Source organism: Bos mutus, chromosome 25, assembly GCF_027580195.1.
Source record: "Bos mutus isolate GX-2022 chromosome 25, NWIPB_WYAK_1.1, whole genome shotgun sequence".
Lineage (NCBI taxonomy): Eukaryota > Metazoa > Chordata > Mammalia > Artiodactyla > Bovidae > Bos > Bos mutus.
Window position 1 is genome coordinate 41376649 of NC_091641.1, and position 262874 is coordinate 41639522.

General features: G+C 61.4%; 23 protein-coding genes, 1 long non-coding RNA gene and 1 other non-coding gene across 67 annotated transcripts; 8 read left to right on the forward strand and 17 right to left on the reverse strand.

The window, feature by feature from the left end:
* Positions 1-10986: 10986 nt before the first annotated feature.
* Positions 10987-17556, forward strand: CIAO3 (cytosolic iron-sulfur assembly component 3). Its single transcript, XM_005886831.2, has 11 exons — positions 10987-11124; positions 11966-12061; positions 13445-13588; positions 14074-14206; positions 14684-14818; positions 15057-15175; positions 15259-15388; positions 15497-15569; positions 16031-16168; positions 16529-16686; positions 16768-17556. The coding sequence occupies exons 1-11, from the start codon at positions 11059-11061 to the stop codon at positions 17004-17006; spliced, it is 1431 nt and encodes a 476-aa protein (XP_005886893.1). The 5' UTR covers positions 10987-11058; the 3' UTR covers positions 17007-17556.
* Positions 17557-17571: 15 nt separating this feature from the next.
* Positions 17572-20628, reverse strand: HAGHL (hydroxyacylglutathione hydrolase like). Of its 4 annotated transcripts, none has more exons than XM_070363074.1 (9): positions 20489-20628; positions 19891-20074; positions 19477-19541; positions 19271-19388; positions 19092-19200; positions 18911-19014; positions 18612-18710; positions 18240-18316; positions 17572-17964 (listed from the first exon to the last, which is right to left on the reverse strand). In XM_070363074.1, exons 2-9 carry the CDS (start codon positions 19993-19995, stop codon positions 17796-17798), a joined length of 846 nt encoding a protein of 281 aa, XP_070219175.1. In that variant the 5' UTR covers positions 19996-20074; positions 20489-20628; the 3' UTR covers positions 17572-17795. The 4 variants fall into 4 exon arrangements, with proteins under 4 accessions (XP_070219175.1, XP_070219173.1, XP_070219174.1 ...); XM_070363072.1 differs by having other exon boundaries at positions 18240-18319; XM_070363073.1 differs by having other exon boundaries at positions 18612-18713.
* Positions 20629-20919: 291 nt separating this feature from the next.
* On the forward strand, positions 20920-25056 carry CCDC78 (coiled-coil domain containing 78). Of its 6 annotated transcripts, none has more exons than XM_070363065.1 (14): positions 20920-21297; positions 21500-21619; positions 21698-21784; positions 21962-22114; positions 22218-22301; positions 22399-22466; positions 22585-22663; positions 22749-22874; positions 23101-23288; positions 23419-23560; positions 23682-23725; positions 24333-24399; positions 24473-24573; positions 24666-25043. In XM_070363065.1, the coding sequence occupies exons 1-14, from the start codon at positions 21250-21252 to the stop codon at positions 24775-24777; spliced, it is 1419 nt and encodes a 472-aa protein (XP_070219166.1). In that variant the 5' UTR covers positions 20920-21249; the 3' UTR covers positions 24778-25043. The 6 variants fall into 6 exon arrangements, with proteins under 6 accessions (XP_070219166.1, XP_070219165.1, XP_070219168.1 ...); XM_070363064.1 differs by having other exon boundaries at positions 21962-22138; positions 24666-24947; XM_070363067.1 differs by having other exon boundaries at positions 21962-22138; positions 24477-24573; positions 24666-24947.
* Positions 25057-25071: 15 nt separating this feature from the next.
* Positions 25072-26789, reverse strand: ANTKMT (adenine nucleotide translocase lysine methyltransferase). Of its 2 annotated transcripts, XM_070363075.1 has the most exons (5): positions 26248-26773; positions 25932-26036; positions 25699-25839; positions 25455-25505; positions 25072-25327 (listed from the first exon to the last, which is right to left on the reverse strand). In XM_070363075.1, exons 1-5 carry the CDS (start codon positions 26407-26409, stop codon positions 25106-25108), a joined length of 681 nt encoding a protein of 226 aa, XP_070219176.1. In that variant the 5' UTR covers positions 26410-26773; the 3' UTR covers positions 25072-25105. The 2 variants fall into 2 exon arrangements, with proteins under 2 accessions (XP_070219176.1, XP_070219177.1); XM_070363076.1 differs by lacking the exon at positions 25455-25505 and having other exon boundaries at positions 26248-26789.
* A 2160-nt stretch (positions 26790-28949) lies between these two features.
* Positions 28950-31772, reverse strand: METRN (meteorin, glial cell differentiation regulator). Its single transcript, XM_070363070.1, has 4 exons — positions 31565-31772; positions 30879-31279; positions 30074-30133; positions 28950-29986 (listed from the first exon to the last, which is right to left on the reverse strand). Exons 1-4 carry the CDS (start codon positions 31660-31662, stop codon positions 29670-29672), a joined length of 876 nt encoding a protein of 291 aa, XP_070219171.1. The 5' UTR covers positions 31663-31772; the 3' UTR covers positions 28950-29669.
* A 7514-nt stretch (positions 31773-39286) lies between these two features.
* Positions 39287-50981, forward strand: FBXL16 (F-box and leucine rich repeat protein 16). The gene is made up of 6 exons (XM_070362987.1): positions 39287-39579; positions 45952-46607; positions 47525-48033; positions 48412-48496; positions 48786-48849; positions 49049-50981. The coding sequence occupies exons 2-6, from the start codon at positions 45966-45968 to the stop codon at positions 49195-49197; spliced, it is 1449 nt and encodes a 482-aa protein (XP_070219088.1). The 5' UTR covers positions 39287-39579; positions 45952-45965; the 3' UTR covers positions 49198-50981.
* A 1063-nt stretch (positions 50982-52044) lies between these two features.
* WDR24 (WD repeat domain 24) lies at positions 52045-57364 on the forward strand. Its single transcript, XM_070362985.1, is given in 9 exon segments — positions 52045-53191; positions 54354-54531; positions 54674-54864; positions 54867-55345; positions 55862-55980; positions 56059-56180; positions 56277-56381; positions 56466-56806; positions 56948-57364. Coding segments are annotated over 9 exon segments (2370 nt in total). The 5' UTR covers positions 52045-52710; the 3' UTR covers positions 57302-57364.
* An 89-nt stretch (positions 57365-57453) lies between these two features.
* JMJD8 (jumonji domain containing 8) lies at positions 57454-60301 on the forward strand. Of its 3 annotated transcripts, none has more exons than XM_070362990.1 (10): positions 57454-57682; positions 57769-57867; positions 58032-58080; positions 58158-58254; positions 58344-58412; positions 58490-58609; positions 58697-58764; positions 58848-58982; positions 59074-59149; positions 59227-60301. In XM_070362990.1, the coding sequence occupies exons 1-10, from the start codon at positions 57591-57593 to the stop codon at positions 59295-59297; spliced, it is 876 nt and encodes a 291-aa protein (XP_070219091.1). In that variant the 5' UTR covers positions 57454-57590; the 3' UTR covers positions 59298-60301. The 3 variants fall into 3 exon arrangements, with proteins under 3 accessions (XP_070219091.1, XP_070219092.1, XP_070219093.1); XM_070362991.1 differs by having other exon boundaries at positions 57769-57855; XM_070362992.1 differs by lacking the exon at positions 58490-58609.
* Positions 59201-61568, reverse strand: STUB1 (STIP1 homology and U-box containing protein 1). Its single transcript, XM_005886834.2, has 7 exons — positions 61284-61568; positions 60594-60792; positions 60342-60507; positions 60067-60154; positions 59861-59917; positions 59657-59773; positions 59201-59579 (listed from the first exon to the last, which is right to left on the reverse strand). The coding sequence occupies exons 1-7, from the start codon at positions 61440-61442 to the stop codon at positions 59454-59456; spliced, it is 912 nt and encodes a 303-aa protein (XP_005886896.2). The 5' UTR covers positions 61443-61568; the 3' UTR covers positions 59201-59453.
* A 93-nt stretch (positions 61569-61661) lies between these two features.
* On the forward strand, positions 61662-63064 carry LOC106701490 (uncharacterized). The gene is made up of 5 exons (XM_070362993.1): positions 61662-61895; positions 61968-62061; positions 62193-62352; positions 62525-62677; positions 62778-63064. Exons 1-5 carry the CDS (start codon positions 61768-61770, stop codon positions 62939-62941), a joined length of 699 nt encoding a protein of 232 aa, XP_070219094.1. The 5' UTR covers positions 61662-61767; the 3' UTR covers positions 62942-63064.
* Positions 63065-63474: 410 nt separating this feature from the next.
* On the reverse strand, positions 63475-66086 carry RHBDL1 (rhomboid like 1). 2 transcript variants are annotated; one of them, XM_070362988.1, is made up of 8 exons: positions 65752-66084; positions 65144-65305; positions 64696-64920; positions 64467-64615; positions 64229-64341; positions 64057-64157; positions 63915-63975; positions 63475-63844 (listed from the first exon to the last, which is right to left on the reverse strand). In XM_070362988.1, the coding sequence occupies exons 1-8, from the start codon at positions 66034-66036 to the stop codon at positions 63573-63575; spliced, it is 1368 nt and encodes a 455-aa protein (XP_070219089.1). In that variant the 5' UTR covers positions 66037-66084; the 3' UTR covers positions 63475-63572. The 2 variants fall into 2 exon arrangements, with proteins under 2 accessions (XP_070219089.1, XP_070219090.1); XM_070362989.1 differs by lacking the exon at positions 64057-64157 and having other exon boundaries at positions 63560-63844; positions 65752-66086.
* Positions 66087-67268: 1182 nt separating this feature from the next.
* Positions 67269-72553, reverse strand: RHOT2 (ras homolog family member T2). 3 transcript variants are annotated; one of them, XM_070362978.1, is made up of 19 exons: positions 72403-72553; positions 72241-72299; positions 72069-72150; positions 71943-71986; positions 71096-71149; positions 70611-70663; positions 70427-70535; positions 70242-70343; positions 70072-70170; positions 69838-69946; positions 69626-69746; positions 69353-69437; positions 69137-69279; positions 68953-69053; positions 68738-68868; positions 68575-68649; positions 68345-68467; positions 68055-68254; positions 67269-67823 (listed from the first exon to the last, which is right to left on the reverse strand). In XM_070362978.1, exons 1-19 carry the CDS (start codon positions 72437-72439, stop codon positions 67697-67699), a joined length of 1854 nt encoding a protein of 617 aa, XP_070219079.1. In that variant the 5' UTR covers positions 72440-72553; the 3' UTR covers positions 67269-67696. The 3 variants fall into 3 exon arrangements, with proteins under 3 accessions (XP_070219079.1, XP_070219081.1, XP_070219080.1); XM_070362980.1 differs by having other exon boundaries at positions 67270-67823; positions 68055-68257; XM_070362979.1 differs by having other exon boundaries at positions 67272-67823; positions 68055-68257; positions 71096-71198; positions 72403-72499.
* A 153-nt stretch (positions 72554-72706) lies between these two features.
* On the reverse strand, positions 72707-87756 carry WDR90 (WD repeat domain 90). Of its 11 annotated transcripts, XM_070362971.1 has the most exons (43): positions 86979-87756; positions 86693-86784; positions 86392-86568; positions 86198-86306; positions 85838-85999; positions 85464-85578; positions 85321-85388; positions 84875-84978; positions 84575-84793; positions 84362-84424; positions 84057-84125; positions 83326-83436; positions 83113-83258; positions 82987-83044; positions 82478-82596; positions 82254-82397; positions 82037-82167; positions 81851-81967; positions 81329-81564; positions 81013-81152; positions 80777-80907; positions 80305-80435; positions 79871-80032; positions 79552-79680; positions 79313-79467; positions 79180-79220; positions 78877-79005; positions 78586-78753; positions 78193-78290; positions 77571-77673; positions 77270-77391; positions 77003-77162; positions 76719-76909; positions 76471-76639; positions 76230-76341; positions 75914-76085; positions 74582-74704; positions 74228-74402; positions 73984-74114; positions 73735-73878; positions 73549-73668; positions 73354-73438; positions 72707-73094 (listed from the first exon to the last, which is right to left on the reverse strand). In XM_070362971.1, exons 1-43 carry the CDS (start codon positions 87277-87279, stop codon positions 72937-72939), a joined length of 5790 nt encoding a protein of 1929 aa, XP_070219072.1. In that variant the 5' UTR covers positions 87280-87756; the 3' UTR covers positions 72707-72936. The 11 variants fall into 11 exon arrangements, with proteins under 11 accessions (XP_070219072.1, XP_070219071.1, XP_070219073.1 ...); XM_070362970.1 differs by having other exon boundaries at positions 73549-73878; positions 86198-86264; XM_070362972.1 differs by having other exon boundaries at positions 73549-73878; positions 79313-79386.
* Positions 87757-87892: 136 nt separating this feature from the next.
* On the reverse strand, positions 87893-99526 carry MCRIP2 (MAPK regulated corepressor interacting protein 2). Of its 3 annotated transcripts, none has more exons than XM_070362983.1 (6): positions 99386-99526; positions 92609-92723; positions 89824-89979; positions 88827-88954; positions 88494-88595; positions 87893-88278 (listed from the first exon to the last, which is right to left on the reverse strand). In XM_070362983.1, the coding sequence occupies exons 3-6, from the start codon at positions 89976-89978 to the stop codon at positions 88208-88210; spliced, it is 456 nt and encodes a 151-aa protein (XP_070219084.1). In that variant the 5' UTR covers position 89979; positions 92609-92723; positions 99386-99526; the 3' UTR covers positions 87893-88207. The 3 variants fall into 3 exon arrangements, with proteins under 3 accessions (XP_070219084.1, XP_070219082.1, XP_070219083.1); XM_070362981.1 differs by lacking the exon at positions 99386-99526 and adding an exon at positions 92832-92989; XM_070362982.1 differs by lacking the exons at positions 89824-89979; positions 99386-99526 and adding an exon at positions 92832-92989.
* A 141-nt stretch (positions 99527-99667) lies between these two features.
* On the forward strand, positions 99668-99738 carry TRNAG-CCC (transfer RNA glycine (anticodon CCC)). Its single transcript has one exon. It is a non-coding gene; the product is annotated as a tRNA-Gly (tRNA).
* Positions 99739-100154: 416 nt separating this feature from the next.
* METTL26 (methyltransferase like 26) lies at positions 100155-101838 on the forward strand. Of its 5 annotated transcripts, none has more exons than XM_014483559.2 (6): positions 100157-100437; positions 100523-100760; positions 100937-100996; positions 101326-101393; positions 101483-101561; positions 101641-101838. In XM_014483559.2, the coding sequence occupies exons 1-6, from the start codon at positions 100241-100243 to the stop codon at positions 101686-101688; spliced, it is 690 nt and encodes a 229-aa protein (XP_014339045.1). In that variant the 5' UTR covers positions 100157-100240; the 3' UTR covers positions 101689-101838. The 5 variants fall into 5 exon arrangements, with proteins under 5 accessions (XP_014339101.1, XP_014339130.1, XP_014339045.1 ...); XM_005886836.2 differs by having other exon boundaries at positions 100159-100437; positions 100598-100760; XM_070363119.1 differs by having other exon boundaries at positions 100248-100437; positions 100537-100760.
* Positions 101839-102067: 229 nt separating this feature from the next.
* WFIKKN1 (WAP, follistatin/kazal, immunoglobulin, kunitz and netrin domain containing 1) lies at positions 102068-105975 on the reverse strand. The gene is made up of 2 exons (XM_070362831.1): positions 104621-105975; positions 102068-103737 (listed from the first exon to the last, which is right to left on the reverse strand). Exons 1-2 carry the CDS (start codon positions 104789-104791, stop codon positions 102256-102258), a joined length of 1653 nt encoding a protein of 550 aa, XP_070218932.1. The 5' UTR covers positions 104792-105975; the 3' UTR covers positions 102068-102255.
* A 151-nt stretch (positions 105976-106126) lies between these two features.
* RAB40C (RAB40C, member RAS oncogene family) lies at positions 106127-128192 on the reverse strand. Of its 2 annotated transcripts, none has more exons than XM_005886837.3 (7): positions 128054-128192; positions 127106-127324; positions 115012-115072; positions 114505-114565; positions 108824-108901; positions 108300-108522; positions 106127-107840 (listed from the first exon to the last, which is right to left on the reverse strand). In XM_005886837.3, the coding sequence occupies exons 2-7, from the start codon at positions 127245-127247 to the stop codon at positions 107560-107562; spliced, it is 846 nt and encodes a 281-aa protein (XP_005886899.1). In that variant the 5' UTR covers positions 127248-127324; positions 128054-128192; the 3' UTR covers positions 106127-107559. The 2 variants fall into 2 exon arrangements, with proteins under 2 accessions (XP_005886899.1, XP_070218931.1); XM_070362830.1 differs by lacking the exon at positions 128054-128192 and adding an exon at positions 127908-128016.
* Positions 128193-133590: 5398 nt separating this feature from the next.
* PIGQ (phosphatidylinositol glycan anchor biosynthesis class Q) lies at positions 133591-146800 on the reverse strand. 6 transcript variants are annotated; one of them, XM_070362824.1, is made up of 13 exons: positions 145649-145780; positions 145006-145165; positions 144579-144660; positions 142083-142781; positions 140466-140597; positions 140265-140385; positions 138772-138898; positions 138419-138572; positions 138177-138288; positions 137531-137611; positions 136936-137050; positions 135593-135654; positions 133591-134895 (listed from the first exon to the last, which is right to left on the reverse strand). In XM_070362824.1, the coding sequence occupies exons 3-13, from the start codon at positions 144617-144619 to the stop codon at positions 134743-134745; spliced, it is 1797 nt and encodes a 598-aa protein (XP_070218925.1). In that variant the 5' UTR covers positions 144620-144660; positions 145006-145165; positions 145649-145780; the 3' UTR covers positions 133591-134742. The 6 variants fall into 6 exon arrangements, with proteins under 6 accessions (XP_070218925.1, XP_070218929.1, XP_070218926.1 ...); XM_070362828.1 differs by lacking the exon at positions 144579-144660; XM_070362825.1 differs by lacking the exons at positions 144579-144660; positions 145006-145165; positions 145649-145780 and adding an exon at positions 146763-146800.
* Positions 142702-148374, reverse strand: NHLRC4 (NHL repeat containing 4). Its single transcript, XM_070362599.1, has 4 exons — positions 148341-148374; positions 147232-148204; positions 146763-146811; positions 142702-142781 (listed from the first exon to the last, which is right to left on the reverse strand). The coding sequence occupies exons 1-2, from the start codon at positions 148372-148374 to the stop codon at positions 147264-147266; spliced, it is 975 nt and encodes a 324-aa protein (XP_070218700.1). The 3' UTR covers positions 142702-142781; positions 146763-146811; positions 147232-147263.
* A 1866-nt stretch (positions 148375-150240) lies between these two features.
* On the reverse strand, positions 150241-152228 carry PRR35 (proline rich 35). The gene is made up of 2 exons (XM_070362600.1): positions 151126-152228; positions 150241-150862 (listed from the first exon to the last, which is right to left on the reverse strand). The coding sequence occupies exons 1-2, from the start codon at positions 152226-152228 to the stop codon at positions 150241-150243; spliced, it is 1725 nt and encodes a 574-aa protein (XP_070218701.1).
* A 7927-nt stretch (positions 152229-160155) lies between these two features.
* CAPN15 (calpain 15) lies at positions 160156-177870 on the reverse strand. 4 transcript variants are annotated; one of them, XM_070363022.1, is made up of 13 exons: positions 176676-176960; positions 168952-171553; positions 165685-167113; positions 164795-165003; positions 164534-164717; positions 164237-164460; positions 163439-163564; positions 163211-163363; positions 162769-162930; positions 162454-162680; positions 162125-162291; positions 161859-162037; positions 160156-161788 (listed from the first exon to the last, which is right to left on the reverse strand). In XM_070363022.1, the coding sequence occupies exons 3-13, from the start codon at positions 167089-167091 to the stop codon at positions 161611-161613; spliced, it is 3216 nt and encodes a 1071-aa protein (XP_070219123.1). In that variant the 5' UTR covers positions 167092-167113; positions 168952-171553; positions 176676-176960; the 3' UTR covers positions 160156-161610. The 4 variants fall into 4 exon arrangements, with proteins under 4 accessions (XP_070219123.1, XP_070219124.1, XP_070219122.1 ...); XM_070363023.1 differs by lacking the exons at positions 168952-171553; positions 176676-176960 and adding an exon at positions 177764-177870; XM_070363021.1 differs by lacking the exon at positions 168952-171553 and having other exon boundaries at positions 176676-176959.
* A 2634-nt stretch (positions 177871-180504) lies between these two features.
* Positions 180505-240702, reverse strand: RAB11FIP3 (RAB11 family interacting protein 3). Its single transcript, XM_014482787.2, has 14 exons — positions 239750-240702; positions 212475-212568; positions 207406-207497; positions 200433-200590; positions 197588-197737; positions 191445-191480; positions 188386-188479; positions 187494-187597; positions 184832-184972; positions 182821-182902; positions 182255-182392; positions 182024-182179; positions 181813-181953; positions 180505-181720 (listed from the first exon to the last, which is right to left on the reverse strand). The coding sequence occupies exons 1-14, from the start codon at positions 240338-240340 to the stop codon at positions 181607-181609; spliced, it is 2091 nt and encodes a 696-aa protein (XP_014338273.2). The 5' UTR covers positions 240341-240702; the 3' UTR covers positions 180505-181606.
* LOC138985631 (uncharacterized) lies at positions 229960-239727 on the reverse strand. 2 transcript variants are annotated; one of them, XR_011462683.1, is made up of 3 exons: positions 239170-239727; positions 232207-232346; positions 229960-231512 (listed from the first exon to the last, which is right to left on the reverse strand). It is a non-coding gene; the product is annotated as an uncharacterized lncRNA (long non-coding RNA). The 2 variants fall into 2 exon arrangements; XR_011462682.1 differs by having other exon boundaries at positions 233069-239727.
* Positions 240703-249623: 8921 nt separating the features above from the next.
* On the reverse strand, positions 249624-262074 carry LOC102267072 (2,4-dienoyl-CoA reductase 2). 3 transcript variants are annotated; one of them, XM_070363026.1, is made up of 14 exons: positions 261853-261978; positions 261448-261661; positions 260224-260357; positions 259871-259972; positions 259662-259774; positions 257341-257460; positions 256142-256210; positions 255759-255810; positions 255056-255191; positions 252522-252646; positions 252360-252453; positions 252104-252208; positions 251443-251657; positions 249624-250571 (listed from the first exon to the last, which is right to left on the reverse strand). In XM_070363026.1, exons 3-13 carry the CDS (start codon positions 260236-260238, stop codon positions 251443-251445), a joined length of 1146 nt encoding a protein of 381 aa, XP_070219127.1. In that variant the 5' UTR covers positions 260239-260357; positions 261448-261661; positions 261853-261978; the 3' UTR covers positions 249624-250571. The 3 variants fall into 3 exon arrangements, with proteins under 3 accessions (XP_070219127.1, XP_070219126.1, XP_070219128.1); XM_070363025.1 differs by lacking the exon at positions 261448-261661 and having other exon boundaries at positions 261853-262074; XM_070363027.1 differs by lacking the exons at positions 249624-250571; positions 251443-251657; positions 252104-252208; ... (5 more) ...; positions 257341-257460; positions 261448-261661 and adding an exon at positions 258789-259208 and having other exon boundaries at positions 261853-262053.
* Positions 262075-262874: the final 800 nt, after the last annotated feature.

Sequence of the window (262874 nt, forward strand, 5' to 3'; positions counted from 1 at the left end):
AGGAACAAATGAAAATAGTCCTTAAAGAACCAAGTAGGAAATTTTGGATATGAAAAATACAAAATCTGGAATTTAAAAATTCACTAGATGGACTTGACAGGGTTAATCGCTTCCACTGGAGGGTTAGGTGGGGCCCCCGCAACTGCACAGTTCCATGAATTTGTAGATGTGAGGAGGTTCCTCTGTGCCTAACTGCAAGAACTGCAGTTTGAGCCCAAAAGACCCAACAGCTGCAGAGCAGGTGGGAACTGACAGTTCACATCCTACATTACTTTGATTGCACAGGAGGTGTGTGCGACTCGTTACTTTTCTTGTTAACATGAAGGCCATGCTTTGCACGTAAGTTCTATTTTCCCTCCTAACTTTAGGTTGCCTTCGTTAAGAGACACAATCAGGCCCAAAGCAAAAGCTAAATTCCAAAGCCATTCAGTGATAGATGATTCAGGTTAAAGGAATCACGCTGAATTGTACGCTTTACATGAGTGGGTTAGATGGTGTGAGAATTCTTTCTCAGGAAAGCTATTTTTAAAAAGACAGGCCAAGGGGCTGAACTGGCTTCCCTGGGGCTCAGTGGCAAAGAACTCACCTGCCAATGCAGGAGACACGGGTTTGATCCCTGGGTTGGGAAGATCCCCTGGAGGTGGAAATGGCAATCCACTCCAGTATTCTTGCCTGGGAAATCCCATGGACACAGAAGCCTGGAGGGCTTCAGTTGATGCCGTTGCAAAGAGGCAGACACAACTGAGCAACTGAACAACAGTCAACAGACAGTCAACAAAAGAAGACTCGGGAATGGCCAACGGGCACCTGAAAAGATGCCTGACTCACTGGGGAGGTGCAGATCACACCCCCGGCCACAAGACACACACCCGCCCACCAGAACCAGGACCCTTAAAGGGACCAAGAAGGACAAGTGTGTTGCAGGCGTGGGGCCGTGGGACTCACCCCCGCTGGTGGGGGCACAGGGTGGTGCTGGCATTTCTGCCAGGCGTCTTTTGTTCGCTTGGCCATGCTGTACAGCTTGTGAGGTTTCCTGACCAGGAACTGGACCTGAGTGCCCAGCAGTGGAAACACAGCGTCCTGACCACTGGACCGCCGGGGAATTCCCTTGACTAAACTGTCTATTTAAGCCATCTCCCACCGTAAGCAATGGGATGGAAGATCAGTGTATTGGCTATCACCGGACACGGGAAGGTGAGCTGACGGCCCTGCATGCTGTTCTGGTCCGTGTGCACAGAGCCGTCACCCCACTGGGTGGTGGTCCGGGCTGTCTTGATCCACCCTCACAGCCAGGTGACGGCAGGTCCCCCGAGGGCTGTGTGTAGGGTTCGGTCGCCACCTCCCAAGGGAGATGGCAGGGAGGCGGCGCACTCGGGTCTCTCCTCCTCTCCGCAGGACGACTTCAGGAATACACTCAGCGTGTTCACCCCCACCCCAGGGCACCACAGTGGGCCAGGACCTTGCACGTGGGAGCTGGGTCCTCCTCACCGGGGGGCCGCTCCACACAGGCCGCCCCAGCTGTAGCTGGAAGCACGTCGCGGCCCAGAAGCCCGGGATCCAGCCGCCGTCGCTGTTTTCCACCCTCTTTCCACTTCTTAGTTTCTTAAGAAGTTGGATATGCTCCTAACCACAGAACATAGCCATTCCACACCTAGGTAATCACTCCGAAGAAATATGCCTGGATGTGCACACAAAGCCTCGTACGTGATTATTCGTAGCAACTCTGTTTACAATAGCTCCAGTCAGGGGGAAAAACAAATTTCCATCAATAGAGCAACAGGGAAATGAAATACGATATTATTCCTATGATAACATACTAGTCAGAAATAACAAGGAACAAACTACCAATACATGAAGAAAAAGGATGAATTTCAGCATCATTATGCTGAGTATGGAGAAGGCAATGGCAACCCACTCCAGTACTGTTGCCTGGAAAATCCATGGACAGAAGAGCCTGGTGAGCTGCAGTCCATGGGGTCGTGAAGAGTAGGACACGACTGAGCGACTTCACTTTCACTTTTCACTTTCATGCATTGGAGAAGGAAATGGCAACCCACTCCAGTGTTCTTGCCTGGAGAACCCCAGGGACGGGGGAGCCTGGTGGGCTGCCGTCTACGGGGTCACACAGAGTCGCGACTTAGCAGCAGCAGCATGCTGAGTATATACCGCATGGTTCCGTTTCTACAAAAATGTTAAATTGCAAACTAATCTATCATGACAAAAGCACAGCGGTCATTGCCAGGGGCCAGGCAGCTTCACTAAAATTCAGGACTCCTGTTCGTGGGAGGGGCGGTGACGGATCTTCTGGGGCTGGTGGGAACATCCTGTCTTGACTGGAACGCAGTTTCCCGGGTGTGTAACCACCAAAGCTGTTTGGACTGTGCCCTTATTGGATGCCTTTATGGTGTGTAAGTTACACAATATGATTGATTTAAAAGTCAGTAGCATAATATTTTAAATGGATAACCAACAAGGACCTATTGTATAGCACAGGGAACTCTGCTCGGAGCTATGTGGCAGCCTGGATGGGAGGAGGTTTGGGGGAGAACATGTGTATGTATGACTGAGTCCCTTCTCTGTTCACCTGAAACTATCATAACATTGTGAATCCCCTGTACCCTAGTACAAAATAGAAAAATCAAAAAAAGAAAAAGAAATTAAAGAGGCAAATCAGGGGAAAAAAGATCAAGAGCATAACAGCTGCTGACAAGAATGGGGAGGAACTGTCACATCGGGGTTGCAGGTGGGGATGTCAAGACGAGCCGCAGCTGCGGAGGACACTCTGGCAGGTCGTCAGGACTTGAGCCTGGGGCCACCGCGTGACCCTGCAACTGAGATACACCCCAGGCCAGCAGTCTTCAACCTTTGTGGCCCTGGGGCCAGTTTCCTGGAAGAGACTTTTTCCATGGACTGCTGCTGCTGCTAAGTCGCTTCAGTTGTGTCTGACTCTGTGCGACCCCATAGACGGCAGCCCACCAGGCTCCCTCGTCCCTGGGATTCTCCAGGCAAGAAGACTGGAGTGGGTTGCCATTTCCTTCTCCAGTTCATGAAAGTGAAAAGTGAAAGTGAAGTCGCTCAGTCGTGTCTGACTCATAGCGACCCCACGAACTGCAGCCTACCAGGCTCCTCCATCCATGGGATTTTCCAGGCAAGACTACTGGAGTGGGTTGCCATTGCCTTCTCCGACAGGGGACGCAAAGTCTCTGGAAATCAACCTTAGTAGGTACACAGGACACCTAGCTTTATATGGAAGAACCCAGCCTGATAAAGGGCCCCTGACATTAGCCTATAAATTCAATTCAACCCTAGTGAAAATGCTAGGAGGACCTTTTTTTCAGGAACTCAACAAACTCATTCAAAAAAATAAAGAGAATAAATATCCATGGTGATATGAAAAGAAGAGGCAAGCTCCCAGATATTAAGACAAAGTCAGAGTGATTAAGATAGGAACAAAGGCTCAGATTAGAGACTTCAGGCAAAACACACCTGTGGCTGGGCTTCACGCCCGGAAGGCGGTTGGTTCCTCAAAGCAGTGGAGGTGCAGGTCCGGGGGACCGGTGGTTCAGGAAACAGGACGCCCTGGATGAAGAGAAGGGAAGCAAGACCCCTAGTTTACATCACATGCAAGCTGGATACTGAACACGGTCAAGACCTGTGTGTGGTGGAGGGAACTATATAGACAGAAAAAAGCAGTGATTGAGGGAGATGCCCAGATCCCCCAGCAGGACTTTCACTGTGTGGCGTGGGCAACCCGACTTCATCAGAGCCGAGGACCCCTCTCTACTCAGGAGACGAGCCAGCAGCTAACGGCCGCTGTCAGATGGAGAGAAGACACGTCCAACACCCAAAGCGCCTTGGCTCAGGAAGGAGACCACGCGGAGGACCGCACACCAAGAAAAGCTGGAAACCAACAGAAACAGTGGCCAGGACACAAGCACGAATTCTCACAGGGAGGCCCAGCGGCTGGTGGCTTGCGAAGCCAGAGCCGACCTTCGCGGGAACCGTAGAAAGTCGAATTCAAACAGGAGGTTTACAGAATTAGAAAGGTGGACAATAACAAGTGCTGAGACAGAACCAGCGATTGGTATTTTTTTTCTGTAATAAGCAAAAGTAAGTGACGCTCATTGAAGAAATGTAGAGAAGCGTGGAGAGGAGGCGCGGCTCTGCCCCTTGCTGAGCTTCCCTGGCTCATAGCCGGCTTCGCGCTCAGCCCCCCTCAGGTGAGGCCCCCACTTGTCCTGTCAGCTGGTGCTCCCAGGCAGTCCTTGGCTTTTCCACTCTCTTTGGACAAACAAAGCAACTTTAGGGCTGTTTATTCTGCCCATTAATTTTTTTTTCTTTTCACACAGCTATATTCATTCTTGTCAGGGCACCCCGACACATAATCTGGATAAACAGTCACTCCTGGCTTTGCTGGTTCCCCCCAGCACCCATTTAGCTCTGATCCAATAATCCCCACGAGGCCCAGGGCAGCCGGCCAGCTCCCCAGGTAGGACCCACGTCCTCAGAGGGCAGGAGCCATGCCCCAAGCTCAGGAGGCTGGCTCCTGCTCTGGCTTCTCAGTTTGTCCCCCAGTGTGGGCAAAACAGGGAAGAGGCCTGGAGGCTGTTGCTGGCCTGGAGCCGGGGGCCAACCCATCAGTGGGCCTCTGTTCCTGGTCACCTCCTCCAGGAAACCTTCCTCACCCCACTTCAGCCACCTCCGCTGGCCGTGTGCCTGAGTACGCTGGCCTGGCCTTCTTCCCAGGTGCGCTGGTGCCATGAGTGGCTCTTCTGGGCTGGGGGGTACGGGACAGCCACTCGCCCAGCTTATCTTATGCCCAGATGCCCAATGCTGTCCGGCCACCTCCTGCTGGGCCTCTGCCACCGCCTGGACCCAGCCCACCAGGGCAGTGCCGCCAGGATGTCCGGCTCTGTGGTCAGGCTCGCCTGCAGCTGCATATGGCGCCGTCTGGTCCAGATCCTGGGGACCTTCCTGCGATGACTTCAGCAGATAGAGGCACAGGCAGGCATGGGCAGCCTGGTGCTAGGGGTTGGCGGGAGGGGGGACAGTGGCAGGAGGCTGGGTATCACCCCGTCCACATGCCCTGACCCCAGAGTGAGGGGCTGCTGCAGGGTCTCCAGCTGCTCCAGCACCAGGGCCCACAGCATCTGCCGAAACTTCCTGCCCTGCAAGGTGTCTGGGGGTGACGGCAGGTGAGCAGGGCCACCTTAACTCTCTGACCCCCAACCCCACCACAGTCTGGGGTCCTGGGGTGGCCACTTGGGGCAGCGGATGGGTAGGGTTTGGGAGCAGCCCTGGCTAGAGTCAGAGGTCAGGCTCGGACCCCGAAGGGCCCGTCCCAGGGTCAGGCTCGGGGGCCTTCTCCCCGCAGGTGTCTCAACCCCAGTGTGGGCAGAGAGGGTGTGCACCTTGACATGCACTCGCATCTGTACCCAAGTCTGTGCAAACTCCCAGCTGTGGAGGGAAAGGACCTGAGAAACCACCTGTCTCCAGCTCAGCACCTGCTCGGAAGGAACCTGAGGCTGGGGTTGGGGGGGAGTGGGCAGGGCGAGGAATGGGAGAGGCGGGGGGAAGGCAACTTGAGCAGGCAGGCAGGGGGCCCGGTGTCAGGGTGGGGCCAGGTGTCACGGTGGAGTCCAGGTTCAGGGTGGGATAAGGCCAGGCTGATGGGCAGTGCCCACCCTGGCCTGGGGCCTGGGCACACTTGTGCTGGCCCGGCTGGCCGCCAGCCCCAGGGCCTCAGGCGCCATCATCACCCGGAAGCTGGATGAGGACCAGGCCTTGGACCAGCTATTCCTGGAACTCTGCGGGTGGGCCTTGGGACTGGCCCCTGGCCTTGGCACAGCTGGTGTCCTGGGCACCCAGGGGTGGCATGCCCAGCCCCTCCCACTCTGCCCTCGGCTGGGGCTCGTCCCACACAAAGCAGGCAGGGGGGTTGACAGATGGAAGTCAGGAGAGTCAGACTGGAAGGAGGGGTCAGACCGGCAGGAGGGGCACAGGGATGATGCCCCTGAGGCTCACCTGGTGCTCTGGCCGCCAGCACACCAGAGGGGGACATGCTCATGAACCTTGACCCCAGGCAGTCTGGGTGGGCAGCCCAACTCCTCTCTGACCGTCATGTTCTTGGGGCCAGGCTGGTGGAGCAGCTACAAACCCCCCATGCCCCTGCCCGGAGTCCTGCTGTGAGGGCCAAGGGGAGGGGAGCAAGGGGGGGACGAGGAGGGTGCCGGGGGCTGGGGCCCAGCGACGGGGACGAGGCGGCCACCGGCCCCACAACACTTGCAGGGGCTGCCTCTCCAGAAACCAAGCCCCAAGACCTGCAGCTCTGCAGGCTGTGGGCACCTCAGGGAGTGCGGCCTGGGTGGGGACCCCCGCCCCACCCAGAAGCCTCGTGGCCCTGCTGCCAGGTACACGCCACCTTGAAGGCTCCAGGTGCCCCCTGACAACCTGTGGGCTGAATACAAAGTGTGGCTGCAGAGGCAGCAAAGGGTGGGCTGGCCTTGACACTCTGACAAGGCGGCCGGTGCGACAGCGCCACCAACCAGCTGCAAACCCGCCGTCAGGGCAGGCCGAAACACGCTTTAGTGGATGGCCTGCAGAGTTAGACCCCCTCAAGCCAGCTGTGTGACTGGCGCTCACCCTCGGAGACACAGACCAGGTGCCCGGCCGCCATCCTCGCAGGCCCGAAGCCCCGAGGCTCCACTATGGAGGTGGGCCCTGTGCCCAGCACCCCGCAGCCGGTGGGGGGCTACCCCCTCAGCCTCCCCGCCCGCGCTGCTTGGCCCACTGTCCGGAGAAGCGGCCTTCTGGGCTAGGGCGGGGCCAGCCTCCCACGCGTGGACCGTGTGCGGGCCCTCCCAAGGCCTGGAGTGTCACCGCCGCACAGCGAGGGCCTCTCTGGGACCGACTCTTTCTGCTGCTTCCTGCAGCCCCCCGGCCCCTGGCAGCAGCGAGGGGGACCCTGAAGGGCCGCTGGGCTCTCCCGGAGCCCTCTCCTCTCCAGCCCTGGCCCTGGCTACAGAGCGGGTCACACAGGCCCCTCATTAGGCGCTAATTGCCGCGGGCGCCAGGCCCCCCAGGGCCGTTGCTGGGATCACACCTGTTGACAAGCCGGGGCGGCCCCAGCGGGAAGGCTCACAGTGTTGATGATGCCGCTAATGATGTGTTCTTGGCCCACAGTGATTCCCTTCCATTAATAAAGCCCTGTGCAGCCCGGGGCTGCAGGTCTCACCTCGCAGAGCCTGGAGGGCTCGGGTGGGGATGCCTCAAGCCACGTTTCCTGCAAAGGTCAACTCCTCTCTGGGGTTCTAGACCGAGAAGCACAGGAACCTGCCCCACGTGGGCCCCCCACACCCGGCGCTCAGAACCTGGAGCCGCTCAGAGGGCAGCGGGGGGGTCTGCACGGACTGGCCCGGAGGCCGCGCCTCCATGCCCACCAAGTCAGGGCTGGGGGAGCACCTGGGACCAACAGAGACCAAGCTGACCTGCCCAGAGCCCCCAAGGGTAAAGACTCTCACCTCGTAAGGAGACCCTAGCTGGGCGCCCGTACTAACAAACAGCACAGTCCCCGGTTTATGAAAAGAAGAGGAGGGCTTGGAAGGCAAGAGCCCCATGGCTGGGTACGAGGCTGGCCTGGCTCCGGGACAGTTGCCTGGGGCAGGCCCCTGGGACATGAGGCCCTGCAGCTACGTGGGCAAGGCCTGCGGCCCCGTGGTCTCCCCATTCCTCTCACTTGGTGGCTTCCAGCCCCAAGCTTAATATGGAGCACCTTTCGGCAGGTGGCCCTGCCAAGCTGGGGCAGCAGCAGGAAACCCCTGCCCCTGGCCCAAGTCACCCTCCCCAGTCCAACCCCCACGAGGGCATCTGGGTGGGTCCTGTGGACCACAGAGACCTTGACCATGTGGGCTGCACCCTCGAGGCATATCCCTGCTCCTACACCCCAGCCATGTGGAACCCACCCCACTTCTGTCCAGCTTCCTGGGGGGCATTGACCCACAACACCATAACAGAAAGAACACGTTTCAAAATCACATGTTTAGAAACATTTTTAATTTATTTTGGGAAAGACAAACTACCTTTTACTTGTCCCCACCGGGGTCATTGTATTCCCACTGCACACAGACTGTCTGCCTGGCAAAGACAGCTGCTGGCCCAGCCCAGGGCTGGTGGTCCTTGGCACCAAGGCCCGTGTCCCCTCTGCCTGCCTGTGTGCCCTCTGCCTGCCTGTCCCCTGCCTGTCTGCTGGCCCCTAGAGGAGGGGGCTACAGCCAGGTGAGCCACACCCCATCACATGGCCCTCTGCTGAACCCCCTGATTCCCATGAAAACGTGGACATGTGGCCTGCGGTGGACTGAATGGTGCTTTCCAGCAGAACCCGTGGATGGGGCCTTATTTGGAAAAAGAGCCTTTGTAGACATAATTAAGTCAAGGCTCTGGAGAGAAGCTCATCCTGGATTAGGGTCCTGAACCTAGGGATCCTCACAGGATCAGAGAAGGGGGGAGACACAGGAGCCATGTGACAACGGGGACAGAGGCTGGAGTGACGTAGCCCATGCCCAGGGAGGCATGGACGTCCAGAGGCTGGAGGGTGGGACGGATCCCCCTGGAGCCATTAGCGGGGCCCAGGCCTGCCAGCACATTGATTTCAGACTTCAGGCCCCCAGACCACGAGAGAAAACTCTTCTGTGGTTTTAAGCCTCCCAGCTGTGGTTTTGTCCCCGCAGCCGCACGGTTCCCACTCCTCACAGGGTGAAACTGAGTCCACGGGCAGGAGGGCTCAGTAGATCCACATGCCTTGGGAGAAACCCCACCCGCTCCTGTCCAACCACCAGACGCTCGATGATCAGGTTTGGACAAAGCAGGTCCTGTGGGCATGGCCAGAGCAGAGGACGAGCTCTGCACCAGCTCGGGTTCAGGGACAGGGGTGCCCACACACAGCCAGAGCGTCAGAGAACGTGCTCAGGCCTACCAACCCGGCCTCAAGAGCCTCAGCCCCTCCCTGTGTCCTCATCTGGCCCTCACGGTCCCCCACGTGTGTAAACACTGGCATTGCACATGGGAAGCGCAAGGTGAACGCTCGATAATGATGATGATGAAATAATTTGCAAAATGTGAGGGCACACGCACTGGAGGCGAGGTGTATTGCTGGCACAAGAGCCTAGGGGCTCTAGGGACATGGCTGTGAGTTAATAAAATACCCCGAGGGGCTGAAAAGTCCCCGCTCTTGGCTCTACTCAGAGCAGGCAGGAGGAAGACCTGCCCTCATCGTGTGTATGTGTGTGTCAGAGAGAGAGGTCAGAAACCCCTGTTCAGCTTTTTTCCCCAGAAGCTGGCTCTGGCACTCCCCCAGGCCCTCCTACAGGGGTAGACCAGGGTGTGCTTACTGCCTGGGCCTCTGGGGGCCTCTTGGGGTAGCCAGCTTGAGGGGCAGCCTGCCCCTGCCATTTTTAAAAATAGCTTTAAAGAGATATAAATACACTTACCACGCAATATGCAATTCACCCATTTGGAGTGTGTGATTCAATGGTTTTTAACATAATACATTAGTAATTTTAAAATTGTGTTAAAACATACATAACAGGTCTTCCCTGGTAGCTCAGCGGTAAAGAATCCACTTGCCAATGTGTGAGACGTGGGTTTGATCCCTGGGTTGGGAAGATTCCCTGGAGTAAAAAATGGCAACCCACTCCAATAATCTTGGCTGGAAAATTCCACAGACAGAGGGGCCTGTCTGTGGGCTACAGTGGGGCTACAGGTGGGCTACAGTCCGTGGGGTCTCAAAGAATCAGATACGACTGAGCACACACACAATAATGAGACTGTCAAGATTTCAGGAGCTGTACCCCAGACCTTAGTCAGATGTTGCCAGGACATGGAGGGGATGCCGGGGCGGAAGCCCACCTTACAGCTCCTTGGGAAAACCCCTCTTGATGCTGAGAAGGAACTCCCATCCTGGGAGCCAAGAGGAGCAGCTGCAGGGGCTGGAGAAGGTCACGCCAGCTTGTGGGCTGCTGCGCCCTGGACTCCACACTTAATCCACAGGCAGGTGAAGAGTCAGCAGGTAGCGCCCACGTCAGGACAAGACACCTAGAGCGGAGGACGGGATGGGCTCCCAAAACGTGAGATCATGCCCAGGGGATAGTCTGGGGCTGACCCTGCCAGGGTACCTTCAGGGCTGGGCCCAAGTGGGGCCCTAGGATGCACCAGATTCGACCACTGGAGTTTTCTGGAAAGCCCCCATAAGAAGTGGTCATTAAATGTATATGACGGAGACGTCCCTGGTGGTCCAGTGGTTGAGAATCCACTTTCCCATGCAGCGGACATAGCTTCTATCCCTGGTCGGGGACTAACATGCCACACGCCACGGGGCAGCCAAGCCCAAGCCGCAGCTGCCGCCCCTGTGCTCCAGAGCCAGGACTCTGCAAGAAGGGATGCCCCTAGCGCCGAGCGCCGGAATGGAGACCCAGCGCAGCCAAAATGAAAATAATAATAATAATAAAGACTTTAAAAAAATATATAGGACCACTCAAGAATTGAGTCCAGCCAGCAGCGTTCTATCCGCGTTCCACAGAGAAAAGGGCTTTTCTCAGGCTGGTCTCCGGAATAACCGGGGGCGGGCTTGCCAACGCAGGGGACGCGGGTTCGATCCTCGGGTGGGGAAGATCCCCTGGGGGAGGAACTGGCAACCCACGCCAGTGTTCTTGCCTGGGAAACTCCATGGACAGAGCCCCCATGGGGTTGCAAAGGCGTCGGACACGACCACGTAATTGAGCACACACCCTCCCAGAGCTGCGGGGCCCTGCACCGGCCGGGGCTGAGACTGGGGGAGGCGAGCCCGGAGCCCCGAAAGAGGCGCGGCTCCTTCCCCGCGGCCCTCGCTGGCGCGGGGTGCAGAGGACCGGCCCGCCAGCAGGGGGCGCGCGCCCCCGGGAGCCCGGCCGCGGGGCCAGCCGCGCATGCGCACGCGGCGCTTTCCGGCAGTGTGGCGGAACTGCCTCGCTGTTTCGCGGCGTTTGGCGACGCCGTCCGGGCCGGGGCCGGCGGTAGTGTGGCGCCATGGCGTCGCCCTTCAGCGGGGCCCTGCAGCTGACGGACTTGGACGACTTCATCGCGCCGTCTCAGGTGGGCGGGCCGGGCGGCTGCTTCGCGCAAGGAGTCCTCTCCGCCGCGGTCTCCCCCGAGAGAGGGGCTCGGGATCGGGGGGCCTGTTGGGTCGCACAGCCCCGCGGTTTCCGGGTCCCCTTCCCAGGCGGCCACGACAACCAGCTCGGGGCCGGGAGGCCCCGCCGAACTTCCCTGGCCGGCTCCTCGCCCCGCCGCGAGGGCAAGGGGGGGCGTTCCGCTGCGGTCAGCGCTGTGGTCGGCGTAGGTGTCGACCTCCCGGGGGAGGAGACAGAGCGTGTCCCCAAGGGGACAGGCCAGCCGCACGTGAGGGCCGGCCTCCTCCCCTGCTGCCCCGCTTATCGGTTGCCGGCAGCCGCGCGGGACCAGGGCTCGGCAGAGGCGTGTCGGGGGGAGCGCGAGAGGCCGGACGGACCTCCTGCCAAGGCTTTCCGAGGCTGCTCGCTGGGAACGCGACGGCCCGCGAGCTTCCTCTTAGGCAGAGAGGAATTGGGGAGAAAGGAACCATCTTCCAGGAACTGGGCGAGGCAGAGCTTTTCTGCCGACCCTCGGCCTCCAATGAAACACTGGCCCTCCGTGCGGTGCCCCACCCGCCATTTACTGGCGGTGTCCGCGGACAGTTAGGTTGGCCACAGCGCCCGCACCTGCATCAGGTCAGCGACCTTATGCGCTCGACAGGCAGGGCAGTGTCTGAACGCGCGCGAGTAGGGTAAGCAGCCACAGTGCCAAGACTGCTTCTGCGGCAGGAAGGCCGGAATCAGGGCAGAGTTTTCGTTCCAGTCGGTGTTGGGGCCCCTCCGCCGCTGTGCGCTCAGGCGCTCTTCGGGTCTTTTACGGGTAGGACTGCATCAAGCCCATGAAGGTGGATAGGAGGCCTGGAAGCGGCGTGGCCAAGATCCACATCGAAGATGACGGGAGTTACTTCCAAGTCAGTCAGGTAAGTTCCAGCCCAGCTGCTCTGTCCAGTGACAGGTGCAGTGACCATGGCACCTTCCACGTGTCACCAGCCCTTTCTCAGGTGTGCACTGCAGAGGGCTCTTTGCAGAGGTGGCAGTTCCGGCATCCCTCTCTCTCAAGTTCTAATTGTGTAACATTTTTTAGTCCAGACCACTTGTTCTTAGTGAAACCTACTTCCTGTGTAATTGAGCAATGCCAAGACCCTGGTCCCACGGCGTTAAAGTTGACACCCCGACTGTCTGCCATTTGGGTCCGCGAGAACACCCATGCTGTCCCGAGGACTACAGGCACCACTGGGCGCACTGGCCCAGGGGTCCCCCCCAGCAGGCGAGGAGCCACAGGATGGCTCGCGGTGGGGCCAGACAGCAGGAGCCAGCGATTCCGGGGAAGGAGTCCATGTTTACTCAGCCCTGGAGGGTGACCTGGCAGCCCAGCTGGGGTCCCGCCCGAGCCCAGCAAGCATGGGAGGCGGGGTCCTTCATGGGGCCGGGGGCCCTGCTCCAGGGCAGCAGGGGTTGACCTGGAGGGAAGGCCAAAGCACATCAGTCCCTGTTGGCCTCGAGGCTGGCCGGGCCGGGAAAGCACCCTGAACTCAGACTGCCACTGTAGTGCAACGTGGGCCTCGTGAGTGGGCTGGGAGGGGGTCCCGGCTAGTCAGCCCCCAGTCACAGTTTGGGCCCCTGAAGCTTTCCCGGCCCTGACTCAGACCACTCCCGTGTGTGCAGAGGAAGCGAGGGCTCTGCTGGGCCCGTTTGCGGCTCAGAGCTGCCCAGCCGTCGGCCTGGAGGCCAGTGTGAACGCCCAGTCCTCGACTGTCTGGCTGAGTCTGGCGTCCTAACTGCCCCTTGCCTGCCTCGCCCACTCTTCTCTGTGCAGGTGTTGGGGGATACAGGCTCCCACCACCTCCTCCCTGTCCCTCTGTCCTTTCTCCTTTCATCTTCGCCCTTGCCTTTCTCTTCCTTCTCCTTTCAGAGCCTGGCCTTGAGCATTTTCCTGTCCCCACAGCACTTTCCTGTCCCCATAGGCACAGTCTGGGGACCAGTGATGAGTTGGCTGCTTCTTTGCACATTTAATGTTCATGTCCCTCCCCTAGTGGGCAGCAAGGCTCTTTAATACAATACGCCAGCCACGTTTGTACCCAAGTTAGCATGGTGCCTCTAGGAAAGTTTAGAACATATATATGTATTTCTGTACTAAATATTTACTTTCTAAAAACTTACGGCACATAAAGCCAGCCAACTACCACGCTGCTTGTCAGCGCTGTGAGCCAGAGAATGAAGCTCTCCCATGGGTCACGTCATCCTGAGCGCGCTGTGTCCTCGTGTGGAAGGGCCCTTGGGGTACTGGGTTCTCGTGCTTCCAGGATGGAGGGATGAAGAAGCTGGAGAAGGCCAAGATCTCGCTGGACGACTGCCTGGCGTGCAGTGGCTGTGTCACCTCAGCGGAGACTGTGCTTATCACTCAGCAGAGCCACGAGGAGCTGCGGAAGGTTCTAGGTGCCAATAAGGTGAGCAGTGGGCCGTCTTTACTAGTGTCGTTAAGGCAGCTCATCTGGTGCTACTTGTCCTGTGTCTCCTGGGGACTCCTGGCATTGAAGTGTTAACCCTAAACTTCGAGTTCTGTGTGTTTGCAATATTGACACGCCCTGATGTGGTCAGCGGAGAAGGCAATGGCAACCCACTTCAGTACTCTTGCCTGGAAAATCCCATGGACGGAGGGGCCTGGTGGGCTGCAGTCCATGGGGTTGCTAGGAGTCGGGTCGGACACGACTGAGCGACTTCACTTTCACTTTTCACTTTCATGCGTTGGAGGAGGAAATGGCAACCCACTCCAGTGTTCTTGCCTGGAGAATCCCAGGGACGGGGGAGCCTGGTGGGCTGCCGTCTATGGGGTCGCACAGAGTTGGACACGAATGAAGCGCCTTAGCAGCAGCAGCAGATGTGGTCAGGCTGTAAACCCCACAGAGCGAGCCGTGGGTCCCATGCTTTGCAGACGGCAGCACCTGATCAGCAGAAGCTGGTTGTCATCTCGGTCTCGCCCCAGTCCAGAGCGTCACTGGCTGTGAGGTTTCAGCTGAATCCTACGGACACCGCCAGGAAATTAACAGCATTCTTTAAAAAAATAGGTAGGTGCTGCAGCTCGGCGAGCTCCCGCATGGGCACGGGACTGAGGTGACACCTGGCTGTTACTGGACTTAAGTGCATCAGAAGCTCTGTTGGAGGTCAACTCAGCTTGAGCTTCTATTGTGATGATTGAGAGCAGGGCCTTTTAATAAAAAAAAAACCCTGAATTTTGATGTTGCACATCCCCGAGCCTGGAGTTCACCTATTCTTTACTTCGTTTTTAAATTATTACCACCAAGGCATGGTTCTCAGGCCTGAATTCGGCCCCTGGTCGGCCCCTGCACGCCGGGGGCAGGGCTGGGAGGGCATAGGGGGCCCAGTGCAGGCGGCTGTGCTGGCGTGTGTGGGGTGCGGCCTGGCACCTGCAGGCCAGACCTCAGAGGCAGGGCGCCGGGCGTCCACCACCGACGCGTCCCGTGACACCCGCCCACCCCGGGCGCAGCCGTCCTTCCAGGGGTGAGGTGGGTGCTCCCTCACAGGCGCACACTACGTGTTCGACACCGCCTTCTCAAGGAACTTCAGCCTCCTCGAGAGCCAGTGGGAGTTTGTGCGGCGGTTCCGAGGACAGGCCGACCCCGAGCAGGCCCTGCCCGTGCTGACTTCTGCCTGCCCAGGTGTGCGCCCGCGGCCGGTAGCTGGACGTGGTGAGGAGGGTGGGGGCTCTTCGGCAGGAGCCACCTGAGGGTTACCTGGAGCCACTTCAGTTCCTGAGGGGTGATCATGGGGACACCAGAGACACGTGTTGGCAAGAGCAGAGCAGAGGGCTCTTTGGTGGGACCCTAACCCCTTGCATGAGTCAACCACCCCCGGAAGTCACCTCACTGCCCTGCTCACACCCCGCATCGGCCTCAGGCTGGATCTGCTACGCGGAGAAGACCCACGGGAGCACCCTCCTCCCCCACATCAGCACGGCACGGTCCCCGCAGCAGGTCATGGGCTCCCTGGTCAAGGACTTCTTCGCCCAGCAGCAGGTAACGGGGACCCAGAGTGAGCCCCCCTGCGGTGCCCCCCATCAGCCCTGCACCGCCGCCTCACTGCCACACCCTGCACACAGCATCTGACCCCCGACAAGGTCTACCACGCGACAGTAATGCCCTGCTATGACAAAAAGCTGGAAGCCTCCAGACCCGACTTCTTCAGCCAGGAGCACCAGACACGCGACGTGGACTGTGTCATCACCACAGGTGCGGGCCCGGGCCAGCCAGCGCTGTGACTGGGAGCCGTGCGTCTGTAATGGTCTCTGTCGCTCCTGAGACTCAGCTGAAGCGTGTCTGTGCTGTGGTCTCCTGCAGGCGAAGTCTTCAAGCTGCTGGAAGAAGAAGGGGTCTCGCTGTCAGAGCTGGAGCCGGCTCCTCTGGACAGTCTGTACGTCATCACCGGCCCTGTTGGAGGAGCTGTAAGCTCACCCAGCACTGGGTGCTCTCCACCCGGGGGGTCTCGCAGGTCTGGGCAGGCGGCAGGAGGGGCCGTGGCCCTCAACGCAGGCACTGGCCTCCTCCCTTTTCTCTGGCCTGGCCTCCCTCGGCCCCTCGTGTGTCTCGGTGTCCAAGATGCTTGAGATCCCGAGGCAGCCTGTGGACAACTGGCTGATGGTCGTCAGAGCTGACCCTGACTTCACACAGGTCTGAGCTCCCCCAGGACAGGTGGTACGACGGAGGGGACAGTCCTTTGCCACACAAGCCTCTGCCCAACACACCCTCAAGGCCTTGGGCTCTGACTCATCTTGCGCTTAGAAAGCAAACACTCTCAAACCTGAGACAGAGGTTGCTGCAAGGCCTCGGTGGGCAGCAGCCCCAACACCACCTGAGGCCTGGCCTCTTCCCCAGGTGCAGCAGTGCCTCTGCCCAGGAGCCCACCAGCCATCAGGGCGGGGGCTCAGGGGGCTACCTGGAGCACGTGTTCCGGCATGCAGCCCAGGAGCTCTTCGGGATCCATGTCACTGAGGTCACCTACAGACCCCTGAGGTCAGTGGGGAGGGCCGGAGCCGGGCCCTGCACTCTGGCTCAGGTGATGGGACGAGCACTCCCGAGCCCTGGGTCTCCTCACGGTAGAGCTCAGTGTCCCTACCCACAGCACTGGGCTGCACGAGGGCGGGACGGAGCTCCTGGCACACACTGTGTCCTGATGTGAGCCCCCACTCCAGGGAGGGTGGGCTGGGGCTCGTCTGACCTTGGGAAGGCGGGGTTCCCATTCTACAGACCAGGAACCTGAGGCTGGGACTGCCTGCCCCACTGGTGGGAAGGAGCTTCTTCCCCTCCCCCCTCACCGCCCCCACCGGGAGTGAGCCTGGTATGCTGTGTGGACAGCCAGGTCTGTGCCCTCAGGAACAAGGACCTCCAGGAGGTGATTCTGGAGAGGGAGGGCCAAGTCCTGCTGCACTTTGCCGCAGCTTACGGCTTCCGCAACATCCAGAACCTGGTGCAGAAGCTCAAGCGCGGGCGCTGCCCCTACCACTACGTGGAGGTCATGGCCTGCCCGGCAGGTAGCTATGGGCAGGGGGCCCCCGGGACCCTGTGCGCCGGCCGGCATTCTCTGTGACCACGCCTGCCCCCCTCTGCCACAGGGTGCCTCAATGGCGGGGGACAGCTCAAGGCCCCTGACATGCCCGGCAAGGAGCTCCTGCAGCAGGTCGAGAGGCTATATGGCCTGGTCAGGACAGAAGCACCGGAGGACGCACCCGGGGTCCAGGAGCTGTATGAGCGCTGGCTGCAGGGTGCAGGCTCGGAGCGGGCTGGCCGCCTGCTGCACACCAGCTACCACGCTGTGGAGAAGGCTGGCTCTGGACTCAGTATCAGGTGGTAGAGGCCTCACGGGTCCAGCCAGTCCACTGCCACCAACACCAGGACTCCTGAGAAGGTGGGGGGTCTCCAGCAGGGCAGCTGCCCGAGACCCCGAGGGGCGCCCCCAAATGCTGCAGGGACACTGGGACCCTCGGAGCAATGGGACTCAGGATCGCTCTCACCTGGGCTCCCCCTGGGTGTGCGGGAGGGGGTCTCAGCTCGTCCCGTGGGAGGGCTCCTCACCCTCCATCTCTAGAGTCCCCCCAAACTGCTGTGGGGTGGTGGTGACAGGCTGGACCTGCCCGGCTGGTGAGGTCACAGCAGAGCCTGGGGAACCTACCACACTGGGCAGCCGAGGACACTGGCTGGACACAGGCAGCCAGCCCATGACCCCACCTGGGGTGGGGTGCCCCTCCACCGACACCAGGTGTCTGATGGAGCTGTGATGCCTGGGGCCGGAGAACCTGCCTCCCGGGGGCTGAGTCCTGTGTCCACAGCTGGACCCCTACTGGCTGGGGCTGGGGCGGGGCACGTCCCTGAGCTCATCTCTAGTAAAAACAGCTTCTTTTCAAGAGTGTCTGTCTGCGTCGAGAAAAAGGCCTTTCAAAGCTTTATTTGAAGTTCAGGAGCCCTGCACACCCCACTGCACTGTGTGCAAACACCCCTGTCTCACTGTGGCCCGGAGTGGGGCCGGGTGTCCAACCCCAGAAGTGCCAGAGCACCCACCCTCCGGGGCCGGGCAGGACTGAGGATGGCCAGGCCCTCCTATGGGTCGAGGGAGGATGGCCGTGTGGCCTGGCCCATGTAGAGCTCACTTCTGCCGGGGTGTGCTCAGGAGCCCCCACTGCAGCGCAAGGAGAGCCCGGGCCTGTGGCTGCAGCGGCTCAGCCGCCCTCTCGAAGCTCGCTCGCTCCCTGCAGAGCACATCTAGGACGTCGGATGGGGCCACCTTCCCTGTGAACTTGCGCACAGACTCCTCTCTGTGGGGAGAGGGGGCACTGTGGGGTTCAAGGGGACCCACGGGGTGAACCAGACGTGGTGGTAGAGACAGCCCAGGGACCGGCCCCCTGCCACCTGATGTCCAAATAAGTGCAGGGGAGACCCAGAGCACAAGTCAGCCCCGTGCCAGCCTGCTGTGCAGCGAGGTGCCTGGGGAGGACACAGGTCCCCAAGACGCACTGGCTCAGGCCCTGCCCCATGCTCCCCAGCCCCCCTCACCCATACGCGAGGGCCCAGCATGCTGGCTGGTACTCACGCCACCCTCAGGAAGGGGTTGTAAAGGAGTTCTTCGCCCAGGGTTGCCGGCACCGTGGGCACATCGTCCTCATCCCTCTGCTGGAACAAGCACAGACCCCAGTCACCGCCTTGTCTGGCAGCCCCAGGCAGCTTGGCTCCGTCACCTGCAGCCTGGGGGTTTGAGCCTAGGCCCTGAAGGTGGGCACTCGAGGGCCAGTCTGCAGGTGGCCCAGAGCCTAGGATAGGTGAATGCCCCAGCCAAGCCAGGCCTGGTCTCCCAGACCAGTAGTCATGGCTGACACCCCACCCATACACACACACTCAGTGCTGTCCTGGCCCCAGCCCGCCCCACCCTCCAACCTTGCCACCGAGAGTGGAGGAGTGGCCACACCTTGGCCCACGACAGCTTGGCCTTCACATGGTCGTTGTAAGGCTCCACTTTCTGTGCAAACTCGAGGTTGCCCAGTGTGTGCTCGTGACCACAGAACACCTTCTGGAGAGACGAGGTGCTTGGGTGCACAGCACTGCCATGGGCAGAGATGCTCCCCACCCCCTCGCCGGTCCACTTCTTGCCACAGCTGGCAAGAAGGCAGTCATCCTGAACCCTGGCATAGGCAGGTGCAGTGCGTGCTGCTTATATGGGAAGCCGGGCCCCCACAGCCATGAGAGGGCAAGGGGCAGACTGCTCACTGTCTCAGGGGGCAGGGTGCCCAGGGTCTCCACCAAGCTCTGGTACATCTGCTGAACTGTGCCCTCCAGGCGTGAGCCGCAGCCGGCCACGGACAGTGCATCCCCTGGGGAGTTGGGTGGGTCAGAGAGAGTGGAATGGGGCACGGGGAGGTGGGGCAGGTGGGTACAGGGCAGCCAGTACCCGAGAACACGGCGGGAGGGTCCGGACATTCCTCTTCCCACAGGAAGTAGCTCATGTGGCCCAAGGTGTGGCCGGGCGTCAGGAGGCAGCGCACGTGGATGGCCCCAAACTGTGGCAGAGGAGCAGGTGAGGAGGTTGGGCCCAGGCTCTCTCCCCGTCCCTCCCAGGCGAGCGCTCACCCGCAGCTCCTCGCCATGTGCCAGCCTGCGCGTCAGCGCACAGATGCGCTCGTCCGCACCCAACACCACCAGACCAGGCAGCAGCCTCGCCAGTTCCGCGTTGCCACGAGCGTGGTCCCTGAGGATGGGTGAGAGCGGAATCACGTGGGCTTGGGGCTGGGTTGGAGTGAACCCGCCTGCCTCAGCCCTGCCCCTACAGCACTCACCAGTGGTGATGGGTTGTCAGCACAGTGGTCAGTGATACCCTCTCCCGGCCCACGATCTCCAGCAGCTGAAAGGGATGGGAGTTAGGGACATGCAGACGGCCCAGGTGGCTGCCTGCATTGGGGCACCAGGCCTGGGTGCACAGTGTCCCAGGCATGGGATGGTGCTAGGGGCAGTGGAGACCCAGCAGACAATTAGTGAGCACCCACTGTGTACAAAACAGGCACCAGGTGAAAAAGTCCAGAGATGGCTCTAACCTCAGAGGAGACCCAAATCAAGAAACCCTAAACTCCAAATAACCAGAGACCAGAAAATAGGGGAGGGTCTGCCCCCAGCAGTGTTGTCCAGAGCCTCTAGAGGGGCCTAAGGTGCCTGGGCCCACAGCAGTGCCCCCGCTGCCTCAAACCTGCCCTCACCCTTTTGGGCACGGCCACGTCCACGGCCACAGCTTCCCGCGTGCGCTCCTCGATGACCAGGTACATGTAGTTGTCCTCAAGCACAGGGATGACTTTGACCTTCATGGCCGCAGAGCTCAGCCGCACCGCACCTCCTGAGCCCCTTCCTCAGCGTGGGGCTGCCCTCTCCAGACCCTAGGCAGGGCTGTGCACGGGAGGGGTCAGTTCCACACACACGCCAGAAAGGAGCCCCGCTGCTGCTCCCGGACTGTCCCGAGGCCCGTCTGGAAGGCCAAGCTCCAGGCTCCAGATGACCTGCAGCTGCGAGGACCAGTCCCTCGCCGAGACGCCTCCCGCCGCAGGCTCCGCCCCCACGCCAGAAGCCCCGCCTATACAACCACGCCCTCTTCCGGTCCCGCCCCCAGTAGGACCGCTGCCCGAGTAGGCCCCGCCTGCTTCCCAGGCCCCGCCCCCCACGCCCTCCCGGCGCAGCGCAACCCCGGGCCCGCCCCTCTCCGGACCCTGCCCCTCTGCGGATCCGGCCCTCAGCGCGGCTCCTCAGGCCCCAGCCCCAGACACCCTCCCGGCCCGGCCACCCACTTCCCGAAGGTCCTCTCACCTCTGTGGGTTGCGCCAGCCGGTCGCGCGGACTCCCTGAAGGACAGCCGGACAGAGGCGGACCTCGGGCGCCAATCCCGGGGCCTGGACGGAGCGCGCCACTCTCGCCGCCGCCGCCAACGGCCCGGGCCCGAGGGGCCCGCCCGCGGGGCCGGCCCGGAGCCTGCGCGCCGCGGGACCCGAGCCCGGCGCAGGGAGCACGCGTGCGCGGAGGGAGCGCGCGCACTCGTCCGGCCTTTCGCGCCCGGAGCTCTGGCGCCTACTCCGCGAAGCCCTCCTGGCACCGCGCTGAGCCAGTCTTCCCGAGTCCCCCGGCCCCGGGTTGGGACGTCTTCGGTCGGGCTGGGAGTGTAGGGAGGCTCCCGTTTGTTCGCCTGCTCGTCCCGGCGCTCAGCCTGGGGGCCTAATGAGTGTGGAACACACATGATAAGGCAAAGCGCGCTGCCTGAGGATAACAGTGACAGGGGCGGCCGCTCGGCTCCCTGTGCGCTGTCCCACACCTCCCCAGCCTGGGCCTTCTGCGCACTCCTGATTCCATTCTCGCCCCTGAGACATGCTGGGGTGACCGTCTGAATTTCCCAGATAATGAAAAGGAAGCCGGAAAGGTGTCACCAACCACTGTTCTGCTTGCCCTCGTGGGCGGGGCACCGAGAGTCTCCTGGGAGCGACAGAGGCCTTGGCAACACAAGCCACGGTGTTGCAGTAACAGGCCGGTAGTCGAGGCGACACCGGGCTCGGGGCAGCCTGCAGTCCCTTCTGTGTATGGAGCACGTGGCAGCCCCAGTGCCCCCTCCTCGGGCCACTGAGAATGTGAGTCCTCCCAGGACGCTGCTGCTTTTGGGGGTGTCCCCTGTTCCCTCACAGGCCAGGAGGGGTGTATGTACTCAGGAACTGGGCCTGATCCTGGCCACTGGAGAGCCTGCCCCAGCTCTGCCAGGCTGGGTGTGCGAGGGTGGAGGCCACAGCCCGGGCTTGAGACGAACCTTGGGGTTGAGTGGTGGTGCCTCCCTAGGTTCTGCCACGGGCCGAGGCCTGGCTGCCAGGAGTCCCTGGGGGTGCCCCAGCCTGGGCCACCAACCTTGGGACAGAGCTTCCCTCAGACCTAGAGCTGAGTGAGGAGCAGCGGCTGCAGGTGGGTGTGGGGCTTCTGGGTGCTGGCAGGAGGGAGGGCATCCCCAGGGCCTCACAGACTCACCCTGACCAACCCCAGGTCTGCAAGGAGCTGGTTGACCTGCAGATCAAAAACCAGCGCCTGCAGGAGCAGCACGATGCTGAAATCTTTGAGCTGAAGAGTGAGGTGGGCACTGATGTGTGCCCAGGTGTGGCATCCCAAGGGCATGTGGGGGGGTGCAGGTATGCCCCGAGTGACTATGTACACTTGCACAGTGTCTGTACACACTCACACACCCCACCTGTCCTGTGTGTGCCGCGTCCCTGTGGATGCCCAGATGGACAATGACCTGGTCTCACGCAGGTCCTGTGGCTGGAGAGCCGCATGCTGGAGCTGGAGCTGCAGGGAGTGCAGGCGGCCCCAGCAGAGGCTGATCCAAGGCACCACCCGGCCCCGGCACAGGAGCTCGGGCACAAGCCCGGGGGGCAGGGACACTCCTACCGTCACAGACTCCAGGTCACCGGGAGTGCACAGCGGGAGGTGGGGGCAGGGGCTGCCTGGGTGGAAACTAAGCGGGTCCAGGGAGGAACAGTGAGGCCTAAACAGCTGTTCTGTGCAGGCACAGTCCGCAGACTTCCTGACCCCAGAGAACAAGCAACAGGAGCTGGGGGATGGCACAGGTGTGCAGCCACCCAGCCTGAAGGTCTGTCAGGGTTTCTCCCAGCCTGGGGTGGAGGTGGGGCGGAACAGGGGACCTGGGGCTTGGGCTTTCATCCAGCCAGCCATCCTGTGCTCCACAGCTGCCAGCAGAGGCAAAGCGGGTGCAGGAGCAGCACGGGGCTCAGCAGAAGGCCCTGGAGACGTGTGTGTGAGTGGTTGCCTCCCTCATCTGGGACTGGAGGGCCCAGCGAGCGAGGGGGCTGTTCTCAAGGGGAAGAGGGGGTTATCCTTCCTGGGCCCGGCTGAGCCTCACACTTTGTCCACAGGGCAGCCCTGGGCCGGCAGCTGCAGGGAGCCTGGGAGGAGGCCAGGACAGCTGGGCAGCGACTGGCTGCACAAGCCGTGGTGAGGCCCAGCCCTACCTGCTTTGCAATCTGGCTCTGCAAAGTCCAGCTGTGGGACACAGACTCAGGGCCTCCTCCACCCCCAGGTGTTGTCTTCCTGCCGGGGCCAGCTCCACCAGGCTGAGGCAGAGAACGCCCAGCTGCAGCTGCAACTCAAGAAGCTGAACGAAGCGTATGCCATCCGACTGCAGCACTGCGCCCAAACCGTGGCCGTGAGCACCGAGGGGTGGCCTCGTACTGGGTGGGAGGCCTCTGGGTCCTGGGGAGCCTGAGCCTGGCCTGACCGCGATCAACCACCTCTGAGACTCCTGACCTTGTTAGAGAGACTTCAGGCCTACCCAGCACACTATCCTCAGACCAGCTCTAGGGCGGGAGTTAAGAGGGAGATTGGATCCGACCAAGCCCCGCCCTTCCCGGTCCTGGCCCCGCCTCCTCCAGGGATACGCAGATGGCGCAGGCCCGAAGCCCACAGCCGCAGCCCTTCGGACATTCCTGGAGACCACTCTGGAGGACATTAGGGCAGCTCATCACAGCCGTGAGCAGCAGCTAGCCCGGGCTGCCCGCTTCTACCGCAAGTGCCTGGCAGATCTGAGCCGGAGGCATGAGGAGCTGCTGACCGCCCACAGGTGGGCCCCTCCCTGAGACTGGCACCTGGGGGTGGATGGCCCCTCCCTGAGGCGGGCATCGGGGGGCAGACGGCCCTGTGAGACCCGGTGTGGGGCTTAGTGTGCAGCAAATGCTGGTGAACCCTTTCAGAGCCCAGGGGACCCCCAGGGCTGCCTTTGGTGCGGCTCCCTCGGATGTGGCGCTGCTGCCCCTGAGCACAGTCACCGAATCCAGCCACCAGACGGAGGACCAGGCCAGGCTGGAGAAGGAGCTCCAGAAGCTCAAGGCCCAGGTGACCCCTCCCTGCTGCCCCCTAACCCACCCCAGGACCCCTTCCAGGCTCAGCCAAGCCCAAACCCCCAGGCCTTGGAGCAGACTGCCCTGTTTAGCAACCCCTGCTCTTGTTCCCACAGAAGGGATCCAGTGAAGTCTCCCAGGGGGGCACAGTAGAGCCACAGTGAGTACCTAGTGTGGGTGCTGGGGGGACCCATTTATTCTGGAAGCTAACTACAGGGGCAGTGTTCTGGTTGCTGCAGCAAATAAAGTGATCTAGCTGTGACTTCCAGTCTCGGCCTGCTTAGGAGACACTATCTCAGAAAACCAAGCGCCTGGAGTGAGGAGGGGTCCTGACAGGAGAGGGGCTAACCTTGAATGGGAGGGTCAGGGAGACGCCCCAAGGAATGGACATCTCACCTGAGACTCAGGACCCCAGCTGTAGACCACTGGGGGTGTGGACAGAAGAGGGCCCGACCCAGGACAAGGCAGGAGCAGCTGCCTGGTTACTTTCACAGCCTTTGTGCTTTCATGTTCCCAACATGAAGCCTCCTTACTGACACTGCAGTCACTGTCCAAGCTGGCCCGGTGGCTCAGCTTTCTGAGTGGCCAGTGGGGCCCCCACCCCCACCCCTGCCATACAGAGCTGGCGCCAAGACTCAGGCAGGGCCATCCCAAACTTGCTGCCAGGAGGAACCTCAAGGACCGCAGGGCCCTGACTTGAGCAGGGTTGTTGATCAGCACTTGGGTCAATGCCAGCTCTCATGCCCACCTCTCTGCCTCCCCTCAAGGGGCCTGGAAGCTGCGTCCTGGGCCCAGATCCGCCAGAATCTACAGGAGTTCGCCCGTGGCACCCAGGTAGTGAGCAGAGCCTGGCCCGAGGCCCCTCCTCACAATGAGCCTAGCTCATGGCTTGTGTCCCCCACGCCAGGCAGAGCTGGAGCGGGAGCGGGCACAGCTGCTGGTCCGCGCCACGATGGCAGAGGAGCAGCTTTCTGAGCTACAGGAGTATGTGGACCAGCACCTGGGAAGGTGGGCCTGGGATTCGGGGACCTCGGTTCCAGGCACTGGCAGCAGGGCTTGTCCACAACTAGGCAGGTGACTAACCTGGTTTCTCTGAGCAGGTACAAGCAGGAGATCCTGAGGCTGAGAAAGCTGGTGGGTACAGGGGACCCCTGGAAAGTGGGGGCCATACCTTCAGACAAGCCCCAGCACCCAAGGACCTGCAACCACTAACTGGTCAACAGGCAAACCTGGAGGAGAGCTCTTCATAGTCAGCCAGCATGGCGCTCTCCCCACAGCACCCCCTAGATGACTTCACCCAGCCCTCCAGCCAACAAGAAGCAGGGTGGGGTCTTCCCTTGTGGTCCAGTGGCTAAGTCTCCACACTCCCAATGCAGGGCACCCTGGTTCAATGCCTGATCAAGGAACTAGATCCCACATGCCACAACTAAGAGTTCTCAAAACATCCCACTGCTGCAACTAAGACCCAGCATAACCAAATAAATATTAAAAAAAAAAAAGAGAGAATCAGGGTGGAGCCCAGAGTCTTTAATGCCTGCAGTCAGCCATTCTGAGAATTGGGGGTTCCAAGTACGGAGGCAGAACTGGGCCCTGGCACAGCCTGCCCAGCGGGCCCACCTCTGTGGATGTCATAGGCCCAGACTCGGTCCAGGCCCTCACCTACCACAGCCACAGGCTGCCAGGTGGGGAGGGGGAAGCGCCCAGACACCACGCGGGCTCCTGCAGGCAACTCTGCCTGCAGCTTGTCCTCCAGCAATGGGAGCTGTGGGAGAGAGGGGAGGGTGGCGTGGGCCAGGGGGACATGGCTCCCCCTAGCAGCTCCTCCAGGTCCAGTGCCTACACTGGGGATGGCCTGGGCGTCCCATGAAGTCAGCAAACCCCAGACCTACCACACTAGGAGCCAGGAACACAGACACATTATGGCAGTCCCTCAGGCTCACCTGCAGGAAGAGGAAGTCACCCCAGCTGGGAAAGAGGTTTGGTGGGCATGGAGTCACCACAGCTTCCAAGGCCCAGCCCCAGCCTGCCAGGTGGTAAGAGGAACCCGGCGCTGTCAGCAGAGCGGCCATGCCAGAACTGGAAGCATGGAGATCAGGCGTGGGGTCTGAGGGGATCCAGGGCTCCCTAGGTTACCTTCCAGAGGTCCTCACGGTGGTAGCGGACACTGCCAGCACAGCCTGCCCTCCAGGCACGCAGCCGCGCCAGTCCCACCAGCCAGGGGTTCAGCTCGTAGCCCACAGCGGGGCGGAGGCCGCACCTGTGGGCAGCCAGCACCTGTGGGCCCAGAGAGTCAGGACCAAGAGACGCGGAGGCGCGCTCACAGAAAAGGTTATAGCAAAGATGTCCCCAACACACACAGTCCTTACAATCCTGCCGTCCCCAGAGCCCAGGTCCACTGTCTTCCCAGGACGGCCTCGCAGCAACGACAACACGTGCTCCACCTGCCTGGCACTCGCGCCGACATACGGCACCTGGACGCGGAAGACGGGGCTGTGAGGGTGGGGCCCGCCTCCCAGGCCTCCTCTCTGGGCGAGGGCTGTCAGGTCCCACTTGAAGCGAGCTCCACCCCACAGCCCCGCCGGCCCGGCGCAGCAGCACCCTCCGCCTCACACCTGCGCTCAGCGACCCGCCCCAGCCCAGCCCACCCGGCCGGCGCTGGCCCGCCGCACCCCGGCCCCGCACCTGCAGGCGCAGCGGCACGCGGCGGAAGCCGGGCTGCAGCAGCAGCGCCCACACGGCGTAGACGGCCAGGCCCGAGCCCGCCGCCACCTGCAGCAGCTCCAACGGGCCCGGCCGCCGCTCGCGCAGCTCCGTCAGCGCCTCGGCCGGGTCGTCCTGCTCCATGGCTGCGGGGCACTGGCTTAGGGGCGTCCCGCCGCAGGGACCCTCCCCGGCTCAGGCCCAAGATCCGGGTCGCCGACGCCGGAAGGGGCGGGGCGATGGCTGCTCCAAGACGCCGGAAGCGGTCGGTCCGTTCGCGTCCCGTTTCCCCCGGGTCCCGGGCCCGTGTCGCGGGTTCCGGGGCGACCCTCAGGGGTTCTGGCCACACAGCACGCCGCGCGTAGCGCGCGTCCCTCAGTCGCGGACTGTTGCCGCAGACTCCAGTGCCGCGCGTCCCAGAGCGGGGGCCGCCCGCGGGAGGCAGTGCCGGGCCCCGGGGACTGGCGGCGGAGGCCCGTGCGGCCTGGGAAGGGCTCGCGCGGCTGAGGCGGCGACCAGCACACCCCGATCGCCCGCCGAGCCCAGGAGCAGTCTCGGGGGGCCCGGGCCCTCCCACGGCTGAAGGCAAAGAGCCCGGGTGCGCGGGAAACGCCGGGTTCTGCAGGGGCGGGGCGGGGGGTTGGTCTCGGCTGAGGGCCCGGCGAGGGGGTTGACAAGGAGAATTCAGCAGAACGGAGAAGACAGATGGCTGTCTCAGCGCGACGGGAGGGGAGGCGAATACGAGGGGCTGGACCCTCTGGCAACTGGCCCAGCCATGGGGGTGGGAGGAAGAGCCCCAGGAACTGGGGAGACCACCTCCCTTCTCCAGGAAGCATCACACACACAAAGAAAGATGGAGTTCCCAGAAGTGCCCTGGCAGAACTTGGGAACGGGAGAGGGAACTGGCAGGACAGAGCCAGGACCCCCTCCTGAGGCCAGAAGGCCTTGAGTGGTAGAAACTTGTCTGCACACAGGCTCCTCCTCCATCCATGGCCCGTCAGTAGGCCCAGCGGGGACGGACGCTGCTTCAGGCAACGTGGACCTGCCGGATACCACTGTCCGCAGCGCCCCCCCTCCCAAGTGCAGACTGCTTCACACTGGGGCCCCGCTGCCACCAGCGTGGAAGACAGGTATCCTTGTGCCCTGCTCCCGAGACCTGAGTACTGAAGAGGAGGAGGGCTGCTCCCACCTCCAACCAAGAATCTCCTGCCTCCTTCCTGGCTCCCACTGCCCCTCCCCAGAAAGGGAGGACGTGCACTGGGCTTACACAGCATCCCATTCTTGCCTCTTTAGTTCCTCAAATTATTCCTGGTGCCTGGCACAGCACCTGACACCTAGAAGAAACTCAATAAAAGCTGGTCAAGTGAATGACAGCGCCTACCCAGACTCCCCCATGAGCACATTCACAAGTCCTTCACTTTCACACCTGCATCTGCCCCTCACCTTTGGGCACCGGTGCACACCTCTGTAAGTACACGCACCCAGCGGTGCCCCAAAGGCATCTGCTCCCATAGCCCCAGCCCACATGCTCACCCACACCTTTCCCTTTGGCCACTTCCTGGAGAGCAGGCATGAAGCTCCTGGCCCAAGCATTTCTGGTGCCTCCCAGAGCACCCTGGGGCTCCTTTGGTCCTGTTGCCACACCCACTCCTGCTCTTTCTGCTCCTCCTGAACTGGTTGCAAAGCTAACACTTAATCTGGAGGAGGATGTGTGCATCAGAGGTGCTTCATCAGAGGCACTTCCTGGGGCAGGTGGGTAGAGGCCAGTGTCCAGCCGAGGGCCCACCCCAAGGCAGCTGCCCTACATTTTTATGACAGATGGTCCCAGAGACAATCCACAGTGACCACTGGGTGTGGCCGTAGGCCTCTCTCCAAAGAAGAGGAGAGCTGGCCAGAGCATCATGCCAAGAGCCAAGGGTAAGGCACCCCTCAGGTCCCGAGGGGAAGCTCTCCTTGGCCAGGGCCTTTGCAGACAGAGAGGAGGAGGGGGCAGGAGAGCATACTCCACTCCTTCTTCTCTGGTTTTTACTGAGATACTCCCTGTTGGTGGGGGAGGGAAACAAGTATACAAGGGTCTGGTCGAGGAGCGAGGTCCATGGGAGATCCAAATGTGGGGTCATCAGCATGTTGGTGGTATTAAAGGCAGGAGGCTGGCCTCGCTCGGGATGTACTCGGAGGGGAGGTCTGGGGCCTGAGCCCCGAGCAATCTGGGGTTGCCAGTCTGAGTCTGGGGGAGCAAGAGGCTCCGCAAGGAGCCTTAAGAACAGCAGAGGTGGGAGGAACCCAGGGGCGCTTGCCCTCCAGGGTGGCTGTACTCCCCCTCACAGTTCTCAGCAGTCCCCGCAGCCACGGCCCGTCTGAGTGAAGAAGTATGTCCCCCCAGCACTGTAGCCTTAGACAGTCTGTCCCATGGGAACTCCAGAGCAGCCACTGGGCGTGGCCACACGAGGCACCTACACCAGCTGAGTCTGGCAGCAGGCGCCCCGAGGAACCTTGCTCCCTTCCTGCCGGCAGGATGGCAGGGCTGCTTCTCCAGTGAGGACTGTAAGGAAAGTTGTTTCTGGGGCTCAGCCCAGGAATCTCCCCTGATATGAGCTATGGGACTGGGTCAGCAGAGCCAGCTCGTTCCAGCTTCCGAAGTCCCCCATGCACAGCCTCCCACCCCCTTCTCTTCCCCCCACCCCCTGCCTGGCACTGGGGCCTTTCAGCCTCAGGGCCTTCAGCATGGTCCAGAGCGTGTGGTCCAAGGCAACGACAATTAGGCCACTGGGGAGAGGTGGTGGAAACGGTCCTTAAGAGACCCCATTGTGTACCCCCCACCCACTGGAAATGGGCAACAAATAGGACCCCTGCAGGAGAGACCCCACAGCTGTGGGGGGAACACATCGGAGGGGCCTGGGGACAGAAGCCCATTCTTCCCCATGGGTGGGGTGGGGCCAGGGTGACCGCTGGGCTTGCGGCACACCACTTGGGGAAGTCGGCAGGTTGCCAAACCGCAGCCCTTTCCCTCAGGGTGGGAAGTGGGGTTGCCTGCCTGCCCACCTGAAACCTTGGGGGTTATGGCCCCTTTTCATTCCCACTCTGGTGGTAGAAGCACCTGGCATTGGGGCAGCAGACCAAGGGTCACATGAGAGGGGGTTCCTGCGTGCACCCCCAGCAGCAGCCCCTCGCCCGGGCATGGGCTGTGTGGCCGCGGTCTTGGGCTCTCTGAAGCGGGAGCTGTGTGTCCCGAGGCTGTGGGAGGACAGAATGGAGTGAGGCGGCCGGGGCTGGGGACCATATGCACACTGGCTCATCCATTCAGCGCTCTTATTGGTCATCGCTGTTACCTCAAAAGCAGGTGACGCTGTAATGCCGTCTGCAGGCCACCCCCCACCCTCCCCAGCACCCTGCTCCCAGGCCTGTCAGTCCAGCACCACCTCGCAGGGGTGCAGGTGGTCAGCGTGGGCAGCCGCATAGGCACGGCTGAATTCCTGGAGGCGGGGAGCGCAGCCCAGCCAGGCCTCACCAAAGCGGTTCCAGCCCATGAAGAGGAAGGTGCCAGGGCCGGGGCGCACGCCACAGTGCAGTGGGGTGCGAATGGAGGCCTGCCCCTGGCCCCCAGGGTCCCCCACCCGGAAAACCGGCAGCGTCTGGCGGAGGACACGGGCAGCTGCCACGGTGATGACAGACTCCTGTAGCTCTGCGTCGTGGGCAACTCCGAGGATGGTTCCGTAGATCACTGTGGGGACACGTGTTGGCCAGTGACCTCAGGGGAAGACAGGCCCCTGGCTCCTCCCCACCACCCGCCCTGCAGCGGGGCACTCACCAAAGTCACTGGTGCACACGGCCAGGAGGAGCTCGGCATCACTGCAGGGTCTGCAGGCAGCTGACATGCAGGGCAGGTCAGGAGTGGAGCCCTGAGCCCTCCCCCAGCTGGACACTCCTGTGTCCAGGGCAAGGGCAAGCTCCCAGACCCCCCTCAGGGCCTGATGGCACCTGTGGTCTCAGATAACTTGTGTGCACACTCTGAAGACACCCTGCACTTGTAACACTAAAGGTTTGTGCGTGTGTGATGCACACACAGCCATGGGCCAGCACGCAGGCACAGGGCCCACAGGCCTGGAGCTGCAGGGCCAGGTGCCCGCCCGTCTCCCATGCAGTACCAGCAGGCAGTAACTCCCTGTCTCCCAGAGCTGCTTCCTGGGACCCAAAGACACCAGCCCAGCCCATGGGGCAGGAGGTTATGATGGGTTCGGGGGTCAGGGGACAGAGCAGACACCCCCGCCATCCCCCGTGGGGTCAGGCTCCGACCTCCAGGAGAGCAAAGAGCTGGGCCTGGTGCCCTGCGGGGAGGCGGGGCTGCGTCTCCATGGTGACAGGCTCACAGTGGACTTCTGTTATACTGGGCTAGGGGAGGGGAGGGAGGTCACCGCCGGGCCAGGGAGCCCTGGACAGCTATGGCCGTCATCCCCTCCCCCAGCCCTTCAGGACCGGGTGGCCCTGCCTGGTCTCACCTTCCAGGATTCTGCCCCCCGCCCCTCCCCACCTGCCCTGCCTGTGACAGGCCGCCTCCGTTTCTCCCCCGGTGCGATGGGGAGGACAGTCAGGTCTCCACCCAGACCCGCACTCACCATCCGCTCCAAGGCTGCGGGCCTGCGGGGGCAGCTCCGGACGCCCGTCCTCCCGCAGCTGGAAGCGGAAGGAGGCCAAGCGGCGGCTGAGGTCGGGATGTGGGGTGGCCTGCAGGAAGAGGGCCCGGCGCTCGCGAGGACCCCAGCGCGCGCACCGGGCCCCGGCCGGGCCCTGGCCCTCGGCCAGCAGCAACTCTAGCCCGCCGCCCGTCCGCTCCACGAAGACTTGGGCGCCTGCGAAGGGCCGCGTCGGCCGCAGGCAGACGATGCCCGGCTGCGCGCTGGGCTCAGAGCCGCCAAGGGTGAGGCGCAGCGCCCCGGCCGGGTACAGCCACTCGATCTTGCCGTCCGCACAGGCCAGGGCGAGCTGTCCCACGCTGCCGGGCTCCTGGGTCAGGCCGCTGTGGACGGACAGGCGGCTCTGAGACGGGCGGCCGGCGTCCCCACCCGGTCAGCCCGTTCCCCCTGCACCCCGTCCCCGCAAGCACCAAGAGCCGCGTCCACTTGGTGGAGAACGAAATTGAGGCCCGGGGTTCAGAGTCTGGGAGACGAAGGTGGCAAAGGCAAGGGTTCGGCGCCGGGACGGAGCGCCCGAAAGGGCGGGCGACACATCTCCCAGCCCCCGCCTAAGAGGCTCACACAGCTCCGAGGGGTTGGCCCGTGGGGGCTTCCAGTGGGGCTCGTACCTGCCCCTCCAGCTGCAGCGGTCCTCCGAGTAGCCGGCGCGAGCGGCCGCGGCCAAGAGGCAGAAGCAAAGTGCGCAGAGCAGCGCAGGGGTCGGCATGGCGCGGGGGACGCGCGGGGGCGCGGCGGGAGCAGCCGGGGCCTTGGCCCCGGCCCCCGCACAGCCCCGACCGCCCGCGCCGCCGGCCACGCACCGGGTCGGAGCCGGGAGCGGCTTAGGCAGTGGGCGGGCCGGACAGCCAATCGCGCCGCGGGCCCCGAACTTTCCACCAATTGCAGCGGCGCTCTCGGGGTGGGCGGTTCGCCAGGGGCCCGGGAGGCGCCGGGGAGGGGGCTCCGCGGACTGGGAGTTCTGCGTCACCTCCTCAAGGTCCCCCTACTCCCCGCCCGCCTTCAGCCTCGCCCTGCACGCCGTCCTGCTCGGCCCCTGTCCTCCAGGCCTTCGGCGGCAGTGATGCCCACTGGAACATCTGGGGTAGGGGGGCTTCATCTGGGGGGCTCTCTCTAAGAGTGGTTCCTGGGCCTGCGTCCCCCATCTCTCACCAGCCTGGCCCTGGTGACTCCCCACATGCCAGGTGGGTAACCCCAGGATGCGGGCTCAGGCTCGGTGAAGCAGCAGGAGCAAGAACAGCCCTAGCCCCCGGAGTCAGGCCCTGGTAGGTCGGGCCAAGCTAGAGCCGGGCCCACTCTTTTAGAGGAAACTCGCAGCCAGTGTCACTGTGGAGGCCAGGGCAGGAGGAGAGGCGGCGTGGTGATCAGCTGGGGATTGCAGAGACGGCCAGACAAAAGGGAGGGACAGACAACCACGCCTGACGGTGTGGACCCAGCAGACAGGCCCCAAAGAGCCTGGTGAAAAGCCGGGGTCGGATTACAGAGCCCTTAGGCCCAAACCCAGGACTGCAGCCTCAGTACTGGACCGCTTGGGGTCCCTGAGAGCTTTGGCTGACAAAGACCCTCTGCCGTCTCTGGGTGTAAGGTCCCCCCGGCCCAGCCTCCTGCTGCCCTGGGCCAGAAGTCCACCCTGACAGATGAGGCAGACGGCGCCAATGGGAAGGCGGCATTGGAGCTGCTGCCAGACCGAGCAGACCACCGCCTCCTCTCAGGCCCCACAGCCCTTCCAGGTCAATGAAAAGCCAGGCACACACAGGGCTCAAGGGCTCAGTTGCCCCTGGCTCTAGGCAAGGCGGGTGGGAAAGTGAAAGTGTTAGCTCATGTCCGACTCTTTGTGACCCCATGGACTGTAGCCCACAAGGCTCCTCTGTCCATGGGATTCTCCAGGCAAGAATACTGGAATGGATTGCCACACCCTCCTCCAGGGAAGCTTCTCGACCCAGGGATGGAACCCAAGTCTCTTATGTCTCCTGAACTGGCAGGTGGTGGGTTCTTTACCACTAGCACCACCTGGGAAGCCTCTCAGTCACAAAATATGAGTCTACTCACATGAAGTACCTAAAACAGTCAAATTCATAGTGGAAAAGTAGAATGGAGGTTGCTTGGGGCAAGGCAATGGGGGATTGGTGCTTAATGGGGACAGGGTGTTCATCTGGGAGGAACAGAGTGTTCTGGGGGTGATGGTGGTGACAGCGGTTTGACACACACACTCGACACCCCAGTGCACTTGGAAATGGTGAAGATGCTAAGCTTTATATGTATTTTACCCAACTACGAATTTAGAAAGGGGAGCACAGGGCAAAAAAGATTTTCATGACCCAGATAACCATGATGGTGTGATCACTGACCTAGAGCCAGACATCCTGGAATGTGAAGTCAAGTGGGCATTAAGAAGCATCACTACGAACAAAGCTAGTGGAAGTGATGGAATTCCAGTTGAGCTATTTCAAATCCTAAAAGATGATGCTGTGAAAGTGCTGCAGTCAATATCCCAGCAAGTTTGGAAGACTCAGCAGTGGCCACAGGACTGGAAAAGGTCAGTTTTCATTCCAGTCCCAAAGAAGGGCAATGCCAAAGAATGCTCAAACTACCACACAACTGCACTCGTCTCACACGCTAGTAAAGTAATGCTCAAAATTCTCCAAGCCAGGCTTCAGCAATACGTAACTATGAACTTCCAGATGTTCAGACTGGATTTAGAAAAGGCAGAAGAACCAGAGATCAAATTGCCAGCATTCATTGAGTATGTCAAAGCCTTTGACTGTGTGGATCACAACAAACTGGAAAATTCTTAAAGAGATGGGAACACCAGACAATCTTACTTGCCTCCTGAGAAATCTGTATGCAGGTCAAGAAACAACAGAACTGGACATGGAACAACAGACTGGTTCCAAATTGGGAAAGGAGCATGTCAAGGCTGTATATTGTCACCCTGCTTATTTAACTTATATGCAGAGTACATCATGGGAAATGCCAGGCTGGATGAAGCACAAGCTGGAATCAAGATTGCTGGGAGAAATATCAATAACCTCAGATACACAGATGATACCACCCTTATGGCAGAAACTGAAGAAGAAATAAAGAGTCTCTTGGTGAAAGTGAAAGAGGAGAGTGAAAAAGTTGGCTTAAAGCTCAACATTCAAAAAACTAAGATCATGGCATCCGGTCCCATCACTTCATGGCAAATAGATGGGGAAACAATGGAAACAGTGACAGACTTTATTTTATTTTCTTGGGCTTCAAAATCACTGTAGATGGTGACTGCAGCCATGAAATTAAATGACGCTTGCTCCTTGGAAAAAAAGCTCCTTGGAATTAAAAAGCGGACATATTACTTTGCCATCAAAGGTCCGTCTAGTCAAGGCTATGGTTTTTCCAGTAGTCATGCATGGATGTGAGAGTTGGACTATAAAGAAAGCTGAGCGCAGAAGAATTGATGCTTTTGAACTGTAGTGTTGAAGACTCTTGAGAGTCCCTTGGACTGCAAGTGGATCCAACCAGTCCATCCTAAAGGAGATCAGTGCTGAATATTCACTGGAAGGGCTGATGCTGAAGCTGAAACTCCAATACTTTGGCCATCTGATGCGAAAAGCTGACTCCTTGGAAAAGACCCTGATGTTGGGAAAGATTGAGGGCAGGAGGAGAAGGGGACGACAGAGGATGAGATGGTTGGATGGCATCACCAAGTCGATGGACATGAGTTTGAATAAACTCTGGGAGTTGGTGATGGACAGGGAAGCCTGGTGTGCTGCAGTCCATGGGGTCGCAGAGAGTCGGACAGGACTGAGCGACTGAACTGAGCTGAGCAGAGGGTGTGCCACTGAGCACATAGAAGGCAAAGAAGTCTCCAGTGGGAGGAAGGGAGCAGGAATCCCGGTCGGTTGCCTTTGCTGAGACCTAGGTCCAGTTCTGGAGGGACTCCCAGGGCCCTGGACCGCCCTTGCCCAGGCTGGCGAAGCTGACAGCGGGCTTCAGGCGCCCTCCGGTGTCAGTGTGGGGAGTTGCTTCAGACCCTCCTTCCGCTGGCTGGGGGCCCTGGCTCCCCACCCTCCCCGTCGGCCCCCTCCCACCCCCTGAGAATGGGACAGTGTCCCTGGGTTCCTGGGAGGGGTTCCTAAAGAGTGAGCTGGTCTGGCAAGGCCCGGCCCTGAGGTGGCCCCCGGTAGCAGGCTTCCCCTTCCTTCTGCCTAGCTGGGTCTCCAAGGGCTGGGTGGTGGCGCTGTCACCTGTGCAAGAAGGCCCCGCAGGCTGCCTTTGCTCACAGCTCCTGGCCCTGCAGCCTGTGAGGGGTGCTTCTCTGAAGCGCCCAGTGCGGTTAGCCATCAGAGGTCTGCTGCCCACATCAAGAAGCCCAGAAGGCTGTGGGTGCAGAAGAAGACGTGCTCGGTAAATACCCAGAGAGTGAGTGTGTGGACGGACGAATGACACCCCAAATCTCAGGTAACTCCCCCAACGCTGTGTTCCATTGGAGGCTTTTGCATGTCCCCCTAGCTCCAGACCCTGCAGTGCCCTGACCCTCCAAAATGGGCCTTTCTCCACTTCCCACTCAAAGCCCAGGTCCTGGCTGGGGACGAGCAGATGGTGGAACCAGGAGCAGTCTCAGGTGGGCCATGCCCTCTGGCAAGGGGCAGCCACGCAGGGTGCAGGGCACAGGTGAGGAGCACACAAGATCGGGGTGGGGCTGGGCCGTCCAGGGCCTATGGGAGCCACACCAAGCCTACGCAGAGTCAGTGGGCATGGACGGATAGGAACAATGCCCCAGGTCTGGTTGGTGCCCAGGGCAAACCAGGAACAGGAAGCTGGCCAGTGGGAGGCAGGAACTGGCTTCAAGGGGTCGGCTAGCCAAGCTCCTGAGGAAATGGTGGGAAATCCCAGAGGGGTCAAGTTCCCCCAGCTGCCGAGACGTCTCATTTGGGCTCCCATTTCAGCAAAATTGAGAGGGAGAGACGTGGGCTGAGCAGAGGCCAGCTGAGCCTGTGGGCACCCAGACCCCCGCAGCCAGGACCCCCTGAAGGTGTGCTCCAGCTGACCTGGGGCAGGGCGCCGTCACCCTTGGAGGGGCTGGGGGCTGGAGACACCAAGATGGTTCCCACAACCGAGAGCCACGTGGTGCCAGGAAGCTGCCACCCAGTGGCACACTCCAGGGGTGCCCACCATCAACACTGGCCTGGAAGGCTCCTGGCCAGCCTGACCTAGGGAGACCCAGGGTGCTGGAGGGACCAGCCCTCCCAGAGACCCCATCAGGGAGACAGTCACATCTATCAGCTCTCGCGGGAAGCCTGAACAACCTCTGGTTCCCCTTCACCTGCACAGCGCCCCACCCCGTTCCCAGGTGGACTCTGGCCTGGCCCACCTATGAGCCTGTACCTTAGGAAACATGGCAATTTTCCTCCCTTGACGAGAAGTCCACTGACTCCCTCCCGCCGCCTCACATACACCTTGCATCTTCTCCAGGAGCCAAAAATGCAGCTGCAGATTGATTTGCAGCTGAGCTAAAAATAACCGCCAGGCTCCAGCCAGGGCCCGGGAAAATATCCCATTGCTAGGAGACAACGTTACTGGGAAACCGCCATTGCTAGGCAACAGGGTTGCTTGGTGACAGCTGGGCCCTGAGTCATACTCAGCCCTGGCCACTCCACCCCCCGCACCCCCTCCCCTGCTTTGGTGAGTCGGGCCTGGGTCCCAGGAGGAGGGAAGACAGGGAGCAAAAGCTGGAGGCAGCAGAGGCCTGCACCCACCGCCCGCCGCCTCCCACAGCTGCCAGGGCCGCCCCACGCTGCGAGGTTCTCACTTCCCTGGGCTCCCATTGGGCTTCAGAGTGCTGAGGACCGCCAAACACATCTGTGGCCTCCCCACGCCACGTGGTCCCCCCCGCAGGCCCTCTCAGGGGGGCCCCTGCCTCTGGGTGGGGATCAGGGGCAGTGGGGGCACAGTGTCCATCCTCCCTGCGGGTCCAGGGCAGCCTGACCTCTGGGGAGCATGGGGCTGTCCTGACCTGCACTACATGAGGATCTCCAGGGCGACCCCTTGGGCCCCAGACTCACTTTCCAAGAGGGGACCTGCTTGTCTGAGGCCCCACCCCTGGAGGGCGGACCTGAGCCCAGGTTTGTGATCCCTGAGCACACACCTCACCCCAAGGAAAGGCCGTTCCTTCCCCATGAGGAGGTCGGGCCTGCAGAGCTGTGAGGTAAGCAGCTCCGCTCCCCGATGTGACTGCGGCTCCCTCTCAGAGCACAGTGCCTTTCGTCCTCACCCCCTCATGCTCCAGAACTGGAGACCCCCAGCTGCCTGGGCTAGGGAGACTCCTCTGTGCCCAGGCAACCAGATGAGGGGAGCTCCAGGTAAGGGGTGCCCCAAGTGAGTGCAGGGGTGTTTTAGGTGATGTGGTGATCAGGTGAGGGGTGTCCCAGATGAGGGGAGCTCCAGGGGAGGGGTGCCCCAGGGGAGGGGTGCTCCAGGTGAGAGGCACTCTGGGTGAGGGAAGCTCCAGGGGAGGGGAGCCCTAGGTGATGGGAGCTCCAGGGGAGGGGAGCTCCAGGGGAGGGGTGCTGCAAGTGAGGGGAGCCCCAGGTGAGGGATGCTCCAGGTGAGAGGCACTCTGGGTGAGGGAAGCTCCAGGGGAGGGGAGCCCCAGGTGAGGGGAGCTCCCGGGAGGGGAACCCCAGGTGAGGGGTGCTCCAGGTGAGGGGAGCCCCAGGTGAGGGGAGCTCCAGGGGAGGGGAGCTCCAAGGGGAGGGGAGCCCCAGGTGAGGGGAGCCCCAAGTGAGGGGAGCTCCAGGGGAGGGGTGCTCCAAGTGAGGGGAGCCCCAGGTGAGGGGAGTCCCAGGTGTTGGCACAGCCTGCTTTTTGCCTGGGCCCTGGCACCTGCTGAGGGGCAAGAGCCCCGCAAAGTGCAAAGTGAAGCCCTGCCTCCCAGTCAGGGCAGTGTGCACACCCCACTGCCCTCTGCCCACCAGGGCTGAGCCTACGTGGAGGTGACAGGCCGGGTCAGACAGCACTCCCCAGTCACCTCAGGTCTCACGCACCCCCACCCACCCCGCCAGGCCTCCTCCTTTGGTCAGGGTCAGCAGGACGGGGGCACAAGTCCCCACCACACACAGAGGTGTCCTCACCCCGCCAGCACCCACACAGCTGCCTGAGTGGCACCTCCCAGGCCAGCGCGGAGGGCCAGCCTGCCCCCTTCCACTGCCCCACCTCACACCAGTCCCCCTGGGTCTGCTTCCTATCAAAATGTTGCTGACAACAGCCGGTTTCATTTCTATTAAGGCTCTCAGGGGGCTGCCTCTCCGCCCTGAGGCTCTTTCCCTGGTGCAAAGACCCGGCTTTGCTCTCCCCACACCTGGTCCCTCTGCTGTCTCCCAGGAGGTCCCGAGGTGGGCAGTATGAGCCTCAGTCCTCCACCCTGAGCCTGCTGGGAGGCCTGGCATCCCCAGGGGCCCAGACAGAGCCTTCCGCATCCTCCCGCCCCGCCCCGCCCCGTCCCACCCTCTCTCCAGGCCTATTCCAGAGGGAACGTGCCTCAGGACCTTTGCACACCCCTTCCTGAACAACTTCCTTTGCCCTCTCTCCCTTGGGGGACTCAGTTTAGTGTCCTGTCCGCAGGAGCCCCACCACCACCACCACCCTCGGAGGACTCCATCACGTGTCCCTCTTGAACCTCCATCGCGCTCGTCTCTCTCCAAAATGATCTACTGGTCACTTGTTTCTCTGCTCTGCGGGTGCGCAACTGTGTCCCCCGCTGAGGGAGGTTCCGGGGCCTGGTACCCACAGGTGCGCGGAGGATGTGATGGCCGGGCGGTGAAGGGTGCCCGGCCGTCCGCTCCGCAGGAGGGGCCGGAAGGGGGAGGGTCGGACCGCTGGCGCCCAAGGGCTCGATCCTCTGGGCCCCGCTGGATTCGGGGTCCCCGCCACTCCTCCGAGGCAGGGCTCGCTCTAGCCTGGCTCTCCGTTCGCGGGCCTGGACCTTCCTTCGCCTCCCTCCTGCCCTCGCCGGCCCTCCTCTCCGCTCCCCGCCCCGCGCGCGCCGGGTTTGTTATTGTGCGGGCGCCCGTGGCAAGGGGGAGCGGGGGCGCGTGCCGGCCCGGCGCGTGGCCGTGGGCGCCGCGGCGGGAGCGCGCTGTGCGCGCGGGAGGGCGCGGCGGGGCGGGGCGGGGCTCGGCATCCTCGGCACCCCCGCCCTGGCTCGCCAGCCCGGATTGGCTACCGGCTCCGGGAGCGCGCGAGGGAGCGGCGCGTAAGGCCGGGCTGGGGGCGCGCGCGGCGCCGCCGGCGGCCGCGGAGGAGCGCGGGGAGGAGGGCGGAGGAGGAGCGCCGGGAGGAGGGCGAGGGGAGGGAGGAGGCGCCCGCCCGACTCCCTGCAAAGCGGCCTTATTTATCTGGGCACAGCCATAGCCTCCCCGGTGGGAGGCTCGGGGCGGCCGATCCTCTCCCACCGGGGAGCTCCTCTCGGGGGTGGGCAGCGGAGGGGCCCGGCCAGGCCGGACGCGGGGCGCGGGGCGCGGCCGGGCCCTGCCTGCCAGGCCAGCACCTCGGTCGCCTCCCTGCCTCGCCGGTGCCCATGCCGGGCTCCCCATGACGGGAGGACGCCCGGTGGACAGCGTGGCATGAGCCAGGAGCCCGGGCCGAGGTAAGGTGTGTGTGCCGGGCTAGGCTACAAGGCGGGGAGGGGGCAGGCCACAACACTGGGGAGGGGGCAGGCCACAGCACCGCCGAGGCCACAATGAGCAGGAGGCTGGGAAGGGTCTTGGGACAGCGCCGCCGCTGCCCCCCCGAGGGCTTAGGTAACCGCAGCCCCTTCCCTGGCGGCTGCAGCTGGGCCTCCAGCCTGCCAGACCTTCCCCCAGCCCTTCACCCCAGTGGCTGCCTGGTTGAGGCCCGATCCCCATGGCAACTGGACCAAGGCTGTGGGTCGGTGCCACCGTGCTGTCCCCCCGTGGACTCCGAATTACAGGCCCCCAGCTGGGCTGCCTGGGCGAGCTCCTGGACCCCCCACAGCACTCAGGACTCCTCACCCCAGCACCATGAGCCCCTACGCCTGGAGACAGGTGTTAGATACAGTTACACTCCAGGAGGAGCTTGTGAACGCGAGGCCCAGTCGCTGACCTGCCCCTGGACACCTGAGCCCGGCCCTGCATGGAGCTTCTACAGTGGGAGGTCGAGGGGAAGGGAGGGCGCTGGCCACGTGTGCTCTGGAGGAGGGGCCGGGCGCTGGCCAAGGCTGGAGGGCCCCAGAAGCAGAGCTGGGCACCCCGAGACTTGCTGGGGGAGGGTCTGTCCTTCTGGGGGTTTGAGTGGGTCGAGGAGTCCCCCACCCATGACCCAAGAAGGAGAGAAGGCCTGGCTGTTGGAACCTCCAGGAGCCTGCAGCCTGGCGGCCGCTCCTCCACCCCTCCCAGCCTCTGCACGGGAGGCTTTCCCTCCATGGACAAGGCCCATGGACCAGGGTCAACCCAGGCCCCCCTGGCGCCAGGCAGAGCCTGGGCCCCTTTCTTCCCACAGATGCCTTCGAAGGATGCTGGACGGAAGTCTTGGGGCAGGAGGCCTGGGCGGGTTGGGAGCCTGAGAGGTTTGGGGTCCCCCAGGGCAGCCCACTGGCTCCACAGGAGGTGGCCCTGGGGCTGGCCGAGGCTATCTGGGGAGGAGGGGGATTCAAGGCCCAGTCCCAAACACAGGCAGAGTGGGGAGGCTGTGCAGGCCCCAGGGCACCCCAGGACTCACCTAGCCGGATGCCTGCTGCCTCTGTGGCCTGGCTCCCCCTCACCTGGGGCCCAAGGGGCCTCTGCCTCCCCTTGCTGTGGGCCAGGCCTATGGGCATCTCTGACGCTCCGGGGGTTCATGGGGCCGATGCCACCCTCCAGCTCACACCCACTTTCGGGGCACTCGCACAAGTCCTGTCGCCCACTAGTAAGAAGGGAACAAGTAGCTGGAGGTTGGAGCACCTGGACACTCAGGCCAGCTGGGCCCAGCCTCAAGAAGGGCTGCACTGCGGGGACCAGGGAGACATCTCGCCTGGAGGCTGGGGAAGGGGTTCCTGGGCTGGCGCTGTGAGCTGTCTGCAGCCCCCATCTCATCACACGTGGGAGCTGCTGCTGTGTCTGAGGGCTGGCTGGAGGGACGAGCGGAGGTGGCAGCGAAGCGGGTGGCCCGGAACCTCCCCTCCCAGTGGCCCGGGGGAGCCTCAGTCAGACCCACTGCAGAGGGTAGGCTTGGCCTCCCCTGGGCAGTGTCTGAGGCACTGGATGCACCAGGCCCTGGAGGGCATGGACCCTTCAGAGCAGAGAGGCCTGGAGCCTGGCACATACTCCCAGAGGCACCCGGTCCCACGTGGCTGAGCTGCCCTGAGCTTGGCCACAGGACATGCTCTGCTGGAGCGCCAACTCGGCTCTCTCTTGAGGCCCACGTGCTGCCTTTCCAGAGCCCTGGGTGCCCGGGTGGGGCAGCCCTCACCCCCAAGCATCTCTGAGCTGGGGGCGGGAGGGGAGCGCTGCTGCTAGGACGTGTGCAACGTGGTAGGGATGTACATGTGCCTGAGTCACAGAGCTTGTCACGGAATTTGTCAGCCCGCGCCGTGTCCCCAACCCCAAGCTACCCTGGTCGTCACCCCAGTCCCTGGGCCACCGCTGCAGGTTGACTTGATGTGAGCTACCCATGCCCTGTCTAGCTCGATGGCCCTCAGCCGGCAGGGGAACTGGTCAGTGCAGGTTCTGTTGTATTAGACGGGCTATCAGGGGTGAGTGAACCTCTGAGCTGAGGACCATGATGGGTGGGTATAAGCAGTCCCAAAGATGAGTGTCTCAGTGGTTGACACGCAGCTTGCAGCTTCTGGAAGGAGAGCAGGGGCGTGACAGGGGGCACACTGGGAGAGACTCCCGGCCCAGGGCTCCAAGCTGGGAGAGCATAGGGACTGAACCAGAACAGAGCAGAGAAAGGAGGCAGCAGCAGCGGGCGGGGTGGGGTTGGGGGTGGGGGCGCAGGGTTGCACTCTGGACAGCCATGCCTGGCCTGAGTCTTAGGAGTAGGACAGCTGGAGGACTTGGGGTCAAATCCTAGCTTTGTGCAACTTCTGAAAATGCACTCTGAACCTTGCTGTCCTGGCTTGTGTGTGATGGGCTGAGATCAGCAGTGCAGTGGGAGGACGTGGCGCTCGGAAGCTTCCCTCCCTTCTAATGCTTCCTGTCCCCTTCCCCCTGGTCCGGCCAGACCATGGGGAACAGGCAGCCAGCACCCTCAACCCTGCAGCCCTCAAGGGGGGGACTTGGCCAAAAAGGAGACACAAGCCGTCCCCTTCCCGAGGTCTGAGTAAAGGTACAGCCCGCCCCAAGCCCCAGGGTCTTGGGAGCCTTCTCAGAGACCCTGGCATCACTCTTTCCCTCCCTCATGGACACCGGCCTCTGTCACAACCTGGACTGAAGAGCTGAGCCACAGTTGAGCCCTTCCGTCAACTGCCCTCCATCCCACCTCTGGGGAAGCTGCACCCCTTTCTACGTGACCCTGATCATTGGGCTGGCATTCTTCATTCACTCAGCCACCCAGCCAGCATGCTGTCTGTCCTCAGGAGAGACAGACAGGTAGACAGTGATGACAGTCCATGTCATGGCGGACATCTGGAGATGCTTTCAGGCCAGGGGTCCCACGGGGAGAGGCAGGGCGGTGCTCACACCAAAGGATAGAACAGGAGGAGCTTGCGGGGTTAAGGATCCTGGAGGCTTCCTGAGCAAGCAGGGGACCAGCATGTGCCTGGGCAGAGGGGGAGAAGAGTACAGGACAGCAGGTCTCACTGAACTGTGGGGTCAGTCTGGAAAGGGGTTGGAAGTGAGGCTCTTAGGTGGACTTGCTGGGTCTCAGCGCCCAGTGACTTCATCTATAGAAGAGGCAGCTCCTCAGGAAACCCCAGCATGGCCATCTCCAGACCTGGAAGCCACCAAGGTCTGGAGTCCTTGCAGGACTCACAGTGCTCCCCAGGTGCCCTCTGGCCCCCACGGTTCCCGTGAGTCTTCTGGGGAAGCAGAGGCCTGGTTTGCTCTCCTTGATTCACCTCTGGCTCAGGCTGGTGAAGACAAGAAGCTAAACTAGTGACTACCTTACTCCTCCTGTGGTGAACCAGGAGCCTGGAGCCCCTGCAGCCATCATAGGAGAAGCCCTCCCCCAGAATCCCACTCCTCATGGAGACACAGCACACCAGGGGATGAGGCTGAGAATAGTGCAAGCCTGACTGTCTTATTTTAAAAGACTCTTTCCCTGCGCCTTAGCTGCTGGTGTTGCTCCCTAAAGGGGAGTAGTCCCCAGGGGACTGGCTGCCCCGCCCTGTCCTGACAGGAAGACCAGGCGGGTCCTCCTGGACACACTAGGTGCAGTGGGGGCAGGTGCCAAGAAGGCAGAGATTGCAACCTGTCTTCTGGGTCAGAGGGTCAGAACCAGGCTGAGGGGCCCTTGTCCCAGCCCCCCAGGGGCCTCTTGCCTCACCGGCAGGAAGACCCATTTCTGATTTGAGCATTGTCCCAAAGCCCTGACCCCTGAGCTAAGGTGTGGCTGTTTCCAGTTTCGAACTGAAGATCTAGGGCTCAGACTAAGTCAACGAGGCTGGAGGGTGAGGAGCAGCTGGAGCGCAAGACCATGGACACGGTCGGGGAGCAGCAGGCCTGCTCTGTGGGAAGGAGGCTCAAACCCAGAACGTAGCGGGTGGGGAGGCTAACCGACAGGTGGACCAGGGGCTGTGGAAAGAGGGGCGGCCAGGTCTCGGACACTCCCTGCAAGCTGCTGTAAGCTCTTTTCCGTGGATGGGCTCCACCCAGAGGTCTGGGGGGTGGGGATGGGATTGTGGGTGTATGCAAATGTGAGCTGCTGTGGGGGACGGAAGGGAGCCCCGCGGATGCCCGGGGCATACACGTGATCCCCCCGACTCAGGCTCCACGTGCGCACCCATGGCTGGGAGAATTTTCAACCTAAATCGGCACTGCTCTTGAGTTATTTCTCCCTTGGTGCCGCCTCCGCCGCCTCCTCCTCCGGATCTTAGCTGGGCGGGCGTCTTCTCCCCCCTCCCCCCGCAAGCCTCCCGGGCCCCTCCCAGCCGAGCTGAGTTTGCCGGGCCGTACCCTCCCCGCCGCGCGCTGCCGCTGTCCGTGGTGGCGCGGCCCGGCCCGGCCCCGGAGCCCGCACGAGGCGGCTGCGGGGGCGCTGTCCATGGTGCTGCCGCCGCCGGGCGCGCCCTGCTCTGGGACACAGAAGGTATTCAGACAGGGGCTGCCCCTCTAACCAGCATAGCTCGCACGAGGGAATTGCCAGGATGCTCTCCCCTCTGGCCCCAGGATGGGGGGGGGGCACTTGTAGGCTTCATACTGTCCCTTCATGCGGCGCTGTTGTCCCAGGATGGCCCCTCCTATGTACTGGCATTAAGGGGTCTGGCCACCCCTGCCACTGTGGGCAACTGTAACTCCTGGGAGCCTCAGGTTCCTGGTCTGAAAACGGTGCTCACAGCAGTGCTTTCCCCTGTGCCCCCCAGCCGGGCAGTTGTGAGGCTGACATACACTATTACCCCAGTGGGCACTCGGCACGTGCTGTTAGGGATGTCGTGTATCAGCCCAGGTGAGGAATGCAACTACCTGGTCATGGCCTGCAGTGAACGGGCAGCCAAGGTGTGGGGGTCTCCTCTTCGGGCGTGGACTGGCAGCCTGAAGGTTCATGACTATCAGGGCATGAAGGCCTTTGGACTCAAAGCTGAGCTGGCAGCCACGAGGGCCACGTGTCCCAGTTAGACCCTTGGGCCCAGCCCAGGATGCATCCTCCCCAGATGTGGAATGCCGGCAAGTGTTGTCCTGTTCAGGGCTTGGGAACCAGTGGAGGTGTGATGCTGGGAAGGGCAGGGCAGGGAAGGACCACTGGCTCCCCTCCCCCTCGGGCCAGCAAGCTCACTCTGAGCCATGCCCTTGGTCCTCTCCTCATGCTGTTCCATGGGGCATATTGTCACCCCCAGGCTTTGAAGTGAGGAAAGTGAGGCTTGGAGCAGGGAAATGGCTCCCCAAGGCCACACAGCGATTTGGGATGAGCCACTGGGTACCCACCTCCAAGCTGAGTGTCAGAGGTGGGGACGGGCAGGAAATCTGGAATGAGAGGCAGATGGTAGCCCTGTGAGGGACCCACTGCCTCTTCTCTCTGGGGTCATCTGCATCCAGTGCCCTCTGCCACCCATTCACAGCCTTGGAGGCCTGAGCAGGGGAATGGGGGATGGTCTCAGTCCCACCCTGTGGGAAGATCCCTACACATAGCCTTTTTCAGCCAGTTCTGTGTCTGTGTCTTGGCTCCACCACTTACTGTGACCTCAGGCAAGCAATTCATGCTGCCTCAAGCTATGGTTTCCTCTTCTGTACAATGGGTACAATCATCAAAGCATTGTCCTCCATTGGTTGAGTGGGAGATTAAGGAAACAATATGTGTGCAGGGCTCATTGTGCTGGCATCACCATGAGCACCCTGGGAAGACACTTGCCCTTTCTCTGGGTATGTTCTGAGCCACAGAACCTCCTGCAGCCACAGAGATTCTCAGTGCATGCGCCTCAGATGGAGCACTTAAACCACTCCAGAGAGCTACACAGGTGTGACATAGAGGAGTGGCCAGAGAATGCCCCAAACCCTCAGTTCCCCAGCCTTGCCTGGCAGAGAGAGGCCTGGCAGGTGCCGATGGTGGGCAGCAGAGGTGAAGGGGACGGTCACCAGCGAGTGTTCCTCCACCTCTGTTCTGTCCATAGAACCCGGGGGTCAAAAAGCTCTGTGGTGGGTGGAGGTTGAGCTCAGTGCATACAGTAGGTGCTCAGGAGTGTTGTAGTCGTGACCAGCCCTGCCTTCCTGCACCTGCTCAGTCAGGGAGTCAGGGCTTACACTCAGACCCTTTCTGTTGGGCGTTTCTGGGAATGGCCTGGGAGGGGATGCCGGGGCGAGGGGGGGGTAGGGCGGAGCCTAGTCCTCCCGCGCAGGACTCACTGCCGTCTCCTGGACCCTGTCTGCAGCCCGAGCGAGGAAGATGTCGAGCCCGGGTGTCAACGGCGACCCCAAGCCTCCATGCTTGCCTCGCAATGGCCTGGTGAAACTGCCGGGCCAGCCCAATGGCCTGGGTGCAGCCAGCATCACCAAGGGCACGCCAGCTGCCAAGAACCGCCCTTGCCAGCCACCCCCGCCCACCCTCCCACCACCCAGCCTGGCTGGCCCGCCGCCCCGGGCTGCTCTGGCCGGGGGCCTGTGCCCCCAGGCAGGGCTCCCCCTTGGTGGACCAGCCTTAGCCCCAGTGTCTGGGCCCCCAGCAGAGCGACCGCCCCTGGCCACAGATGAGAAGATCCTCAATGGCCTCTTCTGGTACTTCTCGGCCTGCGAGAAGTGTGTGCTGGCGCAGGTGTGCAAGGCCTGGAGGCGTGTGCTCTACCAGCCCAAGTTCTGGGCGGGCCTCACGCCTGTGCTGCACGCCAAGGAGCTCTACACAGTGCTGCCTGGAGGGGAGAAGGAGTTCGTGAACCTGCAGGGCTTCGCAGCACGTGGCTTTGAGGGTTTCTGCCTGGTGGGCGTCTCTGACTTGGACATCTGTGAGTTCATCGACAACTACGCGCTCTCCAAGAAGGGTGTCAAGGCCATGAGCCTCAAGCGCTCCACCATCACTGATGCCGGCCTGGAGGTGCGCACTGCCATGGGCCCAGAGGAGCAAGGGCTGGGGGCTGGGCCAGGCAGTAGCCACTCAGCACATGTGTGTTGTGGGGGGTGGGGCGGTGAGGAAGAAGCTTTCACACACAAGCGGCAAAGTGGCTGAGGGTGGGGCTGGTGCCCTGAGGAGTGTGGCTGTGGGGTGGGGGGAACAGGGCTGGCTACTTAGTTTGGGGGATCTAGTTCAAAATGAAAATTTGGGTCCTTTGCTCAAAGATAACTAAGGATTTCAAGACAGTAACAGCAAAGCAGGGGCTTCCCAGGTGGCGCTAGTGCTAAAGAACCCACCTGCCAATGGAGGAGACAGCTTCAGTCCCTGGGTTGGGAAGATCCCCTGGAGGAGGATATGGCAACCCATTCTAGTATTCCTGCCTGGAGAATCCCATGGACAGAGGTTGCAGAGTTGGACACAACTCAACTGACTTAGCACTCATGCATGCAACAGCAAAGCAGACAAATGTGAGACCCTGCATGCCGAGGATGCTGGAGGAGGTGGGAGAAGCAGGGGCAAAGGTCAGAGGAGCAGCTGTGGAGGTGGCCCCTTCCCCAGGAAGGGGACTCTAATCATCACATCATTAACACCAAGGGCTCTGAGCACCTGCTCGGGCCTGGCCCCGGACTCCCAGATCCCCTGTGCCCTGCCTCCTCCCTTAGAATGTTGTTTACATGTAATGAACACACTGTAAAGTGCACTTGGCAGAGTCCAGCTTGATGGATGTTGACACCGTCTGCACCCTCAAGAACACAGCTTCCTGCCCCTCAGCGGGCTCCTTCCACCCTGTCTGCTATCAGCCACCATGCCCATGGGGAGGCTCATGCTTGGGAAACCACGGTAGGCTTGAGCCCCATGGAGGCCTCCTGACCCCCCCCCGACCCTGCACCTGTCCACAGGTGATGCTGGAGCAGATGCAGGGCGTGGTGCGCCTGGAGCTGTCAGGTTGCAACGACTTCACCGAGGCTGGGCTGTGGTCCAGCCTGAGCGCGCGGATCACCTCGCTGAGCGTGAGCGACTGCATCAACGTGGCCGACGACGCGATCGCGGCCATCTCACAGCTGCTGCCAAACCTAGCCGAGCTGAGCTTGCAGGCCTACCACGTGACGGACACAGCCCTGGCCTACTTCACAGCGCGCCAGGGCCACAGCACGCACACACTGCGCCTGCTCTCCTGCTGGGAGATCACCAACCACGGCGTGGTCAACGTGGTGCATAGCCTGCCCAACCTCACCGCGCTCAGCCTCTCTGGCTGCTCCAAGGTCACGGACGACGGCGTGGAGCTTGTGGCCGAGAACCTGCGGAAGCTCCGCAGCCTCGACCTCTCCTGGTGCCCGCGCATCACTGACATGGCGCTCGAGTATGTGGCCTGCGACCTGCATCGCCTGGAGGAGCTCGTGCTGGACAGGTGTGCACGGCCCCACCCCTAGGCCACGGAGGGCAGGGCCAGGCAAGGCTGCTGGACCTCTAAGAAGGGAGCCTAGTGGACAAACCTGTAGTTAGAGGGGGGCTGCAGCGAGGGGGGCGGGGCCCTCAGAGGCTAGCCTAGTGTGGACTATAACACGGGGGCGGGGCTGAGCAGTGCCCGCCACCCCCCACCGCCCCCCCCCCCAGGGAATATGACCTAGCGGCCACTTGGGGGCGGAGCCTGGGTGGCGCGCGGCACGGTGGGGCAGGAAGGTAGCTCAGCTCCGGGCGTCTGGGGCGGAAAAGGAGGAAGGGGCCAGAGCTGAGGGGCGGGGACAGGTGTTTTGAAGGTGGGCAACCCCTTCTGTTGCGACCACAGGTGTGTACGCATCACGGACACTGGCCTCAGCTATTTGTCCACCATGTCGTCCCTCCGCAGCCTCTACCTGCGATGGTGCTGCCAGGTATCAGCCCTCCATGCCTCCAGAGACTAGGGAGTAGCGGGGGAGGTGGGGGGCGCGGGGAAAGCCCCCACCCAGATATGCCGCTGACCTGTAAGGAAGCCCACTCAGATCCTGTAAGGAAGTCTGGGATCCCTTCACACCCAAGCGGCGCGCATGGAGTCCCCAGGGCCCTCAGCGACTCCGTGGGGACCTGAGAACCTACCCCCTTCCCCCTACGGCCTGACGCTAGGAGTGGGGCTCCCTCGAGGCGGGAACGGAAATAGCTAACTCGCCCCGCTCTCCCGCCCAGGTGCAGGACTTCGGGCTGAAGCACCTCCTGGCCATGAGGAGTCTGCGTCTCTTGTCTCTGGCAGGTGAGCCCCTGTGCCGCCCTCCTGGGCAGTGGCCACTCATCCCCACCTAGGCCGACTCCGCCAGCAGTGCCGGGACCCTCGTGCAGACCCACGCCTGGTGTTGACTTACGGCGGCCCAGGTCCCACCCGGCCAGAGGCGGAGTCTCGCCTGGTCCGGGCCCCGCCCTGGTCACGCCCACTAAGCCCCGCCCCTCCGCAGGCTGTCCGCTGCTGACCGCCACCGGGCTGTCGGGCCTGGTGCAGCTGCAGGACCTGGAGGAGCTGGAGCTGACCAACTGCCCCGGAGCCACCCCCGAGCTCTTCAAGTACTTCTCGCAGCACCTGCCCCGCTGCCTCGTCGTCGAGTAGTCGGGGCCTCCCGGCCCTCGGCCCCTCGCTCTCCTCCCCGCCCCGCCCCGAGCAAGGAGGGCGGCGGGCGGGCCAGCCCCGCGCACGCACGCACGCACGCTCGGGGAATTTGTGCATGCCCCTCGCGCCCGCAACTGCACGCCCGCCCTTCGCCACGCCACAGTCGCCTCCATCGTTCGCCCGCCCGCCGGAGGCGGAGCGCTGGGGCTCGGTCCTGGGGGCGCTTTGAGCTCGCCAGACGGCCGCCCCTACCGCCTTCTCCGCCACACCCCGCTCTGTCTCCCCACCCCGGGCAGGGCCCAGGGGGATTGAGGGGAGCTGGGTCCCCTAGGACACAGGGGCCCGGAAGAGCCCCCAGGGCTTCCCGCATCTTCCACTGCACCGCGCCTGGAGCCCTCCGAGGGGTGCGAGGGGAAACAGGCCGCCGCCAAAGCCATGGCCCGCCCAGGAGCCCAAGTCCCGCCCGCCCTTCCCCAGCTCATGCCAGCCTGACCCTCAGCGACCTCCCCTCTTCCTTGCCGCTGTGTGAGAGAGGCCCGGCTCGCCCCACCCCACCCACAGACCTAAGGTCCTCGGACCCTGGCCAGGCTAGGGCAGAACTGGATTAGGAGAGGGGCCACCGGGCTGACAGTGACCTTGGCATAATCAACATTAGCCCAGCTGGCCCCAGTCCACCTCAACTCAGGGGTGGCATAGCTACCTTGGGAGGCTTGCAGCTGGAGCGACCATTAGGGCCTGCAGGCCTTGGGAGCAGTCCTGAGTGGACCCTGCCCTGCAACCCCTGTAGCCAGCTGGGCCCAGGCCCCTCAGCGCAACGCTTCATCCTGGGCAGGTCTCCACCAGGTGGAAGCTGGGAAAGGGGGCCCTAGCCAGTGACCAATCTTCCAGTGACCAGCTCCCCCTCAACACCCAAAGGGAGGGCTCCTTTCTAGCCACAGCCTCCCTCTCCCCAGCTTCCCAGACTTCTACCTGCCCACATGGGCGCACCGTGTTCTGTCTAGTCCCAACACACCTGGAAGTCCTGGGGTGCTGGCCCATCTTGGCGATTGCTGAGGAGGGGGCTGGGACCCCTTTCCATCCCAACCTTGAGCACCCACACCCTATCTTGGGACACTCCCCCTGCCCCCAATCTGGTTGGAAGAGAGTAGCCAGTTTCCAGAGAGCCAGAGAGTGACAGAGAGAGAGAGAGAAAGAGAAAGAGCGAGTGAGAGATGCTGTTGAAGACAGACAGTTCAACAGCCCAAAGATTTCCCTGCCCCTGGAGTGCTGGCCAGAGGCTCCAGGGCTGAGATGGTCAGGAGCCAGTTTCTTCAGCCCCTCCTCCCCACAGCTCCCAGTGGGGAGGGGCAGCTGTCCATTTGTCCAAAGTATTAATGCAACTGAAGCTGTGATATTTCCAACGACTGTAGGAGGAAAAATTAGGGGGACAGAGGAAAACAAAACCAACCAACCCCTAAAATCATTTTCTTATTGTACATAACGACCTCATTCTCCTGTATATGCGGAAGATATAACCTTATATTTGGTAAGTGTTTCTTGTGCTATTTTATCACGTGACCTGTTTATAAAAATATATATTAAAAAAGTTGTAAAAACACATGTCTGAATTGTTTTTAGGTCATCACACCATGGTGGGGAAGGTGTTATCTGTCCTGAGTGGCCCAAGTCTGAATTTTTGTGCACCCCTCATCAGGTTTATTGGTTCTTTTAATAAACATGCAGAGACTGGTAACACTGTGCCAGGCTGGAAACCCAGCAGTGACCACCACAGAAGGCCCCTAACCTCTTACTGTGTCAGCGGGGAGAGACACTAAAATCATTACATATAACAGTCCTTCCAAAATATCTAGGATATAGCCCATTCTTCCAAGGGCAAAAATGAGGGCTGCTAGGGGTATCCTTGGAGAAGGAAATGGCAACCCACTCCAGTGTTCTCTCCTGGAGAATCCCAGGGACGGGGGAGCCTGGTGGGCTGCCGTCTATGGGGTCGCACAGAGTCGGACACGACTGAAGCGACTTAGAAGCAGAAGCAGCAGCAGCAGCAGCAGGGGTATCCTAGACGATCACACAGAGCAGCAAGCACCGGCCAGGGCGCATAGCCAGCAAAGAAAGGGCGGCTCAGAGAGGGTCACTGATTGAACCGTTTGTGTGAACAGGTCCAGTCAGGCACCAGAGCTCTTGGAGACAGACGGATGCGAGTTCATACTCGTGTGAAACAGATGTAATCAGTATACCAGGTTGTGACGAGCGCCGTGAAGGCCACTTAGATGGGGTGGCCGGGGAAGGCCTCTAAAAACGTGCCATTTAAGCTGAACTCTGAGGGATGAGGAGAATTGTTCTGGGGAGGACAACGAGCGAGCACGCGCGATGACCGTGAGGCAGGTAAGGGCGCAGCCGGCTGGGAGCCGCCGTGGCGGGAGCTGCGCGGAGGGGACGGGGCCGGGAGCTCGGGATTTGCCTCCCAGCGCGGTGAGGACGTGTGGGGAGGCCCGCAGGCCGAAGAGTCCCTGGCTGTGTGGAGCTCAGATGAGGCGGGAGGAGGGACCCCTGGAGAGCCGCTAGGAAGCTGTTCCCGAGTACCGAAGAGGGCGAAAAAGAAGGCGGAGACGGAGGAGGGGTGTGGGGCTAGCCTGGGAATGCCTGGGCTTGCTGATGGACCGTGGGGCAGAGATGAGCACTAGCGTTAAAATAACACGAGTAAAAGAGGAAGAGGAAGAATACCGGAGGCGGAACCGGCGGAGCCTCTACCCCACCTCTGCTCTCCCCTCCGCCTCCAAGGCGCGCTCCCGTCCCGGAACGTTTGTGGTGTGGGCACCCGCTTCCAGCGCGGGGCTGGAAAGAAAAGGACCACGTTCGGCGGGGGGCGGGACGGAAACGGGCTGCTTCCGGCGCGGCCGTTCCTCCCCTGCCCGGCAGTTTCGGGAAATGGCTCCTGTGCCCGCGGAAGGAGAGACTTCTCCGTTCCTCCGGTTCTGTTCCCGCTGTCTCCGCTCCCGCCGCAACCTCTGCGCCGCCAGGCTCTCCTGAGCGGTCGCGCCAGCCATCCCTCTGGCTCCGTAAACAGCTCGGTCCTGGAAGCCCCTCTGACCCTCGCGCCTCTGTAGTCTGTGTTTTCTGGGCGTCTCTGGTCTTCCTGCCCCCTTTCCAGAGGCCGACTGTGCACGGTGGGAGCCATCTGGTTTCCCTGGCGGGACTGACTGCCCGAAGGTCCAGTGACCATCCTGATTTGGCAGTTAGGGGGTTGGAGAATTGGCCTGGCCTGGGGCTGACCAGGTAAGGTCTCCCCCAGAAGTCAGACATGGGGCTGGCTAGCCTCAGGGCAGCCATGGCGCCCTCCGTCTGCCCGGTGAGGGTGATGGAACTTGCCTATCAGACCGACTAACGGTGGACTCCACTGGACTAAGCAGTTTTGGAGGAACCACCCAGGGTGAAGGGTCTGAGTGGCCACGCCCCTGCCGCCAGGCTGACCAGGCCTGCCCACTTCACTGATCTGTCCTCGCCACTCGTGCAGCCATGGAGAAGATGTCCCGCGTGACCACGGCCCTCGGTGGAAGCGTGCTGACTGGCCGCACCATGCACTGCCATCTGGATGCTCCAGCCAACGCCATCAGCGTGTGCCGTGACGCGGCCCAAGTGGTCGTAGCAGGCCGCAGCATCTTCAAGATCTATGCCATTGAGGAGGAGCAGTTTGTGGAGAAGCTGAACCTGCGCGTGGGCCGCAAGCCCTCCCTCAACCTGAGCTGTGCAGACGTTGTCTGGCACCAGATGGACGAGAACCTGCTGGCCACGGCTGCCACCAACGGCGTGGTGGTCACCTGGAACCTGGGCCGGCCGTCCCGCAACAAGCAGGACCAGCTGTTCACGGAGCACAAGCGTACAGTGAACAAAGTGTGCTTCCACCCCACTGAGGCCCACGTGCTGCTCAGCGGCTCCCAGGATGGCTTCATGAAGTGCTTTGACCTGCGCAGGAAGGACTCTGTCAGCACCTTCTCGGGTGAGGCCCTGGGAGGCAGGTCAGGCAGGTGTGCATCTCTGCAGGTGGCCGACCTGTCTAGGCAGGTTAAGAAGCACTGTTTGTCAGAGGCCCTCAGGTGTGCTCCCAGAGGGCTTCCTGGAGGAGGAGCCAGCTGAGCTGGCACTGGAGGAGGGGGTGGAGGTCAGCAGGGAAGGGGCAGGGGTGGGCCTGGTGGAAGTGTGAGGGGTATGTGGAGTGTGGGCACAGCGTTGATGCACTTGCGGGGCCAGCAGGAGTCGAGGGTAGTGTGGGATCAGGGAGAGGGCAAATGGGTGGCTGCCCTGGCAGCTGAGCCTTCTCTCGCCATGCCTCAGAGCTCCAGGCCACCTCATTGCATGAAGTCTGCTTCCAGGGTCCTCAGCCCAGGGAAGCAGTGGGGAGTGGGGCATTGCCTGGTTCCTCCCCCCTCAAGTTCCCTTCCCAGCAGGTCCAGCTCTTGACACCCCCGCCTTGAGCCAGCTTACCTTTTTACCTCGATGAGACCAAATGAAGGACAGGGCAGAGCCCTCAGATAATCAGGGAGCATCTTACGACAGTCCTTGAGCTCCCTGTGCGGGGGAAAGCTGGATGCTGCATTCGAAGGCTCCTGGTGTGGTGGTCCTCAGGGCTAGACGTGTCCCCTCAAGGTCTCCAGTCCTTGGGGGCTGGCCAGCCTGGCAGCTCCAGCTCAAGGTGTAGGGCCTGGGCAGAGCCTGGGGCATTCTATCCCTGCCTCCTGGGGCCTGAGGTTTCCAGAGGATTGTGTTCGGCCCACCAAGGCTCCTGTTCACACAGTGCTCTGACACCTGGTCCTGAAGCCGTGACAGCTTTGCACGAGGACGGATGTCAGATGCAGAATCCAGAGAAAATCAAGGTCCAGGAGTCTGTTAAAAACCACCCGATGCCTGGTGTCCCTCTCACCTGCCTAGGCTCTTATCTGCTTTGCCATGCCTCTCTTTGCCCCTGTCCACTCTGGACAGGCCTTGGCAGTGTCTACACCACCCTCCAGGCCTTCTGGTCTGGGCCATGGGCAGGAATGCAGCACCAGCCCACATCCATTCCAAGGAATCCCCATTGGTTGCTTGCTTTCCCTCCTGGAGCTCCTGTGGGCCACCCTGTCCCCCACCCTCAACCTTCTCCCTCCACTAATGTCCACTCACAGGCCAGTCTGAGAGTGTGCGTGACGTCCAGTTCAGCATCCGAGACTACTTCACCTTCGCGTCCACCTTCGAGAATGGCAACGTGCAGCTCTGGGACATTCGGCGGCCTGACCGCTGTGAGCGAATGTTCACAGCCCACAATGGGCCTGTATTCTGCTGTGACTGGCACCCCGAGGACAGGTGTGGGCTGGGAGCCAGGGCAGCGGGGCAGGGTGGGTGGGCTTGTGGAAGGGCTCTCTGACTGCCTCAAGACCTGTGAGACAGAGTGGGGAGCCCTCCCACCCCGAAAGAGGTCACTGAGGACTTCCTGGGCCTTCCCCAGGGGCTGGCTGGCCACAGGTGGGCGTGACAAGATGGTGAAGGTCTGGGACATGGCCACACACCGTGCCAAGGAGGTGCACTGTGTGCAGACCATCGCCTCCGTGGCCAGAGTCAAGTGGAGGCCTGAGTGCCGCCACCACCTCGCCACGTGCTCCATGATGGTGGACCACAATGTCTACGTGTGGGACGTGCGCCGCCCTTTGTGCCTGCCGCCATGTTTGAGGAGCACCGGGACGTCACGACGGGCATCGCCTGGCGCCACCCGCATGACCCCTCGTTCCTGCTCTCCGGCTCCAAGGACAGCACTCTGTGTCAGCACCTGTTCCGCGACGCCAGCCAGCCTGTTGAGCGTGCCAACCCTGAGGGCCTCTGCTACGGCCTCTTTGGGGACCTGGCCTTCGCAGCCAAGGAGAGCCTCGTGGCCACCGAGTCGGGGCGCAAACCCTACGCTGGGGATCGGCGCCACCCCATCTTCTTCAAGCGCAAGCTGGACCCTGCCGAGCCCTTTGTGGGCCTCGCCTCCAGTGCCCTCAATGTCTTTGAGATAGAACCCGGCAGCGGCAGCATGAGCTGGTTCGTGGATACAGCCGAGCGTTACGCCCTGGCCGGCCGACCACTGGCCGAGCTCTGTGACCACAATGCGAAAGTGGCTCGAGAGCTTGGCCGTAACCAGGTACACAGGGTGGGCTGAGGGCTAGGATCTTGGTACAGGGCCTGGCACTCCTCTGACAGCTGCGGCTGGACCGTGCCGAGTTCAGAGTTCAGCTCTGGCTGAGGACACCCCCAGCTTGCCCCAGTAACAGAGTGTCCAGAGCCCCAGGAGTGGGCCAGATGCCAGTGCCATTCCTGGGGTGCAGGCCTGGGTGTTGTGGGGTCTTGGCCCCTCTTGGCTTGTCCTTGCTTCTAGACTTCCCAGGATGTCCAGCCCTACAGAGAATGTCCACATTGCCTTGCTCATCATCTCCCTGGGACCTCAGGCCCATTTCCATGTTTCCTCTGCCCGTACAGGATGGAGGCTAGGTTTTTTGTTTTTCCTATGGGCCTCGGCTTCCCACCTGGGGTGGGCCAGGACGTTGGGTCCCTGGGGCAGCTGAAAGCTGAGGGTTTGTGGTTCTATCCAGGCAGAGGGGAGCCTGTGCAGGCCTCCAGGGACCCAGGACCCCCATGACTGACTAGTGCCTACCCCTAGGTGGCTCAGACGTGGACCATGCTCCGGATCATCTACTGTAGTCCTGGTCTGGTGCCCACCACCAATCTCAACCACAGCATGGGCAAGGGCAGCTCCTGTGGCCTGCCCCTCATGAACAGGTAGACACCTGGGGGCGGCTCTCCCCAGAGGGTGGGACTGCTGGTGCCTACCCACCCATCGGCCCTCCCTGCCTCCAGTTTCAACCTGAAGGATATGGCCCCAGGACTGGGCAGTGAGACTCGGCTGGACCGCAGCAAGGGTGATACACGGAGCGACACAGTGCTGCTGGACTCCTCAGCCACACTCATAACCAATGAAGGTAGGGTGGGGGCTGGCAGAGGGCCTTCATGGGATTGGGAATGGGTCTCCAAGCGTGAGGCAGTCCTGGAATGCTCTCCCTCCCTCCCTGGGACAGATAACGAGGAGACTGAGGGCAGCGATGTGCCCACTGATTACCTGTTGGGCGACGTGGAAGGTGAGGACGATGAGCTTTACCTGTTGGATCCGGAACACGCACACTGTAAGTGGGGGTGTGGGGAAGGGGTGGAGTGGGGCTGGGAGGCGGGGCCAGAGCCTGCCTACCCTTCCTGCCCCTATGTCATAGCGGAGGAGCCCGAGTATGTGCTGCCCCAGGAGGCCTTCCCGCTGCGCCACGAGATTGTGGATACCCCGCCGGGGCCCGAGCACCTGCAGGACAAGGCCGACTCTCCCCACGTGAGCGGCAGTGAGGCAGATGCAGCCTCCCTGGTGCCTGTGGACTCCTCCTTCTCACTCATCTCGGTCTCGCACGCGCTGTGCGACAGCCGCCTGCCGCCCGACTTCTTCAGCGCCCTAGTGTGTGACATGCTGCGCTTCTATGCCGAGCAGGGTGATGTGCAGATGGCCGTGTCCGTGCTCATTGTGCTGGGTGAGCGCGTGCGCAAGGACATCGACGAGCAAACCCAGGTGGGTGACAGGGTCTGGGGGTCTTCCTGGAGCAGCTGCCACCCCGAGGACTGCCCCTGCACGCCCCGCCTACACCCGCACCTGTGTCTATGCCCAGGGAACCCCGGGTTCTTACTCCGCCCTCCCCGCCCTGCCCACCAGGAGCACTGGTACACGTCCTACATCGACCTGCTGCAGCGCTTCTGCCTCTGGAACGTGTCCAATCAAGTGGTTAAGCTCAGCACCAGCCGCGCCATCAGCTGCCTCAACCAGGCCTCCACCACCCTGCATGTCAACTGCAGCCACTGCAAGCGGCCCATGAGCAGCCGGGGCTGGGTGTGCGACCGCTGCCGCCGCTGCGCCAGCATGTGCGCCGTCTGCCACCACGTGGTCAAGGGGCTCTTCGTGTGGTGCCAGGGCTGTAGTCACGGCGGCCACCTGCAGCACATCATGAAGTGGCTGGAGGGCAGCTCCCACTGCCCCGCCGGCTGCGGCCACCTGTGCGAGTACTCCTGACCCGCTGCCGGGCTGGTGGGGATGGGCTTGTGAACCAAATAAAGGACGCGGGAGGCATTCTGAGCGGCTTGTTACCTGCTCGTGTCGCTTGGGGTCAGCTGCCGGCGCGGCCTACTTTACCGGGCGGAGGGCGGGGCCTCCGCGGCGCAGTAGCCAATAGCATCCCTTGGAGCGGCCCTCGCCCCTCCTCCCGGAAGCGCCCCCCTCCTTCTGGGCCGAAGGAAGCGGCTCCCCAGCCGGTCCGTGGCCTCACGGAGGCACTCCCGGCGTGCCTCGCGGCTGCAAGCTCATGGCGCTGGAGGCGCGGCCGCTTCTGTGGCTCGCGCTCTGGACGCTGGCGGTTCCCGCCCGGAGCTTCGGGAAGGACGCCGACGGAGGGTGGTGAGCGGCGCCGGGTGGCCGGGTGGGGCGAAGCGGGGCGGGGCGCGCAGCGGGGCGGCCGACAAAGTGAGCCGCTGTGTCGGCAGGCGACGGCCCGGACCGGGGGCGCCGGCGGCCGTGACGGAAGAGGAGCACTGCACTGTGGAGCGCCGGGCTGACCTCAGCTACGCCGAGTTCGTGCAGCGGTACTTGCGGCCTCCTTCGGGGCCACACCTCCCGGAAACCTGTGCCTAGAGCCGTCCCCTGCACCGCCGAGGCCGCTTCCCCTTGAGCCCCTTCGAGCGCGTGTGGGCGGGAGCCGAGGGTGGGCGAGGGTCAGACCTGGCCGTGACCCTGCCCTTCCTTTTAGCTACGCCTTTTCCAGACCTGTCATCCTGCAGGGGCTCACCGACAACTCGGTGAGTATTCACGCCCCTCTCGACGACCACTCGCCAGTGCAGGGCCCCGCCCCGAAGTCCTTTCTCTACCTCCGCAGAGGTTCCGGGACCTGTGCACCCGTCAGAGGCTGCTGGCCTCCTTTGGAGACAGCGTGGTCCGGTTGAGCACCGCCAACACCTACTCCTACCAGAAAGGTGAGCTGCCCCACCCTGCAGCCCAGCCTACTTGCCAGCACCTTGCAGGCAGCACCAACTAGTCCTGACCAACGCCTTTCAAACTGCAGTGGACCTGCCCTTTGAGAAGTATGTGGAGCAGATGCTGCACCCCCAGGACCCCATCTCCATGGGCAATGGTGAGCCAGACAGGTGACCATGGGTGTGTGTGGGGGGTGACTTGGAGATCCCTGTGTCCTGTGTTTTCCGCTGGCAGACACGCTGTACTTCTTTGGGGATAACAACTTCACTGAATGGGCCTCCCTCTTTCGGCACTATTCTCCACCTCCGTTCAGCCTGCTGGGTACAACTCCTGCTTACAGCTTTGGAATTGCAGGTGGGTGCCCTGCAGGACAAAGGGACTTGGGGGCTGGGTTGGGGAGGATTAAGCTTGGTAACCAGGTGCTCGTAACTCGCCTCACAGGAGCTGGCTCTGGGGTGCCCTTCCACTGGCATGGACCCGGGTTCTCGGAGGTGATCTATGGCCGCAAGGTCAGCACAGGGTGCGGGCTGAGACTCTGGGTTCACTGACCAAAATACAAAGCATAACTTTGCTGCTCCTCCCCACCCCCCAGCGCTGGTTTCTGTACCCTCCTGAGAAGACACCCGAATTCCACCCTAACAAAACCACACTGGCCTGGCTCCGGGACACATACCCAGCCCTGACACCATCTGCACGGCCCCTGGAATGCACTATCCAGGCTGGTGAGGTCAGTGGCTGGCAGGCAGGGGCCAGGCTGAGCGAGGCCAAAGATCCCCAACCAACCCATCAACCCACATGTCCCCCCCACCCCTCGCCAGGTGCTGTATTTCCCTGACCGATGGTGGCATGCCACACTCAACCTCGACACCAGCGTCTTCATCTCTACCTTCCTCGGTTAGCCAAAGGGGGTGGCTGGCGAGCCCACTGCACACCAGCACACATCCCTGCAGTGCTCACAGGTTTTATTACAGGGACAGAGGTGGTGGCAGCAGCCTCAGCCCAACCCACCTCAGCCCCCCTTTCCGGCCCAGGAGGAGGATGAGAGGTGCGTTGCCCAGCAGAACTGATGGGGGTGGGGTTGGGGACACCAGGGTAGGGATCCAGGGACACAAACTATGTACAGAAAACTAGGGGCTACTGCCCCAAGGCCCTCCTGAGCTAGGGCAAGGCAGGTGGGTGGCCCATACACCCACCCTGCTCAGTAATCCTCTACCCAGCCATTCTCAGAGATGAAGGCATCGATGACCTCTTTCATGGCCAAGTTGGGGATGAGCTGTTCCTGGGTCAGGGGGCTCCGAGTCACAGGGTCAAAATGGCCCACGCGCTGTAGTGACGACAGGATCAGAATTAGGAGCTGCTCAGGGTGTGTGGGTCCTGCTGCCAACACCCATAGGCCCTCACCTGCAGGTGCTCCTCGATGTCCTTGCGGTCGTACGTGATGCCACTGGGCGTGATGCAGGGCTCCCGCATCAGCTCAAAGCTGATCTTGCCGCACAGGTAGTCGGGGATGTCTCGCTTCTGCAGCACACAGGGTTGGATCAGGTCAGGGGCTGGGAAGGGACACTGCTCCGGCTACCCACAGGCCCCAGAAGACGGGCAGCTCACCTTTCTCTTCTCATCTACCTGGGAGAAGAGCTCGTCCATGTCTGCCAAGTACTTGTCCTGCAAAGAACCAAGCAGCCACTTGTGGGCCTGACACCCCTCTCCCCTCCCCAGGCACCGAGACACACAGACCCAACAGGAGCTGGGGCACCTCACATCACAGCACACACACACACAGAGGAACCACACTTGGGCTGGGGCACCCTCACATGCTTGGCTTCAATGCAGGCCTGCTGGGCCCGTATGTGGCTGTCGTCCTCGTCACCCTCGTGGTTCCGCTGACACTCTTCCAGTTCCCTGGGGGTTGACCAAAAGGTGATCAGAGATGGGTCTGGCCAGGGACAGTCAGACTCCACTCCAGTCTTAGGATCATTCAGGCCTCATTCCCCTCCATCTCCTGTGTGCCAGAGTTGACCTTCAATAAACACCTGTGTTCACACCTCAGAGTTAACCTAAAAGTGGTGACTCGAGGGGGGGAGCCCACCTCTCACGCTCAGCCACAATGAGCCGTGTAAGATAAGAGTGCAACTCATTTTCCTGGTGGATGCGTCGCTCCTCAATGCTGTTCCAGCGCTTTTTCTTTGCGATGCGCAGAGCACTGGGGATGTCATCCCCAAAGTTGAGCCGCTGCTCCTTGGCCAGGTTGTAGGCTGGGGGATAGAGTATTTGGGTAAACTTCAACCAGTCCACCCACCTGGTCCCAGGCACCCTGGAACCGGCTAGCCTATAAGCCCACCTCGCTGCAGGTTGGCAATAGCCTCATCATAGCTTTCCATCTCCAGCTGGCATTGCCCCAGGAAGAAGTGTGCCTTCACAGACTGCCCGTCCAGCTCCAGGGCGCGCCGACAGTCAGCCAGGGCTTGCTCGTGCTGCTGCATCTTCAGGTAGCACAGTGCCCGGTTGGTGTAATACACTGCCACCAAGGGGTTCCGGGTCTGGGGACCAAGGCCGGACCAGCCGGCATGAGGGAGTGAGCTCAGCCTGCCCACTCTGTCCCAACTTGAGGCCCACAGTTGGAACCAAGACACTAGCGTTTTCTCAGCTTCCAAGCCCTTGGGTTCTGAGGGAGGGTGAAGCCTACGTGAGCCCACTCTCTTGGACTCCAATGAGTCTTGTGAGGTAGCTTTCCCAGACTCGTGCAAGTGCCCAGCATCGCGTTTGACTCCTCAAGGAGCAAGGGTGCCTGGTCCCCAGCCCAGTGGGCCTCGAAAACCTACAGTTCCCACCCAACACAGTTCTCTGGCAGCCCGCACTGGCTTGGGAAAGGCGCGGCCTTGGCCCCAGACCCCAAGCACCCACCCCCTCCCTCCGAAAGTCTGGCGGGCACGGCCTGACATGTTCTGGAGAGGGCGCGGGGCAGAAGCCGCACCCCGGCCCCTCCCCTGGCTCAGACGCCAAGCCCCTCCCGCAGCGCGGGCGCACTCACGATGGCGCGGCCGTAGCAGGCCGCCGCCTCCGGGTACTTGCGGCCCACGAAGAGCCGGTTGCCCTGCTCCTTGAGCTCCTGTGCGCTCGGGCTCTTCTCGGGGCTGCCGCCGCCGGCGCCCAGCCGTGCGCCGCCCTCCTTCTCCTCCTTGCCCTTCATGGCGCCGCGCGGCACCGCCTGGGCTCCGCTCCCAGGCTCCGCGCCCAGCCCGCCCTGCGCCCGCAGCCCGAGCCCGCGATCCGCTCGGGCCCGGTCCAGCGCTCCGCCACCGGAACTTCCGGTCTGCAGGTAGGCGGGGCCAGCGGAGCGGACCGCCGCGCGGGTGGGCGGGGCCGCGCGTGCCCTCGGCGCGCTGCGGGGGCGGGGCCGGCGGGGAGCGTGACTCTCTGGCAACGCGACGCGACGTCAAGGCTTGCGAAGCGCCGGGTCACACGGGCAGACGCCCGCCGCGGCAGTGCTCCGAGGCCCCGCCCGGCGCGTGGAGATGGCCGCGGCCGGCGGGCTCTGGAGCTGTGAGGACCCGAGCCGCTGGGCCGCGGTCTTGGAGTGCCGCGGGGCGGTGCTGGGGGCGCGCGCGGGTCCCCAGGGGCGGCTGGAAGCGCTGGACCAGTGGTAGGGCGGAGGGGGCAGGGGCGGGCGGGCCGAGCCCCGTGGCCCGGATTCCGTAGCGCCGCCTTCCCCCAGGTACCGAGAGGAGCTGCCCGCGGCCATCGGGGCCCGCGCGGAGAAGCACGTGACACGAGACGAGCTGGAGCGGCTGCTGGCGTGGAAACTAGCGGTAAGGCTTCCCACGTGGGGCTCGGCACAGCCACGTGGGCGGGGTTTCTCTGGGGGCGCACCCTCGTGGCAGTCTTGAGGAGGCTCTGACGAGGGCCACCACTCGTGACACCCGACTCGACCTGGCCACAGAGGGGCCGCTTCCGACCGCGCCTGCAGCAACTCGTGGCCGCCAACTCTCCGGAGCTGGTGGTGCAGCATTCGGCCGCCGCCTTCCGCCTTCTGCCAGACATGTACGCAGCGGTCATGGCTCTGTGCGCCCTCCGTGGCGTGGGCCCGGCTACCGCCTCGGGTTAGTCGGGAAAGCTGAACCGCCCCCGGGCAGGGTCGCGGGCGGAACCTGGCCTGTTAGTGTCCTTATCCATGAAATGGTCCGATGGCCAGATACATGATACAGGAGAGTTGCTGGGGACAGCAGCCCCAGGCCCAGGCGGGGCTGAGTGCTGTCCATTCACTGCCCACAGCGGTACTGGCTGCTGGAGCTCCTGAGGTGGCAGCCTTCATGTCTGAGGAGGCAGTGGCCGCAGTGCCCGGCCTGCCCGCCCTGCAGTACACCGTCAAGCACTACCTGCTCTACCTGAGCCGGGTGCAGGAGCGTGCAACAGCCTTGAGCCAAGGTGCGGAGACCACGGGCGGCCAGGGTGGTCACGGAGAGCTCTCTCTGACGGTAGGAAGATCGGTATCTCTGAGCCCCAGACTCCCTCTGCCCTTCTCTAGGCAGTGCGTCTGGGCTGTGGACCCCGCACCATGTGGAGACGGCCCTGTGGACCTGGGCTGTAGGGCGGAAGATGTGCCCGGACCTGCTGCCCAACCTGAGTCCCAGCCCGGTCCCCGCTGAGGACACCAGGCCAGCCAAGAAGCGCAGGACCCAGGCTGAGTGACTTGGCTGCGGCCCAGAGCCTGTTCACCTGCCCTGTGATCTCAGGCCGTATGTCTCTGGACAGGAGGCTGGCCGACCAGGAAGCTGGTTGCTGTTGAAGCTCAATAAATGCCTGCTGAACTGACACCTGAATGTGAGGCCCACAGCCCCTCCCCAGGGCTCCCGGCTCCCACAGACACAGCTCATGCTGGGTACAGAGAAGCAAGGCGGGGGTGCCCTCAGCCACTCTTGTGGAGGGAAGGGGTCTCACAGTTGCTCAGAGTTAGGGGGGAGACGAGCCCAGCCCAGGGCCCCAGTACAGCCAGGTGATGCTGTGTAAAATATTTATTTATTCTTCAAAAAGGCTCAGACTGCAAGTCTCAGGGAAGAGGTGGGGGCAGGGTCTCTTCTGGGGCCACCCTTGGGGACCTCCACCACCTGCCCCAGGCCAGCAGACCTGTCCCTCCAGCCTGGGAGGGGGTGGCCAGGGCTGGTGTAAGGCTCGGCCTGGACTCAGTGGGCCGCAGGGGCCACCAGCCCACACCGGGAAGGAGCAGCCTCAAGACTACATTCACTGAGGGTGGACATGCAGGCCCTCCCAGTGGCTGGCCCTGGGGTCCTGCACCCTGGCCCCTGTAGCTCTGGGGACCCTGTCAGGGTGGTGGGGGGATATGGGCACCCAACAGGTCGTAGGCAAAGATGTTCCAGAAGATGGCGAACAGCAGGAAGGTGCCATAGGCAAGCAGCACCACCCACCAGCCGCACTGGTCCCTCAGGCGCTCTTCATAGCTGCGCAGGATGGTCAGGCCCATGCTGACGCCCACCACCGCGCCCGCCAGGTGCGCCATGAAGCTGGGCTGTGGGCCTGAGGCAGGCAGTGGCGGGGAGAAGCGCAGCCACACGGCCCGGCCCACCTCGGAGCTCACTGCAGAGGGAGGCGGCAGGTGAGGCCCCCTGGCCAGGGGCTGAGACCCCCGCCCTGGCTCCCTACTTACTGCACACCAGGGCCAGCACCATCCTCAGGAGCTTGTAGGGACACCTCATCCCAGCCCAGTTCTGATGGGGTGCAAAGAAGAGGTGGTGAGATAGGTCTTGTGGGCCCCTCCCCGCACCCCACCCCAGGGGCTGCCCCGTTACCATGACGACATTGGCCAGGTGTGCAGAACACAGGGCATAGACCCCGCCGGAACCCCCCACCACAGGGGCCCGCATGTCAGTAATGGAGACGGTCAGGGAGCCTGTGTGAGCAAGGGGAGAGCTGTGAGGGCGAGGCTGGCCGGGGCGGCCCCAGCGCAGGCAGCTGCCTCACCTGCCAGCACACCCGCCAGGTAGAGCAGGCTGATGCGGAGCAGGCCATGCACCATCTCCAGCGGCACCCCGATCATCAGCTGCAGAAGGGCATTGAACCCCAGCTGCTCCAGCCTGGCCATGGGGGGGCAAACGGGTGTAAAGGGAAGGGTGGGGTCCACAGTGGGGCTGCCAGCCCCCTACCCCCACCTCAAGGGGCTGAGCTCTCCAGACCCAGTCTGGGAGGGCGGGGTCCTCACCCGACATGCATGAACATGTAGGTGAGGAAGCGCCAGGCCCGAGCGCGGTGGCCGGGGTGGTACACGAGGGGGCTCTTCATATACTCGGGGTGGTAGGTCTGCAGCACCCACTTGTTGAGCCGGGCCCCGTAGCACAGGAACACGATGATCTGGGGGGACAAGTGCTGGGGCCAGGCAGGACCAAGGGCGCGGGAGGCTCCTGGGGAGCTGGCTGGACAGGCAGGCCCACCTGGGCGAGGGTGACCGAGGCCATAAACACAGGGGGCGGGCAGCTGCGGTGCCGGTAGAAATACCAGTGGCGGTCCACCTCTCGGGGCAGGATCTCGTAGGCCACGTAGCGCACGAACCGCTTGTAAACACCCAGGCCCGGCTCATCCAGCAGCCCGTCCCGAGGCAGTGCCCGCTGTCCGTTGGCGATGGCCCGCTTGAAGCTGCTTGAGCGCTTGCTGCTGATCTAGGGGGCGGGGCCCAGGCATAGACCACCACACTCCCCCCCAGGGCCGCCCCTCCTGAGCGGTCCACCCAGCTCCTCACCGGGTCCCAGGCTCTGCCCCATGTCCACAGCCCCCCCGGTGGGCAGGGCAGGGAGGAGGGGCCACCTGCCCATCCCACTCCAGCCCCGGGGCTGCATGCGCCAGGTCGAGCCCCACCCCGCTGCCCGCCCGCAGCACACTGACCAGGTCCGCCAGCTCCTGGTAGCAGACCTGGCCCCGCTCGTTGCTCTGGGCCAGCGCCACCAGCATGTCCAGCTTGGCTGGGTCCAGGGGCAGTTCATGGCGGTGCACCAGGCCAGTGAAGGTGTCCGCACCGATGAAGCCTGTATTCTCAGGGTCCAGCTGCTGTGGTTGTAGGGGGGCGGGGGGGCGGCCAAGGCTTGAGCATGGGCCCGGCCCCCAGACCACAGGGCTGGGCAGGTCAGCCTGGAGAGGCAGCCTCTGAACACCCCAGGTCCAGGCCCCTGTGCCCACGTGGTCGCAGGAGCTGCAGGCACCAGTGCCTAGGTCCCTGGCCTGAAGCTCCGCTAGTTCTCTAGGGGTCTCCCCACCTCATTTCAGCCCTGCCTATCCTGGAAGGGTAGGGCCAAGGTCTGAGGGCAAGCACCCGCCTGCTGCCACGCTGCAAGCGCCCTGCTCTGGCTCGCCCTTTCCTGGGTCTTGGGCAGGAGGCTAAGGTCGTGCAGGGAGAGGTTGGGCTGAGGGTCTCTGAGAAGTCCGTTCCCCCGGCCCACCCAAGGGCGAAGGGCCGCGGCGGGGGCGGTGCCGTCGGCCCCCACCTCTGCACGCACCTGCTCCTGGATAAGCTGCAGCAGCGAGCTCCTGTCCATAGAGCCGGGCCGGGGGCCGGGGCCGGGGTCGGCGGCCGCGGCCGGGAGGGGCTGCTCTGCGGACGACTCCGCTCCGCCCCGGCCCTCCGGCTCCGCCCGCTCCGCTCGGCGCCGCGTCACGGAGCCGCCCGCCCCCGCCGCACACGCCGCCGCCACCGCCCGCCCAGCCACGCGCGGTCGGGACACGCGCGCGCCCCGCACGAGGACGTGCCCGGGCAAGAACGGTGCGCGGCTCCCGGTTCCCATCCCGCTAGTCCCGTGGGGCGGCAGCCGTGAAACTGAGTCAGGCGCAGTACCCAAGCCCCTCCCGCGCACGACCCGTTTTCCCAGGCGGGGTCTCAGCGCCAACGCCACCTCCTCAAGGAAGGCTTCAGGGAACTGCCCACTGCTGGAACTCTCTAGGCGGGGGCTCCCAGAAGGTACCTCCCTGTAGGCAACTTGCCCATCCTGACAGACTGGCGTCACCGCCCAGCCGACAGACAACTAGCAGGGGGCAGGGAGGGCCTGCAGCTGGCCCTGCTCGGCAGGCAGGGACCAACACACCTTGGGCTGGAGGCTCCTGACCCCGCCTGTGGCCACAGCTGGGGTGGGATGGGAAGGGGACCTGGCTCCCAGGGAGGGCAGGCGGTCAGCTCCAGTAAGGAAGGCGGCACTCGGGACACGCACTGCAGGGCCACCCTCACCCCCGTGCAGCTGGGCCTTGCGATGGGCCCAGCAGCAAAGAGCATCCTGCCAGGCCTGGCACCAGGGAGGACTGTACCAGGAGCCTCGGGTGTGGAACTGGGGGCCAGCGGGATGGTCAGACAATGTCCAGGTCTGACCCCCAGCCCCTCCTGGGCTAGGCCTGAGCATCCCTGCTGGGTGGGCAGCTCCCCACCCCCTAGAAACAGCTTGTCAGGACCCGAGGGCCTGGGCCCAGGGCCTACCTTGCACAGAAAGACCAAGTGCAGGCTGGAGGGGGCAGGAGCCCAGGACGCAGGCCGGAGCGAGGCCTGAATGCCGAGCCAGGCCCCCACCTCAGCCCCAGGAAGGCTCTCTGCTTGTCCGCAGGCTGTCCTCTGCCCAGCGGGAAGGGCAGAGGCTCAGGAGGGGCGGGAGGAATAAGTGAGAAATAAGACAGCTCCCCTAGAGCAGGGCCGCCGCACACCCCAGAGCCTCAACACACTGTAGCCAAGCTGATAGCCAGAGGCTGAGATTGGAGAGTGGGTACTCCTGGCAGTGGGGAGGGGGTCGTATCAGAGGGACCTCCAGTATTAGGCACCCCAGCCTCTCACCCTCAGCCAGCATGGACTCAATAGTCCTCAAGGCTCTGAGGCTGCATCAGGGCTGAACTGGTCCTGACCTGGACCCGAGGCCTCAGGATGGTCACCCAGGCCCAGAGGGGAGGTGTGAGCTTAGGAGGAATGTTCCCAGCCCACACCCACGAGGACGCACTTTAGTTAATTCAAGAAGTCGTTTTCAGTAAGCAAGACTCAATATGGAAAAGACACAAATGACGTTTAATCAGGAAACCCAATCTCACGTCTGCCCTGGACTGGTCTTCAAATTGGGATAGGGGGAACATGCTGGTCCAGCCGTTTCTTCCTCCCACCCCCTGCCTTTAGCCCCAAGTTCCTGCCTTCGTACCCCCTTCACACCCACTGGCCATACACCGAGGACCAGGAAGAAGGGATGGAGCCCTGAGAATTCGGGTCTGGGGGCACTGACTTGCTCACACACCCCCGGTCCCTCCAACACCTGATGCCCAGAGGCAGGCCACACCCAGCACCTGCAGCAGCTGGGAGCCAGGCCTACCTGTGGGCAGGGCAGGGGCAGAGCAGTGGGGGACTGTCCTCAGGGGGAAAGCGGAGACTGGGGGGAGCCCTGCCCCCCCAGCACCCTGAGATAGACCACGGGGCCCGGGGCCTCATCGGCTCTTCACCAGGACCCTGTAGAGGGAGAAGCTGAGGATGGCAGCGACGGCAGCCCCCATGGCCCCCAGCGCCACCCGGAGCCAGAAGGAGGTGGCCTGCAGCTGCCCGTGGACAAGGTGTCTGCAGGAGAGAGGAGACCCTTGCTGCTGTACCCCCGTCTCCCAGGGACCACAGAGCCCCCGCAGCTGCTCCCTGCCCGTGCCCACTCGACAGACCGCCCAGAGCAGGGGGAGCCTATGAGGCCCGGTCCCTAGGGCCCGCCCTGCCCCACTGCAGTCCCAACACCACAGCCACGCCGCCCTCCTGGGACAGGGTGCATCTCCCACACGGGGGCTGCGTGCTGGTACCCACGGGAAGGTGGCCATGGTGGCCAGCCGGGTGAAGATGCCCATGCAGGGCTCGACTGGACCGGCACAGGAGAACAGGGTTGGGGTGGGCAGCCGGTGCCGGCGGCAGAACTCAGCAGGCGACAGGCCGGGCAGCGGGACGCCTCCGGGCAGGTCAGCCTTGGAGCAGACGAAGAGGCAGGGGGTCTGCCCATCCATGTAGTGCTGCTGCAGGGCGGGGGCCATGTGAGCACGCTGGGGGTGCCTGCTCACGCCCTGCTACCCCGCAGGCCCCCAGGGCGGGCGGGACCTTGCCTTATAGACGCTGGCACACAGCGCAAAGGACCTGAGGTCACTGCCGTCAAACATCAAGCAGGCCACGTCACAGGAGGCGTCCGCCGAGGCGGTCAGCAGGCTGTCCGCAGCCACCTCGCATAGCTAAATGGGATGGCCACAGAGGGGCACAGGGCTGGGTCCCTGGGCTACGCTGGGCAGCGCCCCCCGCGTGCATGTGCCAGGCCACCCTGGGGACCCCCGGCACTCACGATTAGGTATTTCTCCTGCCCGTTGACTTGCACTGTGTCGATGGCATAGACGGAGGGCTCCCCGGCATCCTGGTGCTGAGGAGGAAGGCCCCTGCAGCTTACGGCTCGGCTGCTCCCCAGAAGCCCAGCCCCCAGGTCCCCTCACAGCCTCGTGGATGCTCACCCCCAGGCTGTGGCCAAGGAAGGCCCGCAGGAAGGATGACTTGCCCACACCGCGGGCCCCCACCACCTTGCATAGGAGAACGTTTCTCTGCGTCTGTCCCTTCTCCTGGTCCAGTCTCTTCTCCCGGGTGACTGTAGGCAGGAAGAGAGGATGAGCAGGAGGTGGGGGCTGCCAAGGAAGTGCTGGCCAGGGGCTGGGGTGAAGCGGGCACCCACCTGTGATGGCGTGGGCCTGGGAGTCCTGCTCGCAGAGCGTGGGGTAGCCCAGATAGCCTAGGTGCTCAAGAGAGCGCCGGACATCCAAGTAGGTCACCAGGCTGGGGACGGGAGAAGGGGGCATGTGGCGTCGCTGCGGGGCAGAGGGCGTGGGCCTGTCTGGGCGGGCGAGGGCTACACTTACGTCCACTGGCAGAGGTACCCGTGCAGGGGCAGCCTCCCGGCCTTGGTGCGGACCGTGCTGGGGAGGTGGGGGCCCCAGGGAGCAGCGGGAAACACGCTGAAGAGGCTCTGCAGCTCCGCTGGGGACAGGGCACCGTCCCGGTCCTGCGGGCAGAGGGGCGGCGGTGACAGGAGCTCAGGAGGCCACGGGGGTGCAGCCGGGGCCCAGCGCCCTCACCTGGTCGTGCTTCTCAAACATCCTCTGCACAAACTGGTAACCTCGGTGGTTGAGCTCGGCGCTGCAGCCAGGGGGCACACGGAGCCTGTGGGCGCCGGGTGGGGCTGTGCTCAGCTCCCGAGCACTGCAGGGCACTTCTTCCCAACACAGGCCAGCCACGCAGCCAACCCCCCAACCCAAAGATATGCCAAGAGCCCCCAACGCAGGGTCCAGGAGCCCCATGCCCAATCCGACACAGAGCGGAGGTGAGCCCTGAGCCTGAATGCCACTCACGGTGGGCAGAGGTAATCAGCTGTCAACTCCAGTGAGTCTCCATAGCCAAAGCGCCTCAGGATGGTCCACGTGGTCTCATGGCGGCCTCGCTGGATGAAGAGCGTGTTCAAGAAAAGGAAGCCTGCTCAGGGGTGCAGAGGATGGAGTGGCACCGGACACAGCCTGGCTTTGCCCACCCCCAACCCCCGGGCAGGAAGGGCGTCAGGCCTCACCGTCCAGGGTTAGCTGGTCGTCCCGCACACCTCCCACCACGTTCTTGCTCACCACCATCTTCACGTCCTCCAGGGCCTGAGGGGCCAGCGGGTGCCCGAAGCAGGACGTCTGTCTCCAAGAGAAAGCGGTTGTTGGTCAGGTATCCTCTCCCTCTGTCTCAAGGGTGGCCCAGGACTGGGGGTCCGCTGCTGCCAGGGGGCATGGGAGGGGCCGGGAGACAGGCGGGGCCGCACCTGGAAGGCGTTGAGCTCCTGGTCACTGAGTGCCTGGTCCATGTCCTGGTCTGAGAGCCTGAAGATGCGGGTGAGCGCCTGGGCGCACGCGGGCCTCAGCTGTGGAGACAGCAGCTCAGCACCCCCGCTGCTCCCTCCTGCTCCCCCCACCGCCGGCACCCACTGCCCACCTGCTTGGCCTCGGGGTCGTAGAGGGGGGCTGTGGGGTGCAGCACGGCCTTCTGAGCGTAGTAAAACAGCTCTGAGATGTTCTTCAGGTTCTTGGCCGAGCACTGGGACGTGTGGGAGCAGACTCGAGTGAGACACGAAAGTGCACACCCTCGCCTCTGCAGCCCCGTGGCCCTGGTCCGCTCACCTCCACGCAGGTCTCAATCTCAGGGAACTGGCTCATGATGGGCAGCACGGCCTCCATGGAGCCCCCTGGCCTCAGGTCCGACTTGTTGCCCACCAGGATGATGGGAACCCTGGGGAGAGGCCCATGTCACCAGGGATCAGGGAGCCGGCAGGGCCCAGCCTCCTCCCTGAGCCCTGCCTCCTACCTGGGTCCCCTCTTGGTATCCCCGTTCACCAGCGGGATCCATTTGGTTCGGATCTGAAAGTAAGAGGTGCTCGTGAGGGCTGGGGCCTACCCAGCCCACCCAGCCCACAGCTCCCAGGTGGAACTCTCACTTGGCTCAAGACAGGCCCACTGAGGAGCGAAGTCACAGCCACCGGCAACAAGGCCAGCGTGGGAGAGCAACCAGCAGGCGGTTCCCAAACACCCACAAAGGGCCTGACGTCAGCAGCCCTTCCCCAGGGCCTAAAGAGACTCAAATGTAAGGCCATCCACCATCTCTGCTCAGACACGTTCCAGGGAATTCCACGGAAGCTGGGTGCCAGGGGCCCCACGAGACTCCCCAAAGCCCTCATGAGACACGGGGTAGGCTGCGGATGCAAGTTGCCCTGAACCTGGGCCAGCCTGGGGTGTGTGCGAACGGGTAGGTGACCAGGCTGAGCACCAGTGACGAGAACCTGGAACGCTCACCTTCTCGACGGTGGCCTCTTCAGACACGTCATACACCACACACACCACGTCCGCCTGTTGAGGGAGGGCAGAGGTCGCACAGCGGGACCTGAAGCTTCCTGCTCTGCTCACAGGCGAGACAGGACAGGGCTCAGAGATCAGGGAAGCCCACTGCTCCAGCTGCTCCCAGGCTGAGTCGCTGGCCGTTGGCCACCCACACCTCAGGCCAGCCCTTCGCTGCCCTCTTCTGCTGCAGAAGCCAGGCCCTAGTACTCAGCTCTGGCCAGCAAGTCCCGTGAGGACTCAAGACACAGCCACCCTGACATTTGGCACCCCAACCCCAGCCTCAGCTCTTCGCTCCCTGGCCCCTACCGACAACAGCAGATAGACAGCGACAGCACAACGGGGGTGATGGTAAAACAGTGGCTGTGGCCTGGACCCTACCCGGCCGCGCCCCAGGACACAGCGGAGGCTGCAGGGGCGGCACCCGAAGCTTGGTCCAGGCCCAGGTCCTCCCGAAAACAGGAAGGCAGAGAGCCCTCAGCCCTGGTCACGATGCCCAATGCAACTGGGAGATCCAGGACGGTGTGCTGGACTAAAGGGTCAGGACTGGAGGTGTGGGCACACAGCTGTCAAACGGATCACTTTCAAGAACTTGGAGGCTGCTCCCCAGGGTCCAGCAGAGGAGGGAAGACCAGGCGGGGAGGGCTGGAAGATCTCCGCCCGAAGATCTCCGGACAGAATTAGCAAGGCTGTGGCTCCTTAATCCGCTCCCTGGGAGGATGAAGCGGATCCGGCCCGCGGCGGCCCCGCCCACAGGCCATGAGCCCTGACCCTGCGCCCAGCAGCCCCCCAGAACACCCTGTACCTTGTCAATCTCACCCTGGAGCTCCTCCACCGTCTGCTCCGTTTCTGAAACAAGAGACCCCGCTGCAGATCTGCCAGAGACGCCGGCTCCCGGGCGGAGCGGCGGGCGGGCGGGCGGCCGCGCTACCTGAGTAATCCACGATGTGGGTGGGCACCTTCTCCGGGGTGACATCCGCGGGAATCGTGATCTCCTCCGCCCGGGCGGGGACCTGGGCAGACGCGGCCGTGAGGGAGCCGGGCGGGGGCGCGGGGGGCGCAGGGGTCGTGGGGACGCAGGGGCGCGGGACGCTCAGCCTTACCTCCTCGGGGAACTCCTCGCCCACCAGCGACAGTATTAGCGACGTCTTCCCCACCTGGGCTGCGCGGGGCAGCGCGGTCAGCGCGGCGGCCGAGGTCGCGCCGCTCCGCCCCGCCCCGGCCCGGCCCTGGGACCCCCGCCCGCCCCGGACCCAAGCGCCTACCCTCGCCCAGCAGCAGGATGCGCACATCCCGCTTCATGGTGGCACCGGGAGCTGCAGCCCGGGAACACCGACCCGCCGGCGACCGCGACCCAGACCCGGCCCCGCGCTCGCGGAGCTCGCACTTCCGGTCCCGCCCGCGCAGCCGCACTGAGGCCGGCGGGCCAGAGCGGCGGCGGAGCGCGGCGGCGCCCCCGTGTGGGCGCGCCGAGCACTGCGGGCGCGTGCGGTCCTGGCCCAGAGCAGGACTGGGGCTGGGGGTAAGCTGAGCTTTGGCAGTAGTCTGCAGTGACAAGGAGACGATGTCTCACCGCTACACGCACATTTATTTGAACTGTACAAGGCAAAAACAAAACCCCAAGGGAGAAGAGCTCCGAGTACTTCACACACGTTCAAGGTCCTGATGCTTCACACATGCTCCCAAGGTGCCGGTGCGGAGAGCCCACCGGGCCGACGGAACCAGCACAAGGCCCGGGGCGGACCCAGCTTCTCAGTCAAGCCTCTGCCCAGGCCAGGGGCCCAGCTGAGTGGCAGGGCTCAGCGGCCTGTGACTTCCCACACCAAGATCTCGCTGTGGGCCGCCGTGAAGAGCAGCTGGGCTGACGGGGCGAACCTGCACAGCTGCACAGAGTCGTCATGGCCCGCGAAGTCCTGTACGGCCCCCGATGCGCAGTCCAGCAGCCGTACCATGCGCTCTGCAGGCAGACAGCAGGGGCTGGGCCAGGGCGGGGGCGGGGGGCCTGCTGCCCCCTGGCCCTCTCTCCAGATGGAGCTGGTGCCTCGCTGGGGAACCTGGCGCCCCACCCCCTCACAGACCCTGTCTGTGAGCCCCAGGAGTGGTATCCTCAGTCCACTTTCAGGGACAAGAAACCTGGGGCCCAATGGTGAAGAGTATGGCTCTGTGAGGGAACACAGCAGTGCCCAGCCGGCCCGACTCGAGTCACCAGCACTCACCAGAGAAGCCAATGGCCACAAGGTGGGCCCCAGGGCACAGACTCATGGACACAGCAAAGAAAGGCAGCGGGATCTTCTCCACCACCTGCGGGGAGCAAGCATGAGGCTCTAGGGGAGGGGCCCCTGGCTCTGAGACCTGTCCCTCCCCAGCCCTGGGTCCCTCAGGCTCCCAGGACCACGGCGAGGTACACGTGCCTGCTTCTGGCGGAGGCTGTAGAAGACCACCTCAGGGTACACGCCGAGACCTGCACACACCAGCACCGCCGGGTCCCAGGGGCAGAAGGCAGCGAGCGAGGGTGGCAAGCAGCCGGGAACCTGTGGGGGCACAGTGCAGGGTGGGAGCCGGGGGCACTGCGCCCACGGGGCCGCCGGGACTCTTACCTCTGTGAGGCCGGGTGCTGGGAAGCTCAACCAATCCACGAGCTCACAGTGGTCCCGCAGCCAGTCAGAGGCCCACACGCTGACTCGCTGGTCCCCGCTGGCGGCCAGCCACAGGTCCGTGCCCTCTGCCCCGAAGTCTCCACACTGGGGGAACAAGGGCTGGTGGTGCTGCCTGCCCTGTTCTCCCACCCCGTCCTGCCAGCACCCCAGCCTGTGCGAGCCCCGCCCAGGAAGGACCAACCATGTCACCTCCTTCCTCGTGCTCTGCAGAGTGCAGATGGGGGCGCCGCGATGGTCACTCAGCACCCGGAAGGTCATCCCTGTGCGCAGGCGGCTCACGGCCACGAGCCCGTCCTTGTCTCCAGAGATGATGGTCTGACCTGGGCCAGGCAGACCCCCTGCTGTCACTTGTGCGCCCGGCCTTCAGCCCAAAGGCGCGACCTGGGCCAGGCAGAGCCACAGAGCCATGCCACCCCCGGGAGCCCAGCCTCACCGTCAGCAGAGAAGGCAAGGGCCCTGAGTGCAGCCGCGTGCGGGCACATCTTGAGCTCTACGGCCGAGCGCGCTATGCTGAAGACCCGCAGAGTCCCGTCGCTGTAGCCCGCTGCCACGTGCTCCTCTTCTGGGCGTCCGCACGACGGGGGGCTCCAAGCCAGGCAGAGGCAGCTCTGGGGACCACCAGCGGAAATCGTCAGGACCCCCGGAGGGGCGGGGCCCGGGCCCAGCCAGACACCAAGGCCGGAGGAAGGCCGTGGGGCCTGCAAGAGGCCAGGCCAGCGGGGACCTGGCCCGGGCTCGACCCGGATATACCCCCAGCCCCGGGCGTGCCCCCAGCCCCGCTGAGTACCTGGCTGAGCACCTGGAACTGGATCAGCAGCTCCGTGCTAGCCACGCACCACACCCTCACGCTCCCGTCATCACTGCACGTGGCGCAGTGGGACTCGTTGGGGCTGAAGGCCACGTCGTTCACCTGTGAGGAGCCACCAGCCTGCCTGAGGCCCACGGCCAAGGAGGAACACAGCCTAGCCATGTGGCTCTGGAGAGCATCCGCCTCCCCCTGGAGTCTGCCAGGCCCCAGCCCTGCCACGTGACACAAACTCACTGTCCCAACCTCCAGAGGTCCCCCACGAGGCCTGGGTGAAGGCCCCTCCCCAGGTCCCCCATGAGGCCTGGGTGAAGGCCCCTCCCCAGGTCCCCCACGAGGCCTGGGTGAAGGCCCCTCCCGAGGTCCCCCCACGAGGCCTGGGTGAAGGCTCCCTCCCAAGGAAGGTCCCCCATGAGGCCTGGGTGAAGACCCTCTCCCGAGTTCCCCCATGAAGCCTGGGTGAAATGTGAAGCCCACCAGTCAGTTGAACTTTACCGTCCACTTGCTGGGACGTGACAAAAAGAACCGTTCTGACAAAACCCAGAACATAGGACTCCTGGGGACCACAGACTGAACTAAAGGATGTGCTGTTAACCAGGCCTCATGGGGGGGGGGGGTGCGGTGCGCAGTGGGGGGTGGCTTGAGATCGTCAGGTGTGTGCAAAGAAAGATTACGCAGAATCAGGATCTCTGGTATAAGAAAAGTGAGATGAAGACCATGCACCAATGATGTGTGGACAAAAGCCAAGTCTTGAATTGGAATAAAAAGCTAAAAATCGAGCCCTGCCTGGGTGAGAAGTGCTGAGCCCTCTGGCCCTCAAACCGGGACCTCTAAGCCCAGTTCCCATTGGAGGGGCACAGAACTGGGGCAGGCAGGCCGGGGTCAGGCAGAGCCACAGAGGGAGGGCCTGGAGCACGTGTGCCCCTCGGGAGGCGGGACCAAAGTCAGCACCAGCTCTGGGGGACTCGGTACAAACAAGGCCACTGCCACCGCCACCAGACACGGGCACTGCTGGAGAGACACAGTGCTCCCCAGGGAGTCAACGCTGACTGGCTGGCCCTGCCTAGACCCCGGCCCGGCCTCCAGACCCAGGGGATCCTAGAGGGGCACACCCAGCCCCGCTGGTGGGGGATCCCAGCAAGGACGACCAGCTTTCTCCAAGTAATCTACAAGAAAAGGGGTTGGACAAGCAGGGTCGCGAAGGCCATGGGGCCTGGGGCTGCTGCGGGGACACCTAGCGGACACCGCACCCACGGGCAAGGGGGAAGGAGCGAGGAGGCTTCCCACCTGTGTGAGCAGTGGCCCGGCACTCACCTTGCTCCGATGGCCACTGATGAGGCGAGTGCTGGTGCCCTCGGCCCAGCTGACGTACCAGAGCGTGCCCGCTGTGGTGCCCACCACGCCCATGTCCATGCTGTCGTGGAAGACCGCACTCACGACGGCCCCGTCGAGGGTCAGCTCACGCTCCAGAAACACGGAACTGGACCTGGAGAGCAGGGATCACAGGGCAGCGGCGGGAGGCCAGGGCGCCAGGGGGATAAGCCCATGGCCCTGACTTGCCCGAGCACACCCCTGGGGGGCGGGTCCAGCCGGCTGGAGCGCTAGCTCCGGACACAGCACGCACGCTCACCTGGCCCCCGAGCCCCTGCACCACAGCTCCGACACGGCCCCCACAGCCCACAGGCGCAGCCGCCGTGTGTTGCTGCCGCTGACCAGCCAGGTACCTGAGCACAGCAGCACTCCTGGGGAATGGGAGCTGGCATGAGCCGCGTCCCCAGAGGCCTGGGGCTCCAGAGGGCATCGCACCGCCCCGGCACTGTGACTCCCAGGGGAACGGTGCCCCAAGGGCCGTGGGCTCGTCAAATACCCACCGATCTCGCCATCGTCCGCCTCCCAGGCCAGGAAGCAGCGGCCGGCACGTGTGTCCCACACGGACACCTGGCCCTCGCTGGAGCCGCAGTACAGCAAGGGCGGGGCCCCGTAGCAGAGCGAGCTCAGCTCGAAGCCCCCCGCCTCCTCGGGGACTGGCTCCCGGTTGGCCTGGTGGGAGAACAGCAGGGGTCAGCCACGCCCGGGGCGCCCCACCCCGTCCTCCAAGGCCACCTCCCAGCCCCGGCACCTGGAGGCTGACGTCACCCGCCTGCCCCCACAGCAGCTGCAGGGTGAGGACACCCCGGCCCACGCAGGCCAGCTCGCTGGCGTGCCAAGGGCTGAAGGCCATGCTGTGCACCGGCTCTGGGAGGCGCGTGGAGGACAGGAGCTCACAGGTGGCCGTGCTCCATAGGGCCAGGGTGCCGTCGCCACAGTCCCCTGGGGAGACGCAAAGGGCCCGTGTCAGCAGCCCAGGGGTCCCAGGACTGGCAGGGGCTCAGAGACCACCATCCTCCACCCCCGTCCACTGACCCAGTGTGACAAGGAGCCTGTCGTCTGGTGAGAAAGCCAGCGCCTGGACTGCAGAGTCGTGGTGAGAGAGGAGCTGCCGGCAGGAGCCCCGGGGCACGTCCCAGAGACGGATCTGGCAGCGGGAGGCAGTGCCGCTTCCGCCAGAGGCTGAGACCAGGACCTGGCGGTGAGGAGCACGCTCAGCACGGAGGGTGCAGTCCACGGGCCCGCTCGGGTTGCAGGGGCACCTCAGCTCCAGGCCTGTACAGGGGGCCACAGGGCGGGCACCTGGGCATCGTGGCTGAGGGCCAGCGTGGAGATCTCCTCTGGGTGGCCGAGCCAGTGCTGCTGGGCGCCTGAGTGCAGGTCCTCCACCACCACCAGGCAGCCGCACGTGTAGGCGAAGAAGCCTGTGGGCAGACAGAGCCCGGTGGGTCAGCACACCATGGCACGCTTCCCCGCAGGCCCAGCCACAGGGGCTCACACCCGTGCCCCACCCCGCCACCCACGGAGAAAGGCGGGGGGGGGGGCAGGGGGCCCAGAGGAGCATCAGGACAGGCCCCCCGCAGCCCCTGGGCCGTGGCCACACCCGTGTCTGGGCTCCAGACCAGGTTGGTGCGCCCGTTCCCGTTGTAGCCCACGACGGCCTTCAGACGCAACCACTCGTCACCAGCAGGTGGCAGGGAGAGGCCCTGTGGGGAAGCGACCAGGACGTGGGTCCCCACCTTAGACTCTGCCCTCAGGCCAGGCCTGGATGGAGCCCGCAGGTGTGGCTCCAGGGGTGAGGTGGCAGAGGGCAGGAGTTTGGGAGGACGGGAGAGAAGAGAGGCCAGGCAGGGGCTCCTGGGAAAAGCCTGGGGTGCGGGGAGACCTGGGCAGGGCAGGGAGGAGCCTGGAGGAGGCCTTGGTTGGGGGAGGCGGGAGGGAGCCGCACGGTGACGGGGGGGGGGGACGGGGGGGGGCGCGCGCACAGGACACTCCCGGTCCCACTGGCACGGAAACGAGCCTTAACCAGCCCGCTGGGGACACGGACCGGGCTTGAGATGGAGGGTGACCAGCAGCCTCTAGCCCAGGGAAATGCCCCAGGGACACGCCAGGAACCACTGCTGACAATGGGGGAGCCCCTCGGACACCACAGGCTGCATTGCCTGAGCTCGGCCTCCACAGCATCCGTCAGTGGCCAGGACCAGGAGGACCCCCGCCCCGCCCACCTGGGCCAGTGAGGAGGCCTTGTAGCGCGCAGTGAAGTGCCTGTAGGAGTCCGGGCGAGCGAGGGTCCGGGCCCTGGCTCCCACTGTGCTGCAGGCGCCTGTCGGGCAGGGTGAGAGGCTGTGGACCTCTGGGACCACACAGCGACCTCCCCGCTGTCGCCCTGCCCTGGCTGGTCAGACGCTTGGAATCAGAGGGCACTGGCGGGCCACACTGCCCTGCCCGCCTGGCTTGACCGGGGCCTCAGGGTATCTGCCCTGCAGGTGACCCCCCCTTGTCTGCCGGGGCAGCTGGCTTTGTCCTTAGACCACCTAGAGCCCACGAGGTACAGGCACCTGGGCCCGAGCCCAGTTACGAGGGACCCCATCCCACGCTGCTGCCCTGCCCCTGCTTACGGGGCCAGCCACAGGGGTGGGGACGCCTGCCAAGGTCCCAGGGGCCTCCTGTCACCCCACAGGCCCCATCGTCAGCCCGGCCAGCCTCCTTCTGCACCAGCACGGACGGGCCTGAGGCCTGATGGAGATCCTCGGGGCCATGGCTCTCGTCTGACGGGAAGACGGCACCTGGGGAGGTTGGGGAGACAGCAGGGGTGGGGAGCAGGCGCTCTGAGCCCCCAGCCCGCCCCCAGGCCAGGAGCAGCGGAGCACGTAGGGGGAGCCTCCCCCTCCCAGGACCCCCACCCTCACCGTCAAAGCCCTCAGGGGGCTCAGCACAGAGGCCCGGCTCGGGCGGGAGTGCCGGGGGTGACACGGACACCTGCCGGGGGGGCGCTCTGGCCCCGGACGCCACGCCGTCCAGCTCTCCTGCACCCGGGCCTGTGGATGGAGGAGCCAGGCTGTGCTCAGAGACGAGGAGTGGGGGCACAGAGCAGGAGGCATGCCAGCCCCCCTCTCCCAACCAGCTCTGGCCTGGGGCCCCAGCCAGCATTAGCGTGTGCCTCCCACACCAGGGGTCACCGCAGGGCCTGCCAGCGTGGTGGGGCCACTCACCTGCTTCACAGGTCAGGGGGGGCCTGGGAGCACCCTGGACACTGCAGAGGCGACAGGAGAGGCTGTCAGCGTGTGCTGGGGGTGGCGGGTGCCCAGAGAGGCCTGGCAGGTTCAAGTGAAGGCAGACACCTACCTGCCTGGGGACCAGCTCTCACGGGGAACCAGAATGTCCCAGAGGAAGATGGCGTCTCCCACGCTGAGGAGCTGCTGCTGGTTGGGGATGAAGGCCACGGCCTGCACTGGCTCCGAGTGGCCAATGTACACCTGGGGTGGCAGTGTCGCCCAGACCTGAGGCACGGCCCTTGCGCACTGTCAGCCCGGGGCACCCAAGGCCGTCCTCCACCCTCCTGCCCACCCGCCTGGGACACACACCTGGCAGCTGAGGCCAGCCTGCGTTGCGTAGTCCCACAGCCTGACAGCCCGCTCGGCGGCTGTGAGCAGAAAGCGGCCATCCGCGCTGAGGGCCAGGGAGGCACAGGCCGCGGGGTGGCCACAGGACAGCTGCAGGAGAGTGCACTTGCTGTGAGGCAAGGTGGGCACACCCCGGACCGCCGGCCGGGGGAGCCCTCCCCAGCGCGCAGCCACTGGGGAGCAGCAGGCAGCCCAGGGCCGCCCCGCCGTGGGCGCCGGGAGCACCAAGGCCGGAGCCGGGAGGAGAGGGGCCAGGTCGCCAGCCATGGCCTGGGCTCACCTGCCGCACCACGCGGCCTGACCTGGCGTCCAGCACGGTGATCGTGTTGGAGGACGTGGACACCAGCAGGTGGCTGGGGGGTGAGGGGCCGAAGCAGAGGGCCACAGCCGAGTCCAGGCAGCTGCCAGCCAGGTCCAGGGCACTGACGTCAACCTTCAGAAGCTGTGGGAGAAGCAAGTATTGCCCCCACGAACTCCAGGCGGAGCTGGGGCCCCCAAGCAGAGGCCCAGGTCGTGGGCAGCCTCAGGCACTCTGCCCTGCCCAGCCACCCACAGCTCATGGGTCCTCTATGCCCCTAAGGGGCCCAGGGCCTGGGTCCTCTCTGCAACGAGTATGGCCTCCCGCCCACAGGAACAACCCAGCCACCAGGGTCAGGGGTGCCCATGGGGTCTGTCCACCCTCAGCACTCACGTGCAAGGCTCCGGCTGACTCACCTCATCCAGCGAGGCTGTGTCCACGACGCTCACCGTGTACTTGGAGGGACCCACGAAAGCCAGCAGGCGGCTGTCCCTGCTGACCACCATGATGCTGGAGCTTGGGCAGGCCTCCTGGCACACCACGTTAGCTGCCAGCACACAGGGGCGGGCAGTCAGCCGGGCAGGGCAGACCCCACGGCAACATGCACTGCCCGAGCGCCGGGGCTCTCCCAGTGACCACCCAGAGACTGCCTGGCTGGCCAGAGACACAGTGTCCATGGGGGCCTGGCCCTGCCCTCTGGTGCTCGGGCTGCAGGTGATCACCCCCTCCTGGCGCAGGGCGGGCGCACTCTGATCTCCCACTTGGGGAGTGCCGGGCAGTTCTAAGATCACACCTGGCCCGGGGGTCTATGAGTGAGGCTATGGAACACAGTGCCGTGGTCAGGGAGGTACTGGGAGATCCAAGCGGGGCTGGGCATGGGGGCCTGACCTGCTACTCGCAGGACGCGGCACCGGGGCGCACCGCTGTGGTACTGGGCCAGGGCGCCCCGGGAGCAGGCGCTGAACAGGAAGCGACCGTCAGGGCTGGCGGCCAGGCTGGTGATGGCTCCTTGGTGACACCTGCGCCACACGGAAAGGTGTGGGGACGCCCACAAGGTGTCCAGGGGCAGCAGAGGGCGGCGTCCACCGTGGGCATCTGTGGGGCAGGCCCGCCCGGGCACCCACCTGTGCTCCACCAGGGCCTCGGCGGACTCCAGGCTGAAGGAGCGGACGGCCCCGCTGCTGAAGCCGCAGAAGAAGGTCGGCTGCGTGGGGTGGAAGGCAACAGCACGCGGGGCCTCCTCGGGCGACATGAAGTCATACAGCTGTGGGGAGGGGCATGTCAGGGCAGACGGCGGGGCCCCGAGAGCCAGTCTCCCCAGAGGGCTTGAACCTCGGGCCCCAAACCCGGGCAGAACCCAGGGCCCACCCGCCGGGCCTCAGTATGGCCTGCGGCTTCCAGACCGCCCTCCCAGCCGGCGCCCCTCTGGCCACACCTCACCTGCTGCAGGGTCGCCAAGTCCCAGACGCGCACAGTGCGGTCCTGGGACACAGTGGCCAGCTGTCCCCGGCTGCGCTCGATGGCAAGGGCCAGCACTGGGGCGGTGTGGGAGCGCACCAGCATGCGATACTCCTGGGACGGGACGTCCAGGAAGCCCAGGTGACCCGAGGACGTGGTGGACAGCACACGCAGGCCGCCGGGGCTGACGCGGACAGAGGTGACTGGCCCCTCGTGCTCTGCAGGCATGGGGCTTGGTGACCGCCTGGGCCTGCAGTGGGGCGGGTCCCGCACCAGGGCCCACCCGTGCAGGCTGAACCAACCCCTAGCCCCTTGTCCAAGACAGCGAGAAGTGTGTTTTCCTGCAGCCTGGAGCCCCGTCTCCCTGTGAGCTAGGACCAGCACCGCCCCCGTGACTACCCACTCCCAGATTCAGGACACAGCCCCGTGGAGCCCCACGCTGTCCAGCCTGGGGACACGGCCCTCCTGTGCCCCCCCGGGGGCGAGGTGGTGTGCAGGCCCCACCTGCCTCCAGGAGGACGGAGGAGAAGTCCAGCGGCCAGAGGCGCAGGTAGCCATCCTCGGAGCCCACGGCGCACGCGGACCGGGAGACGCCGAGGCTGCTGATGGCGATGCCAGGGCCTGGGTAGGGGGAGCCGGGTCAGCCCCCAGCAGCAGGGCCCCTCCCCCTGCACAGCAAGGCCCACCTACCCGAACTGAAGGTCTGCTTCTGTGCGAGGGGGTCACGGGGGGTCTGCAAGGGCAGGAGGCGGCGAGCATGCCGCACGGCCATGCGCTGGTGGTCAATTTCCAGGATGTGGCCGCTGCGGCTGCACACGTAGCTGCCAGGGAGCGGTAGGTGAGGGCTGTGGTGGCGGGGGCGGGGCAACGGGCCTTCAGGGAAGGGGGTGGGGAGGGGGGTACTCACAGCGTGTGGCCATCCTGGGCTGGCCCAAAGGCCAGGTCGGTGAACTCCAGAGCGTGGTGCTCCCCCAGGTCCACAGCGCAGGAGCGCAGCACCCCACCTCGGAGCCGCCACAGCCGCACATTGCCCCGCCCACACGATGCCATCCTGCGAGGGTGGGAGGTGAGTGGGGCGAGGGGCGGGCTCACAATTCAGCGCCCCAGCACCCAGAGAGGGCAGGCAGTCACCTGGCTTCGTCGAAGAAGGCCACCCGGAACACCTGGACATCGGCGTCGCTGTGCGCCTGTGCAAGGATGATGGCCTCTCCGCCTCGCCCCAGCTGGGCCACGCCCCACACCAGCACCGTCTGCAACAAGCCTGCACTGAGTGCCCGCCCACCCACCCGGCATCTCCAAAAGAAGTCAGAGAAACCTCTACGTGCCCACCCAGGGCGTCCACAGACGTGTCTGCAGAGAGGAGCAGAAGACGCAACTGTAAGTGGAGGAGAGGCCCCGAGGGAACACCCAGCTTCACAGACACTGGCGTGAAAAAACATCCATCTCAGGCCTGCAGGACTCGCCAGCAAAGAGAGCAAGGCCAGTCACTTGAAAGGCAGCTCCGCCACAAAGGCGAAACAGGTGCCCTGTGGAGCGTGTGACTTGGGGGTGCCCGGCCAGGCTGGGGGAGGCCAACGGGGGTCCCTGCTGCCTGCCTGTACCCTTGGACGGCTACCCCACCTCCCCGCCGGCCCAGTTACCGTCCGCCCATGGCGGTCCTTGCCAACGCCGCAGAGCAGCTCCCCGCTGTTGGAGAAGCTGTGGACAGAGGCGACAGTAAGCGTCACAGGGGCTGGCCCCCACCCCCCCGGAGGCCCTTCACCCACCTGAGGGAGCAGATGGTGTGGACCGGGCTCCGGAACAGGGCCAGGCAGCTCCCCGTCTGGAAGTCCCAGAGACGCAGCATGCTGTGGGGCCGGGCCTGGGCCGAGGCCAGCAGCGAACCGCTCCCATCCAGTGCCAGAGCAGAGACCTGGGGGCAGGGAGTTAGGAAGGGTACAGGCCAGCAGACCAGGCTGCCCCGGGCCAGGGGTGCCCACCTTGTCTGTGTGGCCAAGGAAGAGACGCTGCTCCCGGGTTTCGACGTGCAGGACGACAACAACTGCGTGGCAAGGGTACACAACAGCAGCCCCATCCGGGGTCCACAGGGCCTGCGAGCAGGGGCCAGAGGCTGAGGTCACAGGCTAGTCAGCTTCACTCCCCGCCACACTTGAGCCCCCCGAAGCACAAGCACAGGAGTCACTGCGTTGCATAAGCCCAAAGGACAGAAAGCCTGGTTGTATGTGGGCACGGCAGGGCTCCCGCTAAGCAGGGAACTATAGGGTTAAACTAACAAAAGGCTGAGAGCCCACAAAGACTCAGAGCCCACATCCAGGACAGCCTGGTGAGCACACAGCCACCTCTCCCACGGCTGCCTCCACAGGGACCCTGTCTTGCCCACACCAAGCCCCCCTTGGCTGGATGACACGCATCCAAGACTTAAAGGATGAACAAGGGTCTCAGATCTCTCAAAGCTCGAGCATCTGGACTGGCACCACCCCGGCTGGTGCTCACAACAAAAAGGGCCGCCTGTGTCTGGACATCACAGTACCAAGGACGCACCAGGCATGTGCGGACGCGGGCGGGGCTGGGTGACCACAGCAGTGCGGGGACCCGGTGCCTAGGGGAGCTCAGAGACCCACAGCCAAGGCAGGGAAGTGCAGCATCTGCCCGCCGTCTGCTCGGTGTAGCTGACGCTTGTAAGACCCAACAAGAGCACAGGATCCCTCACCCATTTGGTGCTGTGACCCCCAAAGCCGATGACCCCCTTGAGCCTCAGGATCGGATCTGGGAGGAAGCTCTGAAACAGGCAGACGCACAATGAGATCCAGGTGGCAAGGTCCCTGTCGCAGCAGAGCTACCCCGCCCAGAGCCAGTTCCGGCCTCTCAAGAAAGCCATCCAGTCCTGAGCTCCGGCCAGCCACTCTGCGGCAGGAAGCCAGGACTGCAGTCACAATGCTGGATCCTCCAGGTGCCCCAGTCCTGCGGACCCCCCACAGACCACTGGGGCTGGGGGCAGGGCACCAGCTCTCTTACTCTTTGTTGAAAACGCTTCTTGCCCAAAGCCGCCTCCGGTAAGCTCTGCTTCCTGCCAGGAGACTGGATGGGAAGGGACCATCAGAGGGGACCACCCGCCCCTCGCCCATTCCCCGCAGGCAGTAGCCCGACAGCCCTCCATCCACTGCTCATCCACATGCAACCCCCTCGGGGGTGCAGTCCAGCCCCACCTTCCTCGGGAAAGGCCCTCACCTCATGCGGAGCTGCATCCTCTGGGGCCGCGGGCTCCACCGTCGGCTGACCGGCCGACACGTGAAGGCCGTCACCAGCTGCATGCTCGTCAGTGGCCTCCGCCCAGGCTGAGGGCTCCTGGATACAGCCACCAGGGCCAGCCACATGGGAGACCTCTGAGCGCTCACAGGACATGCTGACCTCCGGAAGGGGCCTGGGCATGGAGGGGGCCCAGCGGGACTGCAGGAGGACAAGTGCCCATGAGCACCACACCTTAGACCAGCACCCACAGCCCCACCTCCAAGGGCGCCGGGCACTCACGGCTGCGGGGTCATGCTTCTGGACCATGAGGGCCCTGCTGTCCCACGCAGGCTTGCTGCAGGCCACTGGGGAAGGGAGCAGCCGCGGCACGTGCCCCACTAAGACTGCAGCGGAGAAGAACCGACTGAGCAGAGTGCAGACAGGCACAAGGCACTGGGCAGGGGCGGCAGGGGGCCTGGCCTTGCCCCCTCTGCAGGAGAGGGGCCATGCCGACAGCGGCAGCCCACCTAGCAGGGGCCCCAACACCCATCCCAGCAGCAAAGTTTGAGGCCCCAAGCACTCAAGTCACAGCCTCCCGCTGCTCCGGAGCCTCACGGCCACCTCCCTGCGCCCTTACAGGCACCACACTGCTGGGGTCCCCAGATGCAGCATCAGGACCCCTCTCCTGCCGAGCGCCGTGGGCCCTGCAGACCTGAACCCCGGTCACCGCTGCCCCACGGGCCCACCTGCCTCAGGAGGGAAACCGCTCTTCTGTACCAGCTTGGAGGGCACATGCGAGCTGCCACTCGGAAACCTTGGTGGGGTAGAGGGAGAGTCAGCTTCCGGGATGGCCCTGCCCAACCTGTGCCTGGGACGGCAGAGCACTCACCGGATATGGACATAGCGGTCGTGCCAGCTCTCCCCCTTTGGCACTGGGAAAGCCATTTCTCGAGGCATGGGGGTGACAGGCAGTTTTGCACGCCGGGCTTCAGCAACAGTGACGGCTGCAGAGACCACAGTTGGTCCAGGTCCAGGGAACCGTCCAGGTCCCTCTCCCAGCCCAGGGGTCTCAACCAGGGGCCATCAGGGTCCCGCCTGGCCACCAGCCTAGCCACCACTCCCTCTGATGGCTGCCTTGGGAGCTGGGAGGCTCAAAGCTGGCACAGCATGGGCATTTCCACTGAGTGCCAGGGACGGAGCGGAGGGCAGCACACAGGGAGCAAACGCAGGTGGGCTGCAGGCTAACACAGCTGGGGTCCTCACCAGGATTGAAGCACAGGTCACTGGTGTAGAGGTTCCGGACCAGCATGCTGGCACACAGCCTGACGCCCTTCAGGTGACTGTAGCATCGGTGCAGATAGACCAGCAGGATGTCGTGCAGGTCAAGCTGCAGGCAGGTCCAGCGGGCACCAGGGGAGGCCACACCTGGCAGGTATGCAGGACTCGTGCCAAAGTCAGCACCTACCGTCTCACCAACCAAGCCACAGCACTGTGTCCTCGGCCTGTTCCCAGTCTCGCGGCCACAACCACGTGGCCCCCACCCAGACCTCCCCCTGAGCCTTCTGACCGGACGCCTCTCCCAGACCATCCCTGTGTCCCATTCATGCCTCATCTGCACGGTACCTTCCCTGGGTGTCCCAGCCTCACAAATGAAGGGGAACTGAAGCCACGTAGCTGTGGACTTGAACTCCTTGAAGAGATTGGAGAAAGACACTCGGATGACCTGGCTGTCCTGTGGGACACAGCATGGATATGAGGGGTCCAGGCTGCCGCAGGAGTGCAGGGCCCCGGGCGGCCCCCCTCTCCCAGCTCAGCACCTCAGTGGACACATCCAGGTGAATGACGAAATGCTTGGTGGGCAATGGCCGAAAGAGCACGTACAGATACCGTCCAGTCAGCCCCAGGGACTGGGTGCTGGTTTTGGGGAGCTGGATGTAGTTGCTCGCAGAGACAGAGCCCCGCACGCGGTACACGGTGCACTTGAGGGTCTTGTCCTGGAGAGAAAGACGTCTTACAGGCGTCCTGAAGCCCGGGGAGGCCGGGAGGGCTGCAAACAAGCGTCCATAGAGAAGAGAAAAGATGCCGCCGCTACCGCCGCCGGGCGCCCCGGCCACTCACCGTCACGGCGGCCACGTCGCCCTCCTTAGTGGAGCGCTTCCACTCGTCCACCTTGAAGTGTCTGAAGACGTTGAGGAACGGCTGCTGCCACACTGGGGGACAAGGGGACGTGAGGCGCCAGGCCCACCGCAGGTCCAGGGAGGGCCCGGCAGGGCCTGCGCTCTCCCCAGCGGTGACGGCCAGCGCGGCACGCAGACTGGGCCGCGAGCGAGTCTCAGCACCAACCCGTGCGCGGCGGCGCGGGCCCTTGGACCCCAAAACCCAGCCCCGGTCCGCGCGCCGCTACCTCTCGCCATGGCGCCGCAGCTCGCGCTTCCCGCCTCTGCCGACGCGCACCGCACGCAGGGCACGCAGCGCGTGCCTAGCAACAGAAGCCCGGCAACGGCGCCACTGACGCCGCACGGCCGCAGGTACGTCACCGCGCCTGACACGTGACTGCGGCACGGGGCGGGGCCTGGCGCGGGGATAGACCCCAGTTTCCCCCGCTGCCTTTCTTCCGGTAGCCCCGAGTTGCTGTCCGGCCACTTCCTCTTTACTGCTGTCTTGCCACGGGACAGGAGCCTCCGCCCCCGGGCCTCTGCGGCCATCCCCAAGCCGGGACCCCGTGGGCTTGCTCTAGCACCGCCGGCACCCCAGCTGTGGGGTCTGATCCGGAAGGTTCCTGATCTTGAGGCCCGTGTTCACGATGGGAGTGAGACGCAGCCCAGAAATCCTGACCGCACTTGGCGTGGGTGGTCCTCCCCTCCCCTGCTGCTGCCCAGCCCTCTGGAGGCTCTTATGTCAGCTGCAGGCCTCACAGGACCCTGAAGGCTCCCCGCCAGACCTGGGGGGTTCAGATACGACAGCAGGCATCCTGAAACCTGACCCCAATTCTGCGTGGCTGAGACCCCATCTCAGGGTCAGTTAAGTAACATCTCTGGGTCTTGAGAGCAGGTTTCGACACCTGACAATGATTACAGGGAGAGGAAGGGGGCGTGGGTGTCAGTGGGATCGGCTGGCATTTACAGACTTCTACGCAAAATGACCTGGCCCAGGACACAGGAAGGCAGCTAGGCAGGAGGCTAAGTGCCAGAGCTGGACAGAGCTTCAGCTGTGGGGAGACGAGACTACTGAGCAAGTCATGCCCGGCCTGGGGCCTGTACACAAGCGCACTTCCCCCGCTCACTCCCCACAGCCCACCGAGTCAGGGCCTCTCCAAAAGGCAGTTTCTCAACTTTATTAGCCTGGAGCTCCTCCCTGCCAGCCCCACGGGCTGGTCCCCGGGCACAGTGAGCAGGACTGAGGTCAGTTTCAACCCCTGGCCCCCGGCAGCCTGGAACAGCTGGGCCAAAGGGTCAGCAGGGGCAAAAGTCCAAATGCTGGCACTTCAGGTGTGGCTGGCGCCTGGCCAGGCCCAGGGTGAAGCACAGCCTGCCGCAGCTGGTGGACAGGGCGCCGTGGTCCTCTCCTGGCAGAGGGTCCAGCGTGGGGCAGGGCCAGGCCCTGCACAAGACAGCCTTCCTTCCAAAGCTGTGACTAGGAACAGTTGGTGATCCTGGCCAGGAACTGCTGTGCCCACCACTCGTCCAGGTCAATGGGCACGAAGTCTGTGGAGAAACAGAAGGCTGGGCAGTGACACACCTTCCCAGCGGACCAGCGTGAGCTGGCCACAAGCCCCTCACCCAGATCCCAGCTGTAGCAGACACTGGGAAGAGTGGATCAGGCTCCATTCCTCACCCCACCCCCTTGGAGCTAGAACCTGGCTGAGCCAGGTCAGGGGTGGAGGGCAGGGGGCGCTCCTTGAGGGTGGGGGAGGGCTCACTCTGCAGCCTGGGGTTGGGGGTCCTCTCCACGTACTGCACAGGCCTTGGCCCGCTCTCACCGGCCGGGCCACCACCCAGCTGCTGCTCCACTTGCTGCCAGGCTGTGGGGAGAGGACAGTTAGACTGAGCCAGGCCCCTGGCACCCTCCCACCCTAGTGGCTAGCCTGGATCCCTGCCCGGAGCTGGGAACGGGAACGGGCAGCCTGCTGGACGGTCACAGGACAGACAGGCCCAGAGCCCAGGTACGTCCCAGCCCTCCAGGGACTTCAAGTTCAGGTTACAGTGGGAAGGGGACCAGTGGGCTGGGCCACTCCCTCAGACCTCAGCGCTACCTTCTGACACAAATCGGACGTTCTCCTCGTGGGCCAGTGTGTAGGGCTCCTGGGTTCCCTCGAGGGATGGGGACGTGGCAGGCGGCCGGCGGCCATTCACCCGATTGAACACGAGCCTCGGCCCTGGACTGTGGGAAGGCAAGGAGACACTCAGCCACATTCCCAGGCCAGGTGCTACCTGGCAGAGCTCCCGGAGCAGTCGCAGGCCACCCCGCCCCACAGGCCAGGCCCACTCCAGGCACTTCCCTGAACCACAGGGCAGCTGTGGGCTGCAGCCGGTGGCCAAGGCCTTTCTCCTGCAGGCCTGCATCCCCAACAGCTCAGCTCACACCTACAGCCCCTGGCCCTGAGGCAGGTCTAAGTCTGCAGAGGGGCTCTGTGTCCCCAGATCTCCACAGAGCCCCATGCTCAAGGCACACAGACGGCCCCCGTGTGTCTCTCAGGAACCTCCACTGCCACCTGCCTCCCCCTCCCCACTGACGGGCCAGGCCTCCAGCAGCCCAGGTTCTGACCAGAGTAAACAGGTTTTTCGGCCCAACCCCGCCCCCAGGCACAGTTCTTGGTCACTCTCTCCCCCACAGAAGCCTCTTCATCTCAAGATGCCCCCAGGATGGAAGGAAGGACCCTAATGAGAGCAGGTGGACTTTGCCCTTCGCAGCTGCCCGGGCTCCAGAGACAGCTCCTGGTCTGGCGAGACAGTGCCAAGTGCTGAGTGGGCCATCCTGGGTGGGGAGGCTGACCGTGGCCCTGGTCCACCCCTGCAGCTTCCCGGCAGGGGCCATGCTCTTGCCCACAGGGCAGGAATGCTGAGTGAGGAGATGGCCCTGGGTGCTGGAGCCTGGCCTGGTGGGCATTCAATGTCCAGATGGCCACTGGGCCCACCCCAGCCAGCCGGGCCCAGGGCATGGATGGGCTGCCCTGGCTGGAGTCAGCTGGCCCAGCCCTGCACACATGAAGCCCGGGATAGGGCCGCGGAGGGAGCGGGGCCCACACCTACAGCAGGAGGTGGGAGCCGGGAGTCCTGGGCTGCACGTGCCACTCCGCCAGGCACTCGCGGTCCCGCCGGCCTGCTCGCCATCCTGGGCTCAGGTGCCCCACCGCCGCGCGGGGTTCCTCCTCAGTTGAGAGGGGCACTAAAATAAAGAGGAGCATCCTGAGGGGCACCAGTCCCGCCAGCTCCAGGCTGGCAGGTCAGGTGGCCACAGAAAACGTGGAGGGGCAGGGCTGCTCCCAGGCTTGAGCGATACCAACCAGAGGGCGTGGATGTCTGTCCTCAAGTGGGACAGCCCCTCGCTTGCCTGCTAACCTTACCCCTGCAAGGCCACAAACTCTAGGAAAACTCGGAGACTGAGCATCCAAGAAGGAAAAAAAGAATTGCAGTCAAGGGCTACGAACTGCCAAGTACTTAGAGGGTGCTTTCCCTGGTGGCTCAGTGGTAAAGAATCCGTCTATAACGCAGGAGACCCAGGTTCAATCCCTGGGTCAGGAAGATCCCCTGGAGAAGTAAATGGCAACCCACTCCAGTATTCTTGCCTGGAGAGGCCAGTCCATGGGGCTCCAAGAATCAGACAGGACTTAGTGACTCAACCACCAGAGGGCCCCCTGGCTGGGGCTGAGAAGGGGCTCAGGCTGGCACCTGCCCGCCCCCTGCTGGCAGTTACGTAAGGCGGCTCCGTGGGCCCTCTGGAGGAAAGGGCACTGCTCCCCTGTGCGCCTATGGTCGAGTCCGGTGCCACCCCCATCTCCACCCTCGTGCCAGAGCCCAGGGACACGGTCCACTGGCAGGCCCTGCCCACGGCAGCAGCAGCTCTGGACTCCCTGCTTAGGGCCTGCCAACTAGGGCCTCCTCTTCATCCCCTTCACTATCCTCCAACATAGACCACCCACCCATTTTCAGCCAAGGCTCAAGAAAGAAGTGACCTGTCCAGGGTCACACATGGTGAGCGGATGGCAGCATCAGAACTGTACGCGTGTCTGAGCCCGAAGCCCACAAGGCAGTGCAGCTCCCAAGCCTCCTCCCCTGCACCATCAGCAGGTCACAGGGTGCCCTTTCCTCTTTTCCCCCGACAGCAGGTCTTACTCTCTGGCGCAGAGGGAGAGAGCTCATCAGAGGCCCAGACTCACACAGCCTGTTCACCACCATGGGCAGCGCCCAGACCCAAGCCCAGTCAGGGGCAGACGCTTGGGGCACCCGTGGTGTGCCAGGCACAGAGCGCCCCAGTGGCTCAGACTCCTTCTTCCCTGGCAAGCCTGGCTGAGGGAGGGTGGACCGGAAGTCTGGGTGGAGTGATTTTGGTGGGTCCCCCCCCCCAAGAAGTTTCAGGAGCAAGGCTAGGGGTCCCCATGTGGGAGACCTGAAGGTGCTCTGGCCTCCCAGTGGGGGCTCGCCCCTGAGGCTGGGAGGGGAGCGGCTCAGGGAAGGGGTGACTTCAGAGGTTAGGGGGGATGGCACGACCAGCACAGTCTGCCTTCCTGCTGACCCCCTGCCAGACGGGGCTGCAGAGGCAGGGCGAGCACCAGCACCCCCGACCGGGACCTGGCAGGCTGCGGCCCCTTGTCTCTTCCGTCTCTCCCAGCATCTGGACCCTGCACACACCGCATGCTTCCTCCCCCACTCCCCGGCAAAGGTGCATGGAGAAAGCACAAGCTTCTCCAGGTAAGAGAGTGGGAGCTTCCTGCCTGGGTGTCAGGGCGGGGGGCGCAGGGCGGCTGAGGACCAGGGCTGACGTCACAAGGCAGGGTCACAGCGCAGTGGGCCCTGGGACGCGCCCCCACGGCCGTACGCACCCCTCTCCCTGGAGGCGCTTGTGGTCCTCACAGGACCAGTCTCAGAGTGTCAACATGCTCCCAGCAGGAGGCTGCCCGAAAGGGCCTCAGCCTAGAAGGGTCTCACAGGCTACCCCCACCTGTGGCATCTCAGGCCGGCACTGAGGGGGAGGGCAGGTTGAGGGCGCGCAGCAACACAGCCCCCAGCTCTTACCAATCCGGAGGCCGTCTGTCCTCAACTAGAGAAGAAATCCCAAGCCCTGTCAGTGTCCCCCCACCCACCCACAGCCTGCAGGAGCCTCAGGCCTGTGTGGCCTGGACCAAGCCCTGGGCCCTGAGCCTGCAGAGAATAAGTAAGAAGACCAGAGAACAGACTCGAGCCAAAAAGTTACAGTTTCAGTCCCAGAGATGGAGGCGCTGACCTCCTGGGCACAGTGACTTGGAGACCACAGTGGTTGAACTGAGGCTCCCAGCAAAACTGCTGGTCAGGAAAAGCAGAAAAGCACCGGTGGGGGCTAGGGGAGAAGGCGGAGGAGAGCAGCGGCCTGGCAGGGCCCGAGGGAACCACGTGCACCTCTCCCCCGCTGCTCGGCCAGCACGGGGCTGGCAGCCTCCGGCGGCGGCCGCTCCCGCCCTCCAGGGCGATTCCGCGGTAGCTCCTCTCAAAGCGTGGCCTCCGCCGCCCAAGGTCGGCCCGGGCACCTGACTCAGCCGCCTGGAGCCCCTAAGATCCAGGAGCGGGTCGGCTTCCTCCCGACTCTGGGTGCGTGGGGCCCCAGGGCTCGGAGGAGTGTCACGCACCCCCGGCCCGGTTCCCTCCGACCCAGCCAGGTGCCAGGTGAGGCGGAAGCGCGGAGTTGCGGTCGCGAGCCTCAGGCGGGCCGGGTCGGCGGGCTCCGCCCCCTCCGCGCCCGCCGGGAGCATGTGGCCCGGGCTCCGCTAACCTTTCCCCAAGGTCACCCTCGCGGCCCCGCGAAGGCCGGCGGGGGAGGGGAGAGGAGGGCCGTGCGTCTCACCTCGACAGAGGCCAGGGGCCCGGCGGCTGTGCCCGCGGGTGCTGCGGGGTCGGCGCGGAATGCCGGCATTTCAGGAGCTCGCCGAGCCTGCTCTCCACCTGCTGCTGCGTGGGACCTGTGGGCACCGGGAGCGCGCGTCAGCCGCCGGCGCCGCGCCGGGGGCGGGCAGCGTATGCGGACCCCCGCCCGTCCCCTCCCTGCCTTGCCCGCCCCCGCCGCGCACCTGTGCGCCGTTGCGCGACCAGCTTGCTGGGTCCCTTGGTGATGGTGTACATGGTGCGGAGGGGCCGCAGCGCTCCCGCGCCCTCCGCGCCCTCCGCGCCCTCCCCGCCCGCCGGCCCGCGGCCAGACCTCGCGCCCTCCGCCCGGCTGGCACTCTGCTGGCGGCGAGGGCGCGGCCCCTTTAACAGGCGGCCGGCGCCGCGGGGAGGGGGCGGGCCCGCCGCACACCCCCGGACCTTAAAGGGCCCGCGCCGAGGCTCGTGGCAGGGGTGGTGCTTGAGCCTTGGGGAAACTGGCGGGACCCCCTGGCGAGGTCTGAAGGCGGAGTTTAAGCAAGTTTCTCAGGGCCCGGGCCGCCGTCCGCCACTGGAGGAGGCTCGGGGGGCCACGGGCACCCAGACGTGGCGAGGCTCTGGCTCAGGCCCTCGTGGGGTCGGCGGTGGTGTCCCAGGAGCCGAGGAATTGACAGGTGCTGGGAATGATCTGTGTGGACTCTGGAAGCAAGGGTGTCCCCACGCACCGCACGTCAGAGACCCTCGGCCAAGGTGCCTGGGCCAGTGCTGCGGTTCACTCACACGCGACTGAGGGGTGTCAAAGATGAGAACAGCGGGTCGGCCCCCGGGTTTGGGCAGAGACATGACACCCTGGGAATCTCCCTTTCATCCTACGGAACAGGAGCTGGGTACCGACCGACTGCCATGTGTGCACCTGCAGACCCCAGGGAGGGGGAGGGAGGCCCTTTACCAATCCAGGAGCACCCTGGGTGCTGCGGGGTGCAGAAGGCAGGTGAAGGAACCCAGCTCGCCTGTCATCCCGCGCAAGAGAAAGAGCACTTACTCCTCCACCCGCCGCATGCACTGGGGTCAGGACGCAAGATCTACTGCAGTGATGTGCCTCAGGAGGAACCAGATATGCCTGCAGGGGAGGGTCTGGGGGCTGGGCCCTAGCCTGCCCACAGCTCCTTCCCGAGGGTGAGGTGGAGCTGCTCCCCCTCCCACAAGGCCTGTGACCTGAGAGGAGAGAGCATGCCCAGGGAGCCAGGGCATAAGCACACCCCCCACCCGCACCCCCGGCCACGCTGGGCCCCCTTTCCACCCCTGGGGCCCATCCCCCCACCCCACCCCCACCCCCTAGCTGTGTCAAGGCCAGCATGATCCTGCGTCATCTGTGCTGACGGCCCTGGTCTCTTCGGTGGCCTCGAGCACAGTGCTAACTCAAGCCGGGGAGACTTTGAAGGGTGAGGGGCCTGGGAGTGGGGAGGGTCTCTTCCAGAAGGCACATGCTCTGGGCAGGAGGAGCCAGGCCCTGGGCTGACACAGAGCTGAGAGCTCCTCCTCTCATGGGCAACCCCTCAGGCCAACATGGAGAGGACCCTGTTGATAGGCAGGCAGGCTTGGCCTTGATGGTGGGCAAGGCTGCTAGACCCTAATATCCCAGCCCTGCCCCTGGCCCTTGTCTGACGTCAAAGGTTGGGTCCAGAGCCCTTGGAAAGACTCCAGAAGAAAGCCACAGAAGAGGAATGGTCCTGCCAGGTGAGAGGGGAGGGGGTGCAGGACAGGCTGGGGGTGGAGGGGGTGGTGAAGGAACCCCGAGGGCCCCCAAAGACACTGAGCTGGGGCAGCAGGCAGCCAGGGGGAAGAAGGCCAGCTTGTAGGGAGCAGGCAGCAAAGCCATGACACCTGTGTGCAGGAGGGCAGGGCCTATCTCCCCACCCCCACCGCCACCCAGGGGCCTTCCCAGACTCCCTGCTGCCAGAACTTAGCCTGAGCACCTGAGCCACCCTGACTTGGGGACAGAGCCAGGAGGCATGCGGAGGGCCCAGCCCAAGCCAGGAGAGTCAGGGTCTAGTCAGTGCGACCGTGAGCTCAGGTCGGTTCTCCAGTTGGGGTAGGAAGCCTGGCCGGTCTGGCCTCGCCTTGACTACACTGTCCATGGCAGTGAGCAACCTGCTAAGCCCCCAGAGACAGAGTCTTGCAGCCGGCAAACATTTCCTATTGTCAGAGAGGCTGGGAACCCAGCCCAAAGTCAGTCACGGGCAGCTGAACAGGAGGCAGGAGCCTCACCCAGCAGCCAGCCACAAGCCCAGAAACGCCTGGAGCCACACAGAGAACGTGGGCGTCGTAGCAAGGAGCGACCTTTACCTTATTGACTCCAGTTAACCCTAATGAAGACATTAGGGTTTTTCTCTTCTTTGCTGTTGTTCAGTCACTGAATTGTGTCTGATTCTTTGCAACCCCATGGACTGTAGCCCACCAGGCTCCTCTGTCCCTGGGGTTCTCCAGGCAAGAATACTGGAGTGGGATGCCATGCCCTCCTCCAGGGGTTCTTCCCAACCCAGAGATAAAACCCATGTCTCCTGCATTGGCAGGTAGATTCTTTACCACTGAGCTGCTGGGGAAGCCCTTCTCTTCTGTGTGTTAGTCGCTCTGTCATGTCCAACTCTTTGTGGCCCCATGGACTATAGCCTGCCGGGCCCCTGTCCATGAAATTCTTCAGGCAAGAATATTGAGTGGGTTGCCAGTTCCTGCTCCAGACTTTCTCTTCTAAAAGGCTCTAAACGTGATATGGAAATTTCATATTAGAGGAGAAAGTTTAAGTTTTCAGCCATCCTTAGTCATTTTGCAGATCTGAAGTTCATGCCCTCACCAACCCAGACTGGAGGATGGGCTTCTGCCAACAAAGTGTGGTCAGTAGCCCCAGGAAAAGCTCTGGCAGGATGCTCCCATACCACCACCAAGTGTCCAGGGACTGCCCATCCCTTTTTGTTTGCTTGTTTGGCTACAGCTTGTAGGATCTTAGTTTCTTAATCGGAGATTGAGCCTGGGTCCTGGGAGTGAGAGCGCCGAGTCCTAACCACCGGACGGCCAGGGGGTTCCCAGGGCTTGCCCATCCCCACACCCAAGTACAATGAGCTGAACAGTGGCCCCTCAAAGAAACACCACCTGGAACCTCAGAAAATGACCTTGTTTAGAATAATGGTCTTTGCCGATATAATTAAAGCAAGGGATTTGAGATAAGGTCATCCCAGATTAGAAAGGGCCCTAAAATCCAGTGAAGCCTGTCCTTGGGAAAGGAGAGGGTCGTATCCTCCCATTGTGTGAAAATGGTATAAATCCTAATTATGTTGAATTGGTTCATAGTGCTTTTCAGGTCTACTCTATCCTTCTACTTGTCTATTCAGCCTATTAAATTTTAAAATTCTATTAATTTCTAAGGGTTTGATATTGAAACTCCAACTAAAAATTTTACTTTATCTACTTAAGAAAATAATTGTCATATATAGTGGAACTTTATGTAACTTTATACTTTCTAAGTATCCTGTAAATGTGTTATCATACTTTCATAACTTAAAAAAGAAAAAAAATTTTAAATAAAGACAAAAAGGAGAGGGATATTAGGACACAGAGAGACCCAGAGGAGAGATGGCAGGGAGGTGGCCACAAGCCCGGGAGCGCCTGGAGACACAGAGAGAGAAGGAAGCTGTGCTGACTAAAGAGCTTCCGGTAGGGCTGTTGGGCAGCTGACATCTTTATTCTGGACTTCTGGCCTGCAGAACTGTGAGAAAGGAAACTGTTGTTTGGAGCCACCACACTTTGGAGTAATTTGTCACTGTAGCTCTGGAAAATCAATGTACTGAGGGAATCAGTAGTGGGCGAGCACCCTGGGTACACATGGCAGGGCTCCGGAGGGAGCTCAGCAGGTGGCAGGCACCTGGGCCTGGACCCCAGGAAGGAAGCTGGACGCCGCTGTTGGCTCTGGACATCATGAGGCAGCAGGAGTAGCCGAGAGGGCCCTTCTGGCTCCAACAGTAACCCTCAGGACACAACCTCAGGAGGTAGCACTGAGCACAGGCCCAGGCGTGGGACGTTTCCAGGGGTCCCATGTTCAGCAGCTCCTGGGGGCTTCAGAGTCTGACTTACATCCGGGACTTTATGGAAAGTGTTCGCACGTTCACACACACGCACACTCACACAGTCCCAGGTGCTCCCGTGCATGCATTCACACACGCATGTGCACTCATACTGCAGCAAAGCCCACTGCTCTGCTCTGTCCACTGCCTCTGCCTCTGCCCCAGGCTCTGAGGGTGCCGAGTGTGGAGGGAGGGCAGGTGTCCATCAGTCACACAGAATCCAGCCCAGAGGGATGAACGGCAGGCAGAGAGCAACTTGAGGTCAAGGGCTGTTAAATGGAAGACCTTGCTGGGCATGTGGGCAGCACATACAACATGAAGGCTTGCTCCCTCCTACAGACGCATCTCTGACTCTTTGGATCCCAACTGGGTATCCTGCAATCTAAGTGGATTCTAACTCCACCCACCCATTGTCCACACAGATCCACAGGCTCAGGGCTCAGTCCCACAACACAACAGGCAAGAATACTGGAGTGGGTTGCCATCCCCTTTCCAGGGGATCTTCCTGACCCAGGGATCAAATCAGTGTCTCCTGCAGCTCCTGCATTACAGGTGGATTTGTGACTGACCAGCTGTAAATCAGGGTCCTGTAACTTGCCAGAATGACTCACAGAACTCAGGGGAGCATTTTGCTTACCTTATTGGTTTGCCACAAAGGACACAACTTGGGAACAGATGCAGGAGATGCCCAGGGAAGGTGTGGGAAGTGGTGCAGAGCCCCACACTCTCCCCGGGAGCCACCCTCCCAGCCCTCCACATTCACTAGCTGGAAGCTCCCTGACCCCCTCCATTTGGGGTTTGAGTGGAGGTCCATCACATTGGTAGGACTGGTTAATAATGGAGATTAGCTGCATCTCCAGCCCCCTATCCCAGGCAGGAGGTCAGAGGTCAGGAGTGGGGCTGGTTTCCCCTGGCAACCAGCCCCCCCTGCCCCTCCTCCTGACTTGTCACCTGTCTGGTGTGAACCCAGGTGAGATTGAAAGGGGCTTGTTATGCATAACAGATGCTCCTCTCACCCCTTCCTTCAGGAAATCCCAGGGTTTTAAGAGTTCTATTCAGAAATCAGGATGCAGACCAAATATACATTTCCTTCTTTTTTTTTTAAGTTTCTTTGGCTGCTCTGTGTCTGGGTGTTTGTTGCCGCACAGAGGATCTTTGATATTCATTGCAGCATGCAGGCTCTTTAGATGTGGCATGTGAGATCTAGTTCATTGACCAGGGATGATGGCTCAGCGGTAAAGAATCTGCCTCCTGAGTGCAGGAGACAGGTTCAGTCCCTGGGTTAGGAAGATCCCCTGGAGGAGAGCATGGCAACCCACTCCAGTATTCTTGCCTGGAGAATCCCATGGACAGAGGAGCCTGGCCAGGCTACCGTCCATGGGGTCGCAAAGAGTTGACTCGGCGACTAACACTTTCTTTCCCATTGGGAGTGAGGAGTCTCAGCCACTGGACTATCGAAGACGTCCCTCTATTGTTTATTGTATGAGAACAGCGCAGGGCAGCCCAGGGAAGCCAGGGAGCTTTGTGCCTCTTGAGTGGGCGAGGAGGCTGAGGGGCCTGGGTGGAGAGGCCCCAACTAGCCACTGATCATCACAGGTGGGGGCAGAGATTCACACTGAGGGACACCTCTTGTCCACCTGGAGACGCAGAAAATACCCAACAAACCAGGCATGCGTGCGTTGCTCAGTTGTGTCCCTCCCCCACTGTCCGTGGAATTTTCCAGGCAAGAATCCTGGGTTGCCATTTCCTACTCCAGGAGATCTATCCTAACTCAGGAATTGACCCCATGTCTCTTGCATCTCTTGCATTGACAATGCTGATTCTTTACCACTGGCATCACCTGGGAAGCCCCAGCAAACCAGGACTTGAGGCAAAAGTGAGTCAGGTAACAAAAGCTTATGAAATGAGAAAGTCGGCTAAGAAAAAAGTGTGGTAACACTGAATGCTAAAGGGGTTGTCTGGAGGCCGGCCCACTGAAACTTTTCTAGGGGCCTTGTATTCACATTGGCCAGCTCTACACCACCTCTTGTCCCTAAGAGGCAAGGCTGTCCTCCCCATCTGATGGCATTCATACTGTAGTCTCTGGTCCCACTCTGCATGGCCCCGAGAGAGCACCCCCAGACTAAAGCCCGGTCAGCGCCATTCGCAGAGCTTTTTGTCAGAGCGACCCTGGGGGTGTGTGTGTGTGTGTGTTGGGGCCGGGAGGCGGGGGGTGAGGGGGCTGGAGGGGGGTGGCAGGGAGCGTCTCGCGCAAGAAAAATCGCCCAGCAAAGGAGATAAGCTAGACCTGAGTGTTGAGCGCCGCCTCACGCCTGCTAAGAGGGCCCTTTCCGAGACACGGGCCCCGAGACAACCAGGGAAGAGCGGTAGAACACACAAACCGGCCCCCGACGAGACTCAGAGGTCACCGACCCCTTAACACCCGTGAACCCTGGGTTTGCACTGCTTATCGCAGGGCCACAGAGACGCCCTGAGCAGTACAGGCTCGTCTCCGCAGGCAGCCCGCCCCTCCGGGGGCCGCGCCCCGTCCACCGCAGGGAGCTCCGCCCCGCTTCCCCGCCCACCACAGGGAGCTCCGCCCCGCGGCCCCGCTCAGACGAGAGCCCAGTCAAACCACGAAGGCCCTCCCATGGCCCAGTACCCACAATTTCCGGAATGCCGCGGTTGCTATGGTTTCCCCGGCGTCAGTTCGAATCCAGTCGGCCAGAAACCGCATCCCTCATCGCCGCTCCTTCCCCTGGAGTGCTGGGTGCCCGAGAGACTCGGCGGGACCACCGCCTTCCCGCTCCCCGCCCCTCAAGTCCATTGCTTCCAGCCCTGCAGCTCGCACCGCAGCGACGCCTGCGCTCTGACGGCTCCGCCCGGGGCTGGGCGGCGGGGCTTGCGTCACAATCTCCTAAGTCTCGCGGACACACTTACTGCCAACCGCGCCGCTGGTGTAGTGGTATCATGCAAGATTCCCATTCTTGCGACCCGGGTTCGATTCCCGGGCGGCGCAGGTTAGGATATGTATTTTTTTCCCTTTCAGCCCCCAAAACCCTCGAGGGATTTAATTAAAAAAAAAAAAAGCCAGACAAGGTGAAGGAATCCATTCCAGTGCGACAAGAATGAGACAATTTCGGAGTAACAAGCACTATGAAAAAGTGCTAGGACAGCCACGGGCACCGGGGTGCTGAGCCAATGGACGCCTGTAAACTAACGACCCAAGCTTGCCTCCCGGTTCCTGTCCAGAGGTGGCGGCTCGCAGCGCGCCTCCCGGGACTGCGGTGCCTTTACGGCGCGGCGCGTGTCCTAATGGGAATTGTAGTCCGTGGAGGGGAAAGGCCAATTGCAACACGGGCAGGCCACAGCCCCCGCCCTCTCGCAGTGACTACCACTCCCGACGGGCCCCGCGGCCCCAGACTACCACTCCCGAAGGGCCCCGCGGTGCTTGACTTCCGCCCCCGACGCTTCCGACTGTGCCAAACTCGCGAAGGCGCTCTCCGCGGGGGACTGGGAAAATGCTGGTTGCGGAGGCCGCTGAGCGGAACAAGGAGCCCATCTTGCAGGTGTTGCGGCAGTACTTGGACTCGGCCCAGCGCGGCGTCCGCGTGCTGGAAGTGGCCTCGGGCTCGGGCCAGCACATAGCCCACTTCGCGCGAGCCTTTCCCCATGCGGAGTGGCAGCCGTCCGACGTGGACCAGCGCTGCCTGGACAGGTGCGGCGGGAAGGTGGGACCCTGCGGGTGAAAGTGGGCCCCGTCCCGTTGCCCTGGACCCCTCCGCTATTGTGGTTCCTCTAAGCTTCCTCCAAGCAGGATTGCAGGGGCTCAGAAAAGGCTGCACAGGCCACCCCCACCACGGGCTGTCCTCCCGCAGCATCTTGGCCACCACTCAGGCCCACGGGCTGCCCAACGTGAAGGCCCCGATGTATCTGGACGTGACCTGGGATTGGAAGCAGTGGGGCGGGATCTTGCCGCAGTCGCTGGACCTGCTGCTCTGCATCAACATGAGCCACATCACCCCCCTGAGTTGCACCGAGGTCTGTGGGAGCGTGGGCGAGCCACCCAGGGGCCACCCACCAGCGCCATGTGGCACTCTTTTTCCTGCACTGGGAGGGAGCAGAATGCCCGATCTGCCCTGTATCAGTGATGGGGACTCAGGCCAGGGAGGTCCTGGGAAAGCTCCTCACTGCTGTCCTGCCTCCCCGCTCCGCAGGGCCTGTTCAGAGCAGCAGGACACCTGCTCATACCCAAGGCTGTGCTCATCACCTATGGGGTGAGTGCTCCTGCCTGAGATGGGCCTCCCCAGGCAGGCGGCCTTGGCTGTCCTGGCTTTTCTGGACTGCCTTCTCGTCTTGGTATTTTCACTTGCCTTTCCCTCCAGCTTCCTATCAGCACTGAAGCACACCCAAGCCCTCTGCTCTCCAGCACTCCCCCGTCACTTGCCCTTGCTCAGCACTGTCCTCTGCTGTCCCCTGTCTGGGGATCATCGAGGGGTGGGTCCTTTCCATTCTGTGGGTGCCATCCTGCAAGTGTGCACAGTGCTTGGCTGCGGACGGCTGAGCCTGTGGACAGTGGGCAGAATCGTGTCTCCCGTCTCCACAGGCCTATGCCATCAATGGGAAGATTTCTCCCCAAAGTAATGTGGATTTTGACCTGACTCTCAGATGCAGGTCAGAGCTCGGAGAGTAGGGGGCTTGGCTGGGGGGCAGGTGGGTCGAGTGACCCCCAGGCCACGACCTTGCCACTTCCCCTCATGCAGGAACCCTGAATGGGGGCTGCGGGACACCTCCCTTCTCAAGGACCTGGGCCAGGCCAGTGGCCTGCTCCTGGAGAGGATGGTAGGTAGAGAGGGCTGTGGTCATGGGCAGCCTCCCTGGGGACCAAGAGCAGCTTCTCCAGCCCAAGTATCTCCCCCAGGTGGACATGCCAGCCAACAACAAGTGCCTGATTTTCCGGAAACAGTAACTCCCTCTTCTGCGATGCCTGTGTCCCTGGACAAAGCCCCTGCCACCCTGGGCCAGACTGCGGGGCGTGGCCCTGCCCAGACTGGGGATTTGTGACCAGTGGCCACAGGGCTGCTGAGAACCTGAGAATAAAATGTTTCCTGCTGCCCCACTGCTGGTATCTCCCATGTCATCTCCTGGGAGCACCCCTGCAGGGTGCCTGTGGGCTGTCTCTGTCTCTGAGGTTTCCATACTGGGCACAGGAGGGGTCTGGCCTGTGGGTCAGGACTCGCAGGCATCTTGGACTCTGCTGCTCCCCTCGGGCAGTGAGGGGATGGAGGGATAAAGGCCCCTGGAATGCTGAGGCAGGACCGAGCTGACTGCCTGGTCCTCTTGCCAGGGGGAGGTGGCATCCACCTCCCAGGCTGGTCCTCCCTCCTCATCTCAGAGCAGAGCCACGTGCGCATGCGAGGGCCAGGCCCCCAGCACCCACAGGCTGTGAGGTCCAGGACTTTTATTCAGGCAGAGGGTGGGAGTGTGGGGAGGGCGGGGCCTAGCGGGAAGCTGGGGCTGTGGGTTGGTGGGCAAGCTAGTCCTGGAAGCGGTTGAGCAGCTCGCAGGCCTTCCTCTCTAGCAGCTCAGAGATCTTCTTGACGCGCTTCTCGCTGGCGGCGCGCACATAGCTACCCGCATCCAGCATGGCTACGCCGTCGCGCACCTCGCCCATGATGACCAGCGGGCCGTCGCCGGCCGTCACGTTTGGGCAGGGGCAGGCTCGGTCCACACCGATCAGCGTCACCTCCAGGTACTTGGTGCCCAGGAGCCTGAGGCCCATCTTGTCATCCTTGAGCACTTCGTCCAGCGCCACGCGCGCAATGCCGCCGCCCCCCGCCTCGGGCTCCTCCAGCACCTCGGTGAGCCGCCCCACGATGGCGAAGTCGCTGCGGCACAGGCTGAGCGCCAGCTTGCTGCGAAGCCGGCAGGCCCGGCAGGGCGGCGTGCGCGGCACCGGGCAGGCGTGCTCGCAGCTCTCGCGGCTCTCGAAGTTGTTGCCGTTGCCCTCGCAGCCACTGTACTCAAAGGGGTGGCAGTGCTGCAGCAGCGGGCTGTAGGCCCAGCGCGGCTCCCAGCCCTGGCAGGGGCCCTGTACGGCCGGCAGCGCACAGGCGTCCCCAGGGTCACGGGCGCACGCCTGCTGGCACGCCTCATAGGTCTCGAAGCCCTGGGCGCCCCCAGCACAGCTGCCCACGGGGAAGGTCATGCAGCCGCGCCGCTGCGGGTCAAAGTGCCAGAGGACCCGGCCAGACGGGGGGCCAACACAGGCCTGCGTGCTGGGCAGGCACTGGGCCGGGGCGTTGGCCGCCTCGTGGGCCCCAGCCCCGGCTGGATCCCGCTGGACCACGGACAGCGGGAAGTCAGCCCGCAGCAGCCCGGCGGCGTTGCGCGCCGTGCACGTGTAGAGGCCGGCATCCTCTGGCCGGGCGTTGTAAAGCACCAGCTGCCCGATGCTGGTGACCACCACGTTGCCGTACATCTGGTCTGGCCGCATGATCAGGTTCTCCCGCTGGTCACTCTGCTTCTCCCAGGTCACGGCGGGGGGCGGGCGGCCGCTGACGTCGCAGTGGAGGCTGGCCGTGCCCCCCACATATACTGCCTGAGGGGAGGGGCTGCTGTAGAGGGCGGGCGGCACTGGGGCATCCCCGGGCGTGGGGCGGGCGGTAGTCTCGGGGGGCCTGGGGCTGCTGGGTGGCCAGCTGAGGACGTGCTTGCAGGGCACGACGCGCAGGCGCAGGCCACGCAGGCAGGCCTCAGCATCCATGTAGCAGCGGTTGTAGTAGGTGAGGCCATCCGAGGCGCAGGTGAAGCTGGGCTCCTTCTCACAGCGGTCCCGGCAGCGGCACACTGGCTGCCCATCCCAGATGTCGCAGTCAGAGCCCTGCTGTGCGCACACGAAGCCCTCACACGAGGCCGCCAGCCTGGATGCAGCCGGGCCGCCGTCAGGGAAGCGGGCGGCCACACAGCTTTGCAGCCCACACACGTTGGTACAGCACTTCTCAGTGGCCGCGCAGTCCTGGGGAGTGGGGGGCACAGCTCAGCAGGCACCTGAACGCTCCTTCCCGCCCAGCCCCAGCATGCCCAGCTTGGGCGGGGAAGGCCTGCTGCCCCTCCTTGCGTCAGTGTCCCCTCTGGAGCCGAGCAGGTTGGCTTTCCATCTGGGGGTGAGCCACAACTGCCAGCAGCCCCTCACAGGTCACCTTGCTGAACCTCACTACGCCCCCAGACAATTGGCCCCCAAAGCAGGTGGTGGTACTCCTATGGTACAGACGAGGACACGAAGGCCTGGGGAGGACGTACAGCGTCCTGAAGGCCGCAGCACTGCAGCAGGGTCGGGCCGTAAGGACACAGCACATTCAAACAGGGCCCTGGCCTCTGCCTCGTTGGGCCCAAGAACGGCTAGTTTCAGGGTGGGGGTGGGCAGGTCTGGGGACAGAAATGAAAGTCGCTCTGTCGTGTACGACTCTTTGCGGTCCCATGGACTACACCACCCGTGAATTTCTCCAGGCCTCAATGCTGCCGTGGGTAGCCATTCCCTTCTCCAGGAGATCTTCCCAACCCAGGGAATCAAACCCAGGTCTCCCACATTGCAGGCAGACTCTTTACCAGCTGAGCCACCAGGGAAGCCCATTCAATCTTCAGACACATGGAGGCAGCATCTGGGCGTGTCTATCCCCAGGGCCCCTCCACATGGAGCACAGTGCGAAGAGTGGGGAGCCCCAAGAGAAAATGACCTCCAGGATCAAGGGTGGCTGGGTCCTCTCTGCAGTGCAGGCAAGGCCTGGGGGAGGGGTGAGATCTGGGCTCCTCCAGCGCCGACCAACCAGACCAAGACACCCTGGCCCCTCCAGGAGCTGGTCTCCCCCGCAGCCGGGCTGGGGGGGACTGCCTGTGCTCACCTGATCCCCGACGCACTCTCGCTCACAGGTGCTCTGCGCGTCCACCCACAGGTTGGGGCTGAGCTGGTTGGGGCACACCCCCGGGTGGCCCCCAGGGCCAGGCGGCAGGCTGGCCCCCGCAGTCAGCCCAGCCAGGAGCAACAGCAGCAGGAGTGGCCTCAGGGCCGGCATGAGGACCGCGGGACCACAAGGTGGGGGGTGTGGCCACTAGCCCCTCCTCAGACCCCGCGAGCCCCGAGCCCTGCAGGCATCCACCCTCCCAGACCTGTGATTGGTGCCCCTTTCTGCCCCGGGCTCCCCTGTACCCCAAGGTTGGAGCCCACAGCGGACGCTGGCCTCAGACCGGGTAGAGCGGAGTCTGTGCATGTGGCACCGGCCCCTCCCCCGCCTGGCCCCTCTGGTCAGCTCAGGGCAGGGGGCGGGGAGACGAGGAAGGCTGGGGAGGGGCCAGCGCCCAGGAGCACAGAGACACTGGCCACGAGGGTCACCAAGGGGCGGAGAAGGGCGGCTCTGGACAGAGAGGGAAGGGGGCACTGCTGTAACCGGAGCCCCTCCTCCCTCCAGGCCCTGGGTTCAGGGATGGAAGGGCCCTGGGATCAAAGCTGCCCTGCAGGAGGGGGCAGGGCTGGCCAGCCCCTTCCCCAGAGCAGACCGCCCCCTGGGAGTCACTGTGTCCGTGCAGAGCTGCAGGGGCTCTGCATCCAGCCCAGTCACCGTGGGGTTCTGCTCCCTTCCCGGGGAGCCTCTTCCCCTGCTCCTTCCCACAGGCACAACCCGAGAGCAGGTCTTGGCGTCAAATCTAAATGCTTTCTGCTGGAGAGAGGCATTCGCAGCACAAAGATACCTGGTGGGCGGTGCCGCCTGGGCTTGCTCTGGTGACCAGTGGTTGGTGGAGGGGGGGAAGCTGATGCAGGGCAGAACTCTGCATTTAGGGCCCCCACCCCCCACCCAGGCGCCCGACCCCTGGTCCAGGGCTTTCCTCAACTGGCTAACGGTGGGTGCCTGCAAAGGGTGGATCCTAGAGCTGTGGTCACATGAGACGTGGACACTAGACAGGCTGAGTGTTTGCTTGGACTGATTTGAATCTTAGTGGCCGTGTGTGGCCCTATGTGGGGCTATGTGGTCCTGAGAGAGACCAAGGGCATCTAGGAGCACCCTGAGAAGAGTCCTAGGAGAGCTTAACAACAGCCAGGACCCAAAGGCATTGGCCTGTCTCCTGCAGGCCCCACAACAGGGAGCCCCGCTCCTCATGGGCAGGGGCAGATCAGGGCCCAGGGGCCGGACCGCCCACTCTGAGACCAACGGGAAAACATCCTGCCACCCCGTGTCTGACCTGTTGACTTGAGAGGCAGGGTCCTAAGAGCCTGGTCTGGTGCAAACACCACCAGGAGACACTCCAGGTGCGGAAGACTGAGCAGGACAAAGCAGCCGTCTGCAGTGCCATCTGCCAGCCAGCCCAGCCCATGAGAGCCAGACCTTCATTCTCTCCCAACGCAGCCCAGAGACCAGAGCTGAATTATGTTTACTGAACAAAGAAGAAAAAACCGTCCCAAGACAAGCCCAGGAATGGTGCAGGTGTGGACAGCAGCAAAGGGTAGTGTTGACACGGTGAACGCAGGCCCGTCCGTTCCCTCCACACAGTCCAAAGGGGCGCCCGCCGGCAGCCGGGATGGGTGGCCTCCTCTGCAGGCCCTGCTGGCAGCCGGGCGCCTGGCCACAGATGCTGCGGCTCCCCCCACCTCACCTCCCAGGACAGCAGCCCCCGGGGCACCCACCACATAAGTCCTGATCAAGGGGTCACAGGCCAGGGAGGGGCCCACAGGCAGGAGGTAGAGTTGAGCACCAGTGTGACCTGTGGCCACGTCACCAGCCAGGCGGACGGAAGGAAGCCAGGCCTCCAGCTCAGGCTGGCTGGTGGGTCCTCGAGGAGGGGCTCAGTGTCCACCACGAAGAAATGGGTGAGGAAGGCTCTTGTGACGTGTCACCTCACATTGTGACGTGTGACCTCACAGAGGGGTGAGTCTGGGTGAGGAGCAGCTATGGGATCCCACCCAAGGCCAGGAAACTGAAGCTGACCAGAGTAGGGTCTAGAAACTCCAGGGCAAGTGGGACTGGCTCGGTCCAGACCTACCCTGGCCTCAAGGCCCAGCGAGTACTGCCTGCCTACAAACAGCTGTGTCCTCAACTAGGAGAGAAGCTGAGCCAACTTCGCGTGGCAACAGGTACAAATGGAACTGAAGGTACAGAATCCCAAGGCTGTCAGCCCCCGAGTGGGGAGAGGGCGCGGGGGAGGGATGTGGGGGTGTGCCCACTTCCTTTCCCAAGAAACCTGAGACCTGCGCATCACCCCGGCCCTGACCCCGCGGCTTGGGGCTCACAGGGTGTCCTCCAGGAGGGCTGGTGGGCGCCCTGGGAGCTGCAGCCTAGCGTCCCGGGGCAGGTGCGCCAATCACCGTGCTCAGAGGCTGACAGTGCAGCTGGGGGTCCCCGTGACCCTCGCTGGCCCCCGCAGCCACACCCCATGTGAAGGATGGTGGCTCCCTTCTGGTCTCAGCCTCACCACCCTCCCCATGCTCCCAGGCTCACCCCCTCAGCTGTGCGCTCACCGCGTGGCTGCACAGAGGCTTCCCTGCTGGTCCTTTAAAAATGTACAACCGTGTGTTACATAAATAAGAAGGGGCCTAGCCCCAGTCCTCAGGCCATCACCAGGCACAGCCTCCTCGGGGCCCTTCTCAGCCGCTCCTTGGGGTCCCGGCGTGCTCCACCACCATCTGCACAGCATGGTCCCCGCTGTCCTGTGCAGCTGGTCTGGCCGAGACCACTAGCCTACCAGGTGCGTCCCCCATGCCTCCCAGGAGGGGCTATGTGGCCAAAGTCCCCGGCACATAGCACAGGGCCCAGAGCCCGCCAGGAGCATTCCCAGGCTGACCCTCCCGTGGCTAGGAGATCTTGCAGTTGCTGCGCGAGCAGTTCTGGGGGGGGCTCTGCGGTGGCCGGATGGACTTGGACCGCTTGAGACTGTTGCCCTTGCTGCCGCCACCCCCAGCCCCACTGGCCAGCGAGTAGGAGCGCCCGTGCATCATGACGGCGTTCATGCCATTGGCCATTGAGAAGGACTTGAGGTGGCTCTTGATGGTGACGGGCAGCGGGAGCTTGTCGATGAGGTGCACGGGGGTGCAAGAAACGATGGCCCGGCAGCAGAGGTCCTGCAGACTGAACACTGCGGGGGCGGGGGGCGGGGGTGTCAGATGATGAGGGGTCAGGTCGTGGGGAGGTAAGGGGGGGGTCTTGGTGGCAACTGACAACCTCGCCATCAGATGAGCACAAGAGACAGAGCAGGGGCCTGGGGACTGGGAGGGGCGGTGCGCAAAGCCCCCAGGGCTGCTGAAGGGGAACAACCCCCACCCCCCACCAGGCAAGCCCAGAGCAGCCACTGGGCACCCCGCCCCTGTCTCCTCCCCACCCCGCAAGGCTCGGCGGCTAGACATCCAAGCCCATAACCCTGGGTGGGAACCGAGCCTCCCTGCCACCTCGTTAGCTCTGCTCTGGTGGGACTGGGGCCTGGAACCTGTCCTCTGACTGGCGTCGGACAGGTCAGTCCGCAGCCGCCCCTCCCCTGCAGGCCCCGCCCCTCCCCTGCAGGCCCCGCCCCCGCAGCCGGGCCCCGCCCGCGCCTCACCTCTGTTGGGCCTCCAGATCTTCTCCATGCCATGCCGCATGAGCACGATGCGGGACAGCTCAGTGAAGGACTCAATGACGTTGAAGTTGCACAGCGGGCTGACCTCGAAGAAGGTCATGCAGTTCTTCTCCGCGTAGGCGCGCGCCTGCTCTGTTGGGACTTGCCGCTTGAAGGCTAGATGCAGCCGGTTCCCCACCAGGATCCGGGGGACTCCGGGTGCGTGCTAGGAGGTGTGCAGGACTCAGCAGACGTGCAGTGGCAGGATGCCCCTCTGCACCCACCCCCAGCCCCCAGCTCGCAGGGCGGCCCTCCATCGATTCCGTGCTGAGGGGCCCCTGGGGGCCCAGAACCCCAACCCGTGGTGCCATTGCAGCCAGCGGCCAGCGGCTGGGGACGCACAGAACCTGGGCATGGGAGGCGCTGCAAGTGGGGGCCACAGAGGCTCCCTTTGCAAGAGGGGGATGTCGGCCCACATGCCAGGGATGGGTGTGGCCCTGGAAGGGGGTCTGGGGGAGTACACCTACCTCGTCGATCTCTTTGATCCACCGGTCAATGCCGTCGAAGGACCAGCGGTTGGTGATGTCATACACCAGCAGGATTCCCTGCAAGGCAAGTGAGGGTCTTACGAGGTCCAGGTTCCCACGGATGACGGGGTCTTGTTCAGGCTCTGCCCCGTAGCCCTCCGTCCCCATACGGGCAGGGCCGGGGCGCTCAGGCACCAGCCAAGCTGTCAGGTGGACACGCAGTTCACCCAACAGGCGGCGATGTGGAAAATGAGCTCTGAACCTTCCTCCTGCATTTAAGGGGGGCTCTGTGCACAGGGCTCAGCTAGCCCGACCTGTCTCCTCACCATGGCATGCCCTGTCCACCGTCTGGCTGGGGGCCATCTGACTGTCAGGGACCTCAAGGGTTCGGTACTGCCTCCCTCCACGTGGGGAATCTGCTGGGATAGAACTGTAGTTTTTCCATATCTTTCCTCAAGCACACGTGCTACCCTACGTCGTCTAACAGTCACTCCACCTGAGAACGGCAGGCGCACAGGACTGTGGTGTGGGGCACTCTTCCTGGGGAACCAGGGGGTGCTGAACAGAAGTGTTTCTGAGCGGTCCCACCCACACTTGCAGGGGACGTGAGTCCGGGAGCAGCTGCCCCAAGACCTCCGCACAGAGGCTCTGCTGCGGGGACTTCCCTACCACAGCCCTCGGAGACTGCTACTCCGCCTGCCTGGTGGCAACCTCTCATGAGCCTCAGGGCCCCGGGGTCACCCCTGTCTCTGGCCTCATGTTCCACCCCGAAACAGGCTCTGTGAGAACCCACCCACCAGCATGGCTCACGCCCTCCCTGTGCAGGGAGTAGCCTTCATCTAGCCCACGTCTCCGTCACACACCAGGAAGGGGAGAGTGTAGCTGTGATGGAGGGCACCCTCCATCTCAAAATGAGGAATTCTGAAGCCTTTCCCCTTGAAACTGTGCTTCGAATTCTGGCAGATGAGGTCCTGCTAAGGAGCAGGTGGAGACCGCTTTCACCCCGGCTGGGGTGGGGTGGGGGATGGAAAGCCTGTGCAGGGCAGGGCGGAGCTGCCTGCAGGGGACACGCTGGGCCTGGAGGGGAGCCGCCCGCTGTGGGGGGATGACAGAGTCCACCAAAAGGCACATGGACCAAGGGCTGGGCCATCCGCGTCGAGTCTTTACAGATACTCAACACAGAACTGCTCATAAAACAAACATCAACAAACTAAACATGCGGTCCCCAGGCCCCCAGGCGGGCAGGCGACGAAGGCAGGGTGCACTTGCGCTCACCCACGCTGCTCATGGGCACCACAGACATCGAGGGGACAAACACGGACCCGATGCCATACACGGGCAGTTTTAGAGAACAGAAATACAAACACACCACACAGAACAGGCTTCCACAGACGTGACCACCCGTGGAAGGGCTGGACGGGGACTTATTTCCTTGCTTACGCTTCCTGTGTGATGTTTATTTTTTGATTCAAGCATCTTTATTAACCTATCAATGTTACATTTTACACATAATATAAAAAGGGATCTACATTAGTACATCATGTTAATAAAGCAGTGCTCCAAAGTGACCAAGAAGCTGGGGAGGGAAAGAAATTTTCATTTTGGTCTTTTTCTTTCCACTCCAGCAAATTATACTTTCAATTAACAGCAACAAGGGTATCTTAAAAATGCTCTGCTCGTTACATTTCTGTGCCTCACTGCAAATTAAGAGTAGCACTTGAGCCTTTCGGCATGTGACTGAGTCTTCACTGACAGCCCCGTCCAGGCTGGGTGCAGCCCTGGTCAGAGGGAGCATGGACGCGTGACCTCCGGGGTCCTTCAGGAGGGGGACACCTCCTCTGGGGCTGTCAGGCCCCCATCTGGCCTGGAGCCACACCAGGGCGAGAGGCAGGGGCTGCCATGCAACAAAAGGCCTGGTCGTGCCAGTCTGCAGCGTAACTGCTGAGGTGGAGGTGAGCCAGCAGCCACTGAGGCCGACCAGCAAAGGCCAGAGCTGGGCCTGGCACACTGGCCACACAGCCCGAGGACTGCTGAGGCTGTGGGGGCCCACGTGCTGACCACGGCCAAAGGCTGAACTCCACGCTGCTGTGGGCACAGCTGCCCTGAGCTCCGACCAGCCTGACCTGAGCTCCCGGCGGCCAGCAGGGTGAGGCAGCAGTACTGGGAGTGCTCCCGATGGCCGCCGGCTGGAGCCCTGAAACCGGCGTGTCCGTTAAGCCAGATGCCAACAGGACATTTTCAGTGATTTCGTCCTGGCTTGTTAAAGCATCAGAAGCTGACTGCCGTGCTCCAGAGCCTGAGCGGACCGTGCTCAGGGAGCACCGGGAGCAGTGGCGCTTCCACCACCACACCCTCCTCCCGGGGCGCCTCTGGGTGGTCCTGGTTGCCAAGCCACCCGATGCACAGTGCACGCTATTTCCAAGTCCCACCGGTTCTTGCCGAAGGTCTCACCCAACCTGACTCAAGGGGTCTTGGCCGGCTGTGAGCAAACACTCTGCTTTGGTTTCCTGCCATGCAAGGGCAAGGTCAGCACTACCAGATCTGCAGCAAGACCCCCATCTCCACGCTTCTGTCTCCTTGTAACTCCGTCAGCACTAATCCATCCTAAGTGTCATCTTCATCATGAACGGGAATCCGCAGACATCCTCCCCCAGCGGAGCTTTGATGATGGCTTCCCACTCAGTCCACCTGCCCATTCCAGGAGATTCCATATATGAAACTCCAGAGGCGCCCCCCTGGTGGTCCAGGACCTCAGTCTCCCAACGCAGGGGGCCTAGGCTCCAGCCCTGGTCAGGGACCCAGGTCCCACAAGGCGCATCTCACGGACAGCTCACCTCACCGGCAGCTTGAGCGGGCCCCAGCCAATCGCACAGACCCACCAAGCCAGTGCAGGCAGGTGGGGAAGAAGAGGGGACCCGTAACGTTTAAAAGCTCGAGCAAACGGAGAGAAGCCCATCTCTTGGGTTCAGGCTCAAGTGCACCCCAAGGCTGTTGAAGAGCCTCTGGCTGGTCTCCTAGCTGGCGCCAGTCTCTGCCTACCACCGCTACCCGTGTCCGCCAGGTCAGGCTAATGACAGAAAGGTCACAGGACGAAGGACAGCGAGACGGCCAAACTGTGGGCAGGGACCAAAGGGACCAGAGACTTGGCGGAAAGACACTTGGGACTGAGCACAGGTGGCTTCCTTGAGACCCCAAATGAGGTTCCTGGTCACCAGGACCCCTCCAAAGGACCCCCAAGTCAGCTGTGACCTCAGAGAGCCACAGGAGTGGCAAAGACATTCTTACTGTATTCTCCCCTTTTCTCTTAACTTTGGCTCAGCTTCTTAAAACTGAGTAAGCCTCCATGGTAGAGACAGAGGCTCTGGTCCTGCCCCCGCCCCAGTTACCTGCTGCTGTCTTTCAGGCGCCCACAGGCATCTCCTAACCCACAGAGGGTCCTGGTGCAAACCGCCCAGCACACCAGGGCCCTTCCCCACAGCAGCCACGCTCTTGCACCAGGCTGGTCAGCGGGCGCGGCTGCTGGGTCACAGGTGACACACCTCATTTTGTTACAAACATCGGCAGCGAGCCTCTGAGCACACACGGGTGACTCGAGCTGCGAGAGAAAACCTCCCAGGTGTGGGTGGGCGTGTGCACCCTTGTTGCCAAGGTAGTTTATTGAGCTTACACACCAAAAAACGTAGGCATTTCAGGTGTGACCTGTTCAATGAGTTTGGACAAACACACACTTGTGCAATCACCACCTGACCAAGGTTGGAGGGCGGCTTTTACCAGTGAGTGTGGGCTGAGTCACGCGGTTGTGGTACAGCGGCCAAGGAACCACAGGCTGTGGCTGAACGCCCCTGCCCACGCCCCACGGCGCGAGCACAGCTCTGCCCAGAAACAACCGCGCGGACGAGGGGAGCAGACGAACTGCATACACCCCACCCAGGCTGGTGTCCTACTTGGCACTTGCTGGAAGGGCGCATGTGCCCAGACCACTCACCTGTCTCCAGGAGACCAGCGCCTGGCTGAGCTCCCCTTGGTGCTAACCCAGCTGATCCCAAGCCCCAGCTCAACAGGACGCTGCCGTCCCCGGCTCCCCCCACACGCCCAGCCCATGGGAACTGGCACAGGGGACCACGGTCCCCCACGCAGGGAGCGCTGGCCGCCTGGGCCACAAGTGGCCACCTCAGACCTCAGCAACGGAAACAAGGGTCACAAGTCAGGAGACCTGAGACAGAGAGGGCCTCCCAGGAAGAGACACATGAGTGCAGCCAGGGCTGCGTCGGCGGCTGTGGGGCCCGGGTGCCTGTGAGGCCTCCGGGGACTGCACCAGGGCAGGAGGGCGACAGGACAGACAGGACCTGGGGAGGAGCAGCTGCTGATCGCACCCCGGGCCCCACGGGCCACGCTGCAGCCAGCGTGGGGCATCGACCAGGCAGGAGACCTGAGGTCAGCTTCCCAGCTGGAGACCCACCCCCACCCGCCACCCGGGCCGGAGACACACTCAGGATCCACGACTGGTTCCTCCAGCCCAGAAGCAACAGAAGCCTCCGGAACTAGCACAGTCAGCATGAGTGACACGTCCACGCCCGTTGCCCTGCAGAGAAGTGGGCACGGAACGCGCTCCCTCCCCAGGTCCCCGCAGGTGAGCCCTCAGCCGACCTGCCTGCGCCCGTCCCAGAGGAGCTGGCCTGCATGCGGGGCCCCGGGGCTCCCTGCTGTTCCCCGATCGCCCTATCCCCACAAACCGAGGTAACCACCCACCCCCCCCCCTCATTTCCTGTTTTATTGAAAGAGTAGCAATGGGTGCATCGTAAAAATTGGGAAACATTCAAAAGCAGCGGGAAGAACAAAGACCTCGTCAGGAAGCCTGTGGTCTCAGGCCCAACACCCGTTCCCCCGTGCATGAGTAGACTCCCCGTCAGACCCCCCCACAGAAGAGGTCTCCTGGGCGCCCGTGCTCTCCCGCGGTCCTGGGCTGTGGGGAGGCCCCCGCACCCTTGTGTCTGCGCTGGTGCCAGCCAGTCTGCGGGCTGCCGGCTCTGACCGTCTGGGAGCAGCAGCTCCAGATGGGACCGCCAGGCTAAGCAGGTCGGCAGCAGCACCCTCGCTCGCACCTTGGTGGAGGCCTGCACAGCCAGGAGCCCCGCCATGGGGCTACCCACCACACGCCCAGCCGCAGCAGGGAGCGGCGCTCCGGACGCTCCTGAGAGGCACCTGCAAACGTGTCAGCTCCTGCTCACCAAGCAGAGGAGGCTCAGCCTGCACTGTCCAGTCCACCATCGGGGGGCACGCCCCACCTGGTCAGAGCCTGGGCCCCCCACAGGTCCCCTGAAGCCAGTCCCCTCGTGAAGGCAGCGAGTGGGCAGCTGGTCTATTCACACAACTGCTGCTTCCCTCCGTGCAGCCTCAAATCTCACACTGACGGCTGGCACACAGGCCACCAGGAGATGCCCAGGACAAACAGGGATGAGCAGGGCCCCAGGAGCCCCCGCACTGCACACAGCCCAGCCTCGGAGCTCCTCCCTGCAGGCCCACCACAACAACCCGTGTCCGCCCTCTGGCATCTGCAGCAGCCCTTCCCACAGGGCTCAGCCCTCTGTCCAGCCAGCTGGCCCCGAGCCCACAGCTGCCGCGCCCTGCACAGGGTGCCACAGCCCTGCAGACCCCATGGAGGATGGCCGTGCAGGTCTTACCTGTGCGCCCCGCGAGTAGGACCTGAAGATGGTGCAGAACCGGCCCTGGCCCGAGGTGTCCCTGAAACAAAGTGGGGGGATGCGACCCATGGGAGCCCACCTGCATGAAGGACCCCGCCCCTCCCGCTCTGCATGCGCCCTGCAGACCTCCTTGGCCTGGACACTCCAGAAGACTGCCCTGTGGGGCTGGAGAACTCAAGTGCGGGGGAAGTCACATCAACTGCGAGGGTCTCCAAACGCCCTCAATGTGGAATCTGGTAGTGGCAAGGAGGGAAGGGCCGGGGCCCCCTGGAAACACGTCTTTATGGGCAAAAGGGAGCCAGGCTCTGCCAGGACAGGCAGCCCTGACCTTCTGGTCTCTGCGTCACATGCGGTCCCGTGTCTACACGGCTGCTGTACTGGTGGTTTCCTTAAGGACCCGACTGACTTCACCCCGCTCCCTGGCCCCGGCAACAAGGGAAGCACAGCAGCCCCCGCCCAGGCGTCTCGGCGCGCAGCCCGACTCACCAGAGCTCCAGCTTGACCCGCCGGCCGTCCAGCAGGATGGTGGTTGTCTTGTAGTCTATCCCTGCGATGAAGCAGAGCGCGGGTGAGAGACTCGCCTGACCAGGACCCGGCCTCTGCGGCCCAGAGGAGACAGGGCTGCAGCTGGGGAGCCCAGTGGCTCCTGTCATCCCAGGGGCCCAAGGGGGTGCCAACGCGCCAGCCAAAGGGAGGCTGGTTGGCCTCAGCGCTGGCCACGTCACACGCTGCTCAGAGCTAATGGGTTTCTGAGCTCCTGGGCTCACCCACCACCCAGGTGCTGACAATTGGAGTGTGCCTGGAGCACTGTTAATGACAAAGCGGCATCTAAAATGCTTCTTCTCTGGAAAGCTCTCAAAGAACCTCTGCTGGCCACGTCTTTACTTTTCATTTTTTGAATACTTTAAAAATTGAAGTATAGTTGAATTACAATTGCTTCAGCTATACCGCAAAGCGATTCAGTTTTATACGTTTATCTATTCTTTTTCAGATTCTTCTCCGTCATACGTTATTATAACATACTGAATTTAGTTTCTGATGTTATACAGCAGTTCCCTGTTTATTACTTTCTCATACTTTCATGCGGAAAAAGCTAAATAAGTCCCGTCCCTGGCAGGGGCAGGGACAGTGATGGATGCATCGCCGTACACCAAGATCTTCAACTGGTGTCCGAAAAGCTGGGTCCTTTGTCCTCCTCCCTGGAGCCTTAGGCATCCAGGTTCTCGACTGTTCACGACACCTGTTCCAGGGAGGCTTGGAAATGGGCATTTTCCATGCAGACTCTGCACGTGGGCAGACTCCACCACAGCGCTGCACAAAGGGCCCGAGGGCCTTCCACCCCACTCACTGCTGGCCACATGTCAAAGCCTGGCTCCCACCCATCAAGACACTCATCAGAAGGAAAACGTAATCCACAAAATGGGACATGATAAATACTTGCAAATCACGTATCTGAAAAAGGACCAGTATTCAGAAAACATAAAGAAATCTTAAAACTCAACAAAAAGAATCCAGTTAAAAAGTGGACCAAAGACTTAAAGAGATGTTTCTCCAAAGAAGATATGCAAATAGCTAATAATCACATGAACTAGGGAAATGCAGATCAAAGCCGTATGAGACACCGCATCACACCCATCAGATAGTTATTATCAAAAAAGCAGAAAACAAGCAGTGTTGGTGAGGATGCAGAGGAACTGGAACCCGTGAGCACTGCTGGTGGGGCTGGAAGATGGCGCCACCAGGGGGGACAGCACGGCGCTCCCTCAGAATTAAACTCAGAGTGGCCAAGGAATCCAGAACATCCATCCAACATGTACGTGTCGCACACGCATGCTTACGGCAGCATTATTCACGACAGCTAAAGGACGGACACAACCCCAGTCTCTAAAGATGAAAGAATGAATCAGCAAAATGCGGTCCACCTGTACAACAGAGTATCATCCCACCTCAGAGAGGAAGGAGAGTCTGACACATGCTGTAACGGGAATGAACACTCAGTAAAACGAGCCGGACACAAGACAAGCACTGCCTGACCCCTTCTGCGAGGTCCCTGGAGCGTGAGCCTCAGACGGAGACTGGACGGAGAGAGGCCGCCTAGGACCGGAGGTGCGGGGGAAGAGGTGCTCAGCGGGGAGTCCCAGCTGGGAAAGTGGAAAAGCTCTGGAGGTGCTGGGAGGGCGACTGAACTGTACACCTAAAAGACTTAAAATGATAAATTTTACGTGGCCTATATTTAGCCACAATTTTTTTCAAGACGGAAGAGAAGATTCTTCCACACGCACTCTCGAGCTAAAGAAACACAGAACTCGGGTGTCTCCACCGTCTTTCCTGTGCATTCACCTCCCCTCAACTGTCTGCCGACAACCCACTTTTTTAGGTGGGAACTCCTGGAATTCTCTGTCAAACGGGGAGCTCAGATTTGGCCCTGGACACCTTAGAGGGTCCGGGCTCTCCGGCTGCGTGAGCCAGACCCTATGAAGACAGTGCTGGACACAGCGATCCCAGGAAGGCCACAGACGCCCACGGCCCACGCTCCAGTCACCTCTGTGGGTGCTCAGCCCAGCGGGTGCTGGCCATGGGGACCCACCCCGAGGCCGCCCCCACGAAAGGACTGTGGCCAGTGGACCAGGGCCCGGGGGGCCAGCCTGGAGTTGCAGGGAGGAGCGGGCACCCAGGGAGGGCCCAGGAGGAAGCAGGGCACAGGGAGCCACTGGGGAGCACGCCAGCCTCTGTGGCCCTGGGGCAGTGCACACGGGCACCTCGCCCACCCCCCGCCTGAGCCCGCCCAACTCCTTACTCAGGACTTCAACTCCAAAGAGGACGGCCAGCACCCAGCCTTCAGGGCCTCTGCTCAAAGCGCTGCCAGATGCCACAGAGGGCCCTGTGCGGACAGGCTCGCAGAGCTGGGCACAGGCACCGCAGAGGGACCAGCTCCACCTTCCCTGCAGCACCGCCTCCACGCACAGCGGCTGGGCCAGACGGCCCACGGACGGGAACCAGTGGGACTCCCACCCAGGAGCCCGCCCCAGGGCCGGAGGATCCTCAGGGCAGACAGCGGGGTCCAGCTGAAAATGGCCAGGGGCCCAGCTCTGCAGAAGACACAGGAAGCCGGCAGACTGACACACTCCCTCGGAGGTTCTAAACCACCTCAAGGAGGGACTTCCCTGGCGGCCCAGGGGCTAGGACGCTGTGTTTGCATGCAGGGGCGGGGTCCCATATCCCTCGGGGAACTAAGATCCCACGAACCACACAGCGTGGTTAAAATACATCTCAAGTGTGCTCTTCAAGCTCACCCTGCCGCTCACCCACCCACCCGCCAAACCTGGGCAGAAACGTACAGTGTGCGTAACAGACTCAGAAAACCCAGACACTTGAGTGCAAAGGGAGGCCCACCCGCAGAGGCAGCGCCTCCTGCACGGACAGCGCCAGACCTCACGGCTTCCCAGCCCGGACCCCCTCTGTGGCCTCAGGACCTGTCCCAGCAGAACTTCAGTCCCCCGCCCATCCTCGAAGACCAGCAGCTTCATGGGATGCATGTAACACCTGGTCGGCACAGAACACCACCAGTCCCAGCTGACAAGGCGACTGCCCAGCGCACACAGAGGCAGGGCAAGGGCACCTCACACACGGGGAGGAGTCCCCACAGGACCTGGCCAGGGGCCTGGGACTGCAGACACTCCTCCAATGGACACAGGGCTCAGGAGGCCGCTGGGGGCCAGAGCAGGCCGGCTGTGTCCCCATTGGCCCCTGGCTGCCCAGGCTTCAGCTCTGCGGCTCCTAAACGGCCAGCCCCTCTCTCCTGGGGGCTCACGGGACGTCTGCCTGCTGCTCCCCGGGGCTTCTGAGGGGGCACAGTTCACCTGACGCGGTGGCCTTCTGCATGCCTCACTCTGCCAGGCCCCAGCCACCACGCGCAGCCCTGAGCCAGGAACTGCAGCCTGAGCGTCGACTTCTACCCCGCGCCCCCGCTGCGGCCGGGTGTTCACAGCTGAGACCCCACCTTAACATCGCGTAGGGTCCGACATTTCACAAGGATGTTTCCACTTTATGAATCATATACGTCTGTTGCTTGTTCAGAATCTGAACAAGAACTGTTCACCATCTCAAAAATAATCGCGTCATGCACAGTGACACCGTCACCAGGTCCATTTTTACCGTCACCTTCTCAGCGTCGCATGGCTGTCCCCAGGCACTGACTCACTCGGCCACAACCACCTTACGATTTCGCCCGCGCCCCTTTGTCCTGCTTCACGTTACAGACGTGTGTGCTGTAGCGACGAGTGTGGGCAGAGCAGGTGATCCACTAGTTCCACTCCTTTTCAGGACAGTCAAGGGGATGCTGCAGAGACCTGTCCAGGAGGGCCGACGCCTGGGACCCCGCGTCCCCTGGCCCATGGGACCCGCCCGGCAGGGAGGCGCACAGCCCGGGAGGCAGGGATGCAACAGGAACTGCCCGGCACCGACGCTTCCGCCCTCCCCAGAGGTGCTCAGAGCAGGGCTGGGAGGAGGAGGCAGGTCGCTCAGGTCCCATCCTGGCAGGTGCCCACGTCCTGGTGATCAGGGAGTCTATCGGGCACCCCTTAGGCCCTGATAGCCAGTGCACCAGGGGCTGGGACTACGTGCACGGATACACAGGAGGAAGGCCAGGGGGCCCCAGCCAGCAGGAGAAGCCCCCCGCGGCCCCAGGGCCCTCCTGTGGAGGACGGCCTGGTGCGGGGTTCGCCTCCCTCGGGCCCTTCTCCCCGCAGTGCAGCAGGCAATCCTCCCTTGGGACCCACATTTCCCACACCTGCAGGCACAGACGCAGGACAAAAGACCTTGAGAAAACCCACCTTCGCTCGAGCCCTGGGAAATAACAAGGTCAGCAGGGTGAAAGGGACAAGCAGCATCAGTTCTCAGCTTTAGCCTGCGCACCAACCAAGTCCGTGGGTGTTCAGAAGCCCAGGGTTCTGCCCTCCCTGGGAGCAACAGCTTTCAGGAGCAAGACCACCAGGCACAGCCTGCCTGACCCCTGGGGGATGGGGGGCATTTCCCATGCACCGGTCCAGGCTAAACTCAGACCCGTCTGCAGGACCGCCAAGGAGGGGTGCCCCACCCACAAAACAACCTGCCAGCCCCGCTTCCATCTGAACTTTAGTCTTTACAGAGGAATCGGCAGCTCTAGTGTATATCCACCGAGGCACTTCCCAACAAGATGAAAAGCCATAGGACAACTTGTTAAAAATTCATAACAGAAAAAAACAAGTGACGAAGACTGGGTTAAGAACGAAAGAGAAATTGCTGATCAATGCCTTCTCTTGCGCCTGACACGGGTGCACAGCTCCCGGGCATGGAGGGGCTGCTGTCACCCTGCCATCCCTGCACGGGAGGAGCTGGTCTCCCAGCACGGCCCCCAGACCCCTGCTCCCCTCCTGGACCCAACATGATGCCAACGCCCAGCGTCAGGGTGCTGCCCCAAACCCAGACAGGCAGCCGCTGCTCCTCAGAGCTACTCCTTAGGGAGGGAAAACCAGATATCGCCAAGTTCCCAGAGACAGACAAAGGCAAAAAAGGCCTAGGTCCTTGCGGAACCAGAAACAGCGTTCAGCAACAACGGCAGACGTGCAGAAGTGCTGGGGGCCGCACATGGCAGTGCAGGCAGCACCAGGCCAAGCGGTACTCCTGACACACCTGACCAGCCCTTGCACACCCTCTCCCCGGGGGCGGGGGGGACAGCAAGGCCTCTCTCTGCCACGTGTGCCTCCTTCCAGGGCACACGGGGGGCAGAGGAGGGTATCCCGCAGTGTGGCGGGCCCTCACAGGCAGGCATAGGCCTCAGTCCTCCCGAGAGTGATGGCGGTCAAACCTGGTTTCTGCTCCTCAGAGAAAGGCCCAGTGACGATGGCCACTCCACGATCACACTGCACAGACAGCCCTGCGGCTCCGTGAAGCAGGAGGCTCCTGGTGAGAGGCCTGTGCCCTGGAACGGAGGCCGGGCACCACTGCTGACAACACTCAAGCTCAGCGGGCCTTCGGCCTGGCCCACGAGTGCGCAGAGCCCCCGAGGCCCAGATTCCTGCCCCACAGACACGTGCATGGTGCTTTGTGGTCGGTTCGGAGCTGAAACAATTCCACAGTCTGGGACTCATGGACAGCAGACATTTATCCCCCACTGTCTGGAGCCCGGGAGAGCACTCAGCACGGGGGATCCAGCATCTTTGGGGGTGGCTGCCCACCATGTCCTTGGGCGGAGGTGGCGAGGGAGCCCTCCTGACCAGATCACCTACCGAAGGCCCCACCTCCTAACACCATCTCTGGAGTCAGGTGTGAGCATGTCAATTGCGGAACGCCCGCCCAGTGCTGGCAGGGGCAGAAACACGGACGTGCGCTCCGCTGACCAGCCTGCAAAAGCCGACCAACACCAACAACCCAAAGACTCTTCCATAGGGCTGTGTGGTCCTAGTCCTGGAACCTGAGGACACGCTTCCCACAGGGCGAAGGGCTTGGCCGACATGATGGGTCCCGGGCCTCAAGAGGGAGAGGACCCCGGGCTCCCCAGCCCAATGTCATCACAAGTCCTCAGAGGTGGGCACCCCTGGCCAGTGAGTCTGACAGATGCGATGGAAGGAGGGCCCTGCCCTGGCTCTCAGAGTGGAAAGGGGGACCTGGTGAGGAGCGCAGGTGACCCTGAGGGGCTGGGACAGCCCTCTGTCCACAGCAAAGGAACAGGGACTCAGCCCCATCTGACTGACTGCTGCGCCTGCAGAGCGGCAAGATGGCGAGTGACGGCAGAGGGAGCGGCCGGGGGACAGGCGACCGCGGCAGTGGTCTCAGGGAGTGCCCAGGGGATGGGTGACCAGGGTGGTGGTCTCAGGGAGCGGCCGGGGAATGGGTGACCACGGTGGAGGTCTCAAGGAGTGCCCGGAGGACAGGCGACCAGGGCGGTGGTCTCAGGGAGTGGCCGGGGGACGGGTGACCGGGGCGGTGGTCTCAGGGAGCGGCTGGGGGATGGGTGACCGGGGCAGTGGTCTCAGGGAGCGCCCTGGGAACAGGTGACCGGGGTGGGGGTCTCAGAGAGTGCCCAGGGGACGGGCAACCGGGGTGGGGGTCTCAGGGAGTGTCTGGGGGATGGAAGATCAGGGCCGGGGTCTCAGGGGACGGCTGACCACAGCGGGGGTCTCAGGGAGTGCCCGGTGGGTGACCAGGGCGGGGGTCTCAGGGAGTGCCCAGGGGACGGGCGACCGGGGCGGGAGTCTCAGGGAGCGCCCAGGGGATGGGTGACCGGGGTGGGGGTTTCAGGGAGCGCCCGGGGGAACGGATGACTGGGGCGGTGGTCTCAGGCCGTTTCTAGTAACAACTCGACAGGGTCTAAAACCCGCCTGCTGGGAGGATTTACCAGGAGGCGGCCCTCAGCACGGTGAGTGTGGAGTGCCCGCAGCCCTCACGCCCTCCCCGTCGGGCAGAAACTGCACGTCTGCTCTGGAAAGCTGCCGGGCGGTGCCCACCCCCAGCACTCACCACACCCCTGACGGAAATACGCGTGCTCACTCGCCCAGACACATGTCAGAATCCACACACCAGCACCCCTCAGGGTGACCCAGACATGGAAACCCGCTGGTTGAAATGAGAAGACAAGAGAGGCCAAGTCGTACAGCTCCGCTTACAGAAGTTCAGGCAGGAGAAGCGGGCCGGAGGGGACGCGGGGTGGGGCAGCTGGGGCCTGAATCATACCATGATCAGGGCCACTCGCTGATCTGCTGACCACAGCAGATCTGCCCTTCTCCGGCGGCGCAGGGTCGGAACCACAGGTGCAGGCGGCAGCCCGTCACAGGCCTGAAGGGGACAGAGCGGACGCCCTTGCACACGGGCACTCGGGCTGGGGAGCAGCTCCAAGGAGGTCATGGGCTGGCTCCCTTAACACCTTGAAAACCACATGAAACCAAATCAAAGCAAAAGCTTTCTGCTGTCAACGAAGAGCAAGCCATGTTTCACACACAAAACTTCTGTTATTTAAAAAAAACAACACAACACCCTACCGATAATCCCAAAACTCAAAGGTGACCATTAACGTTCTTGAGTGTTTCAGCCGATGATTCTGCCCTTTGTCTTACTTACACAGCCTTGACAAGATAACAAAGGCTTTCCTAACCACTGAATGTTCATTCACTATTTCTCCACACCAGCATTTTTAAAGGCTCCACAATATCTCACCCTACCACTTCCATATGTCCTTGCCAGACCTGTGGGCTGCTTCAAGTTTTTCATTTTTATTTTTTTTTTAAAAAAGAAAAAAGCTTTGCTTTCCTGCAGATGTGCCCCTTAAATTCCTCAGGGTGGGTGCCTTACCACTCGCAGGAAGCGGGGCTCGTCCACGTCTGGACACAAGTGGCTGCACGCCCGGGGGGAAAGCAAGCATCCTCTGACCTGGGCTGTGCTGAGCTCATGGGCGAGCACCCCATCCCGCTGCACCTCAGGGCTGAGCGTCTTCCCATGTCCTCCCCCTGAAGCCTATGTGTTGCCAAGTGCCAGAGAGGAAAACACACCCAACTACGACAGCATGACCAAGTTGCTCCCATTGTTAAGGCATGTGGGTGCTGCTGACGCGGTCCAAGTCAAATCACCACAGCCCCATGGTGTGTGTGTATGCACGCGTGCACACCCGCAGCTGACAGGCCTCTGCAGCCACGTCACACCTGAGCCCTGTGCTCAGGGACACACCTCCCGCCCAAACTGCATCGGTGGGAAGATCAGAATCAGGCAGTTTGAGGACAGACATCGGACCCAGGAAGGTAGGGGCCAGACGGCGGGGAGGAGAGCACTGAGCCACCACAGCCCCGGGGCAGCATGGCCCGCAGGGCAGGCGCGGGTGGCCAGCAACGCTGCCACACTGCAGCACCCATGGCCCCCGCAGTGGCTTCTGGACCTGAACACGGAACCTCGGTGCCCCTCAGATGGATGTCTCTGCGTTCTCAGGCCTGCACACCCCATCTCATGCACCATCCCTCCCCATCCCTCCCAGAGAGGTGCGCACAACCCTCATCCGCAGGCACCCTCCCCACTTCGGACCAGGTGCTACCCCGGAAGGGAAGGCGCAGCCGGCTGTCCGCTCAGCTTATGCCCCCAAGAACTGCCCTGGTCCCAGGACATCTGCCCACTGGGGATCCACGGTGCCGTGCTCAGTCTAACCCACAGAACACACCAGGTAGCCTTTTGGGCTCACAAACACATGTTTATCACCAGCCAAGATCTCTGTCCAGGGGCTTCCCAGGTGGTTCAGTGGTAAAGAATCTGCCTGCCAATGCAGGAGACCCGGGTTCAATCCCTGGGTCAGGAAGATCCCCCGGGGAAGGAAATGCTGGTAACCCACTCCAGTATGGACAATGGAGCCTGGCAGACTACACTCCATGGGGTTGGAAAGAGTCGGACACAACTGAGCAACTAAGCCGCACAAAGACCTGTGTCCAGGGTTGGCACTGACTCCTTTGCACCTGCTGTGGGCAGAGAACCGGCCCACTCCCAGGGCTCGGGCCTTCCCGGCTCTGCTCTTCCGTCTGAGGACGGGCATCCTCTCTGCCATGCTCTCTGCACGCCTTGACTCAACTAGGCAGAGTCCGCCCAAGATCCTGGAAGCCTGCCTGCCGAGCAGCCTCCCCGTGTGTGAGCACATCCCCTGAGCGCTCCTGGTGGTGCCCACCGCCCCCATCGGGGCCAGTCTCCCTCACCGTTGTTTCCGCCCCCCTGCTTCTGAAGGACGCATGTCCACAGCCAACGAGGGTCCGGACATTCCAACCTCCACAGAAGAAAATGGTCCACCACGGACACCAGAACCTGCTCATTACTACCAGATCCCGAACGTGACTGGGAAACCTCAGTTACCACCTTACACTCAAGACTTCAAGTTCACCTTTCCTGCATGCCCAGTTGCTCAGTCCAGCTCTTTGTGACCCCGTGGACTGCAGTCCGCCAGCCTTCTCTATTGAATTTCCAGACAAGAATACAGGAGTCGGTGTCACTTCCTCCTTCAGGGGATCTTCCAGACCCAGGAATCGAATCTGTGTCTCCTGCCCTGGAAGGTGGATTCTTTACCACTGTGCCACCTGGGAAGCTCAACTTCACTTTATTCACTTCTATTTCCCAGCTCGTTCCCAAAGGACTGACGAAGTCCAACTGCCCATCCTGAGAGTGACCTGCGCATGGTCTCTGACACCCGCACGCAATTCCAGCGTGCTCTCCAGAGCGCCCAGGTCAGCACAGTCAGCCCAGCGCCCCCTCCCCTCCCTCCCGCGTTCCTTCTGCAGCACGCTCCAGGTCAGGGTGCCGGACACTGACATCTTCCCCACATTCTCCAAGCGACCGAGGGATGATGTCCCAACTGATGTGGTCCTGGGCCCTGTGAAAGGTGTGTCCCCCGCACTAAGTACTGCCCACGCCCAAACCAGGCAAGTGGCCAGCTCTTCAGGGAGCAGCCACTGTGCACCTGGTCAATTCCTGGGCTGCACCGCAGATATGAAGAGCTGCAGTGGAGGACTGTGGTCATCGGGGAGAAGAGCCAGGCCCAGGCCCAGGGTGGAGATGCAGCCAAGGGTGCAAGCACAAGTGTGAGAAGGGCTTGCCGCTGCACTCTCACCCCAGAACCCGGCACCCGACAGAGGGAAGGCAACCCCGAAATCACTTAGCTCCAGACTGCGGTGCCCAGGAAAACACAAAGGAAGAGAAGAGACTGGGAGAGGTTGGGTGGTAACCATGAGCCCAGGGGTGCCATAGCAGGCTGCCTGCTGTGCCTCCCAGGCGCAAGTCTCCTGCCAACACTAGGGACAAGGCAACGGAGAAAACAGCAGGGGGCACACCCCAGCACGACAGCTCCGGGTCGGCACTGAGGATGGAAACCAACCTCCAGCCCCAGAAACAGCTGGACCTGTCCAGGGACGCGGCACCACACTGGGTCGCAGAAACAGAGAAATAACCATCAGGGCAGACCCCGGGCAGGCCACCCCTCAAACCAGCTCGCCCCTCCGGTCCCTCCATCTCTTTCCTTCCCTCCCCCACACCCCAGGTTCAAAGGAGGCACACACTCAGCAGCACTGACACCAGGAGCAGACAGTGAGGACGGAGCTGTGCCTTTTCTCCAGCTTCCCAGGACATGGGCGCGTCACGACGATGTGTCTTCCCGCTACCCCTAACCCTGAAGACCGTGGGAGCCAGGGTGCCAAGGGCGGAACTGCCCTCTGTGAACGGGCAGGGCCCGAGGGGCGGCAGAAGGCTTCCAAGCACTGGACCCAGTAGTGTGGACAGTGTCGGAGCGGAGTCTGTGGAGCCCTGGGGAGAAGACGCTGGGCCGCCGGCGCCTCCCGCCAGCTGCCTCTGTGCCAGCAACTCCCAGCTGCCTCTGTGCCAGCAACTCCCAGCGGCCGGTCCACAGGAGCCAAGTCTTGCCACAGGCACGGACCCTTCCTCTGGCCCCATGGCAGGGTGTTAGCAGAAAGGAATCTGAGCTCCCAGGGAGCGGGGATCGAGAGGACCACCCTCGAGAGGCTTCCTTCACCGTTTCTGGCTGACCCGCACTGGCCCAGGCCACTGGGAGTCCGAGTCCCTGCCGTCTCCACGCCTCAGGCAGCGCTCCGCCTGTCACAGGAAGGAGGCGGGTTCCCTCTCCACCTGTGGCTGTGTCCCCAGTGCTCACCACACCCGGCAGGAGGACCCTCGGCAGCAGAGGTCTCGTCCGAGAAAACCTCTGTTGCCCTGATGGCGCCCTGGCCTCGGGATCTGCCGGATACGCACCACCAGCCTCCTGGGCATCGGCTCCGGGAAGGTGACTCAAGAGTCCACCATCCGCGCCTGGAGACACCCAGCAGTGGCGGTGGTGGCCTCCCGCTGGCCCTCTTGCCCTTAAAACGAACCCAGGGCCCTACTCTCGCTGAGGCTGGGAGCATGTGCTCGGGGAGGTGGGACAGACCTCAGCAGGGGGGGCCCGGCCAGCCCAGGTAGCCCTACGACCCTGACAGTTCTGAAAGGAAAGGATGGAGGAGCAGCGTCCACAGTCTTAGCCGCCACAGGCCAACAGGATAGTAAACAGCCTCCGCAAGAACCCAAGACACAAAGAGTGTGGAGGACGAGGACGCCAAGAAGCAGAATTCCTCAGGAAAGCCAGCCTTGCCGGGAGCACGAAGGTCCCGGGGAAGGAGCGCCAGAGCCTGGGAGGGGCCGCGCTGCCCCGTCAACCGCGGACGCTGAGAGAAGCCCAGGCAGGTGCCAGCGATGCGTACGTGCCGTGTTTGGGCCACAGGTCCGGGAACGTGGACAGAACGTTTAATCCCGTCAGGAGCGCGCGTTTTCCTCCTGCACAAGGTGCTGATGCTCGGAGCCCGGAGCCCGGAGCCAACCGCCTTCCTCTGAGGACGCCCAGGTGTGCACACCTGGAGCGGCCGCGCGGCCAAAGCAAGGCCCTTCTTCCTCGGAGGCCCGAGACCAAGTCTCCGCCCCAGAGACGCCGCGGGCCGCGACGGGCCCCGGGGAGCTAGGGCGCTGATCCCCGGCCCCCGCCCGGCGCCGGCCCGCGGCCAGGCAGACGCAGGTCACCGGGCGGCGCCAGGTGCCGGCTTACCGTTGCTGTAGGCGTACGGGGACTCGGCCGCGCCGTCCTGCAGGCTCTCCAGGATCTCGCCCTTGCCCACGTCGCTGTCGCCCACCAGCAGGAACTTGAGCAGGTAGTCGTAGCTCTTGACCGGGCTGCCCTGCGTGCCCATCGTCGCTCACGCGCGCGCGGGCCTCGCCCGCATTCCCACGGCGCCGCGGAGCCCGGCGGCGGAGGCCTCCGGCCGACCTGCGGGCGCCGGCGCGGATGAGTGGGGCTAGGGGACGGCGAGGCCGCCCAGCCCACACCTGCTCCACCGCCCCCGCCGGGCCTCTCCTCTCCTCGCCTCAGCGTCGCCGCCGCCCCGCCGCTTCCCGCAAGGCGCCGCTCAGCCCCGCCGCCCCGCCGCCCCGCCCCGCCCCGCGCGCCGCCATTGGTCGTCCGTCATCCCCCTTCCCACGGCCATTGGCCGGCGGCCACGTCCTTCAGCACCACGGGCGCCCCCAGCCCCTGCCCCCGCTTCCCAGACTTCGCCGCGAGACCTTCGCGCGCCCCGCCCCGCCGCCGCCCCGCCCCCGCGCCGTCGGTCATGCCCCGCCCCCTCCCCGCGGCCATTAGCCCGAGCGCAGGTCCATCACAGATGCCCCGCCCCACCGCTTCCCAGGCCGCGCGGAGAAGCCCGCAGATGCCCCGCCCCGCCGCCGCCGCGCCCCGCCTTCCCGCCGTCGCCATTGGCCCTCTGCCGCCCGCTTTCCCGGAAGCACTGGTCCGCCTGCACGTCCGTCACAGCCCCGCCGTCCCCGCTGCGTCCCACAGAGCATCGCGGACTCACCGGCAACCCAACCCCCCGCTACCACGGCTCCTCGGCCCGCCCTCCACTTCGCCACTGGCCGCCGCTGCAGCAACCCTCCCACAGCAACTGGACCACCCGCACATTGGTCTCGGCCTCTGAGCCCGCCCCCCTTCCGAGATGCTCACCAATCAGGAGCCTGGAGCTCCAGGTTGTTTGCATACGCTCCTCCTTCCGCGTACGGAGCAGGACGGCGGCCGTCCCCAAGACGGGGTGAGGCGGCTAGGCGCGGGAAGACTGGGGTCTCGGGAAAGTCGCGGCCGCTGCCCCCACGAAAACCTCGGACGGGACGGAGCGGCCCGTTTGCTTCAGCGCCCTCGGAAGCTGCACTCTTCGACAAGGGGGCGTGGCGCGGAGAGGAGGGCCAATCGGCGCTCGGAGTGGCCTCGGGAGGCGGGACTTCCGCTCCCGCGTGGGCGCCGGGGCCGTGAAGTATGGTGTGAGGAGGGGGCGGGCCCGGAGGACCGAGGAGGGCGGCGGGCGGCGGTGAGGATGGTTGGGCGGCGGTGAGGAGGGGATGCTCGGGGGCGGCGAGGGGACGCGCGGGTCATGACGGGGGCGCAGGGCCCCCAGCGCAGCAGGTCCGCTCCGGTCCTTCGCCTCTGCTTTTCCCCTGGCAAGGCCTGCAGTTAAACAGCGGGGCTCCGATGGCCGGACTCTGCGGAATGGCGGGCTCATTGCGCTGGTTTTCCTCCGGCTCCAGAGAAGATGGCACTGCCGGCTCGGAGCTGCTGTGACCGGGTGGGGGGCCCAGGAAGAGGGCCGGGGCGTGGGGCTCTGAGGTTTGACCAGGGGGCCTCCAGGAGGAAGTGACTTTGGGGTTGTTTACAGGATGGATTAGAAATGCGTGTGAACCCGTGTGAAGATAACAGTTTTACTCTTCAAGATGGAAAGTAAAGCAAAATAATACTCTTCTCCCCATTGGATCAGCAATGTCACATGTGGGCCACGATGTGGGGAACAGCTCTCTGGGAGGGAGGTTGGACAGCCTAATAATCCCGTGTCTTGTTTAGCCTGGAGAAGTTGTCAGAAACAAGCTCAAAGAATCACTGTAGAGCATTGTAGTGATGGTGAAAGTGGTGAAACCACCTAGACCCGGGATAGGGTGCCATTAAATCAACCAGGTTTACGCCGCCCCTTCAGTCATTGAGGTAAACCGCGAACAATACTGACCTGAGAAGACAGACAAATGACAGTACAGTTATACCCAGTGTAACTTTAACAGGAATGTTTTAAAGTTTTAATTTGTTTCATTCTAGATTTGTGTGTAGAGAAATATAATGTGTGCACAGGATGAAGTCTGGAAGGATGCTCACCAAATGGACAACATGGTTTCCTTTGGGGATGGAGAGTGGTGTTCTCATTAGTAAACATTTTCCCGGGAACATATTCCCACATGACATGTAGTTAACAAAAGTTTAGCATATGGGCTTCCCTAGTGGCTCAGTGGTAAAGAATCCACCTGCCAATGCAGGAGACATGGGTTTAATACCTGGTCGGGGAAGATTCCACATGCCACGGAGCAACCAAGCTCATGCGTCACAATTACTAAGCCTCTAGAGCCTGGGAGGCCAAGAGCCTGTGCTCCGCAACAAGAGAGGCCACTTCAGTGAGAAACCCGCATACCACCAGAGAGTAGCTCCCTCTCTCTGCAACCAGAGAAAAGCCTGCACAGCAACAAAGACCCAGCACAGCCAAAAATAAACAAAATTTTTTACAAGTCCAGCATAGAACTACCATACAATGCAGCAATTCCTCTCCTAGAGAAATGTAAACATACTCTTAAACAAAAACTAGCCTATGAATGTTCACAGCAGCATTACTCACAGTAACCAAAAGGTGGAAACAACTGAAACATCCATCAGCAAATCAACAGATAAACAAGATGTGGCGTATCCACACAACAGATTTTCATTCTTAAAAAGGAATAAAGTGCTGATGCCTACTACATTTATATGAAACATCCAGACTAGGCAAGTCCACAGAAAGTAATCAGTGGTTGCCAGGACCTGGGGGAGGGGAAACGGCGAGTGCCTGCGTCCTGGGCACAACGTCTCTTTGGGATGATGAAAATGCTCTAACAGTGGTGACGGTTACACTACTTGGTAAAGCTATTGAAAACCCAGTGACTGTAGGGACTTCCCTGGTGGTCCAGTGACAAGGACTCTGCTCCAACGCAGAGGGCCGGGTTCGATCCCTGGTCAGGTCCCACATGCTACAACTAAGATCCAGCGTGGCCAAATACAAATATTTTGTAAAACTCAAGAATTGTACACTTGAAATGGGTGAATTTTGTAATATGTAAAGTATGCCTTAATAAAAACATTGAAAACAGTAAGTCAGTGAAAAGGACCCGAACTGGCAGAGGCCACGTGTGTTGGGGCTCCCTAGAAAGACTGCATGCAGAGGGGACAAGCACATCAGCACAGCAACTAGGCCCTGAGGACAGCTCAACTGGCACGTGTCCAGGAGGTGAGCAAGAGGGCACCAGCAACTCTTCCTAGCGGGTCACCAAGCCTGGGCCATTCTCCAGCAGTAGGTGGTCTTCACAGGGAGCAGACCTCTGCGTGGCCAGGGCACAACTGAGTGACCACCCCCACAAGCTGCAGATAACCTGCAGTGAGCCGTGTGGACTCTGTCATTTCACTTTGGTGGGGCACCTGGGGAGGCCTCCTAAGGAGGCCTGGTCGCTCTTTTGGGTGCACAGCACCTGGTGAGCACCGGGCCCTTTCTCACCTGCCTGCAGGGAGAGGCTCGGTACCCTCCTAGCTCTGGGGCACTCATGGGCAGGGGGGTGAGCAGGGCCATCCGGTTCACTCAATCTACAGAGCAGCCATAGCCTGGATGCTGGCCCATGGCAGACAGGGCCGCCAGCATGCCAAGACAAGGCACATCCTCCCACAACACAGTGTTCGCAGAAATGCCAGCCCGTGGGTGGAGTCTCATTAGTCCTCAGCTGGCAGGGCTGGGGAGCCGCAGCCAAGCCAAGCCTCTCCTGCAGAGGTCACTGCACCAACCTTGGAGCCCACCTCTGCCTGGCCTTGCCTTCTCCCTGCTCGAAAGTCACTCCTCACTGGTGGTGACATTTCTTTCTTGGAGTCTGAGGCTGCTTGGAAGGGATGGTGGGTGAGAAACTGTTATCCCACTTTGAAGAGAATTTTAAGTCAAAACCACCCTTTGTACCTCAGGACTGGGGGCCCCCACTCCCTGGTTCTCCATTACCCAGGACAAAGTGAGGCCACTGGGTCCTTACCAGCACAGCCTGTGCAGCAGGCGCGGCCACCTGAGACCTGTCTGCGGAGTCCAGTCCTGGGAGAAAGATGCAGCAGCCTCCCAGGTGCCTCCTGTCCTGTGGACTTACAGTTTCCAGTGCCACTGTCCTCTCTGGCCTCTGACCTCCTGGCCCCAGGGCAGAAGGGCTTGGCAAGAACCCACAGGGTCTGGAGCCAGGGGGCCCAGACAAGGGAGGGATGGTGGAGGGGTGCCGTTCCCTGAGCCCAGCAGGCCCTGTGGGTGGAGGAGCTGGCCTCCACGTAGCTCATGCATTTCTGCAGGGATGACCTTTGAGGAGCCTGAGGCCAAGGACACAGCAGCCCAGAACAGCCCTCTGCTCACAAGTCCTGGGTCAGCCCCGCAAAGGCGCCCAGGTGCTGGGTGGTCAAGGGTCACTCTGGGCCCCTCTGGTGAAGAGCCTGACGGTGTCCCCTGCAGTTCCCCCATCCACTGGCTGGGGCCAGGATAGGGGCCAGGCCCCCAGACCCAGCCTCTATCCAGAGAGGGGGAACAAAGAAGTGGTCTGTGGCGTCTCCCCCTCCCCACTGAGTAGGGCCTGGGGTCCACCCATGGGGTGAGTCACACAAGTGACTGACACAAGTCACAACAATTGGCCCGCTGGTTACTCAACCTCCAACCCCCGGCCTGGGCCTGCTGCCAAGAGAGGCCCCACTGAAGTGCCTCAGATGGAGGGCGCTGGAGTATGTGCACGCCCAGCAAGAACCAGCAGGGGACGTTGCAACCAGTGGGCCAGAGCAGGAGGAGGGACAGGACAGGGGGCCGTGGTATCTCTCTACTGGTCACTGTCATGTGGAAGGGACAGCAGCTTGCAGAGGCAGCCCTGGTGTGTCAGGCTGACTTCACAGGGATGGGCAGACTCGGTGTTCCTCCCAAGGCGATGCCTGAGGTCACAGTGGCATTTGCGTGTTCCCACCAAGAGCACAGGAGCCGAAGCCCAGGATCATCAGACGAACCCAATGTAGGGACAGGCTACCAAGAAGTGACTGGCAGGATCTTAAGGACCCCAGTGCCAGGACAGGCAGAGCGGGGCTGGGGACGCTTGGGGGCAAAGGGAGAGGGGGAAGCAGCTGCCCCACCCCTCTCAAGTCTCCCTTTCCCTCACCGTGCACTGGGTACGTAGGTCAGGCCTTGGCCCACAAGATAGGAGGCCCAGTGGGCCTTTCAGGGCACAGTTAGGGGCAACTGATGATCAGAGTATGAGTTCAACAAAGCGGCTGCAGGAAGCTGGGAGCCACGGGGATCTGGTGAAGGGCGCGAAGTGACGTGCCGGCTGTCTCCTGGTGAGAAGTTACAGCGTGAGCACACCGTGGGCCTCAGGCCACCTGCTTCAGCAGCTGGCCATCCCTCTCTGAGCCCACCTCTGCAGCAGAAGAGCACCGGGCCCTCCTCTGTTGGCAGCCGTGAAGACCTGTCAGGGAGGTAGCGGCCCCAGATCAAAGTGGAATTGTCCATTTCTCAGGGCAGCCTGAGTTGTATGTAGCACAAAGCCCTAGGTCAGCGTGGTAGGAGCAGTCAGAGCCCTGGGCTGGGGTGGGGGCCACTGATGAAAGCCATACAGGTCCAGAGACCAGACAGGATGGGAGCAGCTGAGATGTGTAGGTGGCGTGTCTCAGTGGCTGCCAGTGGCCAGTGTTCCCTCTGCTGGCTCTGGGGCCAGGCCTGGCCCTTGGGAGATGGACAGGCAGTCCTGTACCCGAAACGAGTGACAGCTGCCTGACAAGGCCGGGAACGTGGCTACCGCTGCCCAGCAGGCTGAGCGGAGCAGGGGAGAATTCAGCAGGAGGTGAGGCAGGCCCCAGATGCTGTTTCTGAAGGTGGAGACCCTTCTCAGCAGAACATGGGGTGTGGTCCTGTCTGCCAGGCCCCACGTGGGTCCTCTGTTGACCCCGGTGGAGACGCTGGCCTGGAAGTTGCCAAGTGGCCTCTTCAGGCTTCTACCCTCTCCCCCACAGCCCGGATAGCAGGCTCAGGGCAGTCACCCGCGGGCCCTGGAAGCTGCAGGATGGAAGAGTCCATCAGGAAGTACCCCTTCCGTGTGTGGAGTCCCAGGTCTCAGGCAACAACACGCTTATCAGAGCTTACCCACTTACCCAGAGGTCTGCACCCCAGGCCCATGTCCTGCTCTGGGAGCCCCTCACGCCAGGGCAAGGCCCAAACTAGAAAGCAAGTGGCCCTGGGTCCGTCCATCCACGCCAGGACATCTTCAAGGGGCTACACACCCAGCCCCCACATCTGCAGAGGCCTGCGGAGTGCCCACTGCCCCCCAGCTTGGTCATCGTCTTAGGACAGACAGTGGGGGCCCCCGCCCCTGGAGAAGGGGCACCTCCCCAGACCCCGTTGCTCAAGTGCTGATGAAGGCACAGTGGCGCACTCCAAGCACATTGGAGGCTTTATTGTCCCGGCAGAAAAGACAGAGCCAGGACCCACCCTCCTGACCCTGGGCTGTGGGGACACGCCCAGGCCTGCCCACTGTAGCCCCCAGCAGGGGAGCGTGGGTGTCAGGTGGGCAGTCCTGAGTGCCTGGGTGGACGGGGGCACAGCCCCACCGCCTGCTGCACACACGTCTCCACCTTCACGATGACATGCTGTACATGACGCCACCGCCTCTTGAGGGCCCCCATCCCCGGAACTCTGGGCTCACACCCACACCCAGGTCCTGCCTGTGGCTGCCAGGCAGGTACAGACCAGCGCTGGGACCCCTGCCTGGGGGCTGCCTGCCCCTGCCACAGGCCAGTGACAGGATGGAAGATATAGCCAACAAGCCTGATCCTGCAGGGAGTAGGGTGGGAACGGGCAGCCAGGTGGGCGGGTCCCTGCTGCCAGCAGGGGCACCCCCTATGGCCTGGCTTCACTGAGAGACACCCAGAGGTCTGTGGGCAGCTCCTGCTGCAGAACAGTCTTCCCAGAAGCGTCAACAGGAAGCCCTGTGTGACTCGGTGCCAGAGGCACTGCTGCCCAGCTTCCTGGAACCGCTGGACCGGGCTGGGGGTTGGCAGCGGCTTGGATCCCCCAGACTGGCTGGCTTCTTCCCCACTGAGACAAGCTGGAAGGCACTGGGGACCCCAGGGAGCAGCCCCCAGGGAAGGAGATGCTTGGGGGCCAGAGTCTCGAGGTTACTTGAGTGCACCCTGGGAAGGGCCCCCCTACCCATGACAGGGCAGGGTGCAGGGGAGCAGCCAGGAAGATCGCCGGCCCATCCCACTGGGAACAGGCAAAGCGGGCAGAGGCAAGGCTCTGCACACCCGTCCGGGTCTGGGGCAGGTCCAGGGGCCGGTGGGACAAGGTGAACCGTGCCGTCACAACAGGTCAGCAGGGGGCCCCGAGGCAGAGCTGATGGTGCTGAAGCTGGGTGCTGGCTTGGCTGACTGCGCGCATCCCCCTCCTCACCACCCCCAGGACCGGAGTCGGGTGGAGATGCGACGGGTGGGGCCTGCAGAGGCCCCGACAACCAGGGGCAGCAAGAGGTGTGTGCCGCCCTGACACCTGGCAGATGGCGGTGCAAGGCGGGCCGGGGGCCAGGCCCTCAGTCCTGCTTGTCCCCTCTCTGCCTCCAGGGGTAGATGAGCTCCCCGAAGAACAGCTTGCGGCACAGGGAACCCCAGGAGTGCTTGGGGTGGCAGCCACAGCTGGGGAGGCGGTAGGTGCGCACCACGTGGCTGAAGGGCAGAGGGTTTATCTGGAAGCACAAGGGCAGCAATCAGCCAGGACATGGCCCCAACCCCCGGACTCCCTCTCCAGGCCTCGCAGGCTGTCCTGGGGGTCCCTGGGCTGGACAACTGCAGGGCAGGGCTGGCTCCGAGCCAGACACACTCTTGCTGGGGCACACAGGTCAGGCAGGCCCGGGCCTCAGTCAGCAGTGCTCTGCTCTGGCCCGGCTGCGGGGGCCGAGACCCCGCTCCAGGACTCACTCCTTGAAAACCACCTCGCTCCAGGCCTCCCCAGAAAACCACACAGGCTCCTTAGCCTCTGAACTCTCCTCTCAGGCCAGCCTGGCTGCTTTTGCGCCTCAGGCAACTGGCCCACAGCCCCAGGGGGACAGGCCCCAACCCAACAGGGCTGGCCTGTGCCACGTTTCTGATATCCTGCCTGGAGACAGAGCCCCGGCCCAGGGCAGGACACAGGGACGCAGGGCCCAACAGGTAGAGCCTGGGTACCCCAGGGTGTCTGGCACACCACAGGGATTCAACGCTGGGGGAAGGCCCAGGCAGAGGGGGCGTCACGGTGCCCAAAGGCCTTGGGAGCAGGGGAGTCTCCCCGGGGCCCCTGAGGCCCCCCACCAGGGGGGCAGAGAACATGCCCCAGAACAGGGGGCCTCACGGTGAGCAGGGCGCCTGTTCACGGGCAGCAACGCGAGGGCCGCAGGGAGGCCTTACCTGCATCAGGAGGCGCAGGGGCCGGCCAGCCTCGTGCTCCAGGACCCGGAACTTCACGCCGGCTGTGAGGAGAGTGAGGCCCGGTGAGGCGGGGCGGTCCCCGCAGTGCGCCCCTTGGAGGGCTGCACGTTATGGGCAGCAGCCGCCCCTCACCAGAGCTCCGGCAGAACCGCACTGAGACCAAAGCCCAGGGTCTGCAGGCAGGGAAGAGCCAGCAGGCTGTGCTGCTCTGTGAGCAGGGCAGGGGTTTCCTAGAGTGGACACAGCACCCACTGGGGGGTGGGCACCCTGCTCATCACAGTGCCTTCCAGCACAGCTGACTCGGGGACCCACCACACTCTAGCCTGCAGTGTAGGCTCCCATGCCTGGGGATCCTCAAGGTGGAAGGTTCTTAAAAGGAGAAATAGGAGCTAATTATCAATTGATGAAGAGGCCCCAAGGCAACGCAGTGGAGAGAAGAGGCGGCATCTGCAGCCTTTCCTTTCCTGTGAAGTTAAAAGGACTGCGCAGGCCTGAGCGCAGGCGGGGCCAGGGAGGTGCCAGGTCCGGGGGCTGAGGTGTGGTGGGGACTGGGGGAGCCTGGGCCACCTGGGGGTCAGCGGAGGAAGCTCTCGGAAAGAGGGTTTGAGGACATCCGGTGGGCAGACTCAAGGCCCAAAGCCCACAAACACGCACATTCATGTCTCCTGACTCCAAACTGGCTGCGAGCAGCCGCCACAAGCTCTGGGGTGGGCCGAGCTGCTGGCTGCAAACCAGCCCAGGGCCTCCTGGGCACACTGGTCACCCGGGGGCCACGCCAGGAACCCCCAGTTTCCCCGACTGTTCAAAGACCCTGCACTGGGTAGGCTGGACCACAACTCTGACCAGTCGGGTCTGGCCTCCCTGTGCCTGCAGTGGGGACGGCCTCCCGTCAGGGGCATCTGGCCAACCTGCAGCTGATGTCAGCATGCAGACAGGGGCCTCTGCCTGCAGGGGGGCCAGTGGGGGTGGCCGGGCTGGCCAGTGTGGCCGCAGCAGGCAGCAGTCTTCTGGGGGGCCAGCCCCCAGTGGAGGGACGCCAGCAGGCACACAGCCTCACAGCCACAGGGGACACGTCTCTCTTCTGAGCCACACACAGGCACTGCCCATGCAACACTGCAGGCACGCTTCCGAGCAAACTGCACACTCATCCCAGGAAAGGCTCAGGAGGCAGGAGGGCTGCGCGTGCAGCCTCTGAACCTGAAGGCGGGCTCCCCCTGAAGCTCACGCCCCAGAACCAGGGCCCTGTGCTCCCTGCCTGCCTGCCACACAAACCGCGGCTTCCAGGGCCCCAAGCGTGCTCCCTGGCCAGCGCGCAGACCTACCCGCAAGCCTGTAGGGCCGGCACAGCCGGAGGCCAAGCGAGTACAGCGGCAGCGAGTTGATGAGGTCCACGAGCAGATGGACCAGGCCCTGCACGGTGACCACTAGGAGCCGGAGCTGCAGCACAGACAGTGCTCAGGGTCTTGGGCCTGGGACCGTGGCCAGAGCCATGCTGCACATGCCTGAGCTGAGCGGCCTGACAGGTCCCCGGGGCGTGCAGGGGCCCAGCCCTGAACCTGAGGCCTGAGCACAGGAGTCACGAAACCCCCTCCCACTCAGAAGATGGGGCACTCCAACCCAGGGACACACGCCACTGGCCCCTCGGCCCGGCCACCCGGGTACCACGCCCCTCTGCTGGCCACACTCCGCCCCCCCGCACTACGGAGAGCCCTGCCCTCCATGCATCCAGCGGCGTATGCCGGGGCAGTAGGGGGTGGTACCCCCAGGGTGGACCCCTGTCCACTCCAGGGCCCAGTACACAGAGTCCAGAACAGCCACCCTCTGTCGTGGCTGGCACAGGTGGGTGGTCTGCCCACAGCTGCCCGCTGGTAGGCAGAGCAGGCAGTCACCACTCTGCGCACGTGGCACTCGGCTCACCAGGGTGAACACCAGGTAGTACAGGGCCGTGGTAGGAAGCAGGAAAATCAGGATGGTGAAGAGCAAGGTCCCGATGAACAGCTACGAGGAGAAAGGATGCCAGCATCAGCAGCAGCAAGAGCCCCACGCTGGGGCGCCCCCACCTGCACTGACCATAGCCCCTCCGCCAGTCCAGAGGTGGAGCGCCCACCGCTGCCTGATGCCAGTTGGGACAGCCCTCCCCAGTCCTGGGAGGGACGCCTGCCCTCCAGACTTGGTGACACAAGGGCAGAGAGTGGGTAGAGACAGGACCAGCTGAGAGGTGTGCAGCCCATACACTAGACAGGAGGGGGGTGAAAATTAGGCAGGAAGAGAACACCCTGAATGGCAGCACTCAGGGTCCCTGTGGCGGGTGTGGACAAGCTAACAGGACGAGCCAGGCCCCATGCGCACTCACCTCCAGCGCCTGCTGTCCTGCAGCCTCCCGGAGCAGGGTCTGTCCCCGCCTGCGGCGAGTTCTGCCCCGTTATGGCCCCGTGTACACCCTGCCCCTTGCAGCTCCCTGAACCCCTGGGGACTGCGGAGCAGGAGCGAGGCTGCCCCTTGTGATGCCCGGGCCACTGCATGGGCCGGCGCAGGCCGAAGGCCGGCTGGACGGAGCTGGTACCTGGTCCAGGTCGTAGGAGCAGGAGTCCACGCGCTGGCGCAGGACGTTCCACTTCTTCCCTCGGAACAGGCGCCACAGCGAGGACAGGCCGTGGATCTTCAGGCAGTAGAGCCTGCAGACCACTCCCGTCAGGGTGGGGGCCACCCCACACCCGCCCGGCCCGGGAGCCTGTCTGCGCCCAGGGCCCGGGGCTGCACGCGCCAGCCCCCCGGGGGGCGGGGGGGGGGTGGCGGCACACCCACCTGGCGCCGTAGACGTAGAAGCAGTAGATGTGGAAGGTGAGAAGGGAGATGATGTCCGACAGGATGGACAGGGCGACCGTTAGGCCCAGGCAGGCCGAGAGACCCAAGTGCCACAGGATGTGCTCGATGAAGGGGGACATGAGGTGGATGTAGCCTGGCAGGACGGGGTCAGCCTTGAGGGGTGCCCGGGGTCCTGCAGCCCCTGGTCCTCCCTGAGGTTGGCTGCCTGAGGTGTGGCCCAGCTCCACACACAGGGTGCTGGGCCGACAGGAAGCAGAGGCCAAGAGGCCCCATTCCCCCTCAGCTGGGCCTCTGTCCCCGGGGCACGCACCGCGGGGCTGGCCAGCACTCACTGATCCACAGGTGGATGTGATACAGGAAGAAGCGGCCCAGCACCTGGTCCAGCGCCCGGTTCATCTTGAGCCCGGCGGGCGCACCCATCAACCACTGCAGCAGATGCTGGAGCTCCTCGGCCACACGCTGCAAGGATGGGGGTGTCACCCGGTGACCCACCTGGGGACCCTACATGAGCCTGGGGGTTCAAGCTCATCAGGGGCGCATGAGCTGGGCAGGGGTGGGGTAGCTGAAGGGTCCCACGGAGGGAAGAATGACGAGGGGTAAGGGTCTGGCACGGGGCCTCACAAGGAGCGAGTAAGCCGACCCCCATCCTGGCCACCCCAGGAGGAACACGGTGCAAGCACGGCAGGCGGGCCCTCAGGCCTGGGCCTCGGTACCCATGGGGGGCCACAGGCGCCCTGTCCCTGCCCTGTCTGCCAGCCCCTCCTGCCTGCATACAGGCCTCTCCCAGCCCTGGGTGATGGCCTCTGCTGCGTCTGGGGCAGTGAGAAGGGAACAGAATGTTCTTTATAAATAGAGTTTATTTAATATTTAAAGGGTAAGAGCTTGGCAGCAGGAAGAAGCTTTCATTTTTAAATTAAATATTTATATTTCTGAGCAATTCTGCAGAAAAGAGGCCTAGGATAAAACTGGCCGAAAGGCAGAGCGAGGATAAAACGGGTGGAGTGGCGGAGCCCCCTCCCAGCCCCCAGGTCCCCCCTCCTCCCTCCTGGGCCAGCCTCCCTTAGAAGCTACGGGACTTGGCCTGCGGGCTCCTGCCCTGTGGGGTCCTGGCCACCAGCAGGCCCAGTGCCCACCTGTGACTGGAGACTAATGATAGCAGGAGTGGCCGAGCCCACAAGGATGCTACAGTCAGATCTCAGCGGCTTGACCACACCCAGGGCCGAGAGGGCCCCAGAGGCCTGGGAGGGGTGCTGAGGGGCTGCCCTGGGCAAAAAGACAAGCTCCCGATACAAGTGCTGAGACGGCAGAGAGAACTCAGAGCCTGTGTGGACGGACAGCAGGCAGGCGGCCATGGCTGGGAGAGGAAGCCGGGGCTTCTGGCCCTCAGTGCGGGAGCCACAGAACCGGCGGGGGGGTGGCAGACGGGAGGCTGAGTGCACCACAGAGAGCAGCCTGGAGGCACGGGGTCTCCGTGACGCTGACCCGCTGACCGTGCACAGGCCTGGGCTGACGGCCAGGAGAGCAGAAACGACTGCGCACAGCGGGGCCACGGGGCGCTGGGACCTGGGCCTGGCAGGCAGGTGGTGCCCCTGCAAAGCCTGCACAGGGGCTCCAGATGGCCACCGTCAGGACGGGAAGGCCAAGGCCAGCAGCAGCAAGGTGGCCCAGCTACAGGGCCCACATCTATGCAGCTCCACGGGTCCCGCAGGACACAGTGGCTGTGAGGGGACCGGGTGGGCCCGCTGCGAGCTGCTCCCAGGAAGGGCTCGCCCCACCCCCAGGAAGCAGGTGCTGGAGAGCAGCCGGGGCCCTCCCGCCAACTCACGTCAGCCACAGGGACGAGTGCCTCGGCCAGATGAGCAAAGCGGTCCTTCCTGTGCAGCCAGGACAGCAGCAGGAGGCCCAGGGCCATGTCGAGCAGCACAGAGACCAGCGTGTTGGCCTTCCTGGAAGCAGGTTCAGCGGGCGTGAGTGTGCAGGCAGCCGCAGGGGTCAGTGGGGGGCAGGGGGCCCACAGCGCCCGCACCTCATCAGCTGGGCAGGGCCCTCGGCCCTGTGGGCACTGACAACGAGCGTGAGCTGGTCCAGCCGATGCCTGAGCTGCTCGCAGGTAGACAGCTTGCTCCAGATGAAGGACAGTGGCCACGGCCGGAACACCCTGCGGGGCACGGAGGCAATAGGCCTTCGGGACCTCGGGTTTCCCTGCATTGGGGCTGCCGCAGTCACGGCTACTACCCCTCAACATGCAAAGGGAAAAGGCCCTGGCGGCCCCAAACACCCATGGCCACACTGCTGAACTCCGTGGGCTGTGGACACAGGGGAGGCCCTGTGGGTAGCCCAGTGGGGGTCACAGTCGCTCCTATCAACTGGGAACACGAGGTGCTAACTCCAAGCACTGAAGCTCAGCACCTGCTGGACAGACGACCGTGTCCAGGGTCAAGCCCAACACGACTGACCCCTCACGCAGCAAAGGAAGCACCAGACGCTTCACAGACCTGCAGACGTTGAGAGGATGTGTTCTCAAGCGAATGTGAACCAAGCGTCCAACGGCAAACCCAGCGCCTGAGTCCGGGGCAGCCCAGAGCCCTGCTGTTGGCCAGAGGGGCCGACGGGGCGCCTGCCACGTGCAGGGCCGCCAAAGGAGCACGCTCAGGGCCCCGGGGGGAGGGGGCCTTGACCCTGGAGGTTTAGACTTTGACCCAACTCCCAGAGAGAAATGCAGTCAGCACACCCCCGTTCCACCCAGTGGAAGGCAGGCGATGGGCAGGGTCTCCCCAAGGCCCAGGCCAGCCCCCCAGGACTTCGCTCCTGCAGCCACAGCCACGCCTCACACTGATGTTTGGGGCTCCTGATGGCCACCAAGGCCTAGCGCCTGCCTCTGGGTCTTCGGGACTGGGGGCACTCGAGCAGCAAGCAGCTGTTCTTGCGTTCTTTGAAAGCCAACAAAAGCGAAGGAACGTCTCTTCTCTAAAGTGCCCCCAGGCAAGCCCAGACACTGTCACATGACTCATTTCAAGGTCAAGACACTAGCAGCCCCTATAACCTAAGGTGCTGCCCACACACAGTTGCTGGTCTCTCTGTGGGGACAGGGCCAGGTGCCCCCAGAGCCCCTGGGGAGTAGGCGAGGCCCGTCCCCAGACCTGAGGCCAAACCCCTTGATCTGGGGTACGGCATGGCTGTTCCACACCCAGCGGGGCCTCTGGGGGGCTTCTCACAGGGAGAGGGCCCACAGCCAGGAGTGCTCTGGTGAAGCCCGAGACCAGCCCCCAGCAGACAGTGAGGGGCTACTGCCCGCAGCCTCCCAGTGCGGCCACTCCTGCAGCGCCAGGGAACGGGGTGGGCAAATGCCGGGAGACCAACAGGAGTCCCTGTGCGGAACAGCCCAGGTCTCCCCAGCACCTAAGTTCCCTGTTGAGGCCTGAGCTGTCTGAGGCTCACTGCGTCCCCTCCCCAGTGGGTCCCACGCAACCACCGAGGCTGCTGGGAAGCCTGGCTTCACCCAGAGCAAGAGGCACCGAGAGAGCAGCCCCCACTGGGGACGGGACGTGGGACAAGACCGGGGTGCGGGGGCAGCGTGGGCCTCAGAAGGGCCCGTCTGGCCTCTGTGGGCCCGACCTACCCGCCCTGCCCCGGGGACACCTACCGACAGGCGCTGGCAGCGGAGACCAGTGACAGCAGACAGGCCAGCAGCAGGCAGACAGGCCCCGCCGCGCGCTTGGCCAGCTCCACGAGGATGCTGGCCTCCACGCCCTCCGACTGCCAGTGCGTCAGCCGCACGGGGCCCTCATCGAACCGGTCACTTTGGAAGAGCACCTCACTCCGCGCCACTGTGTCAAAGACGGCAGCCAGGCCACCCGCGCTGGCTGTGGCATCCCCAGCCTGGCGCTCGGGCAGGGCTGCGGGCGGGTGCAGCCGTGACAGCAGCACCTTGCGCTGGTCGTAGAAGATGAGCATGACCTGGTCCTCGCATGCAGGGGCGAGGGGCGCGGGCCCCTGCCGGCGGGTGGCCTTGCAGTTCCAGGACTTGCTGCCCCTCTCCCGACACAGCTGCAGCCAGGGCTCGTGGGAGAAGAGGGTGCCCAGGCCCTCAAGGAAGTGGCCCAGGCTCTCCTCCGGCTCCTGCCGGCGGTGGCACCAGGTGCCCAGCACAGCCACGCCCACCTGGCTGGCCTGCTGCACCTGGGCCAGGAGCTCCTTGACCTGGACGGGGATGAAGGGAAAGTGCACCACAGCCAGAACCACAGCACTGCTCTGCTCTGGAACCCACCGTCCCACCAGGAGGCCGCTGTCTGCCGAGGCGCAGCACGTGGGGAAGAAGGCCTTGAGCACCATGCCGGGGCCGCTGGAAAAGAGGAGGGCTCAGCTCAGAGCCACCACCGTCCTGTGAGGGCCCAGGGTGGCTGCCAGTGCTGGGGAGATAGGCTCTGGCCACAGCTTGTGGCTCAGACGACCCTGACAGACACATCCACGTGGCCACTGGGCCCACAGATGGGGGCAACCCGGCTTCAGGTCTAGTCGCAAGGCTGGCGGGGGAGCCCCCAGCTGCCCATCTCCGCCCTGGGCTGCAGTGTGCACAGGCCCAGGCCACGCCCACCCCCACCCAGAGACAGGGCCAGGCTTCCCTGCTCCAGACACAAGCACCTGAAACTCAGCGCCACTTAGGGGCTGAGCACAGGGCTAAATTTTTGTTTTTAAAGAACTGATTATGGTTTCTGACTGCAGCACAAGGGAAAATCTACAATCTCATTAACAATTAAAGTAATTTAAACATCTCAAAGCTTGACTTACTAAGCTAGCAAGAACAAAGATGCACATCTAAACAAATCACTGCTGAGCTGAGGAAAGTCAGGCGCGTGCCCACTGCCAGCAGCTGTGAGCCTTGGTGTGGGGGCCCCAGAAGATGCCTGGGCACGTGCCTGGTGCCAGAGTGAGCCCCTGGGGAGCCTCGGTGCTCAGGCTGGGATCCACCGGCATCCACCCTGCCCCAGCCTCCCCCTGCATGGGGCCCACCCCTCCCTGGGCCCCCACCCTCTTGTCACAGCTGAGCACCTCCCTCAGGACCTCCCCCCACAGGCTGTAGAGATGGGGGTGGCGCTCCCCAGCCTTCACGTGATCCTGGACAGCAACAACCTCCCCAAGAGGCCGCGGTTTCTGAGTCCTGCGGGGCTGCGAGCCTCACCCTGCACGAGAGTCAGCCTGCTGCGGAGCCAACTCTCAGGAGCTCTCCACGTCCCACCCTGGCGGGCCTGGCGGGCAGGAGCTTCGCCTTGGTGAGGGCTCACTGGGGCTCTGGCCCCCTCCCAGACACGAACGACCCCACTGTCAGCACAAAGCGCACAGCAGCGCCCTGCCACACCCGAAGGAGGGACACAGGCCTCTCACTGAGCCTGGCCCTCCAGGCCCCCGGGCTCACCAGGCCCTTGGGGACAGGGGGACAGCGAGGCTGAGGAGGCATGACTTTGAGGGAGCCCTTTCCTGAGAGTCGGGAGCTCTGGAGGGGGCCTCACACGCCCACGACTTAACAGGCAACTGGGGCAGCTACTTTCCTCCCCTCCAGGGAGCCCAGAGCGGGCTGGAGGGAGAGGCCTCTCCCCGCTATGGGTTCTGACTGAAAGGGTCCCCCTGAGTCCAGCAGCAACCAGACTCCCAAATGCCCCTCCCTGCAGAGATCAGAGACAGCAGGCAACATGGCGTCTGCAGGGAGACCTGGAGCCCAAAGGCAGCCCCGGGCCAAGTCCCTGTGGCCACTGGCAGGGGCATCAAGGACTGCCCTGTCTCCTGACACCTGTCAAGGGCATCACAAAAGGGACAGAGGCATTCTGCTTGTGAGTCCCGCCAATGCATGTTGACCACCAACGGGGAGCGGCCAGCACAGCACAAGCCTCTCAGCACCAGCCACTTGCAAACACCAGGTCAGCCAACTGACAGGATCACGGTCCCCTGCTTGGGGACTCCTCTCACAGGAGCTAAGAAAACCGCCCATTGCTACTGTCAGAAGACAAACACACTTGGCCTAACAGTGAGCAGATGCTCTGGGCAAAGCTGGTTACACGGTGGTTTCACTTGCAGAAAATTCATCGAGCTGTACACATACGATCTGTGCACTTTGTGTGTTCTATGCTTCATCTACAAAGTTTACCTATTAAAAGAAAGAAAGAAAGGAGAAGAAGAGCTCCTCATGTCTGGGGAAGGCAGCAGAGGGCAGAGGGTGGTGTTCCCATCTGTGGGGCAGTGAGAAAGAACTCTTAAATCGAGGGGCAAGTTTCCATCCCCATCCCCACCTCAGCCTCTGGGAGGGACCAACACAAAGAAGTCTGCTCAGATCAGACAGCCAGAAAAAGATGAAAGAGCAGGCAATCGATAGCAGAGGTGCAGATGGGAGAAAGCGGGGCAGTAACTCGGCACCGTGTGCATTTTTAAAAACTGCGATAAAGACAAGGGCACAAGCCCGGGAAAGCTGCCTGCTACCCAGGACACCAGGTGCCCTGTGACCCAGCCCACCATCCCAGGTCAGGCAACAGTCTGTGGGACACCCCTCTCCACACGACCTGAACTTAACCATCTACCTTGTGAAGCCAGCAGTCTGTCGTCCTCCGCCAGAACTGATTCAGGGCAAACACCCAGTTATGACTGGCCAGGGACCCCTCACTGCCTAAAACCATCCTCTGGGGAGTCTCCTGATCACTGCCCTTGGTAGCTCACAAGAATTCCTTGTACTCCTTATGTCTGCGATTAAAAACAACAAGGATTGTGTTTAAAGAGGGCTTTCCCCCTCTCTTTTCAGAAGAAAGGACACGAATCCAGGGCTCTGGGTTTTGGCCTGTACCGCAGTCAGAGACGACGGTAAAGCGCTGATGGCGAGTCCCCTTGACCCTGAATGCCCTTCCACCGGGTCCACGGCGGGACCGTGTGGGGCGGGCCAGAGGGCACCAGCCGGCCGCCCCTCACCGCACAGGGCCGGGCTCCAGACGCCCCGCCAGAGCGCCCCCGTGGCCCACCGCGAACCTGGCGTCGCCGCCCCTACCGGCCTCCGGTGGCGCCCCCACTTTACGGCTGAGAAAGCAGGGGCTCCGAGAGGTAAGAGGCCCGCGTCGGCTCCGGAGGTCCCCGGGCTCCCCGGCCGCCGCGGCGGGGCCTGGGCGCACAGCCCGGCGGGGCGGACCCCCAAGGTCGCGCCCCAAGGCCGCCGGCCTCCCCCGCGGTGCTCACCGGGGCCGTGCACTGGGCCGGCGGGGTCCGGCTGGGGTCGGGGACCGCGTCGGGCGGGCCCAGGCGGGCGGCGGCGCTCCAGGCCCCCAGCCCCGCCGCGGCCGCGCCGCGGGACACGCGCCCCATTTCCGCCCGCTCCCGGCGTTGCCGCGCGACGGTCCGCCGCACAGGCGCCCGGGCTGCCCGCTGGCCCCCGCCGGAGCGTTCCGCGCACGCAACGTTCCGGTCCCGGAGCCGGCGGCCGACCCGCGCAGTGCCCCGGTCCTTCTGGCGGCCTTGTCTCCCCACGCGCTGCGCACAACAGCCTTCTCCCCGTCGCAGCGCTTCTGTCCCCCCCAGTCTACCTACAGTGTCCCCCAAACCATTGCCTTCCAGTTCCCCACCACGGCGTCCAGACCTCCCCTGTCCCTGGTTTCCTCGTCTGAGGGCTCCAGATCCAACCTTGCCCCATCACCGCGGGGTTAAAGGACCCCCAGGCCCCGGAGGGGGTGGGGCGCCAGGGGTCCCAGAAGAAACTGCCTCTTCAGCTCCGGGCTGGCCCCCTAGCACTCTGCTCCCTGCAGAGGCCAAGCGACCCCTGAAGTTGCAGGGCCAGTCCAGAGGCTGAAGCCATCTGGGATGGGGGTTGGGGGGCGCCTCTGGCCCCCTCTTCTTCAGGGAACAAGACCCCTAACTCAGCAGCAGCCGTCAGCATTGACGCAGCACCTGTTCCCCGCACTTCCTTACTCTGACCCACTTAATCCAGGGCCATGCTCTCAGGAGCCAGGACACACAGATGGACCCTGAGACCACCCCCTCACCACGCCCAGGGCCAGACTAGGCGTGGCCCACCCCGGGGGCCCCTGATGGAGCTGGGAGCCTGGCTGGGCCCAGACTCTGAGGAACCCCACTCCTCGGCACCCCCAGCCTGGTTTTTCTGTCTGTGCTCACAGGAAGGCTCTCCTGCTCTTGACTACTGCCCGGGACTCTCCCCCTGCCCATGAGCCTGAGCTGTTTGGTCCAGCTCCAGGAGGTCAGACAGTCTCACATGGGCCCGGAGCATGGAGGGTGGTAACCCAGCTGTGTGTCACCCCAGGGTGCCTCCAGGTGGCCCGTCCTCTGCTCCCCCTCTTACCTCAGCTGGGCCCAGAGAAGCTGCAGGAGTCTCGGCATCCAGGGCACCTCTGAAAACAGGGGACAGTGAGGAGCCGCACCCCTGCCCAGCCCAGCCCAGCCCAGCCACACCTACCCTGCCTGCCTCCCTCTGATTAGAAGGCTGGGGCTGGAGCACTGAATGGAGAGCCGGCCCGGGTAAGCGCTGGCGGCTGGCCCAACACGCCAGAGACATCCAGGCTTCAGCTGCTGGCCCCAAAGTGCAGGCCTCCTAGACCCTGGGGGCTGGAGGCAGCTGATTCCGGCTGCCCCCTGAATCTGAATCCTCCCCAGGAGAAGGAGAGGAGTCCAGGCCAGGGCCCGGTATGACGGGGCTCAGGACTGTCAGCAAATGTCCAGGGTCAGGAGGGCGAGGCCCACACCAGGAGAACTCTGAGAAACCTGAACATTCCTTCCATCATGGTCTGGGCCCAGGGGGCTACGCCACGCACAGAGAGGGGCGCTGCGGTTCAAGCCCACAGTATCAGTCCAACTCCAGGTGGGACTGGTACACTTTGATGTCGCCGTCCTCTGCGTCTGCCACCAGCAGCTGGCCCTGGGGCCCACAGGCCACACCCAGGGGCCGCCTCAGCCCCTCGGAAACCAGGCAGATGGGCTCCCTGGCCTGGCGGAACAGGGTCACCTGGCGCCGCCGCTGGTCCGCCACAATGACACCGCCCGCTGCGTCAGTGCACACACCTGCCGGGCTGCCAAAGGGGTGCCCGGTCAGGTCCCCCAGGGAGCCCAGGGGCTGGCGGGCACTGCCAAACAGCTGTACGTCCCCAAACTCCTCGCTCACAGCCAGGCCCCCGTCGGGCGCCAGGCCCACCCAGCAGGGGCCCTCCAGGCCTAGCAGGGAGGCAGGGGCCAGTGGCGCCAAGTCAGGGCCCAGTGTGAAGCTGTGCACAGCCCCAGGCACGTAGTCTGTCACCAAGAGGCGGCCGAAGGCATCTACAGCCAGACCCCGGGGGGCGGAGAAGGAGCCCACCGTCACCCAGCGGCCTTGAGGGGCTTGGGTGGTGTGCTGGAGCGCACGGACAGCCCCGTGGACCAGGTCACTGACCACCACGAGCCCAGCAGCTGTCACCACCACATCTTCCGGTACAAAAGCCCCAACCCCTGGCACGTAGCAGGGCAGGTGGCAGATGGAGCGTCCCTCGAGGTCCAGCACGTGGACGCAGGGTGCGGCACCCGCTGTCAGGAAGAGCAGGCCATCTGGGGAGCAGTGCAGGCCCTGGGGTCCCCCGGTAGCTGCGGCAGGCACTGGGATCTGCCCAAGCAGCCGGGGCCACCGGCAGCAGGCAGGGCCTCCGGGAAGGTCCAGTGCGGGGCACCGTCCCTGGGCCGTGGCTGATGCGCTGGTCGGGGAGGCCCAGGAAGTCCAAGCAGGAGGCCTGGGAGCAGGCGATGGGCCGCCGTCACAGCCTCAGCATCTCTGAGCCAGTCCTCCAGTCCAGCCAAGCGTGGGGCTGCAAGACAAGTAACAGCCTGCCGTGACCCGGGCAGCGCTGTGGGCCCGACACGGCTTCCTGGCACCCTGGTGTCCTCTCGACCTATAGACCTGACTGTCCCACCACGCCCCGACTGCCAGTCATGCATCTGGGCCCTGTTTTCCCAGCTGTGGTCCCTGAGCACAGTTCTGAGAGACACACGACCCCCAGATGGCTGCTGTTCCGCTCTGAGGTTCAAGAAGAGCTCGGGGCACCTCGCTGTCCGAAGTGGGGTAGGGGTGACAGATGAGCAGTGTTTCTCTAAAGGCAGAGGAACGGGGCCTTGTTGGAGACCTCCAGCCCTGAGGGGTAAAGTAGGGGTCCTTTCCTAGGCCTCTCTGGCCGGGGGGAGGGATCTCCTACCTGGGACCAGGCTCCCTGGGCCGCAGGCCTGTGTTGTTGGAAACCAGAGCTCAAGGGGGTGGGAGGAGCCACCTGGCCTCAGGGAGGGGCCGGCAGAGCTCTGGCCAGGTGGCCTTTGAGCTGCAGCCCAAGGAAGCCCGAAGGAAAGAGCCTGGCACTCAGCTGCTACCCGCCAGACACCCTCCAGCGGCGCCGCATTCCCGCCTCGGGGCCTTTGCACTGGCCTCTGGGACATTCCTCAACCTGTCTGGCTGGTTGCACTCAAGGTCCACCCAGCCACCCTCCCCAGGGGTCCAGGGCCTCTACTGCCACCACCTCAGGGGATAGCACCCACTCCGTCCTCCAGCCAGACCACAAGTTCAGGACTGAGGGAAGGGCTGTGCCCCTCGCCTGCTGGCTAGCTCACTCCCCGGAGCCCAGGGTGGGGGCACCCCCGCACAGGCTACAGGTTGGGTCCTGTTTCTGCACCTGTGATGCGGGGATCACACACCTCTTGCAGAGTCAGGCTTACATCTGTCCAGTGGGTGCTAAGAAGTGGGAGTGCTAATGGGGGGCTGAAGTGGGAGGGGGCTCCCTCAGATTCGGGACCTGGGGATTCTCCAGACCCCTCATGCGTGGGTCAGCCCTCAGCCCCTAAGCCCCTCCAGGAAGCCCCTGAGGGTGGGGTTCAGCCCGTGTCTGTAACCCATAGCACTCCCTACCCAGCCACCTACACCCCAGCTCTGGAGGCTGTTGGGGGTGGGCGCGATGCTATCTGCTGTCGCCACGGCTGATGGGCAGCTGCAGTCCTGATCCGACTGGCCCCAGCCCGGCCAACCCAGCCTGGGGAGCCGAGAGCAGGCAGGAGCGGCCCTCCTGGGGCCACTCCTGGGTGGGCACAGAGGTGTGGCCAGCTCCCAGGCAGAGAAGCGATTAGCTGGGCCCAAGGGTCCCTGGGGCACCCCTCCCCCCGCTGTGGGAAAGCCAAGTCTGGCCGCACTGGGAGGGAGGCAGTGGGCTGTGAAAGCCGCCCGATGCCTATCGCAGCTGCAGGGGCTGGCCAGGGCCCAGTGAAGGCCACGCTGTGCGACCAGCCCTGGGCCACAGCACGTGGGGCACTGTTTAACCAGAGCGAGCAGCCTCCTGGACGAATCTGACATTAGGGCTGGCCGGCCAGATGGGGCTGGAGGCATGCCCTGGGGTCTGTGCCTACCACCCGTATGCAGAAATGCAGAGAATCTGAGACTGTGCATGCCTGCCTTCCCTGCCTCTGCTCTGCCCCTGTGGATAGCGCTCCACTCTCTCCCCAGACTCTGGGTCCCGGGGGAGGGCCCAGGACACTGTGCCCCGACGCCCAGTCTGGGGACATTTACGTGGACGGTGACGCTGCAGCGGCAGTGAAGAAGGAGCCCAGACGGGTGTGTGAAGGTGGTCTCCATTTTAATGTCCACAAACGTGCTCACCAAGGGGCCCTGGGCGGTGCCTGCATGGCCCTAGAGGCAGGCGTGGCCACAGCAGGTGGGGGTCTGTCCCCAGGCATGCTGGGAGGGGAGGGGAGCCAGGCGGCGGGCGCAGGGTCGGAGGAGGGCACCCGTCTAGGAAGGACCACGGGGGCAGCAGGGGCTGTGGTCAGACCTCGGCACCCGGCGGTCTCTGCAGGCCCGGGACGGCCTCGGGGGGCCAGGAGCCCCCAGCCCCACCGTGGGGGCCCCAGCTGCTGGGAATGACAGGGTCCTCGGGCCCCTGCAGGGGAAGGGCCGGCGGAGGGACACTGGAGTCGGCCTCACACTTGGTGGTGTGGCCGGTCAGAGGCTGGGCTGCCAGCAGGCCGCGTGGCTCTGGGGTCCCCCGGGCCAGTGTGGGGCCCAGCTCTGGCTGCGTCCATGGCCCTGTGGGCACCTCGTGCCCCTTGGCGGGAGCCCGCTTCACAGAGAGGTCAAGGGGTGCGTCGGGTGGCCGCGCGGCCCGCACCAACGCCTGGTGGATGGTGAGCAGCTCACGGCGGATTTTTCCCAGCTGCTCCCGCAGGGGCCGCGGGGCCAGGCCCCCGGCGGGTGCCAGCTGGCCCAGGCGCTGCTCCGCCCTGGCACAGTCGCCCAGGGCCCGCGTCAGGTCCCCACCCACATGCCCAGGGCCCCCCAGTGCCAGGCCCAGCGGCTGCGGGGGCAGTGAGGCTGCGGGGCCAGCGGTCTCGAGGTCGCTCAGCTCCTCGTCCTCAGGCCAGAGCATCGCGGAGGGGCCGGTCCGCAGGCTGGGGATGGTTGGAGCCGGTCAGGAGGCTGCATTGTCCCCACGGTGCCCGCCCCTCATGCCCCTGTGCAGCCTGGCACCCTCGCCTGGGGCCTCAGAACCCCAGAAGGGAGGAAGGCTGGCTGTGTGCTTCAGTCTCCCCTCTGCAGCCTGCAGTCCATATTCCTAGCGGCTGAGCTCTGGTGGGGGGCCACCCGGCCACCCTGCCCCCTCAGCCCTCCTCCCGCCTCCCTGAGTGCCCCATGACTGGGACCCCACACCCACCTGCTCTGGGCGCTGAAGCTCGCTCGGCTGCAGGGGGCCTTCAGGAGTTCTGGCTGGGCCCCCAGGGCCAGCTTTCTCTTGGGGTCGCTCTGGGCCACTTGCCCCAGCTGCTCTTCCTGCCCGGGGTCCCTGAGAGCACTGCGGGGCCAGGGCCCACCCAGCCCCGGCACTGGCACCTTCAGCAGCCCAGGGACCAGGGCCCCAGGAGGCCCTCTCGGGGGCATAGGGGGCTTGGCGAGGGCGGTCTTGCCGGCCGGCAGCCCTAGGCTGTGCTCCAGCAGCAGGGGGTAGTACAGGCGGGGGGCCAGGGCGGGGCGTTCGGGGGGCTGTGGGGCAGGGAAGGCAGCGGCTGGGGGCAGCAGGGGGCTGGCCGAGGTCAGGAAGGGCACATGGGCGGCGGCAGCCAGGGAGGGCCCCAGGTAGGAAAAGAAGCCCGGGCCGAGAGGGTAGTTGACGCCCAGCAGGGACAGGTGGAGGCTCTGGGCCTCGGGGAGCTCCCCGGAGCTGGGCGGGGGGTAGCAGGGGACACTGGTCTTGGGGCCCACGGCGCCCACCACGGCTGCACTCCTCCGGCCCCCGCCCGACCCCAGCTTCCACGACTCGGCCAGGAGGCCCTCCAGGCCCGCACCCTTCTGCACGTCCCTGGGCTCAGGGGGTGGTGTCCCTGAGGAGGAGCCCTCGGCCCCCAGCCGGGGGCCCCCGACCCGGCGACGCAGGGAGAGGACATCGGTGGCCGCGAGGTCCACGTCAGGTGTGGCAGGGGAATCCGGGAGCCGCGCCCCTCGGGGCCGGGCGCCGGGGTCAGCTGGGGCCAAGGGGTCCATGGGGCGGCCCGGGGTGGCCGCGGGAGGCCGGGACGTGGCCGGGGTGCGGCGACAGGCCCAGTCGGGGGAGTCCAGGAGGAGGGATAGCGAGTCCTTGCAGAGGCTGTACTTCATGTGGTTGTAGAGGTGGGACTTCTCCAGGCAGGTGAAGGGGCACTGGAAACACTTGTAGTTGTAGGGCTTGCCCCAGGGCCGCGGGATGTAGTGCGGCTTCTTGGGCTTCCGCGCCCGGGTGCGCGCCCCGGGGCCCAGGCGGCAGGAGCCGGCCTCTCGGGACATGGCAGCGGCTAGCGGGCGGGCCCCGGCCCCATGCCACCTGCGGATGGGGCCTGCGTCAGCGCCAGCGCCCTAGCCGAACCGCCCCCCTCCGCCCCGTCACCACAGCGGCCCTCCGCCTCCCCGGCCTCTGCTGCCCAGACCAGCAGGCCTCCCTGCCGGCCTCCCTGGAGGGTCAGCAGACACGGTCAGCACACAAAAATGGGGAAACGGGACTCAGGCAAACAGCAAATGCTTTCTTACTGTAAGTATGGCCGAGCCAACATTTGGGCACTAAAAAATTATTTGTTGTTTATCCGAAATTTAAGTTTAAGTCCTGTACTTTCTTGGTTGACCCTACGTACATGTTGGCCAGTCCCCGGCAGGCCCAATTCTGGGGTGACTCCATCCACACCCATCTGCCCCATGCCAGCAGAGCTTGGGTCTCCATCTACCCCTGGGGCACTGGTGAGTGACTGGAGGAAGCCAAGTATGAGCAGACTCACTTCTGGGGACGCGGCCCTTCCTGTCTCACCCCACCCCAAGGGACCCCTGCTCCCGGGGCAGCCGAGATGAGGAGCAGCAGGAGCTCTAAGAGCCTGTCAACACAGCACGGCCCTGCTCTGCAGGGTGTCCCTGGGCACTGCGGTCTCTGAGAGGGTCACCCTGCGTGGGCCAGGCCAGGCTGAGGGGCGTGGATGTCCGGCATGGCCCCACGGCACGGCCACCTGCTCAGCCCGGCTCCATCTGGGTGGCTGCCGGCAGGTCGGCGGCCGAGCCTGCCGCGGACGAGCTTGGCCAAGACCCTCCTCTCCCCACACCCCGCTCGCCTGCTCAGAAGCCACTCCACAGTCCATCTGGGCTGCCACCTGGGCCGTCCACCGCCCCAGTGCGCGCCTCGGCTGGGGCTCGGCGAGTGCGTGCACACGAGCGTGCAGGGCTCCTACCGAGCCCTCCTCATGCAGCGCCCAGAGAGACCACCTCGGTGCAGCTGGGCCACCTCGGAACAGAGCCGGGCAGCTGCCAGAATGCAGGGGGCCCAGGCACAAAAGGCTCAGAGACCACTCAGAGTGGACAGGCCACCGCCCATGTGAATACACAGCACATACACACACCGAGGACGCACAGGGTCACAGTCACTCACAGGTGTGGACACACGGGCATGTGTCCCACTCCCTGAGGCTCAGCTGGGCAGGGCTGGGGCAGTCATCGGGAGCAGATCGTCCTCCCTGCTGGCCTTTGGGCTCTGCACATGGCGGGGAGTCACGTCTGCTGCCTCCAAACACTGAGCGGGCACCCCCATCATGGGAATGGCCAGAGGGGCAGAGAGGGCCGCCCATTAGAACGGGCCCTGGGAGGGGGCTAGCATGGCCAGGGCTCCAGTGTGGAGGGCTGCGGCCATCCGGGAAGGGACAGGGCTCCCAGCAGGGCTGGGAGGAGGGGGCTGGCTGAGGAGAGGGGCTGGGGCCCTAGAGGGCCGCAGACACGCCCTGAACTTGGCGGTGGGTGCAGAGGCAGGCCCCACCCCTGCCCCCCGCCCCCCTAAGACACAGATGACAAATGGGTGTGTGTGCTCCAGAGACAGAGGCGGCTGTGCTGGGGCCATCGATCACCCAGCCCTGGGAGCCACACAGCTGTGCCGCCTGGTGCCACCACCACCCCACCTCCCAGCCGGGCCCCTGGACTGGGGGGGCTCCTCCTAGACCCCTGAACTCAGCAGACAAGAGGCTTGTCCTGTGTTGGGCTTCGAAGCAGTCACCTGGCTGCAGGGGGGCTTGGTAGAGAGACATCTCAGTGCCGCTGACCCCATGGGGGCCCAGAGAACACCTGGTACCTGCCCAGCATGACTGTGCACAAGCATAAAACACCCCCAGACACCAGCACACACCCACACCTCCAAAGGCATATTCATTCACACGTGTCCCAACCCGTGACTGTGACTGGGTGCCTGTGCCCAGTGTGGCCTGCCGCCCCCCATGTGCTGGCCCAGACACCTGGTCCCACTAACCCTTCCCTGGCTGGGGGAGAGCTGACAGCCGGCCAGGCAGGAGGCCCCACCCCAGGGGGGAGAGGGGGCACCCAGCGCTTGGAGCCCCCGGCAGCCACCAGGGGATTAGACCTTGTGTCTTGCGCCCTTGGGACTTGGGAGCACCCCACAGGGCGTTGTGCAGGTGACCAGGCTCCTCCAGGGCTGAAGTCCAGACCCCAACTCCCTCCCCGCTTCCCTGCAGGGCGTCCTCCTATAACGACGCTTCTACTGCGCCCTAATAGTTCGTGGAGCCTGGACACCGCGAAGTGGGGGATGTGGGGCTGGGGCAGCCCCGCCCACGCCCGGACAATCCTGGCGGCCTCTCGCGGCCCCCAAACTTCAGACCCGCCGCCGCCCGCGCCCGCTCTACCTGCGCCCTGGGCAGAATGGAGCCTGCTGCGCCGTGATAAGTCTGCGCGTAGCCCCGGAACCCCGCGGGAACTTCCCGCCCCGCGCCGCCGCGACCCCGCACCCCAGGGACCTGCACGGGCTCTCGGGGCGCGACCACGATTCCCGCCAGGGAAACTGCAGAGGGACCCCGCGCGGTCTGCAGTCACTCACTAGGCAGCGAGTCCCCGAAGCCTCCGCCACGGACCGCGTTCCCCGACGCCGACTTGCACCTACCGAAGTTGGTGGCAGGAGCGGCGGCGCGTGCGCCACGGCGCCGGCTCCGGGGGGCGCGGCGACCTCCGACCCAGGCTCGAGGGGGGCGGAGGCGCCCGAGCGCCGGCAGTGATCCCCTCCCCACCTCGGGTGCTCCCCCGTCTCTCCCACTCCCCAGCCCGCAGTCGCCCCCTCGGCGCACTCACCGGCCTCGCGCGCCCGGGACCGGCTTAGCAATCTGCGCCGCGCCGGCAACTCGTGGATGGAGTCTTGGCCGGTGACACCGGTGGCGCCGCCCGAGCAGGGCAGGGTCGGGCAGCCCCGTGGAGGCGCGCGCAGTGGAGACGCAGGTGTGCGGCCGAACGAGGGGCGCCTGGCACGTCTCCGCCCTCGTCGCCTGCAGGCTGCCGCGGGGGTGCGCAGAGGCAGCCAGGTCTCCCGGGGTCCCCGCAGCGGTATGATGGGGTGTCAGCGGCCGAGGGCGCAGGGAGTGGGGCCGTCAGCATTCATCCGTCAGGGCAGGGCTCTGGCCCCTTGACAGCCCCTCCGCCTGAGCTAGGGCCTGGAGGCTGAGCCCCGGGACAGGAGGACTTTGGAGAACAGAGCTGGCTGAGGAGGGCAGAGCCCTGCACACTCGTGCAGCGAGTCTCCTCTGCTGACCAAGGCTTGCCTGCAGTGCCCTTCTCTCTTCTCCAAACAAGAGGCTGAATGGCTCTGCACCTCCAAGCCCCTGCCCTGCCCACTGACAGTCACTAACTCTGGAAAAGAGGGTCCCATGTGCTCACTCCTGCTTTCTGGAAGCATCACCCCCAGTCCCCTGGCAGGTGCTCTGGGGAGGGCCCTGCCCCTGCCCACTGCTGGCAGGCCTCCTCTCCACTGCCCTTCCCTCCCCGGAGGGCCGCTGAACCAGGCGGGGCGGGGAAAGGGCCCACCAGGAAACACCGCCCCCTCTATCCTCACAGCCTGAGCCGCTCCACCGCCCGCAAAGCTTGACTCCATGTTGATACCAAACATCCAAAGTCAATAGTCTGGGGCCCCACGTCTCAGCTGGGTCCTAGCAGAAGTCCCCCTGAGCAGCCAGCACCATTCTGGAAGTGGACACAGACTGCAGGCCAGGCCAGTTCCTCAGAGGATGTTTGCCTTTGTTCAGGGGACGGTGTCCGAACCCGGAGGTGCGTGATGTCCATCTCAGGAGTGGGGTGGGGTCTGCCATCGGAGGGGCAAGTGCTGCCCCAGAGGCCCCCATGAGTGTCCGCTCCACCTTCTCTGGAACCCCCATTGAAGCCCATGGCAGTGCAGCTCAGTGCGGGGACAGGGGCACTTTGGGGGGCAAAGGTGTGTCCTGTAGGGTCTCTGGGATGGAGCACTCTGGGCCCTGTGAGCCTGGCCACGGTTTCCCCAGCTGTGCAGGAGGGTGACTGGCCACGGCGCTATTGCTGGCACTCTGGTCAGCCCTGACTGGCATTTGTAAGGAGCAGGGCGCCATGTTCTGGGGGCGTCCAGTGCCAGGACACTGGTGTGAGGGTGACTGTCCAGTGTCACCCTCCCTGATACAACTGGGGAGACCCCACTTCCCCCCGGCAAGCCCACAGGGCAGGGTGGGAGGGGTGGAGGGCTGCGGGGCGTGGGCACGGCCCACCAGCCGTCCCTCTCTGCCTGCCCGGCCTGGCCCAGCTGACCAGCTGACCGTGCAGGCAGCCCCAGGCCGGGAGACAGCTTGAGCGGTCATCACGCCAGCAGCTCTGCGGAGCGTCGGGGCCAAGAGGCCTGCTCCTTCTGCACACAGACCCCACTCCGGACACACACAGCCAGGCCCCGGCCCATCTTGGGCACTGCCCAGACAGGGCAGGGGGCACAGGTCACCCTGAGACCTGGGGCTGGGGGTCCCAGGGATGGCACTGAGCTTCCTGGCCCCCCACTGCTGACTCCTCCTCCTGCTCTCTGGGAGGCCCTGCTGCCCACACAGGGGGCCGGCTGGCTGGAGGCTGTTGCCACCCTCCAGGGGAAGGGAGGGGCGTCTCAGGACAGCCTGGTAAAGCCCCAGAGAAGGGGCAGGAGGCCATGGAGGGCAGCTTGGCCCTGTGGACAGCCCTGCCCGGAGTATGGGCGGGACACGGAGTAGTCCTGCCCCCTGAGCTCAGACTGAAGGGCATGGCCGGGCTCCAGGAGGGCTTTTGCCAGGGGTACAGGTGGGTACCCCTGAGTGCACAGCAGGGGTCCCAGAGCTCAGCTGTAGCTTCAGCCTGACAGCCTGTCCCCAGTGCTGAGTCAGGGTGCACAGGCCGGCCCTGGCCGCGGCAGGGGAGGCTGGTCAGTGGTGCTCTGCCTGAGCCACCGTGGGCATCTCTGCTCCCCGCAGCTGGTACAGTGTGCCCGGAGCCTGTCCCACTTTCACCTTGCAGTAGGGTGTGGTGGGAGGCAGGAGGTCATGACCCACCCACAGGCCCCACCCCAGCATCCCAACATGCTGGTGCGTGCTCGGGCCCAGGGATTTGGCCCTACCCCAGAGGCAGCATCAGGGACCCCTGAGCTCAGGGGCTTGATCCCCTTGTGGCCTGAGCCGGGAATCCTCTGCCCATGCTCCCTGGGTATCGGTCTGGGCCTGCAGACTGGGCAGGGGGCCCTAGGGAGCAGCCTTCCCTCAGCTTGTCCTGGTGTGGGGCGGGGAGACACGCAGCCCCTCCCTCTGCCTCCAGGGAGGCATCATGGCCATTAACCTGCTCTGCCCGCTTGCCCAAGGCTGCGCATCTGTCACTTCCACTGATGCCGGCACTTGTGTGCCAGGGGCACATGGGCAGGACGGACAGTGGGCCCAGGGAAGGCAGGGGGACAGCGGTGTGGTGCCCGAGGCAGGCCTGTCTCCTCCCCTCAGCATCCATGCGCAGCCCTCACCAGGACTGGTGTTGGGGTCGGGCAGCCTCTGCTCACCCCATGGGAAGGGGAACAGTGGCACAGCCCATGAGCAGGGTCTGAGCCCTGGGAGGGGTCAGCGCCAGGTGGACGATGGCCATGGCTCATGGTTACCCTCTTGCTGATGACACGTGGCAGCCCCCCAAGTGTCTGAGAGCTCCACCACAGGCAGAGCCTGAGTCATCCTAGGCACTTCCCTCCTGCACACTCGAGGTGGCCTCAGGGACTCATGGCACGGTCCCCAGGGGCAAGGTCACGCCCGGGGCCCTGAGAGCACTGGGGAGCCACAGCAGGTTCACTGCAGGTCTGTGAGGGGGCAGCAAAGCCACACTGACAGGACCGGGTGACACTGGGGCACTGGTGGGGGCCGCCACAGACCCGCAGGGGCGCGCCCATGGGGGGCATGCTCTAGGGAGGGCATTGTGGGGCTATCCAGCCGGCCCAGGACATGGCGCAGAGTGGGCCCACGCCGAGGGAGAGGGTGTGCAGCTGGGAGGCTCCTGGCCCCAAACCTGCTCACTGCAGCCCTCCCCAACCAGCGCCATCCTTGGGAAGCACCCCTGGCCCCTCCACCAAAGCTCGCTCAGTGACCCCCTGGGGTGGGGCGGGACCAGTTCTCCACGCGCACTGGAGGTCCTGGAACCAGAAGCTCCTGGCTGCTAGCTGGAGGGGCTGCCGCGGGAGTGAGCTCCCCGTCGGGGGGCGTATACCAGTGGGGCAGGGGCCGGGCGGATCCGAGGGAGCAGCCGGCCGGGCGGGTGGGGCGCAGCTCAGGCCGCAGAGCTCTGGCGCGCTGGCCGAGCAGCGCCCGGGGCCGACAGCAACCATATGTTGGAAGAGGAGCTGTGCGTGTCCCGCGCGGCCCTCGGGGCCCGGCCTTCCTGGGCCTGTCACAGGCGATTTTCCCTGCTTGAGTGGCAGGCCGGCCGGCAGGCGGGGCAGCGGGGGCTGCAGTCTGTGTGTGGCTCGGGGTCCATCCCCCCATGGCTCTGCACGCTGGCCCTGGCCCTCAGGGCAGGCTCGGTGCTGGGCTGAGAGCAGGAGCCCCTGCTGGCTGGCTGGATGCCCGCCCCTTGCAGTCACCCCTGTCCAGGTCAAGGTCAGGGGCCACGGAGGAGCCGGCTGGCCACCGCTGTTGTGGGTGGGCGCCCGGGGCAGGCGGGAGTCTGCGGAGCCCAGAGCCCAGAGCGCGGAGGAGGCGGGAGGCCGCAGCTAATTTGTACACTAAGTGCTTCTGACAGGGCTGCCTCACAAGTGAGAACACCCCACCGCCTGCCTCGGGAAGGCCACCGCGGCCAACGGGTGGGCAGCCAAGCGGCCTGGGTAAGGGGCCGGGAGGCGCTCCAGCCAGCAAAGACAGGGGACGTGGGGGGACGCAGCCCGGACAGGCGCCCCCGCGGGTGCGTCAGGAGGCTGTGCCTCGCCCACCGCCCGCACCGGCTTAGGTCCAGGTGCCGCTAGGCCCCACCTCAGCACCCGCAGCACCTCCTGGGAGCAGCTGCGTCCCCGAGAAGTGTCCTACCCGTGGGCCCCTGACCCCTAATTCCCTCAGCCCTCCCTGCCGAGGAAGGTGTCCAAGGGGAGCGGGCACAGGCCGGGCTCTCCAGGCCAGCTGACAGGGAGGCAGGCAGCCCCCAGGCCCGTCAGCTCTCATGTCCTGGGTGTCTCAGGGCTGCAGCGATGCGGGCCCAGGCTCCCTGGGACGCCCTGGGGTGATGGAGCCCGGCCCCCGGAGGAAAAGGTCCGGCGTGGCCGCGCAGCCGCGGATGGAGCAGGAGGTGGGGTGGGGGGGCGTCTCCAGGTGCTGAGCCGAGATGCGTTGTGGCAGCTCCCCGCCGCCCGAGGCCCGCCTGGAGCGAACACTGCTGGTGGCTTTAATTGCTTTCACATTCGATAGGCTGGCCCGAGACAGGCCTCTTACACCCTGTGCGGCCTCGGCACCCCAGCCCCCCTTCTTGCTGGGAGGCTGGCCTGCCTGGCCCCACACAGAGCCTGGGCTGGGACTGCAGGCCGCACGCCACCCAGCCTGGCAGGGAGTGGGCACAGGGTGGCTATCTCCCAGCCCCACTCTCCCTCTGCTCCGCCCAGGACCGACAAATCCAGACAAGTGCCTGGAACACAGCTCTCTCTCCAAGAAAAGCCCGGCACGGGCCTGGCCCTTCTGAGGCTTCATGGGTACCAGTCTGCAAACCACCACAGGGTTGGGCCTGAGCCTCTGCCCCAGCTGGATGCCCTGTCTTTCCTGGGGTGCAGGCAGCCGATGGCAGGGTGCCCCTGAAGGCTCCCTGGGAGGCAGGCCTGGGTACCTGCCCAGGCATCCCAGAGAGGCTGTCCCTAGATGGGCACAGCTCTGTCCCAGAGAGGAGTCCAGGGGCCAGGGGCCCTGGGGAGAGATAGACGAGAACAAACTTACAAAACAAAACATCTTTATTTGGTCCGTCGGAGCCTGAGTCTGGAAACACCCATGGGGTCATCCTACGGGGATGGCGCTGACGTTGATAAAATAGTCTCTGCGTCAGAAGAGCTGCCGTATGTACAGGGTTAAAAATACTCACAGCTCAGAGTACGAGGAGGAGTACAAAGGGGGCGGGTGTGGGGGTCTAGTGCTTCTGGTGCTTCTCCAGGGGCGACCCCCCACTCAGAGTAACGGAAGGAGTACAAAGGGGCTGGGGACCTAGTGCTTCTCCAGGCGTGAATCTGCCCCTCCCCCACCCAGCAAGCCCCACGGAAAGCGAGGGACCACGGGCAGGGCCACTCGCTGCCAGGGGCTGCTGGGCAGTGAGACTGGGCACCCAGGAAGCGGCCTTAGTCGTCCCCAGGCAGACACAGAGCTCAGGGCTGAGCAGCACAGGGAGAACGCTGGCTCAGGGGGGAGGGGTGCGGGGCTGTGGCCCACCCTGCATGTGCCTGGACACGGCCTGGGGGACTCTGGGACTCTGCTTCTCCTGCAGGTCAGGTGGTGCCAAGCACGGGGCTGGGCCCAGGACCACCTGACCACCACCCCAGCCCCGGCCCAGGGCATGGCTTCGATCCTGGCTGGCATGCCAGGAATTGCATAGTGTCCCTCCCCACCCTGGTTCAGCCCACAGTTGCCAGGCACCTGCCTCCTCGGACCCTGCTGGGGCTCCAGGGACCCCTGCTGGCCACATGAGGGCTTGCGGGGGGTGGGGCGGATAGGTGGGATATGGGGGCAAACTGAGGAAAGGTTCTCAACCTCTGGCCACAAAGGGGTATCCCTACTCTCACCCTGGGGTCTTGACCTCTGACCTCCCCAAACTGGGGTGGTCCCTGCTCTCATCCTTGGGCCCTGGCCTTGACCCCCTAAAATAGAGGTGGTCCCTACTTTTACCCTGGGGTCCTGGCCTGACCCAACAAGGGGGTGGTCCCTCCTCACCTCAGGGTCCTGGCCTCTGATCACAAAACAGAAATGGTCCCTGCTCTCACCCTGGAGTCCTGACCTCTGACCCCTACGACAAGGGTGGTCCCTGCTCTCATTCTGGGGTCCTGGCCTCTGACCTGCCCAGATTTGGATTTGGAGCACATGGCTGCCTGATCCGGGCAGGAGACCCGGGCCCATGGATAAGGAGCAGCCTCACCCTGACCCTGGAGGTTGGAGCCAGATCTCAAGGTGGCCTGGTCCGAGAGGCTGGCACATGTCCCCCTAGAGCTGGAGGTGGGTTCGAGGTAATCTGCTGGGTGGCTGGGAGGCCCTGGGCAGGAGGGAGGGGTGGGGGGAGGGCCGGGGGAGTTGTGCCCACAGCTGGAGCTCCCTGGGTGGGGGTCCTGAGATTGTGGTTCAAGCGTCCTGTGTTGGGGTCTCCCTCATAAAGTGCGTGTGGGGGCAGGCAGGTGGGGGCAAGGAGGTCACAGCGGCCGGGGCCCGTGCAGGCCAGCGACCTCGGGCGTGAGTGGGGGGCTGTGGCTGCCCTTGGATGTCGTCCAGTCACTGAGGAAGGCCTGTGCTGCCTTGCGGTGCGCCAGGCGGTGGGTGATAGAGAAGCCAGCATTTCCTTCCAGCTGAGACAGGATCACCAGGACCTGCCTGGGGGAGGGGGCCGGTGAGGGCCTGTGGGGCCAGCGGGCCGCCAGGGGCAGGGCGGGGCGGGGCGCACCTGTGCAGGGGTGGCACGCTGTCCTGGGTGCGCAGGCTGCCGCGCGTGGACACCACGTTGAAGCTGTCGGAGCAGTCGCACTGTACGTGCAGGTAAGACTTGGGGTGCCGATTCTCCACAACCACGATGAGCCCCGCCCAGCCGTGCGTCAGGTAGTAGCAGGTCATGCCCTCGCGGCCCTGGGCGCAGGCAGTGTAGGTGTGGGTGGGCGGGCCGTGGGCAGCCACCTCCTGCTGCCTCCCCAGGGCCCACGCCCGCCCACTCACCTCGTGCCGTTCGCCCCTGCTCTCCGTGAGCAAGATGATGGCGTCGGCCAGGGTGGTCGGCTGGGCCTCCACGGGCTCCACCATGACGAGCCTCGAGCTGTACACGGCCAGCACGTGGCCGGGCGCCTCTGGGGTGCTGCGTGGGGCCCCCGCTGAGGGGCTGGAGGCTGCAAGGAGGGAGGGAGAGAATGAGGGAGAGTGTAGGGCGGGCCCGAGCTAATAGGGACGGTGTGGGCGGAGCCTGGGGGCCATGGGCGGGTCTGGGCTTTGTGGGACGGGGCCGGGGCCGTGTGGGCGGGGCCTGGGGCTGAGCGGCCACAGTCACCTACCCTGCAGGGCGGGTGGGCCGGGCACGGGGCCCCAGTGGTTGAAGGCACAGCACACCACGGCATACTCGCCAGGCTCCAGCATCACATCACAGTTGACGAACTTCTTCACGGCGCGTTTGCTGTGGGCTAGCAGGCGGCCCAGGCTCAGGCGGCCACCGCTGCCAAAGGAGGCCCGGAACACCAGGACACACAGGTCCAGGAGGTGACTGTCCACTGAGTCCGCGCGCCTGGGCGAACAGAAAGGTTGCGAGTGGCCAGGCCCCGCCCCTAGACCTGTGCCACCCTGCCATCCGGCCCCCAGTCCGCCCGGCCCACCTGCTGCCCTCCTGGAAGAGGGCAAACTCCAGGGACGCACGCTCCAGCACCGTGAGGGCCGTCACACCCACCGGCCCGCTGGCCGAGCTGGGGAAGCTGCCTTGCACCCGCGCCTCCTGCCAGTCCGAGTGCACCTTGCAGATATCCACGGAGTCGAAGTACCTGGGCAGCCAGAGGATAGCTGGCTGAGTGGCCTCCACCCAGCTGCCCGCACGGCATGTGTCCCTGGGCAGGGTAACTGCAGCAGGCTCTCGCCCCATGGGAACTCTTGGAATCCGTGTTCAGATACCCCAGTCCTGGCTGTTGTCTGTGGACACCGCCAGGGGGCGCCAGGCCCTAAGGCTGATCAACGGGCAGAGCCCCAGCAGAAGCACCCCCGCCAGGCAGTAGACAGGCGGAGCTCCTGGGAAACACGCTGTATTCGCCAGGGTGAGCGTGGTACCTGACGAAGTCGCTGTACTCCATCCAGAAGACACCCTCGCTGCTGCCATGCGGCATGAGCTCACTCCGCAAGTGCCCCGGCCAGTGTGGCCACTCGTCTGACCAGCTGCCGTTCCAGGAGAAGCGGCCCCATGGGTTCCGTAGGCGCAAGAGCCTGCGGACAGACCACAGGGTCAGGGGCCATGCCCATGGCCCCACCCTGCCCATGCATCACCACGCCCATCCTTACCTGGAGCCCTGGACATCCCGGACATCCAAGATGGAGTAGGCGTGGCGGGGACGCAGGCCTAGACTCTCGTAGGCAGCATCGTCCACCTTCATGTTGCCCCCACCACAGGAGGCACCCATGAGGAACCTGTGCAGTTAGAGCAGCCCGCTGACCGGGGCCCCTTGGTATTGGGGTGGGCTCCCTCTCTAGGGGACACCTGCTGTCCCGGCCTGCCTTGGGGAGGTGCAGCTCCAGGTGGGGGTCTCCCTGCCTGTGGGAGACCCACGTGGGACGCCGGGGCTCAGGAAGTGGTGGGCCAAGCTCAGCGGGGCGGGCAGGCCTGGGTCCCGTGGAGGTCTGGCAAGGCTGGGGGCCCCGCCAGCTCAGAGATGCTGCTCCCCAAGGGGCAGAGCCATGCCACTGCCCACCACAGCTGAGGGCAAGGGTCCTGGACCCTCCCCAGACACTGGCCAGTGCATGCTGGGGCTCAGAAGCCCCCGCTCCCCCAACCCATCCACCCTGGGGGCTGCTACTGCCAGGTGCCACCACGGCGCTCACTCCACGTGGACTCCCAAGGGTGCTGATGGTCATCACAGGCCCAGGTCAGGACAGGGCCTTCTAGGTACAAGCTGACGGACAACACCCCACCTGCCCTCACCCCATCCAAGCAGGTGGGGTGGCTGGCACAGCATGGGGAGCTGGGCCTCCCAGCTGTGGTTAGCCCGTGCCAGAAATATCTTGTGAAACGTGGGTGCAGATCAGGGCACTGGCCTGACTATTCCCGCTGCTCCAGGTCCCCAGAGTGGCTGTCCCTCTTACCCAGCCTCTTTAGAACTCAGCATTTTGGCCCAGATGAGGTCAGTGTCCACCGGTTCCTCGCGGGGGTTCGTGGAGCTGACCTGCAAGGCCAGGCTCTCACAGGGGGCACCGGTGAGCGTGGCCAGGCCCTCTATGGCACGCCCGGCCTGGAGCGCGAAGTAGGAGCCGTGCAGCTTGGCCAGCGCCTTCTCAATGAGGGCCACCCACAGCTGCTTGCGCTGAGCCTGCGGGGGGGCTGGAGTCGTGAGGCCGCTGCCTCCTCGCGCCTGCCGCCCGCCCGCCCACGCCCCCGCCCACCTGGGAGAAGAGCAGGAAGCCGGCCTCGTCACAGGGCAGCATGTCGTCCACCAGCACCGTCGTCCACGTGCCGTCCTTGCACAGCCGCACCTGGTAGGCACCCTCTGCACACAGGCTGCGCGTAACCATCACCCGCTCAACCAGGTCCGGCCGCTCAGCCAGCACTGCCAGAGCACTCAAGAACCTGTACGAGACCAGGATTCAGGGGGAGCTTCGCCCGCCCGCCCACTCCCTCACCCTGGGTGGGAGACCCACACTCACCAGCAATTCCCCAGGAGACCCTGCAGGATGTCCGAGGGCCGGAGCGTGTGGAACACAGACCAGGAGGTGCTGTGGTCCCTGAACACGGAGCAATTGATCTCGTGCGGCCGCAGCCACTGACGCACGCGCTGCTGGACACTGTCACCCACGGGGAAGCCCACAGACGCAGGCCCAGGGGGGAAGCTGTCGTCCACAAAGTTCACGCTGTTCTGCAGAGACCATGGCCACAACTCAGGGCAGGCCGAACCCCATCCCACCCCAAGAGAGTACCCAGCTACCTGAGCCCGAGAGGAAGGGGGGCGGCGTGCAGCTCGCAGCCTGCAGATGGCACGGCTGAGCCTCATGAGGCCCACACCACCCTTTGTAAGCATGGTGGACTGCAGCCAGCCAGGGCACAGCAGGCTGGTGATGGGCCAGTGGGAGGTATGTGTGTCCCAGGGGACGTGAGGGGCCCAGCCTGGAGGCTGCAGGTGTGGGTGTGGGGCGCTGAAGGCCCTAGAAAGAGAGGTGGGGGGCCTGACGGGGGTAGGGTGGCCAGGACACAGCTCTGGACGGGCTGCCGGCAGTGACAGAGGGCAGCAGCCCAGGGGGACAGACGCCCCCCTCCAGGCCCCTGGGGGTGACGCCCTGGGCTTAGCCTTCTGCAGTCCAAGGGCAGAGAGCACAGGGGGCACCTGTCTTAGCTGGGGCTCTGCATCCAGGGGCGGCACCTGGCCTGCCTGTCCCCACCTTCCCGTGAGGCCACTGCTGCTGGCACGCACGCTGGGGGTAAGGGGTCAGGACCCTCGCAGACATGGAAGGAAAAGGGCCTGAGGATCTCAGGTGAGAGGTCACGTGAGGGTCACTGGAGCTGAGGCTCGGGGGACGAAGGGAGCGCCACGTGCCCGCACCTCCCGGCAGAAGGCCACGATGTCCTCCCACAGGGCCTTGGCCTCGCCCTCGTCCGTCTGCCGCCGCTTTTCCACGAGCACACTCTCCCTGCGCCGCAGGGGCGCCACACCCCGGCGCTGGGCCGCCATGAGCTGGGGGGTGTGGCAGGTGGCACAGTGCTTGGCCCGAGGCGCGTTGAGCAGGGTGCAGGCTGGGCAGGCCCACTGGCCCGGGCGCTCAGATGGCGCTGCGGGGAGGGGGCGGCCGGCCTTGTGGGCTGGGCAGGGCCCGGGCCGGTCCGCACTGCAGTCGGGGCAGTGGGCGGTGGTGTCACCGTGCTCCTGGAAGCCGTGCAGCTTGGAGCAGCCGCACACCGTGCACCGGGGGGTTGCCGTGGGGTTCCTGAGCGTGCACCTGGCGCACGACCAGGTGGTGAAGTCGGGGCTGGAGGGGCTGGCCGGCGTGTAACGCACGCTGTCACCGCCCAGGTCGATGACGTCGCTGCCTGGTGTGCTGCTGCCAGCCTCGCAGTGTGCAGGGCTGGCGGGACCCGGGGGGCGCAGCGTGGGGCCTCCCTCGGCCGCCTCCTCCTCCAGGAAGCTCAGCCGCTTGCCTGACAGCAGCTCCGCCAGGCGGGAGGCCCCGGCCGTGGGCCGCCCCAGGCCCTGGGGGGGCCCCTTGGAGCTGGCAGAGGGTGAGGGCTGGGCGGCTTCAGGCACCGGTGGCTGCAGCTGGGGGGGCACCTCGCGGCGGCTGCGAGGCACGGGGTTGTTCTGGAGGGTGGGTGAGAACGGGCTGAAGGGTGGCCCCCGGGGGGGCTCCTGGTCCACGGCAGAAGGAGTGTTGGCCTCGGCGCCTTCCCCAGGCTGGGCGGGGGCCGACGTGCCGGGGAAGCCTGCAGGAGCCACGACTTCCGGGACCACAAGTGCCTCGGGAGGGATCCTGGGCAGCGAGAGTTTCCGGGGCCCCCCGCAGGCCGAGCAGGAGCTGGCCACAGGCGTGTTGTGCAGCGTGCAGCGCTGGCAGGCCCAGCCGCTCCCAGGCGCAGCCGCGCCCCCCTCCTGCCCCTCCGCCTCCGCCGGCCGTCCACCTGCCGGCTCCACAGCCACCGGCCCCGCTGTCCGCAGGGGCCCCGCCTCGTCCCGGCAGCTGCCCGGGGGCTCTGGGGGCACCCCGTTGATGATGGGCAGCGGGGAGGCCCCTGGGCCAGGCTCGGGGGTGAAGCCACACATCTCGCAGGCCCCCCTGCCCAGAAGGTTGCGGAATGTGCAGCGGGCACACGGCCACTTCTGCTCCTCCACGCTGAGCCGCAGGATCCGGTCCAGGTCGGGCTTGTGCCGCGGGGCCTCGCAGATGGAGCACTGGCGCTGGCCGGCTGGGTTCAGGAAGGTGCAGCGTGCGCAGGCCCACTCCCCGACCGTGGCCATGGGCCCGGGCGAGTGCGTGTGGCTGCAAGGGAAGGCCGTGGTCAGGGGTTTCTGACAAGGGCATCAAGAGTGTTCAGCGGGGAACGGATGGTCTTTTCAACCAACGCACTAGGAAAATGGGATCTATATGCTAAAGGAGGAGCCAGATCCGTACCTCACGCCATATTCAAAACTTAACTCAAAATGGATCAATGACCTAAGCATAGGAACGAAAACTATGAAACTCTTAGAAGCAGAAAAAGTGGGTAAATTTTCATGACCATGCAGGCAAACAAAGGAGGAAACAAAAGAACATAAAAACTAACATCTTCCACGAGTCAGAGAACACCATAAAGAAAGCGAGAAGATACCCTACGGGAGACAGCATTTGCAAACTGTGTGTCTGACCAGGGTCTAGTACCCAGGACGTATGAATCGTTCTTATGACCACACGACAAAAACCTGGTTTTAAAAATGGGCGGAGGATTTGAGGCGACTTTCCCCAGAGATACGGAGAAGGCTGTGGAAAGCTGCTCAGCGGATCAGTCAGGGAAATGCAAAGTGCAGCAGCCCACCCGGCAGGGCAGGAGCCAGGACCTGGAGCTGGAGTGACCCGGTCTCCCATCACTGGGGGAGCGCAGAACAGCACAGCTGCTGCGGAAAACTGTTAGATGGCTCCCCAGCAGCTACCAAGGACCACAGTTAGGACCCAGCAACTCCACCCCAGGTACACGCTCTTCACCAGCACACATCCACACGTGCTCACGGCAGACTTGCCCACAACAGCCAACTGGTGGAATCAAGCCAAGTGTCCATCAATGAGTAAATGGATAAATAAGGAACACCGTTCAGCAGCCAGGAGCGAAGCACGGACACACACTGGCACTGGGCCCCGACACGTGGCGTGATTCACCCATGGGGAGGTTTAGGATGGGCAAACTCAGAGGCAGGAGGAGTCAGCGGCTCCCGCAGGCTGAGCAGGGGGCAGGAGCGGGCTGGCTTCCCACCGCCTCGCAAGGCCAGCCCAAGTGGGGGGCGTCCGCGCTCTCCTGCCCTGACGGTAGCTGGTCTGCTTGGCAGAAACAGCAACTGTTCTTTACAGCGAGACGCAGAGCTCGTGCTTCTCGTGCTGCGTTTACGCCAAACACTCCAGGGAGAAAGAAAACTCCCCTCTTCAAAACAAACAGAAACCCTCCTCCAAGCAGCGTGAGGGTTCCTGGGCCAGTGCAGGCCGCCGCCGCCTCCCCAGGTGCGGGGCTGAGCCTCAGAGCTGTCTGCAGCTGCCGCAGCGCCACAATAGTGGACAGGCCCTGGTCGGGTCAGCTTGGGCTGCTGCGTCACCAACACCTAAGAGATGCCCCTGCTACTCCCCACTGAGGAAGGCCCACAGGCAAGGCATGGGCACACGCGGCCACACAGACAAGCCACACACACGCTGCAGCCCAGGCCCATGTTCAGACGGCCGCCCTGCGCACCGTGTGCCCCTGAGGCCTGGGGGAGACTTGGGGGAAGACTCGGGCCTGCCCTCGGCTCCAGGCCCCTTGTGGTCCAGGCGTGCTGAGCACACGCAGGAGGGCAGGAAGCCCAGCCCAACAGCTGGCCGGGCCCAGGCCTGGATGAGCATGAGGCCACACCGTGATCCTCAGCTGGCGTCCCAGGAGAGCGCGAGATGGTGCGGGCTGCCCCCCTCGGGGACAGTCTTGACGTCACAGGGTGGGCGGGGATGAAGTGGCTCAGGGGGCAGCGGCGGGGTGTCCGGAGGAGCCTGGGCCTTCGCCACCCCAGCCCCAAAGCCAGGGTCACCTCCCAGCACCCTAACGTGCCGGAGCCTCCACACAGACACTCCCAAGTACCGGGCACTCTCAGAGGCTGGGCGCTCACCCTCAGGATGCAAAGGCAGGCAGGTGGGGCGGACAGCGCACGCCTGCTCAGCCTCAGCTCTCTGGGCTGCAGCCTCAGCCCCAGGTGAGAGCGAGGTGGGGGCGGGCGCTCCTGGGACACAGGGGCTGCAGCAGCTGGGAGATAGCCTTCGGCTCCCTGGAAAGCTTAGAGGAGTAAGAGGGGTCCCCACTCGAGGACCCGGCTGGTCAGGCCAGCAGACCTGAGGCCGCGCTGCCCGGCAGGACGCCCACCTGACCCCGACCCCCAGCTGGTCCCAAGGGGCACATGGGCACCTCCCTCCGAGGCCACCCTCAGCCAGTCTTGCGCCGGCCCCTCGGCCTGTGTCCCCAGGGGAGGCCTGCAGCTTGCAGTGGCCGACACCCACACCAAGCCCAGGTCCTCTGGGCCTTGCAGCTCCTGGCCCGCCTGGCAGTGGGACCAAGCCCAGACCTGCAGGCTCTTCAGTGGAGGGGGCGCCCCTCAGGGCAGGGATGGCTTGCCCGGACCACCCACACGCGCGTCCACATGTCCAGCGGAGGCGTGGGGAGGGTTGGCCTGCCTCTGCCGCACCAGCCCCCTGCCTGCTCCTCTCGTGTCTAGTCGGGTGCCTGTGGATTCCTCAAGGTCACTGGCAGCTCTTCCTCCTGACTCACTCCAGGTGGCACAGTTAACTGCTGGCGGCACTGGGCCGGAGAACGAGAGGGTGCGGGCTGGACAGCCGACCTCTCTGCCACCCGCCTCGGGGCCCGTGCCCCTCCCTGAGGCCTAGCAATTGCCCCCTCCCCAGGGACTTACCCTGAGGACGTAAATACCTGGAAATGAAACGACACACGTGCGCGTAGAAGGTGCGAAGGGACACACTGGCCCATGGGGAGATGCCGGTCAGAGCGGCACGGTGACCACCCTGCATGCAGGCGGGGCGGGCGGGGAGAAACCAGAGCCCTCCCTGCATGGCTGGGGGTCTGGGAAACGGGGCGACCACTGTGGAGAACAGCCTGGCAGCTCCTCAGACAGTTAAATGTGAACTTACAGTGAACACCAGCAACCTCATTCTGTGTAGCTACGCAAGAGAAGTAACAACACGCATCTGTGCAAAATCCTCTCCACACACGTCCACAGCGGCAGAGCCGCCAGTGCGAGTGTCCATCAGTAACCAGCAGGCCTACTCCACACGGCGGAGCATAGCTCAGCCATAAAGGGGCAAAGTCCCAACACTTGCTACCACGTGGACGGCCTGAGAACACAACGCTTAGTGAGAAGCAGACACAGAGGCCACACGCTGTGTGATTCCCACTGTGTGAGTGGAGCCCCTGACGGCAGGTGAGTGCCGTCCAAAGCCGGCACTGACTCAGCACAGGGAGCCGAGGCCTCCACTCTGCAGCCGTCCCTCTGGGCCGCGGGCCTCCATGACTACGTTCACTGGGGTCACTCAGCTACCCCCAGAAGCCTGCCAGGACCCAGGTCCTGCTCCACGCACGGGCCGGCCGCCTAGACGGTGAGCCCAGGACTGTCCTGCACAAGTGAGCTGTGTCCGAGGGAAGTGCCCGCCGAGGGCTGCTGGCGGAGTGCGGTGTCTGCAGCCCCTGAGGTGGTCCGGGGCGCCGAGAAGGCCAAGTGCCCCCTCTGGCCCAAGGGCGGTGGACTCTGAGTGTCTGCTGAGCCCCTCGCCCTCCAGTCAGGCTGCAGGACGTGGAGAAGCTGGGGCATCCATGTGTGGGGGCATTTGGGAGTCCATCCCACCAGGTCTCAGCAGTGGGCATCCTGGCTGGGCTGCCCACCCCTCACCTCAGCACCCGGAGGTGGAGCTCACCGGGGGAGCCTAGGCAGCCGGGGCCGAGTCTAGCTGCAGCTGCAGCTGGAGGACATGGGCACGTGGAGGGCGGCTCGTCAGTGGGACCCACACCCCCTGCCCCCTGCAGGCAGCCACGTCACAGGGCGACACGTCGGGCCACGGCAGGGCCCCAGATTCCACGGGAAGCAAGCAGCATTCTCGGTGCGTGCCGTGCCCCCGGCCCCACCCAGCAAGCAGTTCCAGCAGCCGCTCCAGAGCCAGCGGACAAGCAAGACCCCGGCCTGAGGCAGTGGCGGTCCCGGCCCCACCATCTACGGTTCTGAGACCCTCCGCCCAGCTCCAGGGGGCGGGGGTCCCGGGTGTGCTCTGTCCAGTGAGCAGCCCGAGTCGCCCGGGTCTCTGGGGTGAAAAGAGTCTCCAGAGGGCCCTAAGGGACAGGGCCCGCTTGTCTGGGAGGCGCCAGCCGAGCAAGGGCACCTGACGGCAGCCCCGCCCTCGGGCCCGGGGCCGCCCCTGCTCCACCTGCTTACCTTCGGGCCGGGGCCGTGGGGGCGGGTGCTGCCGGGTGCCCAGGCTGTCGCCCCATGCAGGCCCCCCGGGGCCGCTCCTACCCCAGCCAGCCGCTGCCGGGGGCCCCGGGCAGGGTGGGCCCCGGGGGAAGCCGTGGTCCGACTCGGTCTCGGCGGCCAGCGAGGAGGCGGAGCTCCCCATGGCCCCCACGGCGGCCACGCTGAGCGCCGGGCCTGGTCACAGGGCGCCGGCGACGGCGGGCGAGGCGGAGCATGGAGGAGGGCGGCCTCGCGAGCCGGGCTGGTCCGAGGAGCACAACAGAAATGACAGAGACAGAGAGAGAAGAGACACGTGACTACGGCGCCTGGAGGGTCCCAGCACACGCGCAGCTTCCGGGGAGGCAGGGGTGCCTGCAGCAGGGCCACCGTGGGGTCCCCCTTGCCCCGTGGTGCCCCCCATTATGGCCCCCTCAGCGCCCCCAGGGCAAGGCGGCTGTGCCACGGTTGCTGGCCTTCAGAATGGGTCTCACCCTGAAAGAAATGATTGAGAAGATATTTAACCAGAGAACATGAGCTGGAAGAGGAGCGCCCGGTAGGGCTGATGAGCCCTGGGCACCGTCCACAGTCACCACCAAGGCCCCTGTGGAGGACAGCCTCCCCTGACCTGGATATGGTGAGCAGGAAGGGGCCCAGGAGGCTGCCTGCTCTCAGGAGGCGTGGGCCCAGGTGCTCCTGCCCTGAGGTGGGAGGCTGGCAGGTGGTGGTGGGGGGGCCGTCTCCTTTCAGACGAGGTGAGTCCTAGTCAGGCGAGGGAAGACGCCTGGGCCGCCTCTGGGCCGCCATGGGTGTCCCCTTCGCTTTCTGGTCAAGCAGGTGACCAGCAGCTCTGCCTCAGCCCCGGTCCATCACACACGACGCCCTCCCAGCAGGCGCCCAGGGCCCAGCAGCGCAGCGGCTCCGCACGGGGGAGGGCCTGGGCCCTGCCCTCAGGGCTGCAGTCAGGCCAGAGAGCCGGGCAGCAACACGCCTGCCGGACCTGTTCCTCCAAGGGACCCAGACCAGGGCTGGACAGGCTGCTGAAGGCCCGGTGCCCCTGAAAGTCACCCACCACTCAGGCTTCCCCTCAGCTTGACCAGAGCCAACTGAGGGGTGGGGGTGCGGGTCCCCAGTGGCTGCAAAGCCAACGCTCCCCACGTCCACCGACAGGAGAGCCACCAGTGGGAGCACGCCACGAGCCACAGGGGTCACTTCTCATTCCCGACAGCCACGTGGAAAAGGCAGGACAGGGGAACGGACTCATGTCACCCGACACACCCGACACGCCTGACACGCCGCCAGGCCCACCTGACGTCAGGGTGAGGCCCGTGTGAGCCTCCAGTCGCGGCCCTTCCCCTCCCGCGGCGGACGCTCACCCCACGGGGACGAGTCACACGCGGGCGGCGGCTGCAGCCGGAGCCCTGCACCCTGGGCTGCGAGGGGGCGCTCACGGCGGTCAGGCCCACGCCGAGCAGGTCCTTCAGGACACCTGCCCCTCCACAGCGACAAGGCAGACGCATGGCAACCAGGCCAGCCCCCAGCCTCCTGCCCCCACCCCACGCGGGCGCCTTCCCAGGGAGAGACCCCGAGCGTATCCAACACTCCTTTTCCGCAGCCAAACCCTGAGTGGCCAAGGCCTTGAGCTGAAGCTGAGCCACGAAGGTGCCTATGGAGCAGGAGCACCTACGCCCGGGTCCAGCCTTGGGCTGACCAGGAGCTCGGCCCGTGCCCACTGAGAGCACAGAGGATGGCTGGGGGCGGCCCACCCACAGCCAGAGCCCAGGGTAGGTAGCGAGGACAGGGCCTGGCTTCCGTGCAACCTTGGTCTTGGGGTGGCAGGCGGAGTCCTGCAGCAGGGAGACAGGTTGGCACCCCTGACCGATGGACTCTGGGTCCTGGCGATAAGCCTGCAGGCTGGGCTGCTGCTCCAGGGCCAAAGTCCAGACCTGTCCAGGCGGGGAGGGCTGCCTACCTGCAAGACCTGCCCCTGAGCCTCACCTCCCAGCCCGAGCCCAGGCTCCTGGCCACAGTCCGTCTGGCGGCAGGGCCTCACACTGTGCAGTCTGGGGCCTGACTCAGCTGCTCCTAGCTGCCGGGTCCAAGGCCACCACTGTTTAGGCCAGCCAGGGCCACAGGGGACAAGGCCTCCCACACCCTGGCTCTGCCATGGTTGGGGCCACCAGGGAAAAGTGCCTGGGGGGCGAGAGTCAGGGCTCTCAGCAAGCAGTCAGCAAGACTCCCCGGGAACCAGGTCCTGGTACCACCTGCCCACGGGGCACACGCCTCCTGTCCTTCCCAGGTGCACTGTGAGGCCCAGACACCCCCACCGGCCGGGCCAGAACCTTGAGGAGGGGGCTGTGGAGATTCTGCTGAGAGTCACCATCAATGTCGCCTGAAAACCAGCTGCAGGAACAAAACAGGAACCAGCATTCCACTACCCAGCCCGGGAGGAAACAGTCCGGCCGCAGACCCTCCCCCGCACATGCTTCAGGAGGCCGCTGTCTCCGCACCTTGGCCCCGCAGTGTCCAGCTGCGGTCCGGATCCTGGGCCCCCCACCCTGTGCGGGTCACATGGCAGGCAGGGCTCTGCTTCCAGGCCCCTGCTTTCTGGGAGGGAGGGGTGGAGACAGCTCCCCAGAGTGACACCCACAAGCGAGGGGTGGCTCGCTGGCAGGGAGACCGGAGGATGGGACGCAGAGTCCCAGCGTGTTCTCTGTCTCTAGTCGTACCCGCTCAGTCAAGCCTCAAGAAAAACGAAACTTCTGCCAGGGAGCCAGGGATGCCACCACGACTTCGCTTTCCACTTCACAAGTTCAGAGCCACCTGATGACAGGCGCTTGCCTCTGGCACTTCCCCATTTCTGTTGGCCAAGTGGCCGCAGAGCAGTGCGGCCTGGGTGGCTGGTGATCGCAGGCCTCGTGGAGGCAGAGTTGCTTCAGAGACATAAAGGCACTGGAGCCTCTGGCTCACCCTGGGGACGCAGATGGGCCGTGGGGAGCATCTCCAGGTTGGCCATGGAAGGGTCAGCAGCAGGCACTGCCTCAGCTCCAGGCTCAGCCCAGCGGCCGAGGGAGCGAAGCCATGAGCGCCTCCTCAGGACACGGACGCTACGGCTCTCATCAACAGCAGCTATCAGCCTGCTTTCCCTCTGATGTCTCGCAGAGCCGTCCAGCCCTGTCCCGCGGTTTGGCCACCAGGGAGGGGGAAGGAGACAGCAGGCGTGGAGCCGCTGCTGGAGGGAGATGGTGCTGCCAGGATGGCCAGGGAGGCCAGAGCGCCAGGCAAGTCCTCACTGGAGGGACAGCGCGTCCTGGGGGTGTCGGGTCCCTGCTGCTCCCCTGTGGCCCCCAGCTCCCTGCACCGTCCTGGCAGCTCCAGCACAGCCATCCACGGGGTGACCCAGAGTGACAGGTGTGCCTGGGCAGGTGTCCAAGTCCAAACTCCACCCACACCCTCCTTCCCCTCATCCAGGAAGGTGGAGACGGGCGGGCCAGTTCTCATCCCCAGGAGCAGGTGCCGTTCTGGCCCTGCGGCCCAGAGGCCCCTCTGAGTTCAGAGCTGGGTCACCAGAGCAGCCTGCAGCTGACGCAGGATGCTTGCTGACCACCTGCCTCGGTGCCGCTGGGGCAGCGCTGGGCACGGGGAGCTGGGGACACCAAAGGGACCCCACAGGCCTACTGGGCACTCTTGGTGGGGGGGGAGGTGCTGGGGGGGTGGTCCTGCCTGGGAACGTGGCACAAGAGGTTAGGCAAGAGAGACACCACCATGTCCCTGCTTTGGGATGCTCCTGCAGGTGCCAGGTGGGAGGGCTGGAGTCAGTGTGGGCAAAAGAGCGACTGACCTGGGGGCAGGGAGCACCCGGGCCGAGTCTGGGCTTGGACTCTTACACACCCAGCCCCGCAGGCTCTTCTGCAACCCGCTGAGGCCCATGAAGACATCTATGGTTTTAGAGAACCTCTAGGGTGCAGAGTCCTTCTTCCCAAATAAAAGACAAGCATCGGGGGCGGTGGAAGCAGGGGCTGGAAGGACTGGATGTGCAGCCCACTCATCCCTCCCCACAGCCCGGCTGCCCTCAGCCTGGGCCTCCTGTCTGTAAAGCAGGGCTCAGCAGGATGCTGTCTGACACGGGTCCAGAGAGTCTAATGCAGAGCCTGAAACCAAAGAGTTTTAGCAAATGACCCCGTCCAGAAGGGTTGGAGGACCCAGCCTTTCCTGCTCTCAGAGCACCTGGTCTGGGACAGGGGTCCTTAGAGCAGAGACACAAGGTAAGACCTGCTCCCTCTCTAAAGCCTAGCAATCACTGAGTTTAAGCCTGGCTTTCAGGAGGTCACGATGTCGCCAGCCTGGTTGCTCACAGGGAGCAGCTCTAGACAGCTTCAGACGCAGAAGAAAAAAGAAGCACTCCTTCAGGGAGCAGGACAACCCAAGAGAAAGTGAGAGGTGCCTGACACCAAGGCCAGGCTGCACCCACCAGCAGGGCTTCAGAACAGGGGTTCCCAGGCTCCCCGCCCATCTGGGGCCCTCCTCCAGGCACCTGGGCCACAGAAACACTACCCTTCTCCCCACCCTTCTCCCCACAGTTGAGAAAGGCCCTCAGAAGTGTAAGGATCAACTTACTCCATCTCCCCTGGAGCCCAGCTCTGGGGGCCGGGTCCTCCCACAGGGGCTTACACTGCCCCCAGAGGCAGGCAGAGGGAGGGGGCCCCACAGGAGGGGCTCTCAGGAGAGCACAGAACAACCAAGCACCCAGCTGAGTCCCAGCTCCCCCACAGTTGAGCAGGGCTGGCAGCCACAAGACCCCGAACTCCCAGGCTGGACCTTACTGGGGTCCTGTTGTCTGCAGTCTGGTCACAAACTCCTGCGTGTTAAGGGGGCCCGACAGCCAGCCCCATCAGGGCCACCTGATCACACAAGGCTGCCCTGGCCAGGATCAGAAGGGCCCCCTCCTGCGGGCAGCCGGGTGGGCCGGCAGCCCGGCAGCCACTCTGGGGGCCACCATGGTAACTTTTCGGTTCGCTCCAGCGCCAACAGGAAAAGAACAGGAGAAGGAAGCGTGTTTGGTGGCCAGCGGGCAGACAGGACGCGCTTGCTCCCCCACTCCACAGGGCCGGATCGGACACTTCCCCTAATGCCGCCGCGGCCGGGACACTGACCGGAGATAAGGGCACTCAAGGGCAGGAGGGGCTGAGGCCGCCTCCCGCGCCTTCAGACCCTGGGCTGGTCTCCCGCTGCCCGGCGCCCGAGGTCCTGGCGGCTCCCCTCTCCAACAGCGTCCCCAGCCCGGCCACGACCACCCAGTGCCCAGGAGGCGCCGCCCGTCGGCCACGGCCTCCCGGGGGTCCAGGCCGCGCCCCCGGCCCCGGCCTGGCCCGGGTGACGGGACTCACCTCCGCAAACCCGCGGCGCCTCCTCAGTCCCCGAGGCCCGGCTCGCTCGCCCGCGCCGGCCGGCCCACAACTTGTTCTCGGAGGGCGGGCGGGCCCTCTGCCGTCGACGCGCGGCCCCGACAGCCTCTCGTTCTGAGTGGCGGAGCCGGCGAGCGCACCGACCCGGCCCGGCCCGCGCCGCACCCTGCGCCGCCTCCGTAGCGTAGCGCCCGGCCGGGGCCCCGTGGCTACGGCGCGCCCGGGGCGCACGCGGCACTGTGAATCGCCCGCCCGAACTACCGCTCCCACAAGGCAGTGCAGCGCGCGGGGCAGGCCGGGAGGCGGAGTCCAGGACGGCGCGCGAGGCAGGCTGGGAGGCGGACTCCCGGGTGGCTGCCTGTAGCCGCCCCGACTTGGCGCCCTCCGATGTCCCCGGCAGTCCCGCCCGCGGGCGCCGAGGGAGGTGGTGGATTCCGCTGCCGGGCGGCGAGCCGTGCTGGAGGAGGCGCCGAGGAGGGAACGAGGACTACAACCCCCTGAATGCCCGGCCCGCAGGAAGGGACGGGACCTTCAGCGGCCCGGTCGCGACGCTTCCGGTTTCTGTGCTGGGAGGCGCCCGGCTGCGGATCCGGCTCTGGCCCCTGAGGACCGCGGAGCCGGTAAATGCGCCAGTTCCCTCCCGGGTCCCTCCAAACTTTTTTGCTTCCTGGGGACCCGCAAAGGTTTCACGGTCCGACGCTCCAGTTTCGCTGGGCCGACAAGGGCGGCGCCACTCGGGGGGTGACCTGGGCGAATAGCGTGTCCGAGCCCCGGGTTCTCCTCGGCCAGCGGGGGAACCAGCACCCCCGGGCCGCCGGAGGACCGAGGGAGGCACAGCGCACAGCTCGGCCCCCCGGCAGGGAGGAAGCCAGTGTGATACTTGGGGCCTCCGAGCAGAACCGGCTCCTCAGGCACGTTCTGCCCCTGCCCGTCGGGCAGCGGGAGGTCACTGACAACTCAGCAGCCGCGGAACTGGGGGTAGGCCCTGCCCCTGGCCCCCTGCCCTCCGACGCCTAGGGTTTCTAGAGGCAGCAGGACCGGCTGAAAGAGCTTTGGTGTCAGCGGTTTACCTGGCGCCCCCGAAGCACGCGGAGGCCGCAGTGAGGCGAGGGGACGCTGAGGGCGGAACTCCGGGACCCTGGTTTTCGGGGGGTGTGTGGAGCCGGAGAAGGCACGGCCCACGCGGGAAGACGGGAGCGAGGTTCCCTCCGCTAGGCCAGATTTCAGGAGAGTGGGCGTGGCCCAGTTCCGCCTCCACACGGAAAGGGGCTCTGCACCGGGAGTTAGCTGATGTTTGCTTCAGCGTCCAGTCAGTAGGACCTTCGGGGACAGCGCTCAGGGCTCCTGAAAAACCTCCATCTCCAGATGCTGCAGCCAGGACAGCGACATCCCCACCCCAGATACTCGGGCTTCAGACACAGCCAAGACAGCCCCTTCCTGAGTGCCCGCAGGGACTCAGCCCGCCCCCAGCTTCCTCACCTGCACGAAGGTGGCAGTGATAGGCCTCTGACCAAGGCCTGGTTGCTGCAGAATCACTTGAGGACAGAGTCAAGGGCTGACTCCCAGTGGTGGCTCAGTGACCACAAGTCCCTTTCCTTCCCTGTGCATTGCCTGGGGTGACTGGGTCAGAGCTGATGTCCACAGCCCTGTAGCCTCCTAACAAGAAAAACAGCTGAAGTTGAGGCAGGTTCCTGCCAGCTCACTCTATTCCCGGTTGGGGAAGGAACCACAAAGCAGAGGGTGACTTTCAGGAGACAGCCACCTGGAGGGGAGGGGAGTCCCTGGGGGCAGATCTCCCCCATGCTCTTCCCGGCTTTAGGACACACCAGTGAGAACACCCAGATGCTCTCGAGGAGTAGAGCATCTGCGGGGATGCGGGCACGGGGACCCTCCCTGCTGTGACAGGCACTGCGGCCCCTGGGCTGGGAGTGCAGAGCGGCCACCCTTCAGCGCGGACAGGCCTGAGCTGGCCTTGGCCACAGCAGGGCAGCGCGTGTGGGACACGAGGGGCCTGGGGCCAGGGTGGCTGTGCAGGAGAGGCAGAGCCTTGCTCTGTTTAGTTTGGTCACGAACAGGCCAAGACCTTGGCTCCACAGCTCTAGCAGTGTGACAGGATCCGCTTTGGGACTGAGGGTGGAGGGTCCCCCCAGGAGAGACGCCCTCCGGCCTCCTGTGTCCCCTGCGGCCTCCCCGCACTCTGGGCGCACCCTGCCTGGGCCGGTCCTGTAAAGAGCTCGCCAGGAAGCTGGTCCTGGGCAGCAGCCAGGCCCTGCCGCATCACATGGTCTCCCAGCCCACCCTGTGTGGAGGGGGCTGGGACCCCTGCAGGCCAGGGCAGGGGCCTCAGTGTTGGCTGCTGGGACCGGCAGGGCTGCGGACAGGCCCCTGAGTTTAGGAGAGGAAGAAACAGCAGGGTTCAGGGAGGAACCCCTGCCTGGCTCTGGCCTACCTGACAGAGTGAGCCCTCCCCCCACACTCAGCTTCTCCTCCCAGGCAGAGATGGGCCCTACAGGATGTAACCCAGTGTCAAAATAGAGGCACTGACCGTCCCAGGCCAGCAGAGGCTCCCTCAGTGCCGCCAGGCTGGGGACAAGGCCCTTACAGGTGCCCATTGATCCTCAGAACTTGTCACGGCTGCTGGGCACCTTGAGCGCTGAGCCCCCCTCCTTGCACAGCTCCACCCAGAGCCTAAGGGTGAAGCCTGCAGCCCAAGGCTGGGCACAGTGCTGCCCTCCCTGGCTGCCCCGGCCATGTGACTATGGGCCGGGGGTGGGGGGACAGGTACAAGTCCCAGCCTCACTACTGAACTCGGTGAGGCCCTGTGGACTCTGGGGAGCCACCCCTCAGCACCAGGAGCATGGAGGGGGCCTGATCCTCTCCAGGCCCCCTGGAATCCTGGCCAGGGTGCAGGCTCCAGGCAGAACTCCGACACATCCACACCATCAAATTGCCCCCCACAGTGCCCAGGCCCCTGGCAACCCTCTGATTCCAGTGCCCCACCCCCAGCTGAGAACAAGGCCAGGGGGCCCTGCCTGCGGTCACCTGGAGCCACACGGTTAGCAGCCCTGACTCCAGCCCTTCTCTGCCCCACTGGGTCGTCGGGCAGGGCCTGTCTCCACCTGTGTCCAGTACACAGGCACCTTAGTGCTGGGGGTCACAAACACCTAGCTAGGGAATCGAGTGCTGGGGACTTCTGGCTGACACCCCACTTCAAGTCAGACTTGGCCACTCACCCTTAGAACCACCCGGGCCCTCCTGCCCTGGCCCCCCTGCCAAGCCTTCCCCCACAGTCTCACAGGGCCTGTGCCTTTCCAGTGTCTTCCTTTGGGTTCTCTGTGCCTGCCCCTCCTGGAGCCCTCTTTACCCATGATTACACGCCCCATGGGTCCTGCCCAGCTGGCCTTTGGCACCATGTCAGCAGCCAGGCCACACTCAAGGCCCATGTCCTACCATGAACACAGCCCTGAGGCCCCAGTGTATCGCCCTGGCCCAGGAGGTGCCCTGGATGGGCTCCCCTGGGGGCCCAGTCTGGTGGGGCAATCCCGCACACTGCCTCTGGGAGGGGCTGGCCAGACCAGGCCTCCTGCTGCCCAGCTCAGAGGACGCTGCGGGCAGCCTCTGGCCAGCCCCCCAGCACGGCCTCTCACTGCTGTTGGGGCCCCTGGGTGCTCACATCCCGTGTCATCCAGGCTGCTGGCGCGTGGCAGGGAGCTCTTTCTTGGGGTGAAAACAGGGTGAGCGTGCAGGTCAGTGCCCAGCGCCTGCGAGGAAGGCTCGGGCAGCTCAAGTTCACAGAAACAGACCCAGGCTGTGTGGTGCGGCATGGCAGGGCGGGGAGCAGAGTTCCAGTGTTTATTGTACATATATATATATTTCATGTGTATACACAGATAGTTTTCTCTCTTGGAAGTATTAAAAAATTGATCAACCTTCAATCTATAAAAAATACCTACTCTACATGATAGAAAAATCTCTCCTCCAAGTTTACACTGATTTACACCCAAGGCTTTCCCCCAGAATGTACAATACGAGGCAACATCTTAAACCTTAGTGTAGAAGGTGGGCCACGCAGAGGGTGGAAGGACACAGGGCCACACACATGCTCACACGCTCGCACGCACACACACTCCCTCACGCACATGCTCGCACCAGCAGGGCCCCCACCCCGCCCCCTCCAGGAGGCTCCTGGCCACACTCAGGCCCTGGGGCAGGCCCGCAGCCCCGGGGGGTGATGCTGCTGCTCCTTGAAGGGGCCCCCAAGCCACCAGGAAGGCCCTGACCTGTGGACATGGGGGCCAGCCCTGCCTGGCCTCCTGCAAAGCGCTCCTGGCAGAGGGACCACGACCCCTGAAGACCTCTGACTCCCAGAGGAAGCTGGCTCCAGACGTGCGGACTCCTGGGGGCAGTGGACATTCGCACGGGGAAGAGGGCCTGCCCCCCAGAGTCAGTGACCTCCACTGGGGGCTCTCACATCATAGGATTAGTGCACGGCCCTGTAACCCGAAGGCCCCCGGGCTTCACACTGGACCAAGGGGCCCCTTCCAGTTGGGTGCCGGCTCAAACAGCCCAAGAAAGCTGGGGGCACGGCAGCGCCTGGTGGGACCCTGACAGCACTGTCCTCGCCTGCCTATCCTCCCCCCACGTCCAGCGCCAGAGTTCTGGGGCTTATGTGCCATCCAGGGGCAGCGCAGGCCTGGATGGCACCGGGCAGGGCACCTGGTGGCCACGGGGAGCAGCACCCCAGGGGGACCCGTTTCCCTTCCTCCCCGACCGGGCGGGAAGCGCGGGAGGTCTGAGGGGCACGCCCAGCCTGAGGCTGTCCTGGAGCCCCTCCGTCCGGCCCCGCCCCGGCTCAGCTGTGTCCTCCCGCTGGGCGAAGGAGACCCCGCGTGCTGGGTGGAGACTTCCTGCGGCTACTTGACCTCCAGGATGGACGGGTTGGTCTCCATGATGGCCACGATGATCCTGTCGATGTAGTCTTGCAGCCGGAAGTTGATCTCCTCCTGCTTCTGGATGGCGTCCATGAGCTGGGGGGGTAGTGGGGCACGGGGTTGGTGCCTGGCACCTGGACTGCCGACGCCTGTGGGCCGTGTGGGGCACATGGGGGCGGGGCCGTTACCTCATCTCGGGAGACTGAGCTGATCTCCGCGGCCAGAGACTCCGAGAAGGCCGTGGAGAAGAGGCTCCTGGCGCCCTGGATGCTCAGGTTGATGATCTGCCCGTTGAGCTCGTCGTTCTGCTCCTTCAGGCTGCGGTTGTCCTGGGGGACACGGGGCGTCACTCCTGGGTGCACGGGACAGGCCCTCCCGCCGGGTGCGGCCCCAGCGCACCTGCTTGAGCCTGCGGACCTCCTGCTCCAGCTCGCTCTCCCGCGTGCGGCTGTGGTATTCCTGCAGACCCGCACTGCTGCTGCGGCCCCTCCGCTGCTCAGCCTCCAACTTGAAGAGCTGCAGGTGTTCCAGCTGCTTGCGGAGGTCCTCGATCAGCTGCGGGGGATTGGGCTCAGCCAGGCCGCAGGGCCTCTGGGCGGTCTCCGCACCCTTGGGGCGGCCCCTGCTCACCTCCTGGGTGGCCTCCTTGTCCCTCTGGAACTGGTGCCTCTCGTGGCTCAGCCGGTCCCCCAGCTTCCGCCTGTTCTCCTGCTCGTCGCTGAGCCGCACGGACAGCTCCTCAATCTCATCTAGCAGCTTCTGCTTCTCCTGTAAGAAAGAAGGTTGCCGTGGACACGCCCGTATGCCGTGGTCCCTCACAGCTCCCCCAGGCCCAGGTACTGTTTCTGTTGAGGGAGATGGGACCCACACAGGAGCAGGGACTGAACCCAAGTGCTCCCAGGTGTCCTCAGGGCACACAGTGGCCCAGCTGAAGTCAGTCCATCAAGGACAGCATCCTGGATCAAATCAGGGGTTAATCTAAGCGTAACTTTCCAGGCCCAAGGACCCTGAGAAGCCAGGCAGGGCCGCTCACCTTTTGGCAAAGGGAGGGCCAGGCCCCACCTGTCCTGGCTCTCAGCCCAGGGCCCCCATGTCACTGCCAACCAGGTGGCTCCCTCAACTTGGAGACCCTGTCTCAGGTCCCGGCGGCCCGCAGGTACCCCAGGAGGAGCGCGGGGAGCCGGCGGGCAGCTCACCTCCTCCAGGCGCTCAATGTTGGCCTTCAGGCAGGGCGTGCAGGACCTCAGCTCGCTGTTCTCCTCATCCAGCTGCTGCAGCCTGGGCACAAGAACTAGGCTGGGACCCGCAGAGCTGTCCCCGACCCCACACGCGCCCACACAGAGGCCAGAGCTCCTCACAAGCCAGGATGGCATCTACACCTCAGGTGTGGGGACGCCTCACGTTTACAGAAAAGCTGTCACCACGGAGCAAGTCCCTGGACCCTGAGCCCCTAGCGGCTTCTCGAGGCATTTTCAAGTCCTCGTGGCATCCGTCACACAGCGGAAACACGGGCGACCAAGCCAACGGCCTCGACCCAGCCTCCCCCAGGCGCCCCTTCCCGTCGGGTCCCTGCACCGCGACGCCATCACAGCTCCTCTGTCCCCTCGGGGCTGCAGCATCTCTAGGCTTCCTCGCTCTTCATGACCTTGTTCTGAGCAGGCCTGGCCCTGTGTTTGGTGGACTCCCCTCAGGCTGGGCCCGTCTGGGGTCCTCTGGAGACTGGACAGGCTGTGGGTCTGGGGAGAGCCCCACAGAGAGGGGTTCCCTTCGCATCCCGCGTGACGCTGACCTGGACCACTGGGTGGTCTGTCTGCCAGGTGTCTCCTTGGTCAGGTTCTGCTTTTCCCATCTGTCCTCTGTCTTCTAGTCACGGGCCCCGTCCAGGCTCCAGGGACGCCCAAAGGGGCTTCTCCACGTGTTGTTTGGGCTCCTCATTGGCTCAGGCTCTGGCAGAGGCTCCTGCTCTGCCCCAGCTCTGCCCACCTGGAACCCGTGATGCACCGCATGGCTGTGCTCCAGTGCCTCCCCGCTTCTGCTGGTTTTTCTCTGGCCCAACCACATGCCCGCCCTTCTCCCAGGAGCCCTGGTTCCTTCCCTCATGCCCCTGAACCCCCAGGGCTACAGGTCCAGGCACAAGGAGCTGCTGACTGAGGTGCATAGGGCAGGCAGTGACCCGAGTGCCGTCTTGCTCCGAGGGCCTCTTGAGGCCCCATCCACCTTTAGCCCCAGCTGCTGCCTGTTTGACCAGCAGGATGGCCCGCCCATGGCACCCACAGGCCAGTGCACAGGGCCCCACGGAGAGGCTCTCCTGAAGTCCGCTGACCCCACTGTCCCGAGGTCCAGCAAGAAGGCTGTCCCAGGTGCTGGCGCAGCTGGCCTGCCCCCTGGAGGCCTCTGTCCAGGGAGACCCCAGCACAGCTCTGCGTGCAGCCCCTCCTGCCGCCCACCACTGTGAAAATGTGTCCAAATGTATCTTCCAGCTTTAAGAGCTGGACATAAACACATGCTTAAGGGCCTGGAGTCATGAATCCCTGCTGCCTGCTGAAGGCTGAGGGTGGGGCCATTCAGTCACAAAGATGGTGACTGCAGGAGGACGGCAGGAACCCTCGTCAGGGACCCCACAGCTGACCAGCAGCCTGTGGGCATTTAGGTTCTCTGCCAGTTTTGAGATGCACGTGTCAGCATGTGTGGACACCGCAGACTAAGTTCCTGGTCCCCTCCTGTGCCTTTGTGGGCATGTGCGTGGAGCCTGCTCCCCTTTCCTGACTGTTTAAGGCTCATGCCTTCAGGGGAGCCCAGGGTAATGTTCTCAGGTTGCCTTAAAGAAAGATGGTGACTTTGATTTGGTTGGTGTAACGTCCTCACGAGAAAGATTAGAGGAGGTGACATCCAGGTGGTGTCCATCTTTGATCCCGATAATCATGGCCTTCAGTACAGTCTTACAGTTCACTTCACAGAGGTTTTCCCACTGTTCCTACAGTCAACTTTGTTCCTAGGTGTCATGCCCTGGGGTGGAGGGCTGTGCGCTGACCGGGCAGCTCTCTCTCTTCCTCATCGCTGTCCGCCTGGCCCGCTGGTCCCATCTCCCCTCCCCGACCTGCCCACCCCCTTCCGCACCCCACCTCCCCTCCCCCTTCCTCCATCGCCCCCTCCCCCTCCATCCCATCCCCATCTTCCCCTCTCCCTATCCCCCTCCCCTCCCCACACCTGGCCTGCAGGTTCTCAATCTCGATGCTCTTCTCCCGTTCCATCTTGCACAGGAGCTCCTTCTGCTTGCGGGTCTCCTCCAGGACCATCTCGCAGGCTCTCAGCTCCTGCTCCTTGAGCTGCTCCTCCAGAGCGTTGGCTCTGCCGGCAGAGGGGGAGAGACTGTCCTGAGACACTGCGCCCGGACCTGGAGAGTGGCCCTGCCCCCAGGAGGGACAGGCAGGCACAGAGGATCCCCCACGGCCACAGCTCTCATCAAGGGCGGTTCTGAAGCAGGAGATGTGTCCCCCAAAGGAGGCTCCACCCCATACTGAGGGTGCCTGGGCTTCAGACCCCGGCACAGTCCTGACAGCAGGGACAGTCCCCATTGTTCTCGGGGGCCCTCACCCCCGCCCCAGCCTACACCCACAGTAGCCGCCAGCTTGCTGGGTGTCAGTGTGAGACCCTCTCGGGACAAGCCCACCATGTGCTTGGCCCTGGGCACCTCGTCCTGCTACTCCAGACTAGGGACGTGGTTTACAGACTGCCCCCCACAAGGTCAGATGCGAAGGCAGGTGTCGCAAGAACTCAGAGACAGGTGGAATGTCCACACAGAGACCCCGACCCTGGTATCTTCCCAGACCACCACGCCTACTTGCAGGAGACCTCCCAGAGATGGGCTCCCGGGCTCGGCTGGGCTGGCGTGCCCCAGCGGCCCTGCACACGGGGCTTCTCATCTGCCTTTTGGCGCCTGCGCCTGAGAGTACACAGTAGGCCGAAGACCACGAGACACCACTGGAAAGCGCTCATACAAAACGTCCAGAGCAGACAGGAAAAACGACCCAGGGGAGACACACATTTTGTGGGAGACAGTCCAACTGTCACCCTCAGAGGCCAGAGACACCACATCCATGAAACAGCAGCTGTCACGGGAGCGACGTACAACAGAGGTAGCCCTTAGCAATTAAAACTCCAACCCAACACAATTCTGAATTCAAAAGAGGAACTGAAAGAAACAAAAAATCATCATACAGCAAGAAAGAACGAGAAAGAGAACAGGAAAGGAAAGGAGAACGGTTCAGAAGGTCTAACACCTGACTAACAGAAGTGCAGACTGACTACTGACCTTGGGAGAAAACGGGAGAAACCATACAGAGAAACAATCCCAAGAATGATCCTCCTGAAGCTGAAGGAGCCGCTTTCCAGATTTAAGGGCTAGAACCTCCTGCCCCTGGCTCAGGAGACGACACGAGGCCCTCCCAGCACCCAGGGAAGGAGCAGGACCCACAGAGCCGTGACCCCAGTGGTGCCAGGGCCCCGCTCACAGATGGACAGATAGCAGCGGAGCAGGCTGCCCAGGGCCGGCTCCCAGCGGAATCCCAGACTCAGCCACCCATCGGTGGTGGGGAGTGCCGGGGGCGGGGGAGCGCGGGCACAAAGCCTTTTTCAGACACGTGAGGCCTTAGGGAGCCAGGCTCCTATGCCTTGAGCAGGGCCTCTGCTTAGAAACCAAGTGGGCGAAGACGTGGAATCTGGAGAATAAGAAACCAGACATGGGGGACACAGGTGGAACTTGTCATATGCAGGAAAAAAGGCCATGGGGGTCACAGACTGGGAACCGCAAGCAGCCCCAGGAGTGCGGGCCAAGGGGACTCAGGCAAAACCAGGAAGAGCAGCCCAGCAGCTGGACATGGCAGGCCTGGGGCTGGCAGGCAGGGCAGGGCAGGGCGGGCTTTTCACCAGTGTGTGGGTGACTGCTAAACGCCCATCAGGCCAGAAGGCCCGCCCGTCATCTGAGAGAGCTGTCTGGCCGCCCTCGCACTCTCCCTGGCAGCCCCCACCCAGGGCCCAGCACTGTCTCTGAACCCTGAGTCTCAGTCTCCTAGTCCAGGGGGGTCTCAGACCTGATGCAATCCTGCATCAGGACAGGTTCCTGGAATGGGGGCACATGCCAGATGCCCCCAGATGGGAAGCCCAGCTAGGTGTTCTGACGGCACAGTGTGGCCCCGGCTGCTCTTGAGGGGCCCTCCGTTGCCCTTTCCTCGGGGAGAGCCTTGCTCACCCCACCAGTACCCAGAGAGCCAGCCCTCAGCAGCTGGATGGGGGGCAGCGCCTAGAGAACCTGAGGTGGATCACACCCTGTAGGCTGCAACAGATCTGCATCCTGTGCTCACCTGTGTCCCTGCCCTCACCTATGTGCTCTGTGCCCACCTGTGTCCCTGCCTTCACTTGTGCACCTACCCTCACCTGTGTGCCGTGCTCACCTGTGTCCCTGCCCTCACCTGTGCACACCTGTGTGCCCTGTGCTCACCTGTGTCCCTGCCCTCACCTGTGCACACCTGTGTGCCCTGTGCTCCTGTGTCCCTGCCCTCACCTGTGCACACCTGTGTGCCCTGTGCTCACCTGTGTCCCTGCCCTCACCTGTGCACACCTGTGTGCCCTGTGCTCACCTGTGTCCCTGCCCTCACCTGTGCACACCTGTGTGCCCTGTGCTCCTGTGTCCCTGCTCTCACCTGTGCACACCTGTGTGCCCTGTGCTCACCTGTGTCCCTGCCCTCATCTGTGCACACTGATGTGCCCTGTACTCACCTGTGTCCCTGCCCTCACCTACGCTCACCTGTGTACACCTGTGTGCTGTGCCCTCACCTGCATGCCCTGTGCTCACCTGTGTCCCTGCCCTCACCTGTGCACCAGCTGGAGGTTCTCCTGCCGCAGCCGGCTGTGCTGCTCCCCGTTGGCAGCTGTGTCCTTTTCCAGTTCCGACACCCGCTTCTCCAGGAAGACGACCTGGGGAGTGAGATGGTGGCTTGAGAACAAGGGGCTGGGAGAGTGCGTGCCCCAAGCAGACGGTCCTGGAGGCCACACCCAGCAGGCTGGAGAGCCGTGAGCACCAGTGAGGGCAGGGTGCACACGGCGCCCTCAGGCCTCAAAGGGTGAGGCCTCAAGGGTGGGCAAGGCACTGCTCTGCAGGGCAGTGCGTGCACAGAAAGGCCTAGGGTTGGTGGTGCCCACCTCATGGAGCCAGGCACACTCAGTAGGTGTTGAGAAGTGTAATGACCAGACCACAAGACTGGAGAGTGGGGAAGGCTCGGCAGAGCTGAGATGCTGCAGAGAGCAGGTCCAGGAGGAGGGTGGACAGGGAGGTGGGTGGATGGGGAGGAGGAGGGTGGACAGGGAGGTGGGGGGGGGGGGGAGGAAGGTGGACAAGGAGGCGGGGAGGAGACAGGGCTGTGCCGTCACCCAGCCCCTGCATGGCCCGGAGCCCTGAGCCTCGTGACCTCGGCCAGAGGGAGGCTGCCCCTCCCCTAGGAACCTCTCCTGAGCAGCAGATTCCACCCACGGCTTGGCTCTGGGCCCTGGCTCTGGGATCGCTGCAGCCATCCCCCCAGCACCTCTCCATGAACAGGTGTCCCTTTCCTGTTCACCCGAGGCTGCCGACCCTGATGGCACCCACCAGAGACCAGCAGGGCTATTGGGGGTCTGCTCAGCCCCCACAATGCTAGCCCCTCCTCCCACCACGCTCAGCACACCTCGCCCAACACACCCGCCAGCCCTGCCACCAGTCCAGGGCCCACCTTGTCAGCGATGTCCTCGTCCATGCCCTCCACGGGACCCGGGGGAGAGTCCTGCAGGGCCTCCATGGTCAGGGCCCCTGACTGCTGCAGGTGCCTGTGGAGGAGAAACGACAGGCCCGTCCAGAGGTCCTTCAGTGGGGCAAGGAGAGCAGAAAAGGGGAGCGACCACGGAGCCGGGCCTGTGCACATGAGCAAGCCCGGGACCGTGCAGAGGCAGAGCCCAGGGGCAGCAGGCAGGTCTCTACCGGAGGGCCTTCCGGCAGGACGCCACAACCAAGGGCCGGGCAAGCGGAGGCCTCACGGGCCCGGGCTCCTCCTCTGCCAGCTCCTGGGCCGGGTACTTTGTACTTGGGCAATAAAACAGGACGTCACCCCTCTCGGCAATATGAAATATTCTCATGTCCCCCAAGCCGGTGAAACATGCTCAGGGTCGACTGCGGGCAGACCGGGCCTTCGGCGCCCTCTCCGTGCCTGACTTGCAGGCCCACCACTGGGGGCAGCCACGGGGCCCAGGCGCGGGGCTCCAGCGGCCGAGCAGGCCCGCGGCCCTGATGCACATGAGAGACTCAGCGCGGTGTCACCCCGAGGAGGCCGGGCACCCCCACTGTGCCCGGGCACGGGCTCACGCAGGCGGTCACGCAGCTAAGGCCACAGCACGGAGAGCCCGTTCAGGAAAACGCTGTTAGAAAGTGCGCTCTATCAAACATATGAAGGAAGCTCTATCTGCTTTTCAGTACTGACCAAGCTTCTACGTTCTTTTCATCTTTTTCAAGAAACATTCTCAGGGGAACAAAAAAGAAGGGCATCTTCATGCCCAGGGGCCTCGAGCCCGACGGTGCCCTGGGGGGCATATTGGCGCCATGCTGTGGATTTCACTGACCCTGCAGGGCCGGGAGGACGGCATCAGCTCCCACTGAACCGCTCCATGTCCGCGTCCACAGCGGGATCCGAACATGAGCTCCTGGCCCAAGGCCCATCCCGAGGAGGGGCCGCGCCTGGGCCAACACCCGACCCTGACCTCAGACCAGGGGCTGACTCCGGCTTGGGGGTGTGTGGCTGAGTGCGGAGCCATCTCAGTAAGGCCAAGGGTCCTCGTGTGGGGGTGTGGGAGGATGGGTGTGAGCCCATCCTCACTGAGGAGGCCCAGCAGAAGGGACCCGGTGCCCGATCCACCCAAAGGAGGTAGGTCAGGTCGAGTCCTAGACACGACCGGACCCCAGAGCCGCCTGCACGAGGGGACCACAGCCAGGTAGAGAGAAGCGACAGCAGGCATGCTGAGCTTCCTCAGGAGGCCGGGGGCAGTTATAGAGGCAGCAGACTAAAATTGCACGCATATGTGTGTGTGCGCGCACACAGCAAACTACACACACCCACAGGCCGGGCTTTCTCACACAAGGGCACTCGTGAGGGAGGGTCAGTCCTCAGAGCAGCACCACAGGCCAGCCTCGGGCGTGGCCCAGGGCCCAGGCGCCCGGGCCTGATGTGGGGCTGGGAGGACGGGACTCGGGCGGCATGTCCCGCCCGCTGCACGTGTTTGGGTGAAAGGCAGGGTGAGCGCTGCAAGGTGGCCCCCACCCATCCCCCCCACCCCCCCGAGCCCTTAGCCCTCAGAGTCACAGGGAAAGGAAAACAAGCAATTCATAGCCTCAGGGACAGACGGTGGGAAAGCACGCGGCACCAAAGACCAGACATTCAGGGACCACACGCTGGAGGAGAGGCCCTCCAGCGCCCAAGGGGCCACAGAGAGGAGCGCAGTGGAGGGCCAGCCCCCAGCAAGCACATGACTGGGGACCAGGGCATCCCAACGGGCTGCACCCGACCTGTGACCTGCCCGAAGGCAGCCGCAAGCCAGTTGACAGAGGTGCACGGGCCCTAGCACACGCTGGCCCGGGGCCCCACTGGCTGTGAGCCGGAAGCCTCCAGTAGGAGGCAACGCTCAGAGAGGGGCAGGCGGGAGCGCAGGGCAGAGGCCGCCAGCAGGCACTCTGGGGGCGGGGGGCAGGGGACATCGCAGATCGATGCCCCAGAGAGGCCGGCAGTCAGCAGGAGCCTCCAGACTTGGGCCTGGCCTTCCACTCCGCCAGCCTAATTCACCTGGAAAGGGGTGCAAAGACTCCCCAAAGATGCCTGAGCATCAGGGAAGGGGAGCGCTCCTAGGAGCTCCCAGAAGGGAGACATGGTCACCAAGAGACCCAGAGAGCACTGTGCCGGACCCTCTGCAGCAGCGCTGGGGCTAGCGCCTCAAGAGCAGTGCCTTCCGAGCCGCAAAAGGGAAGCCACTTCTGATGTGAAGTCTGCACCAAGCCAGACCACAGGGGCGAGGCACCTGGCGAGGGTGAACCGCCTATTTTCTGGGCAACCCCTTCTCAAGAAGCTACAGGAAGACATGCTGGACAGAAAACAGAGATTAAAAAGGGAAGAAAGGTCCGAGGGTGAGACAAGCTGACATCCAAGAGAGACACACAGCCCGCATGGCACGGGCGCGCAGGGCCGGGGCTCCGGGGCCGTCCAGGCAGGAGATGACACAAACAAAAAACGTCATGGCAATCACTGTCTCTGGGAGAAGCAACATGTTTTTGGGAAAGGACATCCAGTGACCACATTGCAAGCCTCCCCATGGAGAAGGCTGGCCCCGGACACGCCTAGCAGAGGGGGGAGTGTCCACACGCCCCCAGACCTCAGTGCAGCTCCAAGACCGAAGAGCGAAGGGACAGTCCCGATGCACGTTGTTCACACACTCATCCACCTCGCCGGGGGGAGACGGCAGGGCAGGAGGGGTACAGCCCTTGAAGGAGGCGGACCCAGACCCGGGCTGCGGCTTTGGGGGCCCCCTGACCCTGCCCAGCCCTCAGGTGGGCTTTCCCTCGACCCAACTGGAGGGAGGCGAGAGCTCCCACCAGAGACCCCCGGCCACACACCCGGGTCCCCGTCCACCGCTGGAGTGAGTCTTTATAGCCCACCCTTCAAGTCATTTTCAACTCCAAACCATGAGAAGTGACTTTCAAAAGTTTTCTTGAAAAAGCGCCGTGAGCAGGGATACGTTTCAGGAGGGGTCCTACCTTGCCACCTTCTTGCTGGACAGCCGCTTCGCTGGACTGCAGGATGAAAACAAACAGGAAAGTGGGGTCAGGGGACAGACAGGGAGGACGAGAGGAAGCAGGAAGTGCTGGCGGGGCGGACGGGGTGGGGGCGCGCCACAGGCATGCACACCCGCGCCCCCGGCCGCACCATGCAGGAAAGGCTGGCTCCCGGCTCAGCAGAAACTCAGGGACACAGGGACAACCTCAGGGCCTGGCGAGGCCACCATGCATCACATGCTCCTAGCCGGCACAGAAGTCTAAGATAGAGTCACCGCCGGACCGTTAGGGCGGGACCCAGAAGGGGCCACGCGGGGTCTGAGCCATCAGCCGGTGGCACATCCCCGGTGCTGCGGGGCCGCGCTGTGCTCCTGAGGCCCGGCTGCCAGAGGCCCGCATGCACAGGAGGTTCTGCCGTGGGTTTCGCTCCAGCGCAGGCACTGCGTACCCTCAGCCCTGGCCGCCTGGAAACCCAGAAAGCGTTCCTGCACCATCCAGGGCAGGCACGCCAGCTCCAGGGCGCCCGCTTCATGGGACCGTCTGCAGTGGCAGAAGGGCCAGCTGACCGCACCTCTAGCCTCTGGTGTCCTAGGTTCCACTTCCCAGTTTACCTGCTAAACCATTGCTGGGGCCTGAGGAGGCACCAGCCACCTCTCAGAGAACAGCGGGGTCTGGGAAGGGACGTGCCCCCAGCCCAAGCCTGTGACACTGCAGCAGCACAGGGACCCAAGACGGGGCCTGCTTCCCGGGGCCTATCTGCATGAGCCGCGCTGTGGTGGAACTCAGGCCCTGATGGCCAGCCCCTGGCAGGTCCGTGGTGGAGCTGCTCTGGTGAGAGACCCCCACTTGCCAGCAACAGCATTCCTCCAGGGGGAGATGTCCAGTGAGTCTGGAAGGTGTGGCCCCGGGCTGGGTGGCCCTCCTCCCTGCCCTCCTCTCCTCCGCCAACCCCTGGCCCCATGAGAACTGGTCACTCTTTATCACACTTCCCATTCAGCTTACTGTGTGGTCCCCTCTCCTGACTGACGAAGTGTCAGCTCAGGACAGACCGCTGTCCAGCTGACTCCTCCCCCCGGGCCCACAGCACCTACACCTCTGGGGAAAGCCGACTCCCCATTGTCACGCAATGAACTATTTCACAGAGGCGCCAGGAACATGGCAAGTACGTGTGTTCTGAGGGTTGGGAGGTAGAAATCACGCCTGTTGTCAAACCTGTTGGACACTGGACTGAGTCACCTTTCACAACTACCAGCTCCGCTCACCCTGAGACAGTTCTGTGGACGCCGAGGGCAAGCCTCTCCTGGAGCAGGTATGAGGGGAACTTCCCATCTGACATCTGTGTCCCGATCGTAACGAAGGCTTTGATGGCATGTTAACCCTCTCATCAGCGCCTTTCTTAGGGGACAGGTGGCTGAAATGGACGTGAGACCCCTTAGATTTGCTGGCTGGATGCAGTCACACCCCAGTCTAGTCTTGGCCCCACAAAGCCTCACAGAAGTGACCGTGGCTGCCCTGCAGCAGGCCCTCAACGTGGAAAAGACCACCTCCGTGTCAAGAGACTTCAAGAGCGGGAGAACTAAGATGCGCGTATGTCCTCAAGTTCACTCTCAAACACAGAGACGGCAGGGCCCAGCTCGGGAAGTAAAATGACCTCCCCAGCCTAGCGGGCGGCCCACCCAAGGCGTGTGTGGAGCACTGGGCTGAACATGAGGGGTAGAGGGGGCCGGCGGGTCTCTGAGCCCCCTTGTCCCCTGAAGCCCCTCAATGGGCACCTACAATTCCTCCTCAGTGCTGCCGGGGCCCAGGCTCCCTGTGAAGCTGCCCACCAGCCCTGTCCCTCACTTGACTGGGCGCTGGCTGGACCCGGCTGAGTGGGGCAGGAGGATGCACACAGTGGGCTGTTGTCAAGGGTCCACCAGGCCGGCTGAGGGGCCAATGGCAGGCCCGGGAGACGTGGACACGTGGTACCACCGCCGGTCAAGGCCCCCTCCTCCAGGAAGTCCCCTGGAAGTCCGAAGCACAACAGCACCAGGTGGTCCCGCACCTCCTCTGCGGGGCGGGGCTGTGGGGTGTGTGGCATGAGGGCTCGTCGCTCCGTGCAACAAGCTAGAGCGCCAACCTGCCTAACGGACACGTTGACGCACGCCAACTGCCCAAGCTGTTTCCTGCAACTGGAGGCTGTGAGGAGCCAGGGGCCGCCCCCGGGACTCCAACTTGGGGGTGGGCGGCGTCAGGCGGAGAGGGGAGCAGATGAGGAGGGGGACGGGCGAGGAGTAGCACATGCACATGGGCGGCAGAGCCCCTGGGGCACCTGGCAGAGTGCCGACCCCGAGAGCCACTCCCATCTGCACCCAGACCTAGGTCCCTTCAGGTTTCCCGATGCTGCTGCTGTGCCTCCACTGAAAACGTCTTTTGGTGAAATGCAAAGAGCATGTCCTCCTAAGAACAGGCTCTCCTCCATGCGCTGGCGGTCCGCAGGCAGGGCAGGGCGGGGGACTGGGTGGTGGCATGCACGTGGGGCAGCAGGCCGGACGAGCACATGCAGGGCCGGGTGGAGGTGAGGCTGCGGCCCGCAGGCCCGCTGGCCCACTTGAGGGAGCCCCCGGCACTCAGGCGGCACCTGGCCAGGGCGGCGGGCGCTGCGGGCCGGCGGGCTCTCCCGCGCCCGGGACAGACAGCAGGCCAGGCACCGCGGGTTACCTATTCTTCTCGAGGTCGTTCAGGCGAGCAGAGAGGTCCTCCAGGCGGTTGATCTGCCTGTGGCACTGGCTGCAGTAAAACTCAAAGGCCTCGTCAGTGAGGATGCTGTGCAGCTTGGTGCTGAGTGGGTCGGCGCTGGAGGGGCGAGAGGTGCGTCTTCAGGAGGGGCCGGACCAGGGCTGGGCAGGGTGCCGGCAGGAGACCTCTGCTCACGGTGCAGAGGCCCTCGCCCCACCTCTGGGACTGCGCCGCCTGCCGTGCGGCGGCTGGAGCACTTCCTCGTCAGGCGCTCAGGACGCGGGCGAGCCTGGCAGCTTTGCGGAGAAGCCAGCATCGTGACACCCGCATCCTCCACCCGAAATGTGTCTGTGTGAGTGCGGAGCACGCAGCCAGCGCCTCACTTCCCGCCCTGTGGCCATGGCAGTGACTGTCTAGGGAGTGCCACAGCCAGGGCTACGGGAAGGACGTCCTCTAAAAACTCAGAATCGTTACTGTCCCAGGAACTAACCACAGGGGCCTTCAGGGCAACGGGAAGTGCGGCCACGAGGACCCCAGGCTACTGAAGCACAGACGGCACCCTGCAGACGAAGCCGAGGACGCGGGCGGGCACGGAACCAGTGGAGGCACGTGCGCGGGGGCCTCGGCCGGGCCCTCGGGCCATGCCAGCAGAGTGCACCCCTCTCAGCACATCCAAGTCCACAACCGCCACTGTGGGCACAGGTGGAGAACCCCAGAACCAGGAGCAGGGGGACAGGGGGCTGACGGGGGCAGGCACGGGGGTGGGCGCTTCCTCCAGGCCTCCTGCTGCCCGGAGAGGAAGCAGAGCTGGGAGGAGCCCGCCCGTGAGCCCAGGGCTGGCCCGCCAGATGCCACAGCTCAGTGTATCCAAGGCCGAACCTCGCCGTCTGGGGACGCCAGGTCATTATAGGAAATGAATCCTGACAGCCGTCTGTGATGCAAACACCTCTCTCAGAGGCTGGTCAAAAGACACCAGCATCCAGCTACAAGAGGAGCACAGTCTGAAGACACGCGGGAAAACACGGAGAAACAGAAAACTCCGAGAGGAGGCCGGCCTCGGAGCTACTGCAGCCTCATCTGCGGCCGGTCGCAGTAAAAGGAATCACTGGAAGTTCCTGTTTCCGGTGCAAGTAAAAGTGACATCCACACTACACTGTAGTCTAAAGCATCCTGTCTATAAAAAATGCAGGGACTTCCTGGACTCCCAGTTCCCTCTGCAGGGGCACAGGTTCAATCCCTGGTCGGGGAACTGAGATTCCAAATGCTGTGTGGTGCAGCCAAAAAAATGTACAATATGCATACCTTAACTGAAAAACACTTTATTGCTAAAAAATGCTCACCATCACCTGAGCCTTTAGGAAGATGCAATCGGTTCACAACAGTCACGTCGCAGGTTGCTGATCCCAGACTCCCACCATGATCATAATCATATCAAAGGTTTGGAATGCTGAGAATTTCCAAAATGTGACACAGAGATCGACATAAGCACCGCCCTTGGGAAAGTGCAGGAGGGTTTCCACAGGCCTTCAGGGCATACAGTACACGAAGGGGCGTGCAGGGCGAGGCCCATCAGCACAGCGCGACTCGGAGAGCTGAGCAGGACGCTGGCGCTTACTCACACAGGACAGGCCACACACGTCACACGCACACACATGCAACACACAGAGAACACACAGGACATGCACACAACAGCCCCCCCACAGAACACATCACACACAGAACACATGCGACACACACAGAACACACGTGATGCACACACAACAGGCCCCCCCCACAGAACACATCACACACACAACACACGCGACACACAGAGAACACATGTGACGCACACACAACAGGCCACACATACACCACATGCATCACACACAGAGAACAGGCTGCACACAGAGAACACACGTGACACACAGAGAACACACGTGACGCACAGAGAACACAAATGACACACACAGAACACATGTGACGCACACAAAACAGCTCCCCCCACAGAACACATGCGACACACAGAGAACACACGTGACACACACAGAACAGGCCACACACGTCACACACAGAACACATGTGACACACAGAGAACACACGTGACACACAGAGAACAGGCCACACATACACCACACGCAGCATACACAGGACAGGCCACACACACCACACACGTGACACACAGAGAACAGGCCACACACCACACACGTCACACACGTAACACACAGAGGACACACCTGATGCGCACACAACAGCCCCCCCACAGAACACATCACACACAGAACACACACAACACACACAGAACACACGCGACACACCACAACAGGCCACACATACACCACACATAGAACACACGCGACACACACAGAACAGGCCACACACAGAACACATCACACACAGAGAACACATATCACACACACAGAACAGGCCACACACACACCACACACACCACACACACAGAACACAAGTGATGCACACACAACAGCCCCCTCACAGAACACATCACACACAGAACACACGTGACACACACAGAACACACGTGACACACACAGAACAGGCTACACATACACCACACATAGAACACACGCAACACACACAAGACAGGCTACACACAGAGAACACACGTGACACACACAGAACAGGCCACACACAGAACACACACGACACGCACAGAGAACACACGCGACACACAGAGAACACATGTGACACACACAGAACAGGCCACACACACAACACACACATTACTCACACAATACACATGACACGCACAGAACAGGCCACACACAGAAAGAACACATCACACACACAACACACACGACACACACAGAGAACACACGTGACACATCACACACACAACATACGCGACACACACAGAACACACGTGACACACAGAGAACAGGCCACACACACACCACACATGATACACACAACACACGTGACACACACAGAATAGGCTACACACACATCACCCACCGTGTCCCCTGCAGCCGTGGTCCCCACTGCAGAGGGTCTCTGGGGACAGCTCCGCACTGCCCTCGCCATAGTCCTCATCACACACACCACCCACATCACACACACAGAACACACGTGACACACAGAGAACAGGCAACACACACCACCCACACATCACACACTAGCACACACGCACTCTCTCACACACACACAACACATATCACACACACACACAGCCTGCCTCAAGCTTACCGCAAATCACAGCTCAATTCACAAGCAGCGCTGAGAAACACGCACAGCCAAGAGTCCCCTGTCTGTATGCCTGGGGCTCGGCCTCGGCCTCTCAAACAGGGAGACGGGACCACGACGGGATGAGAGGAGCTGCAGCCAACATTCCCCCCAACGGGAACCCTAATCTCAGTGGCACTGCTCAGCTACATCACAGGGAACGAGACCAGCCTGCAAACAGGAGCCTTTACCTGGGAGTGAGGAAGGCAGGATCCCTGCAGCCGCGGTCCCCACCGCAGAGGGTCTCCGGGGACAGCTCCGCCTCACTGCCCTCGCCATAGTCCTCGAAGTGCTCCTCACCACCTATAACCGCGACCACGGACTGGCCCTGCAGGTGGGACCTGCGGAGGCAAAGGAGAGTCAGCTGCCGCCTCGGGACCGAGGAGCCCAGAGCTGCGGATGTGACCCGAGCCTCTGTTCAGAGCCCACGGCGACCACACGTGTGAGTGGCGCCTATTCCTGCAGTCATTCTGGGAAAGATAAACTCAGGTGACTGACTTTGCCCGTGGACTCCGCCTGGCCCAGCCGACCCCACACCACCACGTCCGTAACCAACACTTCACGGTCTGTGTCCCCCAGTCACCAGGTGCCCTGGAGCCCAGGGCTCACTGCACCCCAGCTCCCGCAGACACTCCTGGCCGGGGCAGGACCCCTCCTCCCCACAGCCCCCCACCCCAGAACCCATGAGCAGGCACTGGAGCTGCCCCTTGGGGGGCCCAGGGGTCACGGAGGCCGTCCGTCCTCTGCCCAGACCCACAGCCACACACATGCAGCTTGGGCTCCACCGTGACCCAGCCGGGGGCTCAGGATCTCAGCCATCTCTGAAGAGCACCCTGAGTCTGCCTGCCACCGGCCAGCCACTGAAGCCAAGAAGAAGGGATTCCTCCCGACAGCCGCCTGATCACACAGAGCTGCTTTCTGTTTCTCCAGACGAGCTGCTTGTGTGTGCACGTGCCCAGACCCGGGACAGGAAGCTGCCTGCACGGCGAGAGGGACCCTGCCCAGCCTCCGCGGGTTGGATCCGGGTGCTCGGGGCAGCGAGCGGCCAGGCGCGTGTCCCCACGTCAGAGGGGATGTGCACCTCGTGCTGGGGGCCTGGGGCGGGCCGCGAGCGCGGCACACACCACGACAACAAGAAGACAGGTGACCTCAGCTCAGATCGGCATCCTGTCGCCGATTCAGGTACGTCTCACACTGAGGCTCACATGATGTCAGTGCGTCCTGACAGCAAGTCACTGCTTAGGCAGCACAACAGACCAAGGCTGGAAAGTTTCAGAGAAAATCGAAGACCTCATAATGGTTTCCTGGGTTTGGCATTTCTCCAGCTTTGGTTACTTAACCCAGATGGAATTAAACGAACTTACCTGATTACCTTAAAAACACTGGTTAGGAAGCTGCGCTAAGGCAGTGCCCCAGCCCCACGTGCTGCATCGTAACCCTCTCTCCCCAGCCCCTGAGGAGTCGCGCAGGCTCTGTCCTCACACACGGGGCTCGGCCCGCGGCCCCCACAGCTGTCCCTCTGGCCCCAGAAGAACCGAGAGCCCACTGTGCACACCTGACCGCCCCCCACCAGATGGCCACCCCCACCATGGCAAGCCAAGGAAGACTCCAGTAAATGCAGCAATAAACTATGTTCGAAGATTGGGAAGCCCATACTTCAAGATGCTGGTTCTGTCAAATAACCTGTGGACCCAGCACACGCCTGCCCAGCCCACAGGTGCCCTCCCCAGAGACTGGCAAGCCGAGTCTGGGATCCACATGGACGCACCAAGGCCAAAGCAGCAGACAGCCCTGGAGAGGGGGCTGGAAGCGCACACGCCGGAACCACGCGGTGCTGACCCACGCAGGGCACACACAGCTAAGCAGGCCGGCCAGCACAGCACACACACTCGGCCACCGCGGGGGCCAGCGAGCAAAGAGAAAGCTTCAAACCGAGCCTGAGCCAATGGACGTCCTGATGCCTCTGTCTCCCGAGGATGGGAGATGTGACCCCTGCCTCACAGCACACACAGGAGATGCAGGGCTGAGAACAGTGGCAAAACAATAAAGCTTTCAAACAAGTGCAAGTACCACTGCAGTGATGTGGAGTGAGCAGAGACTGAAACAGCACAGGCAGCCAACCACAGACACACCAGATGCCTCGGAGAATGAGAAGCTACCCCGAACGAGTGGCGGGGGGAACACGCTTGCAGCACACCTGGACAGAGGGGACCCCTGAGACACAGCAAGGGCTCCAACCACTGAGGCCAGAGGACCTGGGAGGCCAGGTCTACCCACGCCTGTCTGCACGAGACAACTGACACGGAACTGAGGAGCAGCACCCGCTCACTGTCCCATTTCTTGCGGACCAGCTTGCAGAGCCCGGCTGTCAACAAAGGGGCACCAGCCTGCAGGGGAGAGGGTCTCCACCAGGCAGCATACCAGCAAGGCATCACCCATCAGGCTCCTGTGAGACCTAGGTGAGGACTGGCCATTCTGCGCCAGGACAGGACATGGAGAAGCAGACGATGCCAGGAGCTGCCAGGATGGAGCAGCCAGAGCCTGCGGGCAGCTGGCTGGCAGGGAGCCACCCAACGCTGCCTGAGACCATCTGACCCACAGTAACCCCTATAGCCGAGACCGAGCCCCAGGCACACCCGGATCCGCGAAGACAAAGCCTGCACAGAAAGACATGACGCTTACATGAAGCAGCTTCATCCAGGAAACCTAAACTGCACGCTGCCCCGGAGCCCAGGGCCCACTGACAGGAAATGAAGGAGCTGCACACATTCCCACGGTGCGGCTGACAAGGACAACCCCCCGGTGCCTCTGGACCAGGTGAGGACGTGCCCCGAAGAGCGCATCTCTCTCTGTGTCATGAGAGGCAAGACCGTGACGACAAAGCCCTGACCGCCAGGCGAATCCCCCCACAACTGCGCGTGAGCACCCAACGGGCGGCCTCGCGGCCTCTCCGGAGGGCCTCCGCAGGCTCGGGCTCCGCCGGGACTCCCCAAGGGCCTTGTGACCCTGCCGGCCGGGCAGGCGGCGGGAACGCACCTGCCGGGCAGCAGCAGCAGGGCACCGTGCCCGGGCTCCTCAGCGGCGTCCAGGCACTCGGGTGGCACCAGCGTGCCCGTGTCCTCGTCCGTGAAGGTCTCACACTCGCTGTAGGTGCTCTCGGAGCCCATGTACGCGCTGTCCGTCACCTCGTTGGCCTAGGAGAGACGCCCAGAGTCAGTCCCGGCCGCGGAAGGGGCCCGCGACGGGGAGCGTCCATGAGATGACCCTCCTGCACTTCAAAGCAGAAACAGTGGCTCACGGCAGACTTTAGAAAAAGTTAGTAGTGTATGTAAACATGCCTCAAGCAGACACAAGTGTCCCAGCATCCCAGGGTACACACCGGGAGAGCCGGCGGCCCTTTGTGGCCCCCGGCACTGGAATGACCCACCCTGTTAACAAACGTCCAACAGTCTAAGGACATGCCTTTTTCAATTTAAAAGTCCCCACCAACGACTACTACGTATGTGCAGACTACTGCTCTGAAATTCAATTACGTGGTCTAACCTCAAAATCTGAATTCATCAACTGTTGGATCAATTACATTCACTGGTTAAGGGCTACTTTCCCACTAAACACACCCGTGTTTTCAGTCTTTTGGACCCAGCACCAAGTAGGTATCTGCAGACCGTCCAAATGAACTTACAGCCAGTACACAGGTTGCGTTCACTTCGTAACCTCAGCTTTAATTGAGGGGCAACTGGTTAGCAAAGCAGCCAAGCTTTCACGCTGGTTAACGATGGACAAATGAGAGAGATTTCAGAGAAGAGGCTGGAGAGGCTGCACTTTGTCCTTGGGCTCTGCCACGAGATTTGGTGGGGGGCAGAGGGCCCCGCATGGCTGCCCCCACACCCATGCCCAGTGGAGACCAGGTCCGGCCTCGTCTGCCGTCCACCAGTCATGTGATCCGTCCACCAGCCATGTAGCTGGTGAGCATCCAAGCGGCGCCGCCTCGAGGAGAGAACAGGGACTAGACGCAGCTTTCTCGAGGTCACCACCTCTCAGAATGTGGCCGTCACAAGGGCAGATGCGGGACAGCCTGAAAGGGGGCCTGTGTGCCAGCTGGTACAGGGCAGCGTGAGACGGGGAAGGCCCGAGGTCCCCACTGCAGGCCTTTCTCGACGCTCCTGTTCCCATACTTCTCCAAGTCCCAGGCGACTATGTAATCCACAGAGTGCTCACTTCAAAACCGAAACCAGGACTCCCTTCAAGAGCCCCCACTGTGCTTCTCATGACCACTGAGTGACTGGCTCCGGGCTGAGCCTGCAGGCAGGCACCGCGGTGTTGAGGCTGGACCCACCGCCCGGGTCCGAGGGACAGCTGCCCGCGGCCCTTTTCACCCCCCACTCACCCTCGACCGGAAGCAGGTGGGCCCACACACCTGAGACACGGGCTTCCCGCAGGGACAGAGTGTGACTCGAGGCCAGCACCCCAGCACAGGCTCCTCTGGGCAGCAGAGCCCCGGTCCTCACAGGCAGCTGGGTGCGCAGAAGCGGGGTGGGCTTGGTGCGCAGGCCTGACCTCCCCCGCAGTCGTGGCTGCAGCCTGAGTGAGCCTTCCTACTGGGGCTCTGCAGGACAGCTCAGGATGGAAGTCACCCCCCTCCCCCGCCGGTGCAGGAAGACCAGGCAGACGCTAATCCCAGCTGCCAGACAGAGAGGAGCACTCGCCCACCTTCCACGCTCCTTCCCACAGGAGGACCAGCCCCTAGGGCCCAGAGCGGCCCCTGGGCAGGAGGCCCTGGGGCTCCCGGAGGACCCAGGGCGAAATCTGAGGGGGGCTGAGGGGGCCAGGAGGACAAGGCGGCTGGTCTCTCCCTGGAGTCAGGCTGCCCTGAATAAGCGTCACAAGCCGGATGTTTTCCAGGGAGGGCTGGTGAATCTGCCCTTAGGAGGCAGAAGCTGTGTGGGGTGGCCCTGCAAGAGCACAGAGGGGCTCGGAGTCCTTCCTCCACAGCCTTGGTGCTGCCAGACGGGCCTTGCTTCGCCAGCTCACCCTCTAAGCCACCAAAGAAACGACCATAAACTACTCGTCAGGATGAGTTCAAGGAAATCACAGTGCGCCTGAGAACGCTCGGCTGTTTCCTCACCAGGTAACAAACGCGGTGGGCAGGGAGCTTGCACGCACCGCCCCCAGCGAGGAGCTCCGGGGCGGCCAGGCCTGCCCAAGGCCCCGCCATCCGGCCACGGTCCCTTTGAGGGGAACCGGCGGCCGGGCCAAGCGTGGCCGGGGCCCTGCCTTCTCTTACCCTCAGACACCCGCCCGGCTGGCCGGCTCCACACAGCAGCTCCAGGAAGGGCGCGTGTGCAGACGGCCTTCCCATGAAACTGGGTGCCGGCACTCCGTCCAGCCGGCCAGCAGCTCCAGCGGCCTCCTACTGGCCGGGCGTGCGGAGGTTCTGTCTGTCCACCTGAGGGTCCATCACAGCCTCAGCAGTTGTTTAACCCGCTCCCAGACGCGCTCCGCTGGCTGGCAAGGGGGCAAAGTTCAGGAAATGCTTGCTGGGCTTTTAACAAACATTTCTCAAAACAGAGAGGCTTTTGTTCTTGCTCTTCTAGCCCTTCTGATAAGAGTTTGTACAAAAAGCCCATTTCCCCATCTTCTTATAAGGTTGGGAGTGGGAGGAGGAGGGAGCCGGAGTAGGCACAGCAGAGCCCACTCCTATCTTCCCGTACTCAGAGTACTCATCGCCAGTCCAGATAGGGGTCCAGCCCCTCCTGCGCCCCCTCCTGTGGGCAGAGTCCTCCACCAGCTGCTCTCTGCCTCAAGGGCTCAGATTCACACCCACAGCCGCCTTCTCCATCACAGAACCTCAGCAACAACCTGCACTCAGCCCCCGTCCCTTCTTAGAAACTCCACATCAGAAATTTTCTTCTGGGGAATTCTCTGGGGGCACTTTCACTGTCAAGGACACAGTTTCAGATCCTGGTTGGGGAACGATTAATAAGATCCCGCAAGCCACATGGTGAGGCAAAATACAAAAACGAAGAAACACCTTTCTCCTGGGAGCTCTGCTACAAGCTGGGGCCACACGGGTGCTTGGGGAAACGCTGGGAGCCACAGACCCCGTCACAGGCAGGAGAGGCCCTGGGAGGGGCCCTCAGTGTTACACCCAGGGCACCACAGACCCCGTCACAGGCAGGAGAGGCCCTGGGAGGAGCCCTCAGTGTTACACCCAGGGCACCACAGACCCCGTCACAGGCAGGAGAGGCCCTGGGAGGGGCCCTCAGTGTTACACCCAGGGCACCACAGACCCCCGTCACAGGCAGGAGAGGCCCCCCCGTCACAGGCAGGAGAGGCCCTGGGAGGGGCCCTCAGTGTTACACCCAGGGCACCACAGACCCCCGTCACAGGCAGGAGAGGCCCCCCCGTCACAGGCAGGAGAGGCCCTGGGAGGGGCCCTCAGTGTTACACCCAGGGCACCACAGACCCCCGTCATAGGCAGGAAAGGCCCTGGGAGGAGCCCTCAGTGTTACACCCAGGGCACCCCTGACCAGCACTGCTGGACCCCACCAGAAACTCAACAAAAGGCAGGGGGTCTCCAAATGTGGTACTGGACGGTAATACACATCATCTTCACTCATATTCTTACAGGACTTATTAGGCTTACACGATTCAAAAGTTTAGGGGGGAAAAAAAAAAAAACCAGCTCTCTACAAGTCTTTGCTGCTGCTACTGCTGCTAAGTCGATTCAGTCGTGTCCGACTCTGTGCGACCCCATAGACTGCAGCCCACCAGGCTCCCCCGTCCCTGGGATTCTCCAGGCAAGAACACTGGAGTGAGTTGCCATTTCCTTCTCCAATGCATGAAAGGAAAAGTGAAAGTGAAGTCGCTCAGTAGAGTCTGACTCTGTGCGACCCCATGGACTGCAGCCCACCAGGCTCCCCTGCCCATGGGATTTCCCAGGCAAGAGTACTGGAGTGGGTTGCCATTGCCTTCTCCGCTACAAGTCTCTGTATAGCACCTAATTCTACTCCTCTCAAAATCACATCTAAAACCTTAAAAAGCAAAAAACACATGGAGGAACCTTTAAGGCCCGAAGCTGCGGATTCAACCAAGTCTACGAAAGCGTGAAAGGGCAGAACTATGGAGACAGTACAAGTTCAGAGGTCTCTGGTGCTGGTGGGAGGAAGGGACGAACCTGGGGGGCAGAGAGGATTCTTAAAGCAGTGAAACTGCAACTATTAAGACCTACAGATCCTGCACTGCCAAGATGGAGCCCTGATGGAACCCTGCGCTTCGTCGGTAACAACGTATCTATACGGGTTCCCTTCACAACAAGTGGGAGATGTTCAGGGCAGGGACAGTGTGTGTGGAGGGAGGCCAGGGTGGAGGAGGGTGAACCGGGAACTCCCTGTTACTATCTGCTTCATCTTCTGTAAACCTAAAACTGCTAGAAAAAAACGAAGCGTATTATTTTTTTTGAAACAACAACAAAAACTTAAAATATTCCCTCCTTGTTGAAAACAAATTATGATCCAAACACCTGAGCAGCAGTCCTGCTGCATTTTGTCAGGCTCCCACCCGCACCTTCTGAAGGTGATGAGCCCCAGGCGGGGCTGGCCTGCCCAGGAGTCAAAGCACCACCACGGAGGGAGGGTCGCACCTGTGGTCTGCAAGGGGTCCACCCTGCAGAGAAAAGGGGGCCGGGGGCCGGACAACACTCCAAGGCTGCTCCATCAGGCTCCAGGAGGCAGCCCCAGGGTTGACGCCTTTTACAATCTGGATCACAGAAGTCATTCTAGTTCCCTGGGGCATCCGATTTCCATAAACCAGAGGCTCGAAGCAACAGGAATGTATTCCCCCATAGATCTGGAGGCAGAAGTTGGAAGCGAAGGTGTCAGCAGGGCTGAATTCCTCCTGAGGCTCCTGTGGAGGCCATGTTCCTCCAGCTCTGCCCCGTCCTCATACCGCCTTCTTCCAGTGAGCCCTCTCCCTTTCTCTTCCAAGGACCCTGGTCACTGGAGTCAGGGCCCACCCTACCTAGCATAATGAGCTCTGCAAAGATCTCGTCTCCAAATACGGTGACTTTCATGGCTTCCGGTGGACTTTTGGGGGCTACGATTCAACCCATGATGCCCATGTACACATAAAATACAAAGAATCAACAGAACACTCTAACTGAGATACCAGAGAAGAACAGAACGGAAGACACTGATGGCAAAGCATACTCTGGGGTGTCAACAGGCAGGAGAGGTCAGCTGCTGGCCAACCAGGTAAGCGACCAGGGTTCCCTGGACGTTCAAAGACAAGCAGCCTCTCCCGGCCCAAGCTGCTGTGCTGGGAGGCTCCAGGTGTTTTGGTCTTCCAGGGCCTTCCCCGACTCGCTACCCCAGGGTCCAGGACTGATGGTGGGCTGGACAGCTGACGTGTCCGGGCCTGCACGCCCTCCCTGTCCGACCACGCCGCCCCTCACAGCCAGCACTCGTGCCTGCGGGCACCTGGTCCCCACGCAGCACGACTGGCCCGGCTCCCCCAGTCACAGCCAGAACGAAGATACCAATCGCTACTGAGTGGGGATGCACAGCAGGCGGTTCCTGTCCTCAGGGGCTCAGGCCTGGCTGGGGCTCTGGGACAGAGCTGTGAGGGCTTAACAGCTGCGGGTGGCCTGGAGGCCCAGGCTGGCAGGAAGTGAACCTGTACCATTGAGGGCCAGTTTCTCAGAGCAGGGAAACAAGACACCCAGACTCCGTGGAGGGCAGGGGTCCTGTGGGCCGTCAGCACTCCGAGGGGCTCTCAGTTGCCAAGGAGCCAACGCCCAGAGGGTCAGGGCATGGCCTCAGTCCCACCCTCTCCCTACACCCCACCCTGGGCAACAGCAGGCTGAGGGGCTGCCACAGCTGTGTTTTTTAAAAAGGAAATTCCTCGGGAATTCCCTGGTGGTCCAATGGTTAAGACTCCAGGCTTCCGATGCAGGGGGCATGGGTTCGACCCCTGGTAAGGGAACGAAGGTTCCCACGTGCTGTGTGGCCAAAACAGAAAAAAACTGCAGATGGAGCCACCAGGGCCCTCCCAGCCTCTGCCCCCACCACCCCGGTGATGAAGCTGTCTGGTCTCCTCTGTGGCTCCACTCACACACCTTCTCCCCACATTGCACACGTGCTCAGTTGCTCACTCGTGTCCGACTCTGTGACCCCGTGGACTACAGCCAGTCAGGCTCACCCGCCCATGGGACTCTCTAAGCAAGAATACTGGAGGGGGTTGTCATTTCCTTCTCCAGGGGATCTTTCCCACCCAGGAGTCAAACCAGAGTTTCCTACTAATTAGATACAGCTAATCCTGCATTCGGAGAAGGCGATGGCACCCCACTCCAGTACTCTTGCCTGGAAAATCCCATGGACGGAGGAGCTTGGTAGGCTGCAGTCCACGGGGTCGCGAAGAGTGGAATTCGACTGAGCGACTTCACTTTCACTTTTCACTTTCATGCATTGGGGAAGGAAACAGCACCCTACTCCAGTATTCTTGCCTGGAGAATCCCAGGGACTGGGGAGCCTGGTGGGCTGCCGTCTATGGGGTCGCACAGAGTCAGACACAACTGAAGCGACTTAGCTAATCCTGCACTGGCAGGTAGATTTTTTCCCACTGAGCCATCTGGGACGCCCTCTTGGGGGCAGGGGCTGAAGGCAGCAACATGTAAGTCAAGCGTCCCCAGGCCCATTTTCTGGGTCTAGGGACGTTTTTGATAAAACAAGGCCCTCACCACACATCCCAGTGGCCTGGCAGAAGGGCCCAGCAATGACACAGGAGAGCCTGCCCCTGCTGACCCCAGGCCCCAGGGGCCCTCCTGCCATCAGCCTCAGGTGCAAAGCGTGGAGAGCAGACCCCTGCTGACCACCGGGCAGTCACAGTGCCCCCTGCCTGCCCTGCACGGCGCTCCCCAGGGGCCAGCAAGTGACACAGGGTTTAGGGTACACAAGGCAGGGGGGGTGTGTCCATCAGACTCCCTCTCCGCTCTCCCAGGAAAACCACTTGCCTCAAAGGTCACGAAGTCATCGAACTCCTCAGGGCAGGCAGGCAGCTCCTCGTCGGGGGCAGGTGTGACACTGCATAGCGGGCTGTCGGGATCTGCAGGAGAGAGGAGACGGCTCAGCGGCAGCCCCAGGCACCCCCATGGTGTCACAGGGACAGGCACACGGGGCGGGCACGGGTAGGGCCAGAGTGGCCGTGGGAGGCATGGGCGGGAGGCCGCAGGCAGTGCAGCCCCTGGAGCCTTGGCTTCGTGCCAGCTCTGGTGGAGGGGGGGCCTGAATGGCAAGAGGGTCCTTCCTCACAGAGTTTCTGTGCTATAAGGAGAAGGTGGAGGACACGGAGCTCTGCGGTGCTCTCCAGCTCGAGAAGGAACGAGATGCCATTCTCCCTTTCCATTAGTTCATTTATTTACTTATTTATTTTAGCCGCACCGTGTGGCTTCGGGAGCTCAGGTCTCCAATCAGGGAGCGAACCTGGCCCTTGGCACCGAGAGCACAGGGTCCTACCCGTGGGACCACCAGGGAAGTCCCGGACGCCGTATTGTCCTGCGAGGGTCGGGTCAGGAGATAACGTCTGTCCAGCGTGCCAGACTCGCACGGCTTTCATTTCCCCTTTTTTTACTTTATCGTCTACAACATGTTTTATTTTATAATGAGTCTCAAGGAAACTCCATCACATCACGCTGGGTTACACTGATGTCAGCAGAGACCCCACTTCTCAGACAGGATCCCACAGCAGCGACCCTCCTGAAGGAAACGCCCTGTCCCCCGCCCCCAGCCTCTGAGCAGCCCAAGCCTGTTCCAAGGAGCAGGCACGACACCCTTGTTTCTGCAGCCGCCCTGCAGAGACATCCCGACATCATGACAAACATCTACCTGGTCTTTGTCCCCGTTCCGGCACAGAGCTCCGAGAACCCGGGATTTCCTGAGTGGAGGATGAGAGGAGCTTCTTTTGTGCATAACAAGCCCCTTCAACCTCACCTGGGTTTACACCACTCAGGTGACTCTCAGAGAATGCGGGCTGGTTGCCAGGGGACCCTACCCCCCACCCCTGACCTCTGACCTCCTGGGACAAGGAGGGAGTGGAGACACAGGTAGTCTCCCAAGGTCAGGGCTTAACCAGTCCCACCAGTGGAATGGAGCCCCCACTCACGTCCTGGACGGAGGGGGTCAGGGAATCTGGGCTGGGAGCACCCACAGGAGCCAGGAGGGTGGCACGGCCCAGACGCCCCCACGTCAGGCCCTGCCCAGCGGACGGACCCGGTGCCCCGCTGCTCACAAATCAACAGGGACCGGGCAGCAAAGCAGCTGCCAGGGCTCTGAGCCATTCTAGCAAGCATCAGCCCACGAAGGGCTGTGGGGACTTGGGCCTACGGTCAGGCCAGGGGGCAGGCAGGGCCGCCGGCACCCGCAGGGGCCTGTGCTCACTCTGGGCGGTGGCTATCGGAGAGCTGCTCCTGAGGAAAACCCACACGCAGGGCGTCGAAGCTGTGAGCACAACACAGGTGCCAGCAGTAACTGTCCACACACGCCAGGCCCGTGATGAGTGTGTGTCACGTGACCCGGACGCCCCTGAGGCCAACTGCACCAGCCAGCCCCTGACATGCCTGGGCAAGGATGCTGGGACGTCAGCACCAGCCTCCTGGGTCAGGGGACGCTCTTCTCCAGCATCTGGACCTAAGTCATCAGCCCGCAGCTAGGCTCTGAGGTCCGTGGCCTGGGGTCGCTGGACCACCTGGGGAGGGGCCCTTGGCACAGAGCAGTGACAGGACCACGGTGCCACTGCTTTCAGAGCCCTCAGGCTGAGCGGAACACTCACGCTCCCCTCGACAGCCTGGCAGAGCCGAGCGTCTACAGGTCCAGTCACTGAGGCGTACTGAGGCGTCCCCGCCAACTCAAGGCCCAGCACCCTTGGGGCTCCCGTCAGAAGAACCCAGGCACGTCCGCTGCTGCTGCTTGTGCCGTCTTCCCAAGAGAGTCACCAGCTGCGGTGGCACCTCGGAGTGTGGCGGACTGGACCCAGGGCCTGCGCTGGCCGGCCTCCAGCCCCCGGGCCCCGTGTGGAGGCCTGGTCTCCAGAGCAGGTGACCAGCAGCAGAACCACAGCAAGAGGGTTTCCATGGACCGGGGAGGGAGAGGACCGCTTCCCAGCACAAAGCTAGAAAAGGCTAGGCTGACACTGCCTGTCTTCTCACTTTCAAATGTTAAGTCTTGCTTGCACTTTCAAAAACCAAACAGAGGATCTAAAACTTTCAGAACACAGCCAGTCATGAAGCCACGGTGGACGTGGACTCAGATTCCAGAGATAGGTGCTGCCCCCGAGGTGGAGGGGATGTGAATGCAGTGGGAGTTTCTACAAGCTGGATGGGAACTCAATATGGTTCTTTATCAGTTTTCTCTACAGAACTAAAACAAGTCTCCATCAGAGCCTGGTGGGGGGACGAGCTAAGCAGTGGCCCATTTGGAACACCCTCCTCAATCTCATTCTATTCCTGAAACGAGGCCTGTGGCGAGGACAGCAAACTCCTGTGCTTTTCTGCAAAACTGGGTCAGTACATGGAGTCAGCGCTCCGTGCCGGCCACAGGCCGCACGTCTGACAGACGCGCCCACAGCCGTGGCAGCCCCGGCAGGCGCACCGGCAGGACGGCCTGGGGTGAACTCTGGCTGAACACAGGCCGGGCGAGCACACTCTCCGTCTCCCTGTGAGTTAACAATTTCAAAAGCGTCTCTGACCTGCTTTTATTCTATTTTTATTTTCACTCTCCATTCCCAACAAAAGCTAAATGATGACAGATTACCAAAGAAGCAAGGAAAAGCAGGCGGAGTTCCTTGGTGGCCCAATGGATTCTCCACGGTTCTACTGCCGGAACCCAAGTTCAACCTCTGATCGGGGAACTGAGATCCCAAAAGCCACTCAGCCAAACAAATAAAGGAACAGCAGGACCCACAGCCTGACCCGCCCAGAAGGTCCCCACAGGCAAGGACGGCGTCCCCACCAGCGCGGCCCCCGGAGGCCTGGCCCTGGCTCGCTCCGGGAGCTGAAGTGCTGGCCGCTCCCACACCTCCTGAACAGCTGGGACCACTCTGGCCGCTCCCGCCCAGTCACGGGTCTTTCAGGAGCACATTCGGACTCCTGAGGTCCAGGGTGGGGGCCTCGCAAGTCACGAGCCCCCGGGAATTCCTACAGCAGAACTTGCTCCCTTTCTCGTCACCCGTGGGCCATCAGAGCAGAGCAACAGAATCGTGGACAGGGCTCAGAGAGAGCCCCAGAGCCACACAGAAGGCTCAGGCACCGTCGCTCGCTGGCCACTGTTTGGGGCTCCTCCCTGCCCACGCAGTGGAAGCCCCAGCTGGAAGGCGTGGAGATGCCAAGCTCCTCCCAGCCCCTTTGACCCTTGGCCTGGGGAACCATGATGCATCACCCCTATCGGTAAATTACAGGACGCATCCCGCCCATAGGCGGGGCCGGTGCCCGGTGGGCAGTGGCTGCTCCTTGGTCACCCACAGTGGGCCTGAGGAGTGGACTGACCTCCCACGCGAGGCTGGGAGATGAACCGGGCCACAGGCCAAGAATGGCCAGCGGGTGCTAAGCACAGCCGAGTCCCTCAAGTCTCCCGAGCTCCAGGACGTCTGCCCTGTGCCCACAGGGCAGCGTGGTGCTGGTCTCCAGTCACCTGAGTGCTCAGCTCTTTAATCACTGCGACTACGCACACACTGGCCCCGCTGGCTGAGCCCCTCCAGAAGCAGGCTTCCCCTGCGCCGCACCTTGTTTTTCCTGGCACGAGCGACCGTTTTCTGGTGTCCCGGGCTTGACCGCATGCTCCCACCGCCTTCCCACCCCTAGACCCTCAGACGAGCTGCAAAGGCTTCTCCCGTGACCCACCAGTCCTGGAGCCGACTCCCGCCACCTTCAACTTACAGCCAACACGTCCCGTGGGAGTGAAGGCAAAAAGAAGCTGCTGGAGACAAACACCAACAGGACCACCGCCCTCTAGGACACACGACCTCCCCACTGATCCCAGGACCCCAGGGACCAAGCCCAACCAGCAGCTGCAGCCCTGTACACAGAGACTCCTCACCCCGCATGCGGGGCTCCAACGAGGGGCACGCGTGAATCTGGGCACACTGCACAGGTCCCAGAGCCCTGACAACGCGTCCCAGACTTGGACCTGATGTCACTAGGAGGTTCATTATCAGGGCCCCACACTGCAGAGACTGTTGTCCATCACCTGGGGGGGGCACTGGAGACAGACTGCTGCCACCGCCTGGGGGGGGCACTGGAGACAGACTGCTGCCACCGCCTGGGGGTGGACAGGTAAAGCACCTAGACACACAAGCGAGCACAGCTCACACCGGGGAGCCCTGACATGCAGCAGCACCTGTGGGTAGCGAGCGTTACAGGTGGGTAAAGCCGACGCTGCAGCACAGCTGACGGTGTGTTTATGAGAAGCCCACAGCGGCCAGGCTGACGTGTGCTGATGGAGACCAGCTGAGGAGGCGAGGCGGGAGGGCAGGGTCTCAGCAGGCTGGCAGGGAATTGTCCGGGGGCGGGGAAAGCTCTGGGCAGGGGTCTGCACCCCCGTGGGAGGATGTCACCATTCACAGAAGGGCTCACTGAAGATCTGTGCACTTCTCTAAAGGAGAATTTGTACCCCAAAGGAGACTTCAAACCACTACCAAACTCTGGGTAATGACACACACAGGACCCAGTGACTGGGGGAGTGCGTGGTGGTGAACTGACCTAAAACCCATCCCACTGAAACAAAGAGATGGATAGGTGGACAGGTGGACATGCGACGCTGCCTGCAGACTGCGGACAGCAAATACATGGTGGGGGGTGTTCACTGTGGGTCTTGCGATGTTTTTGTATGTTTGGTTTCCATAAAGACTTACGGGGGCAGCAGACGCATGTCCAACACCACGGATGAGTAGCTGAGCCAGGGGACCCTGGAGGGCGGGCCATGAGGGGCAAAGATGGGGGCGGGGGCCTGAAGCTCAGCAGGGGAGCTGGGGCTGGGGGTGGCTAACAGGGAGGCAGAGGGGAGGGAACGAGGAAGGGGGTGGGCAACTCACCTCCATTCCTGATCGCCTCAATCCCCCGGTAGAAGTCTTCGAAGCTAATCACTCCGAGCCCACTGGGATCCAAGTACCTCGTGAGGTCCGTCACCTGCAACAGCCAAGCGAGCAGGTTATCCGAGCTGTCACTCTGCATGTGGCCGTCCCCACGCTCAGAGGAGCAGCCAGCTTACGAGGGGCGGCACTGAGGAGTCGGGCCGTCTGGTACTCTGACAGGACTGCCAGCCACAGCTCCAGCCAGGGCCTGGGCCTCCTCTGGGCAGGCGCCGCCAACAGGGCCCAGGACCACAACCCGCAGCCCCAGACCCTGCGCGCAGGCCGCCACCGCGCTTCCTGGGTGCACTGCCGTCCCAGCACAACTGCAGCCAATCACACAGCAGAGGCCAGCGCTGCCACAGGCCTCCCAGCAGACACCTCGGTAAAGGGACCCCAGCAAGCAGACGGCGGACATCAGAAATGACAAAGAAGCAGGACGATGCACACGTGACACTCCAGAGAATGAAAGTCCCCTAAAAGAAGGCAAGTTTGTTTTGAAGTATAAACTGGATTTCATCAAAATTTAATAATTTTGCTTTTTAAAACACACCATTAGACAACACTGCCAATCAATTATCTTCCAGGAAAAATTCATCAGACAGACACTGGGACTTCCCTGGTGCTCCAGTGGTTGAGAATCTAACTTTTAATTCAGGGAACACAAGTTTGATCCCTGGTCCAGCAACTAAGATCCCACACGCCTCAGGGCAACTAAGCCGGAGGGCTGCTGCTAGAGACACGTCCACAGGCCACAGCGAGGACCCAGAGCAGCCGAAATAAACAAGACAAAACCATACTTAGGAAAAGTTCCCTAGAATTAAAAAATAGCTTTTAACGACATAATTGTTTTTTCCTTGAGATTTTACTTTATTATATTATTATTTTTATTGAAGTGGAGTTACCATGTTTCAGGTGCAGATCGAGAGAATATACTGGGTACCTACAAGTATCAACTCCCAACCCTAAATGCCTCACCTAAGACTTACTCCGGTATATTTCTTAGACTTTAAAGGAAAAGGGAAGAAACCCTTTGAATATGCAAAAAACAAGTGATTTATACTTTGGCCACCTGATGTGAAGAGCCAACTCCTTGGAAAAGACCTGATGCTGGGAAAGATTGAAGGCGGGAGGAGAAGGGGATGACAGAGGACAAGATGGTTGGATGGCATCACTGACTCAATGGACAGGAATTTGAACAAACTCCAGGAGATGGTGAAGGACAGGGAAGACAGGCATGCTGCAGTCCATGGGGTCGCAAAGAGCTGGACACAACTTAGTGTCTGAACAACTATGATCAAAGCCACACATGCCAACACTACAGGGGGTGTGACCAGCAAAACCCAATCCAGGGACCCTGACAAACAGGGGACCTGCTGTCTTCAAGAGGAGAAGACTCACTAGGAGACTCAGGAGACACACTGACCTGCCCCACCACTCGGGGACTTCTTGCATCTGACCTCTAATTTTAAAAAATTTTACTCTCATTTAAAAAATAATTACAAACTTGAATACTGACTGATCCAAGACACTGAATACAGACTGAATACTTGATGATGTTAAGGAACGGTGGTTAATCTTTACAGGTAAGACAATGGCATTTCAGTAATTTTCCCAAGTGCACTGCTTTTTGATACACACTTACTGCGCTATCCTGAGGCTAAGGCACACATGTGGTTACACGTGGGGTGGGGGTGGGGGCGGGGGCACCAGGGAGGCACCACACAGCTCTCTCTACTGAACTCTCCCAAATGAAAATAAGAAAGAAAAGGAGAAGACGAGCAAGAAAGAGAGAGGAAAGATGGGGGAGGAGAGCGTGGGAAGGCGGAGTTGGTCAGCCAGGGAGAGAGTGGACCTCGGACCACACGGGGCTGCCCGTGGACAGGGCACCCTCAGGGAGGGTGCAGGCTGGGAGGGCATCTGGTGTGCTGAACCCACCCGCCCACGCCACCACAAACACCATTCTGCACAGGGCAGGCTGGGGGCTCTGCCACGTTCAGCCTTCTCCCCCCTGTTGACCTGCAGGGCGGGGACCAGCTCGAGCCAACTGACCCGCAGCCCAGGATCCACCACCATCCCTCCACCATAGGGCCCACGTGTCCCTGAAACGGTGGCCTGGAAGTCCACTCAGCAGGTGACTTCCTGAAACCACGGAGTCTGAGTCCCCACTCAGTAGCTCACTCAGGCCTTGATGTCTGGGCAGCGCCTTGCTGGGGGCCTGAAATCCACCAGTGCCAATCTGCTTTAGGATTCCTAAGAATTTCAACCATGAAGCTACAACTGGACACAAAGTACCAAGATTTTCCTTAGGAAACATTAACCAGTGCTTTTAAAACAAATGTTAATTATTTACCATGTTAGAATAAGCCCCTGTTGAGTTGAAGCAGGCATTTTCTGAAGTCCACTTTACTTTTCTTCAAAATCTGGAGGATAAATCAATATCCATGGGGCTGATGATTTGGGGGATGGTTCCAATTCTCCAAGGCCAAAGTACTCCATTTGGAGGTTTCAGGGGAAAAAACAAAAACAGGCCTGGAAATTAAGAACCTGCCCTTTCTGCACATAAGAGACAGAAAACCAAGCCCAGCGACGTACACCCTATCCAAGCCACCCAGCACCTCCCTGGGCAAACAGACATGGGAAGCCATAGAAACATCCACAAGAGAATGCTACTTTGCACCCAGCTGTAGGCAGACAGACTGGCTCGCACGTGGTTCTTCTAACATGAGAAATTTACTGGCAAATCATACTGCTTCTGCTACAGCTGTGCAGACATGTGTGCGTGCTAAGTCCCTTCAGTCATGTCTGACTCTGTGCGACTCCATGGACTGTAGCTTGCCAAGCTCCACTGTCCATGGGATTCTCCAGGCAAGAATACTGGAGTGCTGTGCCTGTGAATGCTGTGCCTGCCTCCAGGGGATCTTCCCCACTCAGGGATCGGACCTGAGTCTCTCACGTCCCCTGAATTGGCCGGTGGGCTCTTTACCATACGCCGCCTGGGAAGCCCTATGCAGACAGAATCTCAGGAGAGGACACCAGGTCATCTTCCCCACTCACTGCTCCCTCCAGCCACAGAAGCACTGGGAAGCTCCGCCCTCTCTCCTGCCCCTCTGGTTACTGCTGTCCCTGAATCGTCACACTGACAGAACAGCCGTCTTACCAGAAGCAGCTCAACCTCAACTAACACTGACAACACTCCAGCCTGCAAAAGCAGAATCCTTCCAAGTGCACATGGAACTTCTCAAGACACAGTGCAGGCTGGACCGTAAAACAAGTTTCAGTCGATTCAGGTCTCAAGACCATTAGGGAATGTAAATCCCACTGCAACGAGGTTCACGTGTGTCTGTATGGCCAGAACGTAAGACGGCTGCACACGCACTCCAGGTGTCTGCAGGGTGTGGAGGAAGGCCGCTGCGACTGGAAAATTTCACAGCCAGTTTGGAAAACTCTGGAGATTCCTCAGGTCAGCCGACTCCTACACACCATCCAGCCATTTCACTTCTAGGTATGCTCAAGAGAAATGAGAGCAGACGAATGCACTCATACATAAAGGGTTACAGACGCCTGATGGGTGATGGCCTATGGAGACAGCCCAGATGTCCATCCACTGAGAATGACCGTAACGTCCACCCATTGAGAATGACCGTCTCTCCAGGGGCATCTCCGGAGCAGCTGCGTGCACACAGCGGCTCTCCCCGCTGCCCAGAACGCCTCTGAGCCGCCCAAGTTGCACCCGGAGGTACCTGGAGGCCACCTGCCTCTGCAGCTGGAGGGGTGACCCTAGATCACCTCTTATGAACCAACTAACCACCCCTGGTTTAAGGGGGAGGGCTTAGAAAATTCTGGAAGGGAAGCATGGTGCTGGTCTCAGATAGAAAGGTCATTCCTCATGCCCTTGAGAGGCGTCTGTGCATAGACGCGAATGCCGCAATGTCGCAAGTCGTGTCCACCGTGGACGGAGGGCGGCCACTCAGTGCCCAGCTGAAATCATCCACCGGCGGCTCCTCTCGACACACTCCAGGACAGGGGCCTCGGAAGCTGCTGCCCCTCCATCTGTCATCACCGAGGCTCTGAGAGCTCGCTGTCCGCCCAGCTCAACACCAAGAGGATCTTCCTGGTGTGGGAGGTGGGGGTCACGGAGGTCGGGCTCCGGGGCAGGGGTACCTCCAGCTGCTTCAGGGGACGCAGCCGTCCTGACCACATTGTATCTGTTAACAGCTTTACAGACATACAATTCACCAACTTAAAGGGTACAATTCAGTGGTTTCTAGTATATCCATAGAGCTGTCTCTGTGTAATTTTAAAGACAGTAAAATATTAAAACGCATGTGAGAACACTCGGGAAAACAGTCGACCTTTATACAAACATGCTGAAAAGATACAACCATTTACAGGCGTAGCAGAGGATACATCTGCTCCTCTCATGCACCCCGTTAATCAGGGCGAAGAGGGGGCACCACTGGAAACAAAGGCCTCCCATTCAACCCTGCATATCAGCCCCCAGGAGCGGTGCTGTGGGCCCCCCAAGAGGCTACCAAAGGGTCCCCCACTCGGCTCTCCTCTGACCAGGGACGACCAGGCCCTGCTCCCGGCCATGTGAGGGGCAGCGTGCCCTCTGGCCTAACCGGCAGCTCTCTGCACAAAACAGAAGGGGAGGCGTCATTCCTTACAGGACACCTCTGGACCCCTAATCCAGGCCCGAGACTAAGGAGGTGGAGAAGCAACGGACAGTTATCAGGCGCAGGTGTGCACAGGTACACAGCTTGGAGGCACAGGGCTGTACGCTGGGGCCGGGCAGACCTGCCTCCCTCCCGCCCGCCCACCCTACTCTGTCCAGAGGCCCCTGTCTCTGTTCTCCCCACAGTTTATTTTGGGGGTCACTGCCTTCATGTGAAACTAGTGTGCTCCTGGAGGCACTTCCTGGCTTGTCAGGTGTACACGCTGCACCTCAGCCTCCTGTGGTCAAAAAATGTGAATGCCACACCGCCGGCCCCACCCCAAGTCCAGCCAGGCCCTCTGCAGCGCTCACATCCGGGACAATGTCAATATTTCCCGCTCTCCAGACGCGTTTCAACGGCCCCACTGCCTTCCGTACCTAATCTCCTCCCCACTTAGTCTCCTCGGTTCCCTGCCTCCAGCGTCTGCACACCTACTGCTCCGTCAGATCCCCAGGCCCGCCCGCACCTCGGTCTCCTCGGGTCCCCTCGCCCGCGCCCTCATCTCAGCGCCCCTCACCTCAGGGCGGCGCGAGCAGGGTGTGCGGTGCACCCGGAGCCCCCGCCCCTCACCCTCAGCAGCCTGCCTGCCCTAACGCTTTGGGCGGAGGCTGTTCTCACCTCCTGCTCTCTGCTGACAGGATGCACCGAGCTGGCTAGGGACACTTTCCACTCACAGGAAGAGCCTGCCACCTGGAGGCGGTCCGTGTGCTCAGCCTGGCTCCTCAGGTCCAACAACACCAGTCAGTCCCGCGGACCCTTCCCTCTCCCCTCACCTTTCATCTCCTAGTCTCTTTGCCTTTTGAAGAACCTTCTGCCAGGTATTCTTGACTTGATCTTTGCTTCTAATTTCTTACTAAAAAAAAAAACGCTTTTATTCCATTTTTAACTTCGGAGGGTGTGTTCCAGTTCTCTGAATGCGATACTTTATTTAATCTGACAATATAACTCGTGTCATTTTCCAAGTTTTCTTCTGCTCTTTGCACTGACCCTATTCCCTTCAGGAGCCTTCTGCTTTTCTGTTCTTGGTCTCTGAGTCCTTGACCATCCGTTTATACATAAAAATGGTCACTAAAGAGCCAACAAGCCAGAGTGGCTCAGTGAGGGGCCTGAACACAGGTGCCCCGGGCAGAGACCTGGCTCCAGGACCGCACACTGTGGGGACAGGGTCCTGAGAGGGCTTGGGAATGCAATGCGACAGTCCCATGCGTTCCCTGTTGCAGGCAGCTAGCCACAAGAAGGAAGCCGCTGGGTGGTGAGGGCCACGTGGCTGGACCTGAGGGTGGCCGCTGGGACCCAAGCACGTGGCTGGACCTGAGGGTGGCCGCTGGGACCCAAGGCCACTGCCTGCCAACTACCTGCCAACTGCTGGGGATCTCAGCCCCACAGCCACCAGGAACTGGACTGTGCCCACCGTGAACGAGCATGGTGGAGGACGCCAAGCCCCAGGGCAAGGCTGGGCAGAGGGCATGGCTGGGCAGAGCCCAGGTAGAGGCCACGGGGCTTGCAGGGTCGAGCCAGCGCACAGGGCGCCTCGGGGCGCTCAGGGATGGCCAGGGCGAGTGAGGGGCCCGTGCCAGGAAGGAGGCCAGGGCCCTCCTTCTCCTCCTCAGGAGAGCTCTGAGCACGAGGGCCGCGGCATTTGCCAGGACAGTGCCGTCTGAGCCACAGTCCCGGCAGAGCCACAGGTGAGCCCAAGACCTGGCGGGACGCTGAATGCGTCCTGACCACAGAGCCAGCCGGGTGCAGGGTGGACCAGATGTCGGGTGAGAGACAGAGGTTCTGGCCTGAGTCACTGGACGGCGGGGACTATTACTAAGCTGGGGACACCGCGGTGGCATGAGTCTGAGACATCCGTCTGACATCCTGGCACGCGCCCAGGCCCAGGAGGCGACCAGGCTACAGCTGAAGGGGTCTCGTCAGCAAGTGGACACTGGAGGGAAGAGGAAGGGGAGCAGCCCTGGCCTCCAGCCCGGGTAAGGACTCACAGGAGCAGAAGCTGCACAGAACTTCAGGCCGCGCAGGGCAGCTCAGGTAACAAAGGATCACCGAGCCGCGGAACTGGAACCAGTGCAGCGGGGCAGATTCTGTGGCTGCGCCCACACTGACCTGGGAACAGCGGCTTCACAGAGCCGTCACTTTCCACAGGCATTTCCTGCTCCCACTCCTCCACCTTCAGAAGGGCAGCGACAGGACGCTCTCACAAGCCTCCAGCTGTGACAGAACCCACATGACAGGAGGCTCCCAGGTGGCTCAGTGGTAAAGAACCTGCCTGCCAGTGCAGGAGACTTAAGAGACATGGGTTCGATCCCTGGGTCAGGAAGATCCAGGAGGAGGGCATGGCAACCCGCTCCAGTATTCTTGCTTGGAGAATCACATGGACAAAGGAGCCTGGCAGGTCACAAAGAGTTGGACACGACTAAAGTGACTTAACACGCATGCATGTCTGCACATCTGTAGCAGAAACAATATGATTTGCTAGTAAATTTCTCCTCTCCCCACACTGGGGGTTTCTACCTGAGCCCCCGACTCCTACAGGAGAACACATTCCCGGAGAGGCTTCCAGGCGCACTCGTCCTGTGGACCAGGCTGCCCGTCCACCATGGAGCCTGTACCCAGCCCAGGATGGTGCACCGCTGGGAGGAAGTGGACAAGTGTCGAGGAGAAGCCAGGCTCTGCTCTGAGGCCCTCGGCTCTCCTGGCAGAACCATTTCCCTGTGGGAAACCCAGCACAGGGGCCGACGGTCACGGGGACTCGGGCCTCTGGTCCAGCACCTGACAGGGACAAGGCCTCCAGCATGCACTCCCCATCCCCAGACCAGCCCAGGGACAGCCATGCCCATGCAGGCTGCGGTGGGGTCTCAGTAGTCCTGTTCTGTTTTGAGATTTCTTTAAACCTAAAAGTGACTCCTAGACTGTGACCTGACCGAGGAGAAGTCTTGAAAGGACTGAAAAACTCCAGGAGCTCTAAAATGCTGGCCATTAAGTCTTGGAGCTGAAAAAAGCTAACTGTAGAACTGGCCTAATGGCCATGATTACCATGATTATCACAGTTTTTTTTTTTTTTTAATTATCAAGAGATCATTCGACTAAGTCAGCACAAAATGAAATTCTTCAGGCTCTCCTTCTGTCCACTATCATCCAGTTCACTTCTGTCTTCATCTTCAGCACTTTGCTCTTTAAACGCAGAATGCTAAACCAAAACAAAGACAGTATTTATCCCTTAAAGATACAGACTGATGGGTCCATCTGAAACAAGTTAAGAAGAGCTAATACTACAAAACCAAGGAACTCTACAGACGTAAACTCATAACATTTTACAGCTCCACAGGCGCCCACATCACGGGTTAAGGAACAGAGGCCAGCCAGCCCTCACTGTGACACAGAGGACACACTCCAAAGACAAAACTACTGTCATTAACACTTTCAGTAAGAGAAACATCAGGTCAGATATACTTCTGCGGTGAAACTATGCTGATACACCACTGTTCCTACATCAGATTGGTAATACTTGTTTAGAAGATACTGTAAAAAAAAAATCTAAAAAATAGTTTAAGATATATACACGTCTCCCCAGCGATTCCATTCTTAAGACTTTAAACTTAAAGACATAACAAAGACTGCACAGGAAGATTCAGCTAGGAGAAAGCTTATAAAAGCAGAAAAATGAAAACCTAAAATACTAAAGACAGGATTAATCGAATAAGTTTAGAACATTCAATCATGTGGTCAAAAAATAGGCACTAAAACCACGTTGGAAGCAAGTCTACTGACACTGAGATTCCGATAAAACAGACTGACTTAAAATTGTAAGTCAATTGTGACTCTGGTTTTATTAGTATTTCTCTCTCTCATAGAAACAATGATTTAAAGCCTGGAAGGTTGAAATGATTCACAACGCCAGATAGGATTTTTGTTTTCTCCTTTATTTGCATGTTTTCATTTATGTAAATGAACATTATCTTGCTTTAAGGGCAATACCAACCTGAGAACAGGTTCTTGCTTCAGGCGTCACAAATGCGAAGACCCCTCCCACGAGAAAGTTCTCAGTGCGAAAGAGAAAACCAAATGTTCCTCCAAATGGGGATTAAGGCCCAAGAAGCAGTGCTTCTCTCAAAACTCCTCAGAGGGCAGGCTCCTCGAAGGCGGTTTTTAAAAATAAAATCACCGAGAGGAACATGTCTGGCGACTGAGGCCCTTCTCTCCTCACCAGCCAGTGAATCAACGGTGATAAGGACAGACTGTCTCATAAAAGGGCCTTTTGTTTGCCACAGCAAAAAGTCAGTCCCGGATTTTAGTAAAGTAGACCAACCCACCCAGCTTCATTCCAGCTTTAATTCAAGCTGGAATGCAACACAACCGCAAATGAGCGGAAAAAGGAGAGGGGCGAAGGAGGGCGGAGGGGGCGGCCCCTGCCCCAGCCTGAGAAGCAGTGGTGGAGCCCAGAGGGTCCCTCCAGCCCCACAGACGCAGCCAGAAGCACAGCCCTGTGCTCGCCCTGCTTCAGCCTCGGCTGCTCCCCGACGGCCCAGCAAGGGGTCTCCTCCCGACTGCCTGGGCGCTGTCCCGGGAAAGCAGGGCTGGCCAGGAGGACCGGGCACTCCTGCACCACGCGGGCGGCTGCGGCTTCTCGGCGGACAGCGGGGCCTCCACACGAAAAAGAGCGACAAAGACTCCCGGGGGTAACCGGTTTAATTCAAACTGGGTGCCCCTCAGTGTCTCCCTGAGCGCCCCTCACTCTGACCCGGCCTGGGCAAGCACACTGGCCAACAGAGGGGCAGAGGCCGGTGGGCCTGGGGGGACGATGGAAGGATGGGGGCTCGGCTGGCTGGCAGCACGGACAAGCCGGGGCGCAGGACGCTGCAGAGGGTCATCCGCCAGGGCCATTCCCGCGAGGTGACGCCCCGGACTCAATCCTGGAGCTGGGCTCTGGGACGGGCTTCTACCTGCTGACCCCTCAGACCTCCCCTACAGCCCGGCCTGACACCCAAGGGCACGGCTGTACCCTTCAGTGGGGGCGGGCACATCTCTGCCCCCAGCGGCCTCTTCTCACCCCCGCCTCCCCCACTCCACCCCTCGAGCACCACGGGGTCCATGGCCTGGCCCACCGTGGGCCTCCCCATCCACCCTTGTCCTCTGCACCCCCAACCACCTTCTGGACGCGCCAGTCTCATTCCCGACCCTGCTCACATAAACTCCCTGGCACCTCCCCCCAACCCTCGTGCCCGCACTAAAGGCATCTCAAAGTGGCTGCAGCCCCTCGAGCCCCGGCCCAGCCCCCTTCACGGTCGCGGCTCCGCGTCCCCTCAAGCACCCCCCATCCTCCCGCGCAGGCCTCTCCCTGGGCTAGGCTCCAACAGGAACGCTCCCCTCTCGACCCTTCACCTCACAACAAAGGTCACCTCAAAAGAAGAAAAGAGCAAGCAAGAATAAACCGGGGCTTCCCTGGTGGCTCAGGCGGTAAAGAATCCACCTGCCAATGCAGAAGATGCAGGTTCGATCCCTGATCTGAGACGATCCCACATGCCGTGGAGCAACTGAGCCAATGCGCTGCGACTACTGAAGCCGCTGCAGTGAGAAGCCTGTGCATCGCACCTGCAGAGCAGCCGCCCTCCCTGCCCCTGGTCAGGACCACACCTGACCTAGTCACTGCTCACAGCACCTGTGGACAGGCAACGCCAGACCCTCCCCTGGACAGAGGCCTGGAGCAGGTGGGTGTCTCGCCAGGCCCCAGCCTCTGGCCTCCACACCCCCTCTTCACACCCCCGCCCCCGGGAGCCTCAACCCTGCTGCTTTCCTGAGGTCTCATGCATGACTCCCTCTGGCCACCATCGCCCGCAGGGATGTCCTGGAGAAACAGGGAGGCGTTTCCGGAAGCACAGCCAGGGACCGTCTGCTCCTCCCTTCGGGACCTGCTCTGGACCCTACGGCAGAGCCCTGGAATACACAGCGAGCCCAGGTGAACCTCCTCAACTACGGCAGAGCCCTGGAATACACAGCAAGCCCAGGTGAAACTCCTCAACTACGGCAGAGCCCTGGAATACACAGCGAGCCCGGGTGAACCTCCTCAACTACGGCAGAGCCCTGGAATACACAGCGAGCCCGGGTGAACCTCCTCAACTACGGCAGAGCCCTGGAATACACAGCAAGCCCGGGTGAACCTCCTCAAATGGCTGCGACTCCAAGCGCAAAGTAGGAACCTCCACTTTGCCAGCACAAAACTCGGTCTCCTTTAGGAGTCAGGTACACGCAAAGTGAACTTGGTGGCTGGGGGTACGGTGGCTTCTCTCCCAAACGTCACTGACCACAGCACAGCAACACAGTGGAATCTTCTAAGCTGCCAAGAGCCCAAGGTCATGTTTATGGACTTTGTCAACACATGGAGACTTTCACACACATACGAAACACAGGTGAGAAAGGCTAAACCAAATCACCTGCTGACCTAGATTAGAAAAAGCAAGAGAGTTCCAGAAAAACATCTATTTCTGCTTTATTGACTATGCTAAAGCCTTTGACTGTGTGGATCACAATAAACTGTGGGAAATTCTGAAAGAGATGGGAATACAAGACCACCTGACCTGCCTCTTGAGAAATCTGTATGCAGGTCAGGAAGCAACAATTAGAACTGGACATGGAACAACAGAATGGTTCCAAATAGGAAAAGGAGTACGTCAAGGCTGTGTATTGTCACCCTGCTTATTTAACTTACATGCAGAGTACATCATGAGAAACGCTGGGCTGGAAGAAGCACAAGCTGGAATCAAGATTGCCGGGAGAAATATCAGTAACCTCAGATATGCAGATGACACCATCCTTATGGCAAAAAGTGAAGAGGAACTAAAAAGCCTCTTGATGAAAGTGAAAGAGGAGAGTGAAAAGATTGGCTTAAAGCTCAACATTCAGAAAACGAAGATCACGGCATCCGGTCCCATCACTTCATGGGAAATAGATGGGGAAACAGTGGAAACAGTGTCAGACTTTATTTTTTTGGGCTCCAAAATCACTGCAGATGGTGACTGCAGCCATGAAATTAAAAGACGCTTATTCCTTGGAAGAAAAGTTACGACCAACCTAGATAACATATTCAAAAGCAGAGACATTACTTTGCCAACAAAGGTCCAGCTAATCAAGGCTATGGTTTTTCCTGTGGTCATGTATGGATGTGAGAGTTGGACTGTGAAGAAGGCTGAGGGCCGAAGAATTGATGCTTTTGAACTGTGGTGTTGGAGAAGACTCTTGAGAGTCCCTTGGACTGCAAGGAGATCCAACCAGTCCATTCTGAAGGAGATCAGCCCTGGGATTTCTTTGGAAGGAATGATGCGAAAGCTGAAACTCCAGTACTTTGGCCACCTGATGGGAAGAGTTGACTCATTGGAAAAGACTCTGATGCTGGGAGGGATTGGGGGCAGGAGGAGAAGGGGACGACAGAGGATGAGATGGCTGGATGGCATCACTGACTCGATGGACGTGAGTCTGAGTGAACTCCGGGAGTTGGTGATGGACAGGGAGGCCTGGCGTGCTGCGATTCATGGGGTCGCAAAGAGTCGGACACGACTGAGCGACTGAACTGAACTGAACTGAACCCTCACACCCCACTCCGCCCTGGTCACTGGATGGCAGCAGAGCAGACAGAAAGGCCGGTGCCTGAGCCGTCCTGCCAGGCGCACGAAGGAGAGAGAGGGGCTAAGCGGAGTTAAACAGGGACGCGTGAGCTCCTCTCCCTCCCTCCTGAGGTCCAGGGAACTCAGGCTCCAGAGGAGAGGTCCCAGGGCTCGGCAAGACGCACAGGGGCCAGCAAGCAGGAGCTCACAGTGGAGGACACAGACACGCTAGGCAGCGGAGCGGGTGCCGGACGGCCCAGCGCCATGCGTCATCCCCGAGAAGCGAAGCCTGGTCCAGAGTCTGCCTGGGGAGCCCAGGCCTGGGCGCCAACTCGGGAGACGCAACCACAGTTGCTCCAGGAGGTGGGAAGTGAGCCCCCCAGAGCTCCAAGGGGTGAGCAGACAGTGAGGTCCAAGCAAACAAGCCAGACAGGATGGTGGACAGGTGTGCCGAAAACTAAGCAAAGGACCACTAACTCCAGGAAAAGCAAAAAGGTGCGTCAGAAGGGAGGTGCGGTCACAGCTCACAATCGGGCCAGCCGTGGGAAACGCCTGTAGTCAAGATAAGACAAAGCCAGATGGCCACTCAGGAAGGCTGCGGGTAACTGCACTGACGAGAGTGGGGCAGACAGAGGGAAATGTGTGGGTATACCTCCCGCAAGGAGACATCGATGAAAAGAACCTGGAATGGGGAAACAGCACTGTAGAGTGAATGGTGAGGAGCGGGCGCGGGGCAGGGGTGGGGGTAGGAGAGCACGGGACACAGCACAGCAGCACAGAACAGTCAAACGGAAACATGGAATTAAAGTAAGGACCAAACACACGCAGCAGGCTGCACCGAGGGCAGCGGGCACGTGTCAGGAGGAGCGGGCCACGTGGACGGACCTCTCTGCCGGCGTCCTGCCTCTGGGCTCTGCTACCAGACGGAGCAGCAAGGGTGGAGGGCAGCCCTGAAGCCTCCCCAGTGCACCCCAGGTAGACACGGGGGAAACCAGTGTCGGGATAAACTCAGCAGGGAGGAAAAGAGGGAGGTTAAGATATGCCTGGGGGGGGTGGTCTTTTAGGGAGGCAAGTATTTTCAGAACCCCCAGGAGGTGGCTCTGCAAACATGACCCCAAGACCAGGCCCGGCAGCACCGCCAGGAACGTGTGCAGGGCGGGCTGCTCAGACCAGACCGAGCAGACGCCGGGGGGCCCAGCAGCCTAGGTCCACAGGACCTACCGGTGACTCTGAGAGTGTAAACCCGGCCACCAGGCCACAACACAGCCATTTCAGGAGCGCAGGTGAGACAGCTGTTCTCAGCCAGGGATCCAGAGGCCGCAGGACCCCAGGGTCTGAGAAGGGAGGCAGTCTCAACACTCTGGGACGTCCCTTCCTTTCACCCCTCACACTTTCTCTGAAATGGGCCGCGGAGTTTTCCAGCAGCTACATGACATGACAGACGGCTCACAGAAGCGGATATTAAAGAAACCAGCTCTCTTCAATCAAGCCAGACATTTAGGAGACTTGCCCCAATGTTAAACAATGCCACTCTCTCACTATTTTAGAAAGCAGTCTTTTTTCCAAAATATGTCAGTAATGCGAACATGTAATGGATTATTTTTCAATGAATTAATAAAAAGACAGTTTTTGGGGGGTTTTTTTTAGGTTCAGTTTCTAATACAGCAAAGACCAATAGAAATAACCCGCACAAACAAAGGCTCTTTGGTACTGACTAACACCGAACAACACGCAGGGGCTGAGACAACTGATGCGTCAGTGGTCTAAGGCGTCAACAGCCTACACACACACACACACACACACACACACACACACACACGGAGACTCCTGACCATCACTTAAGGTCACAACACACACTGTACACCTTTCAAGGCTTCCTACACCGCCAGCAATGAGAACAGGCAACTCTGTGGCTTAAACCAGCCCCACCAAGTCCATTTCGCTGCGCTGTGTTGATACCTAAACCCAGAGTGAGCGAGCCTCAGCACTGCCTCGCACAGCTCCCGTCGTGCGTACACACACGCTCCACAGCAGCACCAGCCATTTCCACAACAAGACAAAACACAAAGCAGAAAATACATAAACTACCCCAAAACAGAAGTTATTTTCGGGTCCCTGAGAATTTCTAAGCTCCTCCCACACAGGTGTGCAAACATGGGTTGACCCCACTGGGCACTGTCACTAGAGAGCAGAAGGGGCTCTCTCTGAGGGAACCTGTGGGTGAACAAGATGTTCGCGTCCCTTTGGGGAGTGGAATCTCTTGATAAATAAGAATATGGGGGACTTCCCTGGCGCTCCAGTGGCTAAGAATCCGCCTTCCAGTGTTGGGGACGTGGGTCTGATCCCCGATTGGGCAACTAAGCCTGCGGTTGCAACAACTGAAGCCCGCGTGCTCTACAGCCGTGCCCCGCCCATACACCAGCAGAAGGCACCCCCGGGTGCTGCAGCCAAGACCCAGCACAGCCCAGGTGGTGCCACGGTGAGAGCACGCCTGCCAGTGCAGGGGATGCAGGTTCAGCACCTGGATCGGGAAGATCCCCTGGAAGAGGAAATGGCAAGCACTCCAGTATTCTCGCCCGGAGGTCTCTACAGACAGGAGCCTTGAAGGTCGTAGTCCATTAGGTTGCAGAGAGTCAGACATGACTGAGTTGCTGAGCACACACACATATATATATGCGACTTTATCATACAGCTATTCCTAGTTTAAAAGGAATTTTAGTTTCCCATTTCTTTCTTTTAATTCACCTGGCTGCGTCAGGCCTTCGTTGCCACATGCAGAGTCTTTTAGTCCTGGCATTCAAACTCTCAGGTGGAACAGATAAGATCTTAGCTCCCCAAACAGGGATCGAATCCAGGCTCCCTGCCCTGGGCGTGCAGACCCCCAGGGATGTCCCTTAATTTCCCATTTCAACCACTGTATCAAAGAGAGGTGTCACCTGATACCCCGTGTACTCGACAAGCCAACAAGTGACAGAATGGGGGCTGAGTCAGGAAGAAGGAAAACCTGTCTGCACAGGTATAATGTTCCTTCCACTTGTTTGGAAATTCAGGAGTTTTTGGTTTCTTTTTGTTGCTTGTTTTAAGGATTGGTAAAAGCCACACAATCGAACTTTCCCACAAGATGAAGTATAGGTTATCATCAATGAACTTCCCATACTGTATTTTTCGTTTTTAGTTTGCAATATGCCAAGCTGGTTGAAAAAGTTCAAGTAACACCTGCACCCCCTCCCCAGAGTCAGCAGTGACTGGCGTCTTCTCACGGTTGCTCTCCGTCTCTTTCTACACACCTGTGCTCTTCCTGTGGCACCACTGAAAGTCGGCCCCAGACATCCAGACACCCGCCTGGTTATTTCCGCCTGTACCTCCTGGCAACAGGGACCCTTCTCCCCCACAATTCAACACTATTATGACCCCAAGGAATTGAGCACTGTTACTAGCAAGTGTTACATCTAGACTCAAACTTTCCCAATCGTCCCAGTAATGGCCTTTCTGTTTTTATTTTCTTTTACTCCAGCATGCAGTCAATGACAGGCTTTATGGTCATGACCCCTTAGTCTTCTCCAACCCAGTTCTCCCTGTTTAGGACATCTTGTCTAGAACGCTGACACTTGAAGGGTCCAGGCAGCTGTCCTGTGGGCTTCCCTGGTGGCTCAGAGGTAAAGAATCCACCTGCGGTGCAGGAGACACAAGACACATGGGTTCAATCCTTGGGTCGGAAAGATCCCCTGGAGAAGGAAATGATGACCCACTCCAGTATTCTTGGCTTGAGAATCACACAGAGAGAGGAGCCTGCTGGGCTACTGGTCATGGGGTCGTGAAGAGTCGGACACGACTGACTGTAGCATAAGCCGCTGTCATGTAGATGCCCTATACTATGGCTCTGATTCTTTCTCATTACTTGACTCAGTTCAAACATTTCTGGCAAGAATGCTGTCCCTCCCACTGGTCCCATGGAGGGGCACACAGTCTAAGCAGGTCTGAGTTTGACTGTCTGCTCAAGGCGGAGGGGCTGGACTCCTCCAGTGTAAAGAACTCTCTCCCCTCTGTGAGCAGTCATCCCTGCAGACAGTTCAGTCTGTGTGATGATTTACCCTCCCCCCACCAGCCAATCGCTCACACGATGCTTTCTGACAACCACCGATGATCTTGCCTGAATCGGCTATTCCCTTGGTGAATGTCTAATCTTCCAGACTCTACCTGAACTGGCAGTTGTCCATAAGAAGCCCCATGCACCCCTCTGGAGCACCCCTGTGACATTCACTCGCTGTGCCGTGGACTCCCTAAATTCACTGTATCCATTATTGTCATTCTTTTCTGTGCTCGAAATGCCCAGATCTGTCCATTAGGAACCCATTCAGGCTGCTCTTTTTCTGACACGTCCCCATCAATTTTTGATCACTTCCTTGGTTTCTGGTACAAGATAATCCAGTCTTACACTGAAATTCCCCTGCCCAGAATCTGGAATACTTTATTTCTCCAAGGATCCCAGATCCCCTTAGTGAAAAATGGTGTTTGGCAGCCAGGATCTAGGGAGCAGACGTACTCAGTCCTCCTGGGGTGTCACTGCCCCAGGCCCTCTCAGGAGCGTGTGTTCACCACGCACTCACACTGATACCTCCAATCTGGATCCTCAGACATCAGTCCTTCCCACCACGTTTCACTTCCTTTCTCCCAGAAAACCCTGGCTCCCAACACCAGGACAGGTGCTCACTTGCTCCACCCTAAAACACGGCCCGAGTCAGTTCAGAACTACCCGGACCTGTCAACAACTAACCTAATTTGTAGTATGTTTCTCCGTCATTCTTTCTTTCTTCTGACTATATCCCACTAAAGGAATACAGAGTACTACTGTGTGTGACTGGAATTACGCTTTCCTATGTGGTTATGTTATTAATAATAATTCAATATACTGATACTTCTAGGTTCATTTGCTTCCATTTAAATTCAATTATTCTTTTGTTCTATCAATGCGGCTATATTTTTTCAAGATGTAGAATATTTATATGACTCAGAAAGTCAGAATGATACAAAAAGGCATACTCAGATAAGTTTCAGTCCCACCCAGATCCCTCACCCCCCACCCCCACCTACTCGGATAAGTTATTTTAATTAGTTTCTAGTCTATCCTTTCTAGGTTTCTTTCTGCAAAGAGAAGCAAATACACATTCCTTAACAAACTGAGGGCTTCTCACTGTGGTGGCTTCTCTTGCTGCGGAGCACGAGGGCTCCCGGGCCCTGGAGCGCAGGCTCAGGAGTTGCGGTGCACAGGCTTAGCTGCTCCTCGGCACGTGGGATCTTCCAGGACCAGGGGTTGAACGCACATCTTCTGCACAGGCAGGCGGATTCTTCACCACTGAGCCCCCAGGGAAGCCCCATATTATGCATGTTAATTTGCACTTTTTTTCACTTAATGTATCTGAGAAATAACTCTGGCAGTTCACAGGAATCTCCCTCTTTTATTTTTGCAGTCGCACAGTTCTCTGCTAAGGGGATTGCACCTTGGCTCACTCATCCTGGGTGGACGTTTCGGTTGTTTCCATTTTACATCACAGACAGTGCTGCAGGGAACCACCCTGTGCATCTGGTGTTTTGCCATCTGTGGAGGCACACGCTTGGGGTAAATGACAGGAAGTGGGGCTGTGCTGTGCAGGACAAGTGTGCACACGGACACTGCCTAGCTCCCCTAGCAGGACTGGGCCACCCTGCACCCCCACAGCTGTACTAGAGGGCGCCTGCTTCCTGAGGGCCTCACAAGATGTGCTCAAGCTTCACATATTTGCCACAAGTGAGAAACTGCCCTGGCGATTTTAATTTTCATTTCTTCTATCGTATGTGAAGCTGAGCATCTTCTCATATATTTGAGGGCCATCTGTATATATTCTGTGAATGTCTTTATGTTTTTTGTTCATTTTTCTATCAGTTTTTGGTCTCCTTTCCCTTTGACTTTTAAGAGTTTTTAAGATTTGCGTGCATGCGCAGGCCACTTTTTAAAATATAAATTTATTTAATTGGAGGATAATTACATCACAATATTGCGTTAGTCTTTAAAACATACATCAACATGAATCAGCCACATGTATGCATACGGCCCCTCCCTCTTGAACTTCCCTCCCGTGTGTAGACCACTCTTAAAGTCCTCATTGAACTTGGTACAACGCTGTTTCTGTTTTATGCTTTGGTTTTCTGGCCCAGAAGAATGTGGCATGTGGCTCCTCAACCAGGGATGGAACCCACAGCCCCTGCAATGGAAGGCAAAGTCTTTTTTTTCTTTTTTGGAAGGCAAGGTCTTAACCACTGGACCCCAGGGAAGTCCCAAGAGTCTTGGTATCTTATTGAGAGCTTCTACGCCAGAACACTGGGGACAAAGGGGTGCCCCGGGCCAGCTGGGCCTCCTCCCGCTTCTCCCAGACAAAGACGGCACTCCTGCGTGGGTGTGGTCAGGGGTGCACCAGGGGCCTAGCAGAGCCAGCCATCAGCTCGGCCAGAGCCAGGAGCCCAGCCACCCTCAGCTCAGGTCTCTCCTGCAACTCACAGCTCCAGCCTCTCTTCCGTTTGTCAAGTGAGAAGAATACCCAAAGTGGCGAAGGGTCTACAGGCACTTCAGCAGGCTTTCAAAGGAGATGCGAATCTCTCTCATCAGTGTAGAGTCTTCCTTTTATTGCAGCTCAAGCAATCTACGAATTAAACTAAAATTACATTTCACTTTATAAATATATAAACAAGGTCCTACTTATAGCACAGGGGAACTATATTCAATATCCTGTGACAAACCATAATGGAAAAGAACATAAAAAAGAACATACATGTAAGACTGTGTGTGTGTGCATATGAATGGCTTCCCAGGTGGCTCAGTGGTAAAGAATCTGCCTGCCAATGCAGGAGACGGGGGTTCAATCCCCAGGTCAGGAAGATCTCCTGGAGGAGGAAACGGCAACGCACGCCAGTATTCTTTCCTGGAAAACTCCATGGACAGAGGAGCCTGGCAGGCTACAGTCCATGGACTTGCAAAGAGTCAGATACAACTGAGCAACTGAGCGCACACACACACACGTGTGTGTCTATACATATGTATATATATGTATATGTGTATATATATCTCTCTCTCTCTACTGAGTCATCTTGCTGTATAGAATAAATTAACATAACACTGTAAATCAACCATACTTCAATAAATTTTTTTCAACTTCAATAAATCATAAAATTTTAAAAATAAACTATATATGGTTAATCAATTCACTGGCAGGAAGCTTAATCTAAACAAGATTTATAAAAATAAATAAATAAATAAACAAGATTTATAAATGTCCCTGGATTTCTAGTGACAGTGAGAAAAACACCCGTAGGTACTGCAGGTCCTAAGCCACTGTCCTGCTTACTGACCAGTGATTTAAAGCAGTGAACGTCTTTACAGTTCTGAGCAATGCCTCTGGTCCCAACAAATAAACCACTGCGAACAGGCTCAGCCAACAGGTGCCAGGACATCATTCGTAACTGGAGTCTTCAGTTTTAACCTGGTTAAACTTGTTTAAAGAAAAGTCAGAATAAAGTGTGTGAAATAAAAAAGAACAATGAATCATGAAAGCCCCCGACAGCAACATCACTGGTGAGCTCCCCACACTGTGGAGCCCTCGCTCAGAACAGGGACGCGAACGGGCAAGCGCGCTCTGGCTACAGCAGGACTATTTATTTACCTGTGGGGACTGAAGATTCTAAAGCTTTTTGTCCAGGTTTTTTAAAAAATTAACAGAAGAAAAAGCAAAGTAGATCATTTAACAAATTAGAATTACAAGAGTTGTATATCCTTAAATCCTTCTGAAGACATGGGCCATTAGAAAAATAGCTGAGATTTCAAGAAAAAAGCTAAAAAATATCTGCAATTTGAGAAATCCCAAGTGATCAACATACAGTGTGCAAAAGGGCTTAAAATAATACAGAGTGACAGTGCTTCCTGTGTTTACAGCTAGTATCACTAAAATGCTATCAGCCCTCCGTTCGTCTCGTATTTTAGAACATCCATCCAGGACACCCTGCCCACAATATGTCCCTGCAGGAAGCAGGCTACTCCAGGCCTGCTGCAGCCAGCACAGGTGACCGATCGGCACAAACAGGACACTGGCTTATCGTTAGAGCTGGGTTTGAAACAGAGAAAAATATGCCACCTCGAGATTGTAACCAGAGTAATGTTAGTACGAACTTTTCAAAAACAAGTATTAAACATTTAGACAGAGAAACAAAACTGTACCTGCTGAAGAAATTTCTTTTCCTCCCTAACCATGACATGGAACCAATCCATGTATATATATGGGGGCGACTAGTCTCAAAAACTTCCGAACTAAAAAAAAACAAAAACAAAAACAAAAAACTTCCGAACTAACAATGCAATCAGTGCAGTTCTTTTCCTAGGAAGTTCCTGGTTACATCACATGTTGATGTAAGCTCAGTGCCAATCTTCAAGAGCATAGGCGTGTTCTAATATGTATTTCTCCAAATATCAACAAAAATTAACAATGCATCTTCAATAAGCAACTGAACATGTTCAATGTCTCATAAAGTTTTTAAGCTTACTAGAAAATCTGAGTTTGTTTAGATATATTTTGTTTATGGATCTAAAATCTTAATGGAGTCAAAGTAAACAGGCAAATATTTTGTCTTCAGAGTTTATTTACATTTTTATTTCTAAATATGAGAATGAAATTTCTTTAATAGATTCTTTTCTACACTGCTTGAAATTCATGGCATGGGTACAGGGACTACTTTTCAAAATAATTGAAATAAGTAACAATAGAAAAGTTGGCCAATACTTCAAATAAAACCAACCCACTTCCCAACACACACTCACACAATGAAAAAATAATTTTTTAATATTTCCTTAAAGATTTTTTTCTCATGGACAACTTTTACAGTTAAAATCACGGTATACATACAAATCAATTTATATACAACTATTCATTTATATTGATAACCTACGCTGTGGAAACTTTGCAATTATCATAAAAGTACTTCTAAGGGCCACCTAACAGTCTTCAGTGGGTATCCAACTCTTCTGTCTGATATTTCAATTACAATTACTGTTTTGACCCTGTATCCAGAATTTAAATGAAATAAGTGTTTGAAAAGGAAGCAACCCATAACTTGGTGCCCTTTACAACCTGGTCTGGGCTGGAAGAAGCACAAGCTGGAATCAAGATTGCCGGGAGAAATATCAACAACCTCAGATATGCAGATGACACCACCCTTATGGCAGAAAGTGAAGAGGAACTAAAAAGCCTCTTGATGAAAGTGAAAGAGGAGAGTGAAAAGGTTGGCTTAAAGCTCAACATTCAGAAAACGAAGATCATGGCATCTGGTCCCATCACTTCATGGGAAATAGATGGGGAAACAGTGGAAACAGTGTCAGACTTTATTTTTTGGGACTCCAAAATCACTGCAGATGGTGACTGCAGCCATGAAATGAAAAGACACTTACTCCTTGGAAGAAAAGTTATGACGAACCTAGATACCATATTGAAAAGCAGAGACATCACTTTGCCAACAAAGGTCCGTCTAGTCAAGGCTATGGTTTTTCCAGTAGTCATGTATGGATGTGAGAGTTGGACTGTGAAGAAAGCTGAGCGCCAAAGAATTGATGCTTTTGAACTGTGGTGTTGGAGAAGACTCTTGAGAGTCCCTTGGACTGCAAGGAGATCCAACCAGTCCATTCTGAAGGAGATCAGCCCTGGGTGTTCTTTGGAAGAAATGATGCTAAAGCTGAAACTCCAGTACTTTGGCCACCTGATGGGAAGAGTTGACTCACTGGAAAAGATTCTGATGCTGGGAGGGATTGGGGGCAGGAGGAGAAGGGGATGACAGAGGAGGAGAAGGGGGTGACAGAGGATGAGATGGCTGGATGGCATCACCAACTCGATGGATGTAAGTCTGAGTGAACTCCGGGAGTTGGTGATGGATAGGGAGGCCTGGTGTGCTGCGATTCATGGGGTAGCAAAGAGTCAGACACGATTGAGCAGCTGAACTGAACTGAACTGAACAACCTGGTCAGTGTATCCCACATGGAATTTAACTCTTCCTACGTGTAAGAGCCTGCACTGGGAAAATGCCACACATGACTCTGAATCTCCTGGGGACAAGTTAGGCTTCCATTAAAGCACAGCTGGCCCTCCGTATCAGTACGTTCCACAGCCACGGGTTCAACCAACTTAGGATCAAACACTGTCGGCGGGGGGAAAAGAAATCCAGAAACTTCCAAAAAGGAAAACGTGAATTTGCCACCTGCTATCAACTATTTACATAGCATTCACATTGTAATAACAACTGTTTATGCAGCATTTATGTTGAATTAAATATTATAAGTAAAACAGAGATGATTTAAAGTACCTGGGAGGGAAAAATTTAAAAACAACAAATTAACAAAAAGAACACTGTAAGTCAACTACACTTTGATAAAAAATTATAAAACAAAAAAATAAAGTATATGCGAGGATGTGTATAAGTTATATGCAAATACCACATCATTATATACAAGGGACTAGAAGCATTTGTGGATTTTGATATCCATGCGGGGGAGTCCTGGATCCAGTCCCACCCCACCCCTCATACTGAGGACAAATGTATATATCTGAGATCTTCAATTTTAAAAACCAGGTCAAAAGGCAGGTTCAGAACAACAGACATGGAATGTACCATTTTTGTACAATGAAGCATCATTACATATATTTTGATTTACATATTAAATACTTAAGGAGTCATCTCTGGATGGTGGGATTATAGGTGATCCCTATTTTTATATTTTGCTTATTGGTCTTATTTTCATATTTTTAAACAATGAACATCTATAAAAAATAATTTAGCTTCTCCCCACTAGGATCTCAGTTGTGTACTTCTATACAATTAAGTGTGTATGTGTGCGTGCACACAGAACAGTCTGGAAGGAAATGCACTAAAATGCTAATGGTGTTTTTCTCAGGCTAGTGGGATTGTTAGTCATTTTTTGGTTTGGATTTTATATCACTCTGTATTTTCCAGTTTTTAGAAACAGTAAGCCTGTGTTACTTTTATAACATAAAAAATTGTAAGACCCTAACAAAATTGCCTGTTATCCAAGCACAGAAAGGAACATCATCTGCCTTTTAGCAATTCCTCCAACACACAGGGCCAGACACACACACATCATCAGCTCCCACGTGCACCTGCCACGCACACACGCTCATTCTCACACACACGCAAATCCAAGCCTAGGACTGGAAAGGACAGTGGAACAACTGAAAGGTGTGCCCAAACGTCCTCAGGGAGCTCCAAGTGCCCACCAGTGGAGGACTGAAAAGAAACCAACAGCACGGAGACCCCTGTGCGTGGACACCACCTCCAGCAGCCTCCTTACTGAGGAGCACAGGCAGGGCCCACAAGGTTACTGAAGGGCGTTCCTGTTCCAGTGTGCGGAGCTCTCTGGAAAGGACCCTAGGCTGTCTAAATGCCCAAGTGAGTGCTGTCCTGTGAAAATAACCTTTACTATTATGATGAATTTCTTTGAAAGGTAACACTGAAAGAAACCAATCGTTTCTCACAGTACTCTTATTTTACAGTACAGTTTATTTTACAATTTCTTCTTTATGATAAGTTGGTGATAATTTTTACAAAAGCATCTGTCCTTCATCATGAAAGGGTCACATCCACAAGGCATCTTCAGAGATGGTCGAGGCCTTAAAGATAAGCTCTTGCAACTTGACAACCGGTGCCTGGGCACATCTGACTATAAACTCCTGGTCAAGAACACACAACCAGAAAGCACCGCTGTAGTTCTTTCTCCTTTCAATTCCTGCCAACACTGTATTATATTACACCACACCTGATCTATCACCAGATGAGGTAATGAGAACCAAATACACCATGACACTGCTAAAGAGAGAGGGACACAAAAGCCGTCTGTATTATAAATGGGAACGACTTCTATTAAAAATTCAGATAATCCACTTAAATAATTCAAAATGCTTCCTTCATAAACAGATTACATAAAAGATAATGCAAGTGCTACCTTTGACAGTTTGACAATAATCAAGTTGCTATCATCAAGGACAGTAATGTGACCAGCCTAAGAGTCTCATGCACTCTGTATTTTGAAATCTCAAGGTAGAAAGTACAAATACTTATGGTCTTTATTGCTGTGTGTTCCTACAATTTAAAAAAAATATGACTGTTTTAAAAAGAATTATCTTCTAGAGATAGACACGGAAATATTTATGGGTGACATGATATGTCAGGTATGTGCTTCAAAAGTAATCTGGGGGTGGGGAACAGAGAATTTACAAGTGAACAAGGACTTCGGAAACTGAGCGATGGCTTGGGTGCAGGTAGAGGGTTTCACCAGACCTCTCTCTATTCTTAGCTATGTCCAAGACTTTCCATTTTTAAAAATTAAAAATATTGATCAAGGTAGAATTCTTCACTTTTCTCTAAAATACTTCACTAGCAAAGAATATTTCTTCTCTTTGCCGTATTCCGACACCAGACTTGGAAAAGGAAGTCTGAGTCATAATAAAGGCTACCAAAGCTTCAGTTCAGTTCAGTCGCTCAGTCGTGTCCGACTCTTTGCCATACACACAAAAATCAGCCTTTCACTACCCTGTTAATTATCTGCTCCTAAACAAGAGCTGCCCTCCACCATCCCAGGAAGCTCCTCCAAGTCCGGTATTCAGATCACACCCAACTTGGCTTCTTCCCCAGCTGTCCTGGGAGCAGAAGGAGGGGGCGGTGCCACTGCAGACCTCCCTCACTCGCCCTCTCCCACCAAGTCCTGAGTCATCCTGGACTCACCCCCAAACTCAAGATTCCACCAGGAGCTCCCTGAGCAAAGAATGTCAACTCAGTTCTACTCTGAATAATATTTAGAAGTGAAATGAAGTCGCTCAGTGGTGTCCAGCTCTTTGCGACCCCATGGACTGTAGCCCACCAGGCTCCTCTGTCCATGGGATTTTCCAGGCAATAGTCCTGGAGTGGATTGCCATTTCCTTCTCCAGGGGATCTTCCCAACCCAGGGATAGAACCCGGGTCTCCCACATTGTAGACAGACGCTTTAGCATCTGAGCCACCAGGGAAGTCCAATATTTAGAAAAAACTCAGCCCCAAATAGCAACCTAAAGTTTTTCCCACTGTGATCAATAAGAATGTCACAACAAAAGGTGATTCCCAAATGAAAATGATTTTATGATAGTCAATAAAATGAAATTTTGTGGGATTAAAGTTTAGGGCCACAAAACCTAAGAACTTGGGAGCCATCTAAATGTCATGAGCCTAAGACCTAGTCCCTGTTTCAACACTGACAATCTGTGAGGCCTTGGAAAGTCACTTAGCTTTTAAGGGCCTCCAGTTTCTCACCTGTGGGATGAATCTCTTCCACGTATGACTGCCTCAGAGAAAGGCTGATGACCCAGGGAAAACACAAATGAGCTTCATATAAGCTATAAAGCACCGCATCAAAGTCAGAGTACGGTAAAGAAGAACAAATGTACCAATTCCCTAACATGCTTGATGGGTATGATGAGGAAGCGTATGTGTGGAGAGAAGATACATCGTTCCAGTGAAAAACAACTGGGGATGCCCAAGGTGCTCTCCAGCTGGGGGGCAACAAAGAAAAGCTTCAAAACACCTGAACCATTGACCACAACCCATGTGAACCATGCAAGCAAGACACTGTCCAGCGATCACAATCCAGGCTAATCTCTCTCATTAGACTTACAGAGGGTCTAATGGGCACGTCTCTATCTCTGCCCATTAGCCTAAGAGATGGGAGACCTGTCCTGGGCAATGTCTTCAAACCAGAGCTACACACAAGCGTCACACTGACCAAGAGGTCAACATTCAGGATACCCATATGGACACGTCCGGACTGAAAACTCAACAAGGAGCCCTGACGCAGGATGACCCAGTTCTTTACATGACTGCTCAATGGACACCATGAATACTCAAGGGGCAAAGAGATCCTGTATAAAAGTTCTTAATGTTCTGGCGGAATCCTACATACCAGGGTGTCAATTTTACCTCTTGGCTTAAACATGCATATGTACCTCAATGTATCTGAACGCCCACTTCACAAATATTCACAGGTATGAAAAGTCAATTAAATACAAACACTAGCAGACCAGCCTTTTGGAATGTCTCATCACTGAACAATGTATTTAATAGAACACCTGTCACCTGTGTGATGTCTATCTGGGATAACAGCAGGACACACACAGCCACGCTGTTGTCTCCACCTGAACTTTCGTAAGCTCACCTTCTCCCAGAGCAGCACAGCCCTGGCAGCGGCTCGGGACCCCCTGCCCTGTGCATTCCCTCACCTGCCCAGCACCTCACCTGTCCTACAAGAGTGGAGGTGGATCTGATGGAGTTCTGTGGAGTCTGTATTCACCGCAGTGCTCTAGGGTTCATCCCTCTCCCTTGGCACAGAAGGTAAGGAAGTGAACATTTTTAGCCTTCACTGTCTCCCAAATAACGAACCTACCTAGAATACAAGCCAACCATAGATGAAGTAACTGCGTTCAAAATAGATTATTAATATGATCTTAAGCATCCAAGTGCAGCCTGGCCTTTGCAGACAGGAGTGAATTACTTCAGCCAAACCGAACTTGGGCTCTCAGTTGGGAGACCTGCTGGCACCTGTCCATCCGGGGGGCACTTCTATGCAGCAGACAGGGGGCATGTCCCCAGGCCAGGAGCTACCCTCAATTTAGGAAAGATTCAGCTGTGTGGCTTGGGATGGCAGGGAAAGAAACTGACTCCCGAGAATAAAACCTCTTTAAAGGGGGAAGACGTGCTTCAGCGAATTCAGCTAGAGGTGAGGGGAGAAGCGGTGAATCAGAAAAGAAGCGGGACCCCTGGCCTCCACTGCACTCCACGACCAACGCGCGGGCTCGGCCCTCACGCGGCGAGTTACCTGCTCCGCCCCGTAGACGGTGGCGAACTGGACGAAGTCCTCGATGCGCACGAAGCCGTCCCCATCCCCGTCCAGGGCATCGAATACGGCTCGGAGGCGGGGGCTGTCCTCCGGACATCCCGCAGGCTCGCTCGTTAGGGGGTGAGTCTGGCTAAAGTCAGAGGGCCCGTCCGGGTCCCCGGGACCCAGCTCCAGGGCCGAATCGCCCACCTCGGGCGCGGCGAAGGAGGGGAAGAAGTCGACCTCGCCTCTCAGGTGATGGCTGCGGCTGAAGTCCTGCGCGCGGATGGATGCGCTGTGCCCGGGGCCATCACCCTCCGGCTCCATCGTCCAGGAAAAGAACGGGCCGAGCTCCGGCAGGGCCAGGTCAGGGTCGGAGTCGGGGTCGGGGTCGGGGTCGGGGTCCCGGCCCGCGCGCTGCGGCCGCCGCTCCCATCCCGGAGATCGCCCGGCATCCACGCCGGCCGCGGGGTCCTGCGGGCCGAGCCCCGGGCTCCGGGCGGGGGCGGACGGCGCGCCGGGCCCGCCAGGCTCCGGGTCGGGGCCCGGGCCGCCCGCGGGGGAGGCCGGCCGGCCCGGCTCCATCTTCATGGGCGCGCCCCCGGCCGCGGCGCGAGCCCCCGAGGCCAGTGGTGCTGCGGGAGGCAGACAAAGGCGCTCAGGGCGCGGCGGCGGGCGCGGGCATCCCCGCGGCGGCGCGGGCGGGCGCGCGCGGGGCGCCCGGGCTGCTCCGGCTGGCTCTCGGGCCCTGCTCCGCCCTCGCCCATCTTCGCGCCGCGCCTCAGCTGTCCTCGGCCCGGCGGCGCGGCGGTCGCGGGCCCATGGCGGCGGCGGGCGGCCGAGGGAGGTCGAGGGGCAAGGCGGGAAGGGACTCTGAGGCGCGGGACGCTGTGGAGGGGACCCTGAGGAGAAGAGCCCCGAGGACGCGAAAGAGGAGGATGACGACGAGGAGGCGACTGAGGTACCGGAGCGCACGCCGCCGCCCTCGCCCCGCCCTTCGCCAACCTGACGTCAGCACGTCGCGCCGCCGGCTGGCCACGCCCCTCACTGGCCAGGTATAAAGGCAGGCTCCGGCGCCGCAAGGCGGCCAGTGTCGCTTACCCTCGGGTGGGGACCCGGAGGCGGGCGTGCTTGGAGGCTGCGGACCCGGGCGTGACGTCACCGACCCACGCGCGGGGCGAATGGACTGAGTGCTGCTGGCGTAAAGCGCCCCCACAACACGCAATGAACGCGATCCTGAAGGGGCGGGGGACGTGCACGTGGCACCCCCAGCAGACGCCTGCTGCGCGGAGACACCCGCCTGAGTATGGAAGGGCCTTGGAAATGCGGTCCATCCCTAGTGACCGAAGGAACGCGTGGCCAAACACTGAGACCGTTTTTAAAATCTGTGACAAGTGTTCCCCCCCGCCCCCCCCGACAGGCTATCCAGTGTTCGTCGCCAGTGTACTGCCAGGCCTCCCAAGCGCTGCGGCAGTCTTTGACAACTGACATCTGTTTCTCTAGATGTCACTGTCGTCAGTGGGGACACGGGCGCCAGAGAGCAACACAGGCACCTTGCAGCAGGCATAAAAGTGGAGACATGCAGATGGGAGCCCGTAAGCTGCCAGGCTCCAGGCAAGGTGCATGTAGCATTACAGGCTCCATTTAGAGCCCGTAATAAGATGTGGGGAACGCACTGCCCCGCGTACTGTGAGGAGCGGTGTGTTGGTTAACTGAGTAATCTGCCATGACAAAATCCCAGGGCATGTGGCCCCAGTGTTTGTGAGGCTGGCATTGGGAAAAGAAGGGTGAAGGAATACCCCCAACCCAAAAACTATATTCTCAGTTTCTTATAAGAGCTCTATGCTTTCATGAGGAAGATACTGCACTCAAAGGGAAAAAAAAAATCACCTCCAGGAATTTCCCTGACGCTCCAGTGGTAAAAAATCCACCGGCCAATGCAGGGGACACGAGTTCAATCCCTGGTTCAAGAACTAAGATTATTCATGCCACGGAGCAGCTAAGCCCGTGTGCCGCTACTACAGAGCCCAGTGCTCTGGAGCCCATGAACCGCAATTACTGAGTCCTGGAGCCATAGCTACTGAAGCCCACTGTCCCTAGCTGCTGCTGCTGCTGCTAAGTCACTTCAGTCGTGTCCAACTCTGTGCAATCCCATGGACTACAGCCTGCCAGGCTCCTCCGTCCATGGGATTTTCCAGGCAAGAGTACTGCAGTGGGGTGCCATTGCCTTCTCCGACCCTCCCTAGAGCCCATGCTCTGAAACAAAAGACGCCATCACAATGAGAACCCCAGGCACCGCAACTAGAGAGTAGCCCCCGCTCACCGCAGCTGGAGACAGCCTACAATGCAACAACGCAGAGTCCATGCATTGCAATAGAACTCAGCACAGCCAGGAAAAAAACCATCTCCAGTTTTGGTGAGAATCTGAAATTGGACTGATGCCTTTGGCCAGACACAGCTTTTAAAGGTAGTTATAGTGATGTGTCAACTTTTCTAAATAAGGATGTTAGCAGGGGGAGGTGAAACCAAATGAGGCAAGGGCTGCACCCCCAAGGAAACAGCTCTCTTGCTGCTATGCCAGTTCCTGAAAAATCTGCATGCCTTGGCTGGCCAATGTACCCAAACAGAAGTCCAGCATGGAGAACACGCACCTTCCTGCTTGGACCACTTCAAGAGACTCTGTCCCTGAAACATTAAAGGTGACAAGTGCCTGGTCAGTCATTTGGTCCTCCAGCATCCACGTAGACATTTTCCATCTCTAACATTCAAGATGAAATGAACCAGCTCGAGGGAAGCAGGCTCTGCTGCCGTTTTGACCTGCTCCTCCACGCCCACCCCATGCACATTTTAATTTAGCCATGTAACAGGTACACAGAAGAGGAAGGGAGAGGGTGGGGTGGGTGCAGCTCACATCTGTTGGCATTTAGGCCTGAGTGACTGTCTGCGAAAACCTCCCTCTATGAGTCCTTCTTTTTGAAAGGTACCTGGGATAAACACTTATCTTTTGGAACTCTCAAGCAAATGGGTCTCCTTGATCCCTTGTCCCTGGTGACCTTTGACCTATGGAGAAAGATGGGAAAAAGAAGACCAGCAGGGTGACTCAGCAGATTCCTAGCACAGAACTGTTGACAGGGGAGCAAAGGGAAAGTAGGTCAGGAAGCCTCAGTGGAAGAATGCACAGGTCTCCCCTGGGGAAGGGCCTCTCCACTGCCCGGGTGAGAGCTGGCCATTGACAGCAAGGGGGTAGGGGGATGACAGACAAGGCTAAATCTGATCACAAATATCTCTTATTTAATGCACATCTCAAAAAAAAAAAAAAACAAGAAGAAACACACAAAAATTATAGTGGACATTACATATGTTTCCCCCATTTTTGCTAGTCTGATGAACTTAAAATGGCATCTCATCTTGTCTTATTTTAATTTAGCTGAATGCTAGTATGGTGGAGCATTTCTTGCTATGTTTAGTGACCAACTGGTGCTGCTGCTGCTGCTAAGTCGCTTTAGTTGTGTCCTACTCTGTGCAACCCCATAGATGGCAGCCCACCAGGCCCCGCTGTCCCTGGGATTCTCCAGGCAAGAACACCAGAGTGGGTTGCCATTTCCTTCTCCAATGCATGAAAGTGAAAAGTGAAAGTGAAGTCGCTCAGTCGTGTCCTACTCTGTGCAACCCCATAGATGGCAGCCCAGCAGGCTCCGCCGTCCCTGGGATATTCCAGGCAAGAGTACTGGAGTAGGGTGCCATTGCCTTCTCCGACTGACCAACTAGGGTCTGTGAACTGCCCACTTGTAGCGCTTGCCTGTTTTTCTTTTGGGTTCTCTGACTTTTTCTTTAGGGAAATCTCTCATCAGTTTGATATTGCAAATATCTTCTCCCTGCTTGTGACCCCTTTGTGATCTCTGTTGGAGAAGATTAGACATACATCTTTAATTTTTAGTAGTCAAACCCATTATTTTTATCCTTGGTGACTTTGCTAGTAAAAAAGAAAAGATCGACTTTTCTATAGCTGGTGCCAGTTGTCTGTACAGAAACCTTACAACTAGATCCCGAAGTGACATCGATACAAAAAATAATTAGAGAAATCAAACACATAAAAGCGGAAAGTGAGGGAATCACCTGGCAGTCCAGTGGTCAGGACTTACCTCTCCCAAGGGTGCAGGTTCAAACCCTGGTCGGGCAACTAAGATCCTGCTAGCCATAAGGTGTGGCCAGAAAAAAATAATAATAATAAAAACTTTAAAAGCTTTAGAAGACTTTGAAAAATATCTTTATTATCTTGGAGCAGGAAATTTTCTTACATAAGTAAAAACTGCAAACAAAGAGAATGATTTGAAGTTAAATACATTAAACTTTCCATAAGTAAAGGAGCACAAATCAGATTGAGCAGGGCTGGGGGAAAGGGAAATTAGTTGGAGTGAAGGAACTGTTTCATACCTTGATTGTGATACCTTGGTTCTATAACTGAAAGTGTTTGTCAAAATTCACAGAACTGTACACTACAAAGAATGAATTTTACTGTATGTAAATTACACCTTAGTAAAGTTAATTTTAAAAACTTCGCTTTCTGTTTGACACAAGACACATCATAGATTGGTGTCTTAGTCTGCTCATGGTGCTATGACCAAATGCCATATACTGAGTGTTAAAAAACACATTTAGTTTTCACAATTCTGCAGTCAGGGAAGTCTGAGATCATGATGCCAGTGTTAACCTGAAACAATTAAAAAGCTGGCTATTTAACAGCAAAATGGGTTTATTCCGAAGCAGCAAAGATCTATAATTGGAGACATGCAAATATGGCTAGCAAAGGAGAGGAACTGTTTTTATAGAGGAGAAAGAGGGGGTTGGAAGAGGCTGTTATAAACAAAGTGTCCATTGGAGGAAACTGGGAGTTCAGAGTGCAGGGACTTTTCACTGGCTGAGTTGTGACAAGCTCTCATTGGCTGGACTGTTGCTGAAGGAAGAGAAATTGTTGCTTCCTGCTGCTGGGTAGTGTAACAATGGCAGATATTGGGATCTATGTTGTTGAGTGGTATGTGCCTGAAAGCGCCTCCTTCTGGCAGCCTGGCTCTATTTTCATGGAGCTCCCAAGTTCAGGAGGAGGGATCCCAAGGTCAAGGGGAAGCATCTGAGCTGGCCAGGGGTGACCCCAGTGCCCCAGGGAGGCCTGGGGGTAGCCCTGGCGATGCCAGCAGAAGAGGGCAGAGGTCTATTCCAGAGGAAGAAGGGACCTGCTGCAGACCCGTGATGGGGTCACAGCAAGGAGGACCAGGGCCACCAAACAGCCTGCCCCCCGGGCACCCCTGGAAAGGGTTCTAAATTCGGCTGTGGCCCACGCCCCTGCTGTCTGTCCCACCTTCTCCCACAGAAGAGGCTGGCCTCGCCGTCCCGGCCTGAACCACCATCCTGGCTGGGTAATCTAGGGTGAGGGGCACAGAGAGGCAAGGGGCTTTCCAGGCTGGAGGAGAGGCTTTGCAGGCGCCCAGTGTGTTTGTCCTCTTAATTGTGGTTCAAGGACGTGGACGGTCAGAGCTCTCCAAACTCTGCTTGTCACTTGGGCGCGATCTGTCAAATGCTGATTATACCTGTCAAGCTGCAAACAAGAACTGCTGGCCAGATATTTTCAATCTGTGATGTTGAAAACGGCATAAGCATTTTGCATGGGGTAAGCACACCAAGAGCAGGGTCGATTTAGATCTAGATCACACCCACCCTCCACAGCTCCTGCAGCCAGGGGCGCAGTCCACACTCGTGTTTACCGATATTTATTCAGGGGGGATGGGTTTTTTCTCACATTCAAATTTAGTAAAGTACATTTCTTAGAGTAAAAATAGACCATGAGTTTGTAAGTCACAATTTAACTCCTCCTGAGGCAGCCGAGGTTTGGATGATTTCCTTATCTTAACGTCTCACTCTGCAGTTCCTGTGACGACAGGCATCTCCAGTCCTTGTGGTGCCCACGTCGACACCCTCCGAGCCTCCCCTGCACCCAGGATCCCAACCCGTGTCCCGGGAGGGGTGCCGAGGACCAGACTCAGAGGTTTGTACGCAGATCCAGGATTTCCTGTTTTAGCCTCAGGTCATGGTTTCCAGAGGTGAAGATCTGGAAACTTACCAGAGACGTGGCCTCGCTGAGTGACGCAGGGAGAGACGCTGCGTCTCTCCTTTACCACTCTCCTCCCATGGGGTAAAAATTGTCCAAATTACACATGATGGTGGAAGAGTTAAAAGCAGATTTCTGACATTCCTTATTCCTTCTTCGGCAGACTTCTGTCAGCGCTATCTTCGGCAAGATGCTCTGATGTACACATGCGATGAGGTGCCCCGCCCCCAGATACTCCAAAATTTGGAGATAAAGTTATCCTCTGGGACTTCAATTAATGAACTCCATGCCCTGTCCATAGGGTCGCAGAGTCAGACACGACCTGAAGCAACTTAGCACATACTGATAATGCGTCACCTAGGAAATGAAGCAAGTCAATCAGTAAATAAGTGACTAAAGAGTTTGAAAACCCTCTGTTTGCTGACAGAGTAAAGTATGTCTGATCCCAGAGACCTGAACCAGAATGCAGCGGTACATATGAAATCCAGGGAAGAAGCTGGTTCCCAAGACACCTAGGACAGAAGAGTCGAGTCGGATGGAAAAGTGAGCAGGGAGCCTCTGCCATCTCTGGCTGGGTCTCGGATTTTGCCAGCAAGGGGACCCAAGGCTCATGTAGTCACACACACACACACTCAGCACACTGGTCTGCACATTGGTCTCTAGTGATTGTGTCTGGTGTGAGTCAGGACCCACATGGGATGCCTGCTCACATGCATTTTCTAGAAGTGCTGGGAGCTGCCAGGTTCATATGGTGCAATCAACCCTTGTGTGTGTGTGTTAGTTGCTCAATCATGTCTGACTCTTTTCAACCCCATGGACTGTAGCCCGCCAGGCTTCTCTGTCCATGGAATTCTCCAGGCAAGAATACTGCAGTGGAAAAAAAAAATATTGCAGTGGGTAGTCATTCCCTTCTCCAGGGGATCTTCCCGACCCAGGGATCGAACCCGGGTCTCCTATATTGCAGGCAGATTCTTTACCAGCTGAGCCCCAAGGGAAGCCTGAAATCAACCCTTGGCCTCCTTTATTGAGCAAGAGCCAGACCCTGACCCAAACTGGGACCCGTGTCTGACCAAAGGAACGCTGGCTGTCTCTGCAGGGGGCTGGGTCACAGCTTGCACACAGGGAGCCTGACAAAGACCAGACGAGGGGAGGGAGGGTTCACAGGGCAGATGGAGGTGGGAGAAGGAAGACCCCAATCTCCAGCTTCATCCCCAAGCTCCAGAAGCATCCCCCACCCCGGGAGTCTGAGAAGGTCCCAGGATCTCCCCCTCCTTCCCCTCTAGCATCCAGCAGAGACTGGCCCAAGTGCCCAGAGGGAAATGCTGGAGGGGGCCCACACTCTCTCCGTAGCCCGAGAAGCCCCCACCCCAGAGGGCCCCTCGGCCCTGCCCAAGAGGACACGGCTGCCCAGTTGCAGCATGACTGGGCCTCAGGGCTGAGCCTGGGGCAAGCAGGATGCCTGCCTGGACACGCAGTCCCAGGCGAGGGCTTGACCACTGCAAGGTGAGCTGGGTCTGCCCACACAAGAACCCTGCCCAGAGCTCAGCGTCTCTCCCTGCATCACTCAGCGAGGCCACGTCTCTGGCTGAGAGGAAATTCAGGAGGGCCAGTTGTGCTCACGCTGGCCCCCAGCCAGGGCGCCGGGCAAAGGGCTCAGTGTGCACGGTGGGCGGACTGCATCCGGTAAGGTCAGCCTCAGCCTCTCAAGTCTCCTCCTGCATCAGGTGGCCTGGCCCCGGCCGGTCCCACAGGGCCCTCTGGGCCACCAGAGACCAGTGGGGAGGACGCCACCCAGGGACCCAGAGCCAGCACTGCACAGCCTCCAGTCCTTTCGAGGTGACCCAAGACAAAACACTGGCAAGCCAGTGCGGTACCAGGTTACCACGGCAACAGGAGGAGTGGGCTGGGAAACTCCCCAAGACTATGCTTATTTAAGGTAACTTTGAGGTTCACTGAGTGATGCCTTGGGAACACCCAGCACGACTCCACACAAGGGTGAACGAATTGGGGTCATTCATATATTCACTCAACAGAGTGTGCAGCGGGAGCAGGGGCTGGAAGGCTGAACCCTGGTGGTGGGCAGCCTCTGCTGTGGCTTAATGTTTTTATGTACGATACAGGCTCACCCCATGGCAGGGGGACTTGGAGTAGGCGGGGCCTATAAACCAGCCTCCGCAGCTGAGATTCATGCATGAAAAATGAGACTGCGTTTCAGTGAACCTTTCTAAGAGAATTTTAGAGATTGTTAAAGAAGAAGGGGACAGTCTAGTTCTCTGCCAATTGCCACCAAGTTCAAGTGCCACTCCTGTGTTAGCCGGTCACCATGTGCACCTGGCCTTCCTTGCCAGCCTGTCCAGAGCCCAGCCAGCAAGCAACAGGTGCCAGGCATGCCTATGACCGAGTGCCCCACAGCCATCCTGGACCTGTGGGACGACAGCAGGGGCTGGCAGACTAACCGAACAGCGAGGTCGATTTCTTTATCTTTTCAAGTGGTGGGGCTGCGCTGGGTCTTCATTGCTGCATATGGGCTTTCTCTAGTTGCGACGTGCAGGCTTCTCTGTGTGGTGGCTTCTCTTGTTGCAGAGCACAGGCCCTAGGGCGAGCCAGCTTCAGTAGTTGGAGCACATGGGGCTTGTGCCCACCAGTGTGAGGGATCTTCCCGGGCCAGGGATTGAACCTGTGTTCCTGCACTGGCAGGCAGATTCTTAACCACTGGACCCCAGGACAGTCTGCGAGGCCAATTTCTTGCAGGTGAGCTGACCACCACATGCAGATGATGAAGACTGGGGGACAGACCTCACGGTGTGTGCAACTGCATTGAATAACTCTGGGTCCGCTGGACGGGGCCGATGGACGCCCAGGTGGCTCGTCACCTGGTATTTCTGGAAGGGAGTCGCATTGATTCAGTACCTGGAGGATCTGCCCTCAGCAGTGGCAGCACAGGAAGGGCAAGTCCCTCACCCTCTTCCCTGGACCATCGAGCCCCTGATGCTTGGTCCTTCGGGCTCAGACTGAATCACACCATCTGCTTTCCCGGGGCTCCAGCTCACAGTCGGCAGATCATGGGACTTCTCAGCCCCCACAGTCACATGAGCCAGTCCCTATAAATCTCCTCCTGTGGATCTATATATATCCCGCTGGCTGCCTTTCTCTGGAGAACCCTGACTAGCAGTAATGAGAGGCTCACTCTCACTCTCAGAACCAGCCTGCCACTCTCTTTTATCCTCCAGGAGCTGAGCCGCCGCGCCCCAGGCCCTCGGATGTGGCTGGCGGGACAGCCTCCCCGGGCCTTCTCCATCTCCTCGGGGACAGCAGACTCCAGCTCTCAGGCACGAGGGGTCTGTGGCTCCTCTCCCCGGCACCTGCCTTCCCGCCATGGCAAGTGCCCACTTGCCTTGCTGGTGGACCTCCTGGCCTTGGTTTAAGCGGCAAGCAAGACCCCTCTGCCCACTGGGTTCCCTGCCCCTGCACCGCGAGGGTGGGAAGGAACTCAGGTGGGTGCGGGTGCCTGCGGCAGAGGGCTCAAGCCCAGAGCGAGTGGCAGCCCCAGGCCCAGCCTTGGAGGACACCCTTCCCACCCTTGCTCCTAGGCTCCCTTCATCTGCGGGTGGTGGGCAGGGGCGCGCATTTCAGGCATTAGGCAAAGTGTTTTCTAAACTCTTCACAGGAGAAAGACAAAAAGGAGACACGCTGCTACCTCTCAATGCCCAGATCACCAGTCCAGGTGTCCTCCTTCTCCTTCCAAAAATACTGTGACGTCCACTGAATATATAATTTTATAATAAGATGTTTATTTTTTAAGGAAATGCATTTTCTGGCAAAACTCTAGAAACTGTGCTTATGCAAATGGATGATATGGGAGGGGGTGTCGAGGAGGGCAGTGAGCCACCTGTCCGGCCAGAGGGCAGACCAACAGCTAAGTACGTTGAAGCTTTTAACAGCACACAAAACAAGCCCAGGATCCAAGTGGCCCCCTTAAGGGCTTGGCCTGAATGTGTGTCACTGGGGAACAACTGAGGGTCCAGAGATCCCCCTCCCCCTGGGCCTGAGGGAGGGTGACAACGGGGCCAGGCCTCCTGGAGGGTCCAGAGAGTGAGCCCCCAACGACCAAGGACTAAGTCCTCTCCAGGGCAGGTGGGAGCACCCCGACCTGTGCCAGCAGAGGTCCTGTCTGCAGCCCACACACCCGGGGGAGAGCACGCAGGACACAGGCCTGGGGGCAGCTCTCAGACACACTCCTCCAGCCTTCCTGGTCTGGATTTCGGTCAAGCAAAGGTCTCAGAGTGGGAGAGCAGGAGAAGACAGCCTGAAACACCTTCTTTTCTCCATCCAGGCCACGGGAGCCACCTGGAGGCACCCCCTAGACACAGGCAGGAGAGAAAGCCCAGCCTGGGTGGGGGCTGGGCAGGCAGGGAAGCGCTGACCCTGGGTTGGGCCGGGGCACACTCCGGGGGCCTGGCCAGGTGCTGGAGCACAGGCCGCCCGAGTGCGTATGGGCAGGTCCCTGCCTGGTCACTGCCCCACACTCCCTGCGCACAGACAGGGCCGGGGAGAGGGCGCGTGGGCGCAGCACCGCTCCTAGAGGAAGGCCCGATCTCTCTTCAGGTGCTTGGCTGGGACTGCTGGGTCTGCCGCTCAGGCTGGGCAGGTGGGCGGGTGGCAGGTCTGCGGTCTGAGAATGGGCTGTGGACCAGTCCCCTGCAGCGCGCTGTCCACTGCCTGTCAGAAGTGGCAGCAGACACCAGGTCACTGGGGTACCAAGGGACGCCAGGCCGGCCCCCTACAAGCCCTGGGGGAGTGAGTGGCAGGCTGGGCGATAGCAGGCCACCAGACCTGTGTGTCTCCTGAAGCGGACACGGTGGCCCCCCGCCTCCTCCCTGTCCTCCCCCAGCGCTCTCCACCCCAGCAACTGGGGGGCCTGCCCAGCACGCACGCCCTCCTGCCACTTGGGGCCTTGCTGCCGCCTCCCCCACTCCCACCCCCGACCCCCGCTCTGTGTGTCTAGAGGACTGAACACATCTTATTGTTCAGATGCTAAGTCACATCCTACTCTGCGACCCCATGGGCTGCAGCACTCCAGGCTCCTCTGTCCTTCGCTGTCTCCTGGAGTTTGCTCAGACTCCTGTCTGTTGACTGTGTCTGCCAGCCACCACACCAGAGAGCCTACTAGCATCACTTCTCCCACAAGCAGGCTCACCCCTGAGACCAGGGGTCCGTCTGGAAGCCGGCGCCAACCATAGCTTTGTGGGGAGACCAAACACTGTGAGCCCTGGGTGTTTCACCACAACTACCTCCGACGGGACAGGAGCCAGTCCAAGTCCTGTCTCTACCCTGTGACGGGGACCCAGGAGGCAGGGGCTGGGCCCTCCCAGCACCCCCACCATGCCCTGTGTGCCCACAAGACCACCCAGGCCTCGCCCCACAAACGGAGCCAGGGAGCCCGGGGTGCCTGAGAGCACATCTAGAGATACGCATAAGAGACTGAGGGGCAAGGCATCACGCCCAGCGCAGTGACTCCTGGCCACAGGGTGGGTGTCTGGGAAGGGGGCCAAGGACACGGGTGACCGCGACGGTGGGAGCGGGGCGTCACCTAAAGCTTAGAGGAGGGTGAGAAATCTGCCAGCGACTGGACGTCATTAGGGAATGTTAGCCAGGCGCCCCCGTCAACCACCAGCAGGGCCCCCGTCACGAAGGACGCCAGCGGGCTGGCCAGGAAGAGGGCGCTGTGGGCAATTTCTGTCTTGTTCCCCAGCCTCTGCAGGGGGCTGGCCAGGACCTTCGCCCTCAGGCCGGCCTGCGGGGCACCTGGGAGGGAGAAAGAGGTTCAGGCAAGTCCCAGGACCTGGGGGCCACCACCTTCCTCTGCCAGCCTCCCCTGAGCCGCATCCGGTAATGGTGGGGACTCCGGCAGCGTTGTCCTGGGCCGGGCCCAGTAACCCCACTGTGGAGCCAGCACAAGGCCTGTCCCTGCTTGCGGCCAAGGCTCTGGAGGCTTCAACGGGGCTCCTTGTGTGCGGCTCACGAGGCCAGCAGCCCCTGGGCTCTAGCTCTAGGGGCAGCTGCCTAAGTCCGGCCCCTAGCCCCGTGCAGGGCTGCACGAACTGTTCCCAGGCTGGGGATGGACTCTGCCCACCCGGGGAGCCACGAGCGCTTGTCTCTGATCCTGGGCCTGTCCCAGCCAGGCAGGAGGAGCGCCCCTAGAGGTACTGTAGGGCCTGTGCCTGGGGCAGCACCCGCTGGGGGAGCCTTACCCAGACGCCGCAACCCCTCTGTTCCACTGATGGGGCCGGGGGCAAGGCTGTTGACGCGGATGTTCTGGGGGCCCCACTCCACGGCCAGGTGCCGCGTCATCGCATCTGCAGGGGAGGCAGGCTGTGTGAGGGAGAAGCAGGGCTGCCCGGCCTTCGGGGTGTCCCGGACGCGGTGGGGGCGCAGCTTCACTGGGACACTGCTGGCCTCCAGGGACAGGGAGGAACCCAGGCGGGCAGACCGGGGGGGTGCCCATACCCACGGCCGCCTTGGCAGAGCCTGCGTGCACTTGGAGCACCTGCCCCCGGGTGCCCAGGGTTGCAGTGATGTTCACGATCACCCCTCCATGGTCCTGTAACACATGATGGGGGCAGTGAGCATGCGGCCAGGACCGGGAGGCCCCGGCCTCGGGACACTCACCCTGAAGAACTTCTCGTAGAGCACACGAGACACGTTGAAGGTGCCCAAGGTGTCGATGTCCATCACAGTCTTGAAGGCGTTGGAGGACAAGGCGCTGGCCGGGCACAGGAAGTTCCCGGCTGCACCTGCGGGTGGAAGGAAACGGCGGTCAAAGCAACTGCATCCTCAGGGTAGTCCAGGCCGGCCAGGGAGGGAACCTCAGCTTTTGGACAAACTCTTGAATGAGGGGCAGAGCAGGTGTCATGGGTTGGATCGCATGCTTCAAAAAGATACACTCTTCAGTGTATCCCAACACCTGATGCCTGTCATGGCTTGAGTGTCCAGTCGTGTCCAACTCTTTGTAATCCCACCAGGCTTCTCTGTCCATGCGATTCCCCAGGCAAGAACACTGGAGCAGGTTGCCATTTCCTTCTCCAGGAGATCTTCCCAACCCAGAGATTGAACCCACATCTCTTGTGTCTCCTGCGTTGGTAAGCAGGTTCTTTAGCCACTGCACCAACTGGGAAGCCCAGTGCAGATAAACTTAACTTTATGTGGAAACATGGTCTTTGCAGATGTCATCAAGATGAGATGATACTGAACAGGGTGGCTTAAACCCAACGACTGCTGTCCTTAAAAGGGACACAGCCATGCACAGAGGGACAGAGCAGAGGCTGGAGGAATGCAGCCAGGAGCCAAGGGATGCCAGGCAGCAGCCCCAGGAGCCACAAGCCGGGCCCCGGACAGACTCTCTGGAGCCTCCTGTGGGAGCGCGGCCTGCTACACCTTGCTCTCACATCTCTGGCCTCGAGACTGTGAGAGAATGCATTCTTGCTGTTTGAAGCTGCCCAGCTGATGACTTTGTCAGTGGCAGGAAAATAATACACTAATTTTTTTTTAATTAATTTTTACTAGAGTATTTTGTCACACTGGAAGTTTTTAAAGGAAATTTCAGCAAAAATGAGCCTGAATGTAAAGTAGAGACTATAGTTAACAATTGTAACAAATGCAAGGTATTCATAGTAGACACTATGTCTGTGTGTGTGGCAGGAGTGTGGTATGAGTAGTTATTTATACTATCTTCTCAATTAGTCTGTGAATCTAAAACTGTACTAAAACAGGAGCTTTCCTGGTGGTCCAGTAATTAAGGATCCACCTTGCAACTCTTGAGAAACCTATATGCAGGTCAGGAAGCAACAGTTAGAACTGGACATGGAACAACAGAATGGTTCCAAATAGGAAAAGGAGTACGTCAAGGCTGTATATTGTCACCCTGCTTATTTAACTTCTATGCAGAGTACATCATGAGAAACGCTGGGCTGGAAGAAGCACAAGCTGGAATCAAGATTGCCGGGAGAAATATCAACAACCTCAGATATGCAGATGACACCACCCTTACGGCAGAAAGTGAAGAGGAACTCAAAAGCCTCTTGATGAAAGTGAAAGAGGAGAGTGAAAAAGTTGGCTTAAAGCTCAACATTCAGAAAACGAAGATCATGGCATCCGGTCCCATCACTTCATGGGAAATAGATGGGGAAACAGTGGGAACAGTGTCAGACTTTATTTTTTGGGGCTCCAAAATCACTGCAGATGGTGACTGCAGCCATGAAATTAAAAGACGCTTACTCCTTGGAAGAAAAGTTATGACGAACCTAGATACCATATTGAAAAGCAGAGACATTACTTTGCCAACAAAGATCCATCTAGTCAAGGCTATGGTTTTTCCAGTAGTCATATATGGATGTAAGAGTTGGACTGTGAAGAAAGCTGAGCGCTGAAGAATTGATGCTTTTGAACTGTGGTGCTGGAGAAGACTCTTGAGAGTCCCTTGGACTGCAAGGAGATTCAACCAGTCCATTCTAAAGGAGATCAGCCCTGGGTGTTCTTTGGAAGGAATGATGCTAAAGCTGAAACTCCAGTACTTTGGCTACCTCCTGCGAAAAGCTGACTCATTGGAAAAGACTCTGATGCTGGGAGGGATTAGGGACAGGAGGAGAAGGGGACGACAGAGGATGAGATGGCTGGATGGCATCACTGACTCAATGGACGTGAGTCTGGGTGAACTCCGGGAGTTGGTGATGGACAGGGAGGCCTGGTGTGCTGTGGCTCATGGGGTCGCAAAGAGTCAGACACGACTGAGCGACTGAACTGAACTGAACTGAACTTGCAACACAGGGGGCGCAGGTTCAACCCCTAGTCCCACATGCCTCGGGGCAACTAAGCCTTCAAGCTGCGACTACTGAGCTTGCGCGCCACCATCCAGACCTGACACAGTCAAATAAATAAATAAGTATTGAAAAATAAAACTATACTAAAACAATAATGTGTCTTCCCTTTTCCTTAACGGAGAGCTTCAGGACATGAGAGTGACCCTTCTCTGTGATTCAGCCTAGTTCTTGGGGCATCCTCCTGAGCCACGGCTGCATGGACCTGGGAGGAGCACAGCTGGACTCAGACAGTGGCCTGGAGCCAGGACAGTTCCAGGGCTTCCAAACAGGAAGGTCTGGTATTGCAGACCCATCAGAAGCCCCCAGTCATGCTCAACAGGGACTCACAGTTGATGAGAATGTCGATCTTCCCGAACTCCTTCAGGGCCTGCTCTACAGCTGCCGCGATGGCCAGGGGAGCTCGGACGTCCAGAGACAGAGGGAGGCACCTCTGGCTGGTGGCAGCGGCCAGCTTTCTGGCAGCCTAGAAGCCAGACAGGAAGAGAGGTGGGCAGCAGCCTGCTGGCCTCGCCTGAAGGCACAGCCCTTCAGGATCCAATGAGGATGATGAGCCAGGTTCTGCCAGGGACCCAGATTCTGTAGCTGAAACCCACCCTGGGGAGGCACAGCTGCCAAGCGGCCCTCTCCAGGGCCACAACCCCTGGTACAGGCTAAGACATCCTGTACCCTCTCCCCTCTCATCACCCTCCAGGCCACTGGTCACAGGTCAACAGCAGCTCCAGCTGATGTCCAGTCCCTGTGCTGAGACCAGCTGTGGCAGGGGAGATATGTTCTCCCCTCAAGAAACTGCTGAGCCCAGAGATCTCTGCTGGGGCCACAGTACTACCCAACAGAAGGGTCGTTTCACAGGACCCGATAATTAGATTCTGTAAAAATACGAGAGTATCCCTGGGGACCACTTCCGTTGAAGCTCCATATTTGGGAGACAGGTTGGTTTTGGTGTGATCACCCTAGGCCAGGACCTTCCAGGCCTAGGCTCCTGGCCCCCAAAGTCACCCATGGACAGCTAGGCACAGGACAGCCCCCTCACCATCGATACTCTGGGAAGACTTCTGCTGGCGATGACTGTGTGACAGCCGTGCCTGCAAAGCCAGAGAGCAGGAGTGAGGGCAGCAAGGTGCAAGGGACACACCCAGGAGGGCTCCTGCCCAGCAATCTAAGGGGCCCCCTCCCCCAAGGGTGTCTCAGGCTTGAACATTAGCCCGGGGCTGAAGGCACAGCTGGCAGAGGACCCAGGGGCCTACGTGGGGCTGAGTGACTGTGGCAGGACCCCTTTCAAATGTTCTCTGATGGACTTGGAACTAGAGGGGTTCCCATCACTGACCGGCATTTTGCCCAGGATCCCAGACCCCCTCCCAAGGAGGAGGGGGCAGCAAGATGGGGCATGGAGCACACACAGCAATGCTTATTTACCGCATGAAAATCTCAGCAATCCGGAACCCAATTCCAGAGCCACCACCCGTGATGAAAGCCACCTTGTCCCTGAGAGAAAAAACAGAGACTCTTTACAAAGGCCCCGGTTCAGACTTCCTTGATGGTCCACTGGCTGGGACTCCATGCTCCCAATGCAGGGGGCACAGGTGCCACCCCTGGTCAGGAAACGAGACCCCATACGCCACAACTAAGATCCAGTGCAGCTAAATAAATAAATTCTAAATAATTTGTTTAAATAAAAAATAAAAGCGTAAGGGACTGCTGTTGAATGGGGATGGGGGAGGTGCTCTTCCACTGACCCTCTGCACTGGGCACTTGGGTCAAATTCGAGAAACGCTGCTTTTGAAGGCCTGCATTCCTCACCTTTCTTCAGCCTAGAAGTCTCTATGCAGAAAGCTATCAATTAATGAGAAATGTTTTCAAAACATAAGCCTTCCTCCAGCCGCCCTCTAAATGGATAGGATAGCAGATTCCTGGAGAAAGAGAAACAGGCAGGCTTTTCTTGACATAAGAGAAGCCATCTGGGGCCTACGCCATTCTGTGATCTAAGCCTGGACACAGTGCTGTGCTCGACAGGTCTCACAAGAATACAGAAACTAACAACTGTCATTAGGCAAGAAAAGTAACAATAGCCAAGATATGAATCATATACTGGTTGTAAAGTCTCCCAATTCTGTTTTGATGGTAAAGATCAGCCTGAAGTGCTCAGTCACCTGACCAACTGGAACCTCTGAGATGATGATAGTGACTTTTCTGACACTCGTGACTTTAACGAACTAACGCTTGGACTTCATCAACCACCCAAACCCCTACTTAAGATGCTTGCACTCTTAGCTTAAAACCTCCCCAAATTTGCTGTTCGGAGAGACAGCTTTGGGGAAAATCTTCAGTGTTCTTACTTACTGCTAATAATAATTAATCCTTCTCCTCCTGACCTTTGCTCTGTGTTTTTTGACACTCGTCCCCACCTCCCCATAGATAAACAGGACATGCTCACGCAGGACAAAGATCGGAACACCAGTACTTGCATCGCTGGGATACCCGGACATCTGGACAGCCTGGCCACCAGGCTTGGGGTCCTCACACATCCCAGGAAAACCTCAGTCCCCCGCCGCGCGCACCGCAGGCGCCCCCGCCCCTTGCCCGGCTCCCTGGGGCGCCCCAGACCCGACGCTTACTGGAGCAAGTCCGGATGGAAGAGGTGGCGGTACTCCGGGAGACAATCGTCCTCGCTGACGTCGGCCGGTGGCTGGGCCATGGCGCTCGGAGCGGGCCTGGGTGGCAAAAGCAGCAGAGACCTGCCGGGATCCCAGGACTCTAACCTCGGCCTCAAAGCACAGGAGGCTCTCTGGAACGCGGACTTTCCGCACCTCGTCCACTCTCTTCCCAGGACGCCCCGCCCCTCGACCCCTCGCTCCTCCTTCCCAGGACGCCCCGCCCCTTATATCCTCTCTTCTCTCTGGACGCCCCGCCCCGCGCCCCTCGCTCCTCCCAGGACGCCCCGCCCCACGCCCCTCCCAGGATGCCCCGCCCACCCCGGTCCTCGCACCTCCCAGAGCGCCCCGCCCCAACGACAGTCACTACTCCCACGAAGTCCCGTCCACTCAGTCCTCAATCTTCCCAGGAAGCTCCGCCTCCGCGACCCACGCCATTCCCAGGATGCCCCGCCCCTCCCAGAACGTCCCGCCCTCAGAGCCCCGCGGGCTGCTGGGACTGGAAGTCAGTCTGCGCGCCGCCGCGTGCGCAGGCGCAGTGCGGCGGGCCGGTTCCCGTGGCGGAGGCGGGGTGAACGCGAATCAAAACTCAACTTTCTACTTTTCACGTGATTGGGCGTCAGTGCTGCATTGGGGGCCAGCCGGACACAGGGAACATTTGGTTCACGGGCCGAGGCGGGGCTCCTCGGCTTCCCTCACCGCTTTGGGCCTAGCTGTGCATTTAAAACACTTCTTCGGACTCGCCTAGCATTTAAATATCTTCCCCTCCCGGGTGCTTCTCTACCCTGTTGCAAAGAGGGAAGGAGACTAGAGCCTAGGAAAGTCACGGGAAACTAGGAAGGCCTTTTCCTCGGACGGCCAGCCCCAGGGTCAGCTTCAAACATGACCCTTTCATGGCCAGTTAAAGGTCAGACCCTTCACGTGGAGGCACAGGGAGAAACCTGAGGCGGGAACCCAAGGCCAGCATCGCAAAGACGTCATAAAGCAGGGTGAGGACCAGTCGGCCTCAGCAGGTGTAATGATATGCAGTATCCAGTACCTGTGACAAGTGGCCAGGGACACACCTGAGGACCAGGTGTGAGGAGTGATATGCAGTGTCAATGTGGCCACCAGCCTTTCTGCCTTCGGGGCGGCTTCAGCTCCCTGCCTACCCCTTCCTGCTACTGTTCACAACTGCCTAGGGCTCCTCCTTGAGGGACAGCACAAGCTCTGTGGCTCAGCTTGGAGCTCCCAGATTTCAGGCTGGAGGTTTCAGGACCTCTGCCTGTCTCATATATTCAACAAAGTTCTTGATCTCCTGGTATGTGAGATGGTAAGCTTCATTTCTACTTTCAAGCTGCTTACAACTTTGCATAAGGCCTCATTCCCACCTCAGAGATGGCAGGGGCCATAATGAGCACTCCACTCCCACACACAGCACAGTGAATTTTAATGTCCCCACTTTGGGGAAAGGACGGTCACACTACCAGCTTTTGGACCCCAAAGCTTGTCTGGCACTTTGGTTCAGAAAGGACTTGGTCCAGTTGCTGGCTTACTAAAAGGCACATAAAGTTTGTGGCTCAACCATTCTGGGGCTGGAGTGGGGCAGAAGGTGGACAGGGAGGTGGTCTGGGACAGATGGGCAGAGCGTGGGTGTGAGCTCAAGTTCTTGTCAACAGAGGTAGCTGGTCCTGAGTGGATGCCAGGGTGACCGCGGGTGCCTGTGTGCTCAGGCTGCGTAGATGCTGCTGAGGTGGCCTTCATCTGCCCAGTCCACCAGCTCACTGCTCTGGAACCACAGCTGGATCTCTCTCTGGGCCCCCTCCACGGAGTCACTGGCATGGATGACATTCCTGTGCCAGGTGGCAGAGGTAGGGTACAGGCTTCAGCATGCACCTCGGGGGTCCTAGGCACAGTCTGCCAATCCCGACTGTCTAGGGGAGTGGGTGGGTGATGGTGCAGAGGGGCAAGGAAGAACAGAAGAGCTGGAAAACTGGGTTCCAGCCTGACCTCAGCATCTGTCCCGGGCCAACCCCTGGGGCGTCTGGAGGTAAAGTCAGGTGACAGACTGATGGCAGAGCATAGACACAACACAGGGAATTCTTTATCACCTCCTGTGTACGTGAAAAGGTTTTTGAAAAATACTGCACTAGCCAATGTCAGGTTTGACATGCTACCATCAAGTTTTCTGGCTTCGCTTTCCCCTGAGCAAGACACCCAGGCCTGGTGGATCTGCCTTGGGCACAGGCCGCCACCCTGAGCCCCTAGGGCACTGGGCCTCAGCTACAAGTGGCTGAGTGTGTTACCTGCTGACGTGGGTGCTGAAGTCTCCCCGGATGGTGCCAGGGGCAGCCTTGGCAGAGTTAGTGTGGCCTATCATGGCCCTCGAGGTGCAGACCACATTGGGGCCTTCCCAGACCTGCAGCAGAGAGATAGAGGAGGTGGGGAGAGGCGGGGGTCACCCAGGGCTCAACCCAGGGCCCTCCACCCTCCCACTGCCACAGCCCCGCTATACCATGGCCACCACGGGGCCGGAGCTCATGTAGCTGATGAGGGCTGGGTAGAAGGGCTTCCTCTGCAGATCGTGGTAGTGCTCAGCAAGGATCCTCTCTGGGGCCTGGTACATTGAGGGAATGGGTGAGAGGGAGCCCCACCGGGCACCAGGGCAGTGGCTGTGGCGTCCTGACCGCAGGGCCCTCGGCAGACGACACCAGTAAGAGCTGGCACTCCAACTACAGGAGCACAGGGCAGGCGCTTCCCGCCCCTCCCCTCCTACTGCCAGCACAAGAAGGCTGTCCAGATGCAGGGCTGAAAACAGCCCCCACCCCAGTCCCCTCAGCGACACCCACAGGCCGAAAGCCCTGGTACCTGCAGCATCTTCATCCCCACCAGCTTGAAGCCCCTCCTCTCAAAGCGCTGGATCACATCCCCAACTAGCCGCCGCTGTACCCCGTCTGGCTTCACCGCAACCAGCGTCCGCTCCCGGGTCCAGGAGGGTCCTCCTGTAGAAGAGGGGGTCTCGGGGCTGCCATGGCCTCACCTTTCATGTCTCCTGGACTTGGGTTCCCCTGCCAGGACCCAAGTGTCCCCTAGACTGCAGAGTTTGCCTCAACCAGAGCAGTCCTGGAGGGGAAAAGTATGGTGCCCACAGCCAGGACTGTCCAGCACGGTGGGCCCCTGGGGACTTCAGCCTGTTGCAGGGGGCATGGCCCCACCCAGGCAGGCAGTGGGAGAAGCTGCCCATTATGGAGCTGGTGCCCCTGAGATGCCACACTGGAAAGAAAATACAAGTCCTGATGTTCACTCCTGTACTTTGGGGAGCTAGCATAGACACTGTCTGCACCCCCAAACTGCCACATCAGGGGTCTGAGGTGCAATAATGGCAGGGACCAAGGAGAGTGAAAAGCACTTTCCCACCAGGTGGGTCACAGGGAGAGAGAGAGAGGGACCTGGGGATTGAGAAAGGGGGAGGGATCCCTGTCTGCAGCCAGGGAGACAGGAGGGCTCCTCCCCTGACACCTTCCTTGGCCAGGCTGCTGTTGGGGTTTCAAGGCAGGAAGGACACTTGAAACCTAGTGTCCTAATGTCAACACTGCCCCAGCCCTCCTCCTCCGGGGGTGATGCTGCCAGAGAGACCCCCAGTGTCATCACCCTCCTACCGCCTAACACTTCCAGAGTTAGGCTGACCCTTGGCATTGGGTCTAGGGTCAAGTGTACTCTGGAAAAGGGCCCAGACCCTGGATTGGCGGCTAAGCCCTGCAGAGAGGGAGGAGAGAACTGGAGAAGAGAGCCGCCAGGTCCAGAAGAGCCAGTGTCCCTGGGGTATCTGCATCTGCCTTCCCAGCCCCAGGAGGCCTTGGGGAGCAGGCATAGGGTGCCCACCACGTACTTTCAATGCCTTGCACTGCAGGAAGGACCCCACCCTTATTCGTTCCCCCAAAGCCCAGTCCCTAGGGGCCCTGCTGTCCAGCCTGGCCTACTGCCAGCTGGCTCCTGCCTCGGAAGATGGCAGTTTACCCTTGCCAGCATTGGAACGCCAGGACTCTGGAAGCGCCCGAGGGCCAGCTGCTAGGGCGGAGAGCCCCCGGATACCTGCAAGACTCCAGGCAGAGATATGCTGGGAGGAAAGATGTCTCAGGATAGGAGTGTTAATTTGCTGAGAATGACCCCACGTAGGAGCCCTGGGCCCGCTGGGATCCCCGCCAGCACAAAGTGTAGCCACCAGGCTTCTGGTTTCCTCCAGCTCCGAAGCCCTCGGACCCCCTGCCCCGAGCACGGTGAGGTGAGTGGGGCCGTGGGAGCCTGGCTGGGAGTGAGCGGTGAAGGCGGCGGTGAGCGCTGGGGGCCCGCGGGGCAGGAACCCCAGGGGCGTGCCTCTCCAGTCCGCCTACTCCCGGCCCTTCGGCCCCGGCGCCGGGGCCGCACGTGCGTCAGCAAAGGCCGGCGGCCCCTCGACCCGCCCCACCCCGCGCGTGGCCGCCAGGCGAGCGGACTCACCCGAGCAGGAGCGCGCGAGCAGGCTGGGGCCCAGGGCCCGCGCGCCGCACAGCAGCCCCCGCAGCGCCGCGAGCCCGGAGAGGCCGCGCATGACTCCCAGCCGCCGCTGCCGGCCGAGCGCGCAGGGGAGAGGGTCCTGGGAGGAGGGGGAGGGGCGGGGGGAGGGGCGGAGGGAGGGGGAGGTGGGAGAGAAAGAAACTGGGGGAAAGGGTGGAAGGAGGGAGGCGGGAGGAGGCCGCAGGGGTGGAGGGAGAGAGGGAGGCGGGTTGGGGGAAGGAGAGGGAGGGGAAGGAGTCGAGGGAGGGCAAGGAGTCGGGGGAGGGCAAGCGGCCCCAGGCTTCTGCGCCTACGGCTCCTCCCTCTCCCCCCCTGCACCCCGCACTCCCCAGCCACCCCCCCGCACCTCACCCCAGACGCTGTTTCACTCGAGTGGACTTGGGAAGTGTCTAATGTCAATTTCTGTTAAAATCAGAAGAAAAAAAGAATAATGGTGATGAACCCAGCACGGATTGTGTTGTCTTTAAATCAACAATCAACGCAGTCCTTAAGTATCATGTTGAGTTCATGCAGGTCCTCCTGCGCCTGTCTTGGCCTGCACCCCTGTCCTGGAAGCAGGGCCGGCTTCTGGGCTGGGGGGGTGCGGGGGCGCGGATGCTCCCACCTGGGTCTGGGTCTCCCTCTGAAATGACACCCTGAGCTGGGAGGATGGACCTGCATGGTCAGGCAAGGTTCGGCAGGGCATCCAGGCATTTGGATGGGGAAAAATCCCACCTTTATTGTCAACTGGCCTCGAACCGGAGGAATTTAGCTTCACTGAAACACCTTGCGATGCCTGTGACTTGATCATAAACAGAAATCACAGATATTCTCATTTATAGTACAGTTCACGTTAAAAGGGTGGCAGCTCACTATTTGAATTTTGAGATCCACCGGATCTAACGTAATGAGTTTTTTAAAAAACATACGTACTTAAAGTTTGTTTTTAAGCTGTGATATTTATTTTTTTGATCACACCTCGCTGT

What these genes read in the sequence shown, in the direction of transcription:
- CIAO3 (XM_005886831.2), top strand. Translation starts at nt 11,059, where the DNA reads ATGGCGTCGCCCTTCAGCGGGGCCCTGCAGCTGACGGACTTGGACGAC. An exon ending in ACTTCATCGCGCCGTCTCAG is followed by an intron (nt 11,125 to 11,965) that starts GTGGGCGGGCCG and finishes TTTTACGGGTAG; the next exon opens with GACTGCATCAAGCCCATGAA. An exon ending in GTTACTTCCAAGTCAGTCAG is followed by an intron (nt 12,062 to 13,444) that starts GTAAGTTCCAGC and finishes TCGTGCTTCCAG; the next exon opens with GATGGAGGGATGAAGAAGCT.
- HAGHL (XM_070363071.1), bottom strand. Translation starts at nt 19,995, where the DNA reads ATGAAGGTCAAAGTCATCCCTGTGCTTGAGGACAACTACATGTACCTG. An exon ending in CTGACAACCCATCACCACTG is followed by an intron (nt 19,389 to 19,476) that starts GTGAGTGCTGTA and finishes ACCCATCCTCAG; the next exon opens with GGACCACGCTCGTGGCAACG. An exon ending in CACATGGCGAGGAGCTGCGG is followed by an intron (nt 19,201 to 19,270) that starts GTGAGCGCTCGC and finishes CCTCTGCCACAG; the next exon opens with TTTGGGGCCATCCACGTGCG.
- CCDC78 (XM_070363064.1), top strand. Translation starts at nt 21,250, where the DNA reads ATGGAGCACGTGGCAGCCCCAGTGCCCCCTCCTCGGGCCACTGAGAAT. An exon ending in ACTGCGCCCAAACCGTGGCC is followed by an intron (nt 22,875 to 23,100) that starts GTGAGCACCGAG and finishes CGCCTCCTCCAG; the next exon opens with GGATACGCAGATGGCGCAGG. An exon ending in GAGCTGCTGACCGCCCACAG is followed by an intron (nt 23,289 to 23,418) that starts GTGGGCCCCTCC and finishes GAACCCTTTCAG; the next exon opens with AGCCCAGGGGACCCCCAGGG.
- ANTKMT (XM_070363075.1), bottom strand. Translation starts at nt 26,409, where the DNA reads ATGGAGCAGGACGACCCGGCCGAGGCGCTGACGGAGCTGCGCGAGCGG. An exon ending in GCGTGCCGCTGCGCCTGCAG is followed by an intron (nt 26,037 to 26,247) that starts GTGCGGGGCCGG and finishes TTCCGCGTCCAG; the next exon opens with GTGCCGTATGTCGGCGCGAG. An exon ending in GCTCTGGGGACGGCAGGATT is followed by an intron (nt 25,840 to 25,931) that starts GTAAGGACTGTG and finishes CTGGGCCCACAG; the next exon opens with GTGCTGGCTGCCCACAGGTG.
- METRN (XM_070363070.1), bottom strand. Translation starts at nt 31,662, where the DNA reads ATGCCGACCCCTGCGCTGCTCTGCGCACTTTGCTTCTGCCTCTTGGCC. An exon ending in CGCTGCAGCTGGAGGGGCAG is followed by an intron (nt 31,280 to 31,564) that starts GTACGAGCCCCA and finishes GTCCGTCCACAG; the next exon opens with CGGCCTGACCCAGGAGCCCG. An exon ending in CGTGTGCACCAGTGACTTTG is followed by an intron (nt 29,987 to 30,073) that starts GTGAGTGCCCCG and finishes GTGTCCCCACAG; the next exon opens with TGATCTACGGAACCATCCTC.
- FBXL16 (XM_070362987.1), top strand. Translation starts at nt 45,966, where the DNA reads ATGTCGAGCCCGGGTGTCAACGGCGACCCCAAGCCTCCATGCTTGCCT. An exon ending in TCACTGATGCCGGCCTGGAG is followed by an intron (nt 46,608 to 47,524) that starts GTGCGCACTGCC and finishes ACCTGTCCACAG; the next exon opens with GTGATGCTGGAGCAGATGCA. An exon ending in GCGTCTCTTGTCTCTGGCAG is followed by an intron (nt 48,850 to 49,048) that starts GTGAGCCCCTGT and finishes GCCCCTCCGCAG; the next exon opens with GCTGTCCGCTGCTGACCGCC.
- JMJD8 (XM_070362990.1), top strand. Translation starts at nt 57,591, where the DNA reads ATGGCGCTGGAGGCGCGGCCGCTTCTGTGGCTCGCGCTCTGGACGCTG. An exon ending in CCCCATCTCCATGGGCAATG is followed by an intron (nt 58,413 to 58,489) that starts GTGAGCCAGACA and finishes TTCCGCTGGCAG; the next exon opens with ACACGCTGTACTTCTTTGGG. An exon ending in TTACAGCTTTGGAATTGCAG is followed by an intron (nt 58,610 to 58,696) that starts GTGGGTGCCCTG and finishes CTCGCCTCACAG; the next exon opens with GAGCTGGCTCTGGGGTGCCC.
- STUB1 (XM_005886834.2), bottom strand. Translation starts at nt 61,442, where the DNA reads ATGAAGGGCAAGGAGGAGAAGGAGGGCGGCGCACGGCTGGGCGCCGGC. An exon ending in CCTGCTACGGCCGCGCCATC is followed by an intron (nt 60,793 to 61,283) that starts GTGAGTGCGCCC and finishes CTTGGTCCCCAG; the next exon opens with ACCCGGAACCCCTTGGTGGC. An exon ending in ATTGTGGCTGAGCGTGAGAG is followed by an intron (nt 60,155 to 60,341) that starts GTGGGCTCCCCC and finishes GTCAACCCCCAG; the next exon opens with GGAACTGGAAGAGTGTCAGC.
- LOC106701490 (XM_070362993.1), top strand. Translation starts at nt 61,768, where the DNA reads ATGGCCGCGGCCGGCGGGCTCTGGAGCTGTGAGGACCCGAGCCGCTGG. An exon ending in CTGGAAGCGCTGGACCAGTG is followed by an intron (nt 61,896 to 61,967) that starts GTAGGGCGGAGG and finishes GCCTTCCCCCAG; the next exon opens with GTACCGAGAGGAGCTGCCCG. An exon ending in TGCAACAGCCTTGAGCCAAG is followed by an intron (nt 62,678 to 62,777) that starts GTGCGGAGACCA and finishes GCCCTTCTCTAG; the next exon opens with GCAGTGCGTCTGGGCTGTGG.
- RHBDL1 (XM_070362988.1), bottom strand. Translation starts at nt 66,036, where the DNA reads ATGGGAACCGGGAGCCGCGCACCGTTCTTGCCCGGGCACGTCCTCGTG. An exon ending in TGCAGCTTATCCAGGAGCAG is followed by an intron (nt 65,306 to 65,751) that starts GTGCGTGCAGAG and finishes CTACAACCACAG; the next exon opens with CAGCTGGACCCTGAGAATAC. An exon ending in CCTGGCGGGTGTGCTGGCAG is followed by an intron (nt 64,158 to 64,228) that starts GTGAGGCAGCTG and finishes TTGCTCACACAG; the next exon opens with GCTCCCTGACCGTCTCCATT.
- RHOT2 (XM_070362980.1), bottom strand. Translation starts at nt 72,439, where the DNA reads ATGAAGCGGGATGTGCGCATCCTGCTGCTGGGCGAGG. An exon ending in ACGACCCCGAGGCCAAGCAG is followed by an intron (nt 70,171 to 70,241) that starts GTGGGCAGTGGG and finishes CTGTCTCCACAG; the next exon opens with CTGAGGCCCGCGTGCGCCCA. An exon ending in GGGTACCTCTGCCAGTGGAC is followed by an intron (nt 69,054 to 69,136) that starts GTAAGTGTAGCC and finishes TCCCGTCCCCAG; the next exon opens with CCTGGTGACCTACTTGGATG.
- WDR90 (XM_070362967.1), bottom strand. Translation starts at nt 87,279, where the DNA reads ATGGCCGCAGAGGCCCGGGGGCGGAGGCTCCTGTCCCGTGGCAAGACA. An exon ending in CCACCCCTGTGGCTGGCCCC is followed by an intron (nt 78,291 to 78,585) that starts GTAAGCAGGGGC and finishes CCTGCCCGACAG; the next exon opens with GCGCCTGCAGCACAGTGGGA. An exon ending in TCAGTGGCCATCGGAGCAAG is followed by an intron (nt 74,705 to 75,913) that starts GTGAGTGCCGGG and finishes GGCTCCTCACAG; the next exon opens with GTGAACGACGTGGCCTTCAG.
- MCRIP2 (XM_070362981.1), bottom strand. Translation starts at nt 92,883, where the DNA reads ATGTACACCATCACCAAGGGACCCAGCAAGCTGGTCGCGCAACGGCGC. An exon ending in GGTCGCGCAACGGCGCACAG is followed by an intron (nt 92,724 to 92,831) that starts GTGCGCGGCGGG and finishes CGGTGCCCACAG; the next exon opens with GTCCCACGCAGCAGCAGGTG. An exon ending in CCCGGCTCCCACCTCCTGCT is followed by an intron (nt 88,955 to 89,823) that starts GTAGGTGTGGGC and finishes GCCTTCCCACAG; the next exon opens with TCCAGGGCCGAGGCTCGTGT.
- METTL26 (XM_014483559.2), top strand. Translation starts at nt 100,241, where the DNA reads ATGCTGGTTGCGGAGGCCGCTGAGCGGAACAAGGAGCCCATCTTGCAG. An exon ending in GACCTGACTCTCAGATGCAG is followed by an intron (nt 101,394 to 101,482) that starts GTCAGAGCTCGG and finishes CCCCTCATGCAG; the next exon opens with GAACCCTGAATGGGGGCTGC. An exon ending in GCCTGCTCCTGGAGAGGATG is followed by an intron (nt 101,562 to 101,640) that starts GTAGGTAGAGAG and finishes TATCTCCCCCAG; the next exon opens with GTGGACATGCCAGCCAACAA.
- WFIKKN1 (XM_070362831.1), bottom strand. Translation starts at nt 104,791, where the DNA reads ATGCCGGCCCTGAGGCCACTCCTGCTGCTGTTGCTCCTGGCTGGGCTG. An exon ending in GAGAGTGCGTCGGGGATCAG is followed by an intron (nt 103,738 to 104,620) that starts GTGAGCACAGGC and finishes CCCACTCCCCAG; the next exon opens with GACTGCGCGGCCACTGAGAA.
- RAB40C (XM_005886837.3), bottom strand. Translation starts at nt 127,247, where the DNA reads ATGGGCACGCAGGGCAGCCCGGTCAAGAGCTACGACTACCTGCTCAAG. An exon ending in GGATCAAAGAGATCGACGAG is followed by an intron (nt 108,523 to 108,823) that starts GTAGGTGTACTC and finishes CACACCTCCTAG; the next exon opens with CACGCACCCGGAGTCCCCCG. An exon ending in GATCTGGAGGCCCAACAGAG is followed by an intron (nt 107,841 to 108,299) that starts GTGAGGCGCGGG and finishes CCGCCCCCGCAG; the next exon opens with TGTTCAGTCTGCAGGACCTC.
- PIGQ (XM_070362824.1), bottom strand. Translation starts at nt 144,619, where the DNA reads ATGAGGAGCTCTTCTTCTCCTTTCTTTCTTTCTTTTAATAG. An exon ending in TCCGCTGCCAGCGCCTGTCG is followed by an intron (nt 140,598 to 142,082) that starts GTAGGTGTCCCC and finishes CGTGCCCCGCAG; the next exon opens with GGTGTTCCGGCCGTGGCCAC. An exon ending in CACTCGTCCCTGTGGCTGAC is followed by an intron (nt 138,899 to 140,264) that starts GTGAGTTGGCGG and finishes CCATCCTTGCAG; the next exon opens with CGTGTGGCCGAGGAGCTCCA.
- NHLRC4 (XM_070362599.1), bottom strand. Translation starts at nt 148,374, where the DNA reads ATGACTGGCAGTCGGGGCGTGGTGGGACAGTCAG. An exon ending in GGGCGTGGTGGGACAGTCAG is followed by an intron (nt 148,205 to 148,340) that starts GTCTATAGGTCG and finishes AGAGATGCTGAG; the next exon opens with GCTGTGACGGCGGCCCATCG.
- PRR35 (XM_070362600.1), bottom strand. Translation starts at nt 152,228, where the DNA reads ATGTCCCGAGAGGCCGGCTCCTGCCGCCTGGGCCCCGGGGCGCGCACC. An exon ending in AGCTTCAGCGCCCAGAGCAG is followed by an intron (nt 150,863 to 151,125) that starts GTGGGTGTGGGG and finishes AACCATCCCCAG; the next exon opens with CCTGCGGACCGGCCCCTCCG.
- CAPN15 (XM_070363023.1), bottom strand. Translation starts at nt 167,091, where the DNA reads ATGGCCACGGTCGGGGAGTGGGCCTGCGCACGCTGCACCTTCCTGAAC. An exon ending in GGTCTCCTGGGGAATTGCTG is followed by an intron (nt 164,718 to 164,794) that starts GTGAGTGTGGGT and finishes GGTCTCGTACAG; the next exon opens with GTTCTTGAGTGCTCTGGCAG. An exon ending in CTGAGTTCTAAAGAGGCTGG is followed by an intron (nt 163,565 to 164,236) that starts GTAAGAGGGACA and finishes CTAACTGCACAG; the next exon opens with GTTCCTCATGGGTGCCTCCT.
- RAB11FIP3 (XM_014482787.2), bottom strand. Translation starts at nt 240,340, where the DNA reads ATGAAGATGGAGCCGGGCCGGCCGGCCTCCCCCGCGGGCGGCCCGGGC. An exon ending in CCTGCCTTCCTCACTCCCAG is followed by an intron (nt 191,481 to 197,587) that starts GTAAAGGCTCCT and finishes TTCATCCTGCAG; the next exon opens with TCCAGCGAAGCGGCTGTCCA. An exon ending in ATTGAGAACCTGCAGGCCAG is followed by an intron (nt 182,903 to 184,831) that starts GTGTGGGGAGGG and finishes TCTTGTGCCCAG; the next exon opens with GCTGCAGCAGCTGGATGAGG.
- LOC102267072 (XM_070363025.1), bottom strand. Translation starts at nt 261,943, where the DNA reads ATGCGCGGCCTCTCCGGGCTCGCGGCGCTGCGGGGGCTGCTGTGCGGC. An exon ending in GCTCGCGCGCTCCTGCTCGG is followed by an intron (nt 260,358 to 261,852) that starts GTGAGTCCGCTC and finishes CCTCTTCTACAG; the next exon opens with GAGGACCCTCCTGGACCCGG. An exon ending in TGGGGATGAAGATGCTGCAG is followed by an intron (nt 259,973 to 260,223) that starts GTACCAGGGCTT and finishes TCAATGTACCAG; the next exon opens with GCCCCAGAGAGGATCCTTGC.